Source organism: Emydura macquarii, unplaced genomic scaffold (assembly GCF_026122565.2).
Source record: "Emydura macquarii macquarii isolate MOO-44397 ecotype Brisbane River unplaced genomic scaffold, CSIRO-AGI_Emac_v2 contig_1348, whole genome shotgun sequence".
Taxonomy (NCBI): domain Eukaryota; kingdom Metazoa; phylum Chordata; order Testudines; family Chelidae; genus Emydura; species Emydura macquarii.
Window position 1 is genome coordinate 10,940,476 of NW_027131485.1, and position 278,365 is coordinate 11,218,840.

At 47.8% G+C, this 278,365-nt stretch overlaps 6 protein-coding genes and 1 pseudogene across 12 annotated transcripts; 5 read left to right on the forward strand and 2 right to left on the reverse strand.

The window, feature by feature from the left end:
* Nucleotides 1-2,178: 2,178 nt before the first annotated feature.
* On the forward strand, nucleotides 2,179-49,935 carry TRAP1 (TNF receptor associated protein 1). The gene is made up of 18 exons (XM_067551129.1): nucleotides 2,179-2,362; nucleotides 13,182-13,349; nucleotides 15,139-15,221; nucleotides 16,140-16,280; nucleotides 27,809-27,880; nucleotides 28,765-28,925; nucleotides 30,098-30,207; nucleotides 33,181-33,254; nucleotides 36,113-36,268; nucleotides 36,751-36,871; nucleotides 37,098-37,167; nucleotides 42,259-42,406; nucleotides 43,336-43,521; nucleotides 44,783-44,921; nucleotides 45,986-46,071; nucleotides 47,856-48,001; nucleotides 48,430-48,502; nucleotides 49,063-49,935. The coding sequence occupies exons 1-18, from the start codon at nucleotides 2,269-2,271 to the stop codon at nucleotides 49,162-49,164; spliced, it is 2,130 nt and encodes a 709-aa protein (XP_067407230.1). The 5' UTR covers nucleotides 2,179-2,268; the 3' UTR covers nucleotides 49,165-49,935.
* A 13,398-nt stretch (nucleotides 49,936-63,333) lies between these two features.
* Nucleotides 63,334-101,182, forward strand: SLX4 (SLX4 structure-specific endonuclease subunit). Of its 2 annotated transcripts, XM_067551130.1 has the most exons (15): nucleotides 63,334-63,477; nucleotides 73,403-74,178; nucleotides 75,283-75,546; nucleotides 76,391-76,568; nucleotides 78,775-78,990; nucleotides 80,177-80,394; nucleotides 81,231-81,538; nucleotides 83,208-83,490; nucleotides 84,920-85,008; nucleotides 89,380-89,526; nucleotides 91,617-91,786; nucleotides 93,197-95,730; nucleotides 97,263-97,365; nucleotides 97,659-98,159; nucleotides 98,818-101,182. In XM_067551130.1, exons 2-15 carry the CDS (start codon nucleotides 73,809-73,811, stop codon nucleotides 99,146-99,148), a joined length of 5,712 nt encoding a protein of 1,903 aa, XP_067407231.1. In that variant the 5' UTR covers nucleotides 63,334-63,477; nucleotides 73,403-73,808; the 3' UTR covers nucleotides 99,149-101,182. The 2 variants fall into 2 exon arrangements, with proteins under 2 accessions (XP_067407231.1, XP_067407233.1); XM_067551132.1 differs by lacking the exon at nucleotides 98,818-101,182 and having other exon boundaries at nucleotides 98,042-98,078.
* Nucleotides 101,183-104,759: 3,577 nt separating this feature from the next.
* Nucleotides 104,760-141,421, forward strand: LOC137155120 (zinc finger protein 850-like; annotated as a pseudogene).
* Nucleotides 141,422-152,157: 10,736 nt separating this feature from the next.
* Nucleotides 152,158-172,495, forward strand: HMOX2 (heme oxygenase 2). 5 transcript variants are annotated; one of them, XM_067551133.1, is made up of 7 exons: nucleotides 152,158-152,306; nucleotides 158,002-158,140; nucleotides 158,796-158,931; nucleotides 162,440-162,557; nucleotides 164,460-164,951; nucleotides 171,185-171,305; nucleotides 171,396-172,495. In XM_067551133.1, exons 3-7 carry the CDS (start codon nucleotides 158,843-158,845, stop codon nucleotides 171,521-171,523), a joined length of 948 nt encoding a protein of 315 aa, XP_067407234.1. In that variant the 5' UTR covers nucleotides 152,158-152,306; nucleotides 158,002-158,140; nucleotides 158,796-158,842; the 3' UTR covers nucleotides 171,524-172,495. The 5 variants fall into 5 exon arrangements, with proteins under 5 accessions (XP_067407234.1, XP_067407238.1, XP_067407235.1 ...); XM_067551137.1 differs by having other exon boundaries at nucleotides 152,159-152,306; nucleotides 171,399-172,495; XM_067551134.1 differs by lacking the exon at nucleotides 152,158-152,306 and adding an exon at nucleotides 152,378-152,397.
* Nucleotides 172,496-175,257: 2,762 nt separating this feature from the next.
* Nucleotides 175,258-208,128, reverse strand: CDIP1 (cell death inducing p53 target 1). Its single transcript, XM_067551138.1, has 5 exons — nucleotides 207,969-208,128; nucleotides 183,775-183,873; nucleotides 180,437-180,583; nucleotides 179,467-179,728; nucleotides 175,258-178,599 (listed from the first exon to the last, which is right to left on the reverse strand). The coding sequence occupies exons 2-5, from the start codon at nucleotides 183,857-183,859 to the stop codon at nucleotides 178,488-178,490; spliced, it is 606 nt and encodes a 201-aa protein (XP_067407239.1). The 5' UTR covers nucleotides 183,860-183,873; nucleotides 207,969-208,128; the 3' UTR covers nucleotides 175,258-178,487.
* A 23,109-nt stretch (nucleotides 208,129-231,237) lies between these two features.
* On the forward strand, nucleotides 231,238-244,371 carry CUNH16orf96 (chromosome unknown C16orf96 homolog). 2 transcript variants are annotated; one of them, XM_067551141.1, is made up of 10 exons: nucleotides 231,238-231,334; nucleotides 232,742-232,816; nucleotides 234,034-234,198; nucleotides 238,384-238,502; nucleotides 239,574-239,636; nucleotides 239,753-239,848; nucleotides 240,589-240,766; nucleotides 241,094-241,193; nucleotides 241,857-241,949; nucleotides 243,039-244,371. In XM_067551141.1, exons 1-10 carry the CDS (start codon nucleotides 231,245-231,247, stop codon nucleotides 243,176-243,178), a joined length of 1,119 nt encoding a protein of 372 aa, XP_067407242.1. In that variant the 5' UTR covers nucleotides 231,238-231,244; the 3' UTR covers nucleotides 243,179-244,371. The 2 variants fall into 2 exon arrangements, with proteins under 2 accessions (XP_067407242.1, XP_067407243.1); XM_067551142.1 differs by lacking the exon at nucleotides 241,857-241,949.
* A 5,881-nt stretch (nucleotides 244,372-250,252) lies between these two features.
* Nucleotides 250,253-264,821, reverse strand: UBALD1 (UBA like domain containing 1). Its single transcript, XM_067551143.1, has 3 exons — nucleotides 264,576-264,821; nucleotides 255,192-255,251; nucleotides 250,253-252,016 (listed from the first exon to the last, which is right to left on the reverse strand). The coding sequence occupies exons 1-3, from the start codon at nucleotides 264,693-264,695 to the stop codon at nucleotides 251,693-251,695; spliced, it is 504 nt and encodes a 167-aa protein (XP_067407244.1). The 5' UTR covers nucleotides 264,696-264,821; the 3' UTR covers nucleotides 250,253-251,692.
* Between the last annotated feature and the right edge of the window lie 13,544 nt (nucleotides 264,822-278,365).

The window sequence follows — 278,365 nt, forward strand, 5'->3', positions numbered from 1 at the left end:
GATTTAATGTATGCATTCCCCCCTGTCCCGCTCCTGCCCCAAGTCCTCCTCAAAGTCAAGAGGGACAGGGCAGACATAATCCTGATCGCCCCAGCGTGGCCGAGGCAGCACTGGTACAGCATGCTGCTCGACCTCTCCATCACCGAGCCGATTCCGCTACCCAGACGGTGCGACCTGATCTCCCAGGACCATGGGAGATTGTTACACCCCGACCTGGACTCCCTCCACCTCACCGCCTGGAGACTTTGTGGCTGACGGAGGGAGAGAGAGCTTGTTCCATGCAGGTTCAACAGGTCCTCCTGGGCAGCAGGAAGCCGTCCACGCAAGTAACATATAAAGCTAAGTGGCGGAGGTTTTCGGGGTGGGCAGAAGCAAGGGGGTTACACCCAAGCATCTCGCCTATACAGGCTATCTTGGAGTACTTACTGCAGCTTAAACTGCAGGGCCTGGCTTTGGCCTCCCTCAAGGTACACTTAGCGGCCATCTCGGCCTTCCACCAGCCCATGGAGGGCCGCTCCCTATTCTCTCACCCCATGTCGGTGAGGTTCCTTAAGGGGGTGGAGAGGACTTTCCCTCAGGTGCGGGACCCGGTGCCACCCTGGGACCTCAACTTGGTCCTCAACGGGCTGATGGGCCACCCATTCGAGCCCTTAGCTACATGCTCCCTTCTCCTTTTATCATGGAAGGTGGCCTTCCTGGTGGCTATCACCTCGGCCAGAAGGGTCTCCGAACTGAGGGCGTTAACCTCGGAGCCCCCCTACATGGTTTTTTATAAGGATAAGGTCCGGCTGAGGCCTCACCCGGCTTTTCTGCCTAAGGTGGTGTCTCAGTTCCACTGTAACCAGGACATTTTCCTTCCTGTGTTCTTTCCAAAACCCCATGGGTCGGAGGAGGAAAGGAGAGGACATTCGCTGGATGTCAGGCGAGCCTTGGCCTTCTATCTTGAGAGGACCAAGCCTTTCCGGAAGTCGACACAGCTCTTCGTAGCTGTGGCAGATAGGATGAAGGGCTCACCTGTCTCCACCCAGCGCATCTCCAAGTGGATTACTGCCTGCATTAAGGCATGCTATGAGCAGGCAGGAGTACCCCTCCCAGGTGCGGTGAGAGCACACTCCACTAGGGCCCAGGCCTCTTCCGCAGCCTTCCTGGAGCGGGTTCCCCTGCAGGACATCTGCAGGACAGCGACCTGGTCGTCAGTCCATATGTTCACGTCGCATTACGCCATCGTGGAACAAGCGAGGGAGGACGCAGGGTTCGGCAGAGCCGTGCTGTCAAGAGCAGGTCACCGATAACTCCTACCCTCCTCCAAGGTACGGCTACGCAATCACCTATATTGGAATGCATATGAGCAATCACTCGAAGATAGAAAACAAGGTTACTTACCAGTAACTGTTGTTCTTCGAGATGTGTTGCTCATATCCATTCCAAACCCACCCCCGTCCCCACTGTCGGAGTTGGCAGAAAGAAGGGACTGGGGACCCGCGGAGCCAGCAGCGCCCTTTATACCACGATATGAGCGCGGCACTCCAGGGGGCGCCTGAGCTGGCCATGCGGGGCTTGCTAGGGAAAAAAGTTCCGGGAATCTGTGCACGGGGCGCGCACACACCTATATTGGAATGGATATGAGCAACACATCTCGAAGAACAACAGTTACTGGTAAGTAACCTTGTTTTCCTAGTGTACTCAGACCACTTAAGTGTTTGTAACTTTATTGAACCTAGACTTTTGCCCCCTTTGCTGCCCTTATCAACTTTCTACATTTATAGCTTCTGATTTACATTCATCACTACTGACTTCCCCTTTCTTCCCTTTGTTCTTTACATACAGGTGTATATATACAGACAACTCGACACCAGTTACAGGCCTCACTTGGGGAAGGTTTTAATTTACATTTCATACAGACAGCTGAGGTTCTAGAGTCCAAGAGGGGCAGCACCATGCGGCTGGGGCTATTGACCTGGCACGCCCCAGACCAATGTACGCCCTGGCTCCTGCTCTTCCCTCTAATGAACAAGTCGGACAGTGACAGGGACCGATACACCTGCCTGGCACGCGGGCTGTGACTTGTGTCGGCTCAAGCACTAGACACCGCCGCGGGCCTGCGCTCGTGGGTCGCCTAGGCTACGTGACATCATCAGCGTGCGCCGGGAGAGAAAGGCTCCTCCCCTCCCCCGCACCAACCGCGTGCGCCTAGTAGGAAGAAGGAGTCCGACCTGGGTCTCTGCCCCGGCGGAGATCGGAGCGCTCGGCCTGTGCGTCTGCCCCGGCATGGCCATGGCCCGGGACATGCTGCTGCGCGGGAGCCGCCTGCGGGCCCTGTGGCGGGCGGGGAGCTCCGCGCGGCTACGGGCGCCGGCGGCAGGTGAGGGCGGGGCCGCGCGGCTTGGGCCGGAGGCTGGTGGGAGGGAGCCCGGGCGGCTCGGCCCCTGGCCCTGGCGGGCCTCGCAGCGGCTGCAGTCGGGCTCGGACCTGCCTCTGCCTGGTGCCCAGGGCCTGGGGGTCCCGGTCCCGGTCCCGGTCCCGCCGGGCTAGCAGAGGTGCTGAGCGGCCCCTGCCGGGAGCACGTGGAGCCGGCCGGAAAGCGGTGGCAGAGTCTAGTCTAGGCTCTGCTGGGACCTGGCTGTAGTCTCAGTCTGAAAGGAGAAGCAGCTACAAGGCCGCAAGTCCCCGTTAGCGGCATTCACTCCTTGCCTCACCTGCCATGCTGGGCGTGTGGCTCCTCTGCAGAGCCTGGCTGCGGTAATAAGACAGCAGCGTTTTACCAAATGCAGCCGGCGAGGGGTAGAGATTGGAACAGCCAAAAGCAGGGGCACAAACCTGGATAAACTTAGCCCGTGATAGAAGCGAGGAGGGGGACCTCTTCCTCATGCTTCTAAACCAGCTGGACCTGAATCTCATTTTCGTTGTGGTATAAACCATTGCAGTATAAATTAGTGGGAGACCAGTTACTTTGCCTTTTGAGTTTTATTTGTAACTTTAAACATTGATTTTTGTTTTGTTTGTTTTTTTATGAGGGCACCCTGCAATAGAATTCATGCTAAAGACAATCCCAGAAAAGAGTCCAAGTTGATTTTCAGACTTTTCCACTTGAAAATTCTTATACCGAAATGTCCTTTATTTGTTTATTGGGAGACCCATCACCGATTCCTCCCATGCATAAATGAGTAAGAAAGTGAACAAACACAATTGAAAATAAAGTTGTTATGGAGTGTATTCTAGTTCATTTACTAAGGTAACTTAAGTTTTAATTATGCAGAATACTTCATGGTACCCTAATAAATATCCTGTGGTATATTTTCTGAAATTTATTAAGTCTTAGTGATTTATAAGATTTCATTACAGCTCTTAGCTCTTTAATCTTTGCTGGGAAGTGAAGTAAAATACAGTAAAACCTCAGAGTTATGAACACCAGAATTACGAACTGATCAGTCAAACACACAAGTCATTTGGATCTGGAAGTATGCAATCAGGCAGCAGCAGAGACACTTCCCCCTCCCCCCCCCCCCCCCCCCCCCAAAAAAAAAAAAGAAATCTAGTACTGTATGTTAAATGTAAACTACTACAAAAATAAAGGGAAAGTAGCATTTTTCTTCTGCATAGTAAAGTTTCAAAGCTTTATTAAGTCAGTATTCAGTTATAAACTTGAAAGACCAGACTGTTTTGTTCAGAGTTACAAACAACCTCCATTCCTGAGGTATTTGTAATTCTGAGGTTCTAAAGAACAGGAGACATGAAAAAGGGGCTAGGGGAGTGACCAATCTTCTTGTTAAAATAAATAAGAAGGAACCTTGCTTGGACAAAAGCCCTTTAGAGACCCTCCTTCACACCAGTTTGACTCTTTTTTAAAAAAAAAAATTCCGTTGAGGAAACCAACAAGTTGGATACTGTCTGCTTAGCTGAGTAGGATTCAGTCATTTCATTGGCAAGGTTTCAGCATTTAAACAATCGTAAACAAAGGCTGAGCAATCAGGTTTGTTAGAAAAAATGTCCTTGTGATTTCACTGGAGGTCACTGTTGGGAAATGCACTGGAAGAAACTTGCAGTACCGCTGCCTGACCTATGCCTCCATCACTGCATGCCAGTCCCTACATTTTCAAAAGCAGAAATATTCTCATTAAAACTGGCTCAGAGACTGTTCCTTTCAATCGACAGTCTCCATCAACTGGCAGAGGACCTGCCCTTCATGATGCATAAGCCACTGGGTGATTACCAGACCTTAATTTGTAGTCTAAAAATTGCCTCTTGCCAACCCTGTAGAATGAAACCAACCTCCTGGTGTGAAGGCTTTTCTTTCCTACAATCTCCGGGTACTGGACTCACCAATATGAGGCCTTTTTAACTTTCTTTAGAGAAATTACTCTGGGCTGGTTTGGTGCTCTGAAGACAGTGACTCAGATGGCCAGAGCTCTGATAGCCAGTGTCTCAGGTTTTACTAGAAGGTTTTGGCATCTCTCAGTCCCTGGTTTTGCAAAGGTTGAGCTGCTGTGGGGGCAATATGCTCAGTCCCATGGAGGAGAAGGAAGTTTATTACATCTCTGCAGTGATTTCTTGTGGGTAGTTCGGGAGTGGTGTTGATCAGCTCCAGAGGCATCTGTGTCTCCTCTGTCTGGAGGGCAGTCTCAGTGGCATAGCTTTGAGTGTGGAGTTGTGAAGATTCTGGAGCTCTAAGGATTGGCGTGAGAGAATGATGGAATAATTCTGACTAGTGGTGCTTGCCAACATCACATGTTTTGGCTCAGTTCATCGTGAGTTAGGTATCTACGCAGGGCAAGCCCAGCATGAATAATAGGAGGGCTGCAGATCAGGAGTGAGGGACACTGGCAGAGCTGAGGTCCAGGAATGGGATAGTAGGGGAATGCTGGATTTTAGAACTGAGAGGCAATGACAGAACTGTGGGTGTAGTCCTTCACTTGAATAAACAGCAACTTTCCCTGCAACCTAAAAACAATAAAATGAGAAAATAAGGAAGAGACTTTTGTTTTGGTGCCTATATTGTTTGTGTGTGTAGCAATGTAATATTTAACACATAGCAGAGGTGATGGGAATGCAGGGCTTAGCTACATATGGTATCTGAGAAGTGAATGAAACATGATGCGCAATTCCTATATGAATATCATGTTTCAGTGGGTTTTTCTCATGAACGATTTATGCTGAAATAATGTGATAACTTCTTGGGTTATGGCAGCTGTGTCAGAGTAATGTTTGGGAAGTGCTTGAGCTTCATACTTTTGTTGTTACTCTGTTAAAAATGATTACTAAAAATGTGCTTATCCTCAGTTACATGGAGCGGATGGATCATAGGGGGGTTTCTTTATCACAACATCTAACACTAAGAGCACTTAGCTTCCTAACGTCCAGTTCATTCCACTGTTTAGAGAATAATGAGACAAAAAAATTAAGGAAACTTGGGAAGGCCATGGTAATTTCCTAATAAGAATATAGTTAGAATATATTCTGTTCTATCTAGGTTATTAATACCATGCTCATCGCTGTAGTATCAGAGTGCCTTCTAGTTGTGCATTAACCAACATGACTATACTTATGTCACATGGTGTTTGTTCTCTCATCTTCTCCCCACAGAGAGAAGCTGTGTAGTGGAGTGTCTTGTTTTGGTAGAGCTTTTATAATCAACATACATGTTACTATGTGTTTGTTTACATTACAGAAGGCAAGGTTAAAGAATGCATCTTGCACTTGGAGCAGCAGGTGAGGAGGTTTGTTGTGGTCTTTAATTCTTGGTGGAGTTCATTCTGCAGTCCTGTATCTCCTCCCCTAGAAAGTTCTGTCTCCCGCACAGGCGAGTTTTACTCTTATAGAAGAGAGTTCTGTTGTGCCAGAGGAGAGTAGGTGTCTTCATCCCAGGCTTTAGCTGATCTTTTAGGTAAGTTGGGTCCAGGCCATGGAATGTTTTGAAGATACAAGACTTTGACTTGATTTGAAATTCTATGGAAGGCAGTGTAGAGAGCGGAAGATAGGTCTCCTGTGCTTGCGTTTACTTGTGTTACTGAGGAGATGCACTTAGCTTTTTATTTATTAGCTTTAAAGCCATGTGTATGAGGTGTTCAGATATTTGTGTGAATTTGTTGGCATGCACTGCTTCGGAATAGGAGAGAAATCCTGGTTCTGATCAGCACAATGGCCCTATTTTGGCAGCAGTCCCTGTATAGTAAAGCACTTAAACACATTTTTAATGTTGGGCATATGTTAAGTCCCATTAATGTCAATAGACTTGAAGAATGTGCTTAATCTTAAGAAAGTGCTTAGATGTTTTGCTGAACTGAGGCTTGTGAGAGCAGGTGGGGACTATGAAAATTTCCCTCTGCTGCACACAGTTTTTGATTTGTGCCACCCCCTGCTATGTGATTTTTTTGGGTCTTCCACAGTCCTGACAAAGCCCTTATATAAGCTCTTTTGTTTCCCTCAGGCTGCTGGTTGTGTTCGTCTCTCATAACATCTGGTGACAATTATTAGGTCCTAAATCTACACCAACAGACTTGCTTAACCCTAGTCTACTCAGTTCTCCTGAGTTAAAAGGCTGTAGTAATACATGCTTTCCAATCAAAAGAACTAGACTCCAAGTTGCTTTTCAATCTGTAGGTATTGCCAATTGGTCAGTTACCAGCAACTACACAATTTAGCTGACTAGATTACTCTTTGGGGGAGAGGCTGTCTTGTGGCTTTTACAGGTTTGAGCACACTGTTATGTATGACTATTTATTAATCATTGACAATCAGGGAAAAGAAATAGAGCAGGGGAGGTCATAGTCCCTCCATATGTCCATTGCACCTAGGCCATTGCACTCTCTTCTGGGCACTTCAGTTCCAGATAGATTATGGCAAACTGTAGAGCATTCAGAGAAGAGCAACCTAATTTGAAGGCCTGAAAGAGCTGACTGAGAGGCATTTAGCTCTTACTGGGTATGGCTGGACTAAGCAGCAACAAAGACTGGGGCCATAATTCTCTACAAATATGTGAAGAATGTAAATGCCAAGGAGGAAAAGGACTGATTTAGGGTGGTGCACGAGCAACTAAAGCACACATTTTAGGAATACAGTATATCCAAACCCTGTTATCTGAACCTCTGCATTATCCAAATCCCTTCCTTGTCCCCCAGCATGAGGGGAGGAGGATGAGGAGCAGCAACCAGCCGTGGGCGAGGCCGCTCCTCTGCTGAGTGGCTGAATAGATCCTGCCCTCTTGATTATCAGAACTCCCGATTTTATTTTATCCAAATAAAATCCGTGTCCCTCTTGCTATTCAATCATCGGGACTATAGTGTAATCGGATGGGATGATGGCCAGGACTGAGATGCTGGAGAAGTAGACAGCCCACCTGAAAATTTGTAGTGGGGAAATAGGAGCAGGGGCAGGGAGATAGGCTTGATTGCCTAATGGGTTTTTTCCCACCTATAATTCTTGTCAGTCCGTGGAAAAATAAACAGTGCCATTGAAACTGCAGGGAGACCTTATTTAGGTTAGAAAATAACTACCCCAGTTTAACGTGACCAGGAAGTTGCAGAAGTGCCACAGGATTTTTTTTTTTTTTTTTTTTTTTTTAATAACTACTGATGATCAGGATCTCAGTTTCACATCTCATCCAAAATATAGCACTTCTGGTAGCAAGCCTACAAGCACCATGCTGTGGCAGTGACCACTATAAGAGGGAAAATGTCTCTTCTGAGGAACTGGCTTTGGTTCCTAAAAGGCCTTGGAAATCTCCTAGGCAAATACTGACCATGCTTAAGAGATCTGACAAAATGACAGGCTAAGGGAATTGAACGCTCCTATCCAGTGTCATACCAGTTGTTACTTTCCTTGCTTTCTTACAGCTGCATTTTCAAACCTGTAGTGATATCAGAGTTAATGAGAATGCACTGGTGAGTTTCAAGTGCAGTAAAATGCAAGAAGTTGTGGGTTTTGGCCGCTTCCTCCCTGAATCTCTGTGTATACCATGCTTTTAGCAGCCTCTGCTCATCACTGTTTCCTTGGTGTCTGTGTGGCTCCTAATCACCACATGTCTTGATGCTGCTGCTTTGTAGGCTGTCACTGTGGTCTGTGGTTTCCCTTTGGCGTATGAGGAAGAGATGTGACACAGGAAACCCTAGTACAGATAAAGCCAATATCAGACTCAAGTCATTAGATTTATTGCACTACTGAGTGGCTCAACATTTCTGGGTATCTATGGCGGAATACTTGATGGCTTGTGAGCAGCCATGTCTGAGGAGGATATAGTTTGGTCTGCATCCTGCTCAAGCACAGCCTGGATGTTGTGATTTAAAAATGTCATTGAGGCCTGCTGGAAAGAGCAATCAAGGTGTGTGTCTGCTCTGGGGAGTGGGAAATGGGGACAGTGACTTATGCCAGGTCTACACTAGAAAATTTGGTCATCATAACTAAGTTGCTCAGGCATGTGAAAAATCCACACTCTGGAGCAAATGTAGTTAAGCTAACCTAAGTCCCCATGTAGACAGCATTCTTCTGTCAACCTAGCTCCAACTTCTCAAGGAGGTGGATTACCTAAGCTGATGGGAGAACCCCTCCAGTAAGAGAGGGCAGTATCTATACTTATGCACTACAGTGGTGCAGCTGTGCCTCTGCAGCGTTTTAAGTATACACAGGCCTAGACTGAATTAAAGTGATGCAAGAGACCACTGCCCCTGCTTAGAATGGTTGTTGCCTCCTCTCTTCATCCATGCCAGCTTGGGCTCTCGTCCTGTCACATCTAATGAGTTGAGCAGGTTGAGGCCAGTGCCGTATTCGAATGGGAGACTTCTCAGAAATACTTTAGGGCACTGGTTTTCAAACTGGGGGATATGCATAGCCCTAGGGTATGTGAGAAAAATCCTGTAATGGCCAACAATGTGCTTTTTATAGTAAGACTTGGCAATCTAATCATAGGTGTATTATGACCCTGTATCTCAGAATGGCGTATGCGGTAGACTACATTATTTGGAAAGGGGTACACAGCCTAAAAAGTTTGAAAACCACTGCTTAAGGGCTTGTCTGCACTTAAAATGCTGCAGCGGCACAACTGCTCCGCTGTAGCACTTCAGTGTAGATGCTGCCTACACCAACTGAAGAGGTTCTCCCGTCAGCCTAGATAATCCACCTCCTCGAGAGGCGGTAGCTAGATCGATGGAAGAATTCTTTCTCTGACCTAGTGCTGTCTATATAGGACTTAGGTCGATTTAAGAACGCTGCTTGGGGTGCGGATTTTTCCCCAAGTAGTTAAGCCAACTGAATTTTCTAGTGTAGACCAGGCCGTACTGTTGGCAATTGTGGCACTTTTCTCTCTGTCTGTAGTGAACTGTGTCCCAGCAAAACTTACAGCCCCTTACCCTTCATAAACATACCCCCTAGTCCTCCAGCTTCTGTCTGGCTGATCCAGGTCCCTTCAAACGTCAGCTAATGCTGACCCTAACCATCCAAGCAGATGATGCTGACTCCCAGCATAGAGTTAACACCCCCATAACACATACAGGTGTTTAGGATCTGCCATTCCGAGGCCCTGGAAGAGACTAATATATATCTCAATCCAGGTGCACCAAGACTAGAGCTCTCAGCATTACTGACTTCCTTCCAAAACGTAATCCATCCTGCTGCTTCCCTACACCTCAGACCCCAAGGGACTGATCTAGCAGGTTGTCAATCCCAAATAGTCCCTTACCGTGTCTCCCATTCAAAAACAGTTCCAAGTCGTGATGCACTTTTCCAGACAGAACCCCATATTATTTCTCGGTAGTTCTGTCTTTAAAGAAAGAGCCTGTGAATAGCTTTTATGCATTTGAATGTCTCCTACACCTGTAACTATTTTGCGGGATATCACACAGTTCTGCCTCATTGTTCAAGCAAAGGTCCCTCGCCTTCATTCCAATACATTTGTTGGACTGCTCCAAGAAAATGAAGAAAAAACCTACATGAATGAGCATCTAAGAACCAGGAATTCAGTATGTGGTGAACCAGTCCATCACACTAAGAGATGGGTCTGCTCAGGAAGACACACAGGCAGTGCCTGAGCCAGTCTAGCAGCTTTACAATCTTACAGCTTAGCCCTGTGGTGCAGAACACAAAGAAAAATCTGCAAATACACCCATACTTAGGAATCAAGAGACATGAGAGGAGCTTTGCCCAGTCACTGTCTCTGGTGACCCAAAAGGAGAAACAATCCATTGGCATTTTCCTCCCATTCTCAAGTCAACTTCTGGGCTCAGGTTTACAAACAACAAGACCAGAGGGAGTCTACTCACCCAATATACACAAACAAACCCCTGCAAGTGCTAGATCTCTCTGGAAACTCCAAATATTTATAACTCTCAGCCTATTCACGTCTTCTGCCTCTGCCCCTCCAAAGCACATTGAATAAAATCATTATCAACCAATTGAAAGGTTATTTTTGGATCTATTTAACATTTGGTCTTAACAGTATTAATTAATGGCCAGCATTGTGTCCGATAAAGATGAAAATTGTTAAATTCAAGCTGCAGCATTTTCAGATCATTTGCGACTTGTGAAAGACCTGCTTGGTCAGTAGAAGAGGGGCTTCTGGCAATTACAGACAAAGAACCATGGCCATTTACACATGCGGAACAAGTCAGAAAGCGGGCTCAGAATCAGCAAGGAAAGGCCACATCTGGGGAAAAAACAGGTTGGATAGCAAGCTCCAGAGACAAAGTAGAATTAACTCTTCATATCTTGTCTCTAGGTCAGATGATCAGCCCCAAACTGTGACATGTTAGATTATTGTGTATTATGGATGATCAGATCAAGGGCTTTTGGATGGTCAGTAAACCTGTTTATCACCCAAAGGGTATCACCACTACCCCGTTTTACTACTGTAGATCACAAGGGGAAACAGATACAGCACTTTCAAACTGCTGTTTTTCAGTGACTTCCAAGTCACCTTCCCCTATATGATCCCTTGTGCACATGTGCATAGGCTCTGCACTCATATGGAGAATATACCAAGGGAAATGGCCCGGCTCATAAACAGAGAAACAAGAAGCTAAAACAAAATCTCTTACACTCACACAGCACCTTTCATCCCAAACTGTGCAGGATCCCAAAGCGCTTTACAAACTCAAAAAGATCACTTCCCCTACTTCTGAAGTGCAGCCTCTGTGGGAGCAAAACATGGCAGCTGTTTAGAATGCACTGCAACACTACCCAGAAGATCAGGACAGGAAATAGAGCAATACAGTATAGAACTGAAAATTAAGGGGGAGTTTAGGTCAGCAGAATTTGCCACAATGACCGTACTGCAGTATGGTCAATCGACCACCTCTGAGACTTCCAAAAAAAAAAAAAAAAGTCCTCTGATGAGTAAGTACTCAAGAAATCAGTTTGCATCTCATCTGAAGAAAGGTGTCTCCAACAGGACAGGACTTGTTACTATGACAAGATAAAAGCAGCAGCCTGGAAAGGGTTAAGAGATCCTTGCTTATTGCCTGGCTGGGGGGTGGTATACAAGGAAGAGGAAACTAGATCAAAAGGGGTGCCAAGGGAAGGGGGTTTGGTGTCCATGCACGTGCACCAGCTGGTAGAAGCAGTGAGGGTCTTGGGATTCTGATCAGTATTTTCAGTTGGGTAGTTTTATTTGTTTGTACCTGGTTTGTAAACAGTAAATAATGAATGGGGCCCAGAGGTAAGGGTCTTTATAACAGACTTGAGCCTGGAGTTTGCTTCCCTTCATCGGCTAATAAAAACAGCCTACAGAGGGAAAAAGAGGCTTCGTAAAAGCCCAGTATTGCAAGGGGCCCGCCGCTGCCTGCTCCTGGCTTTTGTAGCTTGATCAAGTTCTTCCCCTCTCCCCACTTGGCCCCAAGGAGGCTCTGCCACTTAGGATGAGGGCAAGCCACATCTTAATGCTGGGCTAGAATGGCGAAGGCTGAAAAACCACCCATCTGCATCTCTGAACAGTCCTATTTCATTTTGTATCCATTGTCACGGAGGAGATGAATTAATACACCATCCTCCTGCTGGTGACTTTCTCTCAGGCTCAGGACCACCCAATCCTGGCAAGTGGAATGTAGCAGAGTTTGCTGCTCATTAGGGGAAACCTGAAGGTAAAGTCTGGGAATCTCTTCTGTATTACAGGGCCTGTTGAATCTCAAGCTCTCTGGAAAGGGCCTTTTGAGGTTCTTGTACACTCTCATTTTCCTGTAGAACTGGCATAACCCAGTCCATCTGAAATCGGCCTGGCTGTGTGGCTATGCAGCTGTGTTCACGTTCACCCACCACAGAATATATTTGCCTGGCCTTCTAGATTGGAACATCATTCCAGCACCATTTCCTTTTGTCTTCACAACATAGACCATGACTCTGAGCACTGATATAAGACAGTGCTTTGTGTCTGCCAAGCACTGTAAATGTTGATTAGTAGCCAATGTTTGTCTTCGTTTCAATCTTTGCCAAGCAGAAGAGGGTCTCCTATGTTACACCTAACTAAGTCAGATGGTGCCAGGATATGACAAAAGGGACAATTCATATGTTTCTAATGGAGCTAATGGAATTTGCTGTCTTTTATAGCTTCCTGGTAGGGTTTTCTCTTTTATACAAGGGTTGTGACTGTTGCTTCTGATAGCACCCTGAGAGGCAGCATGTGCTGTTTATTCCTAAAACAGGCTCTGCCTGGGAGCGTGATTCTGGCATTCTGACCAGTAAGTACACTCTGCCAAAGGAGGCATCTTTGAGAGCTCAGGGTTGAATGTTTAGTGCTAGTATCAAAAACCACTGGGTGTAAGGGCCAAATTGGAGCGGATTCTTTGTGGGAGGTCAAAAGGAGGTGTAACCAGGATGAGATGCAACCGAGCAAAGGAAAACAGGTTTGATAGTAGGAAAACTTCCCATCAGTAAAATATATGGGTATCTTTACACTGCAGAAAAAGACCTGCAGCTGCAAGTCTCGGAGCAGGGGTCCACTTACTGGGGCACATGCTCTGGGGCTAAAAATAGCAAGGTGATGTTTGGACTCGGCTCTGAGATCCTGCCTCCTTGCTGGTTCTGAGAGCCATGGCTCCAGCTGGCGCCTGATCACGTGGGGATTGAAAATTTGACTGGACAATGCATAGGACAGAGTACTGTAGGCAACAGTCCTGCATTAGCCCTTGGGAAGACCTTAACAGAGCTTTCCTATCTCTAATATTTGTGATTTAGACTAAACTCTCTTGATTTGCATCGTCTAGGAGGAGAAAATGCATGTCTTCAGAGAGCAGTGCTCCATTTCCCAATCCCACGGCACAACTTTGCTGCCTTCAGTGTTCTCGCTGGGCGGAAGTACAGTACACAGGCAGCTGAGAATAAGGAAGAGGAGCCCCTGCACATCATCATCAGCAATACAGAGAATGTTAAAGGTGAGCAGAAGTGGGGATATCTTTAGAAGGAAGTCTCTTGGGGTGTGTTGAATGCCCAATGAAATGGCACTGTCTTAGCAGAACAGTTCCCTGACTGGGAGGGCAAGTGCTCTGCAGGAGCTTGGAGCAATCTCCCAGGGTACGTTCTCTGCCTCTGGAAGGGGACCTGGTGCAGATGTTTTTCTCCCATCAGGTTAAATGACTTTTGGGGAGGAATTGGTCCCTTTTGAGATTTGTGGAAGGAAGTCGTCATTGATGCTTCAATAACAGTAAATTCTTAGGGTTGCATGGTGAAGGTCTTCCAGGTGTCCTAGGAAAAATAAAATCACCAAAATGAACACAGCAAGGCAAACATCCCTCCAGCTAAGAAGCAAATACAGAATGAAAAATAAAACAGGAGGAACGTGTTAACCTCTGTACCCTCCCAGTATCCCCCAGGAAGCATGACCCTGTTGAGAAATAAAACTACTTAAGAATGAGAGAGACTCGCTCTTTAGTTGCAGCATGGCAGGAGCCTGCAGTATGCTCTGGGGGATGTAGCCAGGGGGTTCCAAAGGCCCTGCCTCTTGCCTGGAATTACATTTATTGCTAAAAAAATGCCCAGCTCATTGCTTTTGGGGATGATTCCTGCTTAAAATCATGCTGTCATTCCTTTAGCTAGAGCTAATCATTTTGCCTGCTTCCAAGGAGAGCTGCTTTAAAGCAAAGTCATGTGAGTTATCTGAGCACAAAAATAGCATCTTAAACTCAATGTTCCAAGCCTTTTCCATACACCTTGTATTTTTGAAGATTCAGGGCTATGAAGCCCTTAATGAACTTGGTCCCAAATGTCCACGGAGTGTCTACCACCCCTTGCACCCATCATCTTGCTCTCTGGGGTCAGAGAATCTGGGTTTTTTTCCGCAAGCAGCTGCAGACACGTGACAGGTCATGGATAACATTGCCTGAGCTGCTCAGAGTTTTAGTGTGAGTCTAGCGTAGAAGTGCCAAAGATCAGGCTTTTTAAAAAGAGCCCGAAGAAAGCCTCTTGAGAAGCATGTTGTAGAGTGTTGTCTCTTTGGGATGCTTTGTCTCTCTTTAGTTGTTGTCATTCAGTAGGATTAAGCATATTAATCAGCGGGATGAGTGCAGTACCGAGGGTGCTCCGGCAGAGAGTTGCCCAGTTAACACAATGGCTTCTTCTGTTTTACTCAGAGTGTATTTTTATGTTGAGCACTTAGAGTACTTGTTGAAACCCTTTGAGTGTTGTGTGTGCAGATAGCGCCTTTACATGTGGGGAACTCCCTCTTCCCACCAGCCTCTGTTTGGTCCAGCGGTGAGGGCTCACGTCTGGCAGAGTTGGGTGCTCTAAAAGTTAGACGGGGGGAGGATTGGCTACAAAACAGGAGAGGGCATTTTCAGTGGTGAAAATTTGGGGATTGGATGGCTTCATGGGTTGGGAATGGAGTGTAGTTTTTCACCTCTATGTCACTGGTTCAGCTTCAGCCCAGACGTGTAGTGACATAAACTCACATAATATACTGTCTAACGGCTGTGTTGTGGTCTGTGTGTTGTCTCAGCCGTTGTCTCAGCTGACAGGGTGCCTGCATGGCAAAAACCATTCTCATATTTGGAAATAAATAACGCCTTTGCTGGCAGTCTCTGTAGAGGCCATGGATGTCCATATTCCTTGCCACCCCTAGCCAGGTTCCTGAGAGGCTGAGGCACATTGGTGAGGCTGTGTGTGCCTTTCCTTTGTGAGAGAACTCTGTGAATGCCCTCGGGTGTGCGTGTGTTTGATTAATTCTAGGAGAAGCCTCCAAACATGAGTTCCAGGCAGAGACGAAGAAGCTGTTGGACATTGTTGCACGTTCCTTGTACTCTGAGAAGGAGGTAGGTCACCCGCTAATTATTCCAATGCTGATGAAGTTTCTGTTGGCAAAGCCATGTTTATATAACTCTGTGGCAGTGCCAGACACTGCCCTCGCTGTGGGAATGCCTGCTCGACTTCCCCACAGATCCCGGGCTGGTCACGCTCTAAGCTTCCATTGAAACCTTCAGAGTATGTTTTTAATTTTGTGTGTAAATACATCCAGATGACTCAGTGGGCCTGTTCTGGCTCTGGCAATTGGCTGTGTTTTAGCACCAAGTTTAAACAAGCCAGCCCCCGCACCACTAAATGGAGAAATATAGTCGGCTCTGTGCTGCAGTGCATGTGTAGAGTGGAGCTAACTGAGTCAAGACAGAGCTGTGGTAGCATGCTGCCTCCCAAGAACTAGCTCCTTCCTTTTACTGGCCATTTTTCTCCCTTAACGTTTTAGTGCAGCATTTTGAATGCAGGGATGGATGGAAGGCCGCTTTGTGCCCCCAGGAGAGGTATGTCGGTGTGCTCTGGATCGTTCACTAAGGCCTTGCCTATACACACCATCCAACCATGTTTGGGAAAGGAAGCTTCACTGTGGGGCTTCTGGCTCCATTGGAAAGGACTGCTCTAGGGTTCTGGCATCAAGATCACACACAAAACTGAAGTGCCAAAAACCCAGATGTTCTTTCCATAGGAGACAACAATGCCAGCATAAAGAACCCTGTCCTCAAATCCTTCCTCTTCTGGTACCCCTTTTGGGGGCTGTGACATGGCCATACGTAGAGTATTGCAGGCTGTCTGTCTGTCTCTCCTGATAAGTCCATCTGCTGGGATAAGGAGCTGTATGCAGCCAGCAGAGCACCCTGAATGCTGTGGGGATGTCATGCAGCTGGCTGGGAGCAGTGCTGGCTAGACAGAGGCTGCAGTTGTAACTGTTTCTTCCCCAGGTGTTTATCCGGGAGCTGATCTCCAATGGCAGCGATGCGCTGGAAAAGCTGCGTCATAAGCTGATGTCCGAAGGGAAGGAATTACCACAGATGGAGATTCACCTGCAGACAGACAGTGAGAAGGGAACCATCACCATCCAGGTATCTCCCTTTGCTGGCACATGAAATAAGAAGTCACCTCTCCTCCTTCCGCTTGCTCCACAGCTTGTCCTAGCTGAAGCCCATTAGAAGCTGAGTTGGAGTGCAGCCCCCATCAGCCTCCACAGCCTCCTTGTGCCCCTGGCCCTTCGCAGCTGGCTGTCTGCAAGGACGGTCAATGCTTGGCAATGATATTAGGTTATGAATCTGTAAGGCCACCAAGTTTCTGCCCCCCTACTCACCCCTTGCCCCCTGCTCCAGCCCTTTCCTGGAAACAACCTGTGGCTTTTCTCATAGTGCCTGTTACTTTGTTGGGACCAAAATTCTGTGCATGGATCCCCACTAAAATGCAGCTGCCCATGTGGGAGGATGGCAGCCAGGTGCACAGCATGCTGCCCTACCATGTGTGTGTGCAGGGGGCTTACTTCACTGAGACCCCGCCCATCTCTAGGCCTGAGACCTCATGTGCTGATAGCAGGCAGAGCTTCCCTCCTAGCCAGCTCTGCAGGAGAGGCTGGTGCTGTGAAGGGAGTCCTCTCCTTGTTTGTTGTGTCTCTCTCCCAGCCACGCCTGCTCTGTCAGGACAGGTGAGTCCCCTAACTCTCATCCCCTAGTATTGCACTGCAAAATATTTCACCAGAGAGCTGCACTTCAGGTGTGACTAAAGCTGTCTGGCAGGCAGCTCTCTGGTGCCCATCTTTCAAATGCTCTTGTTTCCTGGTGCCTGAGTAGAAATTGGAGTTGAAGGGGTTACTGCTGCTGGCAGAGGGGTGGTGGAATTCACTCTGTAGCTGAATTTGTGACATTTCTTATGCAGCATGAGGGGGTGCCTCTCTGCCTTGTCCCTTTTGTGGCAGGTGGAGAATGCACTGTTCCTCTTGCAGAGGCAGAGAAGGGAGGACAGAGGTTCTTAAACTTTTCCTAGGAGCAAGAGAGGCCATTTTCAGGGTAGGGCCAGCACTCCCAAGCTGTGGCCCACAGAGCACTAGCTGATCACATGGAGCTTGCTCTTCTCCCTGTTTCTAGTTGCTTCTGTAAGGCCAGGCTCTTCCTTATTAAAAAAAGTCACAGAATGAGCGTAGGTGCCTACACTGGGGCCACTGCTATATAAGAGGAGGTGGAGAGGAAGCAGGAACTTTCCTCATGAGCCAGAGTGACCAATGGGACTGGATCTTTGAGCCACCAGCAGGCCCTAGAGCAGTGGCCAGGGAATCAGGGAATGGGGTGGTTAGGCAGTATGTTGAGGGGAGAAGGGGAACAAGGGACAGGGATGTACAGGGGGAGGGGAGCAGAATGGAGGGGACAAGGAGATGAGATGAGCACCAAAGGACACCGTGTAAGTGATGTTTGTCACAATATCTAGATATTTTCACTTTTCCACTTAAGGCCCCGCTGCAGTTGCCCTGGAGATGTTAAGTGTTAATGAGTGGGAAGGTGGGGGCTGGACAATATAATGTTTGTGTTAAGATGTGTTGCACGCTAGAGAGTGTTTGAGAATCCCTGGGTTAGTGAATATTGTTTGTTACTTTCTGAGTTTCACGGTGCTGTTGTATTTCCCTGGCCGTTGTATATACAAGTGATTTCTCCATGAGAGACCTAGATGCAGCTGTAATCCCAGCACTGGAGTGCAGTTCCTCTCTTGCCCTATCTGCTCTTCCTGGGATTTGCAGGGCATGGCGGGGTTTTGGACCTGGCATGGGTTTGTGTCCCTGACCATTCTGGCTAATAGCCATTGGTGGACCCATCCTCCTGAATTTATCTAATACTTTTTTAACCTAGTTATGCTTTTGGCCTTCAGAACATCCCCCGGCAATGAGTTCTACAGGCTGACTGTGTGTAGTACGAAGAAGTACTTCCTTATGCTTGTTTTAACCTGCTGCCTTTTAATTTCATTGGGTGACCGCTGGTTTTTGTGTTATGTGAAGGGGTAAATAACATGTCCATATTCACTTTCTCCCCACCGTTTTATTTATTTCATCCTCCCCATGATTTTATAGACCTTTCTCATATCCCTCCTCGGTCATCTCTTTTCTAAACTGAACAGTCCTAGTCTCTTTAATCTCGCCTCGTATGGAAAATGTTCCACACTCCTATTAATTTTTGTTGCTCTTCTCTCTACTTTTTCCGAATTCTAATGTATGTTTTTTGAGAAGAGGTGACCAGAACTGCATGCAATATTCAAGGTGTGAATGTACTATGGATTTCCATCGTGGCATTGTAATATTTTCTGCCTTATTATCTATCCCTTTCCTAATGGTTCCTAACAATGTTAGGTTTTTTTTGACTGCTGCTGCACATTGAGCAGATGTTTTCAGAGAACTAGCCACAATGACTCCAAGATCCTTCTTGAGTGGTAACAGCTAATTTAGACCAGATGATTTTGTATGCATAGTTGGGATTATGATTTCCAATGTGCATTATTTGCATTTATCAACACTGAATTTTATCTGTCATTTTGATGCTTGTTTATTCAGTTTCGTGAGATTCCTTTGTAACTCTTCACAGTCAGATTTGTACTTAACTATCTTAAGTAATTTTGTATTGTCTGAGAATTTTGCCACCTCACTGTTTACTCCTTTTTCCAGATCGTTTTTGAATGTGTTGAACAGCACTGGTCCCTGTACAGATACTTGAGAGACCCCACTGTTTACTGCTCTTCACTGCGAAAACTATTTATTCCTCCTCTGTTTCCTATATTTTAGCTAGTTACTGTTCTGTAAGAGGATCTGTCCTCTTATCCTGTGACTGCCTACTTTGCTTAAGAGCCTTCTTAAGGTTGGTGAGAACCTTGTCAGAGGCTTGCTGAAATCCAAGTACACTGTCCCACTGGATCATCCTTGGGTCTAAATCAAGAATTGCTTCTTCCCTTGTGGGTTCCAAGACTAGCTGCTCCAAGAAGCACTCATTAATGGTGTCTAGAACTCTTATCTCTGCATCACGCCCTGAGTAATATGTTCCTAATCAATATGGGGATAGTTGAAATCCCCCATTATTATTGGGTTTTATGTTTTTGTAGCCTTTCTAATCGATCTGAGTATTTCACAATCACTGTGAACATCCTGGGCAGGTCTGCTGTAGTATATTCCTGTGCTATACTCTTATTATTTGAGCATGGAACCTCTGTCCATAGAGATTCTGTGGTACAATTTGATTCATTTAAGATTTTTATTATATTTGACTGTATGCCTCCTTTCACATATAGTGCCACTCTCCCATATCCGTGACCTTCTCTACCATTCTTACATATTTTGTACCCTGGTGTTACCATGTCCCATTGATTATCATCATTCCACCAAGTTTCTGTGGTGCCTGTTGTATCAATAGCCTCATTTAATACCAGGCACTTAAGTTCATTTTAGAATTTAGACTTCTACCATTTTTATACAAGCACTTACAAAAATTGGTCAGTAGTTAGTGACTCCATTTGATGTAACTGAATGGGACTTTTTTTCATTTGACTGTTTCTCTTTATCATCTTCTATCCTTTCCCCTTTAGTGGGACATAGAGAATCTCCATCAATAGATCCTCCCCTAAGGGATGTGTGTGTCCAAACCATGTGCTCCTCCACAGCTGTCAGCTTTCCTCCAGCCTTTAGTTTAAAAACTACTCTAGGACCTTTTAAATTTTACACACTAACAATCTGGCTCTGTTTTGGTTTAAGTGGAGCCCATCCTTCTTGTGTAGGCTCCTCCTTTCCCAAAAGATTCCCTAGTTCCTAATAAACTTAAATCCCTCTTCTGAGCACCATTGTCTCATCCATACATTGAGACCCTGCAGTTCTGCCTGTCTTAACTGTCCCTGCATGTGGAACTGGAAGCATTTCAGAAAATGCTACCGTGGATGTCATGGACTTTAATCTCTTACCTAGCAGCCTAAATTTGGTATCCAGGACTTCTCTCCTATCCTTCCCTGTATCATTGGTACCTACATGTATCATGACCACCAGCTCCTGTCTAGCAGTGCACATAAGCCTGTCTCAACATGTCCATAACCTTTGCACCCAGCAGGCAATTCACCATGCGGTTTCTCCGGTCATTACAAACTCAACTGTCTATGTTTCTAATATGAAATCCCTCATTACTATTTATCTGTCTCCCCTGGAGAGAGATCCTCAATGTGAGAGGATACCATAACATCATCTGGAAGGAGGGTCCCAACTATGGGGTCATTTCTCTCTGCTCCAGCTTAATGTTCTCCTTCCCCAAGACTTTCATCCTCCTCAACAGCACAGAGACGGTCAGACTGGGTGTGGGACTGCTCTGCTGTGTTCTGCAAAATCTCATTTAGGTCAGCCATTCTGGTTGCAAGAGCCCAAACTCAGTCCTGAAGGCCATGAGCTGCGTGCACCAAATTCACACACATTCCACCTGCCCTCAAGGCAGGTAATCATACATGCTGCATTCAGAGCAATAAATTGATATCCTCCACTCTGCTGCTGGGACATTTAAATTGGATATTAGGAAAAACTTCCTAACTATAAGAGTAGTTGAACTGTGGAATAGGCTTCCAAGGGAGATTGAATCTCCATTACTGAAGCTTTTAAGAACAGGTTGGACAAACGTGTTTGGAGTGGACTACTAAATTTACTTGCTTCTGCCTCAACACAGGGTGGCTGGACTTGATGGCCTCTGAGGTACTTTCCAGCCCTACGTTTCTATGGTTCAATGATAAGCACCATACACAACAGAAGTGGAAATAGAATGATAATAGCACATCTTTGGGAAACCTATAATTGGTCAGCAAATCTATAACATGTATCTGCCATCCCTCAAGAGCGCTTTCCACAGGTCATCTGATGGGAGGCTATGTAACTGCAGAACCTGGACAGAATTCAGACCTCTTGTAAATGACAGCAACTCTGCTGACTTCTGGAGATTTATGCCAGGACTGAATTTTGGCTCTTTATATCACAAGAGTAAGTGCATTAAAATAATGTCCTAGTTTTTGGGTTCTCAACCAAAGGGTCTCAAGAGGTGGCACGTTACCAAGTGTGAGTGGGGGTTCCTGCCAGATCTCAGCTGTGGATGGCTGGTGGAGTTCCTTATCTAGTCCAGTGGTTCTCAGCCAGGGGTGGAAGGCTGCGAGAAGGTTCCAGAGGATCCGCCAAGCAGGACTGGCTTTAGACTGGCTGTGTCCCCAGGGCAGAAAGCTGAAGCCAGAGCCCTGCTGCAGTGGGGCTAAAGTCGGGGCTGAAACTGCAGCACGGCTGAAAAACAGTTGTGGCACAGGTGGGCCATGGAGTTTTTATAGCTGAAGGGTGAGGGGATGGCTTAGAAAGAAAAAGGTTGAGAACCCCTGGTCTAGTCCATCTGGTGACATCACCACAGCATCAACATTGGATCCTGTTATGTCTGCAAATTCCACGGTATCTTCAACTCTTTGAAAGCCTACCACTTGCCACCCTACTGCACCACAGGCTCATCTGGTTTCACAATCCATGGCCCAGATGGATGGATCTCAGAACAGTTTCCTAGCCAGATCAAAGTTCTTCTAACCTTGTTGAAAAGGCAGGCATGTGGTGTGGATGAAGAGAGATTTTCAGAGCCCTGAAATTCCATCTCTTCATGTTTTAACTCATTTGTGGGCCCTGCTAGGAGCAGAGTGACCCAGAGTGTCCCTGTGGGGAATTGTTCCTCTGCCCTAGGAATTCCATCCTGCAAGGCACCATAGAGGTCTACAAAGTCACCCCTCCTGCTCAACATGTATGTGAGGGTCGGCTGAGGAGCTGTAGGCTGTGATGTACTCAGTATGCTGCTGATCTCCAGCTCTGCATCTCCATCCCAGCAGAAGTAGTATAACTAGCCTAGTATCTGTGAACTTGTGCCTGGGGAAAGGCTCACTGGCTGCTACTTGATCAAGGTGTGGTGCAGACAGTGTTGGTGATCTGGTGGAAACAGCTGGAACACCTGCTGCTCAGTGAGGGAATGTGATCACTGTTTGTAACAAATAAGCAACTTAATTGATGTAAAATACTGAACTGCTCCTAGAAACCCCAACTCCCCATCGCAATGCATTAGGCTCTGTCCCTCTTCTCAGTCACATCTGTCCTAAAGACCCATTTCTGTGAAGCCTCCAAATGGAAGAATTGGGGAGAGGGGGAATAAAAACAGTTAACTAAAGCAGCTCCTTGTCTGGGTCTCCTAGTGTATCCTTCCTGTCCTGTAGATTGAGCTTTTTGTTGCAGGGGAAGGATGATCCTGAGGCTAAAATCTTGCACTGGACTGAGCATCTCGTTAGCTCTTAACAGTTAATAAACACATGCAGAAATCTTCCAGATGAAGTCCAGGTTACAGGTGCGCAACTCTGGTTTGAGGGTGTTTTGCTTTACAAAAGCATTACAGCTTCTCACAAACAAGTTAGAGACCCACGGCGTATGAAAATTTATACAATAATAATAATTCATTGTATGCTGAAGGTGGTTTGGGAGCTTCCTGGGCTCTGTCTCATAACACAAGAACAAGGGGACATGCAATGAAATTTAAAAGGTGAGAGATTCAAGAGTGATAAAAAGAAATAATTTTTCACACAACATATAGACATACTGTAGAACTCACTGGCACAGGAGGTTGTGCTTAAAACTTTGCAAGAGTCAGAGTCGTTATAGTTAATGCTACCAAAAAGAGTATTGGGAAGGAGATAAAACATTAGGCTACCGGGCTCAAATCAATCTTTAAATGTTAGGATAAGACCTTCCTGGGACCAAATCACCTTATATCTTCCCACTGCAGCAATTTATGCACCTTCCACTGAAGCATCACTGCCGGAGACAGGATCACCGGTCTAAAGTAGCCTGGCAATGCCTGTGTTCCTGTGGATTTCAGTTATTCTCCATAAGCAAAGCACCCCCAACGACCTTAAATCTGACCCCCCTGAGAGAACTGCGAAAGTGAGACTTCCTGTGGCTGTGCCTCAGAGATCCATAACAAATAGCTTCATTTTGTCAGTGGTCACAAAAACTAGGTGGTTGTTACCTTGTATTGGTTGGGTTGCTTTACAGTCTAGACCAGCGTTTCTCAATTGGTGTTCCGCGGAACCCACACTGTTGGGGTTCCGCGAGCAGGTGTTCTCTGCGCCGCCGAAAAAGGGAAGATGTCTCGGATTTTCCGGCGGAAGGTATCCAGTGTAAGTGTAATTTAATTGAGAAATGCTGACCTTTGCTCATTTCGACATTTGAAGACTGCTAAGAGTTTGGGGGGTTCCGCAATTATTTATGGAGTTCAAAAGGGTTCCGTGGCCAAATTTAATTGAGAATCACTGGTCTAGACGGTACACATATAAGAGTTCTACAAAGTCCTGATTAGGAACCTATTGGCAAATGAGCTCTTAGCACAGAGCAAGGGGAGCAGGGTCCTCAGTCATGGAGAAGATACTTAGCACCCCAAGATTCCACATGCCAGCGAGGTATCCAGGTATTATGAGACATACAGCACAGGCAAATCTCCTATGTCTGGATCATAAAATTAGGGATTGTCTACGGGGTGGGATCCTGTGCTCTCTGGCGGTGATTTCTAAAGTGTGCTAATGTGTTGTGCATTACCTGGTCCGTATAAACCCTGCAGGTGCTTATTAAAGGTGCCTGAGTGAGCTTCTATCTTAAAGAGCACCAGGGAACCACTAATGCGCACCAGCAGGGTCTACACGGACCAATTAATGCACAACAAATTAGCACACTTTAGAAATCATCCCCTCCCCCCCATTGTAGCACGTTACCCCCTGTGTAAAAAAGCCCTTAGAGCAAAGGTCAGTGAGGAAAAATCAGCTCACTTTGTATTGGAGGCATCTGTGTGAAAAAGGATTATAAAACCAATGATCTATGCAGTAGGTTTTCAAAGCTCTTCAAAAAGGAAGGTGGTAGGCTGGCATCTCTTCTGGAGAAGAGTTAAAATAGTTCAGATGTTTAGTTGAAGTGCAACTATAATTCTGAATTTCTTGTGCATCTAGGGATTGCCTACGTGGAGACACTCAAGAGAGTTAATCTGAGTTATTTTTTTAAAGTGGATTAATTAAACTGCATTAAATATCTGTTAACACTCATTCAGAATTAAAGTAGAAGTGAATCTAAGCTAATTGATTTCTTAGCTAAATCAAATTAAGGCCACTTTAATTCTGAATAAGAGCGTCCACTCAAGGGTTTAATGAGATTTAACAAATTCACTTTAAATTCACACCTTTAGTTAATTTGAATTAATTTCCCCGAGTGTACCAAGCCCCCACATGCTTGAAAATCATACACTGAAACCTCTGTGATGTACCTGCAACTTTGATGTCACTGTAAAGATTTTTGTGATGGAATTTCCTTAGCTTTATACTTAGTCCTAATGTGGAACTGGGATTTGCAGGGGGGGTCTACACTAGTGTACACCCCTAAGATCTTTAGCAGGGCAGCCCATCTCTGAGCCTTGGGCAATGTCACAGGAGCTCCACCTGGGATATGAATCAACCCCCTGGTGCGCTGTATGTCAATAACGTCTGTAATTAACCTTCAATCAGTGAAGTGTTGGTGCCCTGCTCTAGATCTGAGTGAGGGGAATACTGTGAACTACTTCTGTTTCTTTCCTGCATTGTGGTTTATCATCTTTGCTACAAAGTTGCAGAAAAGCATTAGATTTCTTGAACTCTAGTTTAGGAACCCTGTGTCCAATTCACTTCCTAATCTATAGAAACATTTTACCTTTGCAGACCATGTAACCTACAAATTTTGAGGATGGCCTGAATTTTCAGCTCAATTTCTCTTATAAACCTAATTTGAACTATGGAGTGACTGCTGTCTCTCTAATACTTTTGGATGCAACAGGATTAGAAAATAATTTTTAAATGTTCTTAATTCTGTGGTCCTGCAGTCCCCTCTGGCTATTAGTCTCCTAGAAATGCACAGTGCTGACTCGTTGTAGAATGCAGACTTCACTGTGTGCCTGGTAAGCTGCTGGGTGATGAGAATAGAAGCTCGGGCAGTTCCTTCCTTTGGTTTTTGTGGCTCGTGCATTCTTGACTCTTTGCCTTATCCTGGCCCCCGAGTCTCTCCATTCCTTGGAATTTTATTTATTTTCCAAACCTGTAGAGGGCCTGCTTTGCATAAGTATGACTGCGGTCTCTGCTGCAGTACATCATTCCCTAGAGTGCGTGTTATTGATTGCTGGCTGGCTGGGAGCAGTGCTATCTGGTGACAAAAGAAGAGGTAAGGAGAAAGAGCTGCAGCTGTCAGCGAGCCGATGCACTGAAAGGGAGAGAAGTTTGTAAGCTGATTACATTTTCATTTTGGCCAGTCCAACTATTTTCCTGCAATATGGAACGTCATTTTGCTGGGATTCTTGGCCAGCCGTGTACACGTACTTTTCCCATTTCCCTAATAGTAGCTTAGTCCACAGCTGTTTTGGGAGCAGTCGGTTTGAACTGTAAGCTGTCTTCACTGCAGTTGTGATTCATTCCATTCAAACCAGTCTCCAGGAAATTTTCTTAAGCATTTTGCAATAAGTTTGGCAGACGTTCGATAATGGCCAATTACATTCAGAGAGCAGGGATTTTTGTTAAGGTATTGGCATTTGGGAATGATGTGCTATGCTATAAATAGGAGTGGATCAGAGGAGTTCAGAGCTCTGTTCAGGAGTCTGGAATGAATAAAACTTGAACCAGATGCCGAAACTTTTCTTTCTGGCCTGGGGGCAGGGACCTTCTTGTCAGATTCCTGAGGTTTTGCCATTCACTGTTTGTTTTTACTGGCTGTACAAACCCTGCTAGTGAGACCCTACCTGGCATCCAATTCATTTCACACCCTTAAGGTGATTGACTGAGCCTGCCATCTTTAATCAGAGGAAAGGTGTCACTTTTCTGTGTCACTAGGAGGAGCTATGTGGACACAGAGGAAGCGCCTCACCAGTAACCAAGACACATATTTGAGCCAATGTCTTGCATGCACTTGAAGATATTTTGATCATCCATTGGAAATAAACACTGATCTAAAAGAAAAATTAAAATTGTGCATTGTTGGCATTAATTATGACATTTTGTTTTGCTAATTAATAAGAAGCTGCATGGTGAGGCGTAGCTGGCTGGTGTGGTAAGGAGCAGACGACCATGGGGCTGGATTTCAGTGATATCCCTGCTCACGCTATTCAGTTCCACTCAGATTCATTCTGCTGACATTTGGGGGCCTGTACCCCAACTCTGCACCAGAAGCGCTCAGAGCATGTGAAATCAGCCCCTGTTTTGCTTCTGGTTTTGCAAGGCATGTCGTGATTTCTGCTTGGTGATGGCAGGTGACTCAAACCCCTCCTCTGGACGAGAACCTCATTTTATGGCAGCACTAAATCTGGTTGCAGTTCACGTGCCATCGTGCATACCCAGAGTGACTCAGAGACATTGGTCAGAGTGACTTCATTTGACCATATGTAATGCTGCTGGTGATGCTGCGCTGTGGGAAGCTCAGGTTTGAAAAGTGACACCAGGCCCATTTTCTTGCTGTTGTGATGTGATTAGCTTGTGCTTCATTTCTGTGGAAGGTATGAAGGGAACCAAGTTCAAAAGTGCAGCTTAAAAGGGAAACCCAACGTGGGAAGGGTTCAAGGAAGCTCTTGCAGAGCAAGAGGTAAGAACCCATGTGTTCACAGTGGATTGGACCCCGGTGTTACGTTTGGCTATTTTTGAGCTGGAATTTTTGCCATGCTACCTCAGAATTATACAAAGGAGCAGCAGGGAAAACTAACACTGAATCTAAGCAAACTAGAGCACATCCATACTGCTAATGTCCAAGGATCTCCTGTCGGAGAGATGAAAGTGCTCACACACAAATCCATACCCAGTTCTCCAGCCTGGATGCCGGTGTGCTGCCAACATACGTGGCAGTGGAGTTTTGCATAGAGTAGTGTTGGGCTAGTGAAGATGGCAGAGAGAATAAAGAAGGGTTGATTCATGGTAGTACCCTCAGTGAGGATGGATGGTCTTGTGGTCAAGGCACTGAACTGGCTGAGGCTTGGGAGATCTGGCTTCCATTCCTTGCTCTGCCACAGACTCCCTGGCGGACCTTGGGCTGGTCATTTATCTGTTCCTCAATTCCTTGCCTGTACCATGGGAATAAGCCTTTCTTTCTCCCACAGTTGGTCTGTCTGATTTCTTTAGGGACATGGACTGTTCTTCACTAAGTGTTTGTACAGCTCCTAGCACAGTGGAGCACTCTTGGTCGAGGCCTGTTGGCACTGCTGTAATAGTAGAGCATTCTGTTAGGGAGCATACAGAAATCAGTTTGTGTCTCAGTGCATTTTTGTGTCTGCTCTGTGCATTCTGCTAATGTTTGGTTTGTAACCATTAGACATTCATTTCTGCTCCTTAGAACTGTGCAGTCCCCTGAGTCCCATGTCCTGGCCTGTGAAAGTGGAACCATCCATTGCAGGGGAAAAATCCACTTCATTTTATTTGCTAAGGTCCCCGATGATAGTGGAAACTGAGTTTGGGAATTTACTGGGAGGCTCTGTGTCCCGTCTGCTGTGGAAATGCATGTGCACTTGTACATCAGGTTCAGTCTCCGTATTCCCTGCAGGATACTGGCATTGGGATGACCCAGGAGGAGCTCGTTTCTAATCTCGGCACCATTGCTAGATCTGGCTCAAAGGTAAGAGTGGCGCCTCCTTCACGTTGTGTCCTCAAGGCCATTTTCATTCACCGAAGCTTCCCCCATCCTGCAGCTCCTGATGCCTTCATCCTGAAGGGGACCCCTGTTGGGAGATGAAACCAGTCTCAGCCTCCTTCGTTATTGTTCCTGATCCATGATGTGGGCCAGGAAAGCACCAAAGAACCATTTTCCTCTCATTGGGATCAGGGCCCTATTGGCCAGGACAGGAGCCTATATTCTGTAGATTTAGGCTCTTTTTACTTAGTCATGCTGCACCTGGCTGTGCCCCTTTGTAAAGCCAGACTTCTTTCCCCCAAGCAGTGCTCTCCAGATCCACAAGCTCTCTACCTTCACATTCTCTAAGGGCCAACAGCGCCCCGAGTGGCAAAGGTTACTGGCAGGGCAGAGGTGGACACAGCTGTTTGCTGGTGCATATGTTTGCCTGCTTTTTCCATCTCTGAGATCCCCGTTCATTGCCTGCAACTGAGCAATCACACCCCGTTCTTTTTCTTCCCTTCCACCTATTGAGGCAGGCACTGCCCTAGGCAGCACTTTCCTGTTCCAAAGCTGCAGTCGCCACTCCTCCCTTACTGTGCTCTGCAGGAGCAAGTAGCTGGAGCTTCTTCCGCTTGTGCTGTCCCCAGGGTGGGGGCTCAGTCCCCCAGAGAGCTGGCTGCTCCAAAGCAGCTGAAGAGGACGGGTGCCCTTGGAGAAGAATGCTCTGGGGGTGCAGGCTCACACTGAGCAAGCATAGGACCAGGCTGAGTCCAGGGGCATGGGCAGAGTAGCTGTGGTGGGTTTGGGAGGAGGCTGCAGCCTCCATGCAGTAGCCGAAGGGCAGTGGACCTGCAGTCCAGTAGATCTGCTACTCTTTGCCCCTGCAGGCATTTCTGGATGCGCTTCAGAGCCAGGCGGAGACGAGCGGTAAGATCATTGGCCAGTTTGGAGTGGGATTCTACTCTGCCTTCATGGTGGCTGATAAAGTGGAGGTGTACTCGCAATCCGCAGAGTCCGGGAGCCCTGGCTACCACTGGTCTTCTGATGGGTAAGACTCCGCAAAATGAATTGAAGGCCAATGAATTGGAGAGAGTGAGCAAGCGTTGTGACGTTGCAGCTCCACCTAGGTGGGTGGGGACTGGACGCTGTGCAGGGCGGGGCAGGGGAGGCAGGGCTCTGGTCTTTCGCAGCTGGACACCTGGGTTAAAATCCTGCTTAGGTTACAAGTGAAGGTTTTCATTACAAAACTACTTCCTGCCCCATGACTCAGCAGCCTGGCTGTGCTAGGGCAGAGCTCGGGTTTCAATAGCCATGGCTGCTACAAGGCAAGAGAATGGTGCATTGGGAGAGCTGTATGATGAGCCCTCACTGCCCTTCACCACAGCCTGAGTTGTCAGCTCCTCGCTGCCACAGGCTTGTTAAACAGGAAAACTACATGTGAATTCAGTCCTGCTAAGTGTGCCAGATTGACAGCCCTGGGGACTGACTGCACTCTGCCCACAGAGTAGGCATGGCGCAAGTAACACAAGCTTCCCCCTCTCCACTCCACCAATGGGCCTCAATCCTGCCTTGGAGGGACACTGCAGGGGTGAGAAGGAAATCCAGTCTCCCTGGCCCGGTCGTTTTGCTTAGAATGCTAGCTAGGGGGCCTGTTGTACTGTGGCCTATAACATGGGCATACCCTACTATGAGCTGGACTTCCGTATAGATCACCCGCTCATTTCACACAGGCCACAGCATCTCCATCAGAAATCTGGCCCAAATCTGCTTGTCAGGAGCCAGAGGGCTGCAAGTGTCTATATAAACTGTAGATTTCAATTGCTCTCGGAGGGGTTTAGCCCAGGCAGACTATACCACCTGGTGTGCTGGTATTGTGAAGCATTATCTGCTGGGACCCGTAGTCTCTGCAAGCTGCACCACCATGTTACATACATATATATATATGGATGACAACATGTAAAACTCCACAGCTTGCCATTTGGCCATTCCCGTTATAAAGGAATCGTTTTGGGGTAGATACATGAGGGGTGATTTTCAAAGGCACCACAAGTAGTTAGTGCCCAGCTTCCATTGACATCAGTGCGAGTTGGGTGCTGAAGTGTCGTTTGTGCTTTGAAAATCTTCCCCTGGGTTAATCAAATGTTCCCATTTCTTTCTCCCTTGTTAATAAATATCCCCCAAAGAAAAGGTTTCATTGCAATGCTGTGTTTCTAATCCTAGCTCAGGAATGTTTGAGATCGCTGAAGCTTCTGGTGTCAGAACTGGGACCAAAATAATTATTCATCTCAAAGAGGAGTGCAAAGAGTTTGTGAATGAAGACCGAGTCAGAGGTGAGCAGGGTGGGGAAATGGTGCCATCGGTACAGCAGTCACCATCAGCAGGGGGAAAGGAAATTGTATTCTTTGGACTCCAGTAGCCCCTTCCCTCTGAGGATTGCTGTCCTCATCTCTCAGAGGTCTGGAGAGGTGGTGAGTGGGTGGCAGATCTTAGATTAGACCTCAGCATCCTGACTCCTAGTCTCCTGCACTGACTAGACTCCCAGCCTCTGATGCTTAAACTCTTGTAAGTTGCCTGTTGGGGGATGCTGTTTTTTTTCCCCCAGAGGGTCAACATTTCGTTGCCAGAGTCCCAGCAGTCTCCCCCCTTTACGCTCCCGCCCTTGTGGGGCTCCATGTTGATGCTGCTGCTCTTGTGGAAGACCAACAGGGCCTCTGGAGCCCTGTGGATGGTTGTAAGGGTTGCAGGAGGGGAGCAAGGCACTGTGGGCTTGTTCCCTCTGTAGCCCTCCTATCACTGTTCTTTCTCTTCCTCTGAGCAATCTCAGGTCAGCCCTCATCCTCCCAGGCTATCCTGGAGCTGTGGGAAGCTTTGTGGTCAGTATTAGAAAGCTGGGAGGATTCCACACCTCAGAAGTTCTGTCTGTCTTGGGTGTTGTTACAGCGGGGAGGCTATGTTTGTAAAGTGCTCTGAGATCCTCTGCTGAAGGGGAGTCTAGGGAGGGCAGAGGATGGTGAGATTCTAAATGTGAGCTTGGGCAAATGCGGTGTGTGCAGAGAATATCGGTCCTTTGCTCACCACAGGTACTGCTCACCAAAGGAGGATACGACTCCTATTTATATAATCCAGGAGCAGTTCGCCAGCCCCAAAGGTTTACTACACCGCCTTCTACCACTGTTCTAATCCAGGAATATGCAGGGTGCTGCCAATTTATCTCCCACTTCCACATAGGCGGCGTCTAATTACATGATCTCCTGCTTTTGTTTTCACGGACCCCTGTCTGTTTTGTTGTGCATGTTGGATGGTATATTGTTTTAAAAATTTACCACACGTGCACATGTGTGAATTGCATTTTAAAATGGTTCTAAGATGGCCACATTTAAACCAGTTTTTCCGGGAACCCTGAAAGACACCTCTTCTCCCTAGGAACCATATTCCTGCCATTTCCAGCTCTCTCTCTCCACACTGCATAGGTGCTAGAGCTGTTTGTTTTTTTAAGCAAGAATTCCATGTCTAATGGGAAAGTGTCCATTTCCCTCTATGGCTCTCAAACAGCTGAATAGTTTTTGCTGAAGCTTTTCAAAGAAACTCATTTACCCCTGGAATGAAACCAAGCCTCTTAAATTCCATCCTGACAAGTGAAAGATTCAGGAAGTTGTGAGCCACAGAAAAAGCATGGAAACACTTGGGCCCCCACCCCTGAACTGTAGGAGCCCCTGTGTTCTCCTCACCCCAATGTTTTGAGAGCCTGTGTTGAGAAGTATATAAGAACAGCCATACTGGGTCAGACCAATGGTCCATCTAGTCCAGTATTCTGTCTTCCGACAGTGCCATGCCCGGTGCTTCCGAGGGAATGAACAGAACAATTAATCATCAAGTGATCCATCCCCTGTCACCCATTCCAGCCTCTGGCAAACAGCAATCCCTGTCTGTCCTGCCTAATAGCCATTGATGGACCTATCCTCCATAAGCTGATCTAGTTCTTTTTTGAACCCCGTTATAGTCTTGGCCTTCACAACATCCCCTGGCAGGGAGTTCCACAGGTTGACTATGTGTTGTGTGAAGAAATTTTTCCTTTTGTTTTGTTTTAAACATGCTGCCTGTTAATTTCATTTGGTGACCCCTAGTTTTTGTGTTATGAGAAGGAGTAAATAACACTTCCTTTTTCACTTTCTCCACAACATTTGTGATTTTATAGACCTCTATCATGTCCCCCCCTTAGTTGTCTCTTTTCCAAGCTGAAAAGTCCCAATCTTATATCTCTCTCCTCATATGGAAGATTTTCCATACCCCTGATCATTTTAGTTGCCCTTTTCTGTACCTTTTCCAATTTCAATATATCTTTTTCGAGATGGGACGACCAGATCTGCACACAGTATTCAAGATATGGGCGTACCATGGATTTATAAAGAGGCACTATAATATTTTCTGTCTCATTATCTCTCTCTTTCCTACTGATCCCAACATTCTGTTAGCTTTTTTGACTGCCACTGCACACTGAGTGGATGTTTTCAGAGAAATATCCACAATGACGCCAAGATCTTTTTCTTGGGTGGTAACAGCTAATTTAGACACCCTCATTTTATATGTATAGTTGGGATTATGTTTTCCAATGTGCATTATATTGCATTGTAAGTGCTAAGTATTTGGTTACTGCAGAATCTGCTGTGCCATACTAAAGTTGTAAAGGTAACAATGAGAAAGAGGAAAGCCCTTTCACGTCACCCCCTCTTCTCCCTGGGCCACTGCAGGATTATTTGCTGGTGTTTTTTTCTGGCATTTTGCTGAGTCTAGTTTTATATGCCCCAAGCAATCCACCCCTTCCGTTTTGAGAGGCTTCTACAGCTTGATTGCTCTCGCTGATATTCAGCCAACATGTTCCCCTCCCTCCATCCCATTACTCCTATTTGTACCTCAGTGTGCCACATTAAATACTCCTCTCCCGCTTTGGTGTTCACGCTGCTCAGATGTTGGGAGACTTCTCATCGCCACTACCTCATCATCATCCCTGTGCTAAGCTTAAACATTCAGTCTCTCCGGACCTCTGATGTTCTTTGTTGCTCTTTTTTGAGCTCCTTCAGGCTATGTATTTTTTCTGATTACCCGGTGGGCTGTGGTAAACGGCTGTGGGGGTGGGAGCAGGCTGCAGTGGAGAGCAGGAACGCTTAAAAGAGGCTTAATCTGGGCTGATACGACGGGTTCCCATACCCCCTCTCGGTCACAACAATATAGTGGTTGAAATTGATAAGATCCGTGTTCTGTTTCTTTGTTGAAAATGCAACTCGCTACGTTTCTCTCTGTTCCAGAGGTGGTGACAAAATACAGCAACTTCATCAGCTTTCCCCTCTTCCTCAACGGGCGACGCATCAACACATTACAGGTTAGACTGAGACCCCCGGACAGGGCAGTGATTGGGAGGGAAACTTGTAACCCTGCAGTGAGCTCAGAAGATGAGCAAATGGGTCCAAAAAGGACCGAGGTTCGCCAATGGGTGAGGTGGTGGTGGTTGTCCAGGAATCACAGAGCCTTTCAGAGATGATGAGTTTTTCAAGATGAATGTTCTTTCTGAAAGCTTTGACCTAATGAGTTTAAAGGGCTGGTTGCGGTGAAGCAGGTTGGATAGCTTCAGCAGCAAGCTCTTGTGCCCAACAGGGTCATAGGCTGATTGCAAGTCGATAAAAGTTGCCACCGTTTTAAGCTTCTGCTGGAAGTTAGCCTCAATCTGTGTAGACAGTGCAAATGCTTGCTTTTCACAGCAGCTTTTCTTTGCCCTGCAAAATGCCTGTTCCAGGGGGATTCTGGTCTCCAGAATGTGGGTCAGCCTCGCCAGGATTGCCCACTCTAGCAATTTGTATGTTGTCCAGAGGAGAGAGAGAGGGCAGTAGCCGTGGAGGTCGTCAGGCAGCTTTCCAAATTTTAAAATGGCAATGACCTTTGATTGTCTCCAAGTTGCTGGGAGTTTGCTGGTGGTGATAGCTTCCAAGACTAGTGCTGCCATCCGCTTGTGCCCTCTCGGATTCAGGTATTTAAGGAAATCTTGAAGGATGCCAGCAATGTCAACTGCTTGAGAAAGACTCAAGATGAAAGGAGATAAATCAGGGGTAACGTCAAATAGGAGATAATGTCAAATCTGCCTTCCGTTCTGATGTTGCTTGTTTGTATCCTTTGTTCCTCTTTTATTCGCTATTTTGTTGACATGCTCAAAGAATTTTTGTCGATTAGCAAAGTACAATTTTCTTTTACAGAAACCGTGCCTGTTTTCCCAGATCATACCCTGATTACCTAGGCGTTTAATAATTCTGTTTTTAATTATTGTTTCAATCAGATTATCTGTAGCTGGAGGATCATGCTCTTTAATTGCCCAATGGACCCTAGCACTATTTACTATGGCACTTGCTTGTCTTTTGTATAGTAGCTGATTTTAATGAGAGGATATTTTTGTTAGCTGCTCAGCCACTTCATTAAGCTCCTTCAGAACTCTTGGATGTCTTAGTGATTGTTACCATGTAATTTATCAGTTATCAAAAGATAAACTCCAGTTTGACCACAAATTGTTCAGCTTGATGCAGGAATCTCTGGGTGACATTCTCTGGCCTGGCTTATGTGGGAGGCTAGAGTCAATTATCATAATGTTCCCTTCTGCCTTGAAATAAACTCATTTATTTTAAGCATCTCATCCACTGGTGCCCTGAGCTCCGACTGTGAGCTCTGAGCTCATCTTTATCATCTGATAAGAAGAGGCCTAGGGTAGAGATCTCTCCCTAGAATGTGGAAATAAAGGGCATTCTGGAGTGTGCGGAGATGTTTTAACATGTGCATATTTAGAGACTAGTAAACCCTACCCCATTACATATTTAGATTCCTACAGTAATAAAAAGAGGTTCTGGTCCAAGACCTCTGCCACAAATTACAAAACCAAAAATAAATTTAAACCACTGCTCACTCCTGATAGCCAACAATCCTGGATCGTTGGGGAAGAGTAGTACTATGGTGGGAAATGAGAGACCTTTTATATAGACTTAGTGTTGTTAATTTCTCTTTCTCACCAGTCAGAATTTTTGTTCTCTTGAGGGAAATGGCAGTGGCTGTCTTCTTAATAAGCAAGTGTCCTAGTCCTATCCCAGGTCCGTATCCTGGATCTTGTTCTTCTGTTTCTTCACACTGCAAGACTGATACCTATGAACAAAAACCTGGAGATGGGACCCTTATTGCACAAACTGAGTTACCCATAGGAATTATTGAACACTTGACAGTTGGCCAACGCTACATTGGAGCCTCTTCCCCTTTAACTATGATATGCTGTTTGGCCACAAGTGAGTGACCTTCTGGCTTTTTAACGGACAGTGATCTGAACTCTGGTCCTAGCAACAGGTGCTGTAAAGCATCTGAGCTCCCCACTGAATCCCATTTACACCTAGGGTCCTGCAACCCCTCCAACACCTTTGCAACTTCTGATCATATTAATGGGCTGCTTGGGAATGAGCCTGTTAAGAAAAAGAAGCTTGCTCATCCTATTGGCTGAGCTGCAAGAGCAGTGGGCCTATTGGGCTTGCTATTAAAAGACAGGAGGGTGTGACTTGGGAACTTCTGCGTTGGCTACTGATCACCGTTTGTGGATGACACCAGGGGGAAAAATAACCTATGTAAGAAAGTAAACCTAGCCCAGCAGCAAACACTGAGACCTCTACATTGGGTCCAAACACAAATTATGTGGGCAGGATCCCCCACATTTTACTGGTTACTAGCATGTTGCTATACTGAGACCAAGAATCGTGATGTTTGTAAAGCCCTTTGAGGTGGTAAGCTATTGTATCAAAACAGTGATCCTCCAGAGAGGAAGGTGATGTCAGAGCTTCAGGAATAAAACCAGCCCAACATATTTTGTCAAAACACTTGCTGGATACAGGCCTCCCTGCGCAATCACTGGGGAATCCTTGGGAGGAGAGAGGGGAAGGGTCTGGCTGCAGGGCGAGAGCCAGTCTTTGTAAGGGGAGAATACCTAGACTTTCCATGGTCTGTGCAGGTTATGGTGGTGTCCGCTTTGAAAGTCCAGACCAGAATTAGTAATAGTGATGCCCAGTTCTGGGCCCTGTCCAGAACAAAGGAACCTGTTGACAATGGGACATGCTAGGGAGGGGCAGAATTAAAAGCAAATGAGCCTTAGTGTATGTGTAGTTTGGGATGTGTGTGTCTGGAGTTATTCGACTGGGGGTATTTAAGCGCCCCTCCTCCCCTCAGGCACTCTGGATGATGGACCCCAAGGAGATTGGTGAATGGCAGCACGAGGAGTTCTACCGCTTCATAGCCCAGGCTTACGACAAGCCCCGCTACACCCTGCACTACAAGACGGACGCCCCCCTCAACATCCGCAGTATCTTTTATGTGCCCGATATGGTGAGACTCTGGCATTCTCATCCTGGGGGTGTGTGGGAAATCCTCAGTGAGGGGAAGGAGCAGATGGGCGAGATCATCACAGAAATAGAGCTCCTGGGAACAGCTGCAGCCTTATGTGCCCTGCAGAATTGCTTGTGGAGTAGCCAAAAGGCAATGCCCAGTGCCTAAAAGAGACGGCAGTGTCTCTCCAATGTGGGGTAGCGTGCCACAGGATAACTGGGGTGCATTGAACTGTCTATTTGTCAGGAGCAGACATAGGTGGGCATGCTAATGGAGAAACCCTCACAGAGCAAGGTTCAAAGCCTCCTGTAGTTCCGTTCCGGTAGGGTGGGTAAAAATGTGACCTGGTCTGATCATCTCAGAGCTGTGAGACCCGTGGTGAATATCAGCAGAGCGTGATGCTGTCGTATGAGCCCCACTCGGGGCCCCAAGCCATGCCCATGGGGTTTTATGGTGTAACCTCTTTCCCTTTGCCTCCACAGAAACCATCCATGTTTGATGTCAGCAGGGAGCTGGGATCCAGTGTTGCCCTCTACAGCCGCAAAATTCTCATCCAAACCAAAGCTGCTGACATCCTGCCAAAATGGCTGCGTTTCCTCAGAGGTAGGCTGGCCAGGAAGCAAGCAGGAGAGTAGGAAGGGCTGCAGCAGCATCTTCCTTTAGTGTCACTTAGGGCAGCGGAGGGAGATTGCTTTCTGAAGGCAGCCAGTATTGTGACATGAGACCTCCGCAGGGATTTGTGCAGAGGGAGGCATTAGCAAGGGGCTGCGTCCTCCAGGTCCAGTTTTATACTAGTCTTGAGTCACTCCATTGCCACTATTTGTTCCAGGTGTTGTGGACAGTGAAGACATTCCCCTGAACCTCAGCAGGGAGCTGCTGCAGGAGAGCATCCTCATCAGGTGAGCAGACAGAGGTGCTGGTTCCCAGTGGATTGTGGTGAGTGTGTGGATGCTAACCCGTCTCTAGGTGGGTGGTGGTAAACTAGGGGATGTCATTTCAGATCAAGACCTGGCAGGTGAGCTGTGCCATTCCCATTAACAAGAGTTTGTGTATAATCAGATATTGTGGCTTGTAGCCTGCGAAGCTCCAAACTCTCTCCTCCAGGAGGTGTTTCTCAACCAGGTGTGGTAGATGGAGTATTAACTTGCTCTGCACCATCCTGCTTCTTTGAGTAGTGTCCCTGTGAGTGCTGCATTCCCCGTGCGTCTGCACCTTTGATCTGAGATTTTTGGTAGCAGTGCCTGTTCAGTCCACGTATGCGCCCCACTCACCCTCGTGTCCTGCACCGAGGATGTATAGAGTTGTGCAGGCAAACCACCCTCAGTTCCTTGTCTACCAGAAAGAACTCTGAGGCAGAGTGGACGGAAGGCAGGGAGTGGAGCACCCACAGGAACAAACACCGGAATCAGCTTTCTCCCCTTCAAGAGATTCTGAACCATCTGATGAATCATTATCCCCTCCTCCAAGATGCACCTTCCGGGTCAGAAGTGTTGGACAAGATTGGGATCAATCTCCACCTCAGCACCTGTCTTGGAGCCGTTGGTAGCTCATGGCAACCTCTGCAACCTCCATTGAACCCATCCTGTTGGCCATACTGGGGACTGTCGGACCAACACCATCCTGCAGAGTCGGTCCAGTCTGCTAAGGAGTTGCCCCTTCCCTCCTTTTGTGGGCTGCAACCCACTTCGTCAGTTGTAGATGAGTAGTTGATCCAGAGGTAGGTGAAGACTAAAGACTGACTGAAGACAAAATGGATGTGGTGCAGCTGCCTTTTATGTCCCTTGGCCTTTGCCATGCTGCTTGTGGAAATTTATGGAAATAAGATGGAGTCAGGGTCACATGAGTAAGTCCCGGTGACTCATCAGGCATATCTTTCTTCTCCTCCCAGGCCCATTGTACCTGTGAGTTTCCTTTATGGTCCATTAAGCAGCTTATTGCTGCAGCCATCCTGTCTGGGGTGTTGCCCAGAAACATAGTATAAGTTGACGTACAGATACATCAAACACATCCATAGCTTCCAACACAAATATGACACATGCACATAAACAATATCATCATCCTTAGCAAACTATAACCTTTCTAATGGTACCTGACATGGCCTATCTCATATGAATTATTGTAATTTTGAAATATTGATGTTAAATAGTATCATAAATGATCCCCCTAATCCAGCCAGCATCACAGGAGGTTCATGATCCTTAATACAAGCTCCTGGACGTCGTTCAGTCCTCAGGCTCCAGTCGTATAGTGTTCCCTGGTTAACAAAGCCATACTGGAGCCAGCTAACGTGGTCTAGCATACCTCAGCTACCTGTGCCCCTACCCTCAAGAGGGCAGAGATTGTGTACTGTGTTCCAGCCAAGTGGGTGGAATTTCTCTTCTTTCACTCTGCAGCTAATTCTTTAGTGGTCCAGGCTGTGGAGAGATATAGACCCATCCGGACTGACAAGGAGGACAAAGTCTCTCAACTTATTGGGAAGAGGAAGGTCTTTTCTTTTTCTAGCCTCTAGTTCAGGATAGCCAATTACCAAGTATTACTGCCTAAGTACGACTTTCTGAACTATTCAAAATTTGGGGACTTTACTGAGAAACTCCCACAGCAGAACAGAGTTTCGTTTCCAGGCTCTCATAGAGGAAGGCAAAATGGTTGCCAGGACAACTCTCCAATCAGCAGCAGATGCGTCTGATACATCTTCCAGGGCAATGACTATTGCCATCTTAGTGCACAGGAAGTCGTGGCTCCATGCTTTGGGGTTTCCCAGGGAGGTCCAGAAAAGTGTTGAGTCTCATCGAAGGGTAGGTTCCTCATCTACTTAATCAGAAGACAGATGAGTTCTTACACGCTTAAAGGACTCCAGGACTACCCTCTGCTCCCTGACAATATATAAACCTGCCCCAAACAGAAGAGTCCACCAGTAACTGGACAAGTCTAGACTGATGGCTCAGCAGTTCTTCCACCAGAGACCTTATGAGCCACCCCATAAGAGGCAGAGGGTTCAAAAGACTCACTTCCCCCACACCTTTTGCAGCAGGTTTCTCATCCAAATCCGAGCCTTTGGCTAAATGTTATTTTTGATGGGAGCTCAAGAGCTGCAGGCTATTAGATCCAACACCTCCTGACCAACACCTCCTGTATCCTTTGGGGGTCTTTTAGCACTGTTTTTCAACACCTGAAGTGCAGTAACGATGGACAAATGGGTGCTGAACATCATCCATTCTGGCTAGAGATAATAGAGTTAGCATCCCTACCCCTCCAAAACCCCCTTCCCTACGCCTTCTTGGGGACCACTCTCACCAGATCATTCTCAAACAAGAAGTGGAAAATCTCTTACATGAGGAGTGGTAGAGCAAGTTTCTCATCAGTATCAAGGGAGTGTTTTTTACTTGACATACTTCCTAGTATCCAGGAAGAAGGGTATTTGGAGACTCATTCTCGACCTCTGTCATCCCAACTGCTTTATTTGCAAACTCAAGTTTTGCATGGCCATGTTGGTATCTGTAATTCCTTACCTGGAAAAAGACATGTGGTTTACCATCGAAAGCCTCCAGTGCCGAGGTGCATGCATCCATGCTTTCAGTACCAAGAGTCTTGCTCTCTAAGTCAATGTGTACCCATAAAAGAAACAGGAGTATTAAATCTCCTTAGAAGAAGCCTCGGTCACTAGCGACCTCAGGCCCAGGAGGAGTGCTGTTTAGGCTCCGAGTGCTTCTTGTATCATGAAGATATCTAAGGCTTCCTCTAAGAGTCATGTCTCTACTAAGAAAGACCCAGTACCAAAAGCCTCCTCTACCTCTGGTAATCACATCCATGCAAGCAAATCAGTGCCATCAGACTTCTTGGTACACTCAGTACCTACTTTATCACCTCAGACTGTTACATCAGAGTCAGTGCCTGGGCATGCTCACCCCTCAGTCAGATTAGCCAGGTATACCTCAGTACCGATATCAATTTCCAATGTTCTTCTGGTACCACAGGAGTTCAGGTACTCAAGACATCTCTTTGTTGCCAATGAGCCAAAGTCTTCACTGCTTACAGGTACCACACACCTCTCAGTACTGAGATCTTCTGGGTCACAGACTACTCATTTTTCATTGAAACCCTCTACTTCTCTGATTTCTGCCATCCATGGCAAAGAATTATGTGGGCTGCATCCACACAATATATAAACTACCTGTATGGCCATGAAGATATCACATGGACTGCAGCTGTGTGCTGCCTGGGCCGCAGGCAGCCCGTGGGTTGAGAACCACTGTGTTATGCTCTGGTTCACGCTGCTAGATCAGATGTTGCAGTTGTCAACGCAGTTTTGTCTTTGGTATTGGACGTTGTTCTGATGCTCCCCCATCCTTGTGGGGATACTGCTCAGGAGTTACCTGAAGTGGAGCACCCATAGGAATACTACTCAAAGAAGAAGGTTGGGTTACTCATTTTGTGCAGTAACTGGAGTTCTTTGAGATGTGTGTCCCTATGGATGCTCCACTGCTTGGCTTCCTTCCCCTCTGTGTCGGAGCTTTCCCTTGTGGGACTTTATGAAAGAGAAGGAACTGCAGGTGGTTCACCTGCACAGGCCTATATATTCTCAGTGCGGGCCGAACAGGCACTGTTACCAAAAATCTCAGATCAAGGGTGCAGAGACGTGTGCGCACCTGAAATGGAGCTCCCACTGGGGGACACATCTCAAAGAACTCCAGTTACTGCACCAGGTGAGTAACCTCTCCTTTCCTGTAGTGAGTTAACTCACTTTAAACAAGGGAGGGTGGTAAAGTTTGCTCTTGGGGTTCCTCTTATTCAGCAGTCACATTTCATGGTTGCTGGGGCCATGTTCTGTGTCTCTCAATCTGCTGGATGTTCTAAATACCTGTCAGGCTCCCTCTTGGGTCCTATATAATCTTTGGTCCAGACTGACTTCCAGCAGCCATGGCTGGAAATTGGGAGAATGAGTTCAGTATTTAGGGCATCTGACTTTCTCAACAAGTCCATTGATTGGAAAGTAAAAGGTTCTAAAACACAGCAAGAAATCAGCTGCACACACAAGGAGGCTGGGTCCAAGCTAAAGTAACACCATCTATTATGCATAGATCTCTGAAATGTGTCCTTTATAGCATTCTCCTAATACTGGACAGTGTCCTGGGCCTCTTTTTAGATATGCCACAACGTTAAGCTACACATGTAACACCCGTACAGTTACCCCTTTATCAAAGGTCTGAGCAAATAGAATGGCTTTTACACATGCCCTGAAGGTCAACAGAGTAAAACATTGTGAGGCCAACCTCCCCTAAGAGTGCCCTTGAATTTGGAATTCACTCCTCCTTGCGATGTGACCTGAAGAGCAACAGCTTCTGTCATGGCTGAGTGTTCAGAGAGAGAGGTGAAGGTGTTTTTTTGCATTCCATTGCCTGGGGTTGGGTTGTTGCCTTTGGTGTTGTACCTGCATAATGTATTCTATGATTGTTGAAGTGCTTTGAGATTCAGAATAGATGCTTTCTTACAGTAATCAAAATATTTCTCCTTAATTGGAAAATAAAAAGCCTCCATCGTTGTACATGTTCTTAATTAGTCTAGAATATCTCCACACCCAAAAAATCACTCCAATATAGCCACCTCCTCCCTGCATTTAATTTTAGCATGTGTGGGGTGAGCTGCCTATAGGGAGAGTGCACTAAACTCCTTGTGCAGTGCAGCATGGTGGAGTCTCCTATGTCAGGGGGAGCCAGACTACAGCAGTGGGTTTGGGATACAGCCTACCCCATCTCTAGCACTAAGAGCTGCCCCTGCCTGAGATGAGAGTGGAAACCGATTTCAGATCCCGGGTGAAGAAGGGGTATGGGGAGGAAGGCTGTGGCATGGTATTTCTGCTTTGTTCTTTCTAAGCCAAACCTTGTGTAGCAAACCTATGACTGAAGCTGTATACAGGGAATGGGGCATTAACCTAAAACCTTTGAACATCTTGGTCTATCAACTACTTTTAAAAATACTTGTTCTTACTCTAGGAAACTCCGGGACGTTTTACAGAAGAGGCTGATCAAGTTTTTCATTGACCAAAGCAAGAAAGACCCTGAGAAATATTCCAAGTTCTTTGAAGACTACGGGCTGTTCATGAGAGAGGGGATTGTAACCATAGCAGAGCAGGACGTCAAGGTACACACCATACTAAGTGTCTGGCTGGGGTGAAGGAACACAGACTGCTGCCCAGACTTGGCATAAGGTAGTGATGCTGGAAGGTGATTCTCTTCTGTGGATCCTACCATTTGTTCATGTGGTCTTTTATGCCTGGTCCTTTAGAGATTTACAGATCGTCTAAAATATTATGACCTCCACAGTGTCCTGAAAGCTTCTCAGACACAGTCCACACACTATACAGAGTAAACAAGCATTTGCCCTGGAACTTGGTTTTATTAATACAAAAATTTATACTCCCACCTCCCTAATTATAGGCCTGTCAGTCTAACATCGATTCAGAGCAGTCTGGATGGGTTGCTAAGCTGGGCTCAGGCAAACAATGTGTTTTTATTATGTTAAATGTGAACGTGTACATCTAGGAACAAAGAATGCAGGCCATACTTACAGGATGGAGTACTCTATCCTGCGAAGCAGTGACTCTGAAAAAGATTTGGGGGTTGTGGAGGGAATCTGTTTAGCTTGTTGAAGGGCTAAAAACCCTATGGCTTGGTGGATTATGTTGGTGTCCTGGCAAACACTCCTCTGTCCAACATTGATAAAACAGCTACTGACAGCCCACGCTTGTTCTGATCACTGTGTGGCTGTTGCTTCTGCCTGTACTGCCCCAGCCTGGTCTGCTATCTAAGGTAATCCAGCGATCTGTACAGAACCCTGAGGTGCTCAGCTACTGCGGGGACAAGTACTGTAAAAAGATCCTCTAAAGAAACCAAATTCCCCTCTGTTGGTGCCATTGGGGAGAAGCTCCTCCAGCTTTCCTGATGAACCTGCTGTCCCCAGGGAGCTGCTCTGTGCTGTCTGGCACTGCTGGAGACCTGGGCAGAAACCAGAGCAGGTTTCAAGCCCCTTGCAAGGGAGATCACACATCTAACAAGGTAAATCTCTCCCAGGAGGACATAGCGAAGCTGCTACGTTACGAGTCCTCAGCACTGCCCGCAGGCCAGCTGACCAGCCTGACGGAGTACGCCAGTCGCATGCAGGCCGGGAGCCGGAATATCTACTACCTGTGTGCGCCCAGTCGGCACCTGGCCGAGCATTCGCCGTACTTCGAGGCCATGAAGAAGAAGGATATGGAGGTGGGTGAGCAATGCGCTGTGTCTCAGCAGGATGCAGCAGTGTGCTGCCCTCTGCTGCTGCCAGTCGGTATCAGCACCAGAGAGTCATGTCTCTTCTGCCAGACCCAACTTCCTCCTTATAGGGGTCCCTGCGTCTGGTCTATTTACAGACTTGCTGGGTTACACAGAGGAGACGTGACCTGGGGATACGTTGCTCCTTGACCCTTTCCATATGTTACTCGGTCTTCATTCATTCTGTGGGGCCATTGCAGTCCTGGCAGCCCTCTGCCACCTCTTGGACTTGGATATTCACCCTGCAGTAGAGAGAAGGTTATTAGAGCCATTTCTTTATACAAAAGTAAAGGGCCATGGGAGCCTCACAAACGAATTAATTAGTATTGGTGTGTACTGGGGAACATCCGTGAGCCCTTGCATATCTCTCAGCTGAGCATCACAGCAGTGAAGCTTCTCTGCCTCAGAGCCCAGCCATTGGTTTGCATTCAGGGTGATGAATGAGGAGCAGCTCAGTGTCTGGGCCTTCGGTCTTTTCCAGGTGTCCCTGGATGGTCCTCACCTTTCACTGATCCTCCCCAGGCAGCAAGAATTCCTCCTTTCCAGGCCCCTCTGGCAGCTACTTTGGGACCCTCCAAATTTGGGGCAGGAAGGAATTTCCCCTTGTGCATATTAGCAGAGCCCTATGGGTGGTTCACTTTCTCCTGGGCACTGAGCAGGGATCTGATAGGATCAGGTGGGCATATTCCATGCAGTCCATTTCCTGGGCCTGCTAGGGATCTATGGCAGAGGGTAGGGATGAAATCTGGAGGATACTGAAGTAAGAGGAGTTTTATTTATAATCAGCAGTTTCTTGACTCTCAGCACTGCCCCTGCAAAGAGGAGAAAAATGGGGTCCTCCATGCATCGTGACCTTGCAAGCACCATACCTGTGAGGTCCCAGTGCACGGAGCAGAATGGTATCCTCCGCACACGAGAGACAGTCGTGACCCCGTTTGGGAACTGCTACTGTAAAGAGAGGGGTTTGCACATAGCTCAGCAGCGTCAGTCAACAAACTATCCTGGATCTCTGTAGTGTGTTCAGTTGCTAGGCATGTTTGGGGAGCTGGGCGGGGCAGTGGTAGATCTGCTAGCATTCATTTGTGATGCTCTTGCTGGTTAGCACAGCATTGCACCCTGGGAGAGGCTATAGTCCCTTAAGCTCTGATGAGCTGCTAGCAATCCTGTTTATCACTGGACGCCACGTTGTTTACTGTCCTTTCTGATACAGGTGCTGTTCTGCTATGAGCAGTTTGATGAGCTGACACTCTTGCACCTTCGGGAGTTCGATAGGAAGAAGCTGATCTCAGTAGAGACTGACATCGTTGTTGACCACTATAAGGAAGAGAAGTTTGAGGCGAGCCGCCCAGGTAGAGTATCCCTTCGCCCAGCACGTCCTGTTCATGGCCTTGGGCTCAGCACCCACGTTTTCCAGCTTTGCAGCCAGATGGGGCTGACCTTCCCAGACATGGCAGCCTCCCACTAGTAGCCAGTGAGGATACTCTATTTTCATGCCCTCCCTCAAGAAAGCATTGCCGTCCCTGAGCATGTGAGCAAACTCTCTAGCTTGCTTCCTGCTTCTGCAGTGCTCAGAGGCACCTGTGGTAGCCCTGCCAGGGCAGCTGTGTCTTTGTATAGTGCCTCCTCTTGGTTTGCAGGCCGCTGATCCCAGTTCTTGCAGGTTCCTTCTCTGTCACTTCCCAGCCCTCCCTGCAGAAGCAGGGAGTGGGCATGCAGCAGCCCTTCCCCAACCAGTGCTGCAGGTCCCTCCATGAGACCTGTTAGCCAGTCTGCACTGCCCTGCGAAGCTTACTGGGCCCCTGAGGATTCCTGAGGCCAGTGGCTGTGAAGGGCTACGAAGTGCTGATTTATATTCTCAGTAACAACACTGAGAACCCTGAAGTTAACTGCATTTGGCAGGAGCATTATAGCATAGATGTAAATTCTTCTCTTTAAAATAAAATAAATCTAATGTTGCCCTGTCTGCGCTAGGGCTGAAACCCTGTCTGGTAAGAGAGCCGGCCCTGCTAGGGACAGGACTCATGCACTTTTCTAGTTTAAAACAATTACTAAAATATCATGTAGTGAGTTCAGGGCTCCTCTGATCTATCCTAATTTTAAAACCAGCTTAATTTAAAAAGCAGCCACTCCTGATTCCCGTGGTGATATTGCAGAGTGAGGGGATTGGTGTGGAATAAGCTTGCCCTCTTTATGTATGAGGTGGTTTCTGGAATGATGCAAGCTGAGCTTGTGCATAGAGGCATGGTGCCATCTTTCTGAAGGTTGCATCTCTGTGTGGTCAGAGAGCAGGCAGATGGATACGTGAAATGCACAAAGCTGCTTTTCAGGAACAAAACATGCATTCCCTAGTGCTGCATAGTGACAGCACATAAACACAGCATTGCAATGTAACCCACCCTTCTTCCCCCCTTAGCTGCAGAACACCTGACAGAGAAAGAGGCTGAGGAGCTGATGGCCTGGATGAGGAATGCATTGGGCTCTCGAGTCACCAATGTGAAGGTACGTGTGCTATAGGGCTCTAGTAGCTAAAGGTGGAGAAGACCTATGTAGATCATTGCCTCAGAAAAGAGAAAGGATCTTCTGGTTAAGGTACTGAACTAGGGCCCAGAAGATGTAGTTTCAGCCACAGATTTTCAGTGTGACATTGGGCAAATCATTTGATCTCTCTGTGCCTCAATTCCCCACCTATAAAATGGGTGTAATATAACCCTTCCTTTGGCTGTCTTGTCTAGTTAGACTGTAAATGCCTCAGGGCAAGGACAGTCTCTTACTGTTATGTGGAGCACCCACCACAGTACGTCCCTGACCTCAGCTGGGCCTCTAGATGCTATGGGAATATAAATAATAAGTCTCCTCCCCACCTCCCTTCTGCCAGGGCAGAATGTAAAGAGCATGTCTGATGGTCCTGCGCTTATCAAGGGATGGGGCTGGATCTATGTGGCCTTTTCAATAATCCTGCAAAAATCCAGCTCTCTTCTTTCCCCCTGTGTATCAGTTTCAGACGTTGCTGTCTTGGACACTGTCATGGGGTCCATACACCCCAGGCTGGTTTGGCAACCAAAGGGCTAATGCAGACTGCCTGCCTGCTCAGCCAGAGCTGACTGGAACCCCCCGTGGCAGCTGGGACTATTAAAGGGTTGTAGGGCAGGAGTTGGTTGCTAGAGAGACAGAGGGACTGTGGAGAGAAGATCCTGCCAACAAACGGGTAAGAAGCTGCCAGAGAAGTCAACGCCCCAGAGAGAGAGAAGCAGAACAAGAGGCTGGAAAGCCCACAGAAGTAGGAAGCAGCTCAGGGAACATCAAGGGTCTTGAGAAGGGTTAATTCTGGCTGCTCTAAACAAGGACCCTGAGTTGGAGCCCACTGGAGTGGGTCGGCCTGAGTCCTCCTACCTCTTATCCAGACTAAGAAGGAAGAGGGAAAATGGTCAAAGACAGTGAGTGTTAGACAGAGGCCAGAGGAGCAACTCCGAGACCGCTGGATTTCGAGTTCCTTATATTTTCACCTTTCTGCTAGCCACAAAAGGAGATAAACTGAGCAGCAACTTAGCTAGAGAGCTAAGCTGCATAAAATGACACTCTTGACACCAGCAGGGCTAGAGAGGTTGTTAGACTGAAAGGACCCCTGCAGCACTGCTCCTGGACGCAGGGAGGCGCTCTAGAGACAATGGGGTGCTCCTGCAGCAGACATCCAGTTCTTTGGCTTGGCTCAGGGGTGTGATTGCAGTCGGATTGTTCCATCACACTTGGGTTAGCAGGGAGTAATCAGTAACGTTTGCTGGTTGGATAATTCCTGAAGTTGCCACCTGTAAACAGTCGAGTGAACTGATACAGCCCTGGGGGGTCCGAGTGCAGCACAAACATACACAGCCCTCTGGGTGGAGGGTCTTAATTGTTCTGCCCCTGGACAGTGTGGGTAAGTGACTGGCTTGAGGTCAGAGAAAAGAGTTGGTGCAGCATCTACCTACTGTGGGGATGGGCACTATAGAAAACACTCAGGTAGGTAAATAATGGCAGAAGCAGAATTAGACCCATATCATCCAAGCTCCCCGCCCCGCTCAGACACACACACACAGACACACACTCTCTCTCTCTCTCACACACACACACACACACACACACACACACGTAGGTGTGGGTGTGAGTTCTCTAGAAGCTTTGTATAGATTCGGCACTGAGGGGACATCCTCCCCCCTGGCCAAAAACCAGCCTGAGCTCTTCATCATCCCTCATCTCTGAGCCTCATGCGTTGACTGTCTTGTCACTGTTTGCTGTCCCTCTGACAGGTGACTCCACGGCTGGACACCCACCCGGCCATGATCACCGTGCTTGAGATGGGGGCTGCCCGCCATTTTCTGCGGATGCAGCAGCTCGCCAAGACCAGCGAGGAGCGTGCCCAGATCCTGCAGCCCACGCTGGAGATAAACACAGGGTGAGGTGGGGCAGAGCCAGAGTGCTCCAGCATGGCAGCCTAGGTGTCATGCAAAGGCAGGCACTGGATGGCACAGCAAACTTGAACCAGCTGGGATCCTCCATTCTCTAAGTGCTGCATGTGGGCAGCTGTGCCTTGGCCTGTGGAGCTATGCATGGCAATGGACACAAGCCTACCAGCCCACATGATGTCCAACCTCATGGGGTCCCCCAACAGCAGCCATCTGCATTATTCACCACAGGTTATGGGGCTGGGATGTGGAAGGAGGGAGAAGTTCACATGTAAAGAGGAAGAGACGGCAACTCCTTTTGCCCATTAGGAGGCATTTTGCTATTCCTCCATGGCTTGTTGCGCCTCCTGTGATCAGTGGCTTTTTCATGTGTCCAAGGGGCACTGCGATACTGTGCTGATCTCTCGTTCCGTTGCAGGCATGCACTGATCAAGAAACTCAATCAACTGAGGGACAGCCAGCCCGATCTGGCCCAGCTGCTGCTTGATCAAGTGAGCGCCATGTCTGCACCACCAGGATCCCCAGGGCAGACTGCCATATCTATGGGCCGTAAGGGAGTGGGCCAAAGCTGTCCTTATGGCCAGCTGGAATCATACACCTCATGGTCCCCACTCTGTCCTACATGGCCCAGGATCCATTTCTCTAGAGAGTTGTGATACCATCCAGCAACGGGGCTCTGTCTTAGGCGCTCTGACCCTACTGCAACTCATGTTTGGTGCAGAGCTGGAAACTGCTGTTCACACTGGGGTTTGCAGCACTTGGGAAAGAAGGGCGGGGAGAAAAAAAGCAGAGAGAATTCATAGGCTTGTCCACTGAAGGCACCTGGGGTTTAAGATGGCTCCTTTGAAGTTGGGAGTCTGTCTGAAACTGCACAGGGCTCCAGATGGCACGTCACATGGGCAGCACCTCTTTCTGCCATATGATCCCCCCTAGATGTGCCTTGGTGTGTGTCCCACGATCTACAGAGGAGCAGCCCTTCTCCACTTCATACCACGGTGGCCCCTGCTGCTAATAACGTTTCTTCTCTTCTCTATGCCCTTGTCTCACTCAGATTTACGAGAACGCCATGATTGCGGCAGGACTGAATGATGACCCCAGACCGATGGTGAGCCGTCTGAATGAACTCCTCACCAAAGTCCTGGAAAAACATTGAGCCCAAGCAGATGGAAAGGACAAGCTCTATGCCAGACTCAGTCTTTGTTCCGTCAAACACAACTGCTTCCGTTGTTGCCTGTTGGAACGCCTGTCTGCTCCCAGACACTGTGCTGCCAGGGTAGAATCTCTGCAGCTCTGCGTAACACCTGAATGTGCTCCCAAGTTTCACTTTATAGGGGAGGTTCCAGATGTCATTACTGGACTGTTTATTACCACACAGAGTGCCATCGGCCTGCTGGAGATTACCATTGAAATGATTTGCCAGGATTTCTGAGTGTGGCCCAAAGTTTCTAATTTCATATCGATTCTAGAAACAGCCTTTCCCAGCAGAGTAGTTGACATCAAATTCCAGAGTAGCTCCATGGACTAGAACCCCCATATACCCACCCAGGAATTAGCCTTATTCTCCAAAGGACTCAGAACACCAGCTGTCAGCACTAGCAAAATTCATTAGCTTGTCAGGAAATCTCCACCTCTGCCTGGCACCTAGAAGTTAGTAGGCACAGGGATAGAGTGTTGCCATTACAAACATAGGTACTACTGATGGAACAATGATCTGTCAACAGAGTGGTGTGGCAGGTAAAGTAGCTCAGCTGCTGGATAACTGAACTCATCCTGTATCTGGGAAAATATTTGACAAGCTCACTTGGCTTTTTGGACAGTCCTCCAGGGTTTTTGCTTCCCTTGTGGTATAATTTGCATGTCCCAGGTAATGTCTATTCTGTTTATTTATGTTAAATAAATTCCTCTTCATTTCAAGATACCTTCATCATAGGATTTTTGCCTGATTTTGTTCCATGTTGTGCCCCCAGTTTGTTGGCATTTCAATCCATAACCCTTCAGACACTCCCCAATTCTGAGAGGCAGCAGAGCCCTAAAATAGTGGGGGGAGGGCTCCCTCTGTAGATGGGACCATGGGTGGGGTGAGGAGGGCAGTGTAAAGGGAAGTAGAAGGAAGATAAGGCCCTCAGCTGAACCCTGGTTTTTGTCCTTAAGATTCTAAGAGCTGAACTCCAGGTTTCTAACGTGTGCTGGTTATCCAGTAGAAAAGGTCTCAGATAAACGAGCCATCATGGTCCTCCAAGTTAGTTTCTCACTTACACCTGGGCATGTATGTTCAGTTTGCAAGATTTTTTTTAATTACTGGCATCCCTGCAAGCTCAGCATTGGCTCTGAGAGTCAGGCCAGGCTCTTTCTGGTTTGTTCTTAAATCACCAGTAATAAGAGTCTGTAAGTAGAACTTGGTTAATGATTCTGGTGCTAGCTCTCCCAGAGCTATGTGACCTCTGCAGGGGAACACAAATACATAATAAAAACTTGTAATTAAATCAGCATTTCTGATGCTGACCAGACAGAGAAGATCCAATGAGTAATATAGTGTCATTTTTAAATACCACAAACTCATCTTGGCCTTCAGTTTTACTCAGATGAGGAAGGGTGGCAACTAATGGCTGATTACTCTCATTATCAGCCCCCAGACAAAGCCTTTCACCTCATTTCCAGGATTAACTCTGACCAGATAAACGATAACCAGCATCATCACTGACTGAAGCCTGGTCAGTCATCACCAGTTGCAGTCTGTTCTGTGGCCTGTATGAAATGAGCAGTGGATCACAATCCAGCTCCCAGTAAGATTCATGTAGCATCTTGTCACTGTGTGTGCTGCAATTCCGTAGTCATTTAAATGAGAAGTACCTATTAAACTGTATTTACACCTAATCTACATTATGTGTATAAGAATGCAAATGAGCTAGCATATGTAGGCCAACTAAATTTGCAGCCACTAGTTAATCTGTCATTACATGCCTCCTTCCATGAACTTAACCAGGTTGTTTAAAATATATTCATTAAAGACAGGAGCGCTTCTGTGCAGAGTCTGCTAATAGATATATTGGATCATTCTGCCAACAAATCAGTGCAAGTATATAGGAATGACGAATTATTACCAGATGCTACATGTGTATCTAGGGCTTGTAGAACCCTGTTTGACCATGCATTATTGGAGAAATAGTGTGTGTCCATATAACTAGGTTGTATTGCAATGTGTTACTATAACTTTTTATCGAAACAGAGTGAAGAAATGAAAAGCTTTGCTGAATTGCTGGTAAGTATTCACCTGCAGTCTGACCCTTCAGAGCTCGCTGACAGTTGCTGATGGTGGTGTCTGTTCACTGTTGTGGGAGATGTTGCATAGCGGAATGGAATCCTTCTGGCTGAGTTGAAGTTTAGTGTTGGTTTATAAACCCCATGTATTTTATCAGGGACTAAATCCTGCCCTGGCAGGGCATGAACTCTATTTAACAGGCTATGATCTCTTGAATCCCATGCACCAGTGGTTCCGAACCTTTTTGGCTTGAGGGCCACAGATATTAATTTTATAACCCTGAAGGGCCATCAGTCTTCACCAGCAGGCTCCCCTCCTCTTGCCTGCGCCCAGCCAGATGGAAGGAGTCTCCTCGCTGATCTCCCATCCCCCTGGCTGCAGCAGGGAAACCGTATGCGTCCTGTAGCTCCGTGTGCTCCACCTGGGTCCCTAGGTAGTGGCTCCCTTCTGCAGCCAGGGAGAGAGAGATCAGTGCTCCCCTCCCTCTGACTCCAACAGGGACCCAGCGCCTAGGGACCCAGGCGGAGCGCTTTGCCATTCTCTCTGCTACAGCCAGGGGGAAGGGAGCGCGGAATTCCCGCCCCCTTGGCTGCAGCAAGAAGCCTGCAACAGTCTTGTAGCCCCACAGCAACACACTCCGCCTGGGTCCTTAAGCAGCAGCCAGTGGAAGGGGAGCAGTAAGCCACTTAGAAAGACCCCGTGGGCCACTTTTGGCACCTAGGCCATGGGTTGGGAACCACAGCTATGCACCAACCAGCCCTTAGGGCGCTAACTTATGGGTTGAGAGGTAAGTGACTGACTGAAAGATCAAGCAAGGTAATAATTGTTCAGATGAAAACCTGCCTCCTGGCCTTTGTTGTGTCAGTATGAGAAGAGGCAATAAATATTGGGTGCCTGTGTGTGTGAAGGAGGCAGTACCAATAGCATGCAGAAGGTACTTTGACCAAAGAGTCACAATTGTGACCATGCTGTATCAAAGCAGGAGATGTATCTAAGCTGCATCACTCCAGGTCTCCTCTGATTCCCTTTTCTTGACCCATCCCATTGCTCTGCATTAATGGTGGCTGATACCAGAGCCCTGAGGAAGGAAATCAGTGACTGCACCTGCAACAGCAGCGAGCTAATGGAAACAACTGAGAGAATTAAAATGATCTTGTCGGCATGCCCTTTCAATGCAGGACCCATAGATTTGCAAAGGTTAAAGCTGTACATGACGGGAGGCAATGACCAGCAGAGGCAGGCTGACTTTGTGAACCTCTTATACATAACATGCAGCACAGAGCACAGGTGTGAAAATTAAATGTAGCACCAGTAGGTGATGAACAAAAACCATTGACCCCTGTGCAGTGCCATCCTAGGGATTGCAGCTGGTCTGCAAATGGCTTTGGGTCTGAGAGGATCTCTTCATAGAGCACAATAGAGGCTCTTTCATTAACAAAAGTGGTGTAAAGGAAGAGTTGCTCCAAACATAGGTAAAAGGGAGTCACTTGAACTGGGAATAGACAGGTTAGTTTCCAACCTCCACTCCATATGGGCGCGCACTATGCAGAAAGAAGAGCACTGTATGGAACATGAACATTACAACAGAATTTCAGTACAGAGGGTGGCAGCAAATCAGTATTGTCAATTGCATTCTTCTGGCCATGTCCTTTTAATGCAGAAATGCTAAATTACTCCTCCTTACAAACATTTGCACCAGTAAACTCTTTCCATCCCAGCATGTATTTTTTCTGGACTTCGCAAACAGAGCAGAGCAGCCTTTGTGATTCTTCTAGCAAGCAAACACCAAACCTCAGAATGACATTTAACATCCTGCAATGTTGGTGTGTAGTTTTGTTGGATGGTCCAGTTAGTTCCTCCTCCCTGATGTCTTCTGCTTTCAACCCTGCTGCTACTTCCATGCCAAATTTCACCAGGACCCAAGTGGGACAACGTTGGGGTCCTCTGACCCCACACAGGCCCCATCCATGTTCTGATTCCTGGCTACAAGCAGTTCTAAGTCTGGCCCTACACGCAGTTGTATCAATAAGATGTGATTTTATTCCAAGTTAGTTAAACCACTGCAACTTTTGTGTGTGGGCAGTCTATTGGTTCAAAACTGGTTACGTTCATTAGGTTGTTCTTCAAGCTAAACTGATCTAAGCTAGTTTTAAACTAAATTGCAATAAGTTTTAAACCAGTTCAAATTCTGTGTACAGACAAGCCCTAAGTGTTCATGCAACTCACAGGAGTAATAAATTGGGTTCTCACCCTCCCCCTTTTTCTGAGGCTAGTCAGCTGACACACAGGCAGCACTGAGAAGTCTCATTCATCCTCAACACATGAAATGCAAAATGTTTATAGGTAGTGAAATCCAGTTCGGAAGGACATGCGCAAGACTCTGTGCTTTGAGATTTAGACAAAATCCCTTGCAGGTCTGGCTGGGACCTTGAGATTGGACCAGCTCATAAAGTAATTCACTGGGTCACACAACTGAGAACAGAGCTTTCTTCATCCAGACTTCCTGCTGAGACATTCAACAGAGAGTCTTGGGTAGAGTCCAGCTTTGTGATTTACAGACAAACCACAGGCCAGGAATCTGCTGGCTAAGCTCTTCCATCAGCAACTGTTTAAAACATTAAGGGAAGAAATGGCGATTGTTTCCAAAAGCAGAGAACTCGAGAGCCATTAATAATACTTAGCATTTCTATAGTGCTTTACAAACACCAAGGCCTTGTCTACACTACAGACCTTTGTTGACAAAAGTCAGCTTTCGTTGACAAAACAGTGGAGAAGTCATGCTAAAACGCTCCTTTTGCCAACAAAACTCCCCTGCTTTGCCGACAAAATAAAACCATCTTGATGAGCGGTATAGAGCTTTTTACAGCAAATATAGATGGACAAAGTGTCAGTGTAGACATTGCACTTGGTTATGTCGGTGTACATGGCCTTCAAGTGTCACACAATGCAGTTCAAACTCCGCTGCCCTGCAGTCAAGTACATATGCACCCGCCCCTCCCGCTTTAAAGGCTCAGGAATTTTTGAAATTCCATGTCCTGTTTCCTCAGCATGGAGAGCTCACGTAGCATCTTCCCAGCTGACCATGGTGGCTCCACACAACAAAGGCTCTCCTGCTTGGAACGCACCTCCAAGTTCTTGGATCTGCTGGCTCTGAGGGGAGAGGAGGATGTGTAGTCCCAGTTCTTCTTGAGCCATAGGAACTTCAATACCAACAGTCAGATTTCTCGTGGCCTGTTGGATAAGAGTTACAAACAGGACACGTATCGGTGCCATGCAAAGATAAAGGAGTTGAGGCAGGCGTACCAGTGGGCAAGGGAGTCAAACAGTCACTCTAGTGCTGTGCTGAAAACCTGCTGCTTCTATAAGAAGCTGGACTCCAGCCTTGGCAATGACTTCCACCTCCATCACCAAGAGCCTGGTGAATACTTCCAGGGTGAGGGCTGGAGGCAGCAGAATCAACCCCGAGGAAGAAGTGGTGGACAGGGAGGTCAAGTTGGCAGACGAGATGGGGTAGGTGATTGGGTTGTCCAATACAGTGTGGAGCCAGGCCTTCGTTAAGCCAGTCCCAGCAGTCCATCTCTGGCACACATGAGGCAAGCTCTCTGGTAAGTGATCACTGTGTGTTGATACTGCTCGGTTACATGAGGTAGAGCTGTCCTTTGCTTTGTTATATGCTAGAAGTGAGTTAAGGATAGAAATGTACAGGACTAGCTGTGTTTGCGTGTGCTTCATATTCCCCTGTGCAGCTAAGCAGTGGGGCGGAACAGTGTGTTAATGCACACAGATTTCACGGGAATCCTCCAGAGAGATCTCTAGAAAACTTTCCTGGAGGTACTCGCCAATCCTCTGCCGAAGGTTTCTTGGCAGAACTGCTTTGTTTCTTCCCCCATTGTAGGAAACTTTCCTGCGCCAATCGGCAATCACTTGTTCAGGGACCAAAGTGGCACACAGGCAAACAGCATAGAGTAAAGCCACATACCTCTGCCAGATAAGGAAGTGACTGAGGAGGAAGAAGGAAAACATGTTTCAAGAGGTGCCCCAATCCTCAGACACTGAAAAACAAGAACACAGGGCATGGAGAGAGACTGAAAATTTCAAAATAGACAGGAGAGGAAGCAGGGCTAGGAGCGAATTTTAGTGGGCCAGGAGAAGATGATAAAAGTGATGGAGGAGCAAACTGAGATGCTGACGTCTCTATGTGCACTGCAGGCAGAATACATGTGTGCTTGCTTCCTTCACGCCCCCTGCAGCCCTACAGAACTGCTTGCCATGCACTCCTCAAACTCCTCCCACACATTACTTGCTTCTTCCTGGACTGTCGCAGTACCCCGTTCACTCCACCCCTTCACACAGCTTCCAAAATGATAACTGGAGTTACACACAGCTATGAGAGCCGACATCAGAAGACGGCTCTTCATAGTTATCTCCCTTTCCAACAAGCGTTTTTTTGTGTGGTGTTAATTGGTATTTAATACAAACATATGCTCTGAAAGATAATCAATCTTTATTTGTCTCCTACACACGGTGGTTGCTGGTGGAGTTAATACACAATGGCAGTAGGAACATTTGCATACTATAAATCATGGTCAGGAGGCAACCATCCAAATTTTTATGCACGGCAACAAGTAAACAAAGAATGGCAGAATGCTTTCTAGAAAGACACATTACTGTTGCTCATTGTCAAAATGGTGCCTCAAAGCGTTCCTGATTTGAATGGCCCCCTGTTGTGCTCCTCTTATAGCCCTGGTATCTAACTGCTTGAAATCAGCTACCAGGCGATCCGCCTCCGCTCTCTACCCCTTGGGAAACTTTTCACTCTTTGCCTCACAAATATTATGCAGTGCACAGCAGGCTGCTATGACTATGGGAATATTTTCCTCATGTAGGTCTAACCTGTCATAAAGGTAGTGCCAGCGAGCTTTTAATCTGCCAAATGCACCTTCAGCTATCATTCTGCACCTGCTCAGACTATTGTTGAAGCACTCCTTGCTGCTGCCCTGGATTCCCATGTAAGGTTTTATGAGCCATGGGAGTAAGGGGTATGTTAGGTGTCCCAGAATCACTATGGGCATTTCAGCATCCCTATTGGAATCTTCTGGTCTGGAAAGAAAGTCCCTGCTTGCAGCTTTCTGTACAGGCCCAAGTTGATGTCAGCAAAACAACCACAGTGATCCACAAGTACCTGCAATACTATACCCCTTTCTATTGATGTACTCTGTTGCAAGATGGCCCGAGGCCAAAAGTGGGATATGCATGCCATCTATCGCCCCACCTCAGTTAGGAAAGCCCATTGCTGCGAAACCATCAACTATTGTCCACCTGTCCAAGAGTCATCATCCTTCATAGCAGGATACGATTAATGGTCCTGCACACTTGCGTTAATGCAACCCCCCATGGTGTACTTCCGGCTCCAAACTGATTTATGACTGACTAGTAGCAGTCTAGAGTTGTCAGCTTCCACACAGTGATCGCCACATGCTTCTCCACCGAGAGGGCAGCTTTCTTTTTGGTGTCCTCATGCTGCAGTGCGGGGGCAAATTCTGCACACAGTTCCAGGAAGGTGGCTTTGCACATCCCAAAGTTCTGTAGTCACTGTTCACCACCCCAGAGCTGCATAATGATGCAATCCAATCACTCAGTGCTTATTTCCTGAGCAGGGCAGGAACTTCAGATTCCTGTTCAGATTGGGAGATTATGATGTACTGCATGATCAGCTGCGTTGTGTTCATTACAGTGACCACAGCAGTAAAGAGCAGTGCAGAATCTATCCTTTCAGGCAGAGATGGCAGGCGCACAGTAAACAGGAACTGTTGAAAACTGGCACAAAATGCAGTTGGAAGCCTATGGTATGTTGGAACAGAAAAAAACTGCGTCATGGGATTTGAGCCCTCATCCGTGATGCTCTGCGATCCACTCTGCCATCCCACAACTCCTAGCTGCAGAAAGGGGCAACTGGCACAATGGGATAGCTACCCACAGTGCACTGCTCTCACTGTCAATGCTAGAGTGCCAAGAACATGCACGAGCGATGTACTTATAGCAATTTTTGATCATCGATGTAACTTGTGTCAACAAAACTCTAAGGTAGACCGCCTAATTCTCGCAACCCCGTGAAGTATGTCAGTGCTGTCATCATTTCACTAGTGGCAAAATTGGCACAGTTTAAATGAGTTGTTCAAGGGCACACAGGGAATCCGAGTTGGGGATAGATCCCAAAAGTCCTGAATCCCAGTCCTCTGCACCTTATACATTTCAACAAAAAGTGGAACTAAGCTGTAGTAGAAAGTGAGAGCCTGAGACCTAGTATAATGGGCCTAGATTCAAGAGGTGAGGCCTGAACCAAAGTCTGGCTTTAGGCAACAGCAGCTGCTTGCCTGCTTACAAGTTCACTGACTGATGCTGGAACTTGGCAGAACCACAACATTATTAATGCATTGGCATTCCTGAGAAGCAGTAGCAGAATAACACAGTATTGTTAAGAGCAATAGTAATCCTGACTCCCCAGATACATGGTGATTGCAGAAACATAATCCTGAGACACCGTACAAGCTCGCCCCAAGATGCAGTAGTGCAGAAACATAATCATAAAGGATAGTATAGAGACACCCCGACCTTAAAAGAAGAGATAGGAGGCTGGATGAAGATGTTATGCGTGACTTGGAGGCAAAGTACAATAACCAATATCACAGATATCAACATGGTATTGTGTAACTTATTTGTGTCAGGGTATAAGAAGGGGCTTCTAGCAGGAGCATCTTGGTCCGGCCAAGAAAGTCCCGCCGTTAACTGAGCCGGTCCATTGTGATGAGCATGCATGTCCCAGTGTATCTGTAGCTCCTATGGGACGCTAGCACCGTGCTTCGCTTGCAATAAACCTGGCCAAGCGCCTTCACCACTTACCCAAGTCTGTGGTCATTTATGAGTCGTGCTTAACAAGGTCTATCTATTTAGCTAGCTGCAGAAGCTGAGATGTTGTCCAGAGGGGAACTCACACCAGTGCACATGCCCTAATTGACTGACAACCATTTCAAAGGTCTAAAACTATCCCGAGTTTCTGGTCTGGGTTGGGATGTTCAGCAGCTCAGGAGTCTCTTTCCCAAGAGAATTCCTGCCCATTCTCCAGTTTAACTTTAACCTTTGAAAACTGTCTCTAGGGGCAATTCTGAGGTCTGCTTTGCCATTGTCAACCAGTGGGTTGTGTGTGCTTTCTGAGGAAACAGATTTTGTTTAATAGGAATGTCCTAAGGATCCCAGAATGCCTGGAGCTTTGAAATGATATTGTAGCAATGTTGGTACCAGGATATGAGAGACAAGGTGGTTGAGGTTATATCTTTTATTGGACCAACTTCTGTTGGTGAAAGAAACAAGCTTTTGACCTATGCAAAGCTATCTACTTCAGGTCTGGGAAAGGTACTCAGAGTGTCACAGCTAAATACAAGGTGGAACAGATTGTTAAGCATAAGGAGGTAACAAGTATTGCAAGAGACCATTCATGATAAAATGGGCAATTAATACCTCTGCAGTCATAGCAGGGGGGGGAAGGGCATACTAGTAGATTACAGGTTGTTGTAGAGAGAGACAAAACTAGTGTCTCTATTGAGACCATGATTTTTAGTGTCTAACAAACATTATGAATTTAAGAGAGGTTCATCTTTTGAAGGTGTTGTGCAGGTTTTCTTTGAGGACAAGGACTGAGAGGTCAGATATAGTGGTTGTTTTGTGAAAAAGTGTTCACCAATGGGTGATAGGACGTTTCTGTCTTTTATCACTTTTTCTGTGTGTCCATGAGAGAACATAGTGATTGTCTGGTTTCATCTGCATGGTGGCTGTTGGGGCATTTGATGCAGTGGATGAGGTATATCACATGTTGTAAAAGGTATGTGCAGGACTGATGGATCTTGAAAGGTGGAAATTTGGCTGCTTATCTGAATCCCAGGAACCATCCCCCTAGTAGGCTGCCCCTGGCTGTATTGTCATATTACAGGAAGAGGGTGGCAAGTCCATTTCTTCCTGTAACTGGCCTTTCAGTGGAGGACTTCTTGTTCCCTGAGCAGGGAAATGCAGGCTTTCAGAGCAGCATGAGGTTCTCCTACTAATATTCTCCATCTCTCTGAAATCCCATTTTGTTGCATCTTTCTTTTTTATCCTGGTTCCCCTTTCTTTACCTGTTCTTTCCCCTAGTTGCATCCACTTTCTCTGCAGCATTGAGCAAAAGGAGCAGTCTAGGGCTGTGATAGGCTAGCACCTGTGATAGGACCCTTCCCAACTCTCACCAGTGATTGAGTACAGAGCAAAGAGAGTGGGGAGTGCATCTCCAACCTCCCACCTGCTCAGGAGCATTAATCCTTTCAAAGGAAAAATGCCATTAGATTGTGGCTAGGACACAGTCAGAAGCATGAATGTTTGGGACTGACTAAAACACATGGGCCTCAGTCCTGATGAAAATGGAGGTGTTGGCAGGATGTGTATTTTAACATGCTTATTACAATGATAGTGCAGAATCAAAGACCAAATATTAAATATCTAAATCTGGAAGGGCTGCTGCCACTGCCACTAGTTTTGTCTTTTTGCCCATGATCTGCTCCCTATATTGCACCAGGAATGATGAAAATGTGGTGAAAGAAATGGTCTCGCCCTCTTTTTTGTGGAAGAGGGGGGAAAACATCTTACTGTGTACCTGAATTTCCCATTTTGGCTCCAGGAGCAGCAGTTAAATAAAGGAGCCAGCTATGAAGCCAGCCAGACACTGGCTCCCCTGCCTGCTCCAGCCCACAAAAATGAGTGGAAAAGTATAGTTAAAAAAAATTACCATCCAAAGAGCAGGTATATAAGGGAGCCAACCAAAGTGAGACTCCTGGAAATGTAGGAATGAAGAATTATGACACGACATGGAGAGAGATTAATTTTGGGTTTTATTTTGCTAACACAAAGAAATGTCATTCACTGGACTACTTATTCGGTCACAGAAGGTTTAACAGATGTAGTTTAGAAACAGTCCAGAAACACCATAAATTACCTTTGCAATCAGCTTCAGAAGAAAAAAACCACTTTGTAGGTTTTTTTTAAACCGAGTCCTGTATATTTACTATTTTTACAGAATAGTCCAAATAGTAAATCATCAAAATGTCCTGCTGAATGAGGGTGTTTTTTCCTTGGAAAATATTTTACACTTGATTTCTCCTACTGGGAGAGCAGAAGAAAGAAGATTCACTCCAAAACAAAAGCTAATTTAAAGCTCTGCTTTAACGCATGCACACCCATGCCTCCGAACCATTTAAGATGTGGATGGTTATCTGGTTTACAAGAGATTAGGAGGAGGGGGAAGCCACTGCCAAATGCAGCAAACACAAAATCCCCACTGTTACATAGGTCTCTGGAGAAAGGCTAACCCTGCTCAGAAAAACATTGCCCCATTAATTGCTTTGTCCTTCCAAGAGTGCATGTCAAGCTGTGATCCTGTCCACCCTCTGCCATCCCAGCATGGCTGAAATTCCTGAGCCACCCTAAAAAGCAGATGAAGGTTGAACTCAGCCTGAAGAAAACAAGATGGGCCCTCAAACCCACCTATCCATTTCCCATCAGAATTGTGCACTTGGACTTTTTAGTGAACACTTATTGATAGGGATTGGAGCCATTTTGTATTGCAAACTTTGACACAAATTAGTATAAAACTGCCAGGCAAATAACTTATAGTCAACTGGGGCTAAGGTTGTTGATATGGATTGTTTAGTTAAAGGGGAAAAAACGTAAAGATTCTTTAAAAACAAACTGAGACAGCATGGTCTAGGAGAGAGGGTGCTTGATGGGGAGTCAGATCCAGGTCCCAGTCCCAGCTCTTGATTTGACCCAGTCCAACCAGCTATGTGACCTTGAGCAAGTTACTTTCATTCTCTGTGCCATTTTCTCTTCTCAGCCACCCCAGGTGAAAAACCACCTTATCTCTCAGCTTGCCTGATTGAACTTAAGCATAAAAATAACGTGATGTTTTAAGGGGACTGGATTAATGTTGGTGAGACTAGATTGATGGTCAAAATCAGGACTGCAAAGGAAATATTATAATTTTTTTCTATGAAGAAGCCACCATCTTGGTCAAATGCACACTGGTAAAGTGTGTTAAGGCATTTTACACTAGCCTTTTCTCTTCATTTTTTTGCTGCAAAAGCATCAGTCACAACACTGAAATCCAGTTATTACACAATTAAGTTCTCAGCAGCAAAGAGGCACAACAGAATTTAGTTTACATGTCTGTGGTTTGGGCTCATATTTCATCCATATTAAGTTTTAAGAAAAGTTCCTGTTTTGCATTTACTGATGAACATGGAAACCTGTAGTAGATATGCAATCCCAATGTATGGACAAGCAGTGATACCAATAGCAACTTTAACAAATGCAGAGCTTTAGCCGGGCCACTTGTCATTAGAAAAGGAAATTGCTGTTTAACAAAACTCATAACCGTAAACTTCAATAAAAAAATGATGTCTTGGTGTCTGAATTGGCCATGGTAACACGGTTGGCAGCCAGTTTTTCTTTATAACCCAAGAAATGGAAGCCAGTGAGAATCCAAAATATTAATACTATACTCAGAATACTTTATTTTGATTACTGAGTTCTGCTAAAAGCAGATCAATTATACACCTGAAAGTTTCATCTTGCATCTTCAAACTTTCTACCAGTTTATGAGCATCTTAGTATTAATCAGAATCTATCTGGTCTTTGCAGACTACAGAGCTGCAGCCAAACTTGTCCTGTATGTTTCAAGGTATCTAGCTCCAGGTCTGCAACCTAGAAGTACATTTACCTGGTGAAAACCACATAGACTTGACACCATCATAAATGATATGTCCAAATACCTCAGTTCCTTTAAAAGTTCATCAGTGTTTCTTTTTGTAGATGTGGGTTTTTATCTGTCTTTGCTAATTCAGACTACTTCAGATGATTTTTAATGAAAATCCAGTGTCCTAAATTATACATGCATTTGATTTTTTTTAAATGAGATGATCTTGCCAAAAGACCCGACATAGTTTTCTCAATGGTTAAAATGTAAAGCCATTCCAGGAGCCTGAAGTACTGAAAAGCATTCAATGGCTGCCTTGGGTATGAGACTTGAGGCCGTCTACACTAGTACTTATGCCGGCAAAACTTTTATCGCTCAGGGGTGCGAAAGAAACATTGTCTGGAGCGACATAAGTGTTGCCAACATAAGCAGTTGTGTGGACAGCGCTATGTTGACAGGAGTGTCTCCTGCCAACAGAGCTACCACTGCTGGGTTAGGTGGTTTTATAACGCCAGCCGCAGAGCTCCCTCCTGCTGATGTAAGGCAGCTGCACCACTGTTAAGTTTTACGTGTAGACGAGCCCTGGGCTCTATTCAGCAAAGCCACCCAGGCCCAGATGATCCTCAAAGCTATTTAGGCTCCTAACTGCCACTGAAATACTCAGTACCCTGGGAACACGGGGCGGCACGTTCCCGACCTTGACCTCTCCCCCTGGCTGCCCTGAGCAGGGCCGGCGGCGCTGCTGCGATTACCTCAGGGGCGCTCTAGGGCACGAGGTACAGAGGCCCCTTCCCGCTCAGCGCTGGCGCGCCCAGCTGGGGGGGGGGGAGGGTGCACGCACGAGCCAGGGCGAACTCGGATGTCGCGCGGGAGCAGGGAAAGGCCCTTCCCGAGCCGAGCCTAACCCCGCCAGCGACGTGGTGCGGCCCAGGACTGGAGCACGGCAGCTCCCGGGGGGGGCGAGACCCGGGCCCTGACCCGCACCCGCTTCCAGTCAGACGCAGTGCTGCAGCGGCTGACTAGAGCGAGCGTGCGTGCGTGCGTGCGCGCGCGGTGATGATGACCCGCGGGCGGGCAAGGCTCTCAGCACCCTCCCCGCTCGCGCACATCACGCCCCGCCCTCCAACTCTATTATTTTCGGCCCCACCCCTGCCTCGCTCCTTACGGAGCATGCGTAGAGAACCGGTCTGAGCGGTGGTGGCCCTTGCGCAGTGACGTCAGGCTGTACGCACGCGCGAAGGGCCAAGCGGGCGGAAAGAGTCCGCTCCCTAGGGTTCACGGGAAACGGCCGCCACTTGCTTTACGCATGCGCGGGAGATCCGGTGTGTAGTTTGTGCGCATGCGCTTGACATCGGACTTCAACCTGTTGCTACCACCCCGGTGGTTAGTGCCGTGTGGAGCGGGGCGGTCCAAGCCCGCTCAGCCCAGCAGAGGTCAGAAGGGTCGGGGGAGGCTGGGGAGAGCAGATGGAGCGGGAGGAGGGCCCTGCCTGGAGCCCTGGGGCGCAGGTTCCCTATTGCCCTGGCAGCCTGGCACCACTGCTTGTTCCCATGGAGATGGTGCCAGGCAGCACTGCTGTAGTCATGACATCATCGCCGCACCCATGATGTCAGCACCTATAGGTGATGTCACTGCTGTGCCGTGATGGCTGCGCTGCGGTGATGTCATTGTAGCATCATCACTGTTGCATAGCAACATGCTGGCCTGTGAGCACCAGCAATGACCTGTCACAGGAAGGGTGCTGCTGGGAAAAGGGGTGAGCCCAGCGGTAGCGTGAGGGGCAGCCCCTTTCCTAGGCTTACGCGCAAAGAAGGCTGAGGTGAGGGGTGATGCTTTCCTAACAGTTAGTGGGCATCCCATGCCTATCCAACATTAGCTGCTCCTTTCTGTAGAGTAGCGTGTGCCGGAAACTGAGCTGGCCGTATCGCCTTAAACCCTTCCAGCCACCCATGGACTAGAAAGGAGCAAAGGACAAACCCTGGTTCAGGGGAGCAACAAACAATACTAGGCCACTTTTTGTTTTTTGTTTTTTTGCATTGGTAAAGTTATCTGTAACGCGGGTCTAGGACAGTGGGGGTGTTGCTACATAATTCAGTTTGATTTTCATGGATTGTAAAAAGTGGCAAAATATTTAACAGGAATTGTGGAAAAAACATATACAGTATGGGATTTGGTGAATAAATGACCTCTAAAAACAAGAGTAAAAGCCCCTGTTTAATTATCCTCTTTTTATTATGCCTTTTTTAAATTGTCCACCTTGAAAATAGATTAATGTGACAGTACATGATAAATGTCTATCAAATAATGACTGGTGTAGAGAATGTAGATCAGGAGTTTCTGTTCTCCCTGTCTTACAACACAGGAACAAGGGGATAGTCAATGGAATTAAAAATATGGCAAATTCAAACAAAAAAAAAATCACAGGAGTAATTATGCTGTGGAATTCATTGCCACAGGATGTCTTTGAGGCCATAAGATTAGCAAGATTCAAAAAGAAATTGAACATTTATATGGATAAGAAGAACATCCATAGTTACTGTAGATAATGGTAACAAACATTTTGAAAGAGAGATGAAAGCTTCAAACCAACCTCTAACTATTAGGGACTAAAATGAGGCCACTGGGGGGCAGATAATCCCACATCTTCCTACTGATAGGTTTCATGCATCTTTCTCTGAAGCAGCTGGTACTAGCCACTGTTAGAGACAACATCTCAGAATAGACGGGTCTCAGCTCCAATCCAGTGTGGCAATTCCTATATCATATAGTAATTGTTCTGTGGATTGAAGATTTCAGTATCCAAGTATGGTATCTATTCCTAGGATTAAATTCACTAACAGTTAAATTTATATTAGTAAAATAAAGCCAAAAGAATTGTCATATCTAGGGCCTACTTCTCCTGTAATATCAGTGTATATCAGAAATAACTCAGTTGTTGTAAGTAGAGTTAAACAGGTATGAGAGGTGAGTCAGACCCTTCATGCAGAGTCTACACATAATGAAGGTGTGCATACATGAAATAATATGGGACATTAGGAATTTGAGGTAAAAATTAAAATGTGGGATATTGGTAAAAATTTCATGAATTTTTCCTTAGATTACTGCAATACTGTCTTAAGGTTACAGTTATTTCTAGTAATCAAATTCATGGTTACCTGCTTCACTCAGACACTTGTGCTGTTGCTGTTTCTTAAAAATAGCAAACACGGGCTCACTCAAGCCACATTACCGGTGGTGCCGCAGTTGAGGACTCTCTCTGCAGCTTCCTCAAGGCAGCAAAGTGGAAAACTGCCTTTCACTTCTAAGGTCAGAAGGGACTGGATACAAAAAGAGACCATCCTTGAAGATGCAGGATGGGGGGTGGTTTAAGACAAAGCATTGGCCCTGAGCCAAATCACCTCCCCTTTCTCTGTGCCTCAGTTTTCCCATCTGTAAAATGTGGTTAATGTTACCGACTTGTTCTGTAAAGTCCGTCAAGATCTTATTTATTACTTACTACTATCACAGGTAGTCCCACATACTTCAGTGGGACTACTCATGGTAGTAAAGTTAAGCACAAGTGTAAGTGTTTGCAGGATCGGGGCCTTTATTATCATCATCAGTAAATACGTATATTATGGTAATTCTCAAAGGCCCCAGTCTTGATTGGGGACCCTTTGTGCTGGGCACTGTACAGATGTTAGAAAATGTCATGTGTCCAGTGGGTGCAGTCGTTGCTTTAGCCCTGATAAAGTCCCAAGTGGGATTGAAGTTCACATCTCATTGAGATCCATGGGCTGGGAATAGGTGAGTTTCTATCTTTGCTGCCTGCTGCTGCTGTTTGGCTTTTTGCATGCTGGTTATTAGGAAACAGTGTATCACTTTACAAAGATGTATCTTTGTTACTAAAACAGTTAGAAACTTTTTAAATAGCCACTTTAGAGTCCAAGGAAATGAGACCACAGATCCTTTTGGTATTGATTTCCCCACCAGCCCTATCTTTATATGATCATAGGATGATCCAATGAAATGCCTAGTGATACGGTACAGCAACATAAACAGAGTGCTATGATAAATACTTAGTTTGAAATTGGCTGGTCTAGAACAAGTTTTCAGGGATGGGCAAAGCCCTTGTTTATGGTTTGTAGATTTACTCTTTTTGAGAAGCAAGCAGCTGAGTATTTGGAATGTGGGTCTGTGAGATGGGCTCTGGTTTTTATGCAATAATCTGCAGAATGGAAAAGTTGGTAATTCCTGTTCTAAACTGAAATTACTTGTATGATATCAGAGCTCAGCAATAACATTCAGATGGGTGTGTAACAACGGTAAGTAACATTGCAACTAGATAGTAAGGGGTCTGGAACTTAAGTTTGTAAGAGAAAAAGTTGTTTAATGGAGAGAAATGTAAAAATTGGTCAGCATGATGAGCAGGTGGGGTTATTAGGGAGACTACTTAAAGCTGCTTGCCTAGTATGTGGTACTGATGGTATTTTGTGATTGCACTTGTACATGGATTCATAAGAAAGGCTATACTGGGTCAGACCAATGAATGGTCCATCTAGCCCTGTATCCTGTCTTCGCACAGTGGCCAGTGTCAGATGCTTCAGAGGGAATGAACAGAACAGGGCAATTATCAAGTGAACCATCCCCTGTCATCCAGTCCCAGCTGCTGGCAGTCAGAGATTTAGTGACACCCTGGACCAAATGGCACCTATCCTTTCATGATCCTTTGTGAAGCCAGTTATAGTTTTGGCCTTCATAGCATCTCCTGACAAGAAGTTCCACAGGTTGACTGTCATTGTAAGAAGTACTTCCTTTATTTCATTGTGACCCCTGGTTCTTGTGTTATGAGAAGGGGTAAATTTATAATATCCCCCCTTAGTCATCTCTTTTGTTGCCATTCTCTGTACCTTTTCCAATTCTAATACATCTTTTTGGGATGGGATGGCCAAAACTGCAGGATGTATTCAAGGTGTGGATATACTATGGATTTCTGTAGTGGCATTATATTTTCTTAGCAATCCCTTTCCTAATAGTTCCTAACATTCTTCTAGCTTTTTTGATTGCTGTTGCACATTGAGGTACTTTCTGCACATCCAGGGCCATAGAGAAGCCATACCTTGTGGACAGTCCAGCAATATAGCGAGTTTGTCATGCTATGTTTACGGAAGAGTGTGTTTGCTAGAGATACTACAGTGTTGAGCATGGCATAAGAACTATGTAGAACTGAATAGAGAGAAACTTCATGAGGGAAGGAAGGTCTGTGAAAGGCATAGAGGACCTTCCTGAGAAGCAGGGACTGTTTTGGATCTGTGGGTTTCTCTCCAGCAGCAGTGGGAAGTACTGTGAACTGTAGGAAAACTTCTTGTTGTAGTACTTGGGTTGGAAATATTCCAGGGGGTCTCTTTCTGATGTGGTTTCCAGCACAAACACCAATTATTTTTCCATGCTGTTTTGACTGGCTTGATTGAAGACTCTGCTACCAGCCTTCCAGATCTTCTGTAACTAGCCTTCAAGGGAGGGGAAAGTGGGGGTGTCGTAATATTTATGGTGCCAGCACAGAAGCGTGGAGCCCTCCCTTCTGTCCATTGGGAACTTTCTATAATAAGAAGCCTAGATACATATGGAAAAAGAAACATTTAATTTCATTTTTGAAGAGTGAGGTGCCTCCAACCTTCCCTCTATTTTGACCCTAACCCTTAGGACCGCCTTAAGTCATGGCCACCTTTGAGGGACCATCAGTGCCTCTCCTTTATTGATCTGCTGTTGAGTGAGGTGATGTACTCTCCCAGACATGGGTATGCTGCTTTTTTAGCAGTCCAAGCTATGGCCTACAACAGGCTGTGAACTGAGTCCTGGTTTCCTGCTGTTCAGGGTCAAGCACTGAAGATGTGTCATCAGTTCCTCCCAGATCTCTGCATACCACGTAAAAATATGCACTCTCCTTCAAGATTGTGCTGCTGATGGAGCTGTGGGCATATGCAACCAGCCGGGCTCTCTGTAGGATGGTGTAATCTGCATTTTCTCCTCAAGGGAACAAAAAATAATGGTGACAGAATCAGACCCTTGATTTTTAAAGTCTGATTTTGCTACCATTACTGATGTTTAGTGCCTTATTCCCCAGGTAATCCTGTTGAAATCAAGGGAATAATCACAGAGTAAGCTACTACTTATCAGTAAGTGTGGCAGAATCAGGATCTTTGTTACCAACTAGGTTTTGAGAATGAGGCCTCCATGAATAACGGACAAGAAAGTGTATTTAGCAGCAAGGTAAAAAATAGACAAGAGGTGTCGAGGAGATATCTACCCCAGATCTGCACTTTTCTGGAGATAAAGATGAGGTATTCTCAGAGATTGAGTCGACAGAAGAAGAGATCCTGGAGCAAACTGATGATTTAAAAACAATAACTCACCAGGCCCTGATGATGCATCAAAGAATCCTGAAGGAGCCAAGCTGCTAGCAAATAGATGCAATCTCATTAAAAACAGCTACTGCACCAGAGGATTGGAGGGCGGTCAATGTTTTACCTATATTTAAAAAAAGATTATAGGGGTAATTTAGGGAGTTACAGAACAGTAAGCCTTACATTTGTACCTGTTAAATTGGTTGAAATGGTATTTAAAATTATAATGATAAAATGTGGAAAATCATAATGTCAGTGTCAAATCCTTTCTGCAAAGGAAAATCATGTTTCACTAACCTATTGGAGTTCTTTGAACATGTCAAGGAAAACCAATCAACATAGTTTATTTAGATTTTCATAGGGCTTTTGACATGGTGTCTCACAGGAAGCTACTAAAGAAGCTAAGCAAGGTGGATTAAAATATTTTTTGTATTTAAATTAGAATTTTTAAATTTAAGTTAAATACAGGTTTATTTCTTTTTTTAAATAACATATTTAAAATTAAATTTGAAATTAATAACTTATATTAAGGTCTAAATATATACTCTATTAAAATCAAATTAAATACAAAATATAATATTAAGCAGTACATGTTTGCTGTTAAGTTTCAAAGAAAGTCAGACCTCTGAACTGGTGGAAGTCACTGGCTGAGCATCTGGAACCAGAGTTTGTTTTAAGTGCTAAACCAGCTTTTGACAGCAATAGCCTCTTCTGAAGGTACAGAGAGAATATTTTCTTCTTATCTGTATATTCAGTTAGTTCAGGTCAATGACTGATTCATTCACAGTTGAGAAACTGAATGGGAGCTGAAAAAGCAGGAAAACTTGTTTTCCTCTTCCAACCTATGAATAAAAACTAGGTGCAAGAGGACCAGCTCTACTAGTTCTAAAATCTTGATGTAGAGGGTGACGAGAAACAATCAGTTCAGTTCACTAACTACAGATAAACTTCTTTTGTTTAATAAATTAGTTAATTTTAAATGCAAAGCATATTTTGATAAACTTTTGTTCCTTATGTATAGAGCACAGTTAAGGTAGTTTTATTATTATTATTTTTTAAATACTGCTTTGATGCATTTTTAATTGAATTTCAATTCCCATCCAAATAGAACTTGACACAAATCACAAGTAAAAAATTAATCATCTAGTGAATAAGAAATGCATCAGTCACCATTTTCTAACATAATAAAAATATAAAAACTAACAATCTGAATAAACATAATTTGAGCTATATAATTACTTCAATAAATGTGTATAGATATAGTGTATCCTTCTGGTTATCAAAAAGAAGGACCAAATTTAGTCTAAAGGCTATATTTAGTTGCAAATCAGCATGTAATAATGGTTACCAACCACTGAAAATCAACCTTCTTTAGGAAAATAACTAAAACGTACAAAATCAAAACAAGATGAAAAATCAATGAGTTAAATCAAGATTTTGTGGTTGCTGATTTAAATAATTATTAAAATTAGTGACTCAAATCACTTTGATTTAAATCAATACACCCTGAAGTTAAGTAGTTATGGGGTGGGAGGCAAAGTATTGTCATAGATCAGAAACTGGCTAGGAGACAGGAAACAAAGAGGAGGAATAAATGGTCAATTTTCATCATGGCAAAAAGTTAACAGTAGGACCTCAAGGTTCTGTACTAGGTCCAGTGTATATTTATTAATGATCCAGACAGAGAGGTGAGCAGTCAGATAACAAGATTTTCATATGACACAGCATTACTTAGGTTTGTCAGGACCAGAGAGGCCTTTGAAGAAATTCAGAAAGACCTAACCCAGCTGGATCAATGGGCAACATGATGGCACATGAAGTTCAGTGTTGATAAATGCAAAGGATTGCACATTGGAGGGAAAAATGTAAATTCCTTGGACATAGGCAGGCCATTTGTCTGATTTTAAGCTTCCGATTTTATGTTTTTGTGTGGCTTGTCCCCAGTCCAGTACTAATATAAAAGCGACATGGTTTTGTCCAATATCACACATGGAGGAAGCCATTTTGAAGAGTGCGCCACTCAGCCTCCACCGGCGTGACCTCACGCACCAGTACTAGAATGTCACGTATTCTGCGGACGTGTCAGTGACCACCCTATGTGGACACCTTACAGGGCTCTAAATTAAGATCTGGTGAAGGCAGAAATGATAAAAGGAAAATATTTTTTCACACACCACATAATTAAACTGGGGAACTCATTGCCACAGGATGTAAATGAATCCAAAAACTTAGCAAGATTCAAAGAGGAACTGGATGTTATGTAGATAACAAAAATATACAGAGGTGTTATAGTTACTGCTAACACATTTTGGAAGGAATATTTAAGATAATCATTAGGGGTCTGGATGAGATTTAATGAGGGGTGCAGATAATTCAACATCTGCTTTACGCAGGGCTTCATGCACCTTTGTTTGAAGCATCTGGTCCACTATTGGAGACAGAATACTGGACTAGCTCCCATGTCACAATTCCTATGTTCCAGTGAGACAAGAAGTCATCTATTTCAGGAGTAAATAGGGAAATAAAGTATTATTATTATTGTGGTGTCTAGTTTTCTTTCTTTTCCAGTTGATCTGCTCACTCATTTTTTCATGCTTTCCCTCTTGAGAAGGGCTCATGGTTCACTCTGTCTTCGTAGTCGTCATTTCCATAGAGTAGTTCACTACTTGGAGGGAAGAAAGCCTAAAGTAGCTGAACCTTGCAATCCCTTTGCAATATAGCTGATCTCACAGATAATGTTAAATAATTTACATTATTTAAAGGAGATGGCAAATTCTTTGAAAACTCTGTGCCCTGTCTGCCAAATAGCCTGAGCAAGAGAGGCACTCAGAACATAATTGATTTAACTCTTACCTTTCCCCCTCTATTTTTCCAAGTCCCAACATCCACTTTTATTGGTCCTGTTTTGTGTGACATCCCAGCATGTGCTACCCTAGTGATAGGAGATCAGTCACACTACCCAGCTAGATCATAGAGTTGGCATCTAGGTGGTCTAAGTGCTGTTGTTTGTATTTTATTTTGCTAGTTTGGGTGGCTTTGAAAGATTTTTTTGATCGCGTAAGGGATGAGCATATGATATTTAAAAGAAGCACTTTGCAAACCCATACAGTGTTGTGAAGAAGCAACACTTCTCTGTCCCCTATAAGCCAATGCCAGACGGTTTCTAATGGCCTGTCTACACAGGAATACTCAGGAAAATTTATCTGAATGATTTTGTAATTAAACTGCATTGAACCCCTGTGTGGACACTCTTAAAGTGGCCTTAATTCGATTTAGCTCAATTCACTTCAGAAATGAATAAAAAAACTATATAGGGATTTAATGTGGTTTAACTAATCCACTCCACATTCACACCCTTAATTAATTTGGATTAATTTTTTTTGAGTGTTCTTTCATACACAAGCCCTAAATTTCATGTGATACTATCAGCACAGTGCATGAGCAAGAGCCTTCAAATCCAGAGTGGGAGACCTGAAAAAGAAGGAATATAACATCAGTTTTGTGCTTTGCCCATCTCATCTAGAGGCATTGAGCACATACTGTTGGATTTGTTTCAAAGTACAGTATTTGGAGGTCACCATTAAGTAATGTGACAGCAGTAGTTTGTCTGAGAGGACTGTTTACAAACCCAGAGGCTGTAAGATTCAGTTTTTCTCTCTATGCTGTCTTCTACTTAGAAGAAAATGGTCACTTTATAGTGATAACTGCCTCAAGATTCTGTCCAGGAAAATAAATTTATGAACTGGCTACCAAAAAAAAAATCAGTTTCTCGCTAATAGGACATTACTCAAAGATTTATAGCAAAGTCTCTACAGGTTTGGGAGACTATGTTGAAAATAAAAAAAACCCATTAACATCTGTAATAGCTTATAGGAGAGGCTGACCCATGAAAGTGTGTACCCAGCATTCCTTTGCCTTGCATGTCTGAAAGCAAGCCATTTGAGAAAACAATCCAGCTTGTGTTTTTCCTGTATTTTGACTCTTTTGGTGCCCAGAGCTTTGCTGGAGAAACTGAGCAGCAATTGCTGCCATTCCAAGTGAAACACTGTTTCAGGATTGAATTTAATTGATTGAATAGGAATTGGGAGCAATCTAAATACCATACCAAATTCTGGCACTAGGAAGAAGGCAGTCAGAAATGTCTAAGAATAGAGATCTTGTTGCAATATCGCTTAAGGTTTGATCAACTTCCTTCTGGACATGTCATATCCAGGTATGTGTGAGTAGTGCTGTTATTTTTACTATAACTCAGAGAAATTAAAGATATTTTAAAAAATGTTTTCTCACTGTTTAGCCTCTGTACTTTGATGGAACTTTGTGTAGAGTGGCCAGTGCCATGGTTTGCTGAGTGCCCTTCCTCAGGCCTACAAGGCAGCGTTTGCCAGCAATGACAGCAGCAAACACTGAAAGTGAGCAGGCAGCAGCAGGTATCTGTGTATAGAGAGAGTGGGAAGGGATGAGCCTGACTCTGTTTGATGGGGCTGCTCCCAGACACAAACCAGAAGCAGAAAAAGCTTTATATATGTTGGACCATCCTACTAAAGGATGATCTGACAGAAAACTGAATTTCACACTATGATGGCATAGGTGTTCAATCTGAAGTGTGTGTGTGTGTGTGGGGGGAGTGTTAGTTCCATGCCCTGTCATTCATTTCCACTCCTGTTTTTGGGTTTGTTTGTTTGTTTTTAAAGTCAGTCTCAAATCCTGATCTTCATCCCATTCATAAAGTAGGAAACGTGCTTTTCTGTGGGTGATAGTTGAGCCTAATGTCAGGAATCTACTTTGAAATGCTTATGTCTCGCCTCCTAACATGCCCTATGTCTGTTGGTAGCTTGGTGGTTGACAATACTTTGTGTCAGTTATGTGCCTTATTTAATCAGGATTTTCCTGCTCTGATCCTCAAAGCTCCACTCTATTCCATACTATGTCTATACAGACCATCTTTCATTTACACTTGTTTATTTCTTTTGTTTAGATGCTAAGATAAAGCGCTTCACAAAGCTTTCTAACACACCATGAAGATCCTGGGGCATCCTCTAAACAGAGTGCATTGTCCATCTGCTGTTGAACCCATCAAAGAGCAAGGAAGTCACCTAAATATGAATGATAACAAATGGACTCCTTGAAGATTGTACCAGACTTAATGGCCAAGTTATAAATACAGAGGGTGAAATATTGGACCATCCAGAAATGTGCCTACTATTAATCTTGTTGGAATCCAGAGCATGCAGATCTCAGAGATGGTGGATAAGGCATAAGGATAAGAGGGTGGATAGGTCATCAAACGAGGCAGATCTGAGCTGACTCTGCTGTCCCACCCCAGTACTCCCACACGCTCAATCACATTGAAGACAAGCTCAGTGCCTTGAGGCTGGTGGCTGATGGATGAGTTGGACAATGATTTTAAAGAACTCTGTGCTAACCTGTTGAGCAGGGTGAAGAAAAAGGCTGGAGATGCTGAGGGAGTGAGGAAGGTTCAGAGCAGGACAAGAAGCATTGCAACAAAAAGCAAATTAAAAAAGAGCAAGTCAGCTGCTAAGAGCAAAAGCCAGCATGACTCCTCTGCTGGAAAGAGAATGGGTGAGCCAGAGTGCACAGACCTCAATGGGCAGGCATTGGGGCAAGAACCAGGAGGTAAAGCCACACCCTGTGGAAATGATGGGCCTCCACTGGGAGGTGGAAATGGAGACTCTCCTTCTGCCATTCAGTTGGATGCTATGTCACCAAACTGTAACCAGAACAACCTGGCAGGTAACTTCTCCAACTTTCGTCTTTCTCTCACTCTGAAATATTTCTCGTGGAAAATAGCCTGGGGCTGGATGTACTCTCACGTTCAGTGGAACTTTTCTAAACTCCACCCAGAGAGAGAGTTAGGGTGGCACTGGGGATGCATTTTACTCACCCAAACCTGGTGCATTAGACTGTACTCAACTGGTTAGACTCTTGCTTCTGACTGTCCCTAGTGACGCTGTTCTTCAGTAGTGCTGTCAGCTAGGCGAGGTCTCCCTCAGTCAGGTGAAGTACAGGGATGGGAGGATTTCCCAAGGCTGAAGTGCTCTATTGTTATGGCAACTCCTTCTGCCTGCTGCTACCTATTTCCTCTCTCCAGGAACTCTTCACTCCTACTACTCAGCATCTCTCAGGCCCCATCATTGGGAGAGTTTGGGAGTTAGAGCCTTGAGCAGTGGTTGGGAGTCAGTGTGGTCTAGTGGATAGAGCAGAGGTCCCCAAACTATAGAGTGCACCCTGGGCCAGCCCCCACAGGGGGCCGGGGACGGAGCATCATCCAGCCCCACTCTGCTCCCTAATCTGCCCCTGGTTCCCAACCTCGGGGCCCCACTCCCAACTGTGGCCCCAGCCATAACTCCAGCCCCAGTCCCAATCATGGCCCAGACGGGCAAGGGCGCAGACGGGCAAGGGAGGCATGACGTAATAAGTTTGGGGACCCATAGGACAGAGCATGGACTGGAACTCAGGAGATCTGGGTCCTGTTCCCAGCTCTGCCACTGACCTGCTGGATGATCTGGAGCCAGACACGTCTCTGCTCTGTGCATTAGTTTCCCCATCTGTAAAATGAGGTTGATGCACTGACCTCCTTTGTAAAGCACTTTGAGATAAGTGCTGTAGAAGAGCTAACTATGATTATTATTACGAGATGAAACTCACTAACTAAGCAAATTGTACATTTCATCCAATCAGAACCAGCATATTCCAAAATCAAGAACGGCTCAGGTTGCTATAGGAGGAGGCTTCTCTGAAACCCTCTCACTTAGCCTGTTTAGCTGGGTATTTAATGCAGCTTTGCAAAACCCCAGATGGGACAGATTATTAGGACTGTGCTTACTTCCCCAGCAGATAGTGACCTGCGCAGCTGTTTCCAAACAGCATCATCCTTTGCTGCTGCTGCAGAACCAGCAATCTCCACCTCATCCCCTGCGAAGACTCTCCTGATCTCAGGAACCAGGCTGCGGGTAGCAGAGCTGATGGTAGAGAAGATGCAGCAGTTTAAGAGAGTGAAACCAAAACAGCTGAAACACACCCAGGGCAGTAGCTTGCCAGAGACTATGGCGGATGGAAACCTCCCTGGTGTGAGCCAGGAAAAGAACCAGTTGGGGAATGGTATATGTCTCTTGCAAGTTATCCTAAATATACAGGGAGTGTTGTCTAGTGGTTAGAGTGGCAGATTGGGAGTCAGCTTCAGGATTCCTGGATTTATTCCCAGCTCTGCCACTGGCTCATGTAACCTTGGATAAATCACTTAATCTCTCTGTGTCTCACTTTCCTCATCTGTAAAACACAGCTAACAATACCTACCTCACAGGACTGTTGTGTGGCTTAGTTAATGTCTGTAACATGCTTTTAGATCCTGGAGGGGATGGTGAACTAAGTATCCAGTTTGAAATACAAAGCTTTCTTGGAAGCACAGGTTCAAATCCCAACAGGGTCAGTTCACTCCTTCATCCTTTCAGTGTAACAATAATGATAATACCTAACTCTTATATAGTGCTTTACATCAGTAGATCTCAAAGCTCTTTACCAAGGAGGTCAATATCATTGTAGATAAACAGAATCCAGTGCAATTTATTGTTTGTGGCATCTTTAAAAATTAAGGTCATCTTGGCTCTGTGTGGACATTAAACATTTCCGTGGCCTTTATATAAGAGCCATGGTTTGCACTAGTGGCCCTAGCCAAATTTCTCCCTCTCCTCTGCTGTACTGGATGGTGGTGTGCTATGCACCAGCTGACTGCCACCCCCCACCTCAGAAGTGGCTGCGTTTCAGTAATGCTGTGTGTGTCGTATGCAAAGCACTTCAAGACTCTTTAGAATGAAAGGTGCTAGAGAAAGTTCACATTTTATTTTTAAGTATCCAGTTCAAGAAAAGAATAACTGAATATAACAGGTTCAAGCCTTTTATAAAAATGCTTAGTGCTTTCTCTGAGAAGATCTCTCCTTTACCATAGTGACCACTCCAGATTTGCTTGCGATGAAGCCAGATGTTGCCCTGGCAGTGGGCCTCCAGCAGGAACTCAAAGAAGGAGGACCTGGAAGTCTGGAAGAGGCAGGCTTATTTTTTTGTCAGATCTGTCAGAAGGACCTCTCAGCCATGAACACAACACGACGGGAGCAACATGTTAATAGGTGAAAGGACAGTGTTTATTATTGCCCACTCTCCCCTTGCCTCCTATGCTAAAAACTCAGCCAGCCTAGCTACTGTAGGAAAGGATAAAAGCTGAGGCTGCGTCTCAGTAATTTTAACATTGAAGATGTAAGTAAATATAACCTGTTGTGAGGATCACACCAGGGACTGAATTATTTGTCCCTGGGTTCTCTCTGGAGTGTGTGGTGAGGCCCGAAGTTTTCTCACAACTATCCCAGTGTGAATCTTTCAGTGTAATCCTCAGAGGGGTGCATTAATGAAGACAGCATGGCTAATGAGTAAGTGATGGTCTATAAAAGCATGTATTTGACAATCCAAGTTTGACAGTTGTCAGTCCCAGCCCACAAAATAGTGTTTGTCCCATCCTGATAGATGTTATGACAATATACTATGGAGCAGCCTGAAGGGATGGCCAGCTAAGGGCATCCAATATATTTCTGGGAATGGATTTGAGCCCCTTTCTTATGGCAATATGTCCGTTCTTTAGATAAGAGAACAGCTAATGCAGTGCACTCTTGTAGAGGGATTTGGTGATGGCAGAGTGGAGAGACCAGTATGAGATGCCAAGGTAGTTTCTGTTTGCTTTCTTGCTACTCATTTGCATTATGAAAACTGAGGGAAGGGGCTTTTTGTCTTCTGAGCCCCTGTTAATGGGATTTGGTGACAGTTAGGTTCTAGGGTCTTGCTTGGAGTCCAGCAGAGACCTCATTAGTCATAGGTCAGAAGGGATCACTGGATCATTTAGACTGACCTCCTGTGTAGGTATGGCCCTGTTCGTGCTAACGTTATGCTGGCCTGGTTTGGTGAGTGGTTTTATGGATTAAAGGGATACTTTTCTCCATTGGAAAACATCAGAAATAGGAAACTTTTAAACCTGTTTTTATCTGTGAATCTCAGTGCTTTAAAATGGTGAGATTGAGTCATTCAGTTCTGGACTGCATCCTCCAACTATTCAGGCTGGTTGGAAGTATCTGTAGCTACAACTCTTTTGAATGTGTAAGATGCTATACAGTGATAAGCATGATTCCTCTTTATTAATTATTAAGATGTCAAGAGAGATCCCACTCCTGCTTACTGATTGGAGATGCTGAAACAGTGATAGCAGTTCCTAAAAAATTGTTTTGGAAATTAATGTGGCTGTTCTAATATATTAAATGCACGGTGGTGTGGTAGGATAGAGGGGTTTTATTGGCGTGATTTTTTTGTTTACCACATTAATCGCAAGAGATGAAGCCCTAAGTGGGTTATGTATGACATTCCAATTCAATGCTGATGAAATCTTTATACCACACCAGGCCATGCGTAGTCTGTTGAGGAAACATAATGCACAGATATTATGTTAGTAAATTTTCAGAGTGATTTTAGAAGTTATTAGACTAGTTTTTGATCACCGTCCATGTAGTGCCACAGGAATCTTAGTTATCCTGGGTGAAATTCTGGCCCTCTTGCAATGAGTGTTCTTCGATTAACTCAGTGGGGCCAGGATTTCGCCTCTTGAGTTCAGCTGTACAGTGCTCAGAAAGAGCCATGAAAACCTCTTCAAATGATCTAAAAAAGATCACAGGTTTTAAATTCATTAGCTCAGACCTTTGAGTACTGGGTCCATTTAGAGAGCTCTCCTTTCCAGTGGTGCAAAGCTCCCATTTCTAGCCCAATGAGATAATGGACTTTTCTCGACCAGAGCTTGCGATATCTAGAAAAGCTGTCACTGAGCCAGGACATAATCTTGCCTCGAGTGGGGGGAATTTGAGGACAGAATGAGGATTTATCTGGTAGGTTGAGGGGTTTTTTTTTAATGGGGGCTTTAGAAGCCGCTCAGGGCTTTGGAATGTTAGAACAAATCCTAGGGAGAAGGATTAGTGGGCAGATGATGGAACCCTAGGTATGTTATTAATTGCACAGGCATGTGATAAATGTATATATAACATGGTTCTCCAGATTATAACCACCACATATATGTTATACATCAATTTTAGCACCTGGTTCCAGAAGAGAGGAGAGAGAGAGAGAGAGTGTGCGTGTGTGCGCGTGTGTGTGAGGGAGATACACACTTCTTTAGGGAATTTTTTTTTTGGTTGTTTCAGGTATTAGAGCTGATCACTCCAGTTCTTCTTTAGTGTAGTTTAAAAGTATTAGTGTGAGCACAGTTTAGAATGCTTTTAAGAGCAAACTGACATTTTCCCACAGGTGTCTGGATGAGCTGGAGAAGTCACAGGCTCCCTCTTCCAGCAACCCACAGATCCCTGAGTGCCCCATCTGTGGGAAACAGTTCTATACACCCAAGAGCCGAGCCAGTCACTTGAAAAGCTGCGCTGTCAAGATGGAGGTCCCTCCACAGCTGCTTCTCCAGGCAGTGCAATCGCAGGCATTGGCTCTTGGTGATGGGCTGCCTGTACCACCTAGGTGAGTTGAGCAAGTAAGGGATGTTAGTGGCCTTCTTTTCACTGAGAGAAGCACTAGCTCCATATCTATTAAACCAGTCTGTAGTGCCAGGGTGAGCATGCACACAGAGCCAGGAGGATTTGGGCAGGAGCAAGCTTCAGGCACCTTGTTTGAAAAAAGCTGCAGTTCAGTTGGAGAGAGCACAACAGAGCAACCAAGATGATCAGTGGGGTGGAGAGACTTACAGCTAAGCAGAGAGGGGCAAAACCGGGATTAGTCTTGCATTGACTTGGCTGAGATGTTTACACTAGCTGAGGTAATTATAAAAATTAAACTGAACGGTTGATTTGAGTTTATTAGAGAGACTGGAGCTAAGGAACATTTTGTACCTAGACACAAAGAGGGAATATACATAAGAATTGGATTTACAAATTTATTTAGAGAATGAGGGCTAGGTGGAATGGATTTTTAGTTGTGCTGGTGGCCTCAAGTAGCATCTATATAGTAAAGCAAACACTGGATGACTATGAAATTCAGTAAGTGGAAAGTGCATTAGTCCCACTGGTTTGTGGAAGAGTGGATTGCCATCTCCCACGTGGCTGACAGGGACAGGAGAGCAGTTTTTGGTGATCATGCTTTTTGCCCCACATTTTGGCGTGTTTTTTGCTCTTCTCTGGCACAAAGTTTTAAAGTACATGGGACCGAGGAGGCAGAGTTGTAAACAAAAGGTTCCAGAAGCAGCTATGAAAGCACTTATCGCCAGCTCCTGGTACTGTGTAACTTCTTCATAGTTTACATACTTCCATGCTTTGCTTCAGTGTCATCCTCCGCACCTCTCTTGACCTCCCAGTTGGTGAAATTGAGGTTTCCCATGCCTGCCATGGATGATTTTCTTTTTAAGAGGATAGTCCTAATGATCATACATAAAAAGGGCAGATCAGTCCATTAGTAACTGTGTCAGGTTTTCAGTCTACATCAGTGCCACAGGCCTGTGCTTACCCTTTCAAACAAGCAGTCTCCAGATTGCTCTAAGGGTCCACAAATGACGTTAAATGCTTCCCTCTGTTCAGGAGTAGTTTACTATAAATGATTTCCCTTTATCTTGGAAATGGGAATCTAAGTGATTAGAACAGCTGGTGTAAAGGGTGCAACGCTCCCTGTCTCTGATCCAGTTGCAGTTAACTTATGCTGCATTCTTACATTTCAGCAATCAGCTCAACAGATCAAAGCGAAAAGGGTCCTCCAAAGAGAAGGAGTCAAAGAAAAAGCAGAAGACATCCAAGGTGGAGACCGCAGATGAGGATCTTCTGGTTGCCTTGGCAATGTCACGATCTCTGCTGGAGCAAAAAAAGCAGGAGGACGCAAAATCCGTAACAAGCATTAAACTGGACAGTGCTTTGCCAGTGAAGTGGAAACCTGGAGCAGGTACATATTGAAGTGTCCTAGCATCAGTGGCTGACGGTATTTTAGGAGTAATATAACACAGTATATCCTGGATTAAAACCTAGCTTGTATGTGTGTTAATGACAGCCCTGCCTTTATTTCATGTCAGTTCTAATGCAATATATAATTCCTCCACAAAAGTAGTTAGAAGAGATTTCTGGATACTGATGATTGCATGTATTGCTTATGCAGGGTGCAATAAAGATTTTGAAAGAAAGCCAGTTGTCTGGAAAATAGTAAGTACTGTAGGAGGGTGAACATACTCTTCAGGAGTGTGCTCAAATTCTCCTCAACATCCTCCTGCTAAGGCTCCAGGTACGAGCTAATTGTTGCATTGGGGGATGCAGAAGAGTTGTGCAGTGGCGAAAGCAAGCTTGTAAGGCACAGGGTTTGCTAAATGGCAGTTGGGGACCTGCAGTCGGGCATCAGCAGTCATAAAGAGACGGAGAGTGACAATTGCTGCAAGATGCTGCGCTGTTTTCCTGCAGCAGGGACAGGCAACCAAAAGCTGCACTGGCAACTTCTCATGAACCTGGGAGATGCCCATAACTTCCGTAAAATAGAGCAGATTGCATATGAAGATGAAACTCAAAGTTTACAGCTCCCATCATGTAATGGAGCAGTGCATAGTGGGAGCTGTAGTTTCTGGGGGTTGTTTCTCTGTATTAAAGATGATGGCAGCTGGAGGTGTCATTGAGGAGCTCTGTGAGCCCCATTTGGCCTGAAAGCTGCACTTCGGGTAACCCTGTTCAGCTCTCAGAGGAGATTGCATGTTGTGCTCCTGCACCCTCTATGTTCTATTGTATACTTTTTTATAGAGAAAAAAAGGCGTAAGAACCTCCCACCTCCTCCATTGTTACTTCAAGATCCGGAGACAGCCCGTAAACAGATCCAAAACCGGATGGCCATGCTGCTAACAGAGGAAGTGGAGTTCCCTAGCACCCCTCCGCTCCCTGCCAGCAGAATTTTGGAGGATGAGCCTGGGAAGGCAGCCTGGCTTCTGTCTTTGCCCAAAGACCAGCGTTGCATTTTGTGGGAGTATAGTACTTTGACAGTACCTTGTGTCCCAGAGTCCTTCTATGCAATGGGATTAACCCCGCCTATTTTACCTTGGAAACCTGTGCAGGTGAGGAATCCTTCTGTTCTTTCCTCTACTACTTACTCACATCAGTGCGCTCGTCCCTGCTACGTTTGTGATTTCACACTCACATTTGTGCACCTTTGCCCTTGGGCTCTGCTGCCCTCCTGAGTCTGCACACACATTATCACTGCATGTTTACCCTCCCAGTTGCTACGACTGCCCTCGTGTCATATCGTGTGATGTTGAACTTCTGATTCGGCAGATCAGCTTTTAGAACTGAAGGCAAAGACCTGCTAATCTGCTGAGAGTCTTTTTCTTTTACATTTCAGAAGAAGAAGCTGTGCAGCAATGGAGGCTAATGAGATAAGGAAATCTTACCCAGTCATTTGGACCCTAGTTTAGGTGTATTTCAAATGCTTGCCTCTTATATTGCTGGGGCCCAAAGAGTTCCTGGTTCTTTGATCAGCTCTGGTATTCTTACCGCCTTCTATATCTGCCCCCTTGTCCATATGCAGTACTTGACTAATTCGGAATTAAGTTGCAACTGTGTTTTGAGGACATTTGTTAGTATTCTATACAAAAAATATGGTCCATATAAATTGAGATTGCAAAATGAAGCACTCAAACGACAGGCTTTGCCAAATCTGAGGTTGCTCATGCAACCCTAACTCTGCCCCCTTGTTTGTATGCTTATGGTATGTTCTTTATTACATGGTCTCATACTGATTTGTTTTTTTCACAGATCCCAGACCTCTTTCACTGCACATCATTCAGTTTAAACATTGATAGGACTCCTTCAGAGTTCTGTCTCTTTTCACACTTACTCTCCAACAGAGAAATTTTCACTTTGCTTCCTTCTTTATGCCTGGATACCAGCAAAATAGTTGGACATTCTTATGTAAAACAAGAAATGTGGTGTGCATTGGCAAGCACTTTGTTTACAGTCTTGTAACTTGGTTAAATCCCAGCAGGTTTTCAGTTGGTGACTCAAAGGCACGCATCTAACCAAGGAGTTACTTCTGTGCCAGATTTCAAGTTTCTAACCCAAACAGTGAGGCTATAGAGCTGTTCAAAACCAGGTTGCAAAGCATTTTGAATAATGGCAAGAGTGTATTTTTTCCCTCATACTTTCCATTCTCAGAAATGGCTGAGCCATTTTTATTGAAATGAGGGGGTAGGGAACCCAAACACCACAAAACCCAAAGCATTTTCAGGCAGAGACCAAACCTGGAAAATTTCAACCCAGAAGGTAAAAGTTCAAAGTAACTGCAAAATGACCCATCAGAATGGAACCATTGGACTGCCTTAGCCATGGGTATTGCCATGAGCTCCAGCCATAATGAAACGTTCAGCTCTCAGAGTGGGACCACTTCCATAATCCATTCCTCCGTGTTTGGCAGCTGCCGTCACACAGACATGCTCCCAGGAAAGCCCTTCTTCTCACATTTTCCATTGCAGACAGCTTGTTTCCGATGGTGGTCTGAGCTCTCTTATCTCCATAGACCCTCCATATGCAAAGGAGATTTGCCTCGGTAGCAACGGCATCTGGGAACTGTTCTGGAGACCTTTACATGTCACCTTTACACTAGGACTTAAAAACTGAACTAGAGCGTAGTCCGACCATTGAGTAATTCCCACGATGTGTGAACACATAAGACAAGAACCACTTTCTTTCTTTCTTTTTCTTTCTTTCTTTCTTTCTTTCTTTCTTCAGAGTCATAAGTCGGGGACTATTTTGCCATCAGTGGGATCTGATGAACCACAACTATTTCAGCAACTACAGACCAGCAGAGACCATCCCAATCCTGCTTCTGTGGGGCTTGGAAACAGAACTTCTGATGATCCCCAGACAGGCCCTGATGGAGCACAGCAGTTTCTATCTTGCAGCCAGAAGGATGTTCAGACTCTGCAGGACCTGGTAGAGCTGGCTGGGGAAGGACTTACTCTCACACAGTGGAACCTTGACATTGACCACACCAGAGCAGTGGAGCAATTGGGTAAGTTCTGGCAGCCACATGAACTGATCCCATCAAATCACATCAGCTAGGCAGAATTGGGCCTGGTCAATACTTGGATAGGAGAGGCTTGACCAGAGGCTGCAGGAAATAGTGACGCTGATTCATAGGTGGCATTCTTCCTACAGAATCATGAATGAGCCAAGCATGGCATATGGGGCACTGTTCTGTGGCAGGTGCCAGCCTGGGAGACAGTCAACTTGACATTTTTTAAATTGACTAATTTTTCATACATCCCAGTTTGGACAGAATCTCTTTTAACAGCACGAGCACCATGGCCTCAATTTTATTTTTTAAATTTTTTTATGGTATCAACATTTTTCTGCTCATCAGCTGTTGCCCAGGAAAGTCTTTTGGACACATCCAAGAGCAATGCTGAAAATTCTTGGCCCAGCCCTCCTCATCTCCCCCTTTTCTTTTCATGTACACCCCTCCCTGCTCCCTTTACCTGTCTGTTGGCGGTCACTCGTAACATTCTCTTTCAGAAGCTGGGGAAGGCGAAGGTGTGTGTAAGCTTCTCCTAAAACAGAGGCTAACAGTCATGTCAGGCTGGTAGGTGAGCCAGGAATTGCAACTGACCATCAGCAAAACCTTGAAGCTGATCATACGCAAGGGTTGCCATATACACAAAGTAAAAACTCTGCATAAACAGAAAACAGTATATTTATTTCTCTCTCATCTCACAATTATAGTCCCCTAAGGTTTTACTTAGAACAACAACAGGTGCCCAATTTTGAGAGGGCGAAGTGATTTTCAGGTTGACGGTGTCGCTTTAAAACTGAGGATCTGACCACTTGTCAAGTGTGGGTATATATTATGTATTTCCTGTGTCCTTGTAAAGGAGAATTCAGTTAATAAATTGTGCCATCTTCCTGCATTTTCAATTGGGTGTAGGTATTCTTCACTTCCTGTTGTGTCATGCTGCTGGGCATGTTAAACTGCAGCCATGGTCCATTTTGGAGGGGTCTTCACTTTGCCAGGGATTGAAGTAATTATCATGCATATATGTATTTTGGTTTGAGCTTTCTGAGTTGAAAGGCACTAAATAGATGCAAATGCAATTGTACCAGTTTCTCCAGACTAAGGTTTCTTCTGCCACTCCCCATTGAGTTCTGCACCGTAAGCTTGGCCTTTTTGAAACCTCAGTCTCAGAATCACTCAGGATCCAGGGTAGATGGGTGCTGCCTACAGCTGACTGGGATTCAGGCAGCAGCAATACAGGCCAGCCCAGCGGCTCACTTTTAAGTTAGGGCAAGGGAGGCTGACATGTCAGGACTAGTACGTGTGTGAGTTGTGGGACTCACTGGTTTGGGGAACTGTCAGAGCAGAGGTGCCATTAGGAATGTTTACTTTGCAGCTTGTTTCGCACAGAAATTATGTTTGAATTTTGATTTGTATTTTCTTCCTTGAGGGGGAGAATCAGAGCCCAGCGACATTCCACTTAGTGGCTTTGTCCCTCCGTCCAAGGAGAAGATGTGCCAGAGAAGCAGCCTTCACACAGTAAGTTCAGAGCGTTGTTTAGTTCTTATTTTGTTGTACTTTTACTGTTGTGTATTTCAGGTGTTGAAGGGGGCATATTGACTCATGTAAGGGCAGAAATACCTAGAGAGTGACACAAAATACCTTCCATCCCTGTTTGTGGGAAAGGAAGAGGTGCCCTTAGGTCCTGTCCTTCTCTGGTAGGGATCATCAGAAAAGGCAGCTGAGGTCAACACAGCCAGTATGTCACTAATGCCCACAAAGAGGCCTTTGGATGTGACCAAGACTTTGTCTTATAGCGGAACAGAACAATTTAAAATAAGGCATAGACACATGTGATTTGTGTAAGAGAAGAGGCTTGTGTACAGGAGGTAATGCATTTAATTTCTAAGCATTTCAGGGCAGAATGCCCACGGGGCTAGCTTGCCTTCATTCTATTTACTGCCTCGTCTTTATCCTAGTCTGCCTTCATTCTATTTAGCTGTAATGCAAGAAACCTGCAGGTCTGTATCCTGTAAGACATTTCACTTAAGCAAGTTAGCATAAGTATAGTCAAGTTTAATAGACCTGTAGCCTTTGCCATAGATAAAACTGTATGAGAGTTACCCCATAGACTTTTGGGGATTAAGGAGCTTGCTCAATGGCAGGAGTTGGAACTTAACAGTAAACAGCCACCACAAGGAACATGGAAGCAAACACCGCAAGATCCATCTGGGCAAGGGCTGAAGGGTGCGATATGAGCTAAAATGGCATTAACACGTATCAATATGTTTACCTATAGAATAAGTACACTTTAACATTATGTGGGTGAGGAAGTTAGATTTGGACATGGTGGGTTGGCCATTGGCTCGGGGTCTATAATAGGGCAGATCATCATGTGCAGGGAGCTTTTAGCTTTTGAGATCTTCTTCATCTTCTGCGCGCCTTCTGCCACCTGACCCTTCAACTCATTGAGGGTCCTGGACCATCAGATCCATTGGCATGACAGAGACAAGGCTGCTCCCTTGTCCCTTGCCACCAGGTCCTCAAGGAAGGGTGTGAGATGCACATCTAAGGGCTTATGCAACGAATGAAACCACAGATTCTGGATTACTCTTATCTTTTTATACGAATTGGGGCTTTTTTGGCTTTGTTCGTTATTCTAATAAAGATATCGAAGGCTTTAACTAACCCTCGGTGTGAGTGTCCTTGTCATACATCCCGAGACTCCCGACAAGATATTGAACTCATTTGTTTTTAGTTCTGTGTAGCCTGATTTTGGGATAGACCCTTATTGCAGTCAGATCAATTGGCCATCAATACAAACATTATTAACCTAAAAGGGTCAGGCAACACTTCTTACCTGTCTATCCAGCACCTAGCTATATAAGTAATAATAAAGAGATGGGTTCCTACAGAGTCAGGCTGATTTACACTGAACTCAGGCCATCTAGCGTAAGAAACTTGCTGATGAGATGGAATGCTGGGAGATCTCTGGATGAGAAGCACTTTGTAAGAGCTCAGCACTGTTATTAGTTGCCAAGAAAATCTTTCCGTGGTATCCTCAGCCTATAGGTGAACACATTTCAAAGAAGATAGCTGGATGGGTCCTTTGAGCACTGCAGCCTGCCAGCTTCTGTACTCCCACATGGTGGGCAGTGCAATGCCATGTAGCATGCAATCCCCAGAGGGTTTCCCATCCAGCCTGTAATCTTCATAGATCACTTTTTACCCCAGAAGCAGGGACCTTGCCCTGTAGAATCATAATCAAGTTCCCACACTTGCAATATATGTGTAATTTTGCAGAGGTTTCTAATTCTTATTTTGTTATCAAGATCATCCTCTTTATGTGGTGGATATTGATTATCCTTTATTGATCTGGTGCTTATGTCATGAAGCCTTGTAGATTTTCAGGCCAGATATATATTTGGATCCTTGGGGATGAAGACTTTGTTTTTGACTGATAGTATTAAGAGACTTCTGAAAGGAATCTGGTCTCTTAGGTGTCAGTTCTAAACTCTGGCATGTAATCTGCTGGGGATATGGGAGCCCAGTTTCTCAGCCTGAGGTTATCACTGCAGAAACTCCAGCAGATGTTCCAGTCTTAGACTGTGATCCTTTGGGGCTATCAAAAACTTGAAGATTCATTTCTCTGTGTGACCAGAGATAGGGCAAAGACAGAGGAACACAGGCTTCCTCACGCTGCTCAGCCACTGTGCCTCACGCCAGAGCCCTCTGTTCTGTGGAGAAGTTCAGTTCAGTTCTGAGGCACACTGTGGCCTCACTGTTGAGGCTGCCAGAAGCAGCCGGTGGGTTCTGTCATGTGAACAGCTGTCCACTCAGAACTGGATTGAGACCCAGCCACTCACTTTGCCCAGGCTACTGAACAGCCAGCAGAAGGTTTCTAGTTTGAATTCATTTCCCTTTTCCTCATTCATGATTTTAGCCACAGCAGGAAAGCCAATCTTGGCTCCCTGCCCGGAATGTGTCACCAGTGCATTTGATTTGATGGCATGGTAAAGGAACATGTTGCCCATTTTACCTGCCAAGAATAAGACAATGAGAAACATCTGATTGGTTTCCAGCGTCTGCTTCCTGTCTTCTCCTTGGAGAATGACTCCATGTTGCTGCCTTGACACGTGAAGCCTTTCCAGCCCAGCTACCAAGTCCTAGAAGATGTGTTCATACGTGCACTGATATTTCAGCACTAAGTAGTATCGGCCCCCCGTGAGCTTGTACTGCGTCAAATCAAAGGTGGAAACTAACAGTCCACTGTGCTAATACAAAAACCTGCTAAAATGAAATAAAGAGCCATGTTGTTCCAGATGGAGCTGCATCTCGCGCAGATGTTTATAGGAATAACATTGGCAGTTCCTCAAGCTACTGTAGGTTAAAAATGTATCAAGTCTGTGACTAGTGCTTCAAGTGTAGGATGATTCCCAGCTGGGTTTGGCTAGCCCCTCCAGTGCACAACTGGCAATAGGAGAATTTTTACTTTCCTTCAAAGAACAGGCTGTGTCCGGTGGCAGGATACCAGACTAGATGGATCCAGTTCTCTTAAAGATCTGACTATCTGGGGCAGCTCCAAAGCATCTAAAGGAGAAATGGACCATACACTATTTTCTTTTCCTTTGGATTTCATGCTGGTGAAAAGCACTGGTTTGGCAGCCTTGATACTGAAATTCTCCAGCCTCAGAACAGGTGCGGCACAGGAGGTGGCAGGGCAAGTTTCCCTCACATGATGCCCTGGCAGTGTGCTCCAGTCTTGACCCAGACGCACCATCATTAGCTATGTGAGGGAGCTCAGTCTCCATGGCTCCCCTCTTCATCCTGCCAGCAACGGACCCTATTACTGCTAATAGTAGGGGTGTTTTTTTGATGAGTGAGTAGGATTTTCAGAAGTGTCTAAGTGATTGGATGAGCGCCTAAATCACTTGGGCACTTTTGAAAATCCCACTCCTTGTACCTGTCCATGGGGAAATGGAGTGAGAACACAGGCACATTTCACACAGGCCATGGAACACCCAGTTAGATGGTGCCACCTCAGTTATCATTGTGAGCCAGACTGAAACCAGTGAAGTAGAGAAGAAAAGTCTCTGTATCCCATTACGCAGTCCCTAAGTCTTCCACTTTCCTTTTTGCCCTTTCTCATTATTGTGCATTCAGTTAAAATAATTCCAGGTAGAGATTGTAGCCAGAGAGGTGCTATAGATTAGCATGTTGATGTCACTTGGGAAGACTCTGCATTGATATGCTTGTTGCATTGGTTGGGGTATGGGTGCACCTCTTGGCATAACTTTGCTGCTAATCTTGCAGTGTTTCTAGCTGGAGTACCAACTAGAAACAATCTCACAAGTCAGCTCCAGCTTCACCTACCAAGTTTGGCTTAGATGCTGAGTACATCCCAGTGAAGACTGGTATTAAGTTTACTCACACTGTAGTCAGCCTGTGGGTCAAATTCTCTGCTGGAGTAAATGGAGTTGTGTGCAGCTACACCTACAGAGGATTTGGTCCAGTGTGTTTAAAGCCAGTTAAACTGAAAACTCACTAAAACCTGTCCCATCTGCTGCAGCCAATCAATTGGCCCTTTCTGCCTTTGCTGACAAACATGTCAGCCCGCTGCCAGAACAGGCAGGATAACAGAGCTCAGCAGAGGAACATGACTCCAGCTGTAGGGTAGTAACTCTGAAGGGGAAGTTTGTTACTAGTTGCTTCTCAAGTTCATTATTGTTGGCTTAGAAGTGAAATGTAATCCAGAACATGAATCATCACAAGGGGGAAAGCGAAATCCATCCAAACTGGGGCCCAAAGTACAGCAGTGCTGACAATTGGGCTATTCCCTCTGCGTTCGTCAGGGAAATGAATCACAGCTGCACCATCGATTTTTCTCTCGCCTTTTCTTCTTTGTTCTAGTCCTCACTCAGGTCACTGGCTGCTGATTTCAGTGGAATGGTCAACAACCCCCATCTAAGTGACGTCCAGTTCCAGGTAGACTGTGGGGAAGTCCTTTATGCCCATATGTTTGTACTTTATGCACGGTGCCCACGGCTGACTGAAGTCGTAAGTATGCTTTTGTTTTGCTGTGCTGCCTTCCTCTTCCTTCTGGCAGTTCTGCTGTCTCAAGCACCATGTGGCAGCTGTGCCCATCCCCCTAACTAGGATGAGAGGAGAGACTAGATTGGTGCCGGTCTCTACAGTCTGTACTGCTCCGGAGTCAGCAGTGGGCGCTAAAGCATGGTGCAGAGGGCACCCCTGAGCCAGCAGTGATTTGCAGCCCCCCTCAGCAGGCAGGGAGCAAGAGTCCTGCCAGTGTTGTCCTGGAGAGTGAGTGGCGGTTTGTTTGAAGGAGTAAGGGGAATGGTAGGCCCAGCAGTTTATATGGGAGGGTATCTGTCTAGCTAGATGCTTGCCCTCTGGTTCTCCATAGCCACCTACCCCACACAAACATAGGCTAGTGTGTCCTGTTGGGTACATCAGACCTGCCTTTCTCCTAGAGCTGGGGAGCTTGAGCAACACATGAAATGCAGGCAGTAGGCCATGGAGAATCTGGCTATGCCTTTGAGTGATCTTTACGGGGGCCTGTCTCCACCCCTCCCCCCAGAGTAGAAACATTTCCCTACATAAGGCCCCCAGTTCCCACAGTAGCTGTTGAGTTTCTTACCCAGGGAGTGAAATGCTCCCCAGTGGGATGTGCTGTCGAACAGCTCACAGCATACCCTCAATAATGCAACGCAACGGGCACTGAGTCTAGGATCTGAACCCTAGTGGTAGCACAAAGAGCTTCCATCAGCCCACAGAGCCAGCATCTCAACACATTTTCAGTTCTCTTCAATGCTGTTAACTCAGAGGAGCCTGTGTGACCTGATGCGCAGGAAGCTGGGGTCAAGAGTTAGCGCCATGCGCACTGGATTAGATACACTCCCAGTATTACTGACACATAGCCCAACCCTGCAACCCTTTCTTACCTGAGTCGTCCTCACTGACTGTTTGCCATGTAGGAACTACTTGTGTGCATAAAGGTTGTAGGATTCGGCCCCTACATGATACGTTTAATCCCTTCTGTATGATCTTTTCCCGCGGGTACTGTTCTGCAGCATGGTGCATTCCACTTCATCTCTCTATTGACCAGGGAGGTGTTGGTAGAACCAACTCTTGCCAAATTCACATACCTTGAGCCGCAGGGGGTTAGTGGAGGAATCAGAAGGAACTGGGAGCCTGTGTTTTCTGTTTGGCTATGTCTATACTTGGAGTTGGGGGATTGACATAATCATGCTAGCTACTGTGGAGCTAACACTCTAAAAATAGTAGCGTAGCTATAGTAGCATGGGCAGTGGTGAATGGTAGCACAGGCTAGTCGCCATGAGTACGTACCCATGGGGTCTAGGTGGGTTGCACTCCGGGCAGCTAATCCATGCTGCCATTCACCACGACCTTTGCTACTGCGGCTACATACTACTTTTAGCATGCTAGCTCAATAAGAGCGAGTGTGAGTGTTTCTGTAGACACTGGGAATCACAGCCCTAGCTCCAAGTGTTAGAGGTAGCCATTGTGTGACATTCAGCACCAGAGAGAGAATCTCAAATGCTGCAGTAGATGTTGAGTGTACAGGAGTGGAAGCATCCCAGGAAGAGAGAGGAGCAAGGGAATCCACCCAAGTATTATTCAGGTTGCACAGGATATGGGAGAAGCTGATCAGTCCCTTCTTTCTATGCTATCCCATACAGAAGAGCAAGAGGTCACTCAATGCAATCCAGGATGGGTGAATTTAGAACAATCCAAGGAAACTTTTCTTTACACAGCATATAATCAGCCTGTGAAATGCACTACTCTAGAAGGTAGTGGATTTAGAAAGGGGCTGAATAAGGTTACGACTGATGTGTTGCAGTTTTCAGAGGTATCAGACGTAGTACTTCAGGGTGTAAGGTGATGCAGTGGTCAGGGAGAATACTCTCCCCTATAGAAAGCATTGCATATCTGACCTTTTCAGCTTTCCTCTGATGCCTCAGGCCCTGGCTTCTGCCAGAGTCAGGATGAGGATTTGGCAGATGAAAGTTCTGGCACCGTGTGGGATTTCCAGTGCTGATACCCCTGCATCCCTCTCTTGCTGACAAATGACCCTGCTTTGGCTGTTTGTTTCTTTGCACTGTCAGGTTCACAATGAAGGTTTCTTAGTGAAAGAGGATGGAAATTTGCACACCCGTCGAGTGCTGCTGAGTGAAGTGACAGCAGAGGCAGCCTGTGCGTTTCTGCAGTACCTCTATGCAGCTGATACCAGTATCCCTTCTCAGGTGCTCTCTGATGTGGGAGCGCTTGCTGTCAGGTTAGTATGCTGCTGTATAGTCACTTACACTGTGAGATATATTTGGGGTCCCAGCCCAGGAATTTACAACCAGGTTTCTGCAGTGGTGACTCCCCCAGGCTACACTGGTTTAGGTGAAGTCCTTTCAGCTCAGATGATCAGTGGAGGTCAATACTTTGCTGTTTTCCTGAACACATCTAGCCTGCCATCTTCATTTCTGGCCTGAGTGGCTACAACAAACTTCTTAGTTCTCGGTGTACATTTCCAGCATGACCATGGTCACAAAAGTGTCACTACCCTCATCTTCTCGCTGTGTGTATCTGCCAAATTATACCTGTCAGCACAGGCTCATTATAGCCAGGGGAAAAACAAGCCATTCCATTCTGTCTCTAGTGTCCTCAACAGCCTTTGATTCTATGGTCTCTGTTGTTGCTGATGGCTGGCGGTGGTGATGTAATAATAGTAATAAGTATGTCTTTCATCTGATGCTCTCAAAGCACTTCACTAACTATAGTCAGTTTATCCTCAGAAGACCTGCTGAGAGAAGATAAATACTGTGTGTAAGACTAACTTGTGGTATCAGTCTTACTGTCATTTTATGATTGTAAGTGCACTTCAGGTATAAACCTTAAAAAACAGGGACAGAATCAAGGGATTCCGTCAACTTAAAAATCACCCCTCTCTCTGAAGATGTGGACCTGTTAGTTTTACAAGTAGCACCTAATGGCCCAGACTGAAAGATGTGAAAGAAAAATATATTCTATATCTTCTGTGCTTTCACAGCATTTTCCTCTACCAACAACTAGTCAACTGCAGGAGAGCTAGGTTGAAACAGAACAGATAGAGGTTAGAGTCACAATGTAGCTACAGCAAGGCTGATGAGTTTGCGTGGATGTTGTATGTTCTATCGATGGGATGTGTTAAACATATTTTCTAAACCTATCAGTTTGAGGCTCAGTCCCTGACACTTGACCTTCTGCCCCTTTTTGCAGAGTGGCAAATTCAGACCCTTGAGAGCATTAAATGTTCTCCGCTATGAGTCTACTAGCTTCTGCTTCAGGGAGAAGCTGCTCAGATATCAGAGCCGCCTTAGCTGATGGAGTCCATGATGGAGGCAGAAACAGAAGTGTAAACATGATCATCCTGCTCCGTGGGAGGGCTGTGATTTGCCTCCTGGTTTTGTCTGTGGTGCTAGGAATTTTAATTCCAGCCATGTAAAGTCTTTTAGCTTTAAATATAAACTTTAGGAGTGGGACTGGTGCTTTCAGATATCACCTGGGAAAGAGGATTCTGAAGGATAGGGTTAGATTTGAGCTGATGCACCTAATGGAAATGAGGCACATGATTCTTGTAAGGAAATCTGCAGGAGGATGCTGGTGGGCCAACCAACTTGTGGAGGGAAAACAATAACTTTCCATTGTATCATTGCAGGTTTGGTGTGAGCGAACTTATCTCTGTCTGTGGAAAGAGCCCTGAGGAGGAGCAAGAGCATGCTGGGGTGGATTCAGAAGATGATCCTTTCTCTGGAGGGGAAGAAGAGAATTGTAAGAACAGAGATGAGAACTTCCGGGAGCTCTTGAGGTCAATGTGGGTAGATGAAGATGAGGAAGAAGTAGCTTTGCTGGAAGTTGAAGACCAAGAAGAGGAAGACAATGAGAAAGTGGATGAGCAGGAACTGGAGGAAATTTATGAGTTTGTTGCTACTCAGCGAAAGATTCTTCAAGATGAAGCAGAGGTGGAAGAAGGCACAGGCAGCAGCATGTACTGTGAAACAGAGGAGGCCCAAAATATGAACCGACAGACTGAGGATGAAGAGGTGAAGCTGTCTGAATCTCCCTCAACAACCAGTATGATTAAAGAATGGAAGGAAAACTTTGACCTGGGAATCAGCTGTGAATCACCTGGGCAAGAAAAGAAAATCCAAGGTGTAAGAAGGAGTGAGAGCATGAGTGTTACACAAATCACTCCTGTGCACGTGCAGAATGAGCCTTGTGAGTGTCGTGATGATGCAGCCTCACATGGTGAAGCCTCTGATGAAAGAGAGATCTCTCGGAGAAGGCCCAAAGTGGTGAAGGTTTATAGATCATCTCAGGCTTCACAGAGTGAAGAAGAGGATGATGCCTGGGAAAAACTGGTCCCTAGCTGTCGACACAATGGGGATGGCCACAGTAAAAGTAATGATCACATGTTTTTCACAACCCCAAGGGAACATTGTGAGCCTCCACCACTAAATGAAGACAACAAAGAGTCAAGAGAGATTTCCAGTGAAACATATGTTAAGGTTAATAATTCACCTATTTACCATCAGTCACAGACAGACCTCCTGTCAGGCAGGGGTGATTTGTGTAGCAGTCCTCTTATCAACCCTTGCTCACCAGTTTTGCCAGCTGTTGGTTCATCACCTATGTCTCCAGAATCAAATAAGGCATTTTCCAAAGCATCCACAGAAATATCTCCTCTATCAGCACCAAAGCAAAATAAAAATAAAGGACTGTTTCAGGCTGATGGTGCATCCTTCCAAAAAGCCAGAGAACAGGATGATGCTTCAGGACTTGAGAAGATCATAAAGAACACACTTTCTCCAGCAAAATCTCCCCCCGTTGATTTAAAAAAGCAAAAACATGTCCCAACGTGCTTATCATTGATCCTCACAACTCCGAATACTGCTTCTCATGGGAACCAAGAGGCTGATGTTATTCTCTTGTTGGATTCTGATGAAGAAATGGAGTTAGAACAAGTGAAGGAGAAATCAGATTCTGAATCTCCCCTGAGAGAAATGGAAATCTCCAGGCGATTGGATTGTAACTGTAGGAAAATGGAGCAAAAGCATGAGGTGCCAGAATTGGACCCTATTTCAGTTGCTGACCCTGAAATACAGCAGAGACCGTTTCAAGTGTCACTAGGAATTCCAGACGAGGTGCACAGTGAGAATGCTGTTACGCTGTCACCAGAGATGCCTTTGAACAACCAGGTAGGGACCTGTATTGATAGCAGACTGAATCTGAGCCAGAAGGGGGAGTGCAGTCGTGAGGAGAGCTCTAGCATGGACACCTCATGGTTGGTACCAGACACACCTCTTGTTAGCAGAAGCAGGAACTGCTCAACACAGACCCAGGCCACAAGCATTTGTTGTTTGAGGAGTCAAGGGTCTAAGGACACAACTAAGGATTTATTAGTAAATAATAGTGACCATAAATTAGCTGGGAAAACTATGAAGGTACCAGAGAGAACTTCAGATCTGTTACTTGCAACTTCATCACAAAAACTTTTGCATACAGAGAACTTCTCAGTCAGCAAAAGAACCTCTCCTGACAGCCCCTTTGGTCAGTCTTGGAAGGATTCTCTGCAATTTTCTCCTGTTTCTCCAGTTCCACTCTCACCTTCCTGTGTTCATGTGAAAGAGAAGTCTTCAGAAAGCCCTTCTTCCCCCAGAAGAGGCCTGCCATGCCATGGGCAGTCCCTGGAGAATAAAACAGACATTAGTGTGGTTGAGATAGAGGACAGTGAGGAGGAAAAGGAGGAGGCTCCGGTCCATTCTAGTGGCAGCTTCCTGCTCATTGACGAGCCGCCAATCCCAGTTGATGACAACTGCTGGAATGTCGAATGTCTGTCACCAATCAAAGATAACAACAAGGTGCTTGCGAGGTTTGACTGTGCAAATACTAGCAGTCCCGTCAGCGGAAAAAGTGGCTCTCAGCATGACCAATGGGAGACCCCAACCAGAGCCCTGGAAATTACAGGTAGCACTCCTCTTCGGGGAAATCCTGTCAACCATAGAAAGACCTTGCTCTGTCATGAAAAGAGTCCTGTGGAAGCACATTCTTCAGCGGGCAGCAGGCTAAGTTTTCTGAACTCTAAAGTCTGGGATGATTGGGATGAAGATGAACTCCCAGAGATTCTACCTCTCACACAGAGGGTGTCAGCTGCAGCAGCTGCCCAGAATAGCCAGCCTCTAAAAACTCCTGGTAAGTATTTGTATGAATGCCAGGATCATTGTGCTCTTTTCATTTGAACTGGTCACTGTATCTGTAGTTCACCTTCTTATGTTTAGGTGGTTCACCTGCTGGTCTGACATGATTTTCAAGGCCAGATGCAAAAAAGGTAGGGTCAGCTTTACAATTCCTTGTTGCTAGATAGGGGATTCAGCTAGACACTCAGTATTATTGGAACACAGAGTTTTATATTTCATTCACATTGTTTGTTTTGTGAGCCCCATTCCCCAGGGAAGTTTCTACAGTAAACAATATCAAGATCAAAATACAGGGTGTTTTAAAATCTAAATCCTATTGGATGTTTGGCTGCTGTGGGTATAGTTAGATATCAGTACAATCCTTACTATTCAAACACTACATGTGATTCTTCTGTTAACATCCTGTGAGGCCTTCATACCAGCTACTTTGTCATTAGAACAATTGCAGTTGTCATCTTTTTACTTAAATGAATACGGTGCTCAAGAAACTGGGAGATTTGTAACATGGGCTAGCACTATGCAGGCTGCAGATGGGCCTCATGCAATCTTTCCTTAAAAGCTCAGACAGTGCCCCTCAGTCCTGACCTGTAGCCTCAGTTGTGCCTTCTCCCCCCGCCCCCCGAGTTCTTGTAATACACACAGATCTAGACCTACAAATAGGGAAATAGTATTGTCTAGTGATACGAGCGGGAGGTTGGGAATCAGGTCTCTTCTCATCTCTGACCGTGACTCACTGTGTGACTTTGGACAGTAACACAACATTTCTGTGCTTCAGCTTAAGCATCTATACAATTGACATAACACTTAACCTCTCTGGGGTGCTGGAGAGCTTATTTGGTTACAGTTTTTAAATCTCTATAGACTGATGTAGCTCCTTCTATCCAGGATCTCAGAGTATTAATTAATTATGCCACATTGGTTGATAGTTTCACAGTAGAGGATTAGGAAGTGGCCATCAAACTAATTTTGCTTTAGACCCAGCTCAGGGTTCTAACTCAGATCTCCAGAGAGTTAAAAACCATTAATTTGCCTTGACAACAACAGTCCCCCTCTTCTGAATTTCACCCTAGAGTGTTACAGACATGGCTCATGCCTGCAGCAGTCCCTCTACAAAGTTCAATAACACTGCCTCTTATTAACTGGCGAAAGATTCCTGTCCTTACAGCATGGGGTCTTGGGGTCCAAAATTTGTCATTTCTTTTAAATTGAGCTGTTTTCTTAGTTAAAGTGAGTAAAAACAAAACAATAAAAGGCTGACCTGAGTCTGCCCAAACACACACACACACACACACACACACACACACCCCCCACACCTCCCCCCCCCCCCAGTTTTCACAGCTCTGTCTAATATGAACATGAGGTATTTGGTAAAGGGCTGTGGGATCCTTTGGGGGAAAATGGTGCCTTAGAAATTAATATTATGTGTCCTTGTAATATCTGTCAGGAAGACTAGAATTTATCAGTCAGTCCCGGAACCCTCCATGTTGATATATTTATTCGCATTGTAGTAATTTCACTTTCCTGCAGAGCCTGCCTGTCACAAGAGAAACCAGCAGCCCAGCGTTCCCATAACACCAATACCATCTTATTCCATCATGGAGACTCCAGAGCTGAAGAAGGAACTGAACAGGTTAGTATTGCCTTCATGAGCACCTTGGAAAGAAGGCCAGTTTCTTAATGTGCAGAAATCTGCAGGAAATAGCTTGACAGAGAAGCCCCTTTGCAGCAAGAGAGAAACATTTGATAGAACTCCAGTAAATGTTGTTTGAGACCAGTTAGTAGTGATGGCTGGACTGCAGACTTCATGTGGGACTGGAGCCTTCAATTCCTCAACCCATGATGCGACGGCACTAAGAGGGGCCATCATCACATCAGCCTGAACTTACCATGTTGCTTAACTAAAGCTTCACCTTTGTATTTTAGATTTGGAGTCCGTCCACTCCCAAAACGGCAGATGGTGTTAAAGCTGAAGGAGATATTCCAGTATACTCATCAGATCATGTCCTCTGACTCAGAGGATGAGATCCCATCCTCCCAAGCACCCCTAAAGAAAGCCACTGCCATGCCCCCCAGCCAACCCAAGGCTGACTTGATTGCAGTGAGAAAAGAGAGTTCCAAAGCCTCCAGTGTAGAGAGCAAGCAGAAGCTGGGAGTTCTGGTCCCTTCCCTGCCAGTTCTGGGGAGTGGTGATGATGACAGCTCAGCGGGCCCCTCTACAACAGGCTATCTGAGGACTAAAAAAATACCTGAAACTAAAAGCTGCCCTGCAAGAGCCAAAGTGCTAAAGGGAGCTACTTTGTCTCCAGCTAGATCTCCAGTTAAAGGTTCTCTGGTGGGCAATGCTGATGAACAAATGCTCTCAGCATCTCAGGAGTCTGCAGCTTCTTCAGTGGCTGGAAGTGACAACTCCTTTGGGTCACAGAGGTAAGGGACTGAAACAAAAGGGAAAACCTACTTACTGATGTGGGTCTGGTTAAGGGGGGAGACAGCAGCTAACCTCAAAGTAGGGGCTTAAAATTTGAGGCTTAGGTCACCCCCATATGTATATTGGGGTTTTTTCACTCTAATTCTTAATGAACTCTTGTCAGATCACAAAACCATAGTTTAGCATGGCTGATATTCTGTGCTTGGTAAAGGCCAGGTCTGGGATGTCTGGGGCTCTGCAGGTCAAGAGTGAGAAGTATTGGCAGAGTTGAGTGGAGGGCCGGAACTGGAATAGCAGGGGCCTCTGCTGGTCACAGTGGAGGTGCAATAACAGAGCTGAGCATAGGGAGTCAGTCCAAGAGTCGAACAGAAGCAGGCAGTGCTAGTCAGGATTGAGGAGTACCAGCACAGCTATGTCGGAGGGGGCAAGATAGGAATAGTAGGAGATGCTGCCGGTAAAGCAGCATTGGCAGAGCTGAGAATAGAAGACAGTTATTTTCATGAGACTTAAAATGTCAGAGAATTCATAGCACAGAGAGGGGCACACAAGGGTCTTTAGTCAGTAACTCCATCAAGTTCCCTGCGGGTCCATGATCATTTCCTTGGTAATAGGACATTTCACTGATCTGTCCTCTCTCTCTCTCTCTCTCATTTTCAGTTCTTCCAATGAGTTTGAGACCAATGCCCTTACATCTGAGGAGGACGAGGAGATCCCGGCATCTCAGGCTGCAGCCCGGGAGGCAGATAAACTGGAGGCAGTGAGACGTTATATTCATTCAAACCCAGTCCTGTATCAGAAGATCCTCTTTTACCAGCCCTTTGAACTGACTGGGCTGCAGGCAGAGCTGAAACAGAATGGCATTAAGATTGCACTGGGAAAACTGCTGGACTTTTTGGATGCTCACTGCATCACCTTTACCACAGCCGGGGCACGGAAAGAGAAGCAGCAGCAACGTGGGGGCAAAAAAAAGGGAGGCAAACGATACTGACTGGAGCCGCCTCTCCCTCCCCTGCTGCCTTGGTGCATTCACACTTCCCCAGTGCAGGCTTTAAACTCTTCCCTTTATTCCCAATGTCAGCTTCTTCAAGAGTTGCTCCTCTGTTTTGCTAGTAACCACTCTCCCTGCCCCAGTAGAATCTGCTGTACACATGTGGTGCTGCTAGGACATTGCTCCCCCTTGTGGTCAATTGTTTGAATGGCTTGGAACTCTCAGAGAAGTATCTGTTCCCAGTCACACTGCTTTAGAGGTGAAGAGACCCTGCATGCTTTCAGCACCATTCACCCCACTCCTTGCTGAAAGAGTGTCTCCTAGAACTCTGGCACCCCAAGGCCTCTACTAGTACTGCTGGAGCTTCAGCCTACAGTTAATGTGCTGCTTCTGTCTGTTTTCCTAGTTCCTTAGTCATCTGTTTCCTTTTGCCGCCTTTGTCATCTTTCCCTTTCCTTCCACTGCGTTTCCTTCCTCTGCGTTTTCCTTTTCAGTTTTTTCCTCTCTTCTCCTCCCTGCTCTCCTTCCTCTTTTCCTAATAGGTTTTATTTCAGCCTTGCTTTTAATTGGTGCTTCTAGAGGCAGAGCTTCTTCTAAGTGCCTGCCAGAGGGTGCTACTCTCACTGAGTGCATCAGTGTTGGAACATAAGGTCCTGCCAGAATGGTAAACGTTCCTTAGGCAGTGCTGGTCTTGGGAGGGAGTAGGTCAAATCCTCCTGAATTGCTCTCTCCTATAATAGTAACAGACCTGCCTAAACCACCACACCAGCAGGAAACAAGTTGCTTTGCCCTAGTATGTAAAGCATGGAGAACAACCAGATATTCAGGTGTTTCTTTGGGACCACAGTGGTTTTTCCATCTGCCTATTCAGTCTGAGATTTCACTCTATGAATCAAGGTGTGGGGGCAGGGAGTGGTGTGGCATCAGCATTGCCTAATGAGCGGTACGAAGACCTAGCTTCTGTTCCTGGCTCACTCTCTGATCTTTGACAAGTGGCCTCAAATTTTGGGTGCTTCATTTGTTGTGTGCTTAACTGTGGACACTGAGGGCTTGATTTTCAGCAAGTACTGAGCACCTGCAAATCCCACTGACTTCAGTGCTGGTGCTGAGCACCTCTGAAATTGTTCACTCGTGTTTGATGTTGGGCACTCAAAATGAATGGCTGCTTTGAAAGTCAGCCTTAATTTGTCTGTGCTTCTCCTGTAAAAGAGGGGAATGAGAGCTGCTCACCTTTGGAAAGGGCTTTCAGTGGCTCACATGGAAGAAGGCACTATAGAAATGTAGAATATTACTTCCTGTGTTGAAAAGGTAACTTCTTTGTAACAGCTGTGCAGTGGAGAATGCAAAGGAAGGAATACTGTTTACATACAGTCTACAAGCCCTCTTATTCTATAGTTTTGTGATGGTTACCAGGAGTCCTGCAGCCCTCTTACATTTAATACAGTGATAAGGACCTCGGAGGCTACAGGTCCCAAGATTCAGTGGTGTGTTTTGATTGCAGTCTCTGCAGACTTGACCTCTTTGTTAAAGATACTGTCTGCTGCATCTTCTGAGAACTGCAGATGGTACTGGAACTCTGTCGTGTGGCCTTGGGTTGGGCAATTTGTGTTCTCTTCCCCTCCCCCCCGCTTTTTTATGTTGCAGTGACCACTGGACACCTTCAGTCCCTCATACTTATTCCTCACCTAAATACACCTTGCTACATAATCCAGTTTCCAAACCGGACTGCTGCCAGGCGCTTTGCTAAGTCTGCAACAGGGAAGTCTTGGATCCTAAAGAATCAACTAATATTTATTTAATCTTCAGAGATGTGCTGACTCTTTCCAGCCTGGGAAGTTGTGAATCTATGAAGGTCTTGCTTTGTAACATGGGCATAATGGTTTTTTTAAAAAAAAAAAGCAGCAGCAGCCCACCTCCTCAAAACCAGTGTTTGTATTTCTATAGCTTATGAACATGTGTTTTTATTGTTGATACAGGTATAATCTGGGTTTTATTGGATGTACATTATGTGCAATAAAATTTTTTTGTAAGAACCTTCAGCTGTAAACTTTAACAGGTAGCATCAAGTAAAAGGTTTGTAGGCAATTTATTGTTTAAAATCTTGGACCCAGCCTTGGAGCTGCAGGGGCATCCCAGCAACAAAAGTGCCTCTCATGCTGACTAAAGACCCTAACAAGGAGTTGGAGGAGGAGGAGGAATCAGGTCACTTTGGGGTCTGTGGGGAGCAGGAGGCTGGAGAGAGTTGCTGCAGCAACAAAGGGGAGTCTGGCAGTGATTAGACCACCGGTGAATGCTAGATCTTTGATATGGAGAGGACTGAGGAAGGCAAGCAAATCCATCTGATACGTGGAGCCAAGGGCAGGGCTGGGGAAGGAGTCCCCATCTGCCAGGATCAGGGGCAATGCTAGGAAGAGCTGAGGGAGGAACTCTATTTGCTCGGCCCTGGGAGTGGGTTGGTGGTTGGGGGAGCTGGAGGAGGGGAGGTGGAGACCCCAGCTGCAGGGCACTTGTGAACCTCATGCTGATCATGAGAGTCACAGTGGCTGTGCAGCCAGTTTGATGCTCTGGAGCTGCTAATTCACCTCCATCTCCCTGGCCCTTCCTTCTACTCACCCACCTGTCCTCCCTTCTCCTTCCCTGCTCTCATGTACCCTCTTTCCTCCTTGATACCGTCAAAGCGCTGCACTGCATGAGATGGGAAGGGAGGTGAAGAGGACACCCACAGCTGTGATGTGACTTAGAAATTAGCCATCCAGACATGCACATCACTCACCTGGCCCCCACATCAGCTGATTTATTGCCTTTGTCATCCCTTCCTTTGGTTTGGTCAGTGACTGGGACGGGTCTGAGACTTGGTTTGTTCTAATGCTCACAGGGCCTCCTTCCCCACATCCCTGCTAACTGCTTGGCTCCATGCCAGCAAGAAAGGAAAGGCAGCTGGCTTTGTGTGCCTGATGCCTATCTGCCTCTCCTTTCCTATAGGGTTTATGGAGAAGAGTGGATGGAGGACAAGTGTGACAACTCCTTAAACCAAAACAGTCTCTTTAAATGTTCCTGGAATAAACAACTACAAGAAGTGTCCCCCAAGCAGTCATCTTAGAGTAGCAACTTCAACAGCTGCTCTAGTGACCTCCCCACGTAAACCCTCTTGACACAGCCCACTCTGTGACCAGGGACATGCTTGCACAGAAATGTTCACTCGCACGCTGTACAATGAACACAACGTTTTTGCAGTCTTCTCACAGTTCGCACTAATAACTTGCAGGAGAGGTGTGAAGATTGCTAACTTTTTTTTTTATTAAACAAAACATGCGTCTGTAAATTATACAATTGTCAACACACTGACAAGCTTTTTTTTTATTATGCTGCTTCCCAAGTTGCACTGATCTGCAATGAACCTTTCAGTTCTGAGTATGAATTAGTGAGGCTCTGGTGTAATAGAATTCCAGATGAACCCTCAGAATTATTTACAGATGTCAGTCATGTAGACAGGTGAGAATTAACCCCAATACCTATTTGTAATATTAAACCATTATATAGTCAACACAATTTGAAAAGCAGATCATCTACAGTCTTGTCACATAAAAGTCCCTGATCCATGCCAGTGCTCCTCTTGTTTAATGCTGTGGCAGCCTGGCACAACTTTATTTCACAGAGAACAGCTTTCAGTGGGATCAAATACCATTATCAAATACCAAGAGACTCAGCAGTGTGGATGATCTGTTCCTGGTGTACAGAGACAGGTGTATAGCATTTTGGATTTCTCCCTCTGATAGGCAGGCTTGACAGAATTTGAATTTTTAAAAAAATAATTTTTTAATATTAAGGCATTTTTTCTTTTTAAGCATTTTTTTCTATTTTTAATCAATTTAAATTTTCACAGTTGTGCACAATTACGTTACACATTTTTTTTACATTTTTATCTATTTAAATATTCCCAGTTGTGGGAAATTAAGATGGCAGGGTTTCAGACAACAGCAGGGGTCGGACTAATTATTTAATGACAAGTTCCAGAGGGGTAGCTGTGTTAGTCTGATTTCAGCAAAACAACCAGAGTCCTGTAGCACCTTAAAGACTAACAAATTTATTTGGGCATAAGCTTTCGTGGGCAGAAACCCAGATACTCTAAACCAATGGGAGAGAGCTCTCCTGCCGGCTTAACTCCTGCATCCGCGAAAGGTGGTATCTGTGTCGGTGGGAGAAGCTCTCTTGCTGACATAGCGCAGTCCACAGCGGTGCTTATGTTGGTATAACTTACATCGCGCAGGTGTGTGGATTATTCACATCCCTGCCCTGAGCAATGTACGTTATACCAAAGTAATTTGTAATGTAGAAGTAGCCTTCATTTGCCTCGTTGTGTCTGAATGAGTCGGAGGAAATGTTAGTTAACATAGTTGAGGAGTTTGTTAATTCTACTGGAAAAACGTCAGAAGTGTGAAGGGAAAGTGGTCTTAAGATTTTCTGCCCATGAAAACTTATGCCCAAATAAATTTGTTAGTCTTTAAGGAGCCACAGAATTCTCATTGTTCTATTTAATGACAATTAGAGCTTTATAACCATTAAAACACAAATGATCAACATCATATGCAAAATATACAAAGTAACTATCCTTAACTCAAACTCTAAGTTCTCAAGCAGCATTTTTCTTATTTTGCTTATCTGTACATTTTGTTTATCGATGGAAATATTTTTGTTGGGTTTATGTGTATATGGTGAAATTGACCTTTACCAACAAAAATCTAATCCTAGATTGTAATAGATTGTAATATACATAATAGGTTATGTATGGAAGGGCTTTTCTGTTGCACAATCTTGAGTGGATTGTTAAATTTAGATTATCTTTGTTAAACAAATCAGGATTTAAGAAGGCTGAGCAGAGCCACACTGGAGTTCTGTACGCTTAGTATCTGTGTATTCTTCCCTTTCATCTGGTTTTGGACTAGCTATGTCTTGCATATTGTATTGTGCTGCAGTGTGCTGTGACATTGGCTTCTGTTATCCTCAAAACCAGCGGCAAACCAGTTGATTGGGGGTCACATGCCTTCTGGGTTTTCCTTCCTGAACAAATACAGTTGCATGGCCCAATGTGTTGGCCCCCTTGCAGACGTGACAGTAGAGACAAGCGTGAAATAGGCAGCTGTGAGGCTGTGTATGCTGTGGCTTTAAGTTTAACAGGAAGCTAGGCAAGGGAAGGGGCTGGGGAAGATTCGAGGTAGAAGTTCAGCAGCGAAGCAGAGAGAGAGCGAGCGAATGGCTTTAGAGATAATACTGTTTTCCTTGTTCTAATAAAGTTCCTTGTTCAGCACTGGGAGAAAGCGATTCTCTCTGATTCGTTACTGTTGTCACATGCCAGTTCCTTGTTCAGTGTTAGAAGAAAGAACTCTCTCTCTCTCTCTCTCTGATTCTTTACCACTGTCACATGACGAGGGCTGCTGCTGCTGCCTGTTTTCTTTCACAGGAGCCCAGACTGAGCAGCTGCTGTTTCCCTGTTCCACTCTCTACAGTATCTGCCAGGGAGGGACCTTATTTAAAGACCCTTCTGTTACTAGCCTGCTGGGGACTGTCTCAGACTGTAACAAGCCTCCTAGAGAAGCCCTGGACTCTACAAACACTCACTCCTGAGCCAGAGACTGCAGGTAATTGAGAGAACTTGGGGAAAGTGAATCTGTAAAAATGCCCCCTTCTCCTATCTCTGCTACATGTGTAGCTGCGAGTCCCAGATCTGCTGTCTTTACTAACACACACAGGCTCTGGCTCCTGTTAGCGCTGGCAAGGGCTGATCCAGCTACTGGAGCCCACATGCACCCAGAAATGGAACAATAACCAACTCTGCCAGCTGCAGGGGGAGGAGAGAGAAAGGAAGAGAGACTGAAGGGGACAGGAAAAACAAGAAAAGAGGTGATGAGCTCCAAGACTAGCGCTGCCCAGATCTGTTACTGCATCATCACTGGGCAGATTTAAAGGAGCGAGACTAAAAGGCAAATGCCCTGGCCCCTATCTCTGCCTGCTAACTTTGCTTCTCTTGGGACGCTCCCCAAAGTGCAGCTGTTTATGCTTCTCTTTTGCAGTGGGTTGTTCAGACTCTGTTAAAGGGCCATGACACAAATGTCCCAGTGTGTTTAGTGCCAGTGGAAGGTGCTGAGTCTGCACCATGGTAAAGGCACCAAGAGATTCCCAGCGGCAGGGTATAGATTTCTGTACCTGAGCTGGCAGCGCATAACTCAGACCTTGGAGTCTGCCCCTGCCTTAAAGCTAATGGCTCTGTTCCATGAGATCCAGCCCCAGAGGCTCCTGCCTTTACCTCCACAGATGACCCAGCTGCGGTGTTGTTATGAGTGGTGGCCTGGAGACAGATCTGCTCTGCTGTGGATTCTGAGGTTTGGGCTGATTTTTCCCCAGCCAGGAATCAATAGGTCCATTAGCCTGAAAGCAGCAGCAGACTGATAAATATTGTTATGTGGTCCAACCTGTAGAGGGGGATGAAGACCCACATGGGGTTACCGTGGGTCACACATGGAAATGCAGGGGGTGCAGGTTGGAGCTATGAAGTGTGTTTTCTGTAGCTGCTGCTTCCCTCTGAGTCATTAATGACAGGGAGAGAGCAGCAGCTGTGTGGGGCTGTGGAAGTGGATCAGGGAGTGCGGGCACCCTGGGTACAAAGGCCCCACTGGGAGAGGAGTTTAAGCCGAGGTTCATGGGAGCTATTATTCCAGAGTGCATAAGGTAAGATCCAGGGAAACTGGGCCAAACCTTGGGGCCCCTTCTCTGCCCAGTGGGATTGAAGCTGGAGCAGCAGGCAGTGAGCTGGGGATACTTGTTCCAGGTGCCAGCATTTGAAGCAGTGGCCATTTGTCTCTCCTAGGCAGAAAGGGGCCCTGAGAGTGAAAGAGAGCGAGCCCTTTGCAGAAACCTTGCAGGAGAGTGACCTGTTTCCTCGTGTGTGTCAGGAGCTGTGTGCCCCCTGAAGTTCCCAGGGTTGCTTCTCTGGCCCCTGGCCGGTGGAAACATCCTGTGCAATATCCTTCAAGCAACCCATAAATGGCCAAGTAGTTTCTGGACTGGGAAGAGTGTCAGCCCCTCTGGGGCGGGTGGGGCGGTTGCGGTTGGGCTCAGAGGGATTCCCACTGCTGCCCCATTCTAGGCAGATGATGTTCACATTCTTGATGCGCTTTTTAGTACATACTGTGCTCACCAGGGAACTCCCTTTCTCTCCTGGGTGTTCTCTGATCATCCTTCCCTTTTCCCTTACTTTTCTCTTTTCCCTCTCTCATGTTGCTGTCTCTCTTCCTCTCCCTTTCCTTCTTTTTCCATCCTCCTTTCCTTCCCTGAGTCAGGCTCTCTGCTCTCTCCGTAGCTCCCCCTCCATTCTTTACTGTCACCCTCACCCCCTGCCAAGAGTTTCCCCACCTCCTTCCCAGTCTCTCATTCAGCGCCCCAAAAATCACCATTCTCCTCTTACAAACCCCACCCATCTCATACATCGGGCATCCTGTCACTGCAGACACAGCCACTCACACACCCGTCATCCCAGCAGTCTGCCCCACGTCTCCCACACATCACATCATTCACCTCCCCAGTCACACCACCCAGCCACACTCTGACCCAGTTCCCTTCCTGGCCATCAGCATCTTCCACTGAGGTGGTTCCCAGCCCTCCCCAACACATGGAAGAGCTGGAGTAGCAGAGATAGTCTTTCCCGGCCCCATATAGGAAGCAGGAGCTGGCCTCTCCCTGTCCCCAGGTGGAAGGGGAATTCTGAGTCCCAGATTATTGTCCTTCTCTATGTGTGGGGCAGGGTGGAGGCAGCTCTGCTGGATGGGTGTTGGGGGAGTGGGAGCAGGCAGTGCTAGCAGAGAGCAGATCCCTTGCTCATGCTCTGCAGCAGGCCCAGCCGACGCCCACCACACCCAGCAAACGCCTGGTGGCCCATTCCAACCATGCTTTCAGCTCTGATTGCCCCAATGACTTTGTCACCTCCCATATCTGCCCTCGGGGAAGGAGGCTGAGGCTTTCTCCTGGGGCAGAAAGACCTGTGACATGGTCCTGTCTGGGGTCCTTTCTGCCCCCAGGGCTGGTTCTATTTTCTAACAGGCCTGGTTAGAGATGTGCAAGTGGCTTATTTTTCTTATTTTTGCCAAGTCCCTCGGTGTGTGGAGATTCCTGAATTTAATGTGTGGCACAATACGCTTCTCAGCACGTCTGACTTTCCAGGAGGTATTGCCTTTCTGTGCAGGTGAAATGGTCCCTCAGCAAAGAGAGGGGCTGGGTTTTAAACCTTAGGGGGATCTTTGGGGCAAATACTCAGTGATGACGTGACAAGCCCTGATCTTGCCCATTTCTCCTCCCCTGAGCAGGATTTCCCAATCCCAAAAAAGACATGATCTCCAGCAGGGAACGAGAGGAAGAGCCACGGGTCCCCGATTGTCAGGGCTACAAGGAAAAGGAGATGCTGAGTGACACCTGTGCAGGTGAGGAATCAGATAAGTCATCTGGGGAACTGTCAGTGAATGAAGTGAAAATCTGGATTTGCTCAAGTATTGCCATGAGCTCCCACCATCCCAGGTGAACAGGAACAATGGGCGTTTCAGAGGGTGTAGCTGTGGAGTTTGTGTTGTGGGTTAGTGGGACTTGATGAGTGGCATGCTGAGTCTGTTTGTTGTTTTTGTTCTCTGTCAGGGTTGTGTGGCTGGGCCTTGAGGCCCTGAATAGGCCAGATGAAACAGGTATGTTTGTGTCTCAGTGAGAGCTATGTGGCTGGAACATTTGGGCCTGTGATCAGCTTAAGTGATTGAAGTCTCTATGTAGTGAATCTCTCACTGTGACTGAGAGCTGAGCAGGGAGGCTTAGGCGATAAGTTAGTTGCTGGGGGCACTCCTGCACTGATGAACTGGAGCAGCAAACGGGTGTTTCAAAGGTACAAAAATAAAATGAGTAGGTAGCCTTCAGTCAGTTGTTGTCCCTTTTCCCCAGGGCCACCTTTAGACTTCTCTGTACTTAAACACTCCATTTCCCAGAACTCCACTGTAAAGGTATGATGCTTCTGGTTTGCAGTTTAACTCTCTCCGGAGGTATGTAGTAGTTCTGTTACCTTTTGGGTCAACATATCTGTCTTAAGTGTTTCAGAACATCCAAAGCCTGGTTCCCAAGGTCAGTGTACTCTTTCCGTGCTAAAGATCAGAACTGGGTTAGTGTGGATTTGCAGATCATGGTCTGAGGACAGCTCAAGAAGATTTTCTTGCTGACTGGCAGAGAGGTTACTGTTTCTAATACCTGACAAAATTAATAGGTTCTCTCTTCGAGTGATTGCTCATATCCATTCCAATGTAGGTGTGTGCGCACCCAGTGCACAGATTCCCGGAACCTTTTTCTCTAGCAAGCCATGCAGGGCCAGCTCAGGCGCCCCCTGGAGTGCCGCGCTCATATCGCGGTATAAAGGGCGCTGCTGGCCCCGCAGGCCCCAGTTCCTTCTTTCCGCCTGTGACGGTTGCTGGAACTATCGCCTCTTGCTGTGTGCAAGTAGCTCATTCCCTAGCTTTGTTACTGTTCTTTAGAGTTTTCCTGTTGTATAGTTGTTTTAGAGTTAGTTAGTAGTTAGTGATAAGTAAAACCCCGGACGGGGTTTTTTCTTTGGAAGTCATGCCGGGCTCTTCAGGCTTTAAGAACTGTGACTTGTGCGCTAAAGCCTTCCCGGTCAGTGACCCGCACGATCGTTGTCTCCGGTGCCTGGGTGAACAGCACCAACGAGACAAGTGCCGCATTTGCAAGTCCTTTAAGCCTCGGACCCAAAAGGAACGGGACGCGGGGCTAAAGGCGATCTTAATGGAGTCGGCGCTTCGACCAGCGTCCGAGCCTTCCCGGTCTCCGTCGGCACCGAGTGTGTCGTCGGTGCGGAGTGCCCCCCCACCGGCACCGTCCTCGGCACCGGGACAGGTTTCTAAGGGGCCGAAGAAGACAGCACGGCCTCTGGCCGCACCTAAAGACTCCCCCCGGCCGCCGCAGAGCGGGGGGAGTAAGGAGACACCCCAGCCACGGGCCGTGGAGATCACTCCGGCCCCGGTGTCTCCGCGCGAGTTGCCTCCCCCGACTCCTGGGGGTGGGGGAGTGCACCTGCAAGGGCCGTCGACGCCGGAGGCGTTTACCGCGGCACGAGCCCTCATGGCCATGCCTACGCTCCGTCCCCCCCCTCGGCCGAGGGACAAGGGACCTGTGTCTCGGGGCAAACCCGCGCTGGGTGGTCCCGGTGGTTGGAGACGCTCTCAATCTCGGTCTCCTTCCAGACGGTCACGGAGGGTGGAGAGCGTCGGCTCCCCTCCGAGCTCCGACTCTATGTCGTCGAGTGACTCGGCACCGCGGCACCATGGGCGGTCCCGAGTCCATCGCCGGAGTCGTCGCCGGTCCAGCTCTGACCCGGGCAGGGACCGTTTGTCGGGCTCGCGAACTCCGGTGCGGAGCCCATCCCGGCATCGATCCAGGTCGCTGTCCGTGGCCTCGAGAGACGATGGCCCGCACCCAGCGGCACCGGTACCCCAGGAGCCCCCGCCGATGGGCCCGGCACCGATGGGCCCGGCACCGATGGCTGGGAGGGAGGAGTCTCCTCAGCATCGCCATCGTCGGCACCGCTCACGCTCTCGAGGGGGTAAGCGGCACCGCAAGTCGTCTCGCCGTAGGGGCAGGTCCTCCACCTCGTCATCGTCCCCAGTCTCCTCTTATCGCCGGCACCGCAGACATCGGCACCAGTCTACATTGTCTTCGTCATCTGACCGGTCCACACGTCGACGGAGCAAGCGACGTATGGGAGGCTCAGGAGACAAGAGGGCCGCGAGACATCAGCCGCCCCCCTTGCAAGCCCCTGGTTGGACCCAGGTGCCTTGGCAGTGGCTATATTGGGGACCCTGGAATGCCCCTATGCCCCAGGGTTCGATCTCAACACAATCGGTGGCGGCCCCTCCAATGCCCCCACTCTCTAAGGCTCAGGAGCGGGTTTCGGAGGAAGACTCTGACCCAGGGGAGGGACCCTCCACAGCACCATTACCCCTCTCCTCCTCCTCATCTCCGGATGAGGCAGCGGCCAGAGATCACAGGGCCCCCTGTTTGATTTCCGTGCCCACCAGGACCTTTTGAAAAGGGCTGCTGAGAACCTGGGCATGGAGTTCAGACTCATGTCCGAGGAGGAGGACCCCCTCTTTGGGCCCTCGAGTGCTGTCGGGCCATCCCGGGCAACCCTGCTGGTTCATGACAGGGTCATGAAGATTGCCAGGAATCTCTGGCAGACCCCTTCCTCTCTACCTTCCACATCTAAGGGGGTGGAGAGGAAATACTATGTTCCTAAAGAACCCTTTGAGTTCCTGTATAACCACCCAGCGCCGTGCTCTCTAGTGGTCGATGCGGCTAATCAGAGAGACCGCCAGGGGAACCAGGGGAATACTCCTAAGGACAAGGAAGGCCGCAAGCTAGACTTGTTTGGGAGGAAGATTTACTCTACTGCAGCGCTGCAGTTTAGAGTAGCAAACCACCAGGCCCTCTTCGGCAAGTATAACAAAAATTTATGGGCCTCGATGCAGAGGTTTGCGTCCCACTTGCCTCCTGACCAAGAGGCGGATTTCGCCACGGTACTTCAGGAGGGGGCCGCGGTGGCAACCGCTGCATTACAGTCTGCTAGCGATGCAGCAGACACGGCTAGTAGAGCAATGGCCTCGGCAGTAGTTATGCGCCGATGTTCTTGGCTGCAGGCATCTGGCCTAACCCAGGAGGTTCAACAGGCCATACAAGACTTGCCTTTCGATGGCTTAGGTCTTTTTTCAGAAAAGACTGGCGAGAAGCTCCACGCGCTTAAGGACTCTCGGGCCACCCTGAAGTCCCTTGGGTTGTATACCCCCCAGGCCTCAAGATGGCAGTCCAGGCCACAAGTCCAAAGGCAGCCGCCGCCCCTGCCTAGGCAGGCTCCTCGACCCGCCCAGCAGAGGAGATGTCGCGAGCGCTACCGCGGTCCTGGCAGTGGAGGCCGTCAAGGGTCCTCTGCGGGGGGCCAACAAGGGCCGTCCAAAGGGGGTAATGGTAATAATAAACGTTTTTGACCCTGTGCAGGAGGGTAGCACTCTTCCTTCTCCCCGGGATCTAAACCGTCCGTTTGCAGACAGGCTTCGCCCCTTCCTTACAGAGTGGGAAGCCATTACTACGGACCGGTGGGTCCTAGAGGTGATTGCCAAAGGGTATACCCTCCAACTCACTGCCTCCCCCCCTGACGCCCCTCCTAGGCTGTCCCCCTTTGGAGACCCTGCCCTGGTTCAACTCCTGGTACAGGAGATTGAGTCGCTCCTCACGCTGGGGGCGGTGGAGGAAGTCCCGGTGGCCGAGGAAGGTCGGGGTTTTTACTCGAGATATTTTTTAATCCCCAAGGCGAAAGGAGGCCTTAGGCCCATTCTGGACCTACGTCGTCTGAATAAGTATATCAGACGAATTAAATTCCGTATGGTTTCCCTCGCCACGATTATTCCGGTCCTAGACCCGGGGGATTGGTATGCTGCCCTAGATTTGAAGGACGCATACTTCCACATCTCTATATTGCCTGCCCATAGGAGGTTCTTACGGTTCATGGTAGCTGGGCGACACTACCAGTTTCGGTCCTTACCCTTTGGGCTCTCCTCGGCACCCAGAGTTTTCACTAAGTGTATGGCGGTGCTGGTGGCCCACCTGCGCCGCAGACGAGGGAGGATTCCACTGCTGATGGGGGTCCAAATCTTCCCTTATTTAGATGACTGGCTAATCAGCTTACATATTATTGGGGAGGTCGAGGACTCATGTGAGAAATAGCCTGCTCCTCACCTGCGAGTTATGCACCAGACTGGGATTGCTTATTAATGAGCAAAAGAGCAAAAGTCCACACACTCACTCCTATACAATGTATAGAGTTTATTGGAGCCAGGTTGGATGCGGTACAGGCCAGAGCCTTCCTCCCTCAATTGAGGTTCGAGGCAATGATGGCTATTATATCCAATCTCCACCGGTTCCCCACGACGACAGCCAGGCATTGCCTGCAGCTGCTGGGACATATGTCAGCTTCGACATATGTAGTGAGGCTGGCATGATTGAGGCTTAGACCTCTCCAGACGTGGTTAGCTTCGGTGTATATACTGAACAGGCATTCTCTAACTAGAGTGGTCATGGTTCCCCCACAGGTGCTGTCATCTCTCAATTGGTGGAGGGACCCAAGGGAAGTGATGATGGGCGTTCCCTTCAGAGAGCTTATCCCATCTGTGACAATCATCACAGACGCCTCCAATATGGGATGGGGAGCCCACATCTGTCGCAACCGGGGCACCCAGGGGCTTTGGTCACCGGAGGAGAGAGCTCTGCACATCAATGTACGCGAGCTCAGAGCGGTCCGGTTGGCCTGCAAGGCCTTCCTTCATTTCCTGAAGGGCAGGGTGGTCCAAGTCCTCACGGACAATACGGTGGCCATGTTCTACGTGAACAGGCGGGGGGGGCACATTCCTCGGCTCTTTGCCAGGAAGCTATCCAACTGTGGGATTTCGCGGTGAGGCATGATTTTTACTTATCTGCCTCTCACCTCCCGGGGGTCAGGAACAGCGAGGCGGATCGCCTCAGCAGATCATTCTCACCCCGCCACGAATGGTCCTTGCACCAGGAAATAGTGGCTTTAATCTTCCAAAGGTGGGGTGTTCCCCGTCTAGACCTGTTCGCTTCAGCCGGGAACAGGAAATGCCCGAGGTTCTGTTCGCTCAGGGGTCGAGAACCGGGCTCGCTGTCCAATGCCTTCTTGATAGACTGGACGGGGGATCTGATGTACGCATTCCCCCCCATTCTGCTCCTGCCCCAAGTCCTTCTCAAGTTCAAGAGGGACAGGGCAAACATCATACTGATCGCCCCAGTTTGGCCGAGACAGCATTGGTACAGTATGCTGCTCGACCTCTCCATCACCGAACCGATTCCGCTACCCAGACGGTGCGACCTGATCTCCCAGGACCACGGGAGATTGTTGCACCCGACCTGGACTCCCTCCACCTCACTGCCTGGAGACTCTGTGGCTGACGGAGGGAGAGAGGGCCTGTTCCTTTCAGGTTCAGCAGGTCCTTCTGGGCAGCAGGAAACCATCCACGCAAGTAACGTATACAGCTAAGTGGCGGAGGTTCTCGGGGTGGGCAGAATCAGATGGTTACATCCGAGCTTCTCACCCATACAGGCTATCTTAGAGTACCTGCTGCAGCTTAAACTGCAAGGCTTGGCCCTAGCTTCCCTCAAGGTACACGTAGCAGCCATTTCAGCTTTCCACCAGCCAATGGAAGGGCGGTCCCTGTTCTCTCACCCCATGTCGGTGAGGTTCCTTAAGGGGGTGGAGAGGACTTTCCCTCAGGTGCGGGACCCAGTGCCACCCTGGGACCTCAACTTGGTCCTCAATAGACTGATGGGACACCCCTTTGAGCCCATGGCCACATGCTCCCTTCTCCTTTTATCGTGGAAGGTAGCCTTCCTGGTGGCCATCACCTCGGCCAGGAGGGTCTCCGAACTAAGGGCGTTGACCTCGGAGCCCCCTACACAGTTTTTTATAAGGATAAGGTCCGGCTGAGACTTCACCCGGCTTTTATGCCTAAGGTGGTGTCTCAGTTCCACTGTAATCAGGACATTTTCCTTCCTGTGTTCTTTCCAAAACCCCACGGTTCGGAGGAGGAAAGGAGAGGACATTCGCTGGATGTCAGACGAGCCTTGGCCTACTATATCGAGCGGACCAAGCCCTTCCGGAGGTCGACACAGCTGTTCGTAGCTGTGGCAGACAGGATGAAAGGCTCTCCTGTCTCCACCCAGCGAATCTCCAACTGGATTACTGCCTGCATCAGAGCATGTTACGAGCAGGCAGGAGTACCCCTCCCAGGTGCGGTAAGAGCACACTCTACTAGGGCCCAGGCCTCTTCCGCAGCCTTCCTGGAGCGGGTTCCCCTGCAGGACATCTGCAGAGCAGCGACCTGGTCGTCAGTCCATACGTTCACATCGCACTACGCCATCGTGGAGCAGGCAAGGGAATATGCGGGGTTCGGCAGAGCCGTGCTGTCAAGAGCAGGTCACCGATAACTCCTACCCTCCTCCAAGGTATGGCTAATTAATCACCTACATTGGAATGCATATGAGCAATCACTCGAAGAGAGAAAACAAGGTTACTTACCAGTAACTGTTGTTCTTCGAGATGTGTTGCTCATATCCATTCCAAACCCACCCCCGTCCCCACTGTCGGAGTTGGCAGAAAGAAGGGACTGGGGGCCCGCGGGGCCAGCAGCGCCCTTTATACCGCGATATGAGCGCGGCACTCCAGGGGGCGCCTGAGCTGGCCATGCGGGGCTTGCTAGGGAAAAAGGTTCCGGGAATCTGTGCACTGGGCGCGCACACACCTACATTGGAATGGATATGAGCAACACATCTCGAAGAACAACAGTTACTGGTAAGTAACCTTGTTTTTCTTACCCAGTTGAGTTGAGCTGAGTTGTGTTGAATAGTGGGGGAAAAATGACTTGAACGCAGATGTCAAGTGGGCCAAATGATCTACATATGAAGCTTCAAGTGATTTTGTAGAAATAGTTGAAGCTTTTTTCATTTTAAGCTGACAAGTCTGGAACTCAGAAAACTTTCTTTGAAAAAATTCTACTGGCTTACCTGCATGCCCAGGGTGTTTTGTCTTCCAATGTCATTACAAATGTGCTGGCTTCATACTGTCATTTGATAGAGTTTCTCCACAAAGGAAACACAAAGCTTGAAGTGGATTGGTACTCACTTTACATTACCGTATAATATAGAGAGCAGTATAAACAAGTCGCTGTCTGTATGAAATTTTAGTTTGTGCTACTTTGGTATTAGTAGCCTTTTGTAGCTTTTTATGTAGTCTCTTGTAAAAGTAGGCAAATATCCTAGATGAATTGACATGCCCCCTAGTTGAGACCACACTGGGCTAGGTGGACCATTGGTCTAACGCAATATGGCCATTCTTATGTGCTTATGTGCACAACACATCTTGCAGAACAACAATTACAGTGCAGGTAAGAAACCATTTTTTTATGCTTTAGTTAAATAAGTTACTGGACACCCTCTATGGGTAACTGGCTGAAATGTAATGACCTGTGATATACAAGAGGTCACCTAGATGAACCAATGATCCTTTCTGGTCTTAAACTCTGTGAATCTATGAATAATTCTGTCTCATCTTTCCACAGCCACTATTGTGTCTGTCACATCCTCATGGCAGACATCTTTCAGGGCTTCCCAGCCAACCTGATTGACTCCAAGTAGGGTTCTCTGCCTTCACTCATACTTTTGCTCAGATTTCATATGGGAAACGGAAGAAGAATTGTCCCCATTGTTAAGGGAAGGATCAGAATTCAGCTCATGATTTTAGCCCCATTTGTGACAAACTTTACATCAGCTTTGATTCTGTGTGCTCTGGGGCAGGGATTGATTTCTTATTACTTGTCTGTATAACACGTACCACAGTGGTGCCCTGATCCTTGATTGGGGCTCTTGGGCATTGCTATTAGAAAAATAACACATGATTTCAGAAGACAGAATCAACTTGATTATTTTTATTGACTAATATAAATAAATCAATCTCTGTCAGGGCACCCTTTAAATAGAGTGCTCTAAATATGTTGCTGGGATGTTTTGGCTCTAATGTTTGTTTAGAAGGTTATTTTGGCTGGGTTGAAAGCAGCAGCACCTCTTAGGGGTCACCTCTAATGATGGTAGGTATTGTATGTTCAAATGGAAATATGATTTTTCAAGTTGTATCCCTTTCAATTCCCCTTCCTCGGGTGTCCTTCCTCTCCAATGACTCATCTCTGGATTCTCATTTTAATACACCAGGTGATGGGATTGTGAGTGAGAATGATGAGTATCCCTACCAGAATGGTCCCAAATCAATGGAACCACATGATACATTATCAGGAATATCCCAAAAGAATGTTTCCCAGAGTCCTGAGCAAGGAAAAGGCTGTGAGGGTCAGCGCAGATCAGAAAGGCATCAGAGAACTGCTCCAGAGAAGAGACGAGGTAAATCAACTGCTTGTGAAAGAGGTTTCAGGAAATTGCCAGACATTATCCAGCAGAGAAATATCACTATGGAGAGATCAACAATATGTGATGACTGTGGGAAAAGCTTCAGGGTTAGCTCAAACCTCAGACAGCACCAGAGAATCCACACCGGAGAGAAACCTTTTGGATGTATCGAGTGTGGGGAAAGCTTCCGACAGCGCTCGCATCTTATTCAGCATCAGACAAAGCACACGGGGGTGAGACCCTATGAATGCGCTGAGTGTGGGAAAAGTTTCACTGTGAGCTCAAACCTTATTCGGCATCAGATAATCCACACAGGAGAAAAACCCTATAAATGTGCTGAATGTGGCAAGAGCTTTAGTGGGAATTCGCAGCTTATCCAACACCGGAGAATCCACACAGGTGAGAAACCCTACAAATGTGGTGACTGCGGGAAGAGCTTCAGTGTGAGCTCAGCCCTTACTCGTCATCAGCGAACCCACACTGGAGAGAAACCTTATGAATGCAGCGACTGCGGGAAAAGCTTCAGTCAGAGCTCAGACCTTATGAAACATCAGAGAATTCACACGGGAGAGAAGCCCTATGAGTGCACTGACTGTGGGAAGAGCTTTTGTGTGAGCTCTCATCTTATTCAACATCAGAGAATCCACACAGGAGAGCGGCCCTATGAGTGTGCCGACTGCAGGAAAAGTTTCAGCCAGAGCTCAGACCTTATGAAACATCAGCGAATCCACACGGGAGAGAGACCGTATGAATGTGCTGAGTGTGGAAAAAGCTTTAGTTGGAGCTCAGCACTTATCAAACATAGCAGAATCCACACTGGGGAGAGACCCTATGAATGTGCCGAGTGTGGAAAAAGCTTCAGTCAGAGCTCGCACCTTGTTCAGCATCAGAGAATCCACATGGGAGGGAATCCCTAAGAATGGGCTGAGAGTGGGGAAGGCGTTGTGTGAGATATCCCTCCACAGTCTCCTAATGGGTAGAAGCCAAGTGTGTTTCTTTGGGCCTGTAGGACTTTGACCTGTTCATACAGCATGAAAAGTGGATTGTTGAAGTGTTGGTGATCAAGTTAGACAAAGAGGAAACATTGGTGCAGGGAGATGAGTCGTGTAGAGGCCTGAGGTGTGGAGAGGAATGTGTGGTGGGAGCCAGAGGAGGGATTAGGAGATGCTGGAGGGGATGATGGATCATTTGGGGAGGGAGGGGGAGCAGGTAGTATAATTAGGGGGAAGTCACTTTGAGAGGGTATTAATACATCTATTTAGGAGAAAAGATAAAATTGCCCATTTCTCTGTGCATGGGGTGGACTTCAGACAATTGATAGTAGGAATTTCACAGTCAAGTGGGGGCGTCATAGGAACTGCATGGCTTACAGCTGTGGAATGGTGAGATGCCTGGGGTGGAATGAAGCCTACTCCTGGCTCCAGTAGGGAGCATCTTCTTGAGGTCATAGCAGGGTGTGAAGATGTTTTCCCAGCTCTGCCACTTACTTGTTCTACAGCCTCAGGTAAGTCACTCCAGTTCTCTGTGCCTTTGTTTCCCATTTGTACAAATGGGCTAATAACCACTCACCTCAAATACTGTTTAATATAGACTCATAAGAATTGGGATCACATTAAGTGTTGCACAAAAAAGGATAGAATGGTCCCTGCCCAGAAGAATTTATATAATCTAAAACTAGGTTCTTTTTCTAGGGTTCTCTTGTGCTTGTTTATAGGTGGTGGTGATGGTGGTTGGGGGGGAGTTTGAGACCTTTTCAACTTTGTTTTGGTCTTGTTACTTAAGTTTTCATATTTGGTGTACAGCAAAGCTACACTGAGCTGATCAGACTCAAGCATAGGGGGTGGCTATAGGATGTACCACACATGTAAAGTTACACATCAAACTTCTTATTTTATATACAGTTACACATTACATTGCATTTACTATACATTGCATTACACATTTGGAGATTGACTTGGTTACTTTGTATGAACCAATTCCTGTACAGCAAGCTTTGTCCATGCACTGTCCGTGTATGACTTACTCTTCACCTCCTCTTACGTTTCAGGCTTATTTTATTCATTGTTATTTTGTCCATTGTAAGTGGTTCCCTGAGTGTTTCTCCTTATCTCAGCTAGCACACAGTGCTGATCCATTTACCTTGCTAATCCTGTCTCCCAAGAAATGAGGCCTCACCCACATCCAATTACTCACGTCAAACCCAATGTACATTCCCTGCTTTTGTTCGTTTTTATATATTACTGTATGTATTATTTGCATTATTTGGGGGGGGTTATGCTTTTAAAAAAAAGTTTATTAATTAGCAATATATTTTAAGATTATAGTAGTTGTAATTATTTGAATTATTATTAATATTAGGCTTAAAGTATGAACCAGGAGATGCAAGTTTACTTTTTATGTATAGCCCACCAGGGTGTAATTTTATAAGCTTGCTTTGCTTTCAAAATATATTTTTGTAGTTTTAAATTTGCTTTTATTTTAATTACATTTTTAAAAATTGGTAGGAGCTATAATGTTTTTATTTATTACTACAGGAAATTTAGATGTGAAACAGCACATAAGCTAATTAAAATACAACTTATACTGGAAGTGGTTTTCTTTAACTATTACACAGTACTTACCATTTTTAGTATAGATTGGTAAAATAAACCTATGTTTTAGCATTTAAACTGTACTGTGCCTTTTGGAGACTGTTTTTTTAAAGTGACCCGACATGCCAGCAGCTTTGTGTGTACAACATTACAATTGCATGTGTGTTTTTTGGGTGCAAACAGCAATACAAGTTTGGGGATTTTTAAACTTTGCATTGTTTTGCGATCATATTTGAAGAGGGAAAACAATTTTTTTTTTTTTTTTTTTTTTTTTTTTTTGACATTGTGGGTTGCAGTGCTTTTACATTTAATTTTACGGTATTGGACTCTTGTTAATTTTTTTATTTTGCACTAACTGGTGTTACTTTTTTGTACTACGTTTTAAATTTTTTTGTGGTGATAAAAGAGGGCAAGTTTTTTTTGCTTTATATTACTTAAGGCTGCTTTTACTTTGTAAAGCATGTATTTTTACATACTACACGTTATTATTAGAACATATTGACTTAATTTTATATTTTTTAAAAGCAATTACAACATTATTATCAATGGTTCCCCCTTATCTTAGTTAGCACAGACATTCTGTTTCCAGCCTGCTAATTCATTTACCTCCCTCATCCTGTCTCCCAAAAAATAATGCCTCACACCAATTACTCACACCAAGCCAGGCCTATATTAAGGTGGGGCTCAGCTTGTTTATTACTAAGATTTTTCTTGGAGCTATAGGGTTGGGAGACCTTTTTTCCTTTTTCTGTAGGCTGACGTGAACTTTCTGGCAATGTGGGCTTCAGAGAGCATCATAGTTTAATTCTAGTTTCAAAAAACAGTCTTTATCCTTTATTAAAATTCTTAATAAAAACTTGTTTTAAAAACGCCTTTCTGTCCTCCAATTTCCTGGAAATGTTTTCAGTACCTGAGCTGTTTGAGACAAAGATTCCCAAGGTGACAAGATTCCCCCTTACTCATTTATCTCTCCATATCCATCCCATCATCAGGAATCCGGGGCAGATGTGCACTAAACAGCTTGCTGAGGCCCTGGCTACTTGAAGGAAATTTGCACCAGTGTAGTGAATGTACTCTGATGCCAACTCCTTGAGGCAGACATGCTGCATAGCACAAAGTGAGGCTTTCATTGGGTAGCTCCATTTGCTAACACCAATGTAGTGATACATGTATGACTTTCCTTAATGTAAATAGGGCAGTAGAGCTAGAATGGCTACTTTCTGAAAGCCTGGACATATGAACTTTTTCAGCTGGGGCCAGTCTATCTCCTTCTCCCTGGCAGCATCTTTGGTACCTGTTTCCTCTCTGTTGATTTCATTTCTCTTTAGGGATTTAATTAACTGTTTTTATTTAAAGAGAACAGCAAGAGTTCATTTCAGAGGTTCTGGCCAGACTGCCTCCCAGGCTTCTGGTTGTCATCAATTGACCACCTCCTGTCCCAATTTTCTGGTACTTTTTGGAATACTCAATGCCCTGGTGTGTTTCCTCAATACTTCACTTGCCCATCTTCTGTATCAAAATTGCATCTTGGAGGTTCTGGCTTTGGAGATGGGTCTACCGAATTTCAACATCTGGTCTCTGATTACAAATCAGTCTACTTGTCTTTGCACAGGTCAGCAAACTGACATCATTAGACAAAATATCTGACTCTTATCTTACAATCTAAAATTATTAGTTAAATCATCTTAGTCTGGTATTTTAGAACAGACTCATATGTCATTTAAACAGGAGAGAATCAAAACCATTCTGACTGGGAAATTTTTCCAGGATCTCTTGGAGAGAAAGTGAGATTTAATTCCTGGACTAGATAAATGGGGTTGGAAGGACTGGTGATGACAGAGAAATATTCCAAAGGAGCCTAGAAAGACTGGAAATATAGGCAGGAAATGACAAAATGGGAATGAATTTTAGCGGAAATTTGAAATCTTAATGATGAATTGGAAGAGAGGATGAAAACTGGAAAGCAGCAATGGGAGAAAGGAAGGGGGCAGTGATCTTGCTATATATGTGATATATGTATGCAAAGTCTTCATAGCATGAAACAAGGAAGGGAAACCAAATATCCCTTTCTTCATCCTCATCAAGAGACTGGAGGCAGATAATATCAATGGGAGAGTTGGGGGTGGGGAAGGAACTCACTGCAGGAGGAATGGTTCTTTTTCTTCCTGAAATCAGTGCATGTGGGGAGGATTCCTGAGGCAGTCAGAGGTGGAAACTGTGGGGTGAGCAGGGTCTTTCCAGATGCTTAGCATAGGGCCTCTCTTTAGCTGCTTGTCTCAGTGGCATAGGAGGAGGCATATTGCCTGGAACCCAGCAGTGTAGTCCTTTGCATCCCCAGCACAGATTATTGGTGGTGAGTGAGGAGATGGATGGTCTGGAGGATATGGATCTAGCTTGAACTATATGGAGAGCCAGTGAGCAGCTGGCACATCAATGAAATCAGCTCATGGTGAAGCAGGATGTGTGTGCTTCTCTGTGCTCTTCTGACTCCAGCATATTATTTTGCCAGCAGTCAGTAAAATGAAATTAAGGACTGGAGCAGGGTTAGAGGGAAGAATGTAATGGGTCTGATGCCTCTTCTGACCTTCCTGGTATGAAATGTCTCCTCAGACAACGTTGTCTGCAGTGTTGTAGCTGTTGTTGGGCCCAGGATATTAGAGAGACAAGGTGAGTGAGGTAATCTTTTATTGGACCAACTTCTGTTGGTGAGAGAGACAAGCTTTCAAGCCCCACAGAGCTCTTCTTCAGGATCTGGAGTTGGTCACCCACCTTGGCTCCCCAGACAATACCAGTTTGGCAGCAGCAGCAGCTTACAATAGTTAAGGTTGAAGCCTGATTTTTTTAACCTTCTTCACCCAAGCTTTCCAAAAAAGAAGTGTATCCCCCTGAAAATTTTACGCACAGTATGTCAGCCCTGAGCAGAGTTTGGTGGGCAGTCTGGTAAAATTCAGTCTGGTAAAAAATGCTCTGCCTCATCCTGACTCCAGACCAGATGCCTGGGAGAAAGGGGGTAGCCACTCCAGGGGTGTCAGTTGAAAGGGGGGGTGGCAGAAAGAGCCAGAGAGGAAGGGAGTATCCAGCTTTCCTTATAGAGTGACTATTTTTTCAATATTCCCAATTCTCAGTTGAGAAACTCTGTCAAGTTAGGTTCCCATGGGGGCCAAGGCCAGGCCCAGGCCTACCACAGCATTGTGAAGGGAACGACTGCCCAAGGGCCAGCTCAGCTGGCTACCTCAACTGCCATAACTTACATCCTGATCCCTGAAAGTTACTTCAGCCATGAGGAAAAGCAGAAAGCTTATATCTGAGAGTGTTTCCCCAGTGTGAGGAGGACTCAGACCATCCCTTGGAGCTGAAAAGCTATTTCTGAGATCCAGACTTCTCTGTGGATCATCACATTCCTCAGACAAGACAGACACTGGCCCACAGTGCCTGCAACATCTACAAGGACACCCCTGACAGGTACCTGGAGCTAGGAAGGGTCAGTAAAATGTGAGTAAGGGCTGGAGCAGGGTTATAGTATAGAATGTATTTAGTGTGATATTCCCATTGTCCTTCCTAATAAAAACTGTCACAACTAACATTTCAGTATCAAAATGATTCAAAGCTTTAGGACACAGTTTCTTTTATACTCTTCTCTGGAACACTGTAGTTATCCTTACTAGAAGATCCCTATCAAAAACTTCTTTACTCTTTCCTGAGTGTTATTTTCCTGCATTTATAAATGTTGTGAACATTGCAAGTTTTGCCAATTGTTATTTCCCCCCCTCACTGAAATAAAATTTCATTCTGAATGTGTCACTGAATATATATAACACCTGCTTCTCCCCAGTCTTCAAAGTCCCTTTTACTAAACAGAAAGCTATTCTCCTTTTTATATATTGGTAAGAGAGACTATTGAAAATGGCTGTAATTTCTTGGCAACAGAATCCCGTTTTTATAGTAAACGTAAGGTAATAGTATACCGGGCGGGGGGGGGGGGGGTGCTGGTGTGAATATGGATATTAGTTTATATATTCCCCCGTTTAGGGACCACCCAGTGCGGCTCCTTTGTGTGCTGTCCTGTCTCCTTACAGGCTGCTCTGCTGGGCTGGCTGGATAGCTGCAAATCACGGGACTGTCACAAAACCAAGTTACAATGTGTGTGTGTGTGTGTGTGTCTCTTCTGTAATTGCGCGGCCCCCGCCGCCTTCTTCTTCTTCTTCTTCATCAACATCATCACTGGAAGGGAGTCGGGAATGTCCCTCGCTGAGACCCGTTAAAACTGTCACATGACCGCTCCTGGTTCAGCAGGGAGAAGAAAGAAACCGTGGCTCTGATGCCGTAGCAGTGTCACATGACTAGGGCTGCTGCCGCCTGTTTCCTTCGCAGGCGGGGCGCCGGCTGCTGCTGCTCCTCCCGCCCCGGCTTTCCCGGCTGTGTGCCGGGCTTGTTCCGGGACCAGCCTAGCCACGCCGCGGCCTGGGGGCGGCTCAGACTGTAACTAGCCGCTTAGGGAAACCCCGGACTCTCCAAGCGCCAACGCCCGAGCCGGAGGCTGCAGGTAACGGAGAGATCTCGGGCGATGTGGTTCTGTACAAATGCCCCCGCCTGCCCCCGCCCGGGGTGTCTGCGAGTCCCAGCCCCGCGGGCTGCACTGACAGAGGCCGGCCGGCCGGCTCGCCGAGCCACTGCTGGGACAGTAGCAAGTGCACCGGGAAATGGAGCAGCCGGAGAGGGAAGGGGTGAGACGGGAAAGGGAAAATAAGAAGAGGGGTGAGGAGCGCCAAGAGAAGCCCTGCCCGGGTCTGGGGCTGGAGCATCAGCGAGAAGAATTAATCTAAAGGGAGACAGGCTGACAGGCCTTGGCTTGTTTATGCACCCTGCTAATGCAGGATTATGCTGCCCTCCCAGACACTGTAAGGGAAACTACCCAAAGTGCAGCCCCCTTCTTCTGCTCTCTTGCAGTGTTCTGCTCAGGCGTCGCTGAAGGGAGGTTACAGCAGAGTCTGGTGGCATGTGCTGGGTCTGCACTGTGACAGAGGGACCAAGTGGCTCAGAGTTTAGAATATTTGTGCACAAGGAAAGAGCCTGAGGGGACGTTAGCTTTAAAATGGACAGCAATCCTTGATGAAATCTTCTCAGTTGCCCTGATCTGCAGTAGAACAACAGCCATGGGTCACTCCACCCCATCTCCTGGGGAGCCAGGGGGTGAAATGATGGCAGGGGAGCTGGCTCAGGGAACTGTTAATGGTGATATCAGGAAAAGGATGGGGAAGCAGTGAATTCATGAAGGCAGGAGGGAGACATTGCAGTGTTGCCAACCCGCATGATAATGGGTGTTTCTCTTAAAGCTCTAGCTTTGTGATTATGTGAGAATCTATTGTGATTTCTTTTTTTTTTTTTTTTAATCTATCCCTTTTTGTTGTGGAGAGACGCTTGAGAACATGACTTCTAAAAGGCTCAAAAACCAGAATGCAAATAAATAGTTATTTAAATAATATATATGCTATTTGAATACTTGGGTTAGCAATGCCTTAAGTGAGGGGTGGAGGCAGCTCTTCAGGACAGGTGCGTGGCAGCAGGCAGTGCCACCAGCATAGAACAGGGGACTTGCTTCTGCTCTGCAGCAGCCTGGCAAGGGGACCACCACACACAGCAAATGTCTGGGCCTGTGGGGAGAGATTGTACCTCCTATTTTCTACCTTTGGGAAGGCGGTTCAGAGATTCCACATCTCCCTCTGCCCAGGGCTTCCAAGGGGAAGAGAACTGTGACATTGACTGTCTGGTCACTCACATGGAATCACAGTCCCCTCCACTTGTTCTGTTCTCTGATGGGCCCTGGTCTCTGTCAGTCAGACATCTGCAAGTGGCTTAGTATTGTTCTCTTCCTCAGCGCCCCAGTTTGTGAAGAGCTGAATCTCCTACTGGTGGCACAACACCCATCCTAGCACACATCTGACTTTAGCATGAGGTATTTCCCTTCCATGCAACTGAAACGTGCCCTCAGTAAAGAGAGCCCTGATCTTGACCATTTCTCCTTCCCTGAGCAGGATTTCCAGTTATCAAACTGGAGATGATCTCCTGCATGGAACAAAAGGGAGAGCTGTTGATCTCCTCTCTCCTGAGCTATGAGGAAAAGGTGATGCCAAACGGCACCTGCACAGGTGAGAAGTAAGCTAAACTATCTCGGGAATAGTCAGTGAGTGAAAATCTGGAATTTCTTCATCCCTGTTGTGAGTTCCCACCACTTTATCTTGTCTCACTGTGGCCACTATTGTAACCAGTATTTTTTGAGTCTTTGTGCATATGCCTCGTGTGTGAGATCACAATCTTTAACCAGTCCATTGGGGCTGCATCTGTACCCTGCATATCCTTGTGTCCTCCATCTGAGGGCATAAAGAGCAGAGTGGCTACAACAGTTCCTGTCTTTGTCCATCTTGTAGTGGATTTATTCCCTGGCTGACGGCCACTGCTGTTGCTTATTTTGTTTGTGTGAGAACCATGTGCCTGATAGATGTTTGATATGCCAGCCCTTCTCATCAAGAATCCATCCGTCGAGGGATACTCATCTGAAGCTGTTTCTCCTGAAGAAGTCAAGGAGGGGAACATCTCATCCAGAAGAATGCACCTCTGATGCTAAAAAAGGACATGCATTCTTGAAATCATATCAAGTCAGTACTCCTGTGAGTCGAGACCCAACACCTTAGACCAGTACAATAAGAGATCACATTCAGCCTCAGTTAGCCATCCCTAGATTCCTAATCCACACCTGGCAACATTGGGAGTGCCAAAGACCAACCCTGCCTCCCCCACACTGTGGCAAGGCAGGTCAGAGCACCAGTCAAAAGACTCCCGGCACCCATCTGCCTCCCCATAAAAGGAGAAGTCTGAGAGTCCTAAGAAGAGTCATATCCATTCTCCCTCCTACCAGGAGTTAAACATTAAGCCCTCTCCTTCAGCAGGGGTTAGTGAGGCAGGAATGCCTGCCTGCTCAGTACCAAGCAAGGTCAAATCAACTCATGTGCCAGAGTCCAAAACCAGCAGTCTTTCTTGACGCCAAAGCCCTTGGTACCAGAACAAGCACTGGTGGTTGAGTCCCTTATGGTTCCAACAGATGACCTGTTGTCTGCAGTCACCATATCACTGGTACTGTCTGCAGTCGCCAAGATCACTACTTATAGCACTGATACACACGCCTAAACTCCTGGTACCAGTACCCATGCAATCCTCCCCCAGAAGATCAGCACCTCCTTTTGAAGGATATTTATTCCTCCTCCTCCTCCTCTCTTGACCATGCTTTTTCTCCCTCCCCTAGCTAGAAACCATCCCCAAGTTCTTCTCCCTGTGCAACTGGATCAGGTGGTAGGTCACCTTCTTGCCCTGTGGCTCCTCATCCTAGGGACCCATCTCACCCATCACATTCTGCCTGGCCATCACCTTGGCCTACTCAACCCTATCAGCCTTTTCCTTTTAATATTCCCTCTTGGTCACACCAGACATATTGGAGCCCTCCCTCCAAAGCTTCTCCCTCTCATTAATCTGTGCAATGATGAAGATCTTGCTCCCTTGCTGCTTCCATTTTGACTCCCCATACTGAGGTGTCCCAATGGATAGAGAAGGGGTGGAAGAATACTTGGATAAGGAATACCATGGCCAGTAATCTCTAGATCCAGCTGCTGCCTCTCCAATGGACCTCTCGTCTTCCTCTCCTGAGGAAGCAGTATCTTCAGCATCAGTCCTGGCCTCAGATGATTTTAAAGCCTTTCAGGGTCTGCTAGTCAGAATCACTGAGACACTGGAGTTGAGACTGTAGTGGTTCAGCCAGAAGGCCCAAAACGTTTTGATACTCTCCATCTTGGGCAGGCTAGTAATGCCCATCAACAAAGGCATATTGAAACCAGCCAAAGACCTCTGGCAAACCCCTGCTAGCCAACCCAAACTGCTGAATGTGCAGAGCAGTTTGGATGGAGTTAAATCAAAATCATTTAACTCATGTTTAAATCAGCAATCAGGAAACCTTGGTTTAAATAGCTTACTTTTAATCTTCATTTGCATTTGTACTTTTTTAGTTACTTTCCTAAAGAAATGTTCAATCTCATTGGTTGGTATAACTATTAAAACATAGTGCTTTTCAACCAAATATAGCCTAAATTTGATACCTTTTACTAACCAAGGTATAGACATTTAGTTAAACAAACAATAGAATGCAGCCAATAGTAGGACAGATGATGGGAGGGAGCCACCCGGGAGGCATGTCTGTGCAAGATCCTAAACGTTCACTCAGGGTGACTAGCGCATCCTGCTGCTTGCGCTGCTGTAGCTGCATTCTATTTTTAGCATGCTAACTTAGGTAAGAGCTAGTGTGAGTATGCCTCCTCAAGCTGGGAATCGCACCCCCAGCTCGAAGTATACACGTACCCTGTGGGATCACCTGTAACAAGTGCAGGAATCATATGTTCATATGTAAATAAGATTTTCAAGTTGTCTTCTTGTTCTAAGATTTCCTTTCTCCCCAGTGACTCACCTCTGGAATCTCATTTTATTGACTAGGTGATGGGATTGTGAGTGAGAATGAAGAGGAGAATCTGCACCAGGAAGGTCCTGAGTCAATGGAACCACAGGGCATGTTATCACGACTACCCCAAGGGAATATTCCCCAGAGTACTGAGCAGAGAAAAACTTGTGAGGGTCAATGCAAATCGGAAAGGTATCCGAGAACTGCTTCAGGGAGGAGACAAAGTAAATCAACTTCACGTGAAAGAGCTTTCAGAAAACTGCCAGACATTGTCCAACAGGGAAATCCCATGAGGGGGAGATCGATAATGTGTGATGACTGCGGGAAAAGCTTCAGGGTTAGCTCAAATCTCAGGCAGCACCAGAGAATCCACACTGGAGAGAAACCCTTTGGATGTGATGAGTGTGGGGAAAGTTTCCGGCAGCGCTCACATCTTATTCAGCATCAGAGAATCCACACAGGGGAGAGACCCTATGAATGTGCCGAGTGTGGGAAAAGCTTCAGTATGAGCTCAAAACTCATTCGGCATCAGATAATCCACACAGGAGAAAAACCCTATAAATGTGCCGAATGTGGCAAGAGCTTTAGTGGGAACTGGCAGCTTATCCAGCACCAGAGAGTCCACACAGGAGAGAGACCCTACGAATGTGGTGACTGTGGGAAGAGCTTCAGTGTGAGCTCAGCTCTTACTCGTCATCAGAGAACCCACACTGGAGAGAAACCTTACGAATGTGCTGAGTGTGGGAAAACCTTCAGTCAGAGCTCAGAGCTTATGAAACATCAGAGAGTCCACACAGGCGAGAGACCCTATGAGTGTGTTGAGTGTGGGAAGAGCTTCACTGTGAGCTCTGCCCTCATTCAGCATCGGCGATTCCACATGGGGGAAAGACCTTATGAATGTACCGAGTGTGGGAAAAGCTTCACGGTGAGCTCACACCTTATTCAGCACCGGAGATTCCACACTGGGGAAAGGCCCTACGAATGTGCTGACTGTGGGAAAACATTCCTTTGGCGATCAGCCCTTCTTCGACATCAGAGAATCCACACAGGAGAGAGACCCTACGAATGCGCCGAGTGTGGGGAAAGCTTCCGTCAGAGTGCTCACCTTATCCAGCATCGCAGAATCCACACTGGGGAGAGACCCTATGAATGTGTCAACTGTGGGAAAGGCTTCACTGTGAGCTCTGCCCTCATTCGACATCAGAGAATCCATATGGGGGAGAAACTTTAAGAATGGGCTGAAAGTGGGGAAAGCTTCATATATCTCTCCAGGGTCTCCCAATAGATGGAAGCCAGTTGTGTTTCTACTTTGGGCCCACAGGGCTCTTCCCTGTTCGTAGTGAATGAAAAATGCTTCATTGAGAATGGAATGTAAGTGGTCGAGTTAGACAAAGAGGCAGTGTTGGTGCTGGAAGAATTGTCGTGTAGGGCCCTGAGATGTGAAAAGGAATGTGTGGTGGGAGCCACAGAAGGGACCAGGAGGTGCTGGGGGGTGGGTCATTTGGGGGATGGAAGGAGAGTAGGTAGTGTAATTAAGGGGAAGTCATTTTTAATAAATATATTTAAGAGGAATGGAAAAAAGAGCACAGGGAGGGCCTCAGACAGTTTATAGCGGGGAAGTGGAGCATCTTCTAGCAGATGGAGCAGAAGATGGAAAGTCAAGACTCTTGGGTTGTATTCCCAAATCTGTCGCAGACTTGTTTGGTAACTCCGGACAACTCACTTCATCTAACTGTGCCTTAGTTCCCCCATCTGTAAAACGGAGACAATAGTAATAATAATGAGAATCACCCCCACAGGAGGATTTTGCTATTTAATACCTATATTAAGGAAGTGCCCGGAGGTCTCATCAGGAATTGGGGCTGTATTGTACAAGGTGGTGCACAACAAAGTTTGCACCGTTCCTGTCCGGAAGAGTTTACAATGTAAGAAACCAGCATCCTTCTCTGGGACTTTGTAGCCCTTGTTACTGACAAGAATTTTTCTTGAAGTTATGGGCTTTGAGGATTCTTTTCCTTTTTCTACGTGCAGGGAGTGCTGTTGTGGTGTTTATTTGTTTGTGTGTGTGTGTGTGTGTTGTGTTTTTGAAATATGGGTCTCACAGAGTATCTGAGTTTAATTCTAGTTTCAAAAAACATTATATTTATTATTTTTTTAAAGTTCTAATAAAAAGTTGTTTAAAAAGATCCATGTGTCCTGGAAACTTTTTCACTGTCGAGCAGTATGTCAAAAAGATCCACAAGTTCACTCAGTAGAAATCACTCACTTCTGTATCCAGCCCATTCATAAATGCTTGTGATCAAGAATCAGGGGTACATATGAGCTCAAGAAATTATTTAGCTCTGACTGCATTAAAGAAATTTCACCAGTGTAATTAATAGTTACACCCGTGCAACCGCTGGATATAGACACACTGCACGGCATAAAATAGGCTGTCATCGGGGCAGCTCAATGTAGTAACAACCATGTAGTGACAGCAAGGTGAATTTCCTTAAAGTAGACAGGGCCATCCAGCTGGGATGATTCCTTCCTGAGAGGCTGGTCTCCACAGGGAGAACCTGGCAGTGTCTTCAGCACTTGTCTTTTCTGTGTTGTTTCCATTTATATTTAAGAATTCAGCAATTTTTTCCTTATTTAAGAACTCCTTTAAGACGTTCTGGCCAAATTCCATCCCAGGCTTTTGGTTCCCTGCCCAAGTTTTCTGGTACTTTTTAGAATACGCTTGTTTCCTGCAGATAAATAATCCACAGAGGCCTATATAGGCTGGAAATATGGCCAGGAGATTACAAAACAGGAATGAATTGGGGGGGAAATGTAAAATTTTATGGTGAATCAGAAAAACAGATAGTGGGAGTTGAAACATACGAAAGCAGCAATGGGAGAAAGACCTAGAGTTGGGAATGGGCAGCAAACTTGTTACATTTGTGATGAGATACAGGGACAGCTTATGCAAAAAGCATACAGCATGAAGGGGAAACCAGCTACTCCTTTCTCCATGTTCCCTTCTGAAGATTTGGGGAGCTGGGATGTGATGAGAGATTCAGGAGAGGAGCACTTCTGGGACAGCTTTTCTTCCTGAAAGGGCATACATGTGTATGTGCGGGGGTGGGGTGGGGAGGTACCTTGCGCACCTGCTCCTGCAAGGAGATTAGTGGTGGAGATTGTGGGGCAAGCAGAATCTCTCCACACACTTTGTATCAAGACTGTGTTTACGGTGCTTCTTTTGATGGCGTAGGAGGTGGGTGTTGATCTGAATCTAGCATTGTGGTCCTTCGCCTTCCCATGCCAAATTATTTGTGGTGGGATGGAGAGGGTGGTCTGGAGGAAGTGGATGTAGGACATTCCACCAGAAGAGCCAGTGAGCAAGCTGGCATGTTAATTAAGTCAACTAGCAGGGAAGCAAGAAAGGAGTTCTCAGAAAGTGTGGGCTTCACTGTGTTCATCTGACACTAATGTGTTACCCCCCTGAGCTGTCGGAAAGGGGAACGTAACACATTAGTGGGGCTGACAGGTCCTTCATTCTCCTGTCCTCCCCAACTCATTTTTTTGGTTAGCAGCAGCAGGAGTGAGAATTTGCCATTCCCTGTCCTGCTGCAGAGAGGTCCCATCCTTCCATCCTCAACAGAAAACTAGCATTATCTGCCTGCAGCGAGGTGGGGGTCAGTAGAATGGGGGGAAATGCTGGCGCAGGGTTAGAGGGTAGGATGTATTGGCTCTAATGTCTGACAGCATTCAGCCTGATTTTTAAACCCTCTTCACCACAACTTCCCCCTTAAAGAAGCTGGATCCCCCTTGAAAGGTCCCAGGCCGTATCTCATCCCTGAGCAGAGTTTGCTGGGAGATTTGGTCAAAGTCAGAAACAGCGTTTCACAACATCCCTGTTCACCTTGTAACAACCCCCGCCCTTTCTCAGGCTCAGCCCAACTCCAGCCCATCTGTCTGGTTTTATTAGAAGGCTGTGGAGAGCGAGGGGCCTAGAGCTGTGTTTGTGGGGTGTGTGCGATGGATTGTCGCATGACAACACTAGAGGGAGCTGCATGCGCGAGGCTACAGACTGACATTGGCAGGCTTGGCTGAGCCGTGGGGGTGGGGCTTGTGGATTTTGGGGTGCGGGGGGAAGCGCTCCTGCACCTGTAAACAAGCCAGTAGGCTGAACCATCTGACCCTTGGGGGTGTCCCATCGTGGAAAAATGTGTCCTTGTCAGAATTTTACCTCAGTTTTTTTAACTGGATCCTCCAATCTTTCCCGTGATCTCCCCTCTCAGGATCTCTTTAGCTAATTTCTGATTTTTGTGTCAGGAAAAAAAGCACTGAATTAGGTGACATTCTTTAGAATTTCTCCCTGGATAGCCCCACAGGGAAATGGAACCTTCCACCAGTCTCTTACCTGGCTGCTCAGTTAGTGGCTGAATCAGAGCAGTAGGGAGCTGGGGCAGGCATTTCTCCTGTCTTAAAGCAATTGAATTAATGCAAGTACCAATTCCTCCCTTGAGTCCTAAACAGAAAATGGCCTGCCCTCCTTTCTCAGAAGTGACTGTATAGTTGGGGCATGGGTGTTACAGGCAGAATATAGGGTGAAAAACTTGATACAAGTGACAAGCAGGCCTCTTTGAATGTAACTCAGGAACAAAAAAGTACAGCAAGCAGACACGACAGTGATGGGGGCACATAAGTTCCTTGATCACTAAGAGGAGATTGGGGCAGGGGGTTGCATAATTAATTGCTGGAGTGGGGGAAAGGCTGATGCGGGACACTGAATTAATTTGAGTTTGGGGAGAAGCTGTGAGTTCCCTGTGCCATCAGGCAGTGTTTTAGATAAATTCTTTATGATTTGATTTCAGTTGGGTCTTTGTAGGGAGAGCTCTGGCAGCAGGAGCCAAAATCCCCATGTTCTATACTAGTGATACTCAGACTGTGGCTCACGAGCCACAAGTGGCTCTTTAACGTGTCTCCTGTGGCTCTTTTCAGCACATAATATTAAAACACTGTGTGATTTAATTATTAACCAATTTAAGTTATTAACCAAGATGCTTTTATTAACCAATTAAGTTATCAACTTGCACTAAATTATTAACTTCTTTGCTGTGATTTTGTGTGTGTGTGTGTGTGTGTGTATTTCCCCTATCATACTGTTTAAATATGAATAGTACTATAGTATGAATAGTAAATGAAACAATGAATTCACACTACTATGGCTCTTCTGGGTAATGTTGATCACCGCTAATTTGGCTCCTGGACCACTGAGGTCTGAGTATCACTATTCTAAACATTTGGGAGAATGGACATCTCTGAAATCGTGGCACAGACTGGGAGTGGGCTGTGGGAATTCAAAAGACAGACAAAAAAAACCATGATATCATCTCTTTTAGAAAAATCTCTTGGGTTTTTTGGGTCAGACTCATGATTGTGAACTTTTGAGGTCGGCGATACTGTGGTTACTCCCTCTGCCCTGCTATGTTGGGACTGCCACAGGGCACACGGCACAGCCAATACTACCTGTTCAGTGAATGAAACATCAGCCTCTGGTGTTTAACAGGGAATGTGCTGGCACTTGAAGGTTTTTGACTGCAGCTTACCATGTCACTAAGCTACATTTAGAAATGCCCAAAATAGGAGCACTCAGGATAATATCACAGGCATTGGCACCACTGAAGTATTACCCTTAAATCTTGTCTGTCTCTACCATTTCCTCACTGGAGAGTTTTACCTAGAACTCTCCACAGCTTCTTAAGACACATTTAAAGAACAGAACCTATATTTAACAGATTACAACATCAAAGATCCAGATGAGAAAGCAGTTTCTGTGCTCACCCAGATCCGGTCATCATCTGGTCTTGAGAGGAGGGCTTTGTTTGGTGGATTCATCTAGATTATTAAATCCCAGAGGTGTAGCCTTCACTTCAGTTAGTTCAGGATTTATTCACAACTGCATTTGCTCCAGTCACTAAAATTGTGGTGGGCGTGCCATTGCTACCAGGGTCACGAAATAATTCAGCTGGGTTTGGAATGAGCTGAAGATGCTGCCATTTCTTTTGTGCTTAGTATCTTGATCAATCGATACCCTGTAGGGTCTTAGAGTGCAGCTCTTATGTCCACTGACAACAGCCGTGATGTCAATATTGTTCCTCATTCATTTTTTTCCAGAACTGATCTCCTGGTTTAAGCTTGGATGAGCTTTGTTTCTCCCCCACCCCAAATATATAGACAGGAGCTGGATTTAAAAATCATGGAGAGTTCTTTGTAGCAAATACTAAGTGAAGCCATGACAAGCCTTGGTCTTGCTCATTTCTCTGCCTCTAAACAGGATTTCCTATTCCCGAAACTGACAAGATTTTCCACATGGAAAAAGAGAACAAGAAAAACCATGGATCCCAGTCTCCAGGGCTATGAGGAAAGGTCATTCCTGAGTGGCACCTAAAAATTAAGTGCTGAAAGTTAGGAAATGCCAGATATGGTATAAAGTTGTCTGTGCAATCTTAATTTGAACTCCTTCTGTGTATGCATTATGATGTAGTCTTTAATTACATGATTACGTACCTTTTTGTCAGGACTCCGTCTTATGCAGTGCACAGTATGGAATCACCTGGAAGCAGAATTAAAGCTGCATGGACAACCTTAAATCTGCAATTTTCTAACTTTAGACTGCTTGAATTTACAGCCTAATTAATTTTAACATAGTTTTTATATGTAATATGATTTGAGCACTGTATTTGCTCTAATTTTTTTGTTTTCTGATATAAAATAGATATTGTATTTTGCAGACTCTTACAGCTGTGTTTGCAACTTGTATGGGAGAACCTGAAATAGGAAAACAATTCCATTATATTATTAGTTTATTCTATTTCCCAAGTCTTTGTTCAGATTGGTCATAGCCTTATGTTGGCAGGGAGAAAGCAAGGAGCCATTCCTGAGTTTTTCATCATGTCTTTTTGCAAAGACAAGAATATCATCATTGTATTTTAGCACATTATTCAGAGGGCTCATTTGTCTCCAGATACCTTGCAGTGCGGCCAAAAGTATTCCAAATAACAATTTTTGATAGATCCAGAGGCCAATGTGAGTAAAACACGTGGTGATGTAGCTAGTGTCTGGTGTAGTTCTGACAGATAACTCTTGTTATTGTTCCATTTTGAGATGTATGCAGCTCCATTAAAGTCATATTAATATACTGTCCAGAGTTGGTCTCACTGAATTTCAACATTCGGCCAATGCATGGCATACTGTATCTTTGTCTTGTTTTCTGGGTGTGGATTACTTCTTTTGGAGATATTAATGAAAGATATTCTTTCTCTTTCTTACCTTCTCGGTTATCTTAATTTCTTCTGTTTTATTTTCCGACATGAAGGAGAATGCTCAAGTATTCTTGATTTACAGATCTGATGTACCTCTATGTAAATGAACCTGGAAATCCTTTGTTTTAACCAAGCCATAAAAGAGTCTTGTCTTCTAATAGGCTACAAATGTTGTCATGTAGTGTTGTCAGAATTTTACCCAACAATTGTATTTATTTTTTATTTTATTTTAGCATTTTTATTTTAGCGTATAAGCAAATAAGTATACATGTGATCCCTGAGCGACACAGAACTCACTGATTCTGTGGCCAGTGCACCCCTTTGTCACTGTTTTGTTGAATGAACCCCATCAAAGGGAGCGGTTTCTCATTTCCATAGGATAAAATCATTCCCTTTGTTGGCACTAGTTTAATCTTGTTCAGAACACAGAGCTGTTATGTTTTGGCATATTATTTAACATTAAAAGAACAACAAAATGAGAGTCTGTGGGATGTGTCTAGTTGCAGCCTTCTTCAGCACTGGGAAAAAGGGATGTTGTGAGTTGCTGCCATTGTCACATGACAATTCCTGGTTCCTTAGCGTTACCATTGTCACGTGACAAGGGCTACTACTAGTGCTGCAGCTGCTGCTGTGCTCAGTGCTGCTGCCTCATTTTTTCTAGGAGCTCGGGCATACTAGCTGCTATTCACCCTCTTCTTGTTTGTATGGTAAGATTTTCCTGTTCCAACCAAGGTGGGGGACTGTTTCAAAATGTACCTGCTTCCTAGGGAAGCCCCAGATCTAGGCACTTAACTCCGGAGCAGGTAACTGAGAGAACTTAGAATCATAGAAGATTAGCGTTGGAAGGGAACTCAGGAGGTCATCTAGTCCAACCCCCTGCTCAAAGCAAACGTTGGGAAAGTGACTCTGTAAAAATGCCCTCTCAACCCCTCCCCTCCACCCCCAGGTCTGCTCAGTGTGTGTAATTGTACATCCCAAATTTGCTGAGACTGACACGCGTAGATTCTTGATCCTGTTAGCACTTGCCTGAGCCAGTCCAGCTAATGCACCCGGAAATGGAACAATAACCAAGTCTCCCAGCAGAGGGGGAGGAGATAGAAAGGAAGAGAGACTGAAAGAGACAGGAAAAATAAAGAGAGGGGTGACAAGCTCCCAGTGCTATCTCGATTATTGTGTCATCGCTGTGCAGATTGAGAGAGGAGAAAGAGTAAGCCTAGTTACCATGCTGCTGAGGAAATGTACTGATCTTATGGACATTGTTAGGGACACTCCCCAGCATGTACCTTTTTATTCTGCTCCTTTTCAGAAATTTGTTCAGCGTCTGTTAAAAGATACGTTACACAAATGTCTTGGTTCACTTAGTCCCAAGGAAGGTGCTGGGTCTGCACTGTAGTAAAAGGGACCAAGCGGTTTTCACCATTAAAGTTTAGAATATCTGTGCCCAAGGAAAGAGTCTGAAGAGAATTTGGCTTTAAAATGGACCAAAACCCCTTCTGAAATGTCTCCAGTTGCTTTTATCACCCGGACAGGTTACAGAATAGCATCCATGTGTCACTCCAGATCCCCTATTGTATTAATTTAGATGGAATAAATAGGCTAAATGTGCTAACATAACCCAGTCACTGTCCAACTTTAAACAGTAAGAGCTCTGATGTTTGGTACACAGAGACCTCAGCCTATTTAATACCATGGCAAATGCACCATTTTAAACTTTTATTAAAGAAACAGAAAAGAAAAACTCATTTGAAATGTAAAGTATTAAGTAAGGCTTTCATTTTAACAAAATTTCTTCTTCTCTTTCCCTCTAGTTGCAGAGAGCTTTAGAAGTGAAAACCCCCTTGTTTGACAGTCTCTTAGATGGTATCAAAGATGGTAATAACTGTCCTTTTGGGGAAAAGACAAGAAGTTAGATGAGGTGGGCTGGAGCTATTGTTGCTGCTGCTGCTGTTAAAGATTGATCCCATTTCATCTCAGGTTTTATTTTGGATCCAGCTAGAGCCAATAGTAGTGGTGATGTCATCAGGATCCCTCTCTCTGGCCTAGTCTGGTCAGGACATTTCTTGGGATGACAAAAACCCAGGGTCCTAGAAGGTAGTGAGGGGCGGCAGTCATGATAGTGAAGCTTGCTTCAGTAGTCTCTCTCTCTTCTTCTATCTATTCTTCCCCCTCCTCCATGTCTCTTTCTTTAAGGACCTGAAAAGGGAGTGATGCCAGTGATGTTTGAAGAAGCAGCCATGTGTTTAACCTAGGCAGAGAGGGGCCTTTAGGGTGAAAGGCAAGGGGCCTTCTGCAGGGACATTGTGCAGGAGAATGACCAGATTCTGCTATCAGTGGTGAAGGATTTGTTTCCCCATATTTATCAGGAGCTTTGTGGTTTCTGGAGTTCCTAGTGTGGCTTCAGCTCTGGGTTCTTCTCTGGTTCCCGGCAGGTGGAAACATTCTATGCAATATCTTCCAAGCAGCCAAAAAATGACTGAATAGTTTGTGTTGGAGTTCATCTCTCCTTTGACATTTTTTTTTTCTTCTTTCCCTTTCCTGAATTTCTCTTTCTTTCTTTCCCACTCTCATTTTGCACTCTCTCTTCCTCTCCCTGCTTATTTCCTTCTCTCTGAACTCCCCTTGCTTTCCTTGAACCATGCCTTTTCCTCCCTCTTCTCTCTCAATATCTTACCCCACTCTCCATCTTTTACTCTCTTCACTGCCCCACCAACAGTTTCTTCACCTTCCTCACTCAGCTGTTTCTCACTTGGACCCCCCAATTGCCCCTCTTATGTCATGACCCCCCTTTACAATCTTCCCCACACAAATCATACATTAGCCATGCTGTTGCATACAGACCTAGTCACTTACACACCAGTCATCCTGTTCCTCAGGTCCACATCTTTCCATTCAGACCCGCAATCACAGACCCCAGTCACATGCCAGCCTACTTTCCTCCTTGGCTACACAATCTCTCCCAGAGGGGGACCTGAGATCATTCCCAGTTGTCCCATCCACATGGAAGTGGCAGACATAGCCTTCTCTGGTTTCCATGGAGGAGTAGGGTAAGAATGGGGAGGTCAGGAGTTGGCCTCTCTCCTTTCCCATGTTGAAGAGAAGGGATCTCTGAGTCCTCGTTCATTGTCCTTTTCCCCATGGTGAGGCAGGGGTGGAGGCAGCCCTGCTGGACAAGTGAGTGGGAGCAGGCAATGCTAACACAGAACAGGTCATTGTTCCTGCTCTTCAGCAGCTCCATGGCCTAGCTAAAGCCAGGGGTCCACCACCCTCAGCAAATGTCAGGTGACATGCTCCCAGTTATGTATTCACCCCTGATAAGCTCCAAGAACTTGTGGGGAGAGACTATCCTATCTCCTCCATTTGAGAAGGAGGTTCAGAGATACTACACTACCGGCAATCTCCCTCTGCCCAGGGCTTCCAAAAGGGAAAGAACTGTGACATTGACCAGGTTCTGGTCAGTCACACACGCAGAACGGCTCTTCCTCCACTCCTGGGGATGGTTTTATTCTCTAGCAGTCCCTGCTCTCTAACAGGCTGGGTTAGAGATGTGCAAATGGCTTAGTAATACTCTGCCAGAATCCCCCTGTGTGAAGATCTCTGAATCTCGTATAGGGGGCACAACACACTTCCCAGCACATCTGACTTACACAGGAGCTATTTCCTTTTCATACAGATGAAATGTACCCCCAGCAAAGAGAGGGACAGGGTTTTTTTGTAGCAAGATGTGACCAACCCTGATATTGTTTATTTTTCCTATTCTGAGCAGAATTTCCAATCGCAAAACCAGACATAATCTCTCTCAGAGAACAAGAGGAAAAGCCGTGGGTTCCTGATCTCCAGGGCTATGAGAAAAAGGAGATGCTGAGTGTCACCTGGGCAGGTGAGGAATAAACTAAACCATCTGGAGAACTGTTGGTGAGTGGAATGAAACTCTGGAATTCCCCCAGAAATGCTGTGAACTTGCATCAATTTGTCCCAGAATTGTAATCAGTACTCATCATATTCTCAAGGCAGATATCTCTGAGGGCTTCCCAACTATCCTGATTGACTTCAGGTGGGAGACTATGACCTCACTTGTTTTTTTCTCTGAGAGTTTAGATGGAATGTGGAAGGAGAATAGGGCCTTTCCCTTCTCTTTTGGGGAAGAATCTGCTCTCAGCTCATGATTTTAGTCCTGTTTGAAACCTGGAACCCTTCTCATCCTGAAACCCTATTTCAAGCTAGGCTGAGAGTGCTCTGGGACAGGGACTCTCTTTATTAGTTGTTTGTACAGTGTCTAGAACAGTGAGGCCCTGATCCTTGATTGGGGCTCCCAGGAGCTGTGATCAACTTGATTTCTTTTAATTGACTACATTTTTAAAAAATTAATTCTCTCTTTAAATAATAGGACTTAATTTATAACATTTCCTCTAAAATTTGTTACTAGTGTTTTTCTGCTCTATTTATTCAGAAGGCTCTTTTCAGAGGGCTTTAGAGCAGAACCACTCTTCTAGTATCTTCTAGGAGACCTTTAAAATAGTAGGTACCATATGTTCATATGGAAATATGATGATTCCTTTCCCCAGGTTTCCTTTCTCTCCAGTGACACATTGCTACATTCTCATTGTATTCTAACAGGTGATGGAATTGTGAGTGAGAATCAGGAGGAGTATCTCTACCAGTACACTCCTGAGTCAGTGGAACCACATGGCACATTATCAGGAGCATTCCAAAGGAATATTTCTCAAGGTCCTAAAAAAGGCAAAGGCTGTGAGGGTCAGCACAGATCCGAAAGGCATCAGGGAACTGCTCCAGGGAAGAGACGAGGTAAATCAACTGCTTGTGAAATAGGTTTTAGGAAACTGCCAGACATTATCCAGCAGGGAAGTCCCAAGATGGGGAAATCAATAATATGTGATGACTGTGGGAAAAGCTTCCGGCTGAGATCAAACCTCAGACAGCACCAGAGAATCCACACTGGAGAGAAACCCTTTGGATGTGCTGAGTGTGGGGAAAGCTTCCGGCAGCGCTCACATCTTATTCAGCATAAGACAAAGCACACAGGTGAGAGACCCTATGAATGTGCCGAGTGTGGGAAAAGCTTCAGCATGAGCTCAAAACTCATTCGGCATCAGATAATCCACACAGGAGAAAAACCCTACAAATGTGCCGAATGTGGAAAGAGCTTCATTGGGAACTCACAGCTTATCCTGCACCAGAGAGTCCACACAGGAGAGAGACCCTACAAATGTGGTGACTGCGGGAAGAGCTTCAGTGTGAGCTCAGCTCTTACTCAGCATCAGAGAATCCATACTGGAGAGAAACCTTACGAATGCACCGAGTGTGGGGAAAGCTTCCGGCAGCGCTCACATCTTATTCAGCATCAGAGAATACACACAGGTGAGAGACCCTATGAATGTTCCGAGTGTAGGAAGAGCTTCAGTGTGAGCTCTGCCCTCATTCAGCATCAGAGATTCCATACAGGGGAAAGACCTTATGAATGTGCCGAGTGTGGGAAAAGCTTCACGGTGAGCTCACACCTCATTCAGCACAGGAGAGTCCACACAGGGGAGAAGCCCTACAAATGTACTGACTGTGGGAAAGGCTTCCTGTGGCGATCAGCCCTTCTTCGACATCAGAGAATCCACACAGGACAGAAACCCTATGAGTGTACCAAGTGTGGGGAAAGCTTCCGTCAGAGTGCACACCTTATTCAGCATCAGAGAATCCACACTGGGGAGAGACCCTACGAATGTGCCGACTGTGGAAAAAGCTTCACTGTGAGCTCTGCCCTCATTCGACATCAGAGAATCCACTTAGGAGGGAAACCCTAAAAATGGGCTGAAAGTGGGGAAAGCTTCATGTCAGATATCACTCCAGAGTCTCCCAATGGACAGCAGCCAGGCACATTTCTTTTTTTGAGTCCATAAGGCTCTTTTCTTTTCACAGAGAATGAAAAATGCCTTGTTGAGGATGGAGTGTAGGTGGTCGAGTTAGACAAAAGGAAATGTTGGTGCAGGAAGATGGATTGTGTAGGGGCCCGAAGTGTGGCGAGGAATGTCTGGTGGGAGCCAGAGCAAAGACCAGGAGGTGCTTTGGGCAGGGAAGGATAGAGCATTTGGGGATAAAAGGGAAGCTGTTGGTATAATTGGAAAGAAGTCATTTTGGCAAGGTTGTCAATAAAAATGTTTAAGAGAAAAGATAAAATTGCCCTGTTTCCTTGTGCACAGGGTGGGCTTCAGACAATTTATAGAGAGATTTCACTGTCAAATGGGGTTTTGGGGGGACTGCACTGCTCACTGCTGTAATATCAAGATGAGTGGGGTAGGAGTCAGGACAATTCTATTTCTGGCTCTGGTAGGGATTGTCTTCTAGTTGTTTAGAGAAGGAAGTGGAGAGTCAGGGCTCTTGAGTTCTACTTCCAACTCTGTCACTGATTTTTTTCTGTGACCTTAGACAGCTCATTTCACCTTGCTCTACCTTGGTTTCCTTGTCTGTAAAACTGATTTATTAATAATAATATTAACCTACATCACAAGGGAATTGTACTAGTTAATATTTATATTACAGTAGTGCACATAGGTTCCAGTGACAGTCAAAGTCACATTATGTTAGGTGCTGCACAAACAGGATTACATGGTTCCTGCCTGGAAGAGCTTACAGTCTAAGTAACCAGCTTCTTTTAATTGGGATTCTCTTGTACCTGTTACTAACATGGAATATTAATAGAGTTATGGGATTAAGTATACTTTTAATTATTTCTCATGAGTATAATTAGTGCTGCATCTGGAAATGTCGCAGCATATCAGAGTTTAATTCTAATTTCATAAAACATCTTTATTATTTTTTAAAATTCCTAATAAAAACTTGCTTAAAAAATCCATGTCTCCTCAAGTTTCTTGGAAATTTTCTCACTGTCAAGCAATATGTCAAAAAGCTCCCCATATAGGATTAGCATAAATCACTGTATACAGCCCATTTATAAATGCTTGTGAGCATCAGAGGTATGTGGGAACTCAAAGGATCATCATCTAGCTGCATTAAAGAAATTGCACTAATATAATAAATGTAAATGTGCTGCACAGCCCAAAGTGGGGCTGTCATCAGGGCAGCTCAATATGGGTAACATTGATGTAGTGACACCGGTGCAAATTTCATTAATGTAGATGGCCTTAGAGCTGAGATGGCTCTTTCCTGAGAGACTGGTTATAAAAACACTTCTGCTGGAGTGCACCCTGTCACCTTCCTGGAGCATCTTCAACACTGTTCTTCTCTCTGTGGCATTTAAGAATTCAGTAAATTTTCTTTATTTAAACTGAGCAGCCGGAGCTTGTTTTCAGCTGTTCTGGCCAGACTCCATCCAAGGCTTTTGGTTCCCATCAGATGACTGGCTCTTGCCTCCCTGGTTTCTGGTACTTTTTGGAATCCTCCAATGTCCTGTTGTGTTGTGTTCCTTCCTCTGGATTAAACCTATTTCCCCTCATACTCCACAGGCCCATTTTCTGTCTCAAAGTTCCCCCTTGGAGGTTCTGGCTCTGTAGAATTCAGGTACCAATGGCAGAAAACAAAGGGTGATACAGACAGGATGAAACATAATGAATTCCTCAAAGCCTCTACTGAGGCTGTATTATAGGACAAGAGAACCTTTCTGTCAGGCTCTATTTCTCCTATGTGAAATGTGCTATAAACTAGGAAAACATGAGTTCTAGTCCCAGCTGTTCTGATAATATATCTGCATATTTCATAACCATTTTGAGGAGAGGCAACTATTATGTATCTGTTTCATAGTGATGATAACTGAGAGCTTGCACAAGGTCACTTCAGGCAGAGCTGGCTCTGGTATGGCAGACCCAAATAGTTCTACTTTGCCACTCTGCTTCTCAGAATGAGTGTGTGAAAATTATGTTTGGGTGTCTCTAACCACTAGATTGTACTTGTCACAGATGAATAAATTAATGTTTGAAGAAGCCATTATGATCCTCTAAATCTGACTGCTTGCATAACACAGGCCAAAGAACCTTAGTAGTAATCTTTGCATCAGATTAAATCTATAACTTCTGTTTCAGCTAGAGCTGATGTTTTTAGAAAGAATCCATGTCCCTCGGTAAGTTATGCCAATTAAAAATATGCATCTTATTTTTAGTTTGAATTTGTCTAGTTTCAGCTTCCAGCCACTGGCTCTCATTCTGCCTTTTTCCGCTAGATTGTGTGGTGTATTGAAAATTGTGTTACACTTGTGCCCGATCACTTTAAATACTCAGTGATTTTCCTGGTTCTGCTCTCAGGTTAGTGAGGGTGGCAGATGAGAGGGGGTGGGTTCTCTAGGGAATTGTGCTATCTGGGTCTTTCAGCCCTCTGCAAAAGCCAATTTAGAGCAATGTGGAGTTGGGCCTCTCTGCCTTAAGGAGCATTCAGTTTTCTATCTCTGGTTCTGGTTCTGGTGTGTTAAGATTCTGAATTTTAAGAAATAAAGTAGTGTTACGTTGCAACCTTCCAGAAGGATAAAAACATAAAACATACCTTCTCTGTTTGCATATTGTGAACGTAATAGATGAAAGGGCCATCTACTATCAGAAATCTCTTCCCCATGTAAGCATTTATAGACTGTGATCCAGTCAGCTCTTAACCCTCTCTCAGTTAAACTAAATAGATTGAGCTTCTTTAGTTCTCACTATATGGCATGTTTTCCAGAGCTCAGTTCATTCTTGTATGAATGTATGTTCATTCTTTTTCAACATCCTTTTTGAAGTGTGGAAGGCAAAAATGTAGGCAGAATTTCTGCATCAGTCTCACCATTGCTGTACACAAAGGTAAAATCACCTCCCTACTCCTATTCCCTCCACCTTTATGCACAGAACATCTCTATCTTCAGGCATGAAACAAAACATGGCAAATCTCTTGCCTATCCAGAGCCAGGAATAGAACCCAGGAATCCTGACTTCCAGCATTCCAATGCTGTTTCACAAATGACTGTTACACCCCACTGACAAGGTGTGTCATATCCTTCCCTACTGGCTGGTCCACACGCTAAGAGCATGTTAAACTTACCAGTTACTACTCTGGAACAAGTAGAAGCAGTGTGTGTTGTGGTTCTGAAGGATCTCAGTTCAAATACGTGGAGAAAAAATGAGATGTGAGCATGTAATTAAAGACTGTATCCCCCTCAGGCATATACAAGACAGCCACACTGAGATTATTTAACTAAAACCATTTTAAAAGGGAGTTGGCATTGTAGTAAAGGTTCTGTGAGCTACAATCCAGGAGATGTATATTCAGCTGTATGATGGGCTATGATGTTGGTACTAACCTTGCTGTACCTTGGCTCCCCATCTACAAGCAAGGGATGACAATGTTTTCGCCAGCACTACATTTACAGCACTTGGTTAAGATTACAAATTATTATAATTCATTTTAGTTACAGGCAAATTATTTGGTACATATCAGACTATCTCATTAAATCATATGCCTTAAATGTCTCGCAGGGAGCTTCACAGAACATGGACATTTACTGGCCGGGTAATGAGTCTATGGTGAAAGGCCTGGGTAGGATGTGGCACATCAGGGGATATGAAAATTCATTGAATCAAAGGATTCACCTCAGTTTTGGTGAAAAAGAAATGGTCTCCACTTGTTATTCAACTACAAGTGCAGCTGTCCTCTAGCAGTTTTGCAAATTGTATCTGCAAAAGGGAGGATGGCATTTAGAAAACGTGGGTGTAAGTGTAATTAAAGCTGCACTGATTAAAACACTAAGTGGTAGAATTCAGATAACTCATGAAGTAACCGGGGGATGTTAACGATGAAAATATCCCTGTCATTTGCAGTTCAAAGGTGGTGCAGCGGCTGGTTAGAGAAATTCCAGGGATTTCCTATGGCTACCAGGGGATGCTCAACTCTGAATCCGTTTGTCCTAACTCTTTTTATTTCACCTTCCAGGACCTGATATGCAAATATTTAGGATCCTTACAAACTAGTCTTCAAGAAACCCACCTTTTCACTCATCAGAGCTATTGTTAATTATTATTTTTACAGCATCCAAAACTGTGCAAGGAGCTTCAGAGCATGAAAAAGAAGTCATGGGCTGCAGCAGTAGAAATTTAGTTGAAGAATTTAAGGACATATTTTACTTCTAAGCCTACTAATTTTGGCACTTATTGCGAGGGCAATCTGAGAATGGAAAGGGAGTGTGCAGTCCAAAGTGGCTTTGTGCCCTGCACTGCAGGTAAAGTCCAAGGTCTGTAATGTGATCCTTTGGCTGCACGAATCCACAAAAGGACAATTTGTTCAACAGCTAAAGCACCATTGATTCAACTGACTGGAATTACTTATATTCTGCATCAGGGGCCTGATCCTGCTCCACTGATTTCAGTAGGAGTAGGACTAGATCCTTAAAGGACATGGGTTTGTGTTGGCATGAGGACTCACCTTGTAAACAGGCCATAGCCCTGCTAGATGATGCTGTAGCTCTTTAATTCCATTCTGGACATAAGGACAGGGAGTGGCTTTCCGGAGGAAAGTGGCCTCAGGGAGAAGCCCTGGGCGAAGGCTTTGGGGTTGAAATTAGTGCTCTTTCATGGTGAGTTGCTTTGGTAGCTCAACCCCAGGAAGGGGTCCTTGCACTACAGACCGTGGTTTGGGGAAGGGTGGGAAAGCCACATGATTTATTTTTATTATTTACATTTCTGTAGCATCTAGGAGCTCTATTCATGGACCAGAACCCCATTGAGCTAGATGCTGTACAAACAAACACACACACACACACAAAAGATGTCCCTGCCCCATAAAGCTTACAATCTAAGTTGTTATTAATTACATGATCTCAGTGGGTACTGTCACCCTAATGAATATCTGAGCTCCAGAATGTAGGGTCCCTAGTTTGCTCTGGACCCTAGACCTAAGATATTCTGTCATGGGCAAAAATCCTGAACAATTTTCATAGTAGCACCCTGCAAAGGTAATTCTGTAGCACATGGACAGCAGCCTGGAAAAATTGCCAAGAAAATTGATTAGCCAGGCAAAAAATCTACCAGCCTGTTCTTACAATCTGCACAAGCCCCTCCTCCCTACACACTGGATATCTACACACACACAGATGTAAGAAAGACCGGATCTGAAGGAGCTTTCCAAGGGAACTGTCTGTGACTCCATGATAAAACTGTTACAGCAATCTAGGAGTTCACACTTGTTCCTGCGTTGGTGAAATCTAATTCTAGAACATACCACCATTTTGGGGTTTGTCCCCTGCTTTTGGACAGTTTTCCCAGAGGTCAGCACTCTCAATTGTGAGCCACTCCAGAGAGCATGACAATGAACTGGGGGAAAAGAGTTCAAGAACAGCCTGTATTTACATAGATACATCAGCTTTGCCTCGGTGATCAGCAGACAGACCTGCTTTGCCAAAGTGGCCAATTTTGGCTGTTTTCAGGTAACATTCACTTTTAGTTTTAGACATGGGCTAATGGAACGTTGTTGTCCTTATGATATGACTAAAGATCACCAGAACTAAACTTAACATGCCCTACCTGAAGTTGGGGGAGGACAATAGGATAAATATGAAATTAAAAAATTCGAGTTAGCTTAAGTTTGGTTATATAGGAAATATATATGTTGTAAAGAAAGGTCCTGATTAGCAAGTAGAAGGAAGGCCTTGAGGTAAGTTAAAAGGCCAGAAGGAATGAAGTAGGGAGCATGGCTGGTTCAAAGAATAACTCATGAGATAAGGGGAAGTTTCTAAAATAAAGGCCTCTGACTGAATGGGATGACAGCAGGTGGTTTTAAACAAGACAAAAAGAATCTGTCTTAAAATGAGCCAATATGCCCCTTCCCCACCCCACATGGTGTTAAAGCCTAGGTGAGTCCCGGTGCAATGGAAAAACTGTTGGTCAGCAAGAAGGGGAGGAAGGGCTTTGGAGAGAAAAGAGATTGTAAATATTATCTAAATTAAAACTGGAAATAAGGGTGAACTGTCTCACACTGATTTTTCAGCTGAAGTCGGTACTTGGCAGGGACATTACTTGTTTGTTGAAGGGTATAAAACAATAAACTTTTAAAGGGGTCATTGCTAATACCTTCCTGACCAAGTTGGAACTGACCAGTATGGGTCTAAATTCCCCTGGGTTTAATCTATTTGTAAATATCCTGATCAAATGCTTATAAATGTTTTGTTACTTTTTGAGTGTAATGACAATTTATTTTAGGTTGTTAGGAATGTTTAGAACAATTGTATAAAATACCATTTGGCTCCTGGACTTAAAAGAATTTAAGGTTAAATTATTTTCTGGTGGTTTCCTATATTATTAATTTCTAATGCTGTTGCAAATTCCAAAAAGGGGGGTCATCCTAAATTGAACTTCACTCGCAAAGCAAGGGTAGTGATGCCAAATTCAAGTGAATGTCAGCGAGGATGGGGACAGGTGCTCCTATGTGGTGGTGTGGAATGCTGTTGAAAGAGTCCTAGATATCATTTGATCTCTTCTCTCTAGTGCTTAAAGACAGAGCTGATTGGACTCAGTTTGTAGTTTTGTTTCTGCTTACCAATCACTGGTGCTGAAATCAGTGATCTAGGGGGCTGGAGCTTAAACCAGTGTTGTGGTGAAAGGCAATATATAGAGAATGAAGCAGCTGTGAGGTTCCCCATTACCCCAAGGGATCAGTAAGAGCTGAAACCATTAAGAAGTGGGCTATGTGGTAGAACCTCAGAACACAGTGAGCAGTGGAGGCACTGCTCAACCACCATCCCCCCTTCACCGCCCACCCCTGAACCCATATGAATGCACCCTTGGATTCTGCAATTTTGCTGACCTTGGCAACCAGTTGGGAGTGGGATACAGTGAGAGGAAAAGGGGAGTGGCATGTTAAAAGGGATATTTCTGTCTGACTTTCAAGGTGGGACACTGAGGCAAAGGACACTGCCCAAGACACTGTGGGGTGGATGTTTACTTATTGTTTACATGCTTTAGAATTGTTGTGCTAGTTTCCCAAATTAATATTTCCTCTTCTGGCTAATAAAAGTTTTCTTTGTTATACGCAGACTCAGTGCTTGCGAGAGGTGAAGTATTGCCTCTTAGAGGCACCAAGGGGTGAGGTTTAGTTGTCCCATATTTCTGGGTTGGGGCTTGAGCTGTTTTTGTAATGTAAGGAGGAACCCCTATATATTGAACCTAGTTTTCTAATATACGTGAAAACACAAACTTTCTCTCTCTTATATATACACTCCTGGACACACCCTGTCACTCCCCTTCCCCCTGACTCATACATGCACACCCCACACCAGTCTTTCTAACATGCACCCTTTTGTCACACAGCAGGTAACAACACCCTCCCATCTCCTCACTACTCAATCCCCCCATTCACCCACACACACTGACTTACCTCCATATGTCTGCCCAGACTCAGTCACTAATGCATTCTCACTCCTATTAACTCCCTTTCAGTCATCCCAACCCATCAGACCTACTCCCCCCACTTCTCCTTCCACATTCATCACTTCTCTTTCCTGCTTCATCAAATCCTTTCCCTCTCATGCATCTTCTGTACCCTGACTGGGCTCCCCATAGGCACAATAGAATTATTTGGGCCTTAGGTATTCCCTGATGACACCCACCTCCTCTCCCTAAACTTGGGCGGGGCCACTGGAGCCGGGCAAGAGGAAAAGGATGGGGCTGGCTATGGGTGCAGGATAACAGAGCATGAGGGGTTTGGGGCTGTCCCCAGCTGGACCGGGGGGTAAATCAGGAACAGATTTTGTTCAAGTAGGAGAGCCCAGAGGAGCAGTTGCTCTTCACTGCAGCAGCCCATGGGCCCACAACAGGAGCTGCCTGCAGGAACCAGGGGAGCTATTGATGCTCTTCCATTTGCGCTGCAGCTTTCCCCAGACTGCATAACACCAGCAGCAGCTCCAGTGCCATTTACTCTTGGCTTCTGTGTACAAGGTTACATTTGCAGCCAGAAGGGCCAGACATATACATTCTTCTTTCAGTAAAGGCTTAGCTGCTGCAGAAGCTGATGATAGTGGAAAATCTTTTCAGTGGAATTTTGCCAGACTTCCTTAACTTGAAATGCAGCGTCTCAATAAACAATCTTAATCTACTTAGAAATGATAATACAAGCCAACTTCATTAAAATGCCTTCAGTTCAGATTTAAAGTTTTTTATTGAGTAAATGTTTCAAAAAATAACAAACAGGTAACCAATAGAGTTAAAGGGGCAAAGTTATACAACATCCAGGGACAATATGCAGGTTATCGGGAGGCATGGGGAGTGGTTGAAAGTCTGGGGAGAATAACAAGGGATAAGCTGCGGGGTCCTGGATGGGGGGGTGATGGTGTGGGCGCTAAGAGATACAAGGGGATATATGGGAATGGGGGAACGTTACTAAGTATGTCTGTGGGTTACTTTTGGGGGTTTTTAACAAAGAGAGCAAATAAGTCCATACAAAGTGGTGCGTCCCTCATTAGGTCCGATGCTTCAGCAGTCGCCGCATCTGTTGGTGTGTCCCCCGCCGCGTCTGTCGTGGTGGTGGTGGGTTGGGTCCGTCGATCCGGAAGGAGGGTCCTGTGGTGGTGCTCCGTCCCTCTCCTCGTGGTACTGCCGGTGGCCGGTGATGTGCTCGATGTAGATGTCCCGAGACCACCGGATGGAGTCCGAGACCATAAGGCGACACATGAGCTTGGCGTAGCGCCGACCCACACCGCAGGCTGTTCTAATCCCAGTGGGGCAAGGACCTGGCCTTTGTTTGCTCAGGGGACAACCACACACAATCTCAACCATACACTCCCTTCAATCTATTTTGTGAACTCCTAATAAAGTGAATGAAGCCATCACCCTGCATCTAACATACAGTAGGTGTGAGGCACTGGGACCATTCAGCTCCCATCTCCAGGGTCATGCCCATCTGCCATGGAATTTTCCAATCCCAGCAGTTCATCCCGCCCCTATTAATAGATTCCAAGGCCAGAAGGGACCATTGTGATCATTTAGTCTGACCTTCTGTATAACACAGGGCTTGGAAATTCCCCCAAAATAGTTCCCGGAGCTGATCTTTTAGAAAAACAGCTGCTCTTGATTTAAAAATTGTCAGTGATAGAGAATCCACCATGACTCTTGGTAAATTGTTCCAATGGTTAATTACCCTCACTGTTAAAAATGTATGTCTTATTTCCAGTCGGAATGTGTCTAGTTTCAACCCAAACTATGCTGCTGGCTTTTTTAATAGCACTATTTGAGTACCAGGATGTCATTCTGTGTGTTCCCATTACACACTGATTGACCATGCCTCCAGCCTGAGCTGGAAAATGAGAACTGCCCTCTTGCTTCCGGTTCCTTATAAACAGCAGGAGAAATGGAAGATTTGCCCAACCCACTCTTTGACGAATTCCTCCTCTGATTCTCTTTGGCCAGCTGGACCCTGAACTGCACTTGGGGAAGGGCACAAGGCCAGTGAGTACTGCATTCTGGAGTTGTCTGCCATTTGGTGGCATTTACTGGGAACTGAGGCAAGAATCAGTGTTTGCTCTCAGGCTCAGGTTAGATGCCTCAGTTAGTCAATATGGGCAGGATTTATTTAGTACAGCTCAGATCAGAACAGCAGCTTGTCCATGAGACAGGGACATGTAACCTGAATAGCACACAAAGGGTGGCTGCTGTCACTGAGTAACTGAGCATCAGGGAGAGTAAAACAGCAAATCCTGCTCTGTGTCTAATTCAGGCATTCTTAACTTGCACCATCGTAATAAAGAGTGCCTCATGGGCATTTCCACCCTCTCACGATCATCCACCTCCCATACACAATTGCCTGACCTCCCTCCTTTCTCTCATCCCCCTCTATGTCCTGGTCATTCAAAATCATTCATAATCTCCATAGCAACTGAAGCAATTTCTTACAAATCACATTCAGTGTTTGTTTATTTTTAGCTTTCTTAGCTGAAAAAAGAAGAACCAGCAGCATGTGACCAGCCAGTTCTCTGTGGGTGCCCTGAAAGTGCTGCATAGACCACAGCTTGTGAACTGCTGTTTTAATTTGTTTAAAATGGGGGGGAGGGGCAAAGATTTTCCCTGAGAGGCTGAAGAGGAGCTTGGGAGAGGAAGCATTCTTCCACAGGGCTGAGAAGCATGGGGCCAAGGAATTCACTAAGGGCAGAGGATTACAGAAATATCCAAAATACAAGATCTGGTAGTAATGGGGGATTTTCATTACCTAGACTTCTGTTGGAAATGTAGTATGGCAAAACACAAAATTTCCAGTAAGTTCTTGCAATGCATTGTGGACAATTTTTTGTTTCAGAAAGTGGAGGAAGTAATTAGGGGGACAGCCATTTTCAGGGCCCAAGCATAATTTTTTTGGGCCCAGTACAAACTTATAACACAGGCCCTCTCCCACACACATAATGGGGGTTGCAGCCAGGATCCTGGTAAAGTGTACCCTTTTCCCCACCCATCTGGGGGCCCTGGTCATTTTAGACTTGATTCTGATGAACAGGGAGGAATTAGTAGCAAATCTGAATGTGGAAGGCAATTTGGGTGAAAGTGATCATGAAATGATAGATTACATGATTCTAAGGAAAGGAAAGAGTGAGAGCAGCAGAATAAGGATAATGGATTTAAAAAAAAGCTTACTTTAGTAAACTCACCCAGAGAATTGGTTGATATAGTCCTATGGGAAGAAAATCTAAGGGAAAAAGGAGAGGAGGAGAGCTAGCAGGTTCTCAAGGAGACAGTATTAAAGGCACAACTGCAAACTATCCTGATGTGAAGGAAAGATAAGACGACTATTAAGAGGCCAATATGGTTCCATCAGGAGCTCTTTAATGACCTGAAAATCAAAAAGGAATCCTACATTGTTAAGGAGATATACAGAAGAATAGCACAAGCTAGGAACCGAATCAGAAAGGGTAAGGCACAAAATGAGTTAACTCAGCAAGTGCCATAAAAGATGTTCTTTAAACACATTAGAAGTAAGAGAAAAACAAAGGAAAGTGTAGGTAGCAGGGAAGGAGGGAGCACTGGTAAGAGATGACCTCAAGAAAGCTGAGCTGTGTAATGCCTATCTTGCTTCATTCTTCACTAAAAGAGTTAATGGTGACCAGACACTCAGTACAATTAATATTAAACAACAAGGGGGGGGAGACCACAAGTCTAAATAGGGAAAGAAAAGGATAAAGAATATTTAGATAAGTAGATGTACTCGAGTTGGCAGGGCCTGATGACATTCATCCTCGGGTACTTAACGAACTAGCTGAAACAATCTCAGAGCTGTCAGCAGTTATCTTGGAGAACCCCAGGAGGACAAGAGAGGGCCCAGAGGAGATAGTGCCAAACCAAGCTAATTTCCTTTTCTGGCAGGTTTACTGGCCTAGTGCATGAGGAGAAGCAGTAGGGCTCAGCCAGCAGGGGTAAAGCCTGATCTGTTTAGATACAGGACCAGACACCCACCCACGGCTAAAAGCCCTTTCGAGGGGGGGGTAAATGGAAGGCCTGAGACCCAGAAGCTGAGGGCGGGGTAAATGGGAGGGGGCCTTTGTATGCGTGTGTGTGGCGGGGGGAGGGAAATGGGACCTATATAAAGGGGTGGGGACTGTTACGTCAGGGTTCCCGTCACGTCAGCCCAGCTCAGCGCTGAATTACTTATGAGAGGGCTGCTGGCCCGCGTGCTCATGAATAAGTAATCACCCCTGACAGGCCTGCTCTGTCCCACCCCTTCCGCCAGGCTGCGGCGCTGAGGCTGAGCGATCGGTTGGGCGGGTGCTGCTGCGGGTGAGTGAGTGGGGGTTGGGATTGGCCCAGCGGGGACGCGGGCCCGCAAGGAGCGTTTCCCGGCCGGGTCGGCGCCGCCTCCCGCCTCAGGGTGAAGCTGGTGCCCTGCCCGGTGCCGGCCGCGCGGTCCCAGCCCTGGCTTGTTCGCAGCCGAGCTGGCCGCGGCCAAGGGACTGGCGCGCACGGGGGCGCGGGCCTGGGTTTCGGGTGGCAGGGTGCGGGGAGCCGGAGCTGTACGCGGGGGCCTGGAGCTTCAGCCGCTGTGCTCGCTGCCGGGCGCCGCCTTTGTCTGGGGAACGGGAGAGGGCGGGCGCCTTGGGGCCGGGGGGTGGTTCTTGGTCCCTGGTCCCGGTGGGCAGACGGGGGCGTGGGGCGCTGGCCCCGGGGAGCCGTGTCTATGGCAATGGGCGCTGAGCCGGGAGCCGCTGTCCGTGCCTGGCGGGAAGCAGTGGCTCAGCCGGCGGCAGAGGTCTCCGCGGTCCCTCACCGCCTCTAGATATTTGCCCGGTTTTACACGTGGAAAGCACTGACCGAGTCCCTGCAAACTGAAATGTCACACAGTGACTTTTGTGTACTGCGCTATATGCTGTATCCCTGATGCGGGGCGGGGGAGAAATACAGTATTTTTATATACTGTAGTATGGAGAAATATACGATATTTCTCAACCTGGAGGTTTATAATTGTATGGTAGAAATGAGAAAGCAATCTCTCAGTAATAGTGTGCTGTGACACCTTTGTATTTTTATGTATGATTTTGTAAGCAAGTAGTTTTTAAGTGAGGTGAAACAGGGAACACAAGACAACTCAGCCTCTTGAAAGGGGTACAGTAGTGTTGAGAACTCCTGGGTTAAAGGCCTTGTCTTTGAACCTCATCTCCTCCAAGCAGAGGGAGGGTAGGAGGAGACTTTGACAGGCGATCTGCCAGTGTAAGAGCAAATCCCTCCAGTCTGACAGAGATGCATGCCTGGGGCTGGATAGCACTATCTGCTTGTGGTTTAAAGCCCTGTGTCATCCTGTCACATTCCAATGGCTGAAGTCTCTTCTTGTGCCCAGGATTAGGCACAGCTTTTCCTGCCTCCTTGTTAATAGGAGTTTCTGGGAGTATGAGGAAACACTTTTCTTGCACTCATCTTTGGGATGCTTCTGCTTCTATCTCCATCTCCTGTCACACTGGTTGTCTAGTTGTGGTTTCTGGAAGTGTACTGTTTTTCTCTTCGTTCTCTAGTTCTTAGTCACTGACTGTATATGATGAGTCTGCCATGGTCACTGGCTGTCAAGGAATGCCCTCCTCATTATCATTATTGCTTAAATCATTCCCATTAGAAACACAATAGGGCACATGCATAATCTGAAACTAAGAATAGAAAGGGTTTAATTTTACTTGTGTGACTAAAAGTATGGGACAAATCTCACTACTATATGTCTGGATCTGGGCACAAGAGGAGCTGATATACTCATCGCTGCTACTGTATGTAATAAAGTTTTGATGCCATTCAGTTTCCTGTGAACTACAGAGTTAGTGTCAAAGGGTTACGGGGGAGGATCTTGTACTTCGGCTTCAGTAAAATGAAAAGACTATTGTGTACATTTTTATATGCATGTTACATCTTAACTTAAAAGTCCCTGTGCAACAACACCCATCACTATGTTTACATGGGACCTCGCAACTTAGTACTGAGTTAAATGGATTTTATTGAATATTAGGTTTGCCTTACTAGGTGATATGGGTTTTGGACTGCAAATCTGACAAGTAGGGGAGGACGTTCATGGAGATTTAAAAAAAATGTAAACGTGTGGAAAACGCTAAATCCGTATAATGTCATTTCCCCTCATGTCCATCCGGGTAAAGGAAAGTGATATTTTGCTCTCTTCCAGCTGAGTTTGTCAAGGATTTTAAATGCAGGATAAATGTGCTCTTGGATGACTGTGAATGTCAGCATTTTCTGATCAAACTGCAAAACCCACTTCAACCCAGCCTTCCCATAATAACTCAACACAGAAGTCTCATCTTAGTTAACTAAAGGAAAGAGTTAAATATCTCTGTATACTCTAATTTTTGTGAAGCAGTTGGATTCCACTGTGATAAGTGCTATGTAAGAACCTGAATTTGGGCAACTGTGGGCAATATGGTAGAAGTCCTCGGACAACGTTTTGCTACTCCAGTCTTAAAATTCCTCAGTTTCTATTAGAGCTGGTGTTTCCAGTCCAAGAAGACAGTGGATAGTGCTTGGCTGACTTCACTTTTCTGTTAATTTCTGTCATGATCATATTGTTCCAAACAGTAAATTGACCTTCAAAGTGCATGTCCTGAAATGCAGCCCATAGCTGTCCCTTCAGTTCTAAGCCTTTGTATCTCAGTGAGAAGCAACAGCTGCTGGGCAGTTTATATTTTATTTTTAAGAAGACTGCAACATTTTAAGCAGTGGCTTAAACAAAGGGCCAGGAATCAGCAGCTCCCGAGTTCCAATTCCTGTTCTGACACACACTTGTGATATGGCCTTTGGCAACCTCTCTTCCTCCTGTAAAATGAGTATAATACTTGCTAACCTCACAGGGGTGTTGAGAAGACAGGTTAGTTGACTTTGTAAAGTGCCATATCACTGCAAGTAGAAATGCCCAGAAAACACACTGCCTTTGCATTGCATAAATGAGTCAAATTATTTTATATTTTTTATCTTTCTCTGTAAACAGTTATAAAAATGTGCTACCCACGAAACTGAGCCAATCGGAGCAGAGGCAGCAGGGCACTAGAAATGTATTTAATCTGCTAGCCATGGTAATCCATTAACAAGATACAAACAGTGCATTGCTCTTTTCTACATACCTTATTTCTGGAAATCACTCGGGGCCTAGCAACAGCACTCTTCTCACTGCAATGAAATTGGTTGGTACAACAGACAGTGCTAGGCCTAGTTAAATTTCTAACATGACAGTGCATCAAACATTAACGAGGACAGCTTAAGCAGTGGTTAATTAATCCAGTAAACCATAGTTTGTGGCCTAGCAGCAACAGATATTTTCCTACAGTAAATGGCAAAAAACTGCTGCTGGGAATTTAGTTTATTCAATGGGGTTAACCTTCTGGTGTCAAGTCAAACCACAGTTTACAAAATAGACACAAGAAGCCACTGCTAGATAAATCCAGTTGCTAAGAGCCTTTATCAAACCATATTACTGTGGTTTATCTCATGCAGTTCCTCTTTGCCTGTCTTTGCTTTCATCTATTCTCGTTCAGTTTGCTTCCCTTTACACTAAGGATTTTGCTCGGTGTATTTCTTGTTTGGTTGGTTTTTTTAAACTCTGTGGTATCTTTGAGTGAATGGAAGTGGTGCCGGAGCACCTCTGTGCTCTCTGAATGCTGCTCCTGTCTTTTTGAAGAGCACTGTGCAATTTGGAGGCCTGTTTTGTTAGCATTATTTTGTGGTCCTATGACCCATTTCTCTTCCCTACCAGATGTGCTGCATTGCAGGGGGAAAGGCTTTACTCCCCTGCCAAGCTGCCTGCCTAAATGGCTTAAATGGTGTAATTTACTGCAGTGCCAGAGACGCTCTGCTTCCATGGTTTCATCCATATCAAGGGCAGTTCTAGGTCTGTATCGGTGTTGACATACTATGTCACCAGAAGTCTAGCTTTTCTGGGGGACATAAACCTCTCCTGAACTTTTTGCATGATATGGGCTTGGTTGCAAGTTTCTGACTTTAAAATCTGAATTTTAAAATAGTGGAGCAGGGACTAGAGCAAGTTAAACGATTAAATCAAATCATGGCTGAGATCTCAGCTTTAAGGAAGCAGTATGCAGGCGAGGCTGACCTACTATTGTCTCTATGCATGTGGCTAGAGCAGGAGACATTCTGTTCCCATCCCCATTTTGGCCAGACTTTCTCTGTGACCTTGGGCAAGTCACTTAACCTCTCTGCCTCAGTTCCCTCTTGTAAAGTGAGGTTAATACCATCTTAGAGCAGGCATATTTGCTGTGTTGGAATTGGGGAGGTGCTCAAAGAAAGGGAATGAGGAAAATAAGGACATAGTTGCAGAGACAAAGCTTTCCAAGCTCTGACTGGCATTACTCTGTCCAACAGAAAAGCTATAAAGTAAGCATTATGACTGTTTCCAGGAGGAATGAAGGTTTGGGGCACTGCCTGCCATGTGGGAGGATTGGTAACAGAGGTACAGGACTGTCACCTCTAAGTCAGAAATTTGACTCCCCCTCAGTTTGTCAGTGACAAACTTACCATATGAAGGGTGTTGGCAACCTGTATGAAATGAGATGCTGGGTCTTAGTGCAGTTCCCAGTAGGCAGGTGTCTTCAGCATAATAGTTATCACAATTTGGGGCAGTTGGCATTCTTAGCAGAGGCCAAAGATTGTAGGAATCGTAATGGTGGTCACTGTGGGTATGTCTGCACTGTAATTAGCCACCTGCAACTAGCCCTTGCCACCTGACTCAGGGTCACAGGGCTCGGACTAAGGGGATGTTTAATTGCGGTGTAGACGTTTGTGCTTGGGCTGGACCCTCCCACCTCACAGGGTCCTACAGCCTGGGTGCCAGCCCGAGCCCAAACATCTACAGTGAGTCAGCTGGCACAGGCCAGCCATGGGTTTTAATGGCAGTGTAGACGTACCCTGAAAATGCTGGTGCCTCCAGGTTTGGGCGAGGCACATCATATCATGCAGGGCTGGCTTGCCCAGCTATTGCTTGTGCTGTACGTGTTGTGTGAATCACTTATGGATTCAGTCTTCAGGGCATTCCATCTGGAACCTCTTGCTTGAACAAAATTTACTAAAACTTTTTTTTTGGTGGGGGGAGGAAGGTAGGATAGTTACTGGAAGGCTGAAGGAGAGAGTTAGGAAACCAGAGGTCAGTAATAGAAAGGGCAGTTAATTTATAATTGATACATCCTTTTTGTGTGTGTGCTCCGAGTGGGAGCTGGGGACTGACCTGCCAATTCTGGCTTCACATTAACTACCTTGGCGTGTTCTCCAGTCTTATCTCGTTTACTGTTTTCTCAGCCTCAGAACATAGACATATAGGATTAAAACAAGCTTAAGGTGAGCGGTGACCTATATATCTGGCTCATAGTGAGGTGACTGGAGACACAGCATAAGAGGATAAATTGTTTCTGGTCAGCCAGTGTTTAGCACAGATGCTTTCTAAATAATAATCACGGAGCTTTGTCTGTGCCCAGCTGCTTTCTGGCATTATTTGTGAGCTCTGCCATCTTCTACTCTTAACTTAGTGGTGATTAGTGTCTATCAGCTAATTATTTTATTCCACCATTTTGCAGATGGGGGAAAACAGAGGCCAAGTGGTTTACCCAAGGTGTCAGTGAGTCAGAGCTGGTAATAAAAGCCAGATATTTGGCTCCTAGACCTAAATATTGCATCTATTGTGCTGCATACTACTTTTATTTCAGACTTTTCCAAACAGTTTTCTTTTAAATCTGTTGAGTAATTGGGATCCATTAGTTGGCAGAGTCCATGCTGGAACAGAAGTATTAAAGGAAAGGAAATAAAAATGTTTCATCTGCATAGGAGTTTTGCTTTGTCAATGTTCTTTGGATAGAAGGGACAGCTGTCCTGGAAAGCCAGGCTAGTGAACCCTGCCCCTGCTTTTGTGAAAAGAACTGTGCAATCTGGAGGCCTGTTTTGCTAGCATTGTTCTGCGGTCCCATGAACCATTTCTTTTCCTTTCCAGATGTGCTGCTTTGCAGAGGGAGAGGCTTTGTTACTTCCCTGCCAAGCTATCTGCCTTTGTGGCTTAGCTGGTGTGCTGCAGTGCTAGTAGGAGAGAGAAGAGGCTGCACGTTGCTGCTGAAACACGTCAGTGTGTAGCGGTAAGTGAGCAGATTGCAACTCGGATCCCAGAAACTAAAGGCTGAAAAAGGTCTGTTGGGGAGGGGCATTTCCCCTCCTTCCCCAGGTCAGTCACTCTGCTCTTAATCATGCTTTTCTGGTGGAAAAGAATTGTTTTGCTCACAGTATCATCATGCAGGCTGCTGAAATACAGGTCTTCTAGTCTGCTCAACTGATCCAGGGAACCTGAGTGGGAAGCCTAACTTGGATTGCTTGTTGCTGAGTCACGGGTGTCTTTCATACACAAGGTTATAGTTTATTAGTATGTGAGCTGCTTTGTTATGCACTGTATATAACTCTGAGCTGAGGTTGTAGAGCTGCAGGAAGGGATACAAGGCTCTTTGTTTTCTAAGGCATAGTTGTTTTCTAAGGTATAAACAGGTAAGATTGTGTTAATGCTGTATATCCTTGAGTGCACAGAGGGAGAATGCCAAGTGCATAGCTCTGTCGACCGACTCTGCATATGTTTGAGTGAGTTACGGCTTGCTTAGCTCAAGGAATTGCAGCTTTTGGTGCCTTCCCTCCACCTCCAACCCTTATTCAGGTGCCATCTCTTTTATTCAAGTCAAGTTTTACCTCTTCAGTCACTTTAAGTGTTGCTGAAATAGCTGCATGATAAACTCTGTTTCCGAACAGGACTGGAAAGGTGAGGAAAACGTTAGGAAGATCCGGGCTGTGGAGAGATGCCGTCTGATGTAACTGAAACGTCTGAAGGGGTAGATGAAGCAGAGAATGTCCGCTATGAGGAAACAGAAGAGGATGACAACGTCCGGTGAGTCCTGTGTGGCCCTCCTGGCTAGTAAGAGTGGGGTTTAGTTGCTTGGTTAGAACACTTTGTTTCCTAGAAGGATATCCAGGCAGGTAGGTCCCAGGCAGGAATGTAGGGCTTGCTGTCCTCTCTCCCACTTTCAGTAATGTCGGAACACTTTAAAAAATTCCACCTGTATTCAGAAGAGAAGGGTATCCATAAATGGGTGAAGTGAAGGGCTAGCAATGAGGATGTATTTAGATGTGAATATATAATCCAGCCCATCTCCCTGGAGCCAGCACATTTATTTCCTACAGTACACTTTTTAGTGTGTTTTCCTGTCCAATTTCAACTGACAAGAGTTAATAGGGTTTCTGCCACTTACTGCGAGATTCTTCCACAGCCTAATTGCTCTGCCAAGAAATAATTCCTTATATTCAGACTGAGATTTTTCCTTGTATATTTTGGAGTGCAATAATTTATCCCTCCTGAATCATAGGGCAGTTCAAAAGTCTTGTGCATTCCTGGGGTGAAGCAGCTTCAAAGCTGAACTCTTTCATTAAGGATCCACCAACAGATGCTGTGACTTGCTTAAGTGCATGTATTTCTTCACCAAAAACCCTCTAGTGAGGTGAAAATGCAGCTCACATCCATAAAAAGGAGAATTTTAACTTTAAGACCATCAGTGTTCTCAGCAGATACAACACACGCAGTCCCTGCCCCAGAGAGCTTACTCTAAAAGATGTAGATACAATCAGATGCACTAGGTGACCCAGAAAGAGTCTTTCACAGTCTCCCTTACAGAACATTTGGGCTGGAGAGTGCATATGAGTAGTATTTGTGGGGCTACATGGAAGAAATGGATCTTTAAAAGAGGGATTTGAATGAGAAGGTGAGAGCATGGCATGGCACGGCACACTGGGATTGAGAGGCTGCTCCATGAGTTGGAAGCATGGAAGACATAGAAGGAAGTGAATGTGGTGATGAGGCTGGAATTGATGCTGGGGTGGAGGAGTGTTGTACCATCTCCTATTGAGCAGTTCATTAGAGTGGATCAAAACTGACTTTAAAAACTGATTTTTTTAAACAATTTAAATTCACTTTTCATTTTAAAAGTGACTCTAGTTAACATTATTACAACCAGTGTTAATGCTTAAATAGCCTATGGTCTAATTTAAAGGATTGTAGTAAATACAAAAACAATATTCAAGCAGTACATGTTTGCTGCTGAACTTTTAAAGAAAATCAAGCTATAGAACCGGTGAGAGTCACTCACTAAGCACTTGGAACCAGCTTTTTGCAGTGTGGTTGTAGCTGTGTTGGTCCCAGGATATTAAAGACACAAGATAGATGAGGCAATATCTTTATTTGGATCAGCTTCTGTTTGAGGTTAGGCTCAAAACACAGGAATGTTGATTACATTGCATTCATCTTGTGGGTTGGGAAGGTTTTAATTGGCATGGGTTGGATGACATCCTTAGCATTTGTTCCAGATCAGTTATCCAGGTCATCCCAAACAACTGCTAGGCAAAACTGTATGCATCACACCTTATAGTTTTGTCTAAGAAGTGGGAGAAACAATTTAAGAAATACGTAATAGTGTTTCGACATTTTTATATCATGCACCTACAGAGCTAGGTTCCTTATTAACCATACACCTTGAAAGGAAAGAACTTTTAGAAACCTGTTAAATCATTGAAATCTGCAATCCCAAGGCACTAGTGCCAGAAACAAAGAAGTCTTGTATCAGTGGGAAGGAGGAGTCCCAGTTTCCTAGCGGTGATGGATGGGTCACAAGCTGAGGGACTTGGCACTGGTTCCCGATTGAATTGTGTTTGTCCTGCATCACAGGGTAATATAACTGAGACAATTCCAACAACTGGGAATAGGAACAAACATTTCAAGCAGGTTGTATTTTAATAACTGAAGCAACTCAGAGGTTTGGCATATTAATAGTCCTGAGTGAGATTGGATTAGAGGGCAATGTGCAGATGAGGCTGTCAAATATGATCACAGAGAGATCACCACCCATGTGGTGAAGGGCTGGGTTTCTGTTCTGAGACTACTGTGAAAGTTCACAATAGGGGGAATTTGTGCAAAAAAAGTCAGTTTTAATGACTCAGTATTTAGGTGTCTGAATGTGGTGAATGGACTTCTTAGCCTCTCTAAAATGAATGAGACTCCAGTATTCCTCCCTGTCACACACTCAAGGCACAACCAGACTCTGCAGTTACTGGTGGGGAAAGGGAGATTGTTGCTGGAATGTAGATTCACACTATTCTAGCTCAGTAGTTTATTCAGTATCTCTTATGAGCTGCTATCACCTTTGTGCTTGATCTTACTCCCTTAGCATTGTCAGATGCATTTCTGTTGCATCTGTGGTAAACACAGATAATGACTTTCTGGGACAGTCCTGGGGTGGATGTGCCTGTTGCCTGTTTCAGAGGCTGACATAGTGGGACTGGATGTTAAAAGCAACCCGAAATATTAACAGGACTAGTGTAATGTCATCACACTGTGGTGCTTGTTCTTCAGCATATTTTGTACGATGGTGTTTGTACTGCCATGCTGACAGCATGACGATGTGGTGTCACAGTCTTATCTCAGACGCAACATTTTAAGAGACCATGCTAGTGGTGTCCAAGCCTCACTTATTGTGGGCCCCAACAACACAAGTTTATTTAGTACCTTTCAGATAAACTGTATCCCTGAAGCTTTAGAGTAAAATCATAGCAAAGAATGACTTTTCCACTTAGATGTAGACGGTGGTGGTGATTTCAGCTGAGATTTTAAATGAGATGGAGAGGTAATAAGATGGAGAGGACCATGGAGACTGTCTTTTTAGAAGGCAGAAACTACACATTGGAAGAAAGTTCTTGCACCATCAGTTGCAAGATACATGAAGATACTTGGGGCTAATAAGCAGGGAAGGACATTGAAGACAAGGACCATCAGACCGTCTGGAGCAAGCACTTGGGGACTGGGAAACTGGATCCTGAAATGGGACTAAGGGAGAACTGATTCAGGAATGGCAGGTTCAGCCTTCCTGTGTTATGCAAAGGCTAGACTAGTTACAACCAGTTTTTCCCCTCTCAGAAGGCTATATTAGTGTATTTCCACAGAAACACTGAAGAGCAATAACCACTTCTGAAGCTACAGTGCATACAAACCTAAGGGTATAGAAACCATCTCCAGCTGGGAAATTACTAGCTGAGCACAAGAGACCTTGAGGCCGCATTTTGAGCCAGAGAATAATTCTGTCTTGAGCTGGATGTCAATTAGTGCTAATGGAAAAGGCACAGATGGCATCTTCCTGTGGTCTGCCACCAGCAAATAGGAATTCACAATTTCCACCAGGTCTAATGCAGAACTGGCCTAAAACACAAACAGCTGCATTGGTCTAATATATGGGCCTAGCCCTGTGTAGTTAAAAGTTGCTCTTCTTGGTACTTCTAAGACCTACAGAGTCTTCCTGGGATTCCTTGGGCATGTTCCCAGTCTTATGCCCTTTGTGAATTTCTCTTCTTCACAGTCCCACTGACCTCTCAGAGTTGCTGAAGGAGGGGACCAAAGAGTCTCATGATCGTGCAGAGAACACTCAGTTTGTCAAAGACTTCCTGAAAGGACGGATCAAGAAGGAGCTCTTTAAGGTTTGCACGTTCTACCTCTTCTTCTACCTTGCTTCCTTAACAGCATGTGTGACGAGTCCTCTGGCTGTAGAGAGTTGGAAGTTCTATGCCAAATTGGAGACATGACATGCTATTATTATTAGAGGAAGGATGGCCCACTGGTTAGGGCACTCTGGAGACTCAGGTTAAATTCCCTGCTCCACTACAAACTTCCTGTGTGACCATGGGCAATTTGCTTAGCCTCTGTGCCCCAGTTCCCAGGCTGTAAAATGGGGATAATATTTCCCTACATCACAGACTGTGAAGCACTTTGAAATCTACTGATGACAAGGGCTATATAAGAGCCAGGCAACGTTGTTAAAACCCAATCAAAAACATTGTTTTATATTGTGGGGGTGGATTTTTAGTTGGCATGAACAAACTAAATCAAACCAAACTGCTGGAAACCTGACTCAACTGGAAGTGCCACTGTGTCTAATGCTTCAGAGAATCCAGCGCAGTGCCTCACTCCCAGAGTTAGCTGCACCTGGGAGTGCTACAAAATTGGCATGTTTAGCAATTTGGGTTGGGAATCAGCTTAATGTTGCTCCACAGCACCCTCTGCTGGCTGGTCTGGAACAGAATTAATGGAGAGCTAAGGCAGTCTGTCCCGACCCACCAGGACCACACAACCAGGGTTGCAAGAAAGTTCTAGATGGATTGTATGCCTGGTACAGAGGATAGGCCCCCGGGAGGGGTTGTAAAGTGAGCTTGCCTCATACATATCCAGCAGCTGCTCATGTCCTGAGGGGCTGGGCCTGCCTCCCTGCTCTGGGTGTTGTGACCTGGTGCACAGCATCGTAGCCCCACTTGAGTTTGGCTCAGCCGCCCCCATCATCATGACTGCATCTGGAAGCCCCTTAACTTCCTGCCTCAGGTCTATAAATACCAGTGCAGTTGAAGTTTTCAGAAAGTATTGGGAATTATGTAAGCTTTTATACTAAGGTGTTTTCTCTGTAGTTTTAATTGCCAGGCCCTGGTGGGCAGAACAGAGCATTCGGTACTGATCTATGAACATTGTCGTTTGATCATAATGGTCTGCACATCTAAATAGTGCCCTCCATTAGAGGGGCTTAACGCAGTCATGAATTAACCCTCTCTACGCCTCTTAGGTAGGATGTGTTGTCCCCATTTTACAGGTAGGTATTGAGGCATAGGGGTTCAGTGACTTGGCTAAGGCGACGCAGCAAGTCCATAATGGACCTGGCAGTAGAACCTAGAATTCTGGGCTCCCGGTCCAGGGCTTTGAGGGGATATCTGTTCTCCATTACAGAAATCTGAGGAAGAGAAGATTTCTCAGTGCATTTCATCTGTGTCCTGTCAGCCCCTGCAGGATTGTCCCTGCAGTCTTATGCCTGGATGTGTCCCAAGCAAAGGGACTTCACCATTTCCTTTTTAAGATTCCTCTACAGCCTAACAGATAATGTGCTGAGAAGAGTGGTCTGATGGCATGTGATTATTGGGAGGAATGCATGGTTCAGTACAGCAGAGCCTCAGAGTTAATGAACACCTTCGGAATGGAGGTTGTTCCTAACTCTGAAATGTTCGTAACTCTGAACAGATCATTATGGTTGTTCGTTCAAAAGTTTACAATGAACATTGACTTAATACAGCTTTGAAACTTTACTATGCAGAAGAAAAATGCTGCTTTCCCTTTATTTGTAGTAGTTTATGTTTAACATGTTGCTGTACTATATTTGCTCTGTTTTTTTGTCGCTGCTGCTGCTTGATTGTATACTTCCAGTTCCAAATGAGGTGTGGGCTTGACTGGTCAGTTTGTAATTCTGGTGTTTGTAACTCTGAGGTTCTACGGTATATAATCTGTCTAAATATGTCATTCTTTCCAGCAAATGGTCCCTCACATACATTGTGCTTTGCTCCTAGTTGGCTACTGTGGCACTTTACTTCACATACTCTGCCCTGGAAGAGGAAATGGACTGCAACAAGGACAACCCTGCATTTGCCCCTTTGTACTTCCCTCTAGAGCTTCATCGAAAAGAGGCATTGGCTAAAGACATGGAGTATTTCTATGGAGAAAACTGGAAAGAGAAGATTCAGTGTTCAGAGGCAACTAGGCATTACGTAGACAGAATCCATCATGTTGGGCAGTATGAGCCAGAGCTGCTGGTAGCCCATGCCTACACACGGTACATGGGGGACTTGTCAGGGGGCCAGGTACTCAAAAAGGTGGCCCAGAGGGCCCTGAAGCTGCCCAGTACTGGGGAAGGGACACAGTTCTATGCGTTCGATAACATTTCCAATGCGCAGCAGTTCAAGCAGTTCTACAGGGCCAGGATAAATGCCCTGGACTTGGACAAGAAAACCAAAGAGAGGATTGTGGAGGAAGCCAATCAGGCATTTGAGTTCAACATGCAGGTACCATGCATCCCCAAATGCTTGTAATTGCCGTACTTAACTAGGCTGCACTGCTTTCATCTTCTACCTGGCTTAGATGGAGTGTTAATGTTCCTGATAATGCAGGACTGATGGCATTGGCTAAATCCAGGTGTAGTGCAAGCAAGGGAAGGAGGAAAGAGCAGAGCCATAAGCCTTTTAAACAGGAAGTGCAAACTGGAGCTGATGTCTCCACGGAGGACATGTAGCGCACTACCATGCTAGGGCCCAAATCTTTGTTGCAGCCTCTAGAAGTTATTGTAATACCAGTAATTATTAAAGCATGCTTTAAATATTCATTCAGGTAACAGGGAGAAACCAGGCCTCCTCCTATGGGGAAAACACAAGAAACTTATCTGAACCTAATCCTAACCTTTGGAGTGCCAAGGAAGCATTTAGTATACAATACATTCAGTTAATTCAGGGGCTGACTTGATGGTTTAGAAGGATCCTGAGGGCTGTTCTGTATTTGAATAAAACAGAGCAGATTACAGCTATTGTACCTCTTTAATCTGAAGGTGTAACCCAGAGACTAAACATTCCAGCAGGCAATGTGTCATCAGGACTACACAACCAGGGGTGCTAGAACAATTTTTATAATGGGCGTGCTGAGAGCCATTGAACCAAACTGTAAACCCTGTATATAATGGAAACCACTTCAAACCGGAGGTGCAGAGCACCCCCTGCACCGCTAGTTCCAGGACTTATGTATACAACCTGCTTTGACTCCCTATGAATCAGATGGTAGAGTACAAGAGTTTGATGCTACAGGTTCTACCTGATTTGGCCTCTGTGCACTTAAGTGTTGTTTTTTATTTAGATGGACTATATGGGCCAAAGGGGTTAACACAGTAGTTCCCAACCTTTTTGGCTCAAGGGCCACAGATACCATTTTTACAATCCCGAAGGGCCACCAGTCTCTGCCAGCAGCCCCCCACCCCGCTGCAGCAAGACGGAAGGAATTCAATGAGGACCTCCTCGCTGATCTCTCATCCCCATGGCTGCAGCAGGGAAACCGCATGCATCCTGTAACTTTATGTGCTCCACCTGGGTACCTAGGCAGTGGCTCCCTTCTGCAGCCAGGGAGAGAGAGAGAGCAGTGCTCCCATTCCTGTAGCGCCAGCAGGGACCCCAGCGCCTATGGACCAGGTGGAGCACTTTGCCGTGCTCCCTGCTACAGCCAAGAGGACAGGAAAGCTGATCTCCTGCACCCTTGGCTGCAGCAAGAAGCCTGCATGGGTCTTGTAGCCCCACGGCAACGTGCTTCGCCTGGGTCCTTAGGCAGCGGCTCCCTTCTGCAGCCAGAGGGAGGGAAGCGACAGGCCACTTTGAAAGACCCCCCTGCCCCCACACTGAGTTCTGCGCCTTCCTTCCTCCATTCCGCTCACAGGGAGCCAGCCCAGCTGCCACTCCCTTCTGCCATCCAGTTTAAACAGTTAACCTTTTACATCCCTAGTCAGACCTCTCTCAGGATCGGGATGACAAAGGCCCAGGGTCCCAGGAGATAATGGGGGTGGCCCCATAGTAGTGAAGCTCACTCTAATAGGCAATTTTTTCTCCCCAAAGTCTTTCTTTAAGGACCCACAAAGGGAGTGGTGAGTGTTATAGCCTATCCTATAATGATTTTGTTCACCAATTAAGCCTAGTCTTTGACACCTCAATTTTGGTTCACTGATTTCTGGTTCTATGATTGTTTAGCAAGCATGATCTTAACAGTCTTTGAATTATATCAGTAGGCCTTTTCATTTGGATTAATTCAACCGTCTCCCCCCCCGCGTTCATGTCTTTTCTCATCAACACTCACTTCTTCCAGTTGAGCTCACAGTTGGGGTAAATTTGTAGGTACAGTTCTCCCAGCAGCGCCCTTCTATCCTGTTGACCATGCTGGGTTGGACCTTTTACACATTTTTAATGAAACTATTTGAGCCTCCTCTCCAAGCTTCATGCCAAGCAGCAGGATGTATTGAGTGTATGTATTGGGAAAGGCTTTTCAGTCCAGAGCCTGAAGGGAAAGGAGCAGGAGAGTCTGGTGGTCTCAAGCCCCCTGTGTGTAATCTGTCAGTACTCAAGGCTAGTTTGAGTTGCTTATACACTTCATTGACATGTCCCAACTTTTCCTCTCGACTCTTAGGAAGGGCCTGGAAACTCTGCTGGGGAAAGCAATATTCTCATCTGTGGGGAGTAGAATTCTGCCCTCCTCTGCAGTGTCTTATCTGGGATTCTGGCTTGTTTTATTCCTGTAACAGTAGCTCCCACAAAATGTTTGGTGCTGTGCAGACATTTCACCTTCCGTGAAACCCTGTAAGATGAAGAGGAAAGATCTCTTGAATCTCTCACTTGCAAATGGGGCAGAGTTCTAGGCTGTAAAATTCCCATGGCCCAGCCAGCTCCTGAGAAATCTATTTTAAGCTGGGCTGTAAATGGAACAGATCTCTCTAAACTGACACTTGCCCTCCTTGAGAGTAAACAGGAGTAGGGATACTATGACTCTAATTGCGTATGTGGATTTCACAAGACACACTAGAGAACAATCAGTGCTGTTGTAACAGTCAGCTGTTGGCACATCTCCTGTATTTGTTTCTCAGGGACCTGTAAGCACAGATGGTCCCCAGTAGGCATTCATGTTTGTTTTTAGGACTGCAGTGTATTTTTAGGACTGCACTGTATGTAAATAGAATCATAGGACTGGAAGGGACCTTCAGAGGTCTTTTAATCCAGTCCCCTGCATTCAAGGTGGGACCAAGCATTATTTAGAAGACTGTTCCTGACAGGTGTTTGTCTAACCTGCTGTTAAAAATCAACAATGACGGAGATTCCACAACCTCCCTAGACAATTTATTCCAGCACTTAACTACCCTGACAGTTAGGAATTTTTTCCTAATGTCCAACCTAAACCATCCTTGCTGCAATTTAAACTCATTGTTTCTTGTCCTTTCCTCAGAGGTTAAGGAGAACAATTTTTCCTCCCTCCTCGTAACAACCTTTTATGTACTTTTGAAAACTGTTTTTCATGTCCCTTTTCAGTCTTGTCTTCAGACTAAACAAACCCAATATTTTTTCAATCTTCCCTCATAGGTCATATTTTCTAGTCCTTTAATCATTTTTGTTGCTCTTCTCTGGACTTTTCTCCAGTTTGTCCATATCTTTCCTGAAATGTGGTGCCCAGAACTGGACACAATACCCCAGTTGAGGGAGTCGAGCGGAAGAACTACTGCTCGTGTATTGCTTACAAGACTCTGCTAATACATCCCAGAATGATGTTTGCTTTTTTTGCAACAGTGTGACACTGTTGACTCATATTTAGCTTGTGATCCATGGTGACCCCTAGATCCCTTTCTGCAGTACTCCTTCCTAGGCAGTCATTTCCCATTTTGTATGTGTGCAACTGATTGTTCCTTCCTAAGTGGAGTACTTTGCATTTGTCCTCATTGAATTTCATTCTATTTACTTCAGACCATTTCTCCATTTGTCCAGATCATTTTGAATTTTAATCCTATCCTCCAAAGCACTTGCAACCCCTCCCAACTTAGTATCATCTGCAAACTTTATAAGTGTACTCTTTATGCTATTATCCAAATCATTGATGAAGCTATTGAACAGAACCAGACCCAGAACCGATCCTTGTGGGATCCCACTTGATATGCCTTTCCAGCTTGACTGTGAACCTCTGATGATTACTCTCTGGGAATGGTTTTCCAACCAGTTATGAACCCACCTTATCGTAGCTCCATCTAGGTTATTTCCCTAGTGTGTTTATGAGAAAATCATGCAAGACCATATCAAAAGCCTTACTAAAGTCAAGATATACCACATCTACCGCTTCCCCCCCATCCACAAGACTTGTTACCTTGTCAAAGAAAGCCACCAGGTTTGACATGATTTGTTCTTGACAAATCCATACTGACTGTTACTTATCACCTTATTATCTTCTTGGTGTTTTCAAATTGATTGCTTAATTATTTGCTCCATTATCTTTCCAGGTACTGAAGTTAATCTGACTGGTCTGTAATTCCCCATGTTGTTCTTATTCTTTTTATAGATTGGCACTATAGTTGCCTTTTTCCAGTCCTCTGGAATATCTCTGGTCTTCCATGACTTTTTAAAGATAATTGCTAATGTCTCAGATATGTCCTCAGTCAGCTCCTTGAGTATTATAGGATGTATTGCATCAGGCCCTGGTGACTTGATGACATCTAACTTGTCTAAGTAATTTTTAACTTGTTCTTTCCCTATTTTAGCTTCTGATCCTACCTCACTGGTATTCATTAAGTTAGATATCCAATTGCTACTAAACTTTTTGGTGGCAGAAGTATTAAATTTTTTTTCCCATTTCCACATTTTCTGTTACTGTTTCTTCCCTCCCCAGTGCCATCCCCCACACCCATTAAGTAATGGGCCTACCCTGTCCTTAATTTTCCTCTTGCTTCCAATGTATTTGTAGAATGTTTCTTGTTACCCTTTGTGTCTAACTAATTTAATCTCATTTTGTGCCTTGGCCTTTCTAATTTTGTCCCTACATACTTGTGTTATATTCAGCCTTGTAATTGGACCTACTTTCCACTTTGTGTAGGATTTTTTTGGCTTTCAGGTCATTGAAGATTGCATGGTTAAGCCAGGGGTGGTCTCTTGCCATACTTCCTGTCTTTCCTACGCAATGGGATAGTTTGCTGTTGTGCCCTTAATAACGTCTCTTTGAATAACTGTCAACTTTCTTGAACTGTTTTTCCCCATAGACTTGCTTCCCATGGGATCTTACCTATAACTCCCTGAGTTTGCTAAAGTCTGCCGTCTTGAAACCCCTTATCTTTATTGTGCCGGTTTCTCTCCAACCATTCCTTAGAATCATGAACTCTACCATTTCATGATCACTTCCACCCAAATTGTCTTCCACTTTCAAATTCTCAACTAGTTCCTCCCTATTTGTCAAAATCAAATCTAAAACAGTCTCTCCTCTAGTAGCTTTCTCCACCTTCTGAAATAAAAAGTTGTCTCCAATATATTCTAAGATTCTTGTTTGATAATCTGTGCCATGCTATGTTATTTTCCCAGTAGATATCTGGGTAGTTGAAATCCCCCATCTTCACAAATGGGTGTTGGGGGGAGAAGAAGGGCCAGGGTCCCCTCACAATAACGCTCTGGAACTGACCATGTGGGATGTGCCGGCTTCCTGGTGATCCCTGCTGGATGTTCCAGAAAGAGGGGAAATAACCCTAGATACTTGTGGATATGACTCTTGGCTGAGAGAGGGGGATGGGATCTCTTTCTAACCTGTAGGATTTAAAGACCCCCTGATTTCAGTACAAGAGAGCCAGCAAGCTGTCCCTCCAGTTTCACTGGGCTCAAAGTCTGCTATGTGCGTTGTTGGGGATGGTGTGTCATGTAAAATCCATACAAACCACAAAATCACTTGTACCCTAGACAATGTTGCAGGTGCCAGCTGTTCAGAGGACCTATCCTATTTTTCAGTCCTGCATGAAGCTGATCTGTTTAATGAGTAACAGGGATGGAGCAAGCTCCATAATAGCATTTTAGCAGAGAACTCACACAACATCAAACCACTTGAACATTAGACAGCCTCTAAGTGTATGGAGTTGCAATCTTCATTTACTGAATATTGAACTAAAAATAAACCCTAGTACTCTGTTCAAGGGTTTGGTTCTAGTCTGAAAAGTCTACTGAAAATGGCCCCCACTCTCCAAGTACACCGAGTTGGGAAGAGGTAATTTGATTATATCATTTGCCCCAGCTCCGGAGAAGTGGGCTGAAGTATACTGGCTTGGTTATCAACAAAAACTCCACTGCAGTATCTTTATTGCTCATGTGTTCAAGACAGGAGCCCAGCTTTAACAAACACTTGAGCTCCAGGCTGAGTTTGCAGGGCTGGTAGCTAGGAAAAAACAGCTAAGGCTTTCAGAAGTGACTGGATTTTGTTTTCTGGGGTGTCCAATTTCTGAGAAGATGGGTGCTCAGCATGTTCTGAAGACTCAGGCCCCTTTACGATGTCAAGTCGGGCACCCAAATTACCAGGTACTTCTGAAAAGGCTGGTCAGCGGTGCTTGTTAGCTGAGCGAATTTGATCTGGAAACTGAGAATAATAAATGTGAGATGACACTTAAGAGTTGAACCGCACTGGAGTGAAATTTAAGAGAAGGGGCTGTGCAGGGCTGTTTGCTCTTGGTTGACTCATTTTCACTTGGCTGCATTTTCCCTGGCAGGTATTTGATGAATTGGACAAAATTGGTGCATTGTTAACAGAGGAAGCCCAAGATGGAGGGTTGCCGGTGCATGATGGAAAAGGAGACCTGCGCAAGTGCCCATACTATGCCGCACAACGAGGTGGGTTTTCTTTGAATACAGATACCCCAGAAATGCAGGTTTATACAAGATGAATGTAATACAGCTAACAGTGTTTTCTGCCCTTCCCAGCAGGCAAGGGAGACCCTGTCTGCCCATGGCACGTTGCCATGGCCATGCTCAAGCAGCCCACCATGCAGTTTGTCCTTGCAGCTTGCATTGCTTTGGCAGCAGGCGTTGCAGCTTGGTACGTGATGTGATGGATCGACACTAGCTGGCATTATCCCGTGGTGAAACAAGAAGATGCACACAAACTTTTTGGGACCACTCCTCTGCCAACAGTGGAGTTTTAAAATGCAAGATTTAAGTAAACAATAAACTGGAATCTGCAGTGAATGCTGAGGACTATTTAACTCAAAGAGTGAGTGGTACCACACCTCATAATTTATATAATTACCCAGCAGGGTTCTGAGCTAGTAACTTAGTGCAGGAATTGTAGTCTAGTTCCACAACTGATGCTTAGAGCCAAAATCTATATTGACCTGGTGAGGGTTCTAAGGGAGGGGTTGGCTTTAGAGCCAGGTATTGTCCCTTTCTAGACTACTGGTGTTTTCTCCCCAGCTGTTTGCTGAAGTATTCCTTGCCCCTTCCAGCAGAGCATGGTTCCCTACCTGCTGAAGAGGCACTTCAGCCTATGACACTGGGTCAGAGCATTCAGCGCTGGCTCAAATCAGAAATTGCACTTTGTCCTCCATAAGGGGAAGGTGGTGTGGAATTAGAAGTACTCCAGAAACAACTCTATCTCTGATGCTGTGGCACAACCAGTTTCCCCAAAGGCAGAATAATTTGCTGTTCATGTTACAATGTCCCTAGGCTCAAAACCAGTTTTATAAATTAGGGCCCTTTTGCCCTGGCATGCAGCAGTTGCTGAGCAAATAGTTTCTCACAGGCTGCAGGAGCAAGTCCTTGTATATAATAAAGGTTAACAGTTTACTTTTCATGTAACTTACATTGTGATCGAGCCTTTGACACAATAAAGTTTATACTCTGTCTCTGAAGTCTTCATTAGGAAGTTTTTCTTCATGCAGACTGGAGCCCAGCCCTGAGCACTTCATTGCAAATGGGCTCTTATGGTCAGTTCACCTCTGTGGGAAGGGATGCCAGGTTGTAGGGGGTGCGTGTATTCATAGCATGGAATTCAGCGAGGTGGTGCTGTTTGGTCCTGATTATAACTGTATGCGATGTGATGAACCCTTAACCTTCCACTTGCTCCTTTCAACCAGCTCTCCAACTTTCTCTTGGGCACTCTGCGTTTGCCAGACTAGCTTTGATTTTTGGCACTAGAGCTACCTCAAACTGGAATTGCTGCATGTAAAAGTGTGAAATTCTTTCCTGCCTGAGGCCCTGTCCAAGCTGGTGCCGGGTAGGGTTTTTGGAGGGCTCTTCCAGGATGTGAATCATACCTGGTTAATGAAAGAAACTGACCATCATACTGCCCAGGCTGTAGATGAATATATCTTTTTTTCCAATAGCTTTCATAGGCAATTTTCTGTCTTTGTTGGAGAGAGAACTGAGGCTGATTGATGTGTTATCCTCCCAAACCACCTGGGATAGGAGCCCTGATCCTACTTGGTTTTCACTAGAGGGGTTTGTACCATTGAACACTCGGCAGAAAAGGTTGTGCCACTGTGCCTTTACACCCAGCCAATGGGGCACTCTGAACTCCTCTAGGGCCCAGCTGCAGCCAGGTCAGTGCTTGGGGGCAGAGGCTGTTCCTGGCAGCCTGACTTGTGATGAGCTCCATGGATGGCCCATGTTGGGGAAACAGTGTGCTTGCCTGCCTCCAAAGCACTGTTTACCAGCACCAGTACAAAGCTTTGCCCCCTCATGTAAGGCAGTTGGAGGGCTGAGGGGTTGGGAGGTGCTGTAGGCAAAGCAACTGCCCCCTGCTGTGCTTTGCTGGACCCAGGGAGCTGTTGTGGGGTTTTTCTGCCAAAGTTAGCAAATCTTGTTGTTTATGGGGACAAAGCAGCCCTGGCACATAAGGTGGGTTAATGCTTACTGCCCTCCCTGTAAGCTGTGGGCCTGCATTTCAGAATCCACCCAGCTCTGGGGGCTTGATGATCTCATCAAGTCTGTATGAAAACTGCCTTTTTCTTATAAGTGCTACCCCTCTGCAGAAGAGATGCCTGATGGGCCCTGGCACTGCTGCCTATCCCTGTATTATGGCTAATGGCACTTGTCCTGACAGTAGGATGGGAGTGCTGATGACTGGACATCTTTTATGCCTTGGGCTTGTCAGCCTCTTTGAAACTCAGGAGAGGTGCAGCTCACCTTTCGGGGGGGCACATACAGGATGTGGTAGGTTGGAGCTTACATGGGAAGAGCCTCCTGCAGTGCCATGGCTACATCCAGCTGCATGTTACCACCCCTGCTCTGCCTTGTTTCAAAGAGGCTGACAAGCACAAGGCATAAAAGGATGTCCCAGTCATCAGAGCTTAACTGCTTCCATCTCCCCACCAACAGCTGTGGTAGGGCCAGGTCCTCTGCAGTCACTGTTGAGGCAGAGTTTATTATCCCATCTCCTAGAGCTCAGTTGTTGGTATGCCTGGGATAATGGCAGCTGAGCCTAGTCCACCATTAACATGCAGCATTTAAGCTCAGTCTCAGGGAGCTACAGCTAGCAGTGAGCTACAGCTCATAGCTTATAGATATTTCCCAGTGGAAGAACTTTTTTTAGTTATTTACAGTCGATGGAATCAGTTTCCCACTGCTCCACTCACTGCAGGATTGGACCCAGCACAGTGCAGGCATAATTGCCTTGCTCAAGGCAAGTCTCAGAGCCTGTCTATGGATTGCAGTGCCCAGGACTCACACTATAGAACTAAAACTAGTGTAGAGGTGGGGATCAGGTTGGTGCTTTGGCTCTAAAGCCAAGGAGAGTGGGTTTCATACCCCAGGCTGTGCCCCTGCTACTTACCGAGTGCTCCATGACCACAAAGTAATAGGCAGGCAGGCAGTAAGTTTTATTAGATTCCCCGCCTGAGTGCAGATCATCCACACCACAATATTCACTGCTGTTAAATTGGTGAGTAGTGGGAAATTATCAAGTTTTTGTTACATCTCGGTGCCAGTTATTGTGATTCCTTTTATGTTTGTTTAATAGCAGTTCTGTAGCTCATCTAGTCACCACAGATTAATTTCACTCCCCTCATTTATTAGTGACCCTACTTTCCTCTTAGGAGGCTTGGAAGTACTAGATCTCAGATGAATTAGTATTTGTCAATTTCTCCCTCCAACCAGACACTCTTCCCTCCCCCTGGGTGTTAATGTTTAGCTCTCTGACATTTCTATTAGGGTTGCACTTTAAGAGATTCTGAGATCCAGTCATAATTGATACTCCATAATGTGTAACCCAGCTGCACTTCCACATTCTTCTGAGTAAATTAGTGAGGTTTCTAAAACTATTGCCTGATAATGGCAAGCATTTAAGCTCTACAAATTCCTAGAACTGATCATTGATCTCATCCATCAAAACTCAGGCAGAGAAAGGAAGTTCCTGCTCACCTGGGAGCTCTTCTCACCTGGGAAGTTTCCCTCCCTCCCACACATGCCTCATAGTGACCTTCAGTCCTGGTGAAACCCCCTTGTCTTTAATAAAATCATGTAAAGGTCAAAGTGGCTTCATCTGTTTTAACTCTTCCTCCCACTTGAATGGGGGGAGGGGTCCAATTTATACATACAACTACTACTGCTGACCTTTGAGGGGAGTATTTGGTTTCACTCTTCCCCCTCCCACCAATGAGCTTCAATCATGACCTCTCAAGGCAAGTCAGGAAGTTTCAGTCCTTGGCCTCCAAGTGTAAAAGGAGCCACATTGTGTGGGCTGGGACCATGAAAATCTGTCTGAAACCCACTGAACAGCCATTCAGTCAATTCTGCCCTGAGCTGGCTTTGTGTACCACATACACAGCCTTGTAAGACTTTCACCAGCATTCCTTCGAGTCATCCAAAGATCAGAGGGCTTAAAGAACAGCAGCACAGGGAGATCAGGGTCTGTCTTTTATTTATATACAAACATTCTGTAAAAGTGCCAACAGTTTGCTTTTCTGGGCACTGAAAAATGCACTCCTGCCACCAAACAAAGCTGACACCTGAACCACAAGTCAGAAATCAACCATGAAGGAGTTCATTTTAAGACTTCCAGTTGGTTTAAAATGTTTACATGAATAGACAAGAGTACAAATACCCTTGCACTGGATCATTTTAAAATCAGGGTCACGCTTTGGGCTGGGTTTCTCTAACCAATCAGCTTAAAGAACAAAAGCAACCATTTCACAATCATGACCCAGAAACCCCAGCCGGCCCTGTGGAGGGGCAGCCCCACAGTGCATGCATCTAACCCCGTTTAATGAGTGGGTGACAGACAACCAGAGAAAGAGCAGATGTTCACACTGCGTTTTGATGGCATGCACTCAAAATGCACAAACCAGAAAGGATTACATCTGCTGGAATAAGACAATGTATAGAGCCACTGAAAAATGAGAATGCAGCAAAGGCTCCCTGAATAGCCTTGTGCTCAGCATCTCGCTAGCATCACCTAGTTTTAACCCTTGAAATCTACATTTCCTCTTCCTACCATAAAAAAGGAATCAGAACAGAACCACATGCAGAGAATAATTCATTCCATACCCATTGGTGATGGAATCCTAGACAGTGAGACTAGTTTTCGTGCAAAACTCATTGGGGCTGGAAGGGAAAAGGATTCACATTTCTGGTAAGTGACAGTTATAATCTGGCAGCCATTTAATTAGTTATATTAAATTAAAAACTAAAACCCCTATAGTGCTGCGCTGAGTTATCTACACACTTGGATACACTGCCATCTAGTGGTGAGTAATGAAATGTCAGGCTCTAGGTAGCACAGTGCAGAAGTGCATTGAGGGAGATTCACAAGTTTTTCTATCCCCCAAACATATATTAAACAAATGTGAACAGAACAAAATAAAAACAAGGCCTATGATGCAAAGCTCCATATCTAGGGAGAGAGCAGTGTGAGACTGGCACAGCCAGGAATGGCAAGAGCCATACAACTTCCTTTTCTCTGCCCTGTGTCGCTTCTGTGGACGGGTGTTTCAGGAGGGGGTGGGAGGGAGGCTGACAGCATTAGCCAGAGCTGAGTGTGAAGAAGGCGGACGGAATGTAGGCTTCCCCTCATGTGAGAGTGTGGGGATTCACTCTTAACTGGAGACAGCCGACTTGGTGATGGTTTTGGACAAGGCATCCAGAGAGGTCACCAAGCCCATTGCAGCACTTGTGATTGGCCATAGATTTGAACCCAGGGCTCTGGTGGCAAAGGTTAATGGCTACATCACTGAGCCCTCGGAAAAAGCTTATTAGAAAGTCAAGGCAAAGGAACTGCAGATGCACAGTCTCTATTCTCTCACCCTAGACAGACAGCTACATCTCCAGATAGTCCACATGGGAGCTCGCTCTGAGCACAAAGGGCCCAAATCACTTGAATTCCACTGAATGAATGGGACCAAGATACGGTCCATTGTTCTGGAAGCTCTCTTCTCATAATCACTGTCCACTAGATTTGGGCGTGGGGTGGGGGAGCAGGAAAAGAACTGCTACTTACTGTTGAGTTCCAGAGAAGACCAAACCCCCCCTCCCAGGCTGAGCTTTCATGCCCCTCAGTGACACAGGCTCTGTTCCTAATGCCAGAGGCGTCCTGTGCGGTCTACAGCACCCAAGGGTTAAATGGCTTTATGAGTCTGGTATCACTAGCTACTGCTCCATTCCCCCTCCCTGGCTTTGTAATGGAAGTTTCTCAAGACTACACCTGAGGATGGGAATTTCTAGTAGCTGCCAATTTCTGCACAGAACTAGTGGGTTAATGCCAGCACTCACACTGCAGATAAAGACGTGTCTTAATCTGTGCCTCAAATGGTGGCAGACACCCTCTGTAACCCACTGCCTCTGGGCTGCTGTGTGTAATCACCCTGGAGCTACAGGCACCGTTACACTCACTCATGGAAAAAACAGAGTCAGGAGGCAGACCTAGGGAGATACCACCAGGGACTCACACCTGAAGCTCCACGATTCCAAAACACTTTAAAAACCAACCCAACAGAACTGCACGCCTGAAAACATGCCCTGGCCACCTGCACGCTAAACAGAGCTGCTGCCTTCCCTGTCCCCTTCAGGACAAGGCTGGGCTCCAAGAGAGGAAACAAAGCTTAGCAGCATGGCACAGTCAGATTTAAAATCACAACACAAAGAACTAACGGAACACTGGCCCTCAGATAAAACCTTCCTTTCGTACCACACAGCCCTAGGAGGACAGCACATCTGCGTCCAGCCACTTGCGTCCCCCTTGCTGCCAGCCTATAGGCAAAGCGGGGAAGCTGGGTGCGCCTAGGCATCCAACAAAGAAAGAAGCACTGCACTTCCTGCAGGTCGGCCGGACGGGCTTGCTTTGAATTTGTGGCTGGTAGAGGACTGCAACACTCAACTACAGTATCTGTCCGCTTTGAAAGAGACAGCTGGTCAACCAGCACAGGAGTACTCCAGAACCCCACAGCCCGATGAGGGCATACTGGGTATCTCTGCACATTCACAGCTTCTAGAGAAATAAGCGAGCCGCCAGCATGGAATGGAAGGAAAGCAACCCTCCTATTGCAGTGGGCTCAGTCTCTCATTGACTGGACAAAAGCCCTTTGAAGGGCAGCACCTGCATGCTGCCAGTTGAAGGTGGTCTGCCCTACATCCCTGTCTCCTTTCAAAGTGGTACCAACAGTGACTGATGGGGTAGCAGGAAGGTGAGATAGGACTAAACCACCAGGGGGGGGCTGAGAGGGGCAGACAATCTGGGAAGGGAAAGTCATCTGTGCAGTCTGATGCCTCTCCTTCGCAATCCTACTTCTAAACCCTCTGCCAAGCAGCCGTACGGGTCAGACCAGGACAGGACGGCTGGAACGGCCAGGTGAGCGCTGCACCTGCCTCTCAGCGCTCCCCTCGACACACAAGCTCTGACTGTTAGCAGTGTGGCCTGTCAGCGTGAGTGCCATTGCACTAATGCAGCATTCAAAGCTCTTTAAAATGGAAGGGGAAATCAAGACACACTACCAACGAAGGGCTAAGCAAAGGTACATTCGTCACATGTAGCTCAGCGTGGAGGAACGTGAGGCCGTCCGGCAGGCGTGGCTCCCTAGGGTGCTGTTAGCACATGCGCTTGTACGTGTAGATGTAGGCTTTGCAGTTGGGACAAGTGTGGGTCACATCCTTGAAGTCGTCTATTAGACATGGAATCAGGCAGCAGCCCAGATCACACCTGGAAAAGGAGGGAGATCAAAGCCAAGTGAGCCAGGGCAGGGCCTTGACTCTGCCCCTCACAGCCCAGCCGCCTAACTACACAAGCACATGGCTTGCACACACCCACAGCAGAACAGGGACATTGCTGCTATCCCAAACACACCTGCTCCCACTGAGCCCTGGCAGCTGCCCTGGGAATGCCAAGGAAGCAGAGCATCCCCTTGGAGCCTGGTAAGGATATCCCTCCCGCCCGCAAGCCTTTTACAGGGCCACATTTAAAGAACACAGCACAATGCTTGATTTACCACCACTCACTGCTGGCTGGACGCTCACAATTGGGAGCATAGGGCCAACCAGCAGGAAATGCCCCTTCCAGTCACGTTGCTCTGCAGAGAGACGCTTCCCCCGACAGGAGCAATCCTGACAAGACACTGAGCGCAGCGAGGGCAGCTTCCTGCAAGTATCAGCACCACCAGAACAGCAGCTGTACTAGGGAGTGGCCAGAGCCCACCAGCCACCTGCCTCAAGCCCAGCTAAGACAGAAGGGCCAGGCACAGGGTCATCAGGAGAGGTGAAGAGCCAACAGGGATGATCACATATGGACAGCAGCTTAGGACCCCCATGACACCTCACCGCCTCTTGGCCCTATTTCCTCCTCCGGCAGCAGGAGGTGAGTGGGATTTCAAGGCCCAGTCCTGTGCGGGGCTCTGTAGAGGATAAAGCCAGATCTGGATAAATAGCCAGTTAATGGAGGAGAGGAGAGGTCAGTGCTGCTTGGGCAAGTCCCACGCTTCCTCCTCGAGCCCCTCCCTCCCCCAATCCATCAGTGACCCCTGCGTGGAAAGCGCCAGAGAAAGGCAAAGCTCCTTCTCCTCACAGCACGTACCCGACAAAGCAGCAGAAGAAGCCCAGGAGGAAGTTCAGGAGCCCTATCTCATGCGTGATCGCGGTGGTGATGGCCTGCTGGCAGTGAGGACACACCGTCTGCACGGGGGCGGCCTGGAATATTTCCCCCTGCAGCACGGTGACTGTGGTTGCAGCCCCCGATGGTACAATGACAGTTGCCGTGTGGCCGCCAGGAGAGGGGTAATGTCCCGCAGCAGGATAATAGCCCATGGGGGGGTGAGGTCCTGGGGGTGGATAATAACCTGCCAGGAATAAACACACACAGTGAGAGAGGCTTTAGCACATTACCAAGCTCTCCACACACTGCGTTTCTGAGCAGCGTGACTAACACCGTCCCACCACCCTGGCTTTCTGGGCTCAGCACGGAGGCATTACCATAATAAATGGCCAGCCAGGATCGGGGCCCCACAGTGCTGTCGCAGGCAGGTTGTACCCAGCGAGCACAGCTGAGGACCCTGCAGCTCTGTAACTGCTCTGCGCAGAGTGGGCACCGTGGAGAGGAACCACGCAGACAGAGGCAGTCGCAGTTTACCCCAAAGCCTCTCCAGAAAGATGGGCTGCAGGGCCACAGAGCTGAGGCTCCTTCTGCCCATTCAGGATTCCTTGGCACTGTTGGAAGAGACGAGCAAACATCTCTGCCCACAGCATGGGATCCAGCACCAAAGCTCTGGGAGCTCCTGAGAGTACACAGCAGCCACTGTGTTTGCCTGCCTGGTCTTGACAGTAACTGGCACCGGCTCACATGACACCAGATCCTATTCTGCTACGCCACTCGGCGCAGCGACTGTGTATTCACGAGCAAGGCAGCTGGCGTGGCGAGCAGCCAATAGCCCAGTCAGGTTTCTGGGCTCCCCGCAGCACACCAAGACAAGGTGTCTGGAAGAAGCACACGTTCAGCGGGCTCCTGCTGACAGCTATTCCCCACGTTACCCAGCCCCTCCGATACTCACCATGGGGCATGTAGGGCACATGGCCTTCTGCAGAAATGGGAGGGGGGATGTACCCCGGCTGCAGAGGTGGCTCATACGGGGGTGGCCCAAAATCTGAAGGGGGCATAGGCATCCTATGGGGTTGGACTACAGCCGGGGAGACTCCATCTGAAAGGCAAGCCAGAAGGCATACAGGGTTAGCTGGACTGGCAGGAGGTCACGGAGGAGAGAGGCAGTGAGTGACAAAGCACAGCTGAGCTGAGCCGTGCTAAGCCAGTCTGCAGTGGCAGCAAGGCCCCAGCATACAGACTGCAATACTGAGCGGCGCCTGGCAGAGACCAGTTAATGCTGCAGTGCAGGGTGCGGGTATGACACAACGTGGCCAAGCCAACGGAAAGAATCCAGCAAAGCTGGAAACCCTAGGCTGTGCTAGAGGAAATCGGAAGGTGAGAGTCTCAGCCGAGCAAGCTCTGCCAGAGCGACCCCAACATCTCCGCTTCCCAACCCAGAGACTTTAACACCCACCGTGTTCAGGGAGCAACTCATTTCCAATGAGCCTATTTCAGCAGGGGACGCTCCATGCTCCCAGCCAGTCTGGATGCCCCCAGCACAGGCAGAAGGTGCTGTGCTGTCCCAATTAAATCCAGAGCAGACCCCTGAGCACGGAGATCGAAGGCCCAAACGGAGGAAAAGGGCATTAACTGGAGACGAGCTGAATTTCACTGGGGCAGCCTCCTGCTGCTGGCCTAACAGCCCCCTGCAGTTCCATCAGATGGCAACAGCTCCATGTCTGCCTCCCTGCTCGGTGTGGAGGGCTGGGCCTGCCGGGGACCACCAGAGCCAGAGCTGATGTGAGTCCTGTTGCAGAGCACAATGGACTCTTTGGGAAGATGTTATGAACTACAGTCATTCAGCCTGGCCAGCCAGAGGAGCAGCCACGATGAGATGGGCAGGACCATTTCGGAGGGGAAGTGGCCTGCCAATACTCTTACACGACAGCCGACTCTCCTGCATCTCCCCACTGGCTGCAGGTGTGCCAGACAGGAAGGGCTCAACCACAGTCCTCATTTGGAATCTGCACATCTAGCCAGGTTTGGAGATGGATGTGAACTGGGGACCATGCAGTCCCATCATACAGGCATCCATCCCAGGGAGGCACAGCAGGCTCCAGCAGCACTCCACCAACAGTTCGGCTTCTTTGGCTCTTCGGGCACTAAGATTTTAGCCCTGCCACAGCTGTGCTGACCAAACCAACGTGCTGTGAGCTGCATCGTGCCAGCCATGCCTGCAGAGACATCCCAATGCTGGGCGTCTCAAGGGCCCCCTTGGGCCCCGGAGAAACTGGCGCAGAAAACACCTGATCAATGCCCCAACATAGACAGGCACTCGCTGCTCAAAGCAAGCTGCAGAGTTACCAGGAAGCACGGCTCCCCCGCTTCACTCAACAAAGGGCAGTGCCGGGACACGAGCTGATACTCAAAATGGAATAAAGCCCACCCCATTGCTACTAGCTGTTCCCTGATTTTTTTTTTTTTTTTTTGGGGGGGGGGGGGGAGAGGGGAGGAAGGAGGAGGAGGGAGGGAAATCCTGACCATCAGACACACTGACTCCAATGATCCTGAGGCCGAGTGTCATCAAAAAAGAATTCTTGGAGACTCAGGAGCAGCCAATTGCTACCCCTTTATGGCCATGGGCTCCTGGCATGCTGGGATGAATGCCCTCCTAGAGGACCAGGGGTGCAGGCAGATGCACTACCAGATGGAACAGCAGGAACAACTGGCTTAGGGCCATAAAACCCCAAGTGGCCAGAAGAGTAGGGAGGAGGCAGCTGTACTAAGGGGAGAGAAGTCCGTAATTGGAACAATTCTCCAGCTGTTTCCGTTCGTGAGGGGCCTGGTGGCTACAGAAACCTTCTACAAACCCCAAGGAACCATGCTGTATGCTCATCAGTTCCTCAGCACTCTACAGTGGTAGGTGACCACCACAGTCAACAGGGCCTGGCCCACAGGGACCGCAATCAGCAGGCAGGAGCAGAGCAGCAGATGGTGGAGGAGGCAATTTAAGTAATTTCCTGAAGATGGAGGTGATGGGAGCCAGCTGGCGCCATACAGCATATGGGGAGGGGCAGAGCTAGGTGAGAAACCACAACAGCTGGTACTTGAGGAGGAGGAGAAGGATCTACTGCAGAAACTGAGGGGGGGGGGGGGGGGGGGGGGGGGGGGGGGGGGGGGGGGGGATCTGGTGGAAGGGCAGGAAAGGAAGCTGAGCCCAGCACAGCTGGAGCGGGGGAGAGGAGAGTGGGAAGGTTATCAGCCAGATTTGGGAGAGGTGGTAGAGAAAATAATGGCAGGATTTGAGCAGGGCCTGGATGTCGGGGGAGAAGGAAAGTGAGGATCCAGGCACCCCCAAGGATGGGAGCAGCGGGTACTGCAAGAAGCAGGAAGCGAGAATGCCGTGGGGAGAGCTCACAGACTTTGTTTTAGCCATGCTGGGTCTAAGGTGGCAGTGAGTCATTCAGGATGGGACACTGGAGAGACAGGCAGAGAAGCAAGACTGGACTGAAGATGAGAGGCAGATAGGTGAGAGGTTACAGCGGAGCCACAACAGCTGGTGAGATCATCCAGAGGCAGGGAGTATCAAGGATGGATCCCTGAGAGACACTGGCTGACAGGCAGGAGGTGAGAATGCTCCCAAAAGTGGGATCCAAACCCCCAGAAGAGCAGAGTTACTTGGAAGCACAGAGAGACAAGGGACAGGCAGCAGGAGGGCGATCAACTGAGGCAGCTGCTGGGACAGGGAGCAAAAGCAGAGGAGAGGAAGCAAGACTTGGCTGAGGGCCCTGGTGAGAGTGGTCTGCAAGGAGCAAAAAGGTAGAAGCCCCTCCCTTTGGCTCCCACACAGAGAAGACCAAACCTGCTTCAATCAAGTCTCTCACTCCTTGTGCCAACAAGGCAAGGACAAGAAATACACTGCTGAGCTGGTCAATGGCCAAGTGGCTGGCTGGCAGCCTCAGGAGAGCAGCAGGCCCCTTCCATGCTGGGCTAGAATCTGGCCTGCACAAAGAGTCACTTGGCTGGGTGATCAAACCCCTCGGTGGTCGGATAGTTTAATTACAGCTTCTCCAAGCTGTCTCCTGCATAGCTGCGTCACAGACCTCTCCCTTCTTGCCTCCCTGCTAGGGAGGAGCAAAGGTGGAGTAACATGCACTTCTGTGGCAGGAAAGCAAGCAGCATTGCCTCCTTTCCATCCCTGCACGCCCCACCAAGCAGTGCATCTCTAAGGAGACCGCCTACCCTGCTCCCACTGCAATTGGGCCTGGGTCACGACATGGATGGGTTGTCCCATCCTCTGCAACTTACCTGACGTGGTATGTGGGCCATTCTTCTCTTCTATTAGTGGGGCAGATGGTCCCCCTGGGTAGGGTGGGGGAGGGTCACTGGACATCGCTTACAGCTGGTCTGCAAGAAAAAGAATCACAGTACATACAAACTCACCACCCTTCAGAGGTGCTCACCACCCACACTGCAGCTCAATGCAGACAGACGGTGAGAGCTTTAGGGTTACCGATGGGAACCAGATATTTCCAGAAGTGCCATTTTTGTGGGATCCAGCTCATCGATGGACACTCGCCTGCTGTCCTCACACCCTAGGCTGTGACCTTGTCCTCCTATCTGCCAAGCTAAGCAGCTCAAACTGGCACCATGGTGCTGCAGGGAATAGTGCTGCTGATTCAATAGATAGCCAGTACGAAGATGAACCTAGCATGCATACAGGATGTTGTGCTGGAGGAGCTGAGCTTGCAGAGGGGATGCATAACAGTAGACCTAACCACTACAGCATTTTTTGTGTAAAGGAAAATATTAACCCAGTGTCTACATTTGATTCTAAGTAGCTACATTCACCTTCCTATATTCTCCTGCTATTTCAACTGGATGCATTATCCTTCTCTGGTTCCTGCCTAAACAGGCCGTAGAGAGTTAAACAGCAGCTGCAGTTCACTGGTGCAATTCCTGCATGTATTTCCCAAATGCTTTGGGATTATTCAAGATGGAAACTGCTCTACAAAGAGAGCAGTAGCAGCATCATTATGGGATCAGAGCTAGAGGATGCACATCTGAAATAAACAAACAGACCCTGAATTCTCAATCCACACTTCATTAGGGTTATAATCAAAGCTTCCCCCCATGTTAAAAAGAGAAACATCGAGGGGGCAAGACCAGGAAGAAAAAGCCCATAAAGCACTGAAGGAAATTAAACGTTTGCCCCTAGGAAGGTCTATTTATATTCTAAAGAGACAAACCTAGGAAAAGGATCATCTTTAGTTTTCAGATAGCTTTACCTTTCTTCTTCTAGAGCTGGGCAAATCAGACACCTTGATCAAGTCAAGAAACTGACAGAATTCTTGTCTAAATTATGTAGGCTGAAAGTAGTTTTAATCTGATGAAGCTGTTTGAGAGGAAACACACACACACTTTATCAAATGAGAGCCCTATGGGCAGACTCATTTCCTCTCTCCCCCCCTCGGGGAGCAGCTGCTGCGAAAGAGCTTTGGATCTGCACTAAATCTCTATTCAGAGCAGCAGTTGCCCCCTCCCTGTGTGAATAAATAGGGAAGGAGCCTGGGCAGAAGGTCAATATCCAGAAAGTCCTGGTTGCTTTATTTTGTACTTATAAGAACAGCTTCTTTTCTGGACAGTTTAATGGCTAAGAAAGCCCACAGCAATGGAACATGCTAGCTAGAGCCACACTCCCCACAGAAACAGTGCTTGTGCCAGTGGGAGACCTGGGCTGTTAGGATCAGGGCATTCCTCAGCAGATTATAAACTGGTCAGACACAATTGAAGCCTACACTCTGTCTTTTCACTAGGAAGTTCAGTTCAGGTCATGCAGTGCCAGCTTTTCAGTGGGAGAGCAATGGACAGAAACCATCTCAGGTAGCCATCCCTAATGGATAGGTTTCCATCACACCTCCACCCATTTGCTGGGGTGCAGCCGTCCACACCCCATCCGTGCTTGTAGCAGTGTTTTATCTCAGAAGTATATAGACATTTCCCCATGCACAGCACACGCCGAGAATGGCTCTGAAAAGCTCCCAGGCTGCTTTCACACACACTGGGGGCACTGCATTCTATCACCTCTGTGTAGCCATGTAGATTATAAACATGCAGGGCGAGAGCTAGGACTGGCCCTGGGGCTAGGCTGAAACCCTGTGATAACAGAACATCAATCACAGAGGCCAAGCACTACCATTCAGACGTGTGTAGATCAGATACATTCCTCCCAGTACTTCAAGACAGCTTTTCTACTTGAGAGAGGGATTCACTTCATATGGGAATCCATTTGGAAACTTCTCCCAACAGGATCTTCCCCTTACTGCAATTTGGACACAGCAAGGTCACTGGGAATGATCTGCTGAGCACCTCATACTGGGATAGGGCTCTCTAGTGGGAACAGACAAGGAGAGGGAAAGGGAGTGGGCCTCAGTTTACCCACAGGGCACTCATTTAGCAAAGCTTTAGATAAAGAGATTAAGAGGATGGCTTATACACAGGTTTATACAGCATTTCTTACCCTTTGCCAATCGCTGTGAAATACTGCTCAAGGGGCAAGAAACACTATTTCCCCTCCAAATAAAAGTACATAGATTTTGTACATGCTGCAGCTTGTTATTCAAAATAACTATGTCTCAATACGAGACATATTGACTCACAGTCAGAGCATCCCCTGATGAAAAGGTGTTAGGGTTAAACAAGGCCTGACCGTAGGAACTAATCCTGCCACATCTTTGGAAAGATATTGCAGAGTCTAGCTGCCATGAGAAAAGATTGCTAATATTACTGCCCCAGGATGGGTTAATCCCTGCAACACAACACCAATGTTTCCCAGAAATGTTTCCCAAATGGGCTCTCCCTCCAGCACCATTCCAGTCTTAGGAGAATACCTCAGCCCCCTGGTTTAGCTCAGGGAAAGTGACAAATCAATCCATGACTATCTGTGCCCTTTGCTACAAACTGGCAGGATCCACCGTACTCTGAGCAGGACTGTACTGGTCCTAGCCAGTACCCCACACACACCCCACCATCATAAACTGAAGCACAAAAAACAAGGGCTAATTTATCAAGGAGGACTTCTTCCATACAAGAAAAAAATGCAACCATTTCCAATAGACCCCACAGAAGCAAACACTAGCAGAGGAGGACATGAATCCTAACACTATCATCATGCTGGCAACAAGTCAAGCAGAAAGTTTTAATTCTTAGTTTTAATTCAAACTGAATTGAATTTTCATATGGAAAAACAGAATAATTCTGCTGTAAATCATTAAATAATTTAGACTGTTGCCTGTTATTAGATTAAGTGCTTTTAATTGCTTAAGAACTAAAAAGGCACTGAGCATTAGATATAATAATACACATGCATGATATATATTAACCTAACATATAACCTCAGCTAGGTCTACACTACAGATCTATTTCAGTATTACTATGTTGCTTAAGATGTGAAAAATCCACACCCCTGAGCGACTTAGTTATATCAACCTAAACACCCCTCCCCCACGTAGACAGTGCTATGTTGGCAGGAGAGCTACTGCTTCTCGGGCAGGTGGATTAGCTGTGCTGACGGACATACCCACTCAGGAAGACATACCCGAGTTTCTCCCATCGGAGTAGGAGCATCTTCACTAAAGTGCTACAGCTGCTCCAGTGCCGCTGTACGTGAATACAAGCCTTAAAGAGATGGTGAAATCTTAAGCAGAGGGTGGGGGATAAAATGATCAGACACACCAACGCTGGCTAGAACTTTGGATCCAGAGCAACTTTCACAAAAGCCCAGGCTGCAATGATACACTAAGATAGTAAAACATCGACAAGGAAACCAAGAGTGCCTGAATGGACTTTTCTGTAAATACTCCAAAGAAGTGCATTAGCCCCAAGACAAAATGGGTTTCTCGATTTATTTCAGCTAAGCTAGAGCAGCTCCGGTTGCCTACTCTATTTAGTAATAGAAATTACAGGATATTCAGCTCTCTACTTTGGGAACGCACCACCAGGAGAGATCTAGTAACATTCCTGTTAATGCCCTGTGGAACAAGCACTGGAAACGCCCCTTTGTGCACAGAGACAGTAATCATCAGAAAGCCAGGAAACAAGCATGGATCATATCTGCTGCAGTTCTTCAGTTCAATTTCAACTCAGAGATCATCACAGCCAACCTGAGGCCCTCACAGAGATCACAATGGGTATGTCCACATTGCAATTACACACCTGTGGCTGGCCAGTGCCAGCTGACTTGAGTTCCTGGGGCTCCGGCTGCAGCCCAAGCTCTGGGATCCTCCCACCTTGCAGGTTCCTAGAGCCCAGGACCCAGCCCAAATCCAGAAGTCTACACTGCAATTAAATATCCCCGTAGCCTGAATTCCACAAGTCTGAGTCCGCTGGCATGGGCAGGCCACTGTTTCTAACTGCAGTATAGAAATACCCAATGTCAGACCATTCACACATAGTCCCTTCTGAGACTTCAGGGAGTAGCAAGCTCAGCCCCTTGTCACATTCTCCAGTCCTTATAGCCGGCACACACCTGGGCAAGAGAATGCATCCAGTCTCCCTGGGCTGGACGGGCAGTAGCTGTACCAATCAGTCTAAGGGCTCATCTATATTGAAAGCTTCACTGGTTTAACTCAAGGTGTTATTTTAAATTGATGCAGTTAAAGGGCTGCAAAAGGCATGTGGACACTATCAGTTTAAACTAGGCTTATTTTGGTTTAGCTGAAGCCTATTCCTAATTGATGGAAGCTAAACTGAAATAGCGCCCCCTCCCCAAGATAAAATGAGTGTGTCCATAAACTAGCAAATGTGTGTAGACCAATTTTAAAGCACTGTAAGACTGAAGCAATGAGGTAGGACAAAGAGGATCTTCAGGGAACAGAGAAATTACTCAACTGTAGTATTGTACAGTCCCACTGAATACCTGCTCCAGCCCAGTGCAGGCACGATCTGCCCATTCTAATAGACAATCTGATTAAGGCATTAGGACCAAAGATTGGGACTGCTCCATGAGAGTGCTATGGTATATTTTTACACTTCATCTGAAAAGTTTTGTCTACATGGTTCCCTTTCAATAACTGAATCCCACTGATGGGCACACCAGTGTCATGGAAAATGACCCCCTCTAAGGATCTGTTTGGAAAAAACACGGTGCCATCCCACTCAGGCAGAAGGCAGCTAGATAGTTCAGCTAAAATAACAGATAACAAGGCTGGCAATTAAATTGTCATCATTAAGCTTCTGAATGCACATCCCATGAAGAGGAATGGAGGCAGTTCACCCCTTGCAGAGCTGTTGTTTCAGGTTGAGATTTTGCAGGCTCTGCAAGACAGCTGCACAACAGGTCAGGATCAGAATGTTTTCCTTGCTACAAAAAGGGCTAAAAATTGTATTAGTTTTTAAATGAAAATTTAAAGTCTGTATAAATTAATGAGGCCCGAGCATGCCAACTCCCTTTTCCCATTGTAAGAATTTGCCTATAAAGAGAGACGTGTGAAGGATAAGTAAACAGCTGTGCACTCATTGCTCTTTCTCTAACGTGTTTATAGAAAGCCTGAAAGCTTCTAATCCTCCAAAAAGAAGCTGATGTTTTTCCTGCTTGTTTTTAACATTAGAAACATATGGCCTGTTCCACCCTATTTCTGCTGGAGAACTCTATGGCTGTCTGGAGAGCTAGTGGCAGGTGACATTACAAGATGCTGAAATCGAAGTTATGGGGAGGAAGGTATTTTTGTTAGACCATTAAAAGCTCTGTTTTTTTATTTGCTTTTTGTTAACATCTAACTCAGAACACCTGCCAGCTAGTCTGTTGGGAGCTGAATCTTCAGCAATGGCATTTTCCCTCCACCTTCACAGGAGGGCTGCGAAAGCTCCCAACACAGTTTTCTAAAGGACCACTTGCAGGACTAGAGAAGAAAAACAGGGAAGGCAAAACTTGACTCGCCTGACATGGCTAAGACTAAAATAAATGTAAAATGTGTCAGGTTTCATTTATACATCAAGAAGTGGCAAAAAAGGCACAAAACAATTTCCACATCCTTTGCAAGTCACTTTTAAATAGCACCATTTAGTGCATTAGTCCTATTGGTTCAGACTGTGTTTGTTATTAGCAAGTTGACCCAAGCTGCCTGTGGCTTCACAGACTAGAACTTCTTATGAGGGAGGCAATCATTTATGCATGCTGCAGATAGAGAATATTAGCAGTTCACAGCACTGAGCTCTCCTGTCTGCTAAAGCATCGGCAGAGTTTTATCAGAATAACTCAGCCCTAGTCTTTCCTTTCCCTGCTTTTTCAATCACCGATCACCGTGTTTTCTTTCTTTCTCACATAGGTTAACATTGACAGGCCAGACACCACGTAGAGCTAGGCTAGATTTTCACTCTTTCTGGGCCCACTTCTCTAACACAGAGGTGCTCAAAGCAAAGTGGATGGAGACCTGACACCCTTATCTCTAATCAAGCATGCTGTCTGTGGAGAGTAGGCTTGCACGCTCAGATCAAGATGGCACATCATCTTCAGAAATCCATGGCTTTCTTGATCGGCACTGGGTACATTACAGATCAGGATCCCGGAAACCTGGTGAGCCCCTCTGGTTTCCAGCAAGTAAGAAACGCGGCTGCTGGCAGAGCACAATTTGGGATTCCCTGCCCTGACAAGAACTCATTATAGCTGGTTCCAATGTGCAGCTCAGCCTCCTATGCTCAAAGATCTAGCCATTAATCAGGCCACTGAAAATCTTGTGGGATTTTAAAACCAGTTATGCTCGCTCAAACTACAGAAGAAAAAAGGAAAAACAGAAAATAGTTTACTAGATTTATATTTTTACTGAGAACAATTTTCAGTGAAACTGCCTTTATATCACCCAGTCTTTTCTCAAATTAAAGCTGACCTGCAAAAGGAAAGAAATTTTAGTGCTCATGGTTTCAAAGATGCAGAAAGATGGCCTCAAACTTTGTCTCAAAAAACCAAAAACAAAACACATTTTTCTCTTTTTTCTTGCTCCATGGAGACCCTTTTAATTCAGGCTAATGGAATATTCCCACAGCACATATTTACCATGGCCCTCGCCATTAAAGATAGTGAACTGTAAAGTTTTTTTTAACAACTTACATTTCAGATGAACACATTTGCAAAAGATCTGAAAGCCTCTCTCACTTAGGGCTTGTCTACTCTAGACAATTGTCCCACCTTAGCTATACTGGTCCAGTTAAAACAGTACAGTGGGGACACAGTTATATCAGTATAAAGGTGCTTTTCCCACAAAGGAAGGAGAATAACTACAGCAGTATAATGTATTCAGTATGTTGTAGTGGTGCCAGTCCCAGAATATGAGAGAGATAAGGTGGGTGAGGTAATATCTTTTACTGGACCAACTTCTGCTGGTGAGAGACAGGGTTTCGAGCTACACAGAGCTTTTCCTCAGGTCTGGGAAAGATCAAGTGTGGCTGGGGCTGATCATTTTCAGTTCACCTAACTGCTCCTCTCAGGTCATGTCTACCCTGGTTGGCTCCCTTGGTGGCGTCACAGCCATCAATGCTGCAGCACCGATTGACCAGCCTGGTGAAGACACGCTCAATCAATTGCCTACCGCTTCTCCTGTCAACTGCGGTACTCCACCGGAACAAGAAGCGCAAGCTAGGTCGATGAAAGAGTGTCTCCCGTCAACACAGTGTAGTGAAGACAGTATGGCTACTCGATGCAAGGTATGTTGACTTACGTCACGTAACTCACATATTTTGCATTAATGGAGCCGCACAGTGTAGACCAGGCCTCAGAGAAGGAGGAGGAAACAACGACTAACACCAGCTACCTTCTCTTCCCCCGACTGCCAACTCCCCTCCACTTATTGCTGTGGTGCTAGAGCTAGGGGTGCTACTTCACCCCTTGGCTTGAAGTAGTAACAACAAATACATGGTTTCCATTATCAGCATCCCCACTATAAAAATTGTTCCAGCAATCCTGCCTATTGTTTCCAAGATGGTTGTGGACTACAGCAAAGGGGCAGGGAAGTACTCTGCCAGTCAAACAAATCTGTGAGTCCTAGTGCAGCCACAGAAGGAAGCCTCCTCTAGAATACACTCCAATCCAAGTAAAAAAGTGGAATTACAATGCAGATCCAAGAGTTACATAATGCTGTTCCACCAAAACAAACCTAAGCCTCAAACAAAGACTCTCAGCTCAGAATATAGGAAAGGTCACCAGATAAACAGCATCAATGCGTATTGGATCTATTCTTTAGTCTATTGCATTGCGCCTTTTGGAGATTTTAAGATTTAGTCTGTTAATAAGTTTAACTCCTTCAAGGTAGTGGATTGAAGGGCTTCTGCTGCATTCTCCTATACTAAATCTTCACGGTTCAGCCGAGTCCAGGACTGTGTAGCCAGAAGCTAATGAGTCCCACACCAAGGCTTTAGCTCAAATGCAAGTACGGATGGTGCTGTGCTGACTGACACTGTTCAGTGTGCCAGCCTTCAGGACATATCAGGAGCTAAACTCCCTTCTGGGGATCATTCAGGAAGAAGATTAAAGTGGACCTGCAAAGGAAACAAAATATGGGTTTGTGCCCTTTTTTGCTTCTGATGTATTTGACAGACAGACAGACACAAACAGGCCCTTCATGTTTGTTTTTGTGTGTTAAGCAGGGAGTGCTCTGCTTGATTTTTCATCAGAAATTCAGGTCTTGGCTAATGTGGCAAAATTAGAACAAGCCAATATCACAAGCACCAAGAAAACAAAATGCAAGCCATAGAGATAATTTGAATAAAAGTCACTTCCTAAATCTTGTTTGGTTTAAAATTCATTTAATTCAAACACCTGGCAAAACACACAGGATTAAAACTCTGTTAGAGATTTAGCATTCAATGAAGGACTGAAAATGCTTCCAATCTACATCTTTGGGTCTTTCAAGAACTGCAGCCCAGCAGAGAGCACAAGTGTCAAGATTCCTGATACTACTAAACAAGCAGAACCTTCCCACACTTCCCACAGCAAAAAACAGGACACATATCCAGTTCTGAGTTTCTTTTACAGGTCTCCCCTCAGGAATGTGTAGCTTGTAAAAACTCTTTGGAATCTTCGAGATCAAAGACACTCCAGACATTAAAAATATTAAAAACTGTATAAAACGAACATGTTCTACAGCCTGAAGAACGTGCAGATTAGAAGTGAGGGAAAGAATAAATAACTGACAACTGAACCTGACACCACATGTGGCCATGTAGCACTCTCCCTTTCTCTTACCCAGGCACTCACACTGAAAGTATCTGCTCAGACAGAAATGAACACTTCTTGTTACCAGATGCTGGGCAAAACAGCAAAAGGGTGTGACCACAGTTTGCATGCACAGCGGAAACCGTTAGATCTAATGAAAGGTCAGTTATATTTCTGAGCTATTCTACTGTATTTTCCTGGGCATGGGCTGTGTGCATTTAACATTATCCCCCAGGAGCAGAACCCTGCCATGCTGAAAGAGCCAGCTCCACACTCACATGCTCATCCTAGAACTCCGTGAAAAAGAACCGTTTACCACTCACAGCCTGCTGCCAGCTTCCAGCTGGAGAAATATTGCTGCTTCCAGAGTGGCAAGCTTCTTTGGTGCAGGGCTGGAGAGATCCACTGGCAAGGCAGGACAAAAGCAGTACTTTAAAAAATTAAAAGGCTGCCTGTATAGAAAAATAATGACATTCACCTCCGCAAATCCGTCTGACTCAGAGGAGGCTTCCCATCCCCATTCTACAGCCTGCATTTCTCTAGAGGAAGACCTGGGGTTCCAGTCGCGGCTGAGCCACTATGCTACCATGGCAAGTAACTTCCATGTGCCTCGGTTAAACCAGCTGGAAAACTGAATAAAGCAGTAGAAACCACACTGAAAACCAGATGCTGCATCCAAGGCAAGATTTCCCAGGAAAATAAATTATAAGCACAATGAAACAAACAGCGTGCTGCTGTTAGGGTTCATCTGCTCCTCGGCCAGAAAATCGGATTTGGTTTTTCCACACAGCTCCCATACAAGAGAAATCAGGGAAAACTGCAAATAAATTCCCAGCTAAACAAAGGCTGATTCCCCCCCACCCTACCCCCCAACATCCCTCAAAGGGTTATCCAGAGGGAGGAGCAGCCATTTGTGCCTCCAGGTGGGCTGCTTTGATCATGCACTGTTTATCTTCAGCATTGGCAACGCCAGAGCAGAGTTAGGAGATTGTTAACTTAAACATTTAACACAAGCCTGCTCAAAAAACACCAAAACAAAACAAAAAAAAAAGTAAAAGCAAATTAGGCTGCAGCTCTTTGCCCTACAATTAAAACTAAAACCTTATCCAGAAACCAAACCCCAGCCTTGATACTGCTAAATGAGAGCACACAAAGACAGCTCAGACATGCCTTATACCCTGCACCATCAAAGCAGTTGTATTTGTTTCTTCAGACATTTTTCTAAGCATAACAGACACCCAGAGCACAATGCACACTAGGCTGCAGTATTAATCACAGAGAAACTAATATCCCCACAATTACCTGCTGTCCTGCCCTGTGCTGACAGTGACGTGGATTCAGAACACAAAGGGCAGGCTGCAGTATTCTGTGTTTTATAGTGGATGTAATTAACTCACTTCAAGTCTCTGCTCTCCAATGGCTCCAAGATTAGAATGGCAGGGGGATGCTGCAGGCCAGAACTGAGACATATGGGCAGAAAAGTTTGCACATCCAACTGTGGGTCCAATGCAATGCTCCAACAGTGGCAGCTGGATCGTGCCCAATACCTGAATCCAATACCTCCAGTCTAAATTTCCATAAACCCCAAATTACATAATCTTAGCCAGAGCGCTCTAACTAATGTAGTTTAATAATCTGTCCAGCAGTAATCTATGCGGGTTTTAATAAAAAAATCTACTAAATTTCTGCAATGATTTTTTTTAAATTGTAATGCCAGAGTACTGCATAATTAAGCCACAGAGAAGGTCATTCGTATTTTTAATTAATTTGTCAAATTGTAAGCGAGTAAAAGTTATTAACCAATAGAAATCTATAGAAGATTTGGGCAAAATCTAATGGTTTTCCTTCCCAAAACTGCAGAATATTTTGGAATATTTCATTACAGTCTCCATCTTTCATCCAATCAAGCTGGTTTCGTGGGGACTTTTGTGAGAAAGTCAAATTACATGTAGAGCTCTGTTAGTCTGTATACCACACCCTAAATATATACTGTGCTTGTTACATTGTTTTGTAGCTTAACATATTATTGGGAGAAATGTTGCTATTTTAGATAAACTCCAAATGCAACAATTCTGCAAAGAATTAGAAAGTTCAGCACTGCATATACAAAGTGCTTCTCTTCCTATTTTCTTCTGTTTGAATGTGTAGTTTAATAGGTTACTGTTTACTGAAATAAAATGTATCCCATGAAACAAGCAGGAAGGACAAGACTGAGTTAATGCCCCAGTTAGAGCTTGTCTATAGAGCCCTGTGCGGATACAAATATGTGGATCCGCATCCTATCTGCATCCGCTGGAATAAAAACTTTTATTTACTCAAACCACCATCCCCCCTCCCTATTTTAGATTTAACCACATCTGCACATCATCTGTTTTGAAGCCAGCAGCCCCCTCCCCAAATCAGTTGTTCAGCCCTGCCCTCCCACCTAATAGCTGATCAGCTGTTCTGGCTGTACCCCTGGCTGGCAGCTGCTCCAGAAGTCACAAATGTTCCAACCTCCATGACCATACAATCCATGAGAAACGGTCTGCTGATATCCACATCCGGGGAAGTACTTTGCCCTTGATGTACTGCTGGCTTATGTGCGCCATCAAACACTACTTACTGCTCACAGGATGCGATTAGATCTTCCCGCATTCACAAGGTAGGGAACACAACAGATGGTGCAGGCTTATTCTTAAATGCAGAGCCACTGGAATGACCCAGGCTGCTAGAAGTGCCTCACCACAACAGGGATGATCCTTTTAACAGTTTGCTGGTAGCAGTTACGATGCATTTCGCTCCTCACTACCCCCCACCCTCAAAATTTATCTCAGGATTAACACAGGGACACACTGGGAAGTCATAACACAGGGATATACATGGGGAAACTCATTCGGCTACCCTGAAAAATATTAGCATGTGCGCTCATATGCAGTAGGTCAGGAGTGCTCACAGGCACTGTTGCATATAACAGCAACTCTCAGAACTCCCCAGCTAAGCTGCTACGTGTTTGGGGAAATGGCTCTAAGAGGGGCAGTAGTGAGGGCACCAACCTTTCACCTCTGGATGCCGAGTTAGATCAAAGTGTTTGTGAAGTGCTCAGTGTAGTCACTAGGGAAAGTTTGGTTACATCACAAAACAAGGCTCTAGTTGCATTTTGCAGGGGAGACTTTCCTGTTCCCATATTACTTGCACATGGGAAATTCTCACATGTGAAGTATTAGTCCCCTCATGCCCTTCTCCAGTTCACCACCCCCAACTCAGGTCCCCCTCATCCCCACCAACTCACCACTCACTCCTCTCTGCGTAGGAAAAAAGGGGGTCTCTTGCATGGACTAATCTTTCAGGGAGAGGACAGCTTATTTGCTCCGCTGCTTCCTTCTCCCTGTTCCTAACTGTGCTGTCTCTTACCAGAGCAGGGCTAGAGCAGCAGGTCACCTCAACAGGTGAGATTGACACAGTGAGAGGACGGGAAGTGAGGCCTCAAGATCCTGTCCAGACCTGTACGCAGCCACTTGGTAGCCAAAAAGGGTCACAGCCTAGACATGGTTGGCCTAACCCTGTAAGGAGTGATACATCAAAACCGGATCAAAGAAAGTGCCAGATGAACTGAAAAATGTGTGATCCCCACAAATACATGATTAACATAAAGCCACACCTTCATCTGACAGAACTGGGGCTCACTAAGCAGGGGAAGCAGAGAAGAGATGCTGTCAGTCAGGACTTCAAGGTTCACTGACAGAGCTGGGATAGGGAGCTCATGCAGCACTTACCAGCACTAGGCTAAGCCAAGTCTGCTCCAGCAACAAACAATGTTCAACCAAAGATCCTAAAGTGCCTTGCAAGGGGTGGCAAGTATTATCCCCATTTTACTGTGGGGAAACTGAGGAATAAAGGTTAAGTGACTTCCCTAAGATCATACGAGCAGGTGGCTGAGTCAGCACTACACTCAGCTCTCCTGACCTCCAGTCCCATTCCTGTACCACTAGACCACATTATTCCCCCTTATCTGTGTAACACTTTCATAGGCACCAACATTTATAAGAAAATTTATTTTGATTGCACAAGAAAGCAGATTTTTTATTATAAGCTCTTTTGAATTCCACCCAAATCAGGGCATATCCTACAACAAGCCCTACAAGACCTTGGACTAACACCACCTTCCAGCTGCAACATTTCAAAGCGCCCAGCAGGTATCTGGAGTGACTGAAACAAAGAGAAACACAGGCTCAGCCTCTGACCCCTTCCCCCCTTCAAAACACCACTGATCCAAATTATTAGATAGATGTAGGCCTGTCTACATTAGGGACAGTTGCACTGACCCACCAGTGCAAATTTCTCTAGTGCAGACAGGGCCATCGTGAAGGCATTACAAAGCTGTGAAAATGTTCTCTAGTGCTGTTTGAAACAATAGTACATTAAATCACACTAGGGAACCTTACAAGGAATTACTCATGACAGCATATACAAAAAGAAAGTCCCCCCAAAAAACCCTGCTCTTTGGACAGCTACATAAAGCTCCAAAATTACTTAAAAAACCCAAAAAACTCAGAAAAAATAAATTAAAAAACCCTCACAAACAGAAGCCCTTACTTATGATGGAAGCTTTATAGGAATCTAGGAACACTTGAGACAGATTCTTGGGAATATAATCATTTGAGCTCTACTCTTGCACTGATTCATTTGTCAATAATTGGACAAAATTGGGAACTTGGTGGAGTCTGCTAAGGCCATCTTCATATGAATGCCAACTGCCACCACCAAGGAGGAAATCAGGAGCACTAATCCCCTCTCTCTAATTAAATTAGTAATAAGGACCTTCATCACAAGAAATCCTGCAGGAGGGAAACATATGATCCATTTCTCTTTGGCCTTGTCTACACTAACACTTATGCAGACAAAACTTTTGTCACTCAGGAGGTGTGGAAAAAAAACAAAAGCCCCCTTAGCAACGTAAGTTTTCCGGCATAAGCACTTGCGTTGACAGTGCTATGTTGGCAGGAGACGCTCTCCCAGCGACAACACAGCTACACAAGCACTCTTCCAGCGGCACAGTTGTATTGGTACAGCTGTGCTGCTGTAAGTTTTAAATGTATACTAGCCCTTAGTCAAGGGAGAATAAAGCTTTCCTACATAGAGGAACGCAGCTTCCTGTTGGGTGCTAGACAAAGTTACCCATTCTAGTTCTCCCTCCCTGCACCTGACAATTTAATTTGTTATGCTGTGATCTATGGAGCACTCATAAGGGTCTACCTGAGTACAAGCTCTACCATCTAGCTGAAGTGGAAGGAACACCTCTCCCAGCCAATCAGGTGGGATTTCAACAAGTCTAAACTTTGGGTTATTCTAATCCCCTTCCGCTCCTTGTTGTCAGTGTACATTAAAACATCACTGTGCTTGTCAGGGTAAATATATTGCTGGTCACCAAGTTTCTAGAAGTCTAACATTTTCAAGACTGGACACTCCTTCATGAGACTGTTACCGAGTGCCATGACTGTGAAACCATTCCAGGTAAACTGGGAAAGCCACTTTTCCTGCCTCTTCAATCAGAGAACCCCGTTAGCCAGTTTAGAATCCAACTCCCATCAATCTAATACATTTTACAATGTCTCTTACCAACCTGCATGAATTGGTGTGGCCTGAAACAACTAATAAGGAATTTCAACTTATCTCAATCATCCTTTGGAGCAGTTTTTCAAAGGAATCTCTCAACTCCCAAGGGGTAAATCTGTTCAGATGGCATCTCCATAGAGAAACAAACAAATCAGTGAAATATTTATTTTCCTTTTACACCCTGCCTCCCTTCCCATCCACAGAAAACTCTATATTAAAAGCAACATTTAAGGTTAGCCGCAAAACCCCATAAATAATAAATTCAGAGTCAAAAGAATCTTATTCCATCCTTAACCTTCACCATCATAATCCATGGCACCACGTAAAGGTGGGGGGGAAATCTGTTTTCCTGCTCCTTTTGAGATGTATGAAGATGGAATCTACAGTTTAGAGAATACTCCTCTGATTTTTATTAGTAGAAATAGCAGACAGCTCAGGTCCTGCCTTCTCTCACAGTACTGGCAGAGTTTGGCAAGATTTTTGGAAGACCAGGATGGTTGAAAGCCAAGTTGCAGCTCTCTTCATCTTCATGGAGAGTATCTTGAGTCTTCAGAAAACTTGCTCTGTTGAACTGTGATCTCCTCTTTATACTGCATAAGGCAGCAATAAAGGCACAAAACGTTGTTAGCCATGAACCTTTAAAACAATAACTATATGCAAACAAGGCTATCAAATATGATCTCATTTGGGTCACTTAAGGATAGAAGCTAGAAGCTTCAACTCTGAATTTAGTTTTTGTGGGTTTACAGCTATTATTTAAACAGACTGTGATATATAAAAATTTGTACCGCAAATGTGACTCAAATGGATGTAGAATCTCATCAAATAATTTATTCTCAAAAGGGACTAATTTACTGGTGTAACAGAACATTTATAGCACTTCCTTGGGTAGGATGGTTTTTAGTTTGGTTGGCTGACCAACATGGCATATCCCAAAACACAGAGGGGATTCTTAACAGAAAAACTGCACTCTGTGTTCCAAGCCCAGTCTTACTTTTGTTAGTCAAAATGACTGTTATTGGTAACCACAGTTTGAGAAAATATGTAATGCCTCAAGTTTCTATAAAAAGCAGCAGTTATTTCATATCAAAGGCTGCAATACCTCAATAGTTTTGATAACATCGTATCAAGAGCAAAATGTATTTATCTTATTCTGTCTCCGGTCCTATCTAATACAAATTAGCCTCAAACTGACCCATTAACAAGTGACGGGAGACAGCATGATCGACCCAGGATGTGTTTACCAATGACAAGTGGCAAGCCTCTTCCAGCCAATAATGCAATAAGTTGATGGACTCCTAGAAGAAGCTTAATAGCTCCTCCACAATGAAAAGAAGCATCACCGCACACAAGGTGTTTCAAAGAGAACATAAAAAAAAAATCCCTGAAGCCCCTTCCCACGCATACACTTTTTAAAAAATTAGTCTGTTTCTAATTAAGAAAGTATGAATCCTTTTGATAGCTATCACCCTAATTGTGACGTTATATAGAAAGAAGTAGGCCCCCAAAATAATCCTTATCCATTAGATTAAAGTGTAATCAAAATCTGCAGTTTTCTGCGATGCATAGACAGTACAATGCAATGTTGTGATGCACTGTGGAATTGTCTAAAACCATTGCAATTTTGTCTTGCATGGCAGATCAGCGAAAACCCAAGCCTGACAGCAACCTGATAACTAGAGGGATATAGTCAAAGCTTTAAAAAAGCATTACGATATACATAAGGATGGGTGCAACAGTGTAAGAGAAAGATGATCACTTCAGATTCAGAATAAAGTTCCAAGCAATGGCACTGTTTGTAGCAGAACTGCAAAGGCACAACCATGCAAACAACCAGCCATATAATGCAAACAGTCCCTGGAGCATTTGTTTACCATAACATCACGCAACAACGTGCCCTGGCTGCAAACCTGCTGTGTCTAGGGGTAGTCCACCTGAAATTGCCAAGGTCAGGTTAGGCTGTGAAAGGAGAGCAGATTTTCCCAGAACTGGTGGGTTACACTTAAGTTAGATTCCCCAACCAGTCACAAACAATGCTCCTGATTTCCCCACGCCGGTTATCAAAGCTACAAGAAATACACAGCCTCCTTTATTGCATTTCAATCTCTGGCTCCCAATCAGCAACTAGGTCCAGTAAAGAGATAAGGGAATAGAGTTTTACCAAAATGTTCTCCTGATTCCCAAAGGGTCAGCCACATTGCCAGATGAATATAAGTTTGGATATTTCCCAAAATATCACGCTCACAGCCAATTCTTTAGTAATCAAAACTAAAGGTTTATTATAAAAGGAAAGAAACAAATAAGAAGGGAGATGTTAAATTGTCAAAGCAATCAGATACATATAAATAACTTTAAAGTCCATATACATCAGATTCTCAGCAGAACTGTGGAGTTTGCAGGCTTGTCCAGTCTCTCTGGTGTGCATCCAGTACATGGATGGGTCTCAGTCTTTGTTTCACAGCTTCAAGTGAAGATGAGTTGATCCAGAGGTAGGAAGCAGGAATGAAGACAAGATGGAGATGGTGCAGCTGCCTTTTATGTCCCTTTGCCATGTGGCGCTTCTCCCAAACACAGCCATGCAGCACTTGGCCTGGAAAAGCCTGAGTCCCCTGTCCATAGGCATGTTCTGACATGTCCTGGTGACTCATTAGGTGTAACCTTTGGGTTCTTTCACTGGATTCATTGTAAATTTGAGTTCATTTGATGGGCCATCAAGCAGGCTTAGTGCTGATGCCATCCTGTCTGGGGGTGTCACCCAGAAACACAGCACAAGTTTGAAACAAATATGTCATACATATTTAGAACTTGTAATACAAAACTGATACATACATATAAACGTGCTTATCAATCTTAGCGAATCATGACTTTTCCATTGGTACCTTGCATGGCATATCTTCAAGATATTCATTGCAATTCTGTAATATTGATATCCTTAATATTATAAATGGTCAATCCTAATCCAGACAGCATCACATCTGCATCTTAGAACAAACAGATCATTGAGGAAGAGAGAAATGATCACAAGACAGACTGAAAAGCTCCTTATCAGCACTCCTAGTCAGTCAGAGACAGGAGAGGCACTGTCAAGAACTGCCATTTTAGGCACTGAGAAGCACAGAAGCATCAAGAACGGGTTGAATCAAGAGAACTTGAAAAATTCAGAGCAAGGAAAGACAGGATAACAATTGTCTCAGCGTTTAAATGTCATGAAGACACTTGGCCGAATAACCTATATTTGCCTTTCAAAATATGGATAGCAGCCCATTTTAGGTGCACTGCTATTGGGTTAGGAAAAACTATTCCATCACCCACACCAGAAGAACGTACAATGTGACACATCGGCAGACTTCATTACAGTACAACTCAAGACCTCCCAATTTCACAACAAAAGGACGAGAGCAATTATAGCAGGTCTGCTACCTATGCAATTATTTTGCAGCCAACCTCAGTCCTGCCCACCGCAAAGCAGTGGATTCACATAGTGCTAAGCCACAGTTAAGTTATGCTAAAATTTGTCCATACAATCTTTGTTCTGCAACCTAAATTAAAATAAACGTTTCAATAATTCTCTACAGGAACTTAAGCTTATTGATTTGTCTACTCTTCCAGCTGTATGGCTTTTGGAAGGAACATGGGATTTCTGAGTGATGGTGGTTTAGGTTTAATGTAATTATTCAGCTATTCTTCATATCCTATCTGGAGGGCTTCTCACTTCTCACCCAATGGCTATTTAGGTCTCAAACCACCATTGGGGAAAAAATCTGATCCAATTTATCTGGAGAGTCTTCAGGATAATTAAATTAGAGAAACAATGAAGGCAGGAGGACTGAGATCCACCAGGATACATGTCCTCACTAAACTGATTGCATGAGATGCATCCACTTGGAGCTCGATGGATAATTGTGGCTCAGAATTTAAGAAAAGAGTGCAAAACCCAAGGTTTCTGCCCAGATGCCTAGTTCTATTTGAAAACCCACTTTGCAAGATGACCCTGAATGATGGCATTTTACAGGACATACACACAGCTCATTCCCTTTCCGAGCACATTCATTGTATTCTTAATGTTAGTGAGTGCATTACAGGCTCAAATCCAGCCAAGACTGGTGATGACCAATGGCTGTGACAATATGCATCCCGGATGGCTGCCCATGTGAACAATCCAGTTCCCAGCAGCCAGATGTACATGTTATAAAAATACCAATACAAGTGGCATTTCTGATTCCCTTTAACAGAGACAGCAGAGACAAAGGACTGAATGAGTCACAATGACCAAGCTGCCTTCTTACACCTAGGCCAGGTCCACACTAGAAGCTTTTGCTTATATAGTAATGTCAGATAGGGGTGTGATTTTTTATGACATTTTTATACTGGCAAAAATCCTTACTGTAGACATGGCTATACCAGCAACAAAATGCTTTTGCCAGTATAGTTTACTCTGTTCATAAAACTGGTGTAAGGTATACCAGCAAAAGCACTCTTTTGCCGGTATAGGCTATATCTCCACTATTGCCAATATAGCTACACCAGTAAACCCTTTCTAATACAGATCTGGCTCTAGAGTTGGTCCCTTCAGGTCAGGTTTGGGGCATGGATGAAGTTTGCCCCACCACTGCCTATGCTACATCTGTCTCGAGATTAAATAGAGGCTTTCAGTCCAAGCCTGTACATCTTTCACCAGTACAAAAACCACCAAAAAAATTAAATATCTATAGAGAATGTTTCCCCAAAATTAAGGAGCCCAAAGTGACACCATAACACAGCAACTACATGTTTCTATCATCCTCATCATCATTTTATGTTGAGAGTGCACACTGTGCTCTGAACCCTCCACCAGAGGACTCTCTGTACTACTGATAATCTTATGTATGTATACAGTGTTGTCATAGCCACTTGCCCTGGAATCATCCATTATAACATGTGTTAACTACTTAAGCCAAACAATCCGTTCCTCCTTGTATTTAGCTTTGACACTGAGTACCTTTTCCAGACCTGAAGAAGAGCTCTGCGTATGCTCAAAAGCTTGTCTCTCTCACCAACAGAAATTGGTCCAATAAGATATTACTTCATCCCCCTTGTCTCTCTAAAACGATGTCTGGTCCATCATGGCACCTCCATTATGTTTGTTCATTTTAACAGCTAAAAAAGGCCTATGCTTTGTTCCACTTTCAAGGATCTATCATGGCTTATGAAAATGAAGTTGCTTTCTTTCTAGGTTGCACATGATCACAAATTACTTCTGTCAGAAATCAAAGCACAAGAAGAACAGTGTAAGTATCACATCAAAAGACAGAAGTTGACACTCTCGCTCTCTGAAAATAGAACAACTGCATGGTCTTGCACACCTGCCTGCTCAAGGGCCTGATCCTGCAATCTTTATGCAAGCAAAATTCAGCTTTATTTTAGTGAGCTTTGCCTGCTTTGCTGCTGGGTCAGACCCTAACAAGCTTTTTTCTAAAAAAAAGGAGTTGATACAATGACTATGTTTCGCATAAGATATCATTTTGGCCATATGGGGGAGGAAGGAAGAGAATTAGAAATGGATAAGAGTTGAATCTTTCCTCTATGTCACAGATACAGAGGTATCATCTTACTATCTAGGCGCTGAAACGCAAAGCTTGCTTCTATTAGATTACTTTTTCACCACCCTTCCTCACTCTGGTTGCAAGCCTGAAAATCTGTCCAAGCCTCCTATATAGTTAAATTAGGAGAGATGCTTAAATGTTGTGTGTGGAGGGGATTCAGACAATAGAATCAGCTCACAGTCACAAAAAAACAAACCCTAACCCAACTTCACAAAATTGAGTCTGGGAAGCAGTTTCCCCACAATTACATGGTTTGTTTTCCCCAGCAGTTGGGCATGCCAGTTTAAAAGCTTGAAAATAAATCCTACCACTGCTGCACATACCCCCACTCTAATGATTTCATTCTAATCACCATGTTACCAGGCTGCCATTTTGTCCTATTTCTGCTTGCCAAACATTGATCTCTTTCTATGTATTACACAACGCTGAAAGTGACATGCCTGTTTGTATTTAACTACTAGAGTGCCTCACTACCTCAAACTCTTTGTTCAGTCACATCACAGATTATGTTCACAGAATTCTGGAAGTGATGTTAACCAAGGAACACAAAACATTGTTTTATTGTAGGTCCTACAAAAATCATTGCATTTTATTTTTTGTTTAAAGATTAGGAGATTTTAATAAACTTTTGGACCCAACACTCTCTCTTTCAGATTATAGCAATTATGTCTATTATAGCCTATAGCTCACATATAACCTTTTAAGGGGGCATTAAGGAACTTCTCCAAAAAGGTCCAGTTACAACCTCTTGGCTACTTATATTCCAATCAAATGTCTCTGGGTCAGAGCACATACTAAAGGACTGCGTGTATCCCACATCTCCTCCTAAAACCAAATCACCTCCAAATTGGGAAGAGCTGTGCATTAATCACAGCTGTTAACAGTAATTTCTATTCCGACCAAACCTCCTTCTCTTCCACCCCCCCCAAAAAAACAAACCAACAACAGCTTTTACATAATAAAATTCCTCAGTTATTTTTGCTTTCTAACCTGACAAGCACCAGGTAAAGAACACTAACAGGTTAGAAGAGAAACTAGGGGAATTTAACAGGAGACACTCTCATTCTGTCCTACTTCTCAAACTGAGTCAAACTCATGCCTTCGAGTTTTCTACTATCAAAGGGGAAAAAAGCCCTCCACTCCCCCCTCTTCCAGACTTGCAACTGTGTGAAGCCACACAGACATCAGAGGCCATTAATGTAGGTTTAACATTATACCCCCCTCCATTTAAACACAAATGAGACAACTTCATTTGCCTATGCCACACACATTCCAATATGACAGGGTAAAAGAATGAAAGCGTGCACTTTGGAAATTATCAGTGCCATGAGCATGCAGGGTTAGTAATGGCTGAAATGTCCACTCCTCAACTTCAAAAAGGAATAGGCATCACTAATTGTAACCTCCTCCTACTGTCTCCCCAATACTCACATTGCTACTCTAGTGTTTCCACTTGTTAGAATGATGATCTTGCCCATCATTCAGACCATATCAAACCCATCTTTGAATCCCTTCCCTTGCTTCCTGCATTATCCACCATATCAAGTTTAAACTGTTGTTCTCACCCTCAAAGCCCTTCAGAACCGTGATCTGACCTATACATCTCTGACTTAATGAGAGTCCTGTAGCACCTTAAAGACTAACAAATTTCTGCATCTGATGAAGTGGGTTGCAGCTCATGAAAGCTTATGCCTGAAGAAATTTGTTAGTCTTTAAGGTGCTACAGGACTCTTGTTGTTTTTGCTGTATACAGACTAACACGGCTACCCCTCTGGAACTTTTCATCTCTGACTTAGTTTATGTTCATGAACTTCATCCACTTTCTTCCTCCACTGATGACTGTCTCAGTACTCCACTCATTTCCTATCACTCCATGCATGCCCTTACCACATTGCCTAGACACTCCCCAGGTCACTTCACCAAGCCCATAGCCTCTCTCTGCTTTCAAGCCCCACCTCAAGATTCACTTCTTACATGATACCCATAAGAAATGAAAAAATAAATTGTAATCCTGTCTCTGGTTCTATAGAGGCCTGCAGTCTTCCCAAACACAGATATTTGACTGAAAGATCTTTAGGGCAGGGTCTTAAACAAGGACAGAGCACACTGTCAGTTCTTTACAAATTAAGAATAACTAATCACCACTTTGTCCAAAAACAGTCATTGCCTACCCCAGCTTGCTCAGGTTTACTTGAAAAGGGGGAAGGCCTTCTTTGTAAATATATAAAGGTGAGCTCAGAGCAATGCCATGTCAAAGGGGAACTCCAAAAAATTTGGCACATTATGCCCAAAGAATGACAAAAATGGAATGATCTTGATGTTTGAAGCATTCACAAAGTGCCTCTGAATGAATTATGAGTGCCTCAGAATAACTTCAATTATAAAGTTTTTTTTACTTTGTATTAGAGTTAAAATAAAGTTTTAAAAGTGTAACAAAGAAAACTACAATTACTACATTTAACCAAGTCTGCCATCTGTTAAAAAGTGAACCATTTTAGTCACGACATGGAATGCTACAATTTACCAAGCGCTCATGAAATGGTTAGCGGAATTCTTCACCAGTGCATGAAAACAACTGTAATTATGAAACCACTTTCAAACACAATAAAATATAGGTCTCTAATCAAAGGTCTCAGGCCCATGAAACCCACACTTACAACATTTTACACCTACTTTCTTTCATACAAGTCATATCAGCAAATATCTGAAAACTACAATCCTGGATATCGGAGAGAAAATCCGAGGCATTCCTTTTAATGTAATTGAAATACAATGAATTACAGATTTTTGGAGGGACAGAATGGAAAAAATAGTAGCTATTTTGCTAAAAATTAAGGACAGCTGTTAGTGTGCAGGACAGGAAATCAGGACTTCTGACACTGCATTTCTGACTATCACTGTAGGTGACCCTGGGCTCAATAGGTGACCCTGAGAAAGTCATTAAGGCCTGCTCTACACACAGATTTTATGCCAGAGAAACTATTTCAGTTAAGGAGGTATCACTTAAAAAAAATCAATTTAGTTATACCAATACAGCCCCAAGTGTGGATGTAATTCTATACTGGTGCAAGCACTTTGATACTGGACCCACGCAAGGGAGCTGTACTACTTTCACTATTCCGGCACAGACAAATGAAACCATTTTCATGCGCAAACAATGCCTTACACTCGATCTCAGTTCCCACACATTTGGACTTTCCACTTCTCCTAGCTGCTTTGGGATCCTGACGCTGAAGGAGCTATAGTCCCACCAGCATGAAGTGGGTTCATGGCTGCATACCAGCAGTGGTGCGTTGCTGGGGGCCGGGCCTTTGCACCGCCTCCCAACATAGGAGCGTGCGAGATCTGGGTACGGTTTTCCCAGTAGCTCACGGTTTACGGGCAGGACCAACAGGACTCGGGCCCGCAGCAGCCCGGCTGATTTTCACGGGTGTCGTACTGGAAACTAAACAGAGGCACCGCGCGTGGGACCCTACCCCGCAGACACTCCCCCCCCCCGCAGACACTGTCCAGGCAGCTCAGCCCTTAACCCGACCAGCGGCCGCCGGCCGGCCAGTATCCGCCCGCAGCTCCTCCCGTGCCCCAGGCTACGCCACCCCCACCACCCCTCCAACCTGCCCCCAGAGGGGCGCTGCGCCGTACAGTGACAGCCTCCCACCGAGCCGCCAGGCAATGCCGTGACGCACGAGAGGCCACGTGCCTCCGGGGTCGCCCCCCCAGCCCCGTGCTGGCTGCCAAGGGGCGCCCAGAGACACCCCGCCTCCCACCATCCCCCACAGGGCCGGCCCGAGCCCCGCGCCCTCCAGTTCGGGGATGCTTCACAGGGGCAGGTTGGCCGGAGACAGCGCGGCGCGGCGGCCACTGGGAATTGTAGTTCTCTGCCCCTCCTCCTCCTCCCGAATCTCCCCCGGAGCGCAAGGCCCGCAGCACTACAGCCCCCGGCATGCCCCGCGCGGGGAGCGGGGCCGAGGCAGCCGCCCGGTGGTGGTGAGCGCCCGCCGCCGGCCGGGTCCCGCCTGCCCCCAACCCCGAGGTGGGAGCGCGACGCAGGCACCGAGCCGAGGCCGCGCTGACGGAACCGCCCGGCCCCCCTCATCCCGCGCGGTCCACGCGGCACCTACCGGCTCCCGCTCCTGACTAGCGAAGGGAGGTAGCGGCAGAACCCGCACCCCAAACCCGACGGTGCTACCTTGCTATCAATGCGCATGCGCGCCGAAGAGGTGCGCCTGCTCAATAACATCCACGGAAGCCGCGACCCCCGCTCTGCCCTCACTTGGCGTGACAGCGGTGTCCCTGCAGCTGGCAGTGCGGGGCCAATCCGAGCGGAGGGTGGAGATGGACGGAGTCTGGGCGGGGGCGGGTCCGACTCAGCCAGCCAGCTGGCGGCAGGGGGAGGGGCGAGGTGAGGGCGGGGTGAAGTGAAGGCCAGGCCAGGCCCTGGGGCTAGGTTTGTCCGGGTGTTTAGGTGCCGGGTGAGTCTGGTGCGGAGCTCCCACTGAGAGCACCTGGCTGCCTATGTCACTCACCGCCTAGGAGCCCACACACGTCTTTGGGGGTGCCCCAGCATCATACTTCTGCTGTCACCTCTCCCAAATACTCTGCACCCTAAAATCCATATACCTAAAACAGTTGTACATTCCTATAGCATTCAGTAGCACGTCACTCTGCCGTCTTTTCTCTTTTTAGCTGAAAATATATTTAAAATCGTTATTTAACTAATCCCCCATCCCGCAAACACTGAAACACATGCTGTACTCATCTTTTACTTCACTTGTTGCCTGGCTAGAGCATAGGGCTCAACGAGTAGTGATCAATGGCTCCATGCCTAGCTGGCAGCTGGTCACAAGCGGAGTGCCCCAGGGGTCGGTGCTGGGGCCGGTTTGTTCAACATCTTCATTAATGATCTAGAGGATGGGGTAGATTGCACTCTCAGCAAGTTTGCAGATGACACTAAGCTAGGGGGAGTGGTAGATACCCAGGAAGGTAGGGATAGGATACAGAAGGACCTAAACAAACTGGAGGATTGGGCCAAAAGAAATCTGATGAGGTTCAACAAGGGCAAGTGCAGAGTCTTGCACTTTGGACGGAAGAATCCCATACACAGCTACAGACTGGGGACCGATGAGCTAGGCAGCAGTTCTACAGAAAAAGACCTGGGGGTTACAGTGGATAAGAAGCTGGATATGAGTCAGCAGTGTGCCCTGGTTGCCAAGAAGGCTAATAGCATATTGGGCTGCATTAGTAGGAGCATTGCCAGCAGATCACGGGAAGTGATCATTTCCCTCTATTTGGCATTGGTGAGGCCGCATTTAGAGTATTGTGTCCAGTTCTGGGGCCCCCCACTACAACAAGGATGTGGGCAAGTTGGAGAGAATCCAGTGGAGGGCAACAAAAATGATTAGGGGGCTGGAGCACATGATTTATGTGGAGAGGCTGAGGGAACTAGGCTTATTTAGTCTGCAGAAGAGAAGAATGAGGGGAGATTCGATAGCAGCCTTTAACTACCTGAAAGGGGGTTCTAAGGAGGATGGAGCTAGGCTGTTCTCAGTGGTGGCAGATGACAGAACAAGGAGCAACGGTCTCAAATTGCAGTGGGGGAGATCTAGGTTGGACATTAGGAAAAAGTTTTTCACTAGGAGGGTGGTGAAGCACTAGAATGGGTTACCTAGAGAGGTGGTGGAATCTCCATCTTTAGAAGTTTTTAAGCTGCAGTTTGACAAAACCCTCGCTGGGATTATTTAGCTGAGGTTAGTCCTGCTTTGAGCAGGGGGTTGGACTAGATGACCTCCTGAGGTCCCTTCCAACTCTATGATTCTATGACATAGATGGTGATTTTGCTCCTGATTTGTTTATATTTCTAAATGCATATCTGAGATTCATAGCCTCTTATGTATGTTACATATTTTACTATGACACATTGAAGTGATGTTTTTCATTCTGACAAGTTTACTGTTTTGTACGGTCCAAACCACAGATTTTTTAAAATAAATGATTCTATTATGCCTTTGCATTGGTGGGCAGGGGAAATAGTTTGCCTTTTGGAATTAAAATGCCCTGCATCCACTATGTTTTTACAGTGGGATAGCCAATGCATGTTAGTTCCTCTTTGGTAAAAACACACATTTTAATTGCAGTGAGGACACAGAGTATAATGCTGACTCAAAGATGTTAAATGCACCATTATTGTTTATGGCTTGACAACTCTGATACTGATTATGCAAGTAACATGCTTCCTTTGCCATCAAAGGTATTTGCATATGAATATCAGCACCACCAGCCTCCCATTTATGTGTGTATCATTGAAAACTAGTTAAAGCATTTTAAACTAAAGGAATTAATAGAGGCTCCCTCCTCCTTCAGTTTCCATTATTCTCTTTCCCTTTACTTACTAAGGGCTTGTCTACCCAGACACTCGAAAGGTGTGAAGTTAATGCTCATAATTTACAGTGCCTTAGACCCCTGTGTGGACACTCTTGTTCAGAAGTAGTGGCCTTAGTTTTGACAACGGCAGTCAGGGCAACCATCGAAAATTGCACGAGTTCTTTCCCAAAACACTATTAATCATCAGGCCATTGACCTGTCTTGAGCATAGTCCAGGTGTAACCCTCTTTTAATTTTTTAAGTCCAAAGAGAAGAAGGAAAGCAGTGGCGCACTTAAATCTTAACTTTCCTACGTGTTCCCCTTTGTAACAAAGCTTTCACAATATTTCACAGGTATCAGTTTTCGCCTGACAAAATTTCAAGACATGGTTTTAGATTCAAATTTAAGGTGATCTCGCGCCTTCTCTCTGCCCAGCGTTGGTCAGGATGTTTTTCATGATCAGGAAGATGAAGGCCTGATAGTGTCATGTTAGATTGTGCTGTGCACATAGAAGATACTGGCCTGGCTGTACAGTAATCCCCTCTATAAGCAATGTATGATGGCACTCGTGTCCCATTAGAATTAAGCAGTTGTTGATCCACCTTTTTTTGGTGATCCGAATTGTAAAGATTCTTTTTTGATCTCCGCCTCTACCTGCTCTCAAACATCATTTGATGTAAACCTTATCTTTTTCTAGCTATGTGCTCCCAGGAAAATGTAACTTTAAACACAGCATTGTCTCTTACACCTTTCTTACATTGTGGTGGTAATAACAAGTCCATGACTGCAATATCCACAAATATGTGATGACACTGTCCAGTAGGCTGCAACAAAAATATTTTCAGCTCACTTCAAATATTGTGATGTTGCTTCTTAGCATACGTGCAGAGTGCAGGGCTGATCACCTGGCCCTAGGACATCCAGAAGAAGGGGGTGACAGATACTAGATATAGTCGGTATTTGTTTCTGAAGCTGTATAAATAAGATGTTTTCAATGCAGGCAAGACATCTGGCAAGTCACTCCCTGTTTACTCACCAGATAGCTGCACCAATCAGGTCTCAAGAGGGGAAAGGTTATAACTACATTGGCTTAAGAGCAAGACAGTCCTCTGACAACAATGGCTGATTAATGCAAGAGCAAGCACATATCCCCTGTGATGGATGGGTTTGCTGACAACTCTGAGAAGTGTTTGAAAAGAAGGAGGATGTTGACATTCTTATCAAGATCTGAAGAAGCCAGGCACATACACTGCATATTATGGTCACTTTACAGCAACTTAGGGCTAGATTCACAGATGTGCTTAGACGCCAAAACCCCATACTTAGACATCTAAGTCTCTGTTTTAGGCTCTGCTGCAATTCACAAAATGCTCCCAAACCTTATAGGCACCTAAACTCACTCAGCGCCTAAATTTTCACTGAATATCAGGCCCAAGGGGTTCTAGGCAGTCATGCCTAGTGGTTGGGGCTAGCCGTAGTGTCAGGACCAGGCTGAGGGCAGCACTGAAACCAGGGTCTGGGGGACCAGACGGGATTGTAGTCAGAATCAGTCTGTGGGTCTGGGGATCAGGAGGCGGGTGCAGGGTTGGAGCAGGCCATGGACAAGGCTGAAGCAGGCTGGAACAAGGCTCAGGCAGGAACCAGATCCAGGGCAGGCTGGAAGTCTAGGGAGTCCTGGCCAAGCAGGAGGATTCCTGGCCAAGGCCAATTAGTGTTGTCACACAGTCTAATTTGCGGCTCTCAAATTTGCAGAGTCAGTGAAATACCTGTGCCTGAGGGTCATCTGACCCAGGCCCTGCCCAGGGATAGTTGCTGCAGCTTGCTTGCGGGCTGGGTCACTGCAGGCTCTGCTGGAGGAGTGAGTCATGGCACCTATTGAATTGCCAGCCACACCACTCAGCCTAAGGGGAGGAGCCACTGGACTCAGGTATCAAAAGAGTTTGGGGGGCAACAAATGATAAAACAGGGTGAGGTCATAGGGTCAAAATCAGGGAGCCAGAGGGGGACATGGAGCAGAGAACCCCGGATAGCACCCACTGCTCCTCGAAGGCACCCAAGGAGCCAGCGGACGCAGCCCAGAGGAACTCTGCTCGGAGACGTGATTTCTGGGAGGAGCAGAAATAGGCTCCATAGTCGCAGAGTGCCTCCCCGTCCAGCTTCCTCCTCCTGGTACGGTGGATGGCCCCTGTGGGAGATTCCCTCCCCTTGGTGGCTGCTGCAGACCTGGTCGCCGAAACCAACTTCCAGGTCCTTAGGATGTCCTGGTAAAAGACCGGCAGCTCGGAGAAGTCTCGCGGAGATCCCCTCGGATGGAAGTAGGAGAGCTGCCGGTCATATTGGAGCTGGCAGAGGAAGGTGCGTGCCAGTGTGCTCCACGCTGGACTACCTGCACCATAAAGGAGTTTCTGCAGGGCTTGGAGGTGGAAGATGTGGGAGGGAGGCTCAGGACCCCCGCAGAGACCCACTGCAGCCCTGATGGCATCAGGGTCCTATTGAGCTAGGAGCTGCACAGACATAGAGGTAGACACAGACGGTCTTACAATCTCGCTCTCCTTCCTACAGCCACACAGCAGAATTGGGAGCAGACTTACACATTGGCTGAGCATTCTGGGGCAGTGACCACCTTTCCTGTCCTGTGTCTGTACAGCACCTAGCACAATGGGGCCTGGGTCATGCCTAGGGCTTCTAGGTGCTAAAAAATCATAACTCAGGAAATATGCTGGGGTTTGGCAATTCCCTGTTTGGCTCCTGGGGTCACCTTGCCAGATGGCAGCCTGGAGAGGTGTGACCCAAGGGATCCCCATTCTCAGTCAGGCTGTAGCGTTTCGCTGGCCAGCGGCTCCTTCAGGTTGCTGGAGTCTGGTGGGGGCTGCAAAAACCAGGACAAATCAGCAGTTTGTAACCCGGATGCTGGGCAGGACCTGAGAAAAGAGGCATTCTTGGCTGCCAGGGAGGCGGAGTTACCCTGACCTGCCACAGAACAGCTAAGGACAGGAAAGCAAAGAGCATCTTTTTCCAGCCAGCACTATGAGAGTCATCGGAGGCAGGTGCCATGTAATCCCTCCCACTGGAATCTGGTCATGCTTCTGGGGTGAATGCTCCTGCTCTGACAAAGGGCGTACCAGGGAGGTTTACACAGTCTAAGTCTCCCACTGGAGTGGGGGGAATTTGCCTTTGCCAGCGGTTTCTATTTCATTCCCAGGAGCAGAGTAAAATCCTGGGCGCTAGAGAGACGAGGATGGAATCTCAAGAACAATCCCTAGGTAACCGGCCACAGTTACCTCACACTCTCAACCACCGGGTTCTCCAGCTTCCAAGAGCACATTCCTTTGTTCCTGTACCGGCTGTCACTGTGCTTCTGATTTGCCCTGGTCCACGGCCAAACAGCACAGTGACTCACCCCATTCATCGCCATCTCGCCACGTTCCTTACGTTGTCCATCTCCTTTCAGATCTTAGCACGTTCCTTGGTATCCTAGCAACCAGCAGAAACTTTCCGAGTAGCGCTCAAACCAGACTGATGCTCCCATAAGCCAATCACATGCCCATGGCCGTGACTTATTAACTTTGAGCCTATCAGAGTGTGTTATTGTGGATCCCTAGGACAACTAGTCCTGGGAACTAACCTTATTGTATCGAGACCGCTTCAGTGCTCACAGCTGCTGGTCCCCCGAGGCCAGAGACTGAACGAAAAATGAGCTTCTCCCTCACGTTTGCGGAGCTGGTGAACATCGCGATTGGCACGCCTGAGCTCGGCAACGTCAACTTCAATGCCCTGCACGTCCTGCTGCACGGCCTGCTGGATCACCTCCAGCTCCAGGACATCAAGAAGGAGATTTCCAAGGAGGAGAGGGATTTTCTCCAGCCTGCCCCTAGCTTGACAGTGGAAAAACAGGTCAAGGAACAGGCTTCCCTGGAGAGGAAATCCAGCTCGCTCTTTCACCAGCTTCAGGAGAGGCTGATGAGGATAGAAAGCCAGCTGTTCCATCTGAATGAACCCCCTACCACAGCAGAGCTGCTGTCCCGGAGCCAGTCCTTCAATAAGCCGGCTGAGGAAATGTGGCAAATAATGCAGTTGAAGAAGAAGATGGAAATGACTGAAGAAGGAATGACTAAGGTGAGAAAGTCCTGCTTTGGGAAAGCTCCTGCTTCTCTTCCCTTGGATCTGCCAGGGCCAGATCCTCACCTGGTGTAAATCGGACTGCCCACAGGTCCAGCCACTGACGTATGGAGGGCAGTGTCCTGCCAAAGCCCACTAGAGGGGGTGTCTGTTTCACAGGAGCCCAGAGAGTGCAGGTGGAAATCATTAGCCAGGGATGCTCTGGGGAAATCTCTACTAGGAATCTGAGTAGGACTAAAGCGTGTTTATCTGAGCAGGTTTGTTGTGGCTTATTTCATAGCATGGGCAGGAGAGGACTCCCTCAGACTCCTGTTAATTCACTTAGGGCAGAAGATAGGCCCCCCAGAACTGAGTTTCAGTCCCTGCTCACCTGGAATAGGCTCTTGCTAGGCCTGTCCCTAGCAATAACTCACTTGGGGGCCCCTCTTGATTCCCAAGAAATCCATTTCGGTTTTGCATTTGACTCCACTGGGAGCAGGCTCAAGTCCTTAGCAGGCCTGCAACCCCAGAGAAAGGTTCTTCCTAGACCTTCCCCATAGCACATTTCGGTATCGATGGGTCATTACTGGTATCCAATATCCTCTACCCATCAACACACCCTACCCCCGGTAAGGCTCTGCTCTGGATGAGGAAGCCAGAGGGCCCAATCCTCCGCTGCCCTGCACCTTGTATTATCATTTACAGCAGGGCAAGGTGGGTTTAAAACACCACCAACTCAGAATGGTCTCACCTCCCCTCTGCACGGACAGGGACGACTGTGCAAGCAATGGGGAACAGGCCCTGAGACGCAAGCCAAAGGATTCACACAGCCATTCTGGAAACATGGGTTCAAGGGCAAGAGTGCAGTGTTTACTTCCCCGGGAGATGGAAGTCTTGAGTGAGAGGCTGAAGAGGAGACTTGAGCAGGTAGTTAATTGGCAGCTTTGCGTGACATCACTGATGGCGGAGCTGGAAAGGGACTAGAAGAGAGATGGCTTTTCTGGCATCTCCTCTTTATCCATCACTACTGTGTCATTCGCTATTGAGTGCTATCAGTTTGCCCTGTCCTGCATAGACACAGAGGAAGTCAGGCTCTGCCCTGGGAGCTTATCCATCATTGTCCAGGCAAGGAGGGACATTCAGCAGTATCTAAAACTTGATCCTTTTTTCTTATGTTCTCTGCGGTTAAATCAACGGGCTTAACTTTGGGAGACCTCATTTATGTTAAAAGGCCCTATTGTAACTAGAAAACATGTTGTGATTGCACAGGGAATTTCAGTTTGCTCAGAACTCAGCTTACTTTGTTGTTAAAGTGCAGTTTGTGACCCTGATATGTGACTATGTAAAAACAGCATCGTCTACCTCCTCAGATGTGAACAGTACAAACCGAGGCGTGAACAGGAATAAAAATTTGGCTGCTTTTGGAGGGCCACTTTCTGTGCCCACCCACGGCCAGAGGAGCTGGCTCTCCCTCCCACCCACCCTCGTGGCTGGTAAAGCTGGCTCTAATCCCGTGGCTCTGGGTCCGGAGGAGATGTCATCTCCCATGGCCCAGCCCGGCCTGGCCGGTGGCAGGAGAAGCTTGCTCTCCCTGCCCCGGACTCAGAGTTCTGTGCCCCACCAACTGGGGGAGCCCATGCCCCTGCTTGCCCCCCACTTGCGCACACCTCTGAGTGCAAAAATAAGCCATGACGACTTACTGCTTTATCCTCCTGTCAGTCCTGCAGAGCTAGGCTGGCTCTGGGAGTAGTTGAAGTCCATGCCTCCTTCTGCATCATCAGAGGTGCCTCTGAGGACATAATTTACCTGCAAAATCCTCACTACAGTTGCTACTGATGTGCAGAAGGAAGGAGCCCAGTGTGATTCTCGGAGCCCAGGGGAGGATTAAAGACTGGCAGAAAAATAACTTTTTAGTTGTAAAGGGAGCCCTGGGAATTGGGATCTTGTGACGTGATTGTCACCGAGTCCTTCCCCGGAGCAGAACCACATGCTACATTCTTCATGTACTTGCTCAGTAAGGGAGTTAGAAAACACAAGAGTTTAACCCCCTCCCAGCATAGTCAGTGAAAGCCCCTTCACACAGACCTCTGCACAGACAGAAAGCAGCACAACTAGCTCCGCTACTGCTGCCCAGTCAGGATCCTCCATTCCTCTTCCCCCAATGGGCCTCTTGGGCATCTGTCCAGGTAACAAGTGCTGGTATCCTTTCACCCATCATAGGGCAGGCAATTAATGCCTGACAAGCATTTCTGTTCTAGGAGTATTGGCCTAAACAGAATGGTTCAGCCTAAGTCCAGTCCAGCTGTCTGGTTAGAGTGTCCTCAGCCACAAGGAAAGTTGTGAGCTCTCTAAGAGCCTTGCCCCGTTCCTGGTCAGATGGAGAAGGGCTCTCCTGGGCCTTCTGCATATGATCTTGTCAGATGAGCAGCCAGGTTAGCGGGGGAGGGGGTGCCGGTGCCCCCCTGAGCCCGGCGAGTTGGGACACTCACCCCACTTGTTGCCCTTGATGTAATCCTCGGTCTGTCTTTGCAGTTCCTCTTGAGTATCATTCATTTCCCTTCTGAGGAAGGGTGTGGGGATCACCCAGGGGACGAATCTGTGCTTTCCCAGAGGAAATGGACAATAATTGCCCCATATTCCCCACCAATCCCATGGCTCATGGACTGCCATGCCCCTGGCAGAAGGGATAGGCTGGCTGTGAGGAGCTGAAAATCTCTGACGTTTCCCCGCATGGGTCCCATGTGCTGTTCCAGCATCATTCCTCTGCCCCCTTTCTCCACTGGGGCTAGAGAGTTGCTTCCATCCACTTCTCCATGTGCAGCAGTGTTTCCATCACTATAACACAGCGACGAGGGTTTGGACAGCCTGAGTAGGAGCACACAGATGAGTATGACGTGCCCGGGGTGGGAGGGGAGCAGGAGGAACTGAGCCCTGTCACCTGGGAAGGCCGCCTTGGCAGGGGCTCTCTGTAACTGACAGGTAGTGCTGCTCACCTAGGTGGGGTGAGAAAAAGGAGTAAAACAATGGGGGCAGTAGGAGAACAAAGAGTGCAGACCTACACTCCCCCTGCATATGGTACCAAATGGGCCAGAATCATAGTTTGGGCAGCTGGCAGATGTCCTAGTACGGGCACACGCCAGACAGCAAATCACATCAGTTAGTTGTCCCCCCAAAGGGGCACACAGCCAGTACTACTAGCAACCACAGATCAAGGGGCCCAGGGATTCTCACAGTGCAGGTCGTGACCTGTCAGGGGGTTGCAAGGTTATTATAGGTGGGTTGCAAGCTGATTAAAACTTACAGCACCCCTGTGAGGCACATGAGAGACATAGAGCAAGGATTTTACCCATCATTGAAAGGCAACCAGCTCTGGGATGGAATGCAGCTGCTGCTTAACAACACACAGCAACATCACATGATACTTTAGGGTGGGCAGGAAATAACATTCATTTGAATCCGCAGAGGGAATTTATGGAGGCCAAAATATAATTCCCATAGTTAGTCATTTTGCCTTTTAAAATTATTATCCCATCTTAAACCCATGTTGAATTAGTGCTGGACTGACCTTGCTGGCTGACAAATGTTCAGCTGTGTCTGTCAAGCTACAGCCAGTTAGAAATCCACTTCCTGGGACTTTACATTTTGTTAAATCTCTGTCCCGTCAAACAGATATAGTTTTCCCGTTCACTTCCTCTCATAAATTGTGTGGTGCTGCAGCTGGGTTTCTTCCCAGAGGCGGCTGCATTTCAGTGGTGGGTGCAGTGACTCGTAGGTGCATCATACTAGAGTTTGCATATCACTGTCATCCTTTAGGGTGCGCTAGAAATATTTTACTATGTTTTTAAATAAACATATTTCAAGAACAAAATGGAAGCATTTTTGGTAGCAGCAATAGGTCATAGAATCAGAGAAATGTAGGGCTAGAAGGGACCTTGAGTCGTCATCTAATCTATCCCCCCACTTTAAGGCACGATCAAGTCAACCGAACCCCTCTCTGACAGATGTTTGTCTAACCCCAGTGACAAGGATGCGTGTTTGTCTAACCCCATGAGCTGCCCAGGTAACCTGCTCCAGTGCTTAGCTAGCCTCTGTTCATTTGGTAGTTCTCCCTCCCAAGTTAGGAATATGAGAAAGTTGTTTTTGTGTGAACAAAGAGATTCCCCAGCCCTGCTGCCCTCCTCAGCTGGGCACAGGAATTGGCACGAGCTCACAATTGTGTGATCCCTTTATTTGGGACAGTTCTGATTGCTGCTACGCCAGCACATGTGCAGCCCGCCAGCCAGATCTGCCCATCTGTTGGTGTACCGGCTTGCCAGCCTGCTCCTCTTACTCGCCTGTGTGTGGTAGTAGGGGACAAGCTTCCTAAGCAGTACAATGACAGGGGGGTTAGTGAGCCCCTAGGAGGGGTTAATGCAACAGAGTCAGTGCTGGCTAGGGGCAGACGATTGCTCAGATTTCTTATTTACTTTGTTTGAATCGGACCTGGAGGAGAGGGCTACGTTTCTGGCTTCTGCTTCCCCTTGCCTGGCCAGATGGGACATTTGGGAGGAAAGCTCTCTGTGTGAACAGCTGACTGTGCTGGCTCATGGGGCAGTCAAATGCCGTGTGTTGGGGTGCAGCCTGCCTGCCTGTAGACTGGAAATGCATTATGGCCTTTCCTGGACACTCCTAGGCAGTTCCGGCTGGGATGGGACAGTCCGATCTCTCACTGTTGCCAATAATCTGGCTCCTAGCGTGCGCTGGGCCAGCTGCCCTCATTACCCTTGCATGTAGCCAACCCGTGGCCTGCAGCCCTCACAGAATGAATGGCAGTTGCAGTGCAGGGTCAGGTCCTGGTAACCTCTCACCCCAGCGGGACCAATGGGGCATGGTCTCCAGAGGTAATTAGAGTGCTCCATATTTGTTATGTTGTTACTATGGTAATAGCTGCCTCCCTCCACCCCCCTGCAGCCCCTCTGGTCAGGAGCTTGGGACAGGAGCTGATCAAAAATGGAGTTTTTAACCAAAACATGGGGGGTTGATGACAACGAAACTTTCTGCAGAAAAATGTCATTTTTAATCAACAGCTCTTTGTTTTCCAACGTAATTCCAAAATGAAAAATTTAAAACAAACACAAAAAAATCAGCGTTGTCTAAATGTTTTGGGTTGAAATTGAGAAAAATCCCCCCCCCCCCCTTTTTTTTTTTTTTTTTTTTTTTTTACTTTTTTCCAGTAGGAGAGATTAAAAAAAATAATAATGCACTTTTCCCTTCCAACAATAGTATTAAATCCTTTTTAAAAAATGTTCTCATGAAGCATCCTTACCGTTCTCAGCCAGCAATAGCCACAATCTCTTGGACCAGACTGGCTGTTGTTTGGAAACGTGCTATCTCCTCTGTTTCAGCAATCCGAATGCAGGACTTTGCACCTGCTGTAGGCAGGGCAAGTTGGGTTTATTATTATTTATTTATTTATCTTACCCTAGCACCTAGGAGCCCTTGTCATGGGCTGGGGCCTCCCTGTGCTCGGCGCTGTACAGACACCAAAGAGAAAGACAGTCCCTGCCCTAAGGTATAAGACAAGAAGTAACAAGTGGGGAAGAAAAGGAAACAATGAGACATCATCTACTTCGCGCTGATTAGACCTCAACTGGGGTATTGTGTCCAGTTCTGGGCGCCACATTTCAGGAAAGATGCGGAAAAATTGGAGAAAGTCCAGAGAAGAGCAACAAAAATGATTAAAGGTTTAGCAAACATGACCTGTGAGGCAAGACTGAAAGAACTGGGTTTGTTTAGCCTGGAGAAGAGAAGACTGAGAGGGGACACGATAACAGCTTTCAAGTACATAAAAGGTTGTTACAAGGATGAGGGAGCAAAATTGTTCCCCTTAACCGCTGAGGACAGGACAAGAAGCAATGGGCTTAAACTGCAGCAAGGGAGGTTTAGGTTGGACGTGAGGAAAATCTTCCTAACTGTCAGGGTGGTTAAGCACTGGAATAAATTGCCTAAGGAGGTTGTGGAATCTCCATCATTGGAGATTTTTAAGAGCAGGTTAGACAAACACCTGTCAGGGATGGTCTAGCTATTACTTAGTCCTGCCATGAGTGCAGGGGACTGGACTAGATGACCTCTCCAGGTCCCTTCCAGCCCTTTGATTCTATGATTCTAACAGGGGGCAGCATGCGGCAGGGGTCTCAGCACCATGACAGCTGGTTGGGGCCAATCCAGGCTCCTCCCAGGGTGGGCCTGAGCAGGGGCCATGTTTTAAAACACAGCCTGTTTTCTTAATCTGGATGTCGCTTAAACGGCCCTGCAAAGCCTTCCAGCTGCGACCTGCTGGGATATCCCAGGGCCAGTGAGGGAGCCACCCTGTGGCATCCATAGGGCTGGGGCTGTCCCCTGGTGGCGTGATGGGACATATTCACCCCAAAAGGGTATTCCCCAATCCACAGGCCAGCTGGCTGGCTGCAGAGGGGAGTGTGTGCTGCACACTCCTGGGGGGCAGGGAAGGGGGGGACCGTCCCCAGCATGCAGGGAGCTCTAGGTGGGATTATGCCCCCCCCCATTGTGCTATGCAGAAGCACAATCCATGGGGTGGGGCTGCTCTGCGCTGCACACCCGTCCTCGGCGGGGGGATTGCGCGCGCACATCAGCCTCCTCCCTGTGGCGTCGCTGTCAGAGCTGCGAGGCACTGCATCAAGTGCTAGCTAGGCGCACAAGCCTGGACATGTCAAGCTTAGCTCAGCCGTGCTCCCGCGAGCCCTGCTGTGGGTGCTCTGTTAGCAGCATGTGATCTCCCAGGGCACCTGAGTCCGACATGCTCCATTGTGCATGAAGCGCTGGAATGCAGCGACCAGCATCTGTCTCTTGGAGAGACGGGTATTCCCCGAAGTTAACAGGCCCCACGAGCACTGAGGTGGGCCTGGCACTGGGTGTTTACTCTGTGACAGAGTCAGGAAAGCCCTGGGCTCATGGAATCACTCTAGTGCCATCTGTCACTCACTAATAGCTGTCACCATCTGACATGCAAGTGGGAACTCCTGGGCACTATTTATAATAAGCACCTGGTGGCAGGTAAGGCAGCGACCCATTTCCAGAGGCCTCTGATGGTGTATTCTGCCCCAGTTCATCTGTGGCCACTCATTAATTTCTGCTGGATGGACAAAATGACCTGGGAGTCTCCCACTGAGTTTGACCCTGCAGCCCACAGCTGTCCTTATCTTTAACGCAGAGGCGTAGTCCATGGAAACTACAGATCCCAGCATCCAATGCTGCATCTTGATCCCAGGAGATTCTGCTGGGCTCAAGATAGAACATTGTTTCCTAGTACCCTGGAGTCTCCACGGCTGCACATTGGGTTAAAGAACAGGTTGGCTGGCCACAGTCAGCGGCGTCTGAAGCAAGCTGGGTATAGCCCTCTGGTGTCGGGGTGGGCAGAGTGTGGGCTCTTACCTCCTGGCTGGCTGTCCATGAAGGATCTCTTGGTTTGTTTCCAATCCTGCCCAGTCTGCTTTGAGCTGGTGCTGACTCCTTCATTCTTCTGTCCTCTTCGCTTCCTCAGGCCATGAACACGCTGCAGGATCTGCTCAGTAACATCTACTCCCTACAAGCTTCCATCGACACCTTCCAGGAAGAGCTGGGGTTCCTGAAGGATAACTTCCAAAGAGTACGTACATCTGCCTGTGGCAAAGGGGCGCCAGAAGGGTGGCTTACACACCTGGCTGCCTGCAGACCTGGTGACTCAGTAGCACTCTGCACTGCCCTGCCAGGTTCCTGCTCCCCATAGCAAAGAAAAATGATGGGGTTGGAGGTTGGAGTGAGACCTGGGTGCTCTGATGGGGGTGAACAAACCTCCCCCTAGACACAATTAAGTAGCAATGAAATCCTGAGTCCAAGCACAGCCCTGAGGTTCCCAACACATGCACACTCTCGCTGCGGCCGTCCTCCTTCCAGGGCTGCTCTCTGGGGCTCCTTTCAGACTTTGGTCCATGCTCGCATGAGGCCTGGTCCCCCTTGGCAGAGCTGGGTGCTGACACTCGGCCAGAGGCTGCCCCCCGCTGGGGATTGTTTTACGTTTTTATTGTCTTTCAAGGGAGCCAGTTCCCCTTTCCTGCCTGAGTCTCTGGCTTTGTGCCCTACAGCACTGCAGGACCCTCCCCTCCAAGGCCCTGTCCCAGCTCCCATCTGTCCAGCCAGTGAGGACAGGACACAGAGTCCTTGGTTGAGGGCACTCCTGAATTACTCGGGGAGCGGGGGGTCCCTGCTTCCCTCTCCATCAAGCTGCTAATGGAGGAGCACAAGCCTGGCCTCCCTGCCGGTCTCAGCCCCTGAGCAGTCCATTTCCAAACCTCTAGTGCTGTGGTGTGTGCTGTGTAACCATGGAGATCAGTGAGCCTGGTCTAGCCCCGGGCACGAGACATGAGGGCTCTCGACAGTGCAGTTAGCCAGCTATTCCCTGGCCACGCCAGAGCCCCGGTGCAGGCTGCAGGGCGGAGCTGGCAGGACGCCGCTGGCCGCTCATTCCCTCTGCACACCAGCAGTTCATGCCACTGTCATTTGCTTAACAGGTCAACATGGATGAAATGAGAGAGCAGCTCGCGCAGCTGGATCAGCAGAGCCAGCTCATCCAAGCGATCCTGGCCAGACTGGTGAGTGCGGGGAGGCTGGAAGTCAGAGAGAGTCTGCTGGCAAAGGCACGCACACCCCGGGAGCGTGGCTGGGAGGAGCCAGGCAGGGCTGCCACAGCCAGCGATGGAGCAGTGGAGCATTGGCCCCTTTGTTTGGGAACCTCAGGAGATAAGATTTCCAGAGCCTTGTGCAAGGTGTGAGCTGTCCATCTCCCCTGGACGCTTCACTGAACCCTGCAGAGCCAAGGGTTAATCACACGGCTAAGTTCAATGCCACGTGGCACATGTGGCCAGTCCCACACCATGATCCGTGCCCAGCCCCAGGGAACAGCTCCCAAACAACCCAGAGCTGCAAGGGCCCAAAGCATCTGGTGCATCCTTAGGAACAGTGGGCCAAATCCTCAGCTGGTGTCAAAGGGTTCCCTTGACTTTGGTGGAGTGAGGCTGATTTACACCAGCGGGGGATCTGTGCCAACAAGTTCATTCCAAGCAAATCCGTCTCCCTTTGTGAAATCCATCTCCATTGGCTAACCAGCCGAGCAGCTGTATTTGTGAGAGGGGCTGTAACAAGTAGCTCTGCTGGCTCTCTAAAGACAAAGGGCAAGTTAGGTGCAGTGTACAATATACACAGCCCAGGTGGAAGCCTTTGCATCTGGTCAGTCCAGATGTGGAGATGTGTCCATCTCCGTTGCCACGCTACCTGCGCGCTCGTTGAATCAGAAGCCGGGCTTGGTGCGGGAGAGCAGCCGGTACCACTGCCTGGCCTCCATGGCAAAGGCTGCACCGTCAACATTCATGCAGCTGCTTCACACCGGCCACTGGCTTTGAGAGAATCACTAGGAAGCTTCAAGGGATTTGGCCTGTGTCCTGCTGCTGCTGTGCTTCAAGGGCTCCCACGGCACAGCAGGTGCAGGCCAAGAGGCGAGCGGCCTGCAGTATCAGTGCACCCTGCCTGTCTAGCGCAGGTAGCTGTAAGGAGGGGCCCACAGGAAGGGTGACTGAGGCTCCTGCTGCCTTTGCCCTCACTGGGTGAGTGTGCGGGGGTGTATCCTGTCCTTGTCCCACCCTCTGCTCCTGAGAATGGCATTGGTCTGGGCCCTGGAACCCGCCGATCCTCTGCTGCCCACAGGTCATGGCAGCCGTACTCAGCCCATAGCCCATAAGCCACATGCACCTTTTCTGGGCCTCATGTTCTGCTCTGAATTCTGCAGCTCGGATCAGCTCTTGCTTTGCCTGGGTCTCAGTCAGGGTGAGTTGCATTGGGCACAGGAGTGCACCCTGCACAACCCGATGCATGCCAGGGGTTGGTGGGCAATCGGACTGCCGGTTGGGGAGGTGCCGGCTGGGGTAGCGCCTGGAGAATTATGCGGGGGGGAGGGGCTGGCTCTGGAGCAGGATAAGGGTGTCACTGCGCAGGGTGCCCTACTGCCTGGGGACTGTGTCCCAGCAAACCTCCCTGGTGTGATCTCCCTTTGTGCTTCTCTGCAGTCATGACCCCTTCACACACCATGGAAGTGTCTCGGGTTCCCAGCCCTCCCACCTCCAGCCACATCCCCAAGCAGTGAGAGGCCCGCTGGCCTCGCTCCACCTGCCTGCCCCCTAATGTACCACCCCCAGGCACTTTACAAGCTCCCCAGTTCCTAGGATCAGTCCTCTCTCCAAACCACTTGATGGCAAAATGGGGCTGAAGATCTCCTCATGGGGCTGCCTCATGAGATTGCTGGGGCTGCAGATCCCCCCCCCAGACAGGCTTTATCATGGCACTGCAGCACTTCCAGTCCTAGAGGGAACATGAAACCCATGGCCATGTGAAAGGGAAAGATGCCGTGGGGATGGTGCCACTGGGGGCAGGATTGGGGTTGTTCGTGCACGCCACGTCCCAGGCTGCCTGTCCCTCACTCCGATATAAAGTGCGGGGCCATTCTCCTCTGGCGAGCGCCTTTTCTCTTCCTCTGCATGCAGGACAAGATAGAGGCCCAGCTGAGTTCTCTCCCCGAGCAGGTGGACATAGTGCGGTGGAGCTCTCTCTTCGACTCGCTCGCTGACAAGGTAGGTGCAGGCTCCCGTCTGCCGAGGGGACTTATCCGGAACTGAGGGGTCACTGAGCAGAACCAGCTGGGGCGCAATGAGAATTGTGTTCCCGGGGCCATCACGACTCCAGCTCTCCTTGGATTGGCTCTGGGTTACTGTTCACCATCTGAGCCGATTTTAAGAGCCTGCAGGGTGCGGCAGGGCTACTGTGCTGCCTCATGCTGAGATCCAGATCAGGTGGGGCTCATCACCGATCAGCTCCAATCCAGGACACAAGGGGGTTGGTGCCTCTCTCCGGGACGGAGGAGAATGCTGCAAAGTTGAAGCCTTGGGTTCTGGCCTGTCAGGCTGGGCTATGGGCACACACACCTGCCCTGTAACCCGGCAGCCCATGCCCTGTGCTGGGATCGGGCACCCCCTTTATGACCATTCCTCAGTACAGCCAGTAACATCCCCTGGGCATTATTGTGGGGTGGGTTATAGTCCCCAGCCAATAGCTCTACTCCCTGTGCCACTAAGCCTCTGAAATCTCTGGGGGGCCTCTAGCAGCCACACCCTGCACACTGGAGCACAGCACTGGCACCGTCTGGCTTTACCGACCAGCCTGCATTCTCACCCAGCACAGCCCTGAGCCCGCACCCCAACGTGGTTAGCCCAGAGACCTGGCTCAGTAATGCAGGGGGCTGTCGTGACTGGTGCCACAAAGGGATGAGTGGGATCAGTGTCCGTATTACCCAGCCCCCTACGGTATGGGGAAGCCGGGTGAATGGCTCTGGGGTGGGCCAGTTCTCCTCAAAGGCAGAAGAAGGTTGCTGGACATCAGCCTCTGCCTTGGTAAAAGGCTTTGTTCTTCCAACAGTGGGAATTTGGTACCTGCAAATCCAGCTGCCCTGGCCAATGCCCCAGCCCTCTAATCAGCACCCCCCTTTTGAGCTCTCTGCCTTAAAGCCAGTGTGTGGGGGGGTGTTTTCTTTCAGAGTCCCGCCGGCCCGGCGCTCAGCCTTGACTCGAAACAGGAAACAGTCAGGGAGGCCCTCGTCAAGCTGAGCCAGCTGCCAGACAAGCATGAGGCCTTGGGGACCCGCATCAGCCTGCTGGAGAGCGAGCTCAAACAGCAAGCGGATCACCTAGGTGAGGCCCCAACGCCCAGCTCAGCTCTCATGCTCAGGAGAAACCCTGGGGGCTTAGAGGGCAGCAAGGGCACAGATGTGAGTGGGTGAAAGCAGCTCCTTCCTACTGGGCAGACCCGTGGGGGAGTCAGATCCACTGCCTGGAGGGTCATAAAAGAGATTGAATGGCCTGCCAGCCCTGCAGGGCCCAACCGGCTCAGAGGGAGGAGATCTGGGGTCTATCCCGGCAGGGCCCAGCCGGCTCGGAGGGAGGAGATCCAGGGTCTATCCCGGCAGGGCCCAGCCAGCTTCGTTCCTCCTGCTGGTGATGTTGGAAGCAGAGGGAGCCCAGCTGCGGGGGAGCTCGCAGGGAGCTGGGAAAAGCATCTTGCCTGCTGAAAAGTGAGGAGGTCGGGTCTGGAGTCAGAGATGCAATAAATGTGGGAGCCCCTGACGCCAGTTCTGCAGTCTGTTTGCAGAGTGAGGCTGCCCCTTATGGCCTTCCCTAGAGCTGACTTGCCAGGGGAGCATTGCTCTTGCAGTGAGGCTGATCCCAGGAATGCCCCACCTTAGCTGGGGGCTCCGGCAGAGAAGCTCAGGCACAGAGAGATAAAGCTCTTTCACACAGTGCTGAGAAATTCCTTCAGCTACCACGGCCAGCATCACTAGCGCCTGCAGCACAGCAGGGAATGCATGTTCTGCCTTGTCCTCTGCGGTTCACCCCGGTCATGCCCATCACTCCTTATCCCACCGAGGTGACTTCTCTCCAGTCGCTCTGTGAGGCATTGGCTGGTCTTGAGTTAGCAGTAATGAGGGGCTCCCCCTATGAATCCAGGTCTGAGTAGCCCCCAAAGGCTGCTCTGGATTTCAAGCAAACCTTCCTTCCATGGCTACTCTACTGCTTGCTCCATTCAGGACACTACCCCTATGTCTACACTATAATTGGGGAGCATTCTCCCACCTCTGCTCTAGCACATTGGTGCAGCTCACCTGGGGCTGGCAATATTGGGAGCAGTAGTATAGACAGAGCTTCATCTCTGGACATGCCCAGAACAGGATTGGGTGACACAGTGCTATAATGGCTCAACTCAACAGGTAGTGATCAATGGCTCCATGTCTAGTTGTCAGCCAGTAACAAGCAGAGTGCCCCAGGGGTCAGTGCTGGGGCCAGTTTTGTTCAACATTTCATTAATGATCTGGAGGATGGGGTGGATTGCACCCTCAGCAAGTTTGCAGATGACACTAAAGTGGGGGGAGTAGTAGATAACGCTGGACGGCAGGGATAGGATACAGAGTGACTTAGACAAATTAGAGGATTGGACCAAAAGAAATCTGATGAGGTTCAACAAGAGTCCTGCACTTAGGACGGAAGAATCCCATGCACTGCTACTGACTGGCTAGGCAGCAGTTCTGCAGAAAAGGACCTGGGGGTTACAGTGGACAAGAAGCTGGGTATGAGTCAACAGTATGTTCTTGTTGCCAAGAAGGCTAATGGCATATTGGGCAGCATTAGTAGGAGCATTGCCAGCAGATCGAGGGAAGTGATTATTCCCCTCTATTCAGCACTGGTGAGGCCATATCTTGAGTATTGTGTCTAGTTTTGCGGCCCCCACTACAGGAAGGATATGGACAAATTGGAGAGAGTCCAGTGGGACTGAAAATGACTGGGGGGCTGGAGCACATGACTTATGAGGAGAGGCTGAGAGAACTAGGCTTGTTTAGTTTGCAGAAGAGAAGAGTGAGGGGAGATTTGATAGAGGCCTCCAGCTACCTGAAGGAGGGTTCCAGGGGGGATGGAGCTAGGCTGTTCTCAGTGGTAGTAGATGACAGAACAAGGAGCAATGGGCTCAAGTTGCAGTGGGGAGGTCTAGGTTGGATATTAGGAAAAAAAAATTTACTAGGAGGGTGTTGAAGCCCTGGAATGGGTTACCTAGGGAGGTGGTTGAATCTCCGTCATTGAGGTTTTTAAGACCTAGCTTGACAAAGCCCTGGCTGGGATGATTTAGTTGGGATTGGTCCTGCTCTGAGCAGGGGTAGGACTAGATGACCTCCTGAGGTCCCTTCCAACTCTAATCTTCTATGATTCTAATGACTGGCAGCTGGACTACAAGACCACTCCCACCATTGCTGGCAGGGATGGATGTTACAGTGGTGGGGGAATTCCCTAGCGTGCTCAGTGCAGACACAGCTTTGGTGTCTTTCATTTGGTTCCAGCCAAACTTGGGATCACAGATGAGTTAGCCGCTGAACTGGAGAGAATGAAGGATGGAATAAGCAGCCTGCAAAGTGAAGAAGACAAGGTGATCTGGCTCCACGGCTGTGCGTTTGTCCCAACATGGTGCTGTAGCTCAGTGCTCGTCTTATTTCTATCCTGGTCTCTTGCAATGGCTTCAAGGAGAGTGGGGTAGGACTGGGAGCAGAATGGGGCATATACGCAGAAATGGGGAGATAGCAAGGGGAGTTGTGTTCCGTTGTCTAAGTGTACATGCATCCAGTGCCCAGCGTAAAGGCATCCCGACTGCATGGGCAGAGTGTGTAATTTGCTAATGCGCCTGTGTTACAGGGTTGCTGCCTCCCGTACTCCCTCTGGTGGCCCGGAATGGTTGAGCAGCTGTCCCCAGTTTCCCCACATCAGGGCTCTGTATTAAACGTCACACAGGATTTTTATCCAGTGATGCCCCTTCTCCTGGGGCCAGTTTATTGACATAAAACTCAACACAAAACTCAGGCCTGGGGGCTTTTCTTCTCCCCCTTTGCCCCTGTGGTCTGCTCTGTGCAGCTGTTCCTCGCCGTGGCTGGCCACTCTGGTTGGAGTCACGCTCCCTGCTCTCAACCTTCTTCAGCCGTTTAGCTCTGACTTCAAGGTCCAACCTTTCCCTGGTCAAGGATCTCCTGCAGGGACCTCCTGCTCTCTGATGCCTCTGTCACAGCTTCCTTGCCCTGTTTATTTTTGTCTTTTATTTGGTTTTGGTGCAGTAGCCTTGTCATATGAATCTCGGATCACCACTTTCTTCAGTCATTTTTAGCCAGTTTTTTTTATATACCCTTTCACTGACTCTAGTATCATTGAGAAAACGTAGTGAGGCCTTTTTTGGACTCTTCCATGTCTCTGACATGCTCACTGGTCCCTTTGATTTCAAGGTAACTCAATTTTTCATAAAGAAACTTTCTTTCCATAGAATATTGCCCATGGTGCCATAGAACATGATTAACAGTTTCTTTGGTTTTGCGCACATTCCACAGCTTGTCTTTGTCTTTTTAATAAGTTTAAATTATTGTTTAAGGCAAAATTACATGTTAACACCCTAAATTACTCCACTTTTTCTGGCATGCCTGTGGAGTATAGTATTATTTTTGAACATACATCATAGAACCTTCGTCCTATTGTTTCTTTAGTCCTTAAGTCTTACCATTCCTTCATGGCCACACTTCTAAATTCTTGTCTACGTAAGGGTATCTTAATATCCACCTCCTTGATTTTTAGAGCACGCTTTGTTGCTTTCTCAGCCATCTCATTTCCCGGTATTCCACAGGCGCCAGAATCCACGCTATTGCTACACAGATAGCATGCATTATTTCTGTAGTTAGGAAAATTACTCCACTTATTGGGTCATTTCGGCTTTCCGAAGTTCCTGTTTTGATTGTCATTATGCCCGATAAGGAATCGGATAAAATTACAACTGCAGCCAGTCGTTCAGAACTGATTCAAGTTAGTGCCAACACTACTCAATTAGTTCAGCTGTCAAAATGGTCACGTCATTTGATAGCCTTTTAGATGTCTGGATTCCAAGACTAGGAACACAGAAGGTTGTTCCCACTGTACCCACGCTGTCATCTTTTGAGCTGTCTGTAATGACTTGACAAAGCTATCCCCATTTTCCATAAATAAATTCAGAAATGTCATTAGTCATAATGTTTGATTTTTTTCCCTTCCCTCGTTTTTCTTTTTCATACAATTTCAAATCCACAAATGAGGGAATGACTGTCCAACTATAATCTGACTTCCCGGTTTAGTTCTTTCAATTTTCCTTTTGTACATATCACCTATACTCTAAAGTGTCCCTGATAATAGGAGGAAGTCTGTGGGATTCCCTATTATTTTGTCTACTAAGTTCCCTGCAGTCCTCATAAATCTGCTGTGTACTTCTATTGTCATGATTCCTTTTACCTATGCCCCAAAGGTAAGATCTAAAGCTAAGATCCTTAGATGTATAGGTGCTTCTCCAGTGGCTATTTGCAGCTCATACACTGGTAGTGTTATCATTACACCACGTGCCAATTGCAGAGCTTGCGTCTGAAGAAGTTCCAGGTTTCCAAGAGATGTTTTGGAGGCTGAACCAAACACTTGGCATCCGTGGCTAAAACTGGTCTTATCAGTGTGCTATATCCATCATCACCAATACCTTCTTATCTGCACCCCATTTGTTTCCAGTTACACTTTTAAGTAAGTTCATCCAACGTTTACACTTTCATATGATATTATCTATGTAACCTTTCCAAGTTAATTTCTTCTCAAACACTACTCCTAGGACCATAAACTTTTGAACTATCTGAATTTTTTCACCATAAAAAAAGTCAGCCCCATTCTTCCCAAATTTCCTTCCTGCTTAAGAGCATTCCCTTTGTTTTCGCAAGTGAGAATTTCAATCTCCAATCATTTCCCCACTTGGAAATTCTTGGAGTGCATCAGTTGTCTTTTCTACGGTTACTTTAAGTTTTTATGCTTAGTCCATATAGCGCAGTCATCTGCAAAAAGGGGAAATACCTGTTCCCGTCTGCACGCTTTCCAGGAGGTTCTTTTTCTTGTTCCTCTCTGGCTCTTTATAAATATCAGCTGTCCTCTACCAGGCCCCATTTGAAAGGCTGTTAATGAAGCACAGGTGGACTGGACCAATTCCCTCTTAAAGGGTCCCATCCACCTGGTGACAGCCTTACTCTGTGAAATCCACCACTGGCCCCCAGCGAAGTCTCTCTCTGTCCTCGCAAAGCTTTCTGTTTCACACTTGAGCCCTCTCCTGGGGCAGGCTGTGCATAGGGAACACCTTATGTTAGAGCATTTGAAAGCCGGGTGTTGGAGGGAAACCACTTGGCAGCCTTAGCTGTAGAGGGGTGAGGCAGGGATCATTGTGCTGGGTGTCTGAGACAGCGGCGCCGTGCCTTGCTTTCCTCAGGGGAGGGAGTTTCGGAAGGACATGCTGGCCCAGGTGCAGAAGCTGAAGGAGCAGTATGAGAAGCTGCAGAAAGCCTCGGAGAGGCTGCTGAGCAGTCTGGGGGACTTCCAGGTAAGAGAAAAACCCCTGCGGCCTGCCAGGCACACCCTGAGCAGGGTGCAGGCGGGTGGGTGGGGGCCAGGCAGCTCCTACCACTGAGAGAAACGTCTTGGGCTATGGAGATGTGTTTGCAGACAGCTCCCGTGCAAAGCCCCAGTGACAGGTGAAGGGCCGGTTGTGCTGTGCAGAGGGAGCTGTGGCAAGGGTTGTGTCCCAGGAGCTCCCCGGGCCCCTTGTGTGTGCCTGGCCAGCCTTGCTGGGTGCAGAAGCCAGGGACTGCCTCCTGCATCCCCTTTGGGGAGGCCTGTGCCCACAAGGGCACCAGCAGGGACAGCCTTTGGTCTGCCTCCCATGGGCAGGGGAGGTTCTTGTGCTCATCTCCCCCTCACACATGCGCGCTAGAGCCAGCCAGAGTCTGGCCCTAACCCGATCCCAAGGGCTTTCCCTCAGGAAACTGGTCTCCTGCTGATGGGACCTCATAGGGATCTGTGGGGTGAGGGGGGGGGGGAGAGTTGGGGGTTAAATAGTTTTATGAAGTTTTCCCTTGGGCCCTCCATGACTGCAGGAGATGCCACATGTGCTGCATGCCCCAGGCATGAAGGGCGAGCGGCCCAGGTTTCCCAGAAGGCACCAGCACAAACACGGTTAGGCAACTCGGAGGGCTGCAGCCCCAACAGGGCTGTCGTGTGGGTGTATTGTAAGAAAAGCGGCCGTGTGGCCGCCGCTCAGGCTGTGCGCATTGTCCCTGCGCCTGGCGGGAGGCCACAAACACCGCTGTGCTCTGACAGGGCCCCATCCTTGCTGCTGCTGGTCACAGACCAGGGGCTGGTTTGTGAGCCCAGCACCTGCCACCCTCTGTGGCTTGGTGAGGTTGGCCCTGAAGTTCTGCCCAGGCGTGGCCCATCCAGGCAGCTTGAGACGACAGAAGAAGAATGAGTCTAGGTCTGGCAGAGCTGCAGGACAGCCAGAGACTAAAGAAACTTAGTCTGTTTAGCTTATCAAAGAGAAGGTTAAACCATGACTCGAGGGTCTATGCGGGGAGAAGCGTTTCTGATTTAATCTAGCAGACCCAGGCAACCTGAGACCCAGTGGCTGGAAGCTGAAGCTAGACAAATTCAGAGCGGAAACAAAAAGGTGCCATTTTTTTTAACGAGGGAATTAACCATTGGAACAATTTGCCCAGGGACTTGGTGGATTCCCCATCCCTTGAAGCTTTTAAATCGTGATTGGACGTCCCTTTCTAAACCAGCTGCTCTCACTCAGCCACCAGTTACTGGGCTGGACAGTGGAACGTGAGGTTCTCTGGCTTGGGTTATACAGGAGGTTGGAGGAGGTCAGACTAGAGGATCGTACTGGCTCCTTTTGGCCTTAACATCTAGGAAATGCTTGACTACAAAAGTGTGTTTTGCCTGCACACAGAACCTGCGGACGATGGTCCAGCAGCTGGACCTGAACAAAGCGGACAAAGCGCTGCTGGAGCAGGAGATGAATGTGGTGAGTGGAGACCCCCGTTGCATTGATCTCAGGCCTTATTCCCTCCTCCCCAGTACCTTTGGCTTTGCAGTGCAGGGTCCAGCTCGGAGCTCACCGCACAGACGGCTCGGGCACAGAATGCCTTTCTCCTGATGGTTCCCTTGAAGTTGCAGGGCACACCAGCCTGGCACATACCCTCCCCGTGCGGGCAGGTCCCAGAGCTTAGGGGAGAGCACAAGAAAGAATCCAGCAATGGGAATAAATCCGAGCAGCTGCAAGTCCAGTGCTTAGACTTTAAATTCTAATCCCGGTGCACAGAGCAGCCCGGCCTTTCCCTGGGGATCTCAATTAGCCCCCGTCGCTCTGCTACTTACGGGCTCCTGGGGGGGCTGCAGCCGCTTGGTCTCAGGACAGACTAAGTTCCCTCTGCTATGGCTGAGATGAATTTCTCAGCATTTCTAATTCTCTCACCCTCCTGCTGTGAGTGGACAGAGGCCCAAAGGCCACAGTTGGGTCCAGGCAGCCCTTCGAAGCACAGCCTAGCCTCTTAGGGAGGAGAAGGAGAATCGGTATCTTTGTTGCATTAGGACCAGGGCCTCATGGCGCTAGGCACTTAACCCTTTCTGTTTCTTGCCTGGGGCGGGGGGACCACCTGTCTCTGACAGAGCCCCAGGGATCTGCCCCTCTTTTCGCCCTCCAGACCCTAGACAGGCCCTACCACCCCTGCTTGTGTCTCCCGATCAGCCCTGTCCTCTTCCTCCATGATAGGATGGGTGGTCTCAGTGCCGTGCAGGGGTTGCGCAACACCTCGCAGAACTGGGCCCTTAATCCCCCCTAGGTGAGAGAGGTGAGATCCTGCAGACCAAACCCAGGTCTCCCATGACACAAATCCTGCCTCCTCACCACTGGTCTCGGACCCTCAGGAGCCTGGACCAGCATTCAGCTGTGGCAGAATTCTTCCAGAAACCACTTCCTCCCAGTGCAGGAGACCCTCTGCCCACTCCCTTTATGCTGCTTTGCCCACATGCTAACCACAATGCTGTCCTTTGCAATGCTGCAGATGCAGCCTAGTCAGAGATCAGCAGCTGCTGCTCCAGAACGGCAGCCCCCCACTCCTTGCACTGAGAGAAAGTCCTAGCTTGAGGGGTGGCAGGCCCTGATCAGGCCCTGACCAGGTCTGAGTCTCTGCATCGCAGCCACCGAGGGTGGCTCCCTTTAGAGCACTGACTCTCCATTAGAAAGCAGACAAGAGTGCACTGGAGGCCATGGTGAACCACGGGGAGCTGCAGATTGCCACCGCGCAGCTGAGTGTGATGATGCAGGATCTGCTACAGAAGATGTCCCTGCAGGACAAGGACTGGCAGAAGGCGCTGGAGAAGCTGTTCACTGACATGGACTCCAAGGTAGCAGGCGTCACCTGGGAGGGAGGGAAGAGCTGGCGCGTGCTGTGAAATCGCTACACTCCAGAGCAAGTCGGGGGCAGAGGGAATTGGGGTAGCAGGAGCAGCTCCATCAGCCTGCCTCCTTTCACACCGTGTAAATGGAGAGACTCCAGACTGCTGCTGGAGTTACACTGGTGTGAAACTGGTGTTCCTGGGCCTCTCACCTCCCCCTGAGATGCTCACCAGACAGGAGCCCATCTACTTAATGTTTGATTTTGACGCGCACCCTTGCTGGGCGATTGCTGGCCTGGCTGTCCCTGATGGGGGAATGGCCCTTACAACAGGGCACAGGCTGCAGCAGTGATGATCACAGGGAGCAGAGATCACTCCCGGGCTGTTAGCCAGTGGGGGGGGCTGCCTCCTTCATCCTCAAGGGCCCGAATCAAGGCTAAGCTGCAGCAAAGAGACTTGCCCCAAATAGTCAGAAGAACCAGCATCGCTAAAAGAGCAGCCTAAGCCACCAGACAAGCAGGGAGGCTGCAGAGCCACCTTCACCAGATACTCAGGCCTGAGACATGCTTTGGGGAAGTGGGATTGCCTCTCCCAGGGGGCAGGCTGTGGGGCAGAATCTCCAGGCCAGGATGGCTATCATGTACTTCTTGTACATAGCAGGTTGCAGGGCTGTTACAGGCAGGTCAGGCTTCTGTATCAGATATAGATTCTGCAGACCTGTCCTTCCTTCCCGGAGCGATACACACCCAATGTGTTCACTTAAAATCCTTATGCTCTGTCAGGTCTGGCTGAGGTTAGCTTAAATAAGATATTTTACACACAGCCCCACCTAGTGGTTAAGTATAATACAGCTTAGCAATGCGTTACATCTCCCCCTACCAATTGAAAAATATCCACTATCATGTTATCTTTGAAGTTCAGTGCGTATCAGTCTGTTAGACTGTTTCTGAATCATGCTGGTTTCCTAAGTACAGGACTTGAAAGCGTAACAACTTGGTCATCTGACTGTCCATTGGTTGCAGCGGCTGGCTGTGGTCGGTCTGGAATCTCTGCGTTTTCTTATTCCACATTCGCCATCTGTAGAATTTGCTCTGTTGATTGTTCTTTCTGAGGAACAAACTGGAGATGTCAACCATTTCTGCTGAACTCTCCACTATCGGTCTCAATCATATATGATCTGGGCACTGAATTCCTTTTCTTTACAACAGCAGGAGTTGTCCATCCTTTTTTCTCCATCCAATTTGCAACAAACAAACACAGTCACCAGGTTTTAGACCTGGCAGTTCTCTAACTCTGAGATGTCTGTTGTAAAAGTGTTCATAGGCCCTTTTTGCCTTTTCATCCAATTTGGCTACTCTCTTTGTGTCTGACCACTTTGGAAATAAATTCCAAAGCTGGAATAGTAGTTCTGAGTTGTGTTCCCATCAAGAGTTGTGCTGGACTATAACCAGTAGCTGGTATTGGTGTTGATCTGTAACTCAGAAGATCTTCCTCCTGTAGGGTTATCTTTCTCAACCTCTCCATTTGCTTGTGGGTAATGTGGGCTGCTAGTAATATGATCAAAATTGTATTTAGTTTGGAATTGTAGCCCATTGTCCATCACTAGTTGTTCTGGAAAACTGAAATGAGCAAAAGTGCACTTCAGTTTCTCGAACTCTGTTATGTCTTTCAAGTACATTATTTCTATACACCTGGAAAAATAATTCACTGTGACCAGGTAATGATGTCCTCTAAATCTGCATAAATCTGCAGCTAGTCTCTTCCAAGGTCTATCTGGTAGGGGTGTTGTTATGAAAGGTTCTTTGTGTTGCGTTGGCCTGTTAGTTCTGCAGTGTTCCCAGGCAGACACTTTATTGTTTATATCCCTGCAGATGCCTGGCAACCACACTAATTGGTTGGTCTATTATTGGTTGGCCTTCTGTTAGCCCTTGATGTCCTTCATGGAGGAGGTTTAGAATTTCTCACATTTCATTTGGAATTATGATGCAATTACCTTTAATCAAGAGTCCATTAGACTCACTTAATTGTCCATGCACCACAAAGTAGTCTCCTGTCATTTTCTTAGTGTCCTTTAGATACTTGGGCCAGCTGGCCTTAATTGTAACTTAGAACTTCTTGAAGATGTGTGTCTGTCAAGGTTGCTTTTTGTAGCTGATGTAGTCTCTTTTCTGACCCTGGCCTGTTTGCGTCCACAACATCCACGTATGCCTTTACGTCATCTTCGAGCTCACAGAAGTGTCAATGAAGCCAATCCACATAGATGGCTGTAAAAGTTCTCACGGGCCTATATGCTTGCCAGGCATTCCTTGCCAGTCTGTACATATACTTTTTCTGCTTCTGTGAGTGTGCGAGAGCAAAATGCAATTGGCTTCCACTCAGAGCCATGTTATTGCAACAATACACCATCTGAGCGATAGCTGCTTGCATCAGCACTGACCATTGTGGGTCTGTTCACATAGAACTTGGGAGCTGGAGCTGCTAAGATAATTTTTTTTACCTTTTTTGAAGGCAATTTCTTGATTTGGCCCCCATAGCCAAGATGTGTTGGACTTTAACAGTTCATTCAGTGGTTTTGTCACTGTAGAAAGGTCTCATTGGTATCGACTAAGATAATTTATTGTCCACAGTACATGTCTCAGTTCTCGTACATTAGTTGGTGAATTCAATTCTCAAATTGCTTTTACTTTCTCAGGGTTAGAACTGATTCCATCTTTGCTTATTGGCTGTCCCAAAAACCAATCTGGGGTAGGTGGAAAATGCATTTTTCCTTGTTCAGCTTCAGTCTGGACTGATTGATTAGAGTTAGGACTTTGCTGAGGGTTTTGTTATGTCCTTCAATTGAAGACCCATATATCTAAATATTGTCCGTGAAAATTACAAGTCCATTTATGTTCGTTATCAGTTCTGCAATCTTTCTTTAAACATTTCAGGTGCGCTAGTAATCCCAAAAGATAAACTTTGAAAGCAAAATCTCCTGAAGGATGTGATAAATGTAGTCAGTTTAGTACTTTTTGGCTAAAGCAATTTGCCAAAGTCCACTTGAGGCATCCATCCTGAAGAATACTGTCGCTCCTTTCACTTTGGGGAGGAAGTCTTCCAGTGTTGGGGGGATATATTTTTCTCTGATAACTGCTTCATTAAGTCTTTTAAGATCCACACAGATTTTTCCATTTTTCTTTGTAACCAGTACCATTGGGGCACACCATTTTGGGTCAGAGATTTTCTCGATTATGCCAATCTGCTCCACTCTCTTTAACTCAGTTTCCACTTTATGAAGTAATGGGATTAGGAATCCTGCCAATTATATGGTTCAGCACCGTCTCTTTAGGTTATTTGTACTGTCTTCAGCTGTAGCTTCTATGAAAGATTATTATCTGTCAATCCAATTAATGAGCCTGTCTCTGATATTTTCATGTTTTGCAGTCCCAAAATCCCAGTTTTCAACTAATGCATGCAGAACTCTTATAAAACATTCAACATTTTCCCCTGGTTCATGAATTCTCTGAAACATGCTTTTTCATAAATCACATTTCTCTGACGTATAAACTATGCATCAAACATAGCCAGAACCCTTTTCTAGTTATCTTTGTGCCTGTCTTCAGTAAACTGAAAGGATTTAAGGATACTTTGGCCTGCTTCCCCATAGCATAAATTAAAGAAGATACCTGTATATCTCCACTTTCCTGGTAGAGCTTTGTAGCAATTTGAAATTTTGCAAAATACTGCATCTCCTCTGTCCACTGCGAAGGTTTGTCAAAGCTGAAATTCTCTGGAGCACTGAAGAGTGGCATGTTAACAAGTTCCTGTGATCTTTGCTGCTTTGTTTCTTCCGTTTATTCTCCTCTGGCACTAGTTTACTTCTGACATTGTCATGTACTTCTTGTACACAATAGGTTGCAGGGCTGCTAATAGCAGGTCAGGCTTTTATATCAGATATAGACTGACTACAGAGCTTACTTCTCAGAGAAATAGGCACCAGATGTGTTCACTATGAGAGCCTTTAATGTTCTGCCACCTGTGGCTGAGGTTAGTTTAAATAAGGTGTTTTACACACAGCACCACCTAGTGACTGAACAGTATACAGTTTACCATTCCATTACAGGGGAAGTAAGGTGCAGACTAACAGATTCCTGCTGCTGCTGGCAGGGCCCCTTTCTTGGTCACCTGGCTTCTCCCTCCCCCATTTCTCTGCAGCTGGACCGCATGGCCCTGGACCCATTGCGGAGGCAGCTGGAGGAAGTATGGAAGTTCATTAAGAAGTATCTGAGTGAGGGCCCCCGCTTTGATGCTGACAGTGCCGCTGGCTTTAAAAGGTGAGTGGGCGAGAGGTAGGGTCCTGTGGAGGGGAGGGAAGTAATGGTCCCTCCTTCTGGGTTTACCTTGGAGAGATCACACAGGAGCAGCTGGGCTGTGCTCTGCCAAGGACTGTGTGGGCAGGCAGCCCCGAGTTCAGTGCTGCACTTTGCTGGATAAAATGGAGCCAAAGGCAGCTGCTCTCATAAAGAGGCAGCCAAGAGCACTAGTAGTCCCTACAAGCGATGCTGCATCCTGCTGCTAGCAGCCACTCTCATGGCATCATGATGGAGCCCGGATTGGCTGCTGGGGGCTGTAAGCTCTTTGTGCACCTCCCTTGAAAGACAAGGGCAGTGTTTGTAGACACAGTGGTGTACAGGCAGGACTTCGCCAGCCCTGCCAAGACCAATGCTCTGGAGTCTAACAGGCTTGTCAGAATCATGTTTGATAGACTGAGTCTTCGCGTGCAGTCAGTCACAAACCCCTAGTCATGGGAGGTCTTGCCCTCTCTTGAAGCACAGGATTTAACCTGGCAGCTTGCAAGGTTCTCAGTGAAACTGGATCAGCTGCTCCACATTCCCTCCATTTGCTCTCATACACAGGCCCCACAGTGTTGAAAGCCAAGGACACCTTGATGCCCACAGAAAATGCTCAGCCTCACCTAGAATGTTTGGAGAATGGAGCCAATGTTTTTCATTTCTCCATTACTCATGCCCAAGGCAGGAATGACTGACCTGAGCTCCTGGGGCTAATTCATGGGGGGATGTAGAAAGCCAGGATGGCCAGTGGACAGAGCACTGGGCTGGGACTCAGGTGACCTGGCATCTGGTCTTGGCTCTGCTACTGACCTGCTGGGTGACCATTTCTGCACTTTGGTGCCTCCTTCCCCTTTGTCTGTACAGAGTGTGAGCTCTTTGGGGGAGGGATTGGCTCTCACTGTGTGTATACAGGGCCCTGACCTCATTTGGGACCCCGAGGTGCTACCATAATACAAATAAGAAGAAATGTGTTTCTAAGCTAGCTCTGAGCTCTGCTTTAGGCTACAGCGTAGCATGAGCACGGCAGAAGGTGAGTTGCTGTGTCTGTTTCAGGCAGCTCTTTGAACGAGTGAAGTGCATTTCCTGCGACAGACCCGTGGCCATGATGACTGGGCCGTGAGTATAAAGCAATGCCCCATTTATTCTGTGGTTCTGGCTGAGCAAGGCCAGCACGGGAAGTGTCCACGAGAGGGCACTGTTTGACTCTTTTTCATACTGTTACCTTTGCGCAGGCACCTGGTGACCGTCCGAAAGGCAAATCTGCTCCCCCGGCCGCGTCCGGCTAGCGCCAACGGTTACGAGTATCTGGCACATCAGCAGCGAGCTAGGTAAGTGATCCCCCAGGGAGCCACAGGTCCCCACCATGGCTAAACGGGCCAGGAGACTTCTCTTGGGCAGTTGTGTCCGATGCGGGATGTGCCATGTACCTGGCTGCTCCCGGGACCACATGGCAGGCTCCTACAAGCCATCTATGTACTCTCCAGCCCTCTAATTTGGGTGCCTGGCTCACCCATGTGTCAGGGGGCCTCGTGTCTGGTGAGCTTAGGGCCCATATTCCAATCCTGCGAAGGACTTGAGCAGAAGTGGAGTCACATTCCCAGTCCTTGCCACAGGATTCCCACGCTGCCAGTGGGTGTCATCTCTGCAAGACGCCTGCCACGGGGAGTAGGTTCACGTACTCTTGCTCTTGCACACCTTCCCACAGAGTACGGCTGTCACCTGGGGAGAAGCTCCTCACCCCTTGGGAACTTAGACCAGATTGCAGAGTTATCACCTTGCTGCAGGCGACTCCCGTCTCGGCAGCCCGGGGGAACAGACACCAGCACGTTACCCCTGTTGCACCTGGCTTAGCAGAAGATTTTGCTTCTCTCTTTGGAGCACCAGTTGCTTTTCTCCACCTTTCTGAGATTCCCTCAGCTGGTGCAAGGGAGGTCCAAGTCCCTGGTGGTGCAGGCTGGCTAGATCTCAGGATTCATGCACAGCCTTGCTCATCCGCTTTCGTCTAGGAGAGTGGCTGGGGTCAAAGTCAGGGTTTCTGGAGCTGACTGGCTGCTTTCTCCTTCCCCAGGGAGCAAGCTATTGAGGGGAACGAAGCGAGTGAAATGACCAGCCGTGGGCAGCTCTCCTCACAGCAATGCTGGCAATGCCAAGCGCACGCTGCTTACCCCGTCAAGCGACTGTCCAAGACGAAGGCTCTTACCACCGTTTACCCGTATGGAGACCCGACAGTCCTCACCTACGATAACGTGAGCCAGCTCATTGTCCTCTGCGGTCCCCTTCCACGTGAATCCCAGCACAGCACTTCCCTTTAGACCCATCGGCCAGGGGCCATTTCTCAACTGGAGTGTCAGCCGAGGGCCAGCATGGGAGAACCTGCCTGAGGGGATGGATCTGGCAGGGGGGCAGGGAGGATGGTGGCTGCGGCTGTCGGGAAGTGGGTGGCAGGGGCTGTGGGGCAGAGGAAGAGATTAGATTAGCAGGCAGGAGGAAGTCTAGGCACCCAGCGTGAGGAGAACAGCTTTCAGAGAAGATGTCCACGCCCATTCCCTGCCATATTGTGTTCTTCCCTGCAGAGCGAAGTGGATATTCTGGGCATCAATGGAGTTCTTTACAAGGGCAGGGTGAGCTCGCAGCCGGCGAACCAGAGCGCCTCTATGGAGAAGGAGTTCTCAGGTGTGGTTGGAGGGGCAGCTTCTCCGGCAGAGGGTGTGGGGCAGGGCGAGGGATGCAGCCCGCGGGCCAAACGCAGCTGGGGCCACGTGCGCCGTTAGAGTGGGAGATGTGGCTCGTGGAGACGCCCCAGCGCATGCCATGCACGAACGCCAGGCGCTTGACCTGCTCAGCTTGAAATGGAGCATTGCATGCTGGGATCTGCAGTCAGCATGGGGGGGCAGTAAAGATGAAGGGGGCCGCGACCAGCTCCATCGTACATGCTCTAAGTGGCCTGAGCAGGCTCCCGGTGCAGCCCCCTCGGCTGGGGAGTTTGGGTGCCGCGGAGTAGCTGTTGGACACACGCCACGTGCCCAGCCTGACCAGCTGCTGCCACGAGGCCATGAGCAGCGCCCCGGGAAGCTGCTGTGTGGACAGCACCTCGGACATTCACATGGTGGCTTCCCGTGAATCTCTGGCCCCACCCCACTCCACACACACAGGGATGGAGTGCAAGGCGGCTGCTTCAGGGTGAGATCTTCTCCTGGTAGCCAAGCGCCTCCCAGTCCTGCTCTGTCCTGGGGCCATCCTTGCTGGCCTGGCCTCCCCATACTCCCCGTACCACTTGGAGACAGATTTGGCCTCTGGCCACACTTCACCAGTCTCTTTCAATTCTTCTCACTGAAGGAGCAAAGACCCCCCGCCCACCCTCCAAACATGGGATGGAAAGGACGCGCTCTGCCACCTCCTACGGCAGCCACTATGTGTCACCCTATGCCTGTGAGTGCCGGCGTCCCGTCCCTGCCGGGGAGGGCGGGAGGGCAGGTGCAGGCATTCTGAGCAGGGCTGGTCAGGGCCTGCCTAGCGTTAAGGGTGTCTCCTGGTCCCGGAGTCCTGCCCAGCGACTGCACACACCTATGATGGCAGGGGCAGCGCGTACGGCAGGCTCATGACATGGGAAAGAGCCAGGGTCCCCCCGTGCGACCGTATCCTTGTGTAGAGTCAGGGAATGCAGCGGGACCTGGGTAAGGAGCAGCAGGACAGACGTGACACGCCGGGGCGTGGCACTCTAGGAGATCTGGCCGAGTGGGAGGCAGTGGCTGCCGGGCAGAAGACTCTCGCACCCAGGGCATAGGGGAGGGTGGTGGGCAAGCACAGACAGCAGGGAGGAGACGAAAGCGAGGAGGGGCAGGGTCTGGGGAGAGGCTGAAGCAAAATCCAGCAGGGGGTTGCGACTATGGAAGGTCAATCGGAGCTTCAGAGACGTGCAGCTGGGGGAGAGGAGAGCGAGTTGCTCCTGCCCTGGAGCCTGCTGGCTGGGGGCTGCTGTCTGTGTCTATGGGATGCAGCGAGGTCAGGGCTGGCTAGGTAATGAATGGGAGCAACCTGCTCAGGGGACCGTCGCCAACCCAGCATCTGTCCAGCACGTGCGCAGCAAGCGCCATGCCGCAGCGCCAGGAGCGCCCGGCCAGTGAGAGCGGTGTGGCTGTGCCAACTGCCAGAAGAACCCCCCCATGCAGAGGTCAGCACTGGAGAAGGGGGCAGGAAGCAGGCCCCAGCTCCAGCTGGCCCCAGCTCCAGCTGGCCCCAGCTGCCACACCACCAGGCTCTGGCCCACACATCTGGTCATCCCATGGGCTGAGTGGAGGAAGGCCGCTCCCTGGAGCCTCCACACAGCATCCCCTGTGGACCAGCCCCCGCAGGCTGCCAGGGATCGTGAGGGAGGGCAGGCTTCCCCGGCGCGCCCCCTCAAGCTCCAGGGGGATGTAAAACCCCCCCAGCAGGCGGCTGTTGCGCCCTCGGGGTGGGGGCGCTTTGCCTCAGCCAGCCCATGGGCTGAGCGCGTTTTCTTCCCTCCCTGTGTTTCAGCCTCTGTCGTCCGGACGAGGGCCGCATCTGCAGGGAGCAAGTCGCAGCTTGCCCAGGAGCCAGCAGCCTGCGCGGTGCGGGTAACCACTGAGCCCCCTCCGGGGCAGCCGCCTGGCGAGGGGGGGGTAGCCGGCCTGTGAGCCACAAAGGGCCGTGGCAGCTCCACGGGCCCCACCCCCGCCCCTTCCTTCACCCACCATTCCTTGTGTAAATACTGGGCTATGTCGCCGCGTGCCAGCGTGCCAGACCCACAGTCTCCCTTACAACCAGGCCAGCGAGAGGGGCTTCTTATGGGGCAGGGCACATGCCACACAGCCAGGGACTCGCCAGCCACCAGCAGCGCCTCTGGGGGGGCAGCCATGTGGGGGGCGGCAGGGCCTTACCAGCATCATAGGCAGGATCCCTGGGGCCCAGCGGGACCCTGGGGGCAGTAGGATCTCCAGGCCACAGGAGTTTGCGATGCGTCTCAAAGGCTGCCCTGCTAAGAGGCCTGCGGGCCAGGGCCAAGCTTATTGCACTGAGGTCAGGGGAGCTCCTCTGGGTCTGCAGTGGGGGAGCCCTGGACCCTCCCCAGCTGGCTTGCCACCCTCAACAGTGTTCCCAGGAACATTCCCTCCCTCTGGCCTGCCACCACCACTCCTGCTGCATCACCTCCAGGGGCCCACAGCGCTCTAACACACGGAGGGCTGCGCTCCTGGCGTGTGAGGGCACGGGCCTCCAGCTGGGGCCAGGCACATCACCGGATACTCACCGTGACCCACGCGGTGCTGAGGCCTGGGGTTCCGCACAAGAGCCCACCCAGAGCAGCAAGTGCCGGCCTCCACCCGACGGCGCCAGCTTGGATTTCTGGGGCTGTCTGCTCTCCCGATCCAGCGGGGGCTCTTTGGTGGGTCCTGGAAACACAAGCCACCCCCCAGCATGGAGCTTGGAGAGTAGGCGGCCCGGAGCTGCTGCCACCCCTCGCGGTTGTGCATTCCCCACAGACTCACTGAAGGAGCTCCATAAAGTTTTCACTTTTCTAAGCGGCTTTGGGTGGGATCATTTCATGCTGGTGCCGCAGTGAGAGCCTCGCTCCAGGTGGGGAGGGGTTACCAATCACACGCTCCCCGGATCCCAGGCGCTGGGCCACGAGCAATGGCTGGGGACATCCACTCTTACCGTGAGTAGCAGCTTGCAGCCAAAGCCTGTGGAACCTTTGGGGCCCAACGCTGACCTCGTTGATACCAGTGTAAATCTGGAGTAACCCCCCAAAAAGACAGGAGTCACACTGGCATGAGCTCAGCCTCCAGCCCTTTGCCTCTAGGTCAGTGGTTCTAATCCAGCCCAAGCCTGGCAGGACAAAAGTTGTTCCTGCTTGGCAGCTCGTAGTATGGAGTGGCTGTGTCACCCCAGGCCAGTGAGGCCAAGGACGAGGGCTGTGGAGGCGGATCAGTGAGGCACAGGGGTGCTGTCCCTGTTTTGTGGCCCCAGGGTAGAGTCTCAATCCTCTGCCACGTCCCACCCAGGCACTGAGAAGGCATCTCACTGGCTCTGTTGGCTTGAAATCACTAGACTCTGTCTCCTACCTGGGACTAGTCGTTGGCTTACAGGCATGTAGCCTGACTGTCCCCCGCAGGCAGGTGAAGTGACTTGCCCAGGGCTGTAAGAAGGAGTTGGTGGGAGCGGTGGGATTAGAATGCAGGAGCTCCTGGCTCTCAGGCACCTGCACGGCCCTGCACCTGCGAGATTACCACAGGCTCTTGCCCGTGAGTCAGGCCTGCAGCATTGGTGCCAGTACCCGGGAAAAGCTGGCTGGGAAGGGCTGAGAACACCTGCATCTGGAGGGGCTGTCCCTGAGAGGGAACAGAGAGCTGGGCCCTCCAAAGCAACGGTACAGAGCACCAGGAAGCAGAGCCCATGGCCCGTGCTGTAGCCCAGTGGGCCATGAGAACTAGTCCGGGAGCAATCCCAGCACTGATGCAGGCACCAGAGCCCGCAGCCACTGCCCGCAGCCATGGGGAGGTGCAGAAGCCTCGGTATTTAATGCTGGGCTCCCTCTGGCAGAGCCAAGCCACACGATGTTCTGGGAACAAGTGTCCTTGTCACGCAAACACAGAGAGCCGAAGACGACAGGACGGCAACGCAGCGCGTCCCTGTCAGCCACTGGCAGTGCGTTGGGCCTGTGCCTGCGTGGAGTGGGACTCGCCGTTCTAAAATCCGTCCTGGCAAGTGACTCTTGTGCAAAGCGTGGGCACCGCCGCTTGGCCCAGTGCTACTTCTGGCTCAGGCGTTTTGGCCTGGTGGTTGGGGCACTGGCTTGGGGCAGCCCCGTGTTCGAGTCCCTGCCCTGCCTGATTCTGAGTGGCCTAGGATGAAAAATCTGCTTGAATCAGGCCCCCACCCCTCCCTTCCTAGACATTTCAACACAATCCCATTTCACAACGGCACAAGGGTTTGGGGTTGGCCCAATGAGGAACTGAAACAAATTATGAAGCCTTCAAAGTGGCCGTGAAGCAGAACCATCGTCCTCCGGTCATAGTGGTGTACCGGGGTGGGGCGAGCAGGATGCTGGCCTGGGGGTGGGGATGCCAGCTGGGCCCTCCACGATGTGCAGGGGGCGGGGGTGCAGGAGGCTCTGAGCAGGAGAGGCAGGCACCATATAAGTGGGGGGGACCTTCCCCAGGGTAGTGGTGGTGCCAGCTGGTGGGAGCCAGGGACCCCTCCTGTCCTGTGGGGAGGGGGGGTGCATGAGGTCTGGGGGGAGGGGCACAAATCTAAGCATTGGCCCCCGGGCACTGGAGACCCACAGTACGCCACCACCCGGTCAGTGCTGCTCACAGGGATAGCAATCTTCACCTGCCTGTGGCCGATGCTCTAGGCTCCATGCTGGCTGGTTCTGGCCCAGGCTGGATGCCCTGGCAGCCTGTGATTCCACCGATCATGCCACGCAGCGAGATCAGCTGTGGACCCAGGCAGAACAGGTGGGGCTGCGTGCCAACAGCTTGCTTCTCTCTGTATGGAGAGACCCTAGAGGGTGCTTTGGCCAATTGCCCATTTACCACGAGGGCTCTTACGTGAAGCTCTGGGAGACAAGGCAGCTGAGGCTGCAGGGGTTCTGGGTGCAGGGGTCCCACTTCAATCAGGCCCAGCAGGAGGCGGTCTGTACTTTCCCAGCATGTGGCCAAGGTTGGTGCACAGGCAAGAGCGAGCCAGCTGAGGCCCTGTCCGGACAAGGCCAGCACGATGCTCCTGGGATTTGGAAGGAGCCTGGGGGAAATGGCAGCAGGGAGTGCTGGCCCTTTGTCTGGCCAGGCTGCACTGCGTAGAACTCCTCATCTGCTCCTGGCACAATAGGGGGGAAGAGATGCCCCAGAGGGCCCAGCTAGGTATTTGTACCTGCTCTAATCTAGCCGGCAGCACAGGGACGGTGCACGCACCCCCTGACTCTGCAGCTTGCGGCCACTCACCCCTGTGTCATGTGATGGGGAGTCTCTTTAAAATACAGGGGAAAATGACACCCAGGTACCTTCAAAAAAAAAATCCATTGCTGCCCAACGTGCCAGGTGCGTGGGGCAAAGCAGCCCTGCATGCAGCCCCATGGCGCCCTGATGAAGTGCCAGCAGCAAGCAGGGGAAGGCCCAGTGCTGCTGATTGTGGATGCCTCGGCCCCGCGGAGCCCAGTCTGAGACAAGGCATGCTGGTTCCCAGAGGCACTGAGCACCTGTATCTCCCCTTGACTTCAGTTAGGTTTGGGCTTCCGCCATCCCCTTGGAAATCAGGTAGCCTGAAAGCAGAGGGTGCCCAGACTGAGAAGCCCCATAAGCCATGTGCAGAGCACAGGGCCGTCTAGGGCCTGGCCTACAATAGGAAAGCAGGTGCTGATTTCAGTCGAGTTCACTGGAAATACTGTGTCAATACAGTCAATCCAAAGTCACCCGGGCAATCAGCTAAAGAGGCATTGGATTACTGCCACGGCCAGGTCGTGGGCAACCAGACCTAGAGGTCAGAGCTGGAGTCCACGGTCACAAGGCGGGAGTCAAGAGTCAGCTGGGTCAGGATATCAGGAGATCAGAGTCAGGATAGGAACCTGAGATCAGAACCACGAGTCAGGACCCAGAGGGTCAGAGGTAGGAGACAAGCTGGAGGCCAGGAACCACAGCCAGATGCCAGAAGTGACACGGGGTCAGGGTGGGTGCCAGGAAATTGATCCAGAGCCGAACACCCAGCCTACAGGGTGGAGTCCAGCTGTTCAGACAGCAGCCTCCTGTTTCTGCTGCTGGTTTAAATAGGGCCAGCAGGCCAATCGGCTGCTCTGGGACTCCACCAATGGGACCTCAGGGACACAGCCTCACTCAAGGGTTGGGCTTCCCAGGCTCTCAATAAGCAGGTGTCAGCAGGCAGCTAGGTGAAGGGCTTTAGTATGGCTGCTCCTGCAGCCTCAGGGTCAGGACACAGGGGTCCTGACATCAACCCCTCCCCTAGGGGCACCATGGGTCCAGATTTCTCACGGTGGCTCCTATAGAAGGCCCAAACCAGGGCAAGAGTGTGAACATTTTCAGCTGGCGCCCAGGTGCGTTCCTCTGGGCTGTAGCCCTGCCAGTGTAAGGGACGGGCTAGCAGTCACAGCTGGGCTGAGGTCTGCACACCAGGTATGGTAGTTGCTGAGCAGGACTTGAAGAATCGCAAGAGCCAGGGCCCACAAGCCAGAGCCAGGCCAGGGCTGGAGATCAGAGGCAATAGTGGGCTAGAATCAGGAGGCTGGACTTGGAGATCAGGCAACATCAGGTGTTCCAGCAGGCCAAAGTCTATGCAGTTGCCCAGACAACTTTCTGGAGCCATGCTTGGGATTAAATAGGATGCTTGGCCAATCAGAGGGCAGAAGGGTACTGTCACTCTGGGTCTCTTGGGCAGTACTTCCTGCCGCGCCTCATCTCCACAGTGTGCCCTGGCTGTGCCTCCCGGTGGTTTCCTGGTGGCACCTGTGGTCTGCTGGGGCATTGTCTTGTTCTGAATGAGACCTAGAAGTGAGGTCCTGGCCCACAGTAGGGATTGAAGAACCCGTGGCAGACCAAGACAGGGTGTATCATGAGTGGTGGAACTGAGGTCAGAGGAGCTGTGTTCCCCAGAGGGCACCACGGGAAGTGGGAACACAGGCTGTTAGTCAGGATGCAGCTCAGCTCACATGGACAGAGCCGTGCACAGGAATTAATAATGTGGCACGCATTCAACTTCCCCTGCATTCAGCATCACATGATGAGTGAGACAGACGAACCCTTGGGTTCTGCCCAAATTGCAAGTGCATCCTGCTATCTACGCACCCTGGCAGTCTCCACAGGATAGAATACAGTGTTGCTGTTTCTCTTTAACAGCTGCTGCATCATCCCCTAGAGGTGGCTGCATTTCGGTGGTGGGTGAAGCGATTCTGATCTGTAGAGTGTTTTGGAGATCTTTTGGTGTAAAAGGCACTATATCATTATCAGTGGGCATGTGGGGGGCGGGGGTCTTTCACCAGCAGTGAGGAGAGCTTCTGGACAGGATGCCCCGTCTCACAGAATCCTCTGGTGCTGAGGGCAGCTGCAGTACGTCCTGCTCGCCAGTGCCAAGAGGCTGGGCAGAAGGAAGACAGTAGGCAGCTTGGGTGGTCCGCTTGGTAGGGCCAGTGTTTATTTTAGCAACATACAAAAAAAGGGATTGATTATTGAGAGAGTCCATAATTACTGTGGAAGCAGCCTTGGCAGGGCCCCTACAGAGCGAGAGTGGCCTCTGGGCAAGGGGGAAAGCCAGGGCCCAGGACAGATTGGGGGTGGGGTGGGGGAGGACATACAACTAGTAAATGAATCCACACAGAAGAGGGAATCCGAAAATGTTCCCAGCACTGTCGGCAGGGCAGAGGCCCCATTGGGGGCCCTAAGCAGGAATATTTCTGCCCCTCACCACATCACGTTCTAGAAAAGCAAACAGGGGACCCCCTTGAGCTGCTGGTGGCCCTAAGCAATTGCTTAGTCTGCTCAGGACTAGCGCTAGCTCTGTGCTGGGCACCCTGGGTCTAGCTCGGAGGCACTGCCCTGGCTGTGCCCCCTCCCCAGGAGGAATGGGAACTGTGGGTGTAGGTTGGGTTCAGCATGGATAGGAAGCTGGGTCCTCCGAGGGCAAGTGGGGCCACAGGCAGCATGTGGGGCACCCCAGTCTCAAGAACCTCAGGTGCTGGGTTTCTTGCCCTCCTCCATGCCCTTTCCACCAGGGCTGGTGCCTTCTCCTCTGGAAGCCAGTCCCTTGCACATTGCTCCTCTGCCTTGGAGGCCTCCTGGCCAGTTCTGAGCACAAAAGAAGCCATGGCCTGGGGTTTCACTGTGCCGACCGCTGGTCCCACTCTGCCCCTGTGGCTGGAGCAGCATAGGAGGGAGGGGCCATTCTAGAGATAAGACAAAGCTCCTGAGCTCAGGCCAGCCCTGGGGGAAATACTGTGCCCTGGGCCATGATGGCAGAGCCCTGGGGAGCTAAGTAACGTGGAGCCCCTGCATGTGAAGTGGTCCCATCCCAGCACGTCTGCATATGGCAACCTGCTGCTGAGCCCAGACACCGCCCTTCCGTGGGAGGATGTGGCCCATCCTGCCCTTCCAGTGAGCGATGCCACATCCACTGAAACCAAACAAGAGACACTAAGTGGCCAAGGAGAAGGCTTGGGGGTGCTTGGAGCAGTTGGCATTGACCTGCCATCTTGCAAATCCACTGCCCAGCTGGGCATCTGCTCCCCCCACTGTGCAACCTCCGCCTAGCCAGGATCCCTGTTCTGTCGCTGATGGGACTAAAATGGGAGCACAAGCCCCCATCTTCCTGAGCTGGCTGCCCCACCTGTGGAGGGAGCAGGGGTCTGAGGGCATCAGGGGCAGAAGACACGCAGGGACAGGCCAGCACAGGCAAGGGGCCTTTGCTGGCTCCTTCCAAGGGCTGGGCATGGAAGGACGGAGCTCATAGATATTGAATGGGCACAGAGCTTCCTCTGCTGGCCCTGCCAGGCATCAGGCACTGCTGTGATCTTGCCCAACACACCGAAGCTGGCCACTCCTGCTGCTGCGTCCCAGGATCACGTGGGAAATGCCAGCATGAACCCTCAGTCGATTCCCCACCTGGCATCCCGGGGGGTGACTTTCTGGGAGGGCTGCCAGCTGCTCTGGGTGGCACAAGAGGGTGGTGGGAGAGACGTGGCCCACGCCACGGACTGCCCTTGCTGTTGCATGAGGGGGCAGGGTGAGGGACCGTCCCCCTCCTGCAGCACATGAACACCTCTCCTTGTGATTGCCAGGCCCTGCCTGGAGCTGACCGTGGGCCCTGCCCTTGGTGCCTATGTGCGGACACACTGTCACCTCCCATGCTGATGCCCCGCGAGTGAAATCCACTGAAATCCCTTCCACGATCCCCTGCACGTGGGTCCACAGTGGGACAGACCCTACGTCAGCAGCAACGGCCTCAGCCAAAGGTCCCGTGCAGGGATCCACCAAGCAGTCATGCACCGGCTGCAGGTGCAGATCTCCAAGGGCTGCACTGAGCCTGTGAACAGCCCGTGGGTAACGCTGCGTTGGAGCCTCTCCCTGACTCTGCCCCAAGCCTTCTGTCTGGGCTACAGCACCTTTGCCCAGCTGCCCCAGGGTGGAGTCCCTGATCCTGGACAGAGCGTTCCCACCTCCCCAAGCTGCTGAAAATGAAGCACGGACACTAGGGTTAAAAGCAGAAGAGCGTGTATTGCAGGCAGCCGCTGCGAAACGCCCAGGCCTGGCGCCACCACAGCGCGGCTGAAGGGCCTTTCATCCGCGAAGAGCAAAGAACAGAGGGGGTCAAAGCAAGCCCGGCCTCCGTGGGGTGTCATGCAAATGGCGCCGGTGCCAGCCCCCCCGCCCCAGCACCGTGAGGGGAGGCTGCCCAGCCGCGCCCAGCCAGCCCCCCTCACACTTCTCAGCGGGAAACTGACCACGCCGGGCTCTGAAAGGGGGCACACGTCCCCACCCTGTGGAAAGCAGAGATCTGGGGTCATGGAAAACAAAAGGCTATATTTCTCCAAAGGAGCCCACGTTCCCCTCCCTCTCCGTCCAGAGCGAGCTCGGCGTGTGGGTTGAAGGCCCACAGCTGAGCAAAAACAGGGGTTTTTTTGTTTTGTTTTTCCTTTTTTCATTAAAAAAAACAAACATTCGGCATGGTTGGGCGAGCCGTGTGGGGAGGGGGATATGTGTAGTACCCACAATCCCATTCTGCCTGCCAGTGAGACCCCTCCCAGTGCTGGGAGGGAGGAGTGGGTTATGAAGAAGCGATCCCCCCTCCCCAAATAAATGTCACTTGCATGCAAAACTCCAGCGTCCCAGCAGGAAAGATGGGGCGGGGGGATCCCCTCATTGAGAGATTCCTATCAAGTCAGGCTCCGGGACGCAGAGGCTAGCGATGGTTCCTGCATCCAGCACGGCCTCCCTTGGATCTGGGGAGCTCCGGTCGGCTCTAGGACAAGTAAAAACTACTTCAAACCAAACCCATGCAAGGCGGCTATTTGCTCGTGTGTCTGTCTGTGTGTGGTTGCCAGTCTCTGTGGCAGCAAAGTTCCTCTCTTCCTCGGGAAGGGGGAAAAAATGAACACAGGGGCCATGGGAGGGGGCCCCTCCCCACATCAGGTTCCCGCTCCCCCGGCGGCCTCATCTCTCGGCCTCCATGGTCATGGTGGCCTTCTGTTCTGAGGTGGCTTGTTGGGAGACAGTGGCGGGCCAGCCCGAGGGCTGCGGGGGCGGGGGCGAAGTCCACATGCTCTGCTGCTGCTGGCTGGAAGGGGAGGCTGCAGGCCAGGCTGAGTTGAAGCCCCCGGGCTGGGGGAGCGGTGGGGGAGGGGGCGGAGGAGAGGTCGCCATGGATGAAACAGGGCTGCTGCTGTTGAAGCTCTCGGAGGCCTTGAGGCGGGAGAACATGGTGAGGGCTTCAGGGAAGTTGGGGGGCGTGGCAGGGGTGTTGGCGGGAGTGCACATCTGCAGGGAAACAAAGAGACAGAAGCCAGTCAGAGACATAGCCCCTCACCCCCAGGGCCAGAGAAAACAGCATGCAGCCAGCTCTGGGGTGGAGCGTGGGCATAGTGTAACGGCACAGAAACATCCCACAGGGGCTGAGGGTGAGAACTACATCCCAGGGAGGCTGCAGGGGCTGCCAGGGAGGCTGACTGCCCCTCCCCCAGCTGGGATGTGCCAGGACACAGGAGTAACCCGAATGCTCCCAATGGACAGAGCCAGGAGGCCCTTAATGACTCAAGGGCTCAGGGTCTCCCAGCAGCCCAGGACCCCCAGCACCACACATGGGCATCGGTGCTAACACTAGCAGCTGGTTCATTAGCACAGTTCCCTGGCTGGTCTCTATCCAAAGACCAGCCAGGAAGGGCTGGGAGAGGGCAGCAGGGATGGAACATTTATCTACCTTTTGTCTACGCCGGGAAATTTACCAGCATAAATTTACCCCTCAATCCTGACCCACAGCTCGCTGCAATCCCCCCACGCCCAGCCACACGCAAAGCTCTGCTGAGACCCTCAGGCCTGCGGCATGGTGGAGTTAGCAGCTCTGCACTCCTTGCCCGCTCCGCCTTGCTCCTTCTCCGGCCCTGCTGGTCTTCGACAGAGCTGCTCAGGCAGGTCCCTGTGGCTGCCCGTCAGTGCATCTGGGAAGACGTGGCCTCCACAAAGCACAGCAGTAGGGGGAGGATACCACCGGCCCCCTGCCTCCCTATAGCCTGCACTGGCAGGGACCAGAACAGGGGGGGCATGTACAGACCTCGGGGCCGCTGCATCCCTGACAGACTTGCTGGTCACTGTCGTCTTCCCCTGCCACTAGGGCAAGGATGTGGCTGATTTGTGTTAGCCCAGCCTGGGCCAGAGAGGAGCAGCTTCCCACCCCCGGCACGCCCTGGCAAGCTGCAATCAGGAAAAGCTATTGCTACCACAACAGCTGGGAGCTTCCCCCTCCAATGCCGTAAAGGAGCCTGCCAAGGCAGAGCGATTCGGGGATCATCTCACTCAGCAGTGAAATGCAGCCACCCCTGGGGTGTAGCGCCTGAGCTGCAAGGCAGCGCCATACCTCAGGCTAGGCCGGGAAGCGAAGGGAACCGTATCCGAGTGAAACTGCTCGCTCGTGCCTGTGCAGTGCTTGGCACGTGAGTCTTGTGAGGTCCGTGCTAAGCGTCACACTGTTGTTATTACTGACTTGCCACCAGGGAGCAGGCGGCCATGTGACATCTCATTCCAAAGCCTGCCCACACTATGAGCAGCACCATGCACTCAGCACTGGCGGAGAGTGTCCTCTACTGGCCCGCCTGGCTTGTTGCAGCACTGCACCCCATAACACCCTGGGGTCCACTCTAAGAGGGGAAAGTGCCCCCCCAGCGCTGCACGGAGACCAGGGCTGGCTCAGGACCCCCCAGTACAGTGATTACATTACTCCTCATCCTGCCAGTGTCTGGGGGGCAGAGGGGCAGGCGAGGTGCCCCCCACACCATACTCAGGAGAGGCTGGGGCTCGGCTGTGTCCTGACACACGGCCTGCAGTGGGGAGCAGGCGACCCCCTGCAGCCTTTCCCGTCTCAGGTGGCGAGGTGCCCGCCACCGCAGCTTCCCCGCAGGTACGTGCACGCGGGGAAGCAGCATGGGGCAGGGCTCAGCGTGGGCAGGTATTGGAGCCCACGCGTATGGGTGGGAGGAGGACATGGAGGCAGGGAGGCTCCTAGGCGGCTGGTTTCTATCACGGCTGCACTGTGCCAGGAGCAGGTATTTAACGCCCCCGAGGACTAATCCTCTTTCCAGAGCTCATGTCAGACGTCCCAGACAGGAGCTGTACGTGGTGCCCTTGAGAGTCAGCCCTGCCCCTTTATCCTCCCTGGGGACAGACCCTTGGGGGGGGTGGAGGTGGTGACCATGAGGGAATATGAAGGGGGAAGTTGTGTTGGGGGGGAGGAAAGGGGAGGGTTATGCCACATGCCGCGGACCCTTCTGATGCACAGCCAGTTCTGTAGAACCATCAAGGCCCCTCTACAATTCCATCCCCCCCATCCAGGAGCCCTGGCCCACGATGTATGCTGAGCCCCTACCGCCCATCACCCCCAGCTAAGTGGCTCCCCACCTTTTCTACCAGGATCCCCCCCTTCCGTCTAACCAGCCGGGACTCCATCCCCAGCACTGGGATGGACTGTGCGCCCAGCCAGGGCTCCCCCTAGCCTGCTCCAGGCAGGGACACCCTGCGAGCTAGTGGCACCCTGTGAATCAGCTAGCCAGGACACCATCTGCACATAGCCAGCCCCGGCCCTGCAGCCCCACGGACTCCAGGGTGTCCAGCACCACGCAGGACTGGGCTCTGCTCCCTGCTGGGGCTGTGGGGGGGCCGTCAGCCCATCCCCACCCCCTCGGCTGCCAGCGTGGAAAGCTCATTGCTGCGTGGCTCTCGCTGGGTGCTTGCTCTGCATGCTCGCTGCATGCTCCAAATCCCTGATTGCCCCAGAGAATGGCAGAGTCAAACGAGGACACGGCAGCCGGCAAATCCCAGGGACCCATCCGCACAGGCAGATTACAGGCTGCCCAGGCATGAGAGTTAAAGGGGCAGAGCATGGGGAGCCTTGGGGCTGCTGGGGGTGAGATTTCAGAGGGGAAAGTGTTGGACGGACGATAAAGGGGGGTTCACAGGCTGCAAAGTTGCCTGGCTTTGCTCAGAGCGCCTCCACTCTCTCTGTGCTTGCCCCCATCTCTGCTCCCTCCCACCCGTGACGCCTGCCCTCCACATCGCCGCAGTCCCTGCTTCGCATCATCAGACGGGTGCAAATTACAGCTTCCTCCTCCTCGCGTTTCCCTAGCGGAGCCCCCCCATCCGCCACTGTACATTGCATGATGCCACTCTCTGGCAAGGCTAGCTCGCAGCCCGCATTTCCCTTCACCCCCAAATAAGCTGCGCTGCACGCACCAGCCTGGGGCTCCCCACGAAGGATGTTTCCAGAACACGGCCCACCCCCAGCTTCTCTCTTTTGGCAGGAAACTTCCTGCCCCCCACCCGCAGGGCTTTGCTGTGTATTTCTGCCCTACGTCCCAGAGGTGTAGAACAGCAGTAGCCCAGGCATGCAATGCCAGCGCTGCTGCTGCGCTGACTGAGCAGAGGGAAGGGTCAGGGCAGCACTTACCATCTGATGGTGATGACTGTAGGAGATGTTCGTTTCTTGGAAAAAAGCGCTGAGCGCGGGCTGCAAAAAGGAAGGAAGAGATTTACCATTTGGCTGGGAACGAGGCACTCTCCCCCACCCAGCGCTCAGGGTTTGCTCTAGCACCCTCAGGCACCAGTAGGGTTCCAGGATCAGGGTTCCAGATGTACTCTCGGCTCTCGACTGCCAGCATCCTGCTCCCTGTTGGTACGTGAGGCTTCCAGAGCAGGCAGGGCAGCGGGGAAGCAGCCCACCTATGTGCGCGCGAAAGCAAAATCACCCCTCAGTTTGCCGCCAAGCTCTGGATCCTATGTCATTTCCAGCCCGCATCCTGTGATCAGAGCCCTGCCAACCACCTTTGCGTGCTGGCCTCCGTGCCCTGCGAACCCAGGCCCAGCCCCCTTGGTCAGCACAGGCCATGGCTCCAGAGAAAACCCACCCATGCCCCCGCTTCATCTTCAAAACTAACACCCGCAACGCCGCGTGCAGAGCAGCCCCACGGAGCGCCGGAGAGTGAGCTGCATTTGTCATTGAGCTGCACAGACAGATGCTACATATATGGACACTGCTTCCCCCACTGGTGAAATGCAGCCCTTTCTGCCATGGAGCCCAGTAGGTGCTGGCACAGGAATTCTGAAAAAGAATACCAAATCCAACTGAGAATTTAGCGTAGTGGAATGTAATTACCCAAGCCTGAATTAGATAAGGAGACGGGGGCCAGCTCAGGGAAAGTGTCCGGGGATCTATAATGACCATATAAGCAGTTAGGACCTTGGTTTTATGTCTCACATTCAGTATCACAGCACCGGCTAACACCATGCTGGGGCATTGGTGTAAAGGTGACACAGAGAGACCTGAAGAAGAGCTGTGTGTGACTGTAACATTCTCTCACCAACAGAAGTTGATCCAACAAAAGATATTGCTTCACCCACCTTATCTCACACAAAGACACGTCCTCCGCCTGATTCACCACAGCACGGAGCTCTCCCATACAACTACTGGCCCAGCTTAGCTTGCAGGATCTGAAGGGCTCGGAGCACAGGGAGGTGTGGCTGCATCTATGCCATCACACAGCACAACCTCCCCCCGTAGCTGATGTTTTGAGGAATGTCAAAATCATTGGGGAGCTTGAGAGACTCAGGAGAATGAAACCATCAAACAGGCTTAGACAAGAGGGAGTGTTGGATAGAAGGGTCCAGACAGTCCTCTCCCATTGTGTGAATCTGGAGTAACTCCAGGTAAGTCAATGGTTTACGCTGTTTAAAAACGGAGAGGAGAGACTCATCGGGCCCACGGCGTTTTACTCTGTGTCCCCTGAGCAGTGTCTTTTCATCATATTATTAACCGATTTATATGGCGAGTTTTTCCCCCTCACAGCACTTTACAGCATCTCAAACAATATACCTATAGGAATCAATTCAATCACCACCATCAAAATGGGGTAAATCATGGCAGCTGTTAACAGCAACGCAGCCAAACAGTTCGGGAGAGGCAGTGTAGAGTGCGCCACACCCAGTTTGCAGTGCTGAGGGCCACGGTGGCATCTTGCCAGGCATCCCAAGCTCTGCTCAGAACCTGGGCTAGCTGCCTGTCTAAGCCCAGGGTGGGGGTAACAGGTGTGGCTCTCTCCAGAGGTGATATGGGAGGACAGAGGGTGAGTTCCTACCTGATGACAGGTTCATTTGCATATGCCGCTCCCTGATTCCCCCTATAAGCAAACTGGGAAAACTGAGGGTCTCTGTACTTGCTGGTAGGCAGAGTTTGCCTGTACCTCTGGGGGTTCAACAGTGCGCCCCAAACTGAGCAGTCTAGCCTTTCCCCAGGCACCACACTCCTGGCCTGTGATGTTTGCTGGGCGATGGCAGGTACATGAAGGGGGAAGGGTGCGCGAATGCACCTGGCAATACCTAAAGGGAAGTGGGCAGCTAGGACTGAGTTTTTGGTGGTTGTCTAAGGGCCTGTCTATACAGCAATCCCAAGGTGTGAGGACAGCTCGACTTACCAGAGCTAGCTTTCGTCCCACTAGTCCATTGCATTGAAGTGGTAAGCAATGTGCACTGCAGCAGAGCCTAGTCTGACAGCTAATAGTGCAGGTTCTAGGTGGGTTTGTACAGCCCACACCAGAGAACAAACAGCTGCAATTTCTCTGCACTGGGACCTCACCTTACTGGATTAAAGCCAGTTTGGGTACGTCTACTCAAGCTGTAATTATACCCCTGCTTACAGTGCAGACAGACTTTAAAACAGGGGCTGGGGCCACGGTAGGAGCAGCCGGCAAGAGTAGCTTATCTGGTGAGGGAAGGCACATGAAGTGGGGTGGACAGCTAAGGTGGGGCTGGGAGCTAAGGTTTTATGGGAGATGGCTACCCGCCAGTTGGTTGGTCTAGTAGTAGTTTAGCTGGCTTGTTATATCCCCTAAATAGAACTTGTTTGTGTTAACAAAACTCAGAGAAGGGAAGACAATTATCACTAAAGGAGACCAGGGAGTTTAAGGGGTTTTTTTGGTCCCAAACCCTTGAGGGGGATAAGGTTTTAGTTAAGGGCTGGCACCATCCAGGGCTAAGCTTCTGAGGCCTGATACTCAACTTGATGCCATTTGTCTGTGTGTGGATGTGCAGTGATCATTTCAAACGCTAAATCTGATCGACTGCAAAATTTCAGGGAACATTCCAGGCCTGAACGGGCAGAGCCCCATTGATTTGGGGGGGAGGGGGAGGATCAGAAAACTGGAAGGGGAAAACAGGGGACCCGTGGAGCCCCTGGCATCTGGTTGGGAGACCCATCTGCTGTAATCAGGTCTGATATGGTCTGTGGATCAAAGAACTCGTTGAGGGAGCCATGAAAACCTTCTGGCATAACAATAACCCCTCTCACTTCTGCCCTTCCTCCCTAGAGATTAACATTCCCTGACACCCCGAAAGGAAATAAGAATAGGGAAAGGGAGAGAATAGGAGGCACAAAGAGCCCCTGGCTGGGGAGGGCGAATGGGGAGGGACCTAAAGCCGCTGGCGGGGGGCTCTCAGAGCCCCTGGAAGGGGGTGGGAGGGTGAATGGGGAGGGGCCCACAGAGCCCCGGGGTGAGAGGGGGAGGGTGAACGGCAGGGCTAAGAGCAGTCAGCACAGCAGTTCAAACTGGCTCTTTGCCCTCCCGGAGGAGCTGCCTCCCGGCTGTGGGGTGGGTGCTCAGCCAGCGGGGGAACTGGAGGGAGAAGAGAGCCAAGGAGCTTCGCTCTCAGCCTCTGCAAAGCCTGCTCCAGGCTGGGGTCGGGACAGAAGGAGAGGGCACCAGCTGCCCGCTCCTTCCTTCTGTCCAGGGGGGATGAAAGGTCCTTTGGAGCAGGAGAGAAAAAGGGGAGACATGGGGAGATTGGGGGACCCAGAGCCCTTGGCATGTGGCAGAGGGGGCAACTGCTTGTTAGCTGCGTTGCCCAGCACAGAAGGGGCAGCTGATCAGTCAGCAGTTGGAGGGAAGCATGAGCTGCAGTTCCGGAGTTGGGGGGAGAAGGGCAGCAGGCCATGGCCAGGACCGGGGTTTGCCCTGCCTTATGGCAACAAAGGCATGTAAGTGGGCGAAGTGGGTGGTCCGTACACGAAGCTAGCCGGGCCATGGGAGTGTGTGCACACATGCAAAAATGAAGCAACCGACCCTCCTCTCACTCACGCTGGTTTCACCCTGGTGCAGCCCCATGACTTCAGTGGCGTCCCCCCTCCCACATGTACAGCAGCAGACAGGAGAAGGGAATCAAACCCTGGGGATTATTGCAAACTCTTTTCTTATATTTCACATACTGACCCATGTGTGCTCTGCAAATCTCTCAGCAAAACCCTTTCCAGGTCCTGCCACTGGCTGGGTGGAGTTACCTCACCCATGGTGAAAGTCACCCACCAGGACACCAGAAGCAGCTCCTGATTTCCCCTTCCCCCACCGCCCAGCCACCAGTAGATTCAATGATGGAACACCTCCACCAGTTGGAGGAGCACGTGGGAACAACCAATCCCTTGATGGCACACACCCCATTCCACCCCTAAACTGTGGCAACAAAGCTGACATCATTGCAACAGCAGCAAACTTTAAAAAAAAAGGCAGAGAGAGAGAAATCTGCCTTGGTTTCCATCTTCAAATAGTCATGAATTTACAGCTAGTGAAAGGGCCAGAGATGGAATCCTCAAAATACCCACAACTCCTCTGAGACATCCCGTTCCCTAGAGACAGAAGAACGTTCCTCCAAAATCAATGGTTTTCTCCTCGGGCCTTCTTTAATGCGTTACAGGCCGTGATCATCTCACCCGGACACAAAGGCAACAATATCCTTGGAACTGCGTCCCAACCTCCCACCCCACAAGCATGCGTTGTCCTTGGTGGCATCTCCCTCCCCATAGATATCAGACCTACGGCCTGCTGGATCTGACACGGCTGTGTCTGAGGCTTGCAGGACGCTCATGAGGCACTGCTGGGGTCCACGCAATGCTCTGACACCATGGGAACATGTCACAACGCAGCAATGTTTGCACTGATGTGGGTTTGTCCCACAGGACACATGCTTTGAAGGCGCTTCACCTACCAACAGTTACCTACTGACACCCGGGGCTAGGTTCTGCTCTCAGATACATAGGGGTGAAACTGGAACAATTCAATAGACGTGTGGCTCTCCTCCTGATTTACACCGTTATGACTGAGTCGATGGGATACCGGCGATCTCGGCTTTGCTGGAAACGGATTTAGCTTCCCTCATTGGGAAACGCTGGATAAATCCCTTATGGAGACCAGCCTCCAATCAGGCCAAAGTCAACATACATTTTACAGAGTAAATTACCAACAATCCCCAGCTCCAGTGAAACAAGAGCACCCAGCCCCTGGTTTGCCTGTCAGCTTCTCCCTGGGCCTGTGCAGGTTACCAGATGCCATGGCTCTGACAGGACCAGAATTCGCCTCTGATGTGAATGGACAGATTTGGAAATTCCCAAGCAGCCTAGAGAGGTTGGTGCAAAATGACTGGAGCCTTGCAACGCTGAGAATGAGTGAAACTCACCCCAAAGGAGCTAGAGACAAGTGTGTCTGTCCTCCCCCAAATGCTGATCCCTGCCTTCTCCCATCAAGATTACCTTCCAGTTCCCCTGCCCCATAGCATCCCAACTTGGCCTCCCCACACACTGTTGGTTCCCTCTCCCACTGTGCCCCCCAACCCTGCTAAAAAGATCCTCCCCCTCATTATTATTATGTGCATTACCACAGGGCCTAGAGATCTAGTTATGGAACATGACCCCATTATGCTAGGTGCTGTACAAACACAGACAGTCTCTGCCCCATAGAGTTTACAGTTTAAGCTCATGCGATCCTGCGCAACCCACCTCCCAGCAGCTGGAAACCCTTCTCAAACCCCACCCCCCCTCCAGATCCACACCCTCCAACTCTTAAAATGAGCACACCCCAGGTGTCACACTCCTGGAAACAGTACAGCGTTCAAAGGTTAAAGTGCTACCCTGCTGTGTGAAGCAGTCCAGAAGGGCTGTAAATGATGGCAGTTTGTATGTATTTAATGGCTTGTCTAGAAGCGGAAATTACCGGCTTAACTCTACCAGTATAATTCTACCACTCTAGTAATACTGGCATAACCGTGGGTGGATATCCTTATTCCAGTATCAGAGTGTCCACACTGGTGTAACTAGACTAGTAGAATTCTACTGGTAGAGTTATGCTGGTAAATTGCCCCATCTAGACAAGCCCAAAGATGCAGAGGCAGGAACAGCCGATTCACTTCCGCTTCATTGTCAGGTAATTTATTACCTTGAAACGTTAGTTTAAACGGAACGGGATCATCATGAGCAAAGGAGAGTGGACGATGTGAAACACTGCAGGCTGGGCTGTGCTCTGTCCCTGGGCCATGGTCTGATGCAGGAGCTGCACAGTAATAGTGCTCTCGGAGCACAGCTCATGCGACCGTGGGCTATAGCTTTCCGAGTAACAGGAACAAAGCTCCCCAAGCATAGCCTGCGGTCTCCCATGTGAAAGCGATTGTATGGATCAGTGCCTTCAGAGCATGATTCTGCCACCTTTATACTCAGCAATCTCTTGCTGCATGAGTAATGCATTTGAAACCAAGGCGACCACTCAGTGCACCAGATCCTAAGCAAGTGTAAATGGGCACAGCTCCACTGAACTCCCTAGAGTCATACACACCAAGCAGCTGGCCCAGCGTGGAGCAGGGCACCCGAGGAAGGGGCTAGAGTGCTGCTGAAAATGCAGCTCATGGGCTCAGATGTGACCTCTCTCTGGGATCTGGAGTCCCAGAAAGACAAAAGTCCTACGAGCAGAGCTCTGAGAAAGGGACATGCTCAGCAGCCATTTTGCAAATCTGACCATTTTGCACCAAAAGTGACTGGTAACATAGTAACTGCTTGTCCCCTTGGGTTTGTTTAGAGCTCAGCTTCCTCTGAGTCACATGAATGCCAAACCAGCATGGGAGACTCCGTGGCCAGCAGACTGCTGTTTGCACTTGTGCGACCTGCCAAGTAGTGGCAAATTTCTGGAAAATGTAATTGAAACAATAACTTTCTGTAGCAAGTCCCAATCCTGGGGCTTCACATGTAATAGGTGATAGGGTCTGTTTCTTCTCTCACACCTGTCCAGGAGGGCTGTTTTGGATTTATACAGGTGAACAGAATCAAGGTCATATTATACACAGAAATGTGTCCAATATTTTCCTTAAACAGAAACTCCAAATAAGCAGGTGGGTTTGCCTTGTGTGTGTCTCTCTTTGCATGCATAGACAGTGCAGAGAGAGGGGAAGTTGTTTGGATTTGCACACACATACACACACATGAACATAATCTAATTTTGCACCCAGAAAGCCTGTGACTTCAGATGGATTGTACAGTGCCTAGCTGTCTGAACTACCTGATCCAACCAGCAGCGCAGGGAGTCAAATAGCTCTGTGCTATAAAATGCACTCTGAATTATTTCTCAGAGGCCGCACTGAGGCACTTTTACAGACCGGGGCTGCAATGCACATAGAACAAGGGATACCCCAGCCATGCCAATGTGTACAATAGAAACCTTTCGCTCTCTACACTGATTCAAACCTCCTTCTGTGTCACAGAAAAGAGGAACCAATTACAATGGTGCCCTCAGTGACAAAACAATCACAGGGAGAAGTGAAGAGCTGCTGGGGCCGCATGGAAGGCACTCTGTTTAGACACAGATCTGCCTGCTACATCCTTGGCGCACCCCTGTGCATTCACACGCTCCCATTCTTTACCACCAGGGCCCACACAGACCACCTGCACGTTCCCCACCTGAAGCTGCAATCTCGAGTGTGACGTCACAGTCACTTCCACAGCAATCACAGGCCATGTCACAGAAGATCCTGACTCCAGGCCAGAGGAATAAACAGCTGGAGCCAATGAAGTTTTTAACCAGCAAAATCTCTTCTCCTAGTGCAGCCTTAGGAATCAAACTCCAGGGGGCAGGAGCCCAGGAAAAGCCAGACTGAGGCTCTCCAACCCACAGCCACTAAGGGGTGTCATTCTGCCTGCAGGGAACAGGGGAGGTGTTGGGGATGTGCACATAGGGTCAGTTACGGCTATGTCCCCCCAAGCGCCAGATACAGGTGAGCACGGAAACGCTGCCCCAGCTGTGCTAGAGCTCACCCCAATGCTGCGCAGAGGAGGGGCTGTCTCCAAACAGAAGGATCTCCAGCGTGTATGCCCTTGTGTGTGCGTGTCTGTGTGTTCCTTCTACCTCACTTTAAAAGCTAATCTGCTCCTGACAGGGGTAGGTGGCCCTTGCGGAACTGCTACAGCCAGCCTAGGAAACCCTGACCATCTGGGAGCAATGAAAAACCAGTCCCAGTTTAGTAACACAGGCAGTAGACGAGTTCACCCTGTCCCTAGATGTGCCCCCATGCTATAGCGTACTCGCATGCACAGTTGTCCATACAAACACACGCTAGACATATATACACTCCTACACACATTTGTCATATGCACAGAGCCGTACACTCACACACAATTCACACCCACACCAAAAGAGCACCCTCCAGCAGTACCTGGGGCCACAGTACTGATGGCGTCTCCTTTACCGGGAAGGGTTAGCAACAGAAATGCCACTCCCGGCCTAGGGAGTCTGATCTGTGTGGGCTTGACAACAACGGCACCAGAACAGCATGGAGTGTTCCCAGGCAGTGGATGTGTTGAGCTCACACACACACACACACGTCTGTATGTCAGGGCAGCACAGAGATGCTGGCACAGGAGCTCCGGGTCGCACTACCCGCTCCCTGAATGGCGACTGCGGCCCCTATGCCCGCAGCCATCGCGACTTCCCTTCCGCCAGACCCCGAGGCACGTGCAGCAGTTGGAGAAGCTTCGGACGTGCCCAGGATCAGCCTCTTGAGGGGCACAAGAGGCAGGATGGGAGCACGTGGCACTGGGCACCAGGGGCTTCCCAGCCACCCCTCTCCCCACACTCACTCAGCAGCCGTGCATTGGGGGCATTGCTGTGGGTGCCCTAGGCTTGCTCTGGGCACAGCAGCCAGGCGGGCAGATCAGATGGCTGGGCTCACTCCCTGGGCACAGCGATGGGGCTAGCCCCAGATTGACCCCCGGGCCAGCACTAGGGCTGGTCCCGCTTCCCCTTGATCCTTCCTCTTCTCTGAGCCGTCCCCGGGGCAGTGACCAGGCCCTGGAGCCCCACGGCTCCACCGCCCCCTCAGTCTCGAGCCCCGGGCCCGCCCGGGGTCCCAGGCCGGGGCGCCCGCGAGGCACCGATCGGGGCTGGCCCGACTGAGCCTCCCCCCGGCGGCGCGGGCTGCAGGCAGCAGAGCGCCTGGAAACCCCGAGGGCTGCCCCGCGGCCCCACCCGCGCCCTGTCCCCCGAGTCCCGCTCGGCGGGGGCTGCGCGGTTCTCAGACGAAACCTGAGGCCGGGCCGGGCTGCTCCAGCCCCTCCGCGGCGCCCCCAATCCAGTCCTGCTGGGCCGGGACCGGAACCAGCCCCGCTCGCTGGGGACCGGCGGCTTATTTCACATGGGGGGGGGGGGGCTTCAGCCGGGCCCGGCGCCACCTCCCCCGCCCGGGCGATCTCTCATTCGCCCACCGCTGGGTGTTTGTCCACCCCTCCGGCCCCCGTGCAGCAGCAGGGGGCTGAGCTCTGGGCGGCCGGACGGGGCGTGGGGGGGGGCCGAGCTCGGGCTGGGCGCTGGCGCGCTCGGGCTCGCTCCAAGGCAGGCAGCCGCGCTCTGCTTCCAGGGCTGCCCCTTCTCTAGTCCCTGGGCAGGGATCGGGGCGCCCGGGCCCGGCACCGGCGGGCTGGAGGCCGGACACGGCAGCAGTCGCCGCAGGGCGCCCGCCTGGCCGCCCAGGGGCTCACCTCGAACTGCCAGTGCGCCGCCTGCAGCAGCTGCGTCGCCTGGTCGGGGCCGCAGCCCGCGGTCAGCACGAACTGGTTGATCATGACCTGGTGCTTCAGCTCGTCCATGTTCACCGACATGCCGCCCGCCCGCTGCCCGCTGCGCCCTGGGATCCCCTGGTCTCCGCCGCTCAGCGCGACCCAGCCACCATTACCGAGCCGGCTCCTGCTAATACAAATATTTACTGGAGGGGACTGACTCACCCAGCCTTGCCTTGCCTCCCTGACGGCACAGCCAGGGCGGGGCAGAGCGGGCAGGCTGGGAGCTGTAGTCTGGAGACTGGCCTGGCTAGCTGCGGGGCAAGGCGGGTGGGGTAATAGCTGTTATTAGACCAGCCGCTGTTGGTGAGAGAGGCAGGCTTCTTGGAGCTTACCCAGGCATGCAAACACACGCAGACACACATAGGGGCAGGCAGAGCAAGGCTGGGGATACCCCCCCTCCCCCAGCACCTCAGAGCAGTGGGTTGTTTGCAAGACTTCCCCTCCAGGCCCTGCCCGCCATGGGCTAGGGTAGTGGTTGTCAGCCTGTGGTCCACAGACCCATGGGGGTCCACAGATTGTCTAAGATTTCCAAAAAGGTCGGCACCGCCACGTGGAATTGTTTAGGGATCCACAAATGAAAAAAGTTTGAAAACCACTGGGCTAGTGAGACCTCGGGCCAGGCCAGCGTAGGTTGCATCAAGGCCAGGGGCGATTCTGGTTCCCGGGCCCCGAAGGCTAGGGAGGCAGGGAAGGTGGGCCCATGGGTGGTGCCAGGGCCATTGCAACATTGCTTCCTATCTCCTGCTTTGCCCCATCCAGCAGAAAGCGCCACCCGGCTGCTCTGTGCGCTCCTCTGTCCTCACCCCCCTTCCCCTGCGCGCACTTGGATCTGGGACATAAAAGCCAGAGGCAGTTGCGGCAGGTGGGATGTGAAGCTGCACCCGGTGAGGTAGCAGCCCTGTCTGGCAAGGGAGGCCTCTGTCCTATGGCTGTGGTGCCCGCTGCTGTCAGCCCCAGCCGCAGGGCTCCCTCTCCCGTGCCAGGACAGCAGCTGAGGCTGAGAGCCGCTCCTGGCCAGCACCGGGCATAAACAGACTAAGCAATTGCTTCAGGCCCAGAGCACCTCAAGAGCCCCCCTATTTATTATCATTATGTGGCGGGGGGGGGGGGGCAAAAATATTCCTGCTTAGGGCCCCCAATGGGCTAGCACTGGCACTGCCAGTCAGTCCCCACTCTGCCAGTCGCTAGCATGCACCTGGCTCCCCGCCACCCTGCACTACGTTTCCCAGGAGCCCTTGGTTTGTTTGCATAGTTTCACAGGGGGGCTGACGTAGGCTGAGTGACGTGTCCGGACAGCCAGTCACCGGCCACTCTATGTTAGTACCTGACCATATAAGGTAAACAAAGCTGGCGGCTCCAATGAACACGCGAGGGAGGTGGGTGCGGGGCTGGGAGCCGCTAGGGCTGGCGTGGGGCTGGCTCTGCTGCTGCGCCTGGGCCCCTTGCCAGCATGGCAATCGCAGGGGAGGGGCTGGGAGGCTCGCACTGTTTACAATCAGCCGCATGCAGTTTCCTGTTTGTGTGCAGGGAGAGACTCAGGCTACAGCCAATGCACTAGCGCAAAGGGGATCCCGGCACCGGGATCGGACTTAAGCCACGTTTAAACCCCGAAACTAGGCCAAAGCTGGGTGAAAGCCAAAGTAGGGTGGGTGACGTGCCATGCACCCTATGGGATAGCACTATAGTATAGGCCATACCCAAGCGCTGCCCAGCTAAGGGCTGATTGGCCCAGAGCCAGAGGGCGTACAAGGGAACGGATGGGTGCTCTTAGGGTGATCAGATGTCCTGGTTCGCAGGCTTTGTTTTATACAGATGCCTGTTTCCCCTCACACCTGTCTGGATTTTTCGTACTTGCTATCTAGTCACCCTAGGTGCTCCCCACACACACTGAGAACGGAGATGACAGGGTACAACATTCTGTGCAGGCACACAGGGGGCACCACATGCTGGGGGTTGCCACCTCTGATCCGATCTCCACATTGATAATGAGACTAGTCACAAGGATGGTTTTTTTATACGTACCTGGATTCTAGCAGGCTGCAACAGGACTGGGGAGGATACACGCTGGCCTTCCCCAGGGTTACACTGTCACATAAAAATCTGCCAGGGCAGTCACTGTCATTTTGGTTAAACCAGGGTAATGTTTAACCAGGGAAAGCTACAGCAGTGAATTCATTAGTATGAGCAGCTGCATTATCCATAGGAGGATGTTCTTCAATGTCTATTGTCCTGTATGGTGCTCGCACACACAGCCATGATCTATATGTTTCATTCACCCGGGGCCAGGAATCCAACTCCTCTGCTAAACAGCTTTGAGATCAGTGGGGAAGGTCTCTGGCCTGTGTTATACACGAGGCCAGACTAGATGATCACAACGGTCCCTTCTAGCCTTAGAACCTAGTACCTGAATTGAAATGGCCCTGAGCTTCGGGAAGCCAAATCCTGGTTTGGATCCCAGTTCTTCAAATGAGCTCCAGCTGCATAATGGGCCAAACCAAACCCCAGGTCCCCATGCCCCCAGATACTGTGATGTTCTATATCTAAGCATTTGCGGCCGGGAAGTGTCTTTATGTTGTGTCCTATGCATTTCTGGGCACATGACTGAAGCCAAACTAACTACAAAAAGAATGCAAGCTGCTGCAGGCTGAGCTAAGACCTGCTCCCTGCAGTCCCACACCCCCAGACTTCAGCACCTGTGATTTAGGTCCAAATTACGTCTTTTGCTGCCATCACTACCCCCACAGAACTAAAGCAGTTGCAGTTAGTAAGCACTTTGGGTCAGGGACTGTCATAGTGGGTGTCCACTTATTGAGCACCCCCTCCTGGCCAGTGGTGTCTCTGCAGGCTCTCCACCTCTGTTTCTTCCTCTCTTCAGGGCCCTTTAAGAACTCACAGAGGCTCTCTCTGGTTAACAATATCTCTGCCTGGGGCTAGTTTAATATCAGAACCAGTTGACAACAGCCCAGAGTCCCCCATTATATAGTCCATTCCAACAACACAAAGAAAAAGTCCATATGTAAGCAGGATACATAGCGTGGCATTTTTTCTCTGTCCCAGAGCTCTTCTTTCAACTCGGACTGATCTCCTGGCCCGTCCTCCCAGCTCTCCCTCACTGGGGCTTTGACATTCAGTCCCAAACACACTCAGGGTTCCCCCTGTCTACAACCTCCTGCTCAGCTCACTGGGCTTTACCCTCCCTGGAGTCAGAGACCTGCAGGATTTTTTGGTTTTTGATTTTGAATTGATTTTGGGTTCTCTTTATAGAGAAATTCCCTGATTCCCCTCAGATGGGACCCATTCCAGAACCAAGGTTGGCTCAGCACTAGGTCTTCAGCCCAGCAGGGCAAGCCACCCTGTTACAATGTCTCTTGTTTGTATAGCACCTCGTGCAATGGGATCCTGGCCCGTGACTGCTACCACAGTACCAATTATAAATAATAATAAATGCTAGTAATAAATAAGTAATGCAAGATTGTGAATTGCACAGCCCAGCTGCAGGCCCACTCTCATTTCTTGAGCTTAGCTGCACCATGTTTCCATTCCATTTACATCGTTGTCAAGTTGTAAAACAAGAGCCCAGGGTGGCTGAATGCTCTGGAAAGCGTCGGGGGCTCTGGGTGACATGAAAGGCTCCTTTGAGAACCCAGCATTACCATAGCAGAAGAAAGCATGCAGCCAGGCAGACACTGCTGGGCTACTCGGCAGCATCAGAGAGGGAGACAAGGAAATAATGGTGTTGCTAAGTACCAGGAAATGATAAGCAGGCATGGACATTCAGTACGAAGGTCTGGGAGATAATAAAGCAAAGGAAAAATGGCAAGTGGAGTTGAATGGAAAAATTGTTCCCATGTCCACAGTGCTCAGCAGTGAGCACGCAGGTCCCCAGCAATAGCTGATTAGTTCTAGCTTCTTGGCTGGGTTTGGGGGTGATATTAGTGGGTGCCGAGTGCGAGTCTAAGAGCCATCTGAGCGCATCGCTCTCTAACTCTTCAATCCCTTGGCTGCATTTTGGGTCCAGTCACACATAAGTCAGGCCATAAGGGTTAATGGAAGGATCCCTAGCAGGTCACACTTTTAAGCTGTGTGATTTGCAGTTGTTCTCAATGTTTTTGTACAAATATGCGACAGCGTTGTCCAGGGCTGCCTGCAGCATCGAGCAGTTACTGCCCTCCCAAGTGGGCTAGGGACGGGGTGCGCTGCACTAATGAGGCGAAGCAGTGCAGGCCTGACACCTCTTTGACCCCATTGATCAATGCAATTGTTCTGCATTTACACTGCACTCTGAATAGGAGTATGGGGGGGATTTTGGCCCCAAGCCAACAGAGCAATCGAGGAGGGTTCAAAGCCCTTGGGAGCAGGATGGGGTTTACGGAGGCAGAGATCACAGGCACGCTCCCTCCTTCTAGGTCACAAATAAATTGCCTTGAGCGTCCTGGGCTCCCGCTCTCTGTTATTTGAGGAATAGGAGTGAACCTCAGCCTTTACTGCTGGAACACGAGTGGCAATGAGAGGGAAACAGACACCTAGCAGGAAAGACAAACCGAATTGTTTTAGTGGGTCATAAAATCCTGAAGCAGTGGACTTTGGCTGAGCTGCTGTTGCTCCAGAGTCTGAAAGGCAAACACGTTCCCTTATTTAAACAGGCATGCCTCCCTCGGCATAAACATCTAAGGAGGCTTCTGAAGGGAAATGCTTTTTATCTGGAGAAACACTTTTAACAGTTAATAAAGACAGAGGGCCTGATCTACCTCTGCTACACTTTATCCTGGTGAAATTCCACACATCTCACTGGAGTCACTCCTGGTTCACAGCAGATAGACTTCACTGGAGTTGCTCCTGATTTACACCTGTTAGCTGCCTAGATTTCACTGGCATTCCTCCTGATTTATACCACTTCACTCCATACAAACTTAACTGGAGTCATTCCTGATTCACATTGGGGTAGGTGAAGTCAGATTTCAGAACTCACTTTAGGGCAAAATTTTACATGTCAGGTGTGGTGTGGCCAGAGAATGGGTGCAAGTAGAAAAGGGCTACTCGCACTGTTTGGTGTTCTGTGAGTGTGCAAATGCGAGATCGCTCCCTTGTCCAGCTGCACCTCCTTCCAGGGAGACGGTGAGGGGGCTTCGCTGCTCTTGCAAGTCAAGCTAGTTGTGATCGGGCTATATCAAAGCTAGCTTGGGAATGTCTACATGTGCTGCAATAACTCCTTCCAGTTGCAGTGCAGACTGTCCCTTAGGGAGGCAGTGTGGCCTAGTGCAGGTGTTTTCAACCTTTTTTCATTGTTGGACGCCTTGGGAAATCTTAGACATAGTTTGTGGACTCCCGGGGGTCTGCAGACCACAGAGTGAAAACCACAGGCCTAATGGATGCAGCACCGGACCCTCAGGAGTTCAGATACTAAACTCAGCTCTGCTGGTCAGTGACCTTGGGCCAAGCACATCCCCTTCCCTTGCCGCAGAGAAACAGGGATGATGACAATGGCCTCCTTCGTCACGTGTGTTGAGACCGCCTTGTGACAAGAGCTGGGGATCGCTGTTAGTGCCATGCTCATTGCCGTGGTCTCCAAGCACCGACCGCCTGCTTGCCTCCCAGTCAAACTACAACCCAAGCTTTCGATTCATGGGACCTGGACCAGGCTGTTGCTGCATCAGGCGCACTTCCTGCCTTTGGTCTACGGTGCTTCCAAAGAAAGGACCCCCAGCCCCAATTCACCTGGCCAGCAGCGCACTGCTGCTCAGCAGGTTCCTTCCTAACCTCCGTGCTGCTCACAGGAGCACAGGACCTGATTGCTCTCCTCTTGCCAGGCTCAGCTGCCGGTCATAAGCATTTCCCTTCCCTTCCCAATAACTGAGCCCAGCCTCCCTTCAGCGTTCCCAGTGGGGAGGGATCTGGCTCAGATCACTACATGACCATGTGTTGTGCCGCTGGTCTGGCCTCGAATTGTTCCTGTTGCTTTCAACATGCCCCCTCCTTGTAATATCCTGGCTTTGCTTGTGGGCGTGTGGGACATCCCCCGGGCCCACAGAGGATAAAGGACATGCTACTGCCGTCAGCTGAGGTTGGTGCTCTTTAGCTCAAGCGATTCTAGGTCTATGAGTTTTGTAGCAGAAGGGCAGCATCCAATCTCAGCTCCCTGCATGTGAGTAATGGAGTGATTTTTCTCTAGCACATGGATTCTGTATAGCAGGGCCTGTATGAAGATATTCAGTAATTCAGGCCCCTGGCCTTCATGCTGAGAAATAAACCTTCAGGAGTGGCACAGTCATTTCTTTAATGCTCCCTGTAGCTGCATAAAGGCCCTGAAAGAACGTGCCCATTGGCTGCAGATTCTGTGCACTAAGCAAAAGTCTCTGGCTGTGATTGCTCCTTGGTGCAGCTCCCCTGGCCACATCAACTCCCTTCTGGGCTGACATACCTCTGAAGGGGTCCAGTCTACTGCTGTGATGTGTCCTTCTCCTTTGGTCTTCTGCAGTTGACTCTCCCCACTCAGTGCTGTGCTCCCCAGAAGTGACACCCAGCTGTGCTTTGGAGAAGCAGCATAACCGTGGCTATCCTCAAAGCGCTGTCCCCAAATGCTTTGCACAGTTCCCCACTATAATGGCAAAGCTCAGTAGCACAGGTGTGACCCGTACGTGCCCACCTGAAAATGCCAAGGTCAGGGCAGGCTGCAAAAAGGAGAGCAGATTCTCTCAAAACTGGTGGTTAACGCTGAAGTTAGATTTAACAACCAGTCACACACACTGCTCCTGATTCCCCACACTGAAACTAAAACAAGAAGTTACACAGCCCTCTTTATTGCATTTCAGTCTCTGGCTCCCAATCAGCAACTCGTTCCAGTAAAGTGAGAAGTTATTTAAAACTCTGCTCTCTGTATAAAATGTTCTCCTGATTCCCAAAGAGTGCCCAAAGCCACATACCAGATCGATATTGGTTTGGATCTTACCCAAATTACCACGCTGCCAGGCCAGCCAATCCTTTAGTAACTAAAACTAAAGGTTTACTATAAAAGGAAAGAAACAAACAAATAAGAAGAGAGATGTTAAATGAGCAAAGCAATCAGATACATACATATAACTTCAAAGCCCATATGTATCAGACTTAGCAGTATTGGGGAATTTTTTGGCTTGTACAGTTCCTCTGGAGTACGTCCAGTCCCTGGATGGGTCTGTCAGTCCTTTTTTTCAAAGCTTCAGCTGTACAGAAGTTGATCCAGAAGAAAGAAGCAGGAATGAAGACAAAATGGATATAGTGCAGTTGCCTTTTATATTCTCTGCCATTTGGCTTGTACATCCTGTGTTTCAAACACAAATTCACAGCACACAGGCAGGAAAAAGCTCTTGGAGTCCACTGTCTACACTCATAGGCGTAGCCCTTGGCTTCTCTCCCTGGGCCATTGTATACTTGATTGCCCTTGATAGGCCATCAAGCAGGCTGGATGGTGTTGATGCTAATCTGTTGGGGGTGTCACCCAATAGCACAGCACAAGTTTTAGATACAGATATAGCACACATATTCATAACTCACAATACAAAGATGATAACAAATCATCACTTTTACAATACCTTACATGGCATATCTTGTAAGACTCATTGCTCATATTTCGTACAGCATCACAACAGGGTCTGACCCACACCCTGGCTGTGAGGGTTGCACTTTACTTTCCAAGCAAGCAGCCCCCCCTAATTCAGGGGAGTGAAGATACATGGCCAGAAGGAACTGCTGTGATCATCATTTTCTGTACACCCATGTTGATTGGCATTAATTACATTATCCTTGTTTAATTCTTTATTAATCACATCTTGTATCAGTCATTCTATATCAGCCACTCCATTATCTTGCTTGGGATTGATGTCAGACTGACAGAACTGTAATTATCTAAGTCATCCCATTTACCCTTTTAAAATATTAGCACAATATTAGCTTTCTTCCGGTTTTCTGGAACTTCCTCAGTGTTCCAAGACGTCTTGAAAATCAACATTACTAGTTCAGCAAGATCCTCAGCCAGCTCTTTTAAAACTCTTGGTTGCAAGTTCTGCTTTATAACATCCTCCTGAGATACTAATGGAATGGAAAGTGTTATTATTGTATGATACTAACACATCATCTGTTCTTTTCCCAAATACAGAAAAGAAATATTAATTGAACACTTCTGCCTCATTATTGATAATTCTACCATCTTCATCTAGTAATGGTTGTTAGGATCCTTTTTGTTCCTAATAAACTTAAAAAATTCCTCCTTATGGTCCTTAACTCTGCTGGCCACAGGTTTGTCTGTGTGTCCCTTTGCCTCCCTTATCTATTTTCTATAGTTCCTAGCTCCTGATTTATATTCATTACTATCAACTTCATCTTTCTTTTATATGTTTTATTTTTTTATAGCTGCCTTTACTTCCTTTCTAAACTAGATTGTTTTTTTAATCAATACAGACTTCTTCCTCTATTGGGGGATTGTGTGGGGTTTTTTTTTTGGGTATCTAGTAAGGTGTTCTTAAACAATTCCCAATTATCATTCACATTTTTCTGATTAAATTCTTCCTTGCAGCTGATTTGGCTCATAATTGTTTTCATCTTCGTGAAACTGGCCCTTTTAAAGCACCAACTGTGTATATTACTAGTCTGGACTTTATTCTGTTTGCACATTGTAAATGTGAGACCTAAATTACCATTACTTTTTAGTTCTGTGATCAGTTCCTCTTTATTTGTCAAGATGAGGGCTACCATAGAATTCCCCCATGTGGGATGCAACACTTTTTAAGGTAGGAAATTGTCATCTATAATGTTTAGAAATTCCAAGATGTTCCTGTTTCTTTGTGTGATTTGATGGTCTGTAGCAGACACCAACTAATACTCCATCTTGTGCTTTATCTGGTAGGACATTGATCCATAAGCATTCAAGATCATTTTCTTCTGAGTTATCAGTGACTCAGAAACTGGTAATGCCATTTTTGATAGAATGCCACTCTCCCTCCCCTTTTGCCCATTTGATCCTTCTTAATTAGTTTATGACCATTGATTTTTAATATATGACTCATGGGAATCATTCCACCAATTTTCAGTAAAACCAACTGCATGAAATTTATGCTAATAAAGGAGCAATTCCAATTCCTCGTTTGTCTCGTGTGTCCAGTGCTCTGTCCACTAGACCTTACTGCCTCCCAAATATGGGAGGTAATATTGAACTTCTGCTCTTAGGTCTAACCCTTCTTTCTTCTTAAGAGAAGCCAGACAAAAGTGCACAAAGGAGGAGAGAGAGACGAAGAGCAAGAGCCAAGGAAATGCAGCTTCAGTCTCTGACACTCCCAGTTGCTGGATGACTATGGACTCAGAAAACAGCCCAGCGAGCCCCTGCTTTGCTCCCCACACTGATTAAGTTGCTCTTATTTCCCTCTGGGCCCATCTGTGGGCTGTAGTTTTTTCTACTGAGATCAGGCTGCTTTTAGCTTCTCACACTGCCCAGTGATGGTCATAGCAAATGATGCACTCTGGGTAGATTTCTCCTGGCTGCCTAGCTGGCTCTCAGGCAGGAGGCAAAAAGAGAGGATTGGAGAGCAGCAGGAGGAATAGGGCGAGATGGAAACCAATACTCGGGATGGGAGTAAGGCCCTTTCCTTCCCGACTAAGTAGCTGTGGAGATTGGGATGTCATCCTTATCCTGGTCTGGCCTGGCCATTTGCAACGCCTCCACATAAACACCCACTTACACACGCACCCACATGCACACATCCCACTCACACACAGAATCTGCATCCAAAAACACTCTCCAACCCACCCTCCCCTATAGCCAAACACCTAGCAGCCCCTGGGCTCCTGCAGTTATACAGTTACTTTGAGCCTCTGTTATGGTGCTTTCGAAAAGTTTCCATGCAGCTTGCAGGCATTTCACTCTCGTGACTGTTCCTTTTAATTTCCATTTAACTAGCTTCCTCATTTTTGTGTAGTTCCCCTTTTGAAGTTAAATGCTGCTGTGATGGGCTTCTTTGGTATTTTCCCCCCTACAACGATGTTAAATTTAATTACATTATAGTCGCTGTTACTGAGCGGTTTAGCTGGTTCACCTCTTGGACCAGATCCTGTGTGTCACTTAGGACTAAATCAAGAATTGCCTCTCTCTGTGTGGGTTCCAGGACTAGCAGCTCCAAGAAGCAGTGCTTATTGGTTTGTAAAAATATTAGCTCTGCATCCTGTCCTGAGGCGACATGCTCCTAGTCAATATGGGAATAGTTGAAATCCCCCATTGCTATTGGTTTTCTGCTTTTCTAGCCTCTTTAATCTCCTTGAGCATTTCACCGTCACTATTCTGGTCAGGTGGTTGGTAGCATCTTCTTACTGCTATCCTCCTATTATTCATACATAGAATTTCTATCCATAGAGATTCTATAGGACAGTTTGATTCATTTAAGCTTTTTAGTTTATTGGACTCTATGCTTCCTTTCACACATAGTGCCACATAGTGTGACCTACTCAGTCATTCCTATGTCTTTGGTAACCTAGTATTACCATGTCCCATTCGTTATCATCGTTCCACTAAGTTTCTGTGATGCCTGTTGTATCAATATCCTCATTCAATACCAGGCCCTCATGTTCACGCATCGTAGTATTTAAACGTGTTATGGGTCAGCCCCTGTTCCCACTGATATTGATGGGAATAGAATTGGCCCTATCCATGTACAATGATAAACTCAGGGAGTCAACCCCCCCCAAACTCTTTCCCAGTCACAGTGGTTCCTGGAGCAAGGACCCCACCAGCCCTATGGACTCTGGACGAACAGAAAATCCACAAACCCTGTATAACATGATGGGTCAGCCCCAGCCCCAGCCCCATCCCCCTCTCAGGGGATAACACTGCCTCTTGCTTTCCCACTAGTAAGACCCCTGGGGCTCCCTCATCCATATCCCGTGGCGCTCTGGCCGCCCTCTGAGAGGTCAGTTTCTTTCCTGAAGCAGCAAGATTAGCAAAAGGTTGGAGACAGGTTGTCGTGAGCTGGGCAATTATCACCCCTCTTTTACTGAGAACAGAAGAGAGAAGGGCAAAGCGACTTAGCCATGGCAATGGCCACACAGAGAATCAATGGCAGAGCCAAGATTAGAACTCAGGACTTCCTGCCTTCCACGCCTCTGTTCAGCCTTCTGGACCGTGCCAATGATCATTGCCAGCTCCTATTGATTTGATGCCAATCACAACTGTGAACACTCAGCACTTCTGACCATCAGACTCCATGGTCGCTCCCAGGATCCAATGAACACACGGGTAGTGACCGCCTGTGAAAAGTCTGGTGTGACTTGCCCAGCATCACACAGGAACTCTGTGGCAGAGACAGGGATGGCATCCCGTTCTCCAGGGAAGCGTTCTGCTGCTGTACGCAGAGCCCAACCTTCCTCTTCCTGTAATCCCCTGCCTCGTTCAGTACACGCCTTCTAACGCCTGCAACAAATGAGGCAAGGACCCTCCTGACAACAGTCTCCTCCACTTCACAGCCCTGATTCATTCCCCAAACACTGTCCAGCCTGTGCACCTCCTGCCTCCTCTCTGACTGAAGGAAACAAGGGGGCGGTAGAGAGTGTCATCCTTGCGCTCTCTGTATCATTCAGTCCAGTCCTTCTGATGCCGGGGGCTTTGCTACAAAACAAACCAACAGCAGGTTAATAATTACCCAGCTGGGCCAAATAAAGATACCTGCCTTCGGGGCTAGACGCTGAGTGCTGCAGCCCCGGGGCGTCTGATCCACCCAGTGCCCTAGGGGCCTGCCACCTTTACGGAAACACACTGCCAATCAATCACCTCCTGCAACCCACTTGAAAGGGGTCGAAGGGAAGGGGCAGCTAGGTGTGCAGCCCCTCAGCCTCTCTACAGGGGGGGTCCTTGGGGAGCCCGGCCAGCTGGCTTGCTGCTCCTTTATGAACAAAGCTGGGGAAATCCATTCTGCATCGCACATTCACAGACATTTGTTGGCAAATTCCTCCCTGTTCTCTGCCACAGGCACCTGCGCTCGTGGCTGTTTCTAATTCAGCCTTCACCCCAGCCATTCGAGCTTCCTGACAATAAAAGAATACATGGGGAACTTTTACTAAATTACTATTAGGTGTATTATGGTAGAATTTAAGCTCCCGCCCCTACTGCAGTGATGGCCCATGATCCATTTGTGCTCAGTGCTGTACATTATTAGGTGTGTTATGGTAGTGCCTAGACGCTCCAGACATGGACTAGGGCCCATTGTGCTAGGCATGGTACATACACTGAGCAGAGATGGTCCCTGCCCCACACAGCTCATAATCTCAGTAAAAGGCAAGTGACAGGTGGGGAAGACAGACAGGGGAAGTATGAGGAAACAGTGGGGCAATATTAGTAAGCAAGAAGGGTAGCGGTCTCTGCACACCAGTTGCCTAGCCATTTGCAGGGACATTGGAATTGCCAGACTGGATCAGACCCAAGGTCCACCTAGCCCAGTATCCTGTTTCTGACAGTGACCAGCACTGGATGTTTCACAGGAAGGTGCATGAAACCTCCTAGATTAGAAAGCAGATGTGGGATCATCTATTCCCAAGAAGTCCCTTCCTAGCTCCTAACAGAGATTGATCTTCTCACATGTCCGGCCGTTGCTGCCCTCGCAAAGGACAGAGCACCCTCCCCTTCCTGTGAATATGGGAGCTGAGGGCACTCAGCCCTTTGCAGGATCAGGCCCAGAGATGGGTGCTGTGAGTCAAAGTTCTTCCCAGGTGGAAAGAGGCTGCCTCTACAGGTTTCCAACATGAGAGAATTGCAGATCAAAGTCCACAAGGGGGATCCACCCTGGGCAGATCTGCAGCTCTGAGAACTTTGTATGAGACAGTAAAAATCATGGGATTCACCTGTTCCTGGGGTGGGGTTTTTTTTTAGTTAGCATGAACATGGAGCATCGTATTTCCATTCAAGTCACAGCTGGGTCCATGGAGACTACATGCCCCAGCATGATGTGAGGTAAAGCCCACCGTGATCCAAGGTAAACACTGCACCGCTAATCAGCTGCCTGGATCATGGTGGAGCATCACTCACTGCTGCCGGCCAGTCATCTTCGCAGACCCCACCGCAGAGAAGCAGCATTTCCAGCAACATCCATCACCCATCAGCAGTCAGAGCTGGGATTGCCCTTGAGCCTCCTGCTTCCATTCCTGGGCCGGGGCAGGACTGCTTCCTATTGTACATCTGCCAGTGTTTCGCCTGGTCTAGGGTTAACTGTCCCCAGAGAGGGGCTCCCAGCCCTTTGGTGGGAGACGATTCCACAGCCCAAGCCATCTCCCAGCCAGGGCACATCCTGGACCTGCCCGTCCCCTCCTACCTCACCCATTCCCCCCAGAGACATGCCTGGTTCTGCACAGAGGGCCTCACGGGCCCCCACGATGCAGGCAAAGCTCATGAGCAGAGAGAGTGCTGGGCCCCCTTTGGGGGAACAGCCCCAGGCCTGTGGAGTCCCTGCAGGTTGCACCCATGCCATTGGTTGAGCACTACAGAGCAGGGGCCCATCCCTCTCCCTGCCAGCTAGCCCCGCCTGTCCTGGCACAGCCCCCAGCCTCCATGGCACGTCATGCTCTGGGATGCTGTGCCCAGGGCTCTCTGTCACCAGGCCATGCTGGGGGTGCTCTGGCCAGGCTAAGGGGGGTCCCCAATGGGAGCTTCCCAGCGGTGCGGGGCTGGCCGTGCTCTGGGGTAGGCTTCAGGTAGGAGGCGGCGC

Excerpts from the sequence above, each read along its gene's own strand:
- TRAP1 (XM_067551129.1), top strand. The coding sequence starts at position 2,269 with ATGGCCATGGCCCGGGACATGCTGCTGCGCGGGAGCCGCCTGCGGGCC. Across the intron at positions 16,281-27,808 it reads AGGGAACCATCACCATCCAG|GATACTGGCATTGGGATGAC; the intron begins GTATCTCCCTTT and ends TATTCCCTGCAG. Across the intron at positions 33,255-36,112 it reads GACGCATCAACACATTACAG|GCACTCTGGATGATGGACCC; the intron begins GTTAGACTGAGA and ends TCCTCCCCTCAG.
- SLX4 (XM_067551130.1), top strand. The coding sequence starts at position 73,809 with ATGGATGAGTTGGACAATGATTTTAAAGAACTCTGTGCTAACCTGTTG. Across the intron at positions 74,179-75,282 it reads TAACCAGAACAACCTGGCAG|ATAGTGACCTGCGCAGCTGT; the intron begins GTAACTTCTCCA and ends CTTCCCCAGCAG. Across the intron at positions 81,539-83,207 it reads TACCTTGGAAACCTGTGCAG|AGTCATAAGTCGGGGACTAT; the intron begins GTGAGGAATCCT and ends TTCTTTCTTCAG.
- HMOX2 (XM_067551133.1), top strand. The coding sequence starts at position 158,843 with ATGCCGTCTGATGTAACTGAAACGTCTGAAGGGGTAGATGAAGCAGAG. Across the intron at positions 158,932-162,439 it reads GAAGAGGATGACAACGTCCG|TCCCACTGACCTCTCAGAGT; the intron begins GTGAGTCCTGTG and ends TCTTCTTCACAG. Across the intron at positions 171,306-171,395 it reads ATACTATGCCGCACAACGAG|CAGGCAAGGGAGACCCTGTC; the intron begins GTGGGTTTTCTT and ends TGCCCTTCCCAG.
- CDIP1 (XM_067551138.1), bottom strand. The coding sequence starts at position 183,859 with ATGTCCAGTGACCCTCCCCCACCCTACCCAGGGGGACCATCTGCCCCA. Across the intron at positions 180,584-183,774 it reads TGGCCCACATACCACGTCAG|ATGGAGTCTCCCCGGCTGTA; the intron begins GTAAGTTGCAGA and ends CTTGCCTTTCAG. Across the intron at positions 178,600-179,466 it reads TTCTTCTGCTGCTTTGTCGG|GTGTGATCTGGGCTGCTGCC; the intron begins GTACGTGCTGTG and ends CTCCTTTTCCAG.
- CUNH16orf96 (XM_067551141.1), top strand. The coding sequence starts at position 231,245 with ATGCTGGCCCAGGTGCAGAAGCTGAAGGAGCAGTATGAGAAGCTGCAG. Across the intron at positions 238,503-239,573 it reads AGTGCCGCTGGCTTTAAAAG|GCAGCTCTTTGAACGAGTGA; the intron begins GTGAGTGGGCGA and ends TGTCTGTTTCAG. Across the intron at positions 241,950-243,038 it reads CTATGTGTCACCCTATGCCT|CCTCTGTCGTCCGGACGAGG; the intron begins GTGAGTGCCGGC and ends CCTGTGTTTCAG.
- UBALD1 (XM_067551143.1), bottom strand. The coding sequence starts at position 264,695 with ATGTCGGTGAACATGGACGAGCTGAAGCACCAGGTCATGATCAACCAG. Across the intron at positions 255,252-264,575 it reads CGGCGCACTGGCAGTTCGAG|CCCGCGCTCAGCGCTTTTTT; the intron begins GTGAGCCCCTGG and ends TCCTTTTTGCAG. Across the intron at positions 252,017-255,191 it reads ACAGTCATCACCATCAGATG|ATGTGCACTCCCGCCAACAC; the intron begins GTAAGTGCTGCC and ends GTTTCCCTGCAG.